Raw genomic sequence first — 281,836 nt, 5'->3', positions numbered from 1 at the left:
TGCCAAACAGAACAACAGAGGAAGTGAATGACCTTCACTACTCCACATTTTATTTTTATTTTTTATTTTTTTATTTTCATTTTTTGCATCTTTTACTCAAGAAACTAATTTTTTTCCTCACTTGATTTTACCTTTTTAATTATTACATTTTTATTTTCAATCCGTATTATTACTACTGCTATTTTATCTTTTTTTTTTTTTTAAGTGTCATTTTATTTTCTCTTCATTTTGTTTTGGGATTAATGTTCTACATTCTATTTTTATCTTTCCTTTAGCATCATTTTACTCTATCTCAAATCTACCTTTATGCCATCACTCTCTTCCTCACTTTTCCCTTTTCAGTGTCCTGTTTATCTTACCCCTTTCCTGCTTTAGATTTTCCCTATACTTTCTGTTTACCCCCTTTTAAAATTTCACCCTACTTATATATCTAATCTCCAATCCCCTGCTCCAAGTCCATACACACCTCTCTCTTCGCTGTCTTAACTATCCAAAAAATTGTTTTTCTCTCTGTCCTTTTGTTGTTGTTCGTTTGAATGTAGATTATATCGAATTTTTATGCTTTTTTGTGAGATTGTTTTGCTTATTCTTCTTTTGTTTATTTTTTTGTTTGTTTAGTGCTTCTGTTTTCCCTTGCCTCACTCAATATTAGTTGGTGTTGTAGTTTGTATTAATCCCCAGGTACTTGTTGCTGGCATTTGCTGGGATAAGTGATTGTTCTATTGGAGTTTTATCCCCAATATATATAGTCTGTTTCCCTTTCTCTCTTAGTCTCTTTCTTGTCTCTCTTAATTTTTTTTCTTCTTTTTTTTTTCCCTTTTCCCAATTTCATTTTGACACCCCTTTTTTTTTCTTCTTTCTTTCTTTTTCCTCTTCTTCTTTCTCTACTATCCCCTAATTTGCCTTTCTCTGGTGGTCACCTTTATTGGAGGTTATTAATATCGTGAATACATTTCTGTTCAGTGCCTTGTGTGTTGTACCTGGTAGTGCTGTATTTTGTGCCTTTAAATCGACGCAGGAGAGAGAGAACTACATAACCAGACACCCAGAGAAGAGAGACCATGGGGAGACAAAGACACAGCCCGCATATGAAAGAAAAGCAGGCATCACCAGAAAAGGAAGTAAACGAAATGGAAGCAAGCAACCTTCCAGAAAAAGAATTCAGAGAAATGGTCATAAGGTGGCTGAAAAGAATGGAAGACAAATTTGACAATATGAGCAAGAACCAAGAGGAAATGAAGAAGAACCAAGAAGAAATGAAAAATGACATCGCTGCTGTAAAGAACTCAATAGAAAGCATCAAGAGTAGACTAGAAGAAGCAGAGGACCGCATCAGTGAGCTAGAAGACAAGATGGGAAAAAATACCCAAGTAGAGCAACTTCTAGAAAAAAAAATTAAAAGGCAGGAGGAGAGCCTAAGGGAACTTTGGGACAACACGAAACAAAACAACATCCGCATAATAGGGGTTCCAGAAGGAAAGGAAGCTGAGCAAGGAATAGAAAACCTATTTGAAGAAATAATGACAGAAAATTTCCCTGATATAGAGAAGAAAAAACCCACACAAATCCAAGAAGCTCACAGAGTCCCAAGCAAAATGAACCCCAAAAGACCGACGCCAAGGCACATTATAATTAAATTGGCAAACACCAATGACAAAGTAAGAATCTTAAAAGCGGCCAGAGAGAGAAACCAAGATGGCGGCATAGGTAAACACCTAAACTGCTGCCTCGCACAACAATTTCAAAACTACAACTAAAAGACAGAACGGACACCATCCAGAACCACAGGAAAGCAGGCTGAGTGAAAATTCTACAACTAGAAGGAAGGAGAAAAGCTCACAGAGAATTGGAGGTACGGCAAAGGGGCTTTGTGCGCGCAGAGAGGAAGGGCGGCTGAGAGCTTGGCTGACTTCCTCTGGTGGAAGGGGGAAGGAAGCCTCGGACCGCGAGCTGGGAAAGGCAGAAGTCTGAAGGCGCACACGGGCCAGTGCGCACAAAGGCTGCGGAGGTAGCCATAGGCTTTCCCTAGTGAAAGGGAGTCAGAGGATCCTGACTGAGCCCCAGTTCTGACTGCAGTGAACCCCGGTTCCAGGCGAGCCCCTGGGGACCCACGCTCTTGTAGGGGGAGTCTGGACTCTCGGGCGGAGACTCAGGAGCCGGGGAAGGCGGAGGACTGGAAGTGCGCACACGCGCCGCGCCGGTGCGCACAAAGGCTGCGGGGGTTGCCACAGGCTTTCCCTAGTGGAGGGGAGTCAGAGGATTCTGACTGCACCGAGCCCCAGTTCTGACTGCAGTGAACCCCAGTTCCAGGCGAGCCCCTGGGGACCCACGCTCTTGTGGGGGGAGTCTGGACTCTCAGGCGGAGACTCGAGCTGGGGAAGGCGGAGGACTGAAAGCGCACATGCGCGCAGGGGCGGGGCTGACAGGAAGCCAAGACTGAGACTCCACCCCATCCAAGCTGAGCACAGAGGCTATTGCAATTTGGCAAGTCTAATCCTATAAGGCTGTCTCCAGCACCGGGCTTCTCCCAGCATAGACACAGCTGATCCTTACAGCCAACTGGCCCGGAGGTCAATTCTTCCCAGTGATACCAACAACCATAAAGACTTAATTACAACAAGGCTGTACACACAGTCCACAAAGGGGTGCACCAAGAGTGTCCACCTCAGGTTAACTGGGGAAGCAGACCCACTGGGCCATATTGGAAACCTAGCACAAATATCTACCTTACCAACTCAGGGATTCAGTGAAAATGCAGGGTCAAACAATCAGATCACAAACGAAAGAAATGGAGGAAAACAAACGACTGGATATAGAATTCAAAACCACCGTTATAAGACTTTTTAAGAATATCCTAGAAAAGGCCGATAAATATAACGAGACCCTCGAAGATATGAAAAAGGACCAACTAGAAATTAAACATACACTGACTGAAATAAAAAATATTATACAGAGACCCAGAAACAGAATAGAGGAACACAAGAATCAAGTCAAAGAATTGAAATACAAAGAAGCAAAAAACACTCAACCGAAAAAGCAAAAAGCAAAAAAAAAAATCCAAAAAGTTGAAGATAATGTAAGAAGACTCTGGGACAACTTCAAGCGTACCAACATCAGAATTATGGGGGTGCCAGAAGAAGAGAGAGAGCAAGATACTGAAAACCTATTTGAAGAAATAATGACCGAAAACTTCCCCCACCTGGTGAAAGAAATAGACTTACAAGTCCAGGAAGCCCACAGAACCCCAAACAAAAGGAATCCAAAGAGGACCACACCAAGACACATCATAATTAAAATGCCAAGAGCAAAAGACAAAGAGAGAATATTAAAAGCAGCAAGAGAAAAACAGTTAATTACCTACAAGGGAGCACCCATACGACTGTCAGCTGACTTCTCAACAGAAACTATGCAGGCCAGACGGGAGTGGCAAGAAATTTTCAAGGTGATGAATAGCAAGAACCTACAACCAAGATTACTCTACCCAGCAAAGCTATCATTCAGAATTGAAGGGCAGATAAAGAGCTTCACAGATAAGAAAAAGCTGAAGGAGTTCATCACCACCAAACCAGTACTATATGAAATGCTGAAAGGTATTCTTAAAGAAGAGGAAGAAGAAAAAAGTAAAGAGAAAAAATTATGAACAACAAATACATATCTATCAACAAGCCAACCTAAAAATCAAGTGAATTAAAAACCTGAGGAGCAGAATAATCTGGTGAATATAATAGAATCAGGGGCATAGAAAGGGAGTGGGCTGATAATTCTCAGGGGGAAAGGGTATGGGGGGGTTCATGAAGAGAATGGACAAAAATCATACACCTATGGATGAGGACAGTGGGGGGGAGGTAAGGGCAGAAGGTGGGGTGGGAAAGGGGTGGAGGGGAGCTATGGGGGGAAAAAGGAGAAATAATTGTAATAATCTGAATAAAGATTTATTTAAAAAAAAAAAAAAGCGGCCAGAGAGAGACAGAAAGTTACATACAAAGGAACCCCCATCAGACTAGCAACTGATTTCTCAACAGAAACTCATCAGGCCAGAAGGGAATGGAATGAAATATACAAAGTCATGCAAAGGAAGGGTCTGAATCCAAGAATACTGTACCCAGCAAGGCTGTCAATCAAAATTGAAGGTGAAATCAGGAGCTTCACAGACAAAAAAGGACTAAGGGAATTTATTACCACCAAACCAGCAATGCAAGAAATGCTAAAGGGTCTGCTGTAAAAAAAAAAAAAAAAAAGAAATAGGAAGCGAAGAAGGAACACAGGTGTAAAGAATAGGAATGGTGACAAATAAGTACCTATCAATAATAACTTTAAATGTAAACGGATTAAATGCCCCAATCAAAAGACATAGGGTAATGGATTGGATAAGAAAACATGACCCATATATCTGCTGTCTACAAGAAACCCACCTCAGAAAAAAAGACGCACACAGACTGAGGGTGAAGGGATGGAAAAAGGTTTTCCAGGCAAATGGAACTGAAAAAAAAGCTGGGGTAGCAATACTTATATCTGACAAATTAGATCTCAAACTGAAGGACATAACAAGAGATAAGGAAGGCCACTTCATAATACTAAAGGGAGCAATCCAACAAGAAGAAATAACTCTGGTAAACATATATGCACCCAATACAGGAGCACCCAAATACATAAAAAAACTCCTGGAGGATATCAAGGGAGAGATTGACAGCAATATAATCATAGTAGGAGACTTCAATACCCCACTATCACCATTGGACAAATCCTCTAAACAAAAAATCAGCAAAGAAACATCAATCCTAAATGACTCACTAGACCAGATGGAATTAATTGACATCTTCAGAACATTTCACCCCAAAGCCACAGAATATACATTCTTCTCAAGTGCACATGGGTCATTTTCAAAGATAGACCATATGTTGGGACATAGGCAAAGTCTCTTCAAATTCAAAAAGATAGAAATCATATCAAGCATCTTCTCAGACCACAGTGGCATAAAACTGGAAATCAACTACAATAAAAACAACCCAAAGAAATCAAACACATGGAGACTAAACAGCATGCTATTAAACCATGACTGGGTTACCAGAGAAATCAAAGAAGAAAAAAAAAACATCATGACAACAAATGACAATGAAAACACTACAATCCAAAATCTATGGGACACAGCGAAAGCAGTCTTGAGAGGGAAGTTCATAGCTCTACAAGCCTACTGCAAAAAACAAGAAACAGGGGTAATAAATTACCTAACCCAACAACTCAAAGAGTTAGAAAAAGAGCAACAAGAAAAGCCCAGTGTAAGCAGAAGGAAGGAAATAATAAAGATCAGAGCACAGATAAACGACATAGAGACCAAAGAAACAATACAAAAGATCAACAAAACCAAGAGCTGGTTCTTTGAAAGGATAAACAAGATTGATGAACCTCTAGCCAGGCTCACCAAGAAGCAAAGAGAGAGGACCCAAATAAACAAAATCAGAAATGAAAGAGGTGAAATAACAACAGATCCCGCCGAAATACAAAGGATTGTTAAAAAATACTACGAACAACTCTATTCCAACAAACTGGACAACCTGGAGGAAATGGACATATTCCTAGAAAAATATAACCTTCCAAAACTCAATCAGGAAGAATCTAAACAGCTCAATATGCCAGTAACTATGGAAGAAATTGAAGCAGTCATCAAAGAGCTTCTGGCAAACAAAAGCCCGGGGCCAGACGGCTTCACAGGAGAGTTTTACCAAACATTCAAGGAAGAACTAAAACCTATCCTCCTCAGACTATTCCAAAAAATTCAAGAGGAAGGAACACTTCCAAGCTCCTTCTATGAAGCCAGCATCACCCTAATACCAAAACCAGATAAAGACAACACAATGAAAGAGAATTACAGGCCAATATCCCTCATGAATGTAGATGCCAAAATCCTCAACAAAATTCTAGCAAATCGGATCCAGCAGTACATCAGAAAGATCATACACCATGACCAAGTAGGGTTTATCCCAGGAATGCAAGGATGGTTCAATATCCGAAAATCAATAAATGTGATACATCACATAAACAAATTGAAAGATAAAAATCACATAGTCATATCAATTGATGCAGAAAAAGCATTTGACAAAATCCAACACCCTTTCTTGATAAAAACTCTCAACAAGGTGGGAATAGAAGGATCATACCTCAACATAATAAAAGCTATATATGATAAACCCACAGCTAACATCATACTCAATGGGCAAAAACTAAAACCATTTCCCCTAAGAACAGGAACAAGACAGGGATGCCCACTCTCACCACTCCTGTTTGACATAGTACTGGAAGTATTAGCCATTGCAATTAGACAAGAAGAAGAAATAAAAGGCATCCAAATTGGAAAAGAAGAAGTAAAGCTGTCCCTATTTGCAGATGACATGATATTGTACATAAAAAACCCGAAAGACTCTATCAAAAAACTAACAGACTTAATAAATGAATTCGGCAAGGTAGCAGGATACAAAATTAACGCCAAGAAATCTATGGCATTTCTATACACCAACAGTGAACTTACAGAAAGAGAGACTAAAAAAGCAATCCCATTTTCCATCGCACCAAAAAAATTAAGATACTTAGGAATAAACCTAACCAAGGAGGTAAAAGACCTATATGCGGAAAACTACAGGACACTGAAAAAAGAGATAGAGGAAGATGTAAACAGATGGAAGAACATACCATGTTCATGGATTGGTAGAATCAACATCATCAAAATGTCCATACTACCCAAAGCAATCTATAGATTCAATGCACTCCCCATTAAAATACCAACAGCATATTTCACAGACCTAGAAAGAACTCTCCAAAAATTCATCTGGAATAAAAAAAGACCCCGAATAGCCACAGCAATCCTGAGAAAGAAGAATAAAGTAGGAGGGATCTCAATACCAGATTTCAAGCTGTATTACAAAGCCACTGTTCTCAAAACAGCCTGGTACTGGCACAAGAACAGACATATAGATCAATGGAATAGAATAGAGAATCCAGATATCGACCCAAACCAATATGCGCAATTAATATTTGACAAAGGTGGCATGAGCATACAATGGAGTCAAGACAGTCTCTTCAATAAATGGTGTTGGGAAAATTGGTCAGATACATGCAAAAAAATGAAACTAGATCACCAACTTACACCATACACAAAAATAAACTCAAAATGGATACAGGACTTAAATATAAGACGGGAAACCATAAAAATACTAGAGGAATCCACAGGCAGCAAAATCTCAGACATATGCCAAAAGAACTTTTTCAGTGATACTGCCCCTAGGGCAATGGAAGCCAAAGAGAAAATAAACAAATGGGACTACATCAAAATAAAAAGCTTTTGCACAGCAAAAGAAACCATCAACAAAACAACAAGAAACCCCACTGTATGGGAGAACATATTTGCAAATGGTATCACTGATAAAGGTTTAATTTCCAACATCTACAGGCAGCTTATACAACTTAATAAAAGGAAGATAAATGATCCAATAAAAAAATGGGCAACGGACCTAAATAGAATCTTTTCGAAAGAAGACAGAAGGAAGGCCAAGAGACACATGAAAACATGCTCAAAGTCACTTATTATCCGAGAGATGCAAATCAAAACGACAATGCGATACCATCTCACACCTGTCAGAATGGCTATCATCAACAAATCAACAAACGACAAGTGTTGGCGAGGATGCGGAGAAAAAGGAACCCTCGTGCACTGCTGGTGGGAATGCAGACTGGTGCAGCCACTGTGGAGAACAGTATGGAGTTTCCTCAAAAAACTGAAAATGGAACTCCCATTTGACCCAGTAATCCCACTCCTAGGAATATATCCTAAGAAACCAGAAACACCAATCAGAAAGGATATATGCACCCCTATGTTCATAGCAGCACAATTTACAATAGCTAAGATTTGGAAACAGCCTAGGTGCCCGTCAGCAGATGACTGGATCAGAAAACTGTGGTACATCTACACAATGGAATACTATGCTGCCATAAAAAAGAAGGAATTACTACCATTTGTAGACACCTGGATGGAATTAGAGAACATTATGCTAAGTGAAATAAGCCAGTCAATGAAAGAAAAATACCACATGATCTCACTCATTTAGGGATAATGAAAAACATTATAAACTGATGAACCAAAAGATAGTTACAGAGGCAGTAAAGCATCAAACAGAGTGTCTAATTACAGCAGTAAGGTTAGGGAGAGGTGGGGGAAATAAGAGATCAACTGAAGGACTTGTATGCATGCATATAAGAGTAACCAACGGATGCAAAACATTGGGGGGTGAGGGCAGGTATGGGAGTGGGGTGGGGGGGGGCAATGGTAAGATATGTACACATATAATACCTTAATAAAAATTTGGAAAAAATAAAAATAAAAAAAAAAATAAAATCTTTCCCATTGCTTGTAAACGATCGGAAATTGTTTGCTGAGCAACATTTAATCTTTCTGTAAGTTGTTTTTGAGTTTGGCACGCATCTTCATCCAATAATGCTTGTAATTGTTGGTCTTCAAACTTTTTCAGTTGATCTGGATGTCTTTGTCTTTCACATAAAAATCATCACGTTTAAAGCATTTAAACCAGCATTCACAAGTATATTGAGATGGAGCATGTTCACCATAAGCTTCCCAAAGTATTCAGCAGCACTTTTCTTCAAAATAAAGGAATGAATTAAAACTCCCGCAAATGCAAATGCTGTTTTTTTTTTTATTTTTTAATTTTTATTATTATTATTTTTTGCTGGAGGCTAATTCCGGTAGGTCATAAATGCAAGAAGTTCATCAAAAGGTTGATGAACCTTGGGGCTTCAGCAGAGCTGAAGATCTACATTTTATTGCCTGCTGCCAGACAGTTGAGGTCAGTTCCCCCAACCTGATAATACTTTTACTGTTTACAAATCTTCCCTTTGATATATATATCTGCTTTGCTATAGGGCAAAATGTGGGAATAAAAAGCCTTGGGCCCAGAGATTCGAAGCACTTAGTTGCTAGAATTAAGCCTCCTCTGGCTCCCCCAAAATGCCTTCCAAATTTATATTTCTTATCTAGCCTCTTTATTAATTTACGTCACAGCCCCTTTTCCAGATTCCTGAACCCTTCTAGATGCGGATAAGACCCCGGCATTTTTTTGGCATGAAATTTGACATTTTTAAGTGTAAAAATATCTATGATGTTAACACCTTCAGCAAATTTGACATATGAAGTTTTGAAGCTTGTTGTCAATACAACAAAATAGCATACATCTCAAATCACATATATATCAACATATGTGTAACTCCATCTATTGAAAAAAAATCTGCATTATTAACTGGTACACCTAGTAAAGAAAACTAGTCTATATTGAATAGTGCATCTCTTCAGCTCCTCTTTCCCTGTTGCATCCCAGAACCCTATCAATTAGTTAGGACATTGGAGACTCCGACAAGAGAAAAGACTTCTGGATAGTGACAACTGGGGATATCTCAATGAAATGGTCACAGGCCTGCCCTACCACCTAAAGTGAGCAAGCCAGCTTGTTCCAAAAACACAGAGCTTTCAATCTGCTTCTGATAATGCACTCTTACCTGTTCATGGGCAATAAGGGATCGCCAGAAACCAGAAATCAGTTTTAACTAGTAATTTTGCATTATAAAAAATAGATTCTGGATTATTTGCTGTTTTGAATTATATATTCCTTTGTCCTTTTTTATGTTGTTTTTTTTTTTAACTTTTCCTCTTCCAAGGACAGATGTAGTAAAACTCTACCCAAAGGCACGTTGATCCTGTTGCAAGCCTAGCCCATCAAGATCTCTGAGGGGGCGCCCCTGGCCAGCAACACACAATTGTCTCTGTACTTTCCATAGGAGGCTAAGACAGGAAAATTTGAAAAATTCAGTCATCCTGTGAGAGTACCTCTAGCTTACATTCTTAAAGATAACAGTGCACAAGGGCATCTTGGGCACAAAGGAAGATTAATGGGAAAGCAAAAGCTACTGATAAGAAAGTCCTTCTGCAAGCATTTCTTTCTCTCTCTCTTTTTCCTATAGTAAAGTTAGAGATGCTCTCTGAAGATTGTTGTATTGTCTAAAGATTTTGCCTATGACCCTCAGATGAACAAGGGCCTATGTAAAAATATTTACCCCCTTTCCTAATACTAAAGTGTGCTACATTTAGTTGGCCAAAAAAATATAACAAGCATTTCCTCCAGGAAAGCAACTGGAATGTAAATATGGAGAAAAAATGGATTCTTTGACCTCAGTTCTGTAGTAGGCAGCCTGCCCTCATCACATTGCCATCAACTGGGGACTTCCTTTAACAACGTGAGGCTTCTAGTAGAACGAGTAAGGGAACAATTGTATTTGGTTTAGGCACATCCTGACTGGTTCTCCGAGTATTCTATCACCTGCCATTTTGAATGTGCATGCATGTGTGCGTCTGTGAGCATATGTGTATGTTATGTACATATGTAGCTAGATGTATGCAGACATAATGTACGTTCCACTTGTCACACTTTTTGAAAGAAATGCATCAGCCCTGGCCAGTGTGGCTCAGTTGGTTGATTGTCATCCTGTGCACCAAAAGATCACCAGTTTGATTCCTGGTCAGGGCACATACCCAGGTTGTGGGTTCGATCCCAAGTTGAGGCCACTGATCGATGTTTCTCTCTCACACTGATGTTTTTCTCCCTAAAGTCAAAGGAACATATTAAAAGTTTAAAAATAAAGAAATGAATCAGGCCACCTTGACTCTTTTCTCTGTTAAATCAGGACTTTGGCAAAACAGGCAGAACCCCAGAGGAGATGTCCTGTCTGCTGAACTCAGAGTCATCCATATGATCATCCAGCAGAAGCCTACTGAATCAGTAAACCAGTTTGTTATCAATGAACATCTTGTTTGATGATTTAAAGCCTAGAAAAAAATCTTCAGAGAGCATCTCTAACTTTACTATAGGAAAAAGAGAGAGAGAGAAAGAAATGCTTGCAGAAGGACTTTCTTATCAGTAGCTTTTGCTTTCCCATTAATCTTCCTTTGTGCCCAAGATGCCCTTGTGCACTGCTATCTTTAAGAATGTAAGCTGGAGGTACTCTCACAGGATGACTGAATTTTTCAAATTTTCCTGTCTTAGCCTCCTATGGAAAGTACGGAGACAATCGTGTGTTGCTGGCCAGGGGCGCCCCCTCAGAGATCTTGATGGGCTAGGCTTGCAACAGGATCAACGTGCCTTTGGGTAGAGTTTTACTACATCTCTCCTTGGAAGAGGAAAAGTAAAAAAACAAAACAAAAAACATAAAAAAATTGATTAATTCAAAGTTTAAATTCTTATTTTATGGATATAAAATGTTCAGGTTGCTACCATGGTTTTCAGCCAGGCTCGGACGGTGGTTATTTGTGTGCATTGTTCAACATGTTGTGCCAGCCAACAGGAGGAAAGACTACTCACAGAAGGGTGTTCATTTAGAAGAAAGCAACACTATGATCCACACAACTTCCTGAATTTGTGTTATATCACAGAAAGCCTTATCAGTTCAGTAATTCTAGTTAATCTACCAAGATAATGTAATTACTTGTAATTTTGTAAGTATACAACAGAGGTCTCTTATTTAGGTGTCAGCTTTCCAATAAAGTTTTGATTATGGGCAAAAAAAAAAAAAAGTACAAAGACAAATGCACCTGCTGTAGAGTAAGACAAAAACACTGCTGAGTTTCTTAGGATGTACATTAATCATGTCTTTTATTTTCTGTATTCTGATGTTTTGACATTTGGAACCTTCCAGGGCTAGGCAATTCCTAGACATAGCAAACAACTCGTCCACAGGATACCTTTAAATACAAACCAGCCCCTTCAGAGCCCATATCCCCAGTCACCTCCGTGATCAGGTTCTCACATTCTGGCCTACTATTCACCAGCTCTAAATACCAGACAAATGGGGAGAGCCACATTGCTCCAGAGACTATTGAAATTATTCAACCAAGCCAATCCTAAACCTGCTTACTCTCTTCTCTCATTCCTTCCAACAGAAACCAGATACAGACTCTTGCCCACGTTCCTCCCTGCTCCAGCTCCCTCTGGTGCTTCTCCCCATGGTTCTCAGTGAGGTGGTATGTCCCCTCCTCTTGGGAACTAGGAGTAACAAACCATCATTTCCATGGCAGCTGAGCACTTATCTCCTGATCATTGGCCTTGCTATACATAAATAATAATAAAACCAATTAAAGCAGGGAAACCATGCTATACTGAGAGGGAAATCACAAGAGGCCACTTTTTTGGAGTATGGTTCTTCTTCTTCTTCTTCTTCTTCTTCTTTTTTACCATTTAAGAAATTTATCCTCTCTATGCCCTCTTCCACCTCCACCTCCACTTCCCTCCCTCTCCCCGCACCCCCTGCCATCACCACATTGTTGTCCATATTTCCATGAGTTCTCTCTTGAGGTATGGTTCTTTCATGAGATTTTCCCAGACCTCATCAGCTTACAATGAACTTATCTCCTTATGAACATTCAGCATTATTGCCTACTAGAGGCCTGGTGAACAAAATTTGTGCATGGGTAGGGTCCCTAGGCCTGGCCAGCAATCAGGGCCAATCTGTGGGGCAACTGGAGGGGTGATTGGGGGGGGGGGCCCACTGGCACCTGCCTTTGCTGGCCTGGGGCCTGCAGGCTGGGGGCAGCTCCTGCATTGAGTGTCTGCCCCCTTGTGGTCAGTGCATGTCATAGCAACCAGTCGTTCTGCTATTTGGTCAATTTGCATATTAGGCTTTTATTATATAGGATGTCTCTTTTTTGACATTTAGACATATGTTACTTCATAATAGCATGTCTGTTTACATTTCTTGTGTGAGATCTTGTTCTTCCAACTGAAATATAATTCCCTCAGGGTATAATTCCCCAGATGTATAATTCTCAGTATCTTCCAACAAAAACTAATCTATATAATAAAAGGCTAATATGCAAATCAACCAAAGGGTGGAACAACTGGTCACTGTGTCGTGTATTGACCACAGGGGGCAGATACTCAATGCAGGACCTGTCCCCTGGTGGTCAGCGTGCTCCCACCAGGGGAGTGCCACTCAGCCAGAAGCCCTGAGACGGTCTTAGAGCTGGTGAGCGCAGCGGCTGTGGCAGCGCTAAGGATGTCTGACTGCCTCTCCTGCCTCTGTGGCAGCGCTAAGGATGTCTGACTGTCAGCTTAGGCCTGCTCCCCCAGGAAGCGAACCTAAGCCAGCAATTGGACATCCCCCAAGGGCTCTCGGACTGTGAGAGGGTGCAGGCTGGGCTGAGGGTCTCCCTGAGTGCACAAATTTTGTGCACCGGGCCTCTAGTAAATTAGTAAAAAACGAACAGATGTAACTTACTAAATTTGACCTAAAACTCACAAAGATCTACTTTTTTTCCTCCTTTCTGAACTTTCTGTGTGTAAAGTACTTGTATGACTGTGATGAGCCCAAAATGGCAAACCTCTGGAACTGTGGGCAGATATTATTGTTGCCTTTATGTCAGTGGCATCTAAGCTGAAATCTGCTTGAATTACCACAGGTGTAGAAAGCAGCCCTAACACTGTCTTCAGTTCAGCTGTCAAGTCTGCATGAGTGTCTTAGATGAGAAAGTTCTAAACAAAACACATAAATAAGGCACTGATGATTCCAGTGAATGTCTTTGGACATATAGGTGAGCCAGATTGTCTCCAAAGAGCACTGAGGTGGGGTTTCATGGATGAGTAGAATCTACACAAACAGAGAGGTAAGGAAAGAGGTAACAGAGAGGAAGAATGGTATGGAGCAGGCTATAGACAGAATTGACTGCTGGGGTTGTTATGTGACAGAGGCAGATTAAATTTCTTTAGGTTACTTTTAAGGTAGATTAATTTTGTTGGAGTAGACGCACCATATAAAAAAGGCTTAAAAAGTGGGATAGAAAAGTTCAGATTGGGTTTGGTGACAAATTCTGGACTACTAAATCTGGACATCAAATGATCCATTTCAGCAAGAGAAAGTTACCATGAAAACAAAACAATGTTTCCAAATGAATCATAAGTACTGGTTAGGACATTTTGGAGGAAGAAGGAATTAGAATGAGTTCCTGTGATTCCATACACTTAAGTACACCCTCTTTTGCTACTTTATCCTAGATGGTAAGCTAATCACCTGAAGATCTTGTTAAAATATAGAAACCACAACGATTTCACTTTGTACCTGTCAGATGGCTATTATAAAAAAAAGTGAGCAAATCACAAGTGTTGGCAAGGATGTGGAGAAAAGGGAATCCCTGTGCACTGTTGGTGGGATTGTAAATTGGTGCAGCCACTGTGGAGAACAGTGTGGAGGTTCCTCAACAACAAAAAAAAGACAACTACCATGGGACCTAGCAATTCCAATTTTAAAAATAAAACAGTCAATAAAAAAGATATATGTGCCCCTATGTTCACAGTAACATTATTTATAATAGTCAAGATATGGAAATAACCTAGGTACACATAAAAAAATGAATGAATAAAGAATATGTGGTACATATATTCAGTGGAATATTACTCAACTTTAATAAAGAATGGAATGTTCCCATTTACAACAATATGGATGGTCCTAGAGGGTATTATGCTTATGAAACAAGTCAGACAGGAAAAGGCAAGTATATTATTTCATTTATATATGGAATCTAAAAAAAGCAAATGAACAACAACAACTAAAACAGAAACAGATTCATAGGTACCGAGAACAAACTGAGAGTTGCCAGAGAAGAGAGAGATGGGAAAATGGGTGAAAAAGATGAAGGGAAATAAGAGGTACAAACTTCCAGCTATAAAATAGATAAGTCATGGGGATGTAATATATACAGCATGGGAAATATCCTATCTAATAAAAGAGTAATATGCAAATTGACTGTCACTCCAACATACAAGATGGCTGCCCCCATGTGCACACAAGATGGCCACCACAAGATGGCCAGCAGGGGAGGGCAGTTGGGAGGGACCAGGCCTGCAAGGGAGGGCAGTTGTAGGCGATCAGGCCAGCAGGGGAGGGCATTTAGGGGTGACCAGGCCGGCAGAGGAGGGAAGTTGGGGGTGACCAGGCCTGCAGAGAAGGGCAGCTGGGGGGGACCCAGGCCTGCAGGGGAGAGCAGTTAGGGGTGACCAGGCCTGCAGGCGAGGGCAGTTGGGGGCAATGAGGCTGGCAGGGGAGGGCAGTTAGGGGTGACTGGGTCACCAGGGGAGGGCAGTTGGGGGGTCCAGGCCTGTAGGGGAGGGCAGTTAGGGGTGACCAGGCTGATAGGGAAGGGCAGTTAGGGGTGACCAGGCCAGCAGGGGAGGGTAGTTAGGGACAATGGGGCTGGCAGGGGAGCAGTTAGGCATCAATCAGGCTGGCAGGGGAGTGGTTAGGGGGTGATCAGGCTGGCAGGCAGAAGCAGTTAGGGGCAATCAGGAAGGCAGGAAGGCGAGCAGTTGGGAGCCAGCAGTCCTGGATTGTGAGAGGGATGTCCGACTGCCTGGTTAGGGCTGATCCTACCGGGATCAGGCCTAAACAGACTGTCAACATCCCTCGAGGGGTCCCAGATTGGAGAGGGTGCAGGCTGGGCTGAGGGACACACACCCCCATGCACGAATTTTGTGTACCGGGCCCCTAGTTGTCAATAATATGGTAATAACTTTGCATGGTTACAGATGGCTACTAGACTGATGTTGGTGATAACTTTGTAAGGTATATAAAAGTCAAATCACAATGTTGTACATCTGAAACTAATATGTTAAATGGCAACTATACTTTAATAAAAATTTAAAAAATATGTAGGATCTGATTCAACAGGTCTGAGGTTCTGCATTTTGAACAAACTGGTGATGCTAACTCTGCTGGTCTCTAACCACACTGTAAGTTGCAAAGAAATAGATGACCTCTGAATTCACTTACAACCTGTAGTTTCTTGATTTCACTACCTATCATGCTGAGAAAATAGGCTGAAATATGCATTCAATATCAGCTTGAATTGGTGCAATTGTGCATTTCAGAATGCCAAGTCGGACCATGCAAAAAAGAATTAAGCACAGCTCCTTGCCTTGCAATTACCTCACCACACACTGTGAACAAGGAGAAAATAAGCACAAGATTCTGAAAAGACTGGAACTGGACTTGAGTCTGGTGATAGAGACAGCCTTTGCTAAGGTGGGGGAGGGTGGTAATCAACCAAGGACCTTGTATGCATATACCCATGGCCCATGGACACAGACAATGGGGCAGTGAGGGTCTGTGGTGGGGCTGGGGGGATGAGGGTGAGCTGAAGGGGGTCAATGGGGGAGGAAGGGGGACATATGTAATACTTTCAACAATAAAGAATTATTTTAAAAAAAGAAAACCTTTGCTATCTCCAGAAAGAAAGATATAAAGGGGAAAATTATGGGACTTAATCATGGGTTACTTTTGTTTTGTTTAAGAATATAGTTTGGCTCTGTGGAATCTAAGTAACAACAACAACAAAAAAAGTCAAACTGATAGAGAGTAGAAAAGTGGTTGCCAGGCACTGGGAGAAATAGGGATAAGTTGGTAAATGAATCTATAAGATGAGTAAGACCTGAGGATCTGCTGTATAGCATGGTGATTGTAGTTGATAACACTGTATTTGTTAAGAGAGTAGGAGTTAAATGTTCTCCCCCCCCTTCCCTAAAAAAAGATAAAAAAATAACCTGAGGTGATGGAAGCATTTATTCTTCAGTGTATATATATATATATATATCAAATCACCAGGAGGTACACTTTAAATATTTTACAAGTTTATATGTCAATTATACCTCAATAAAGCTAAAATTAAAGAATATAGTTTAGTTTGGCTTGCTCACTGAATATAAAACTTAATCTCACCATATCATGATATAATTTCCATGAAGCTGCATGTGAACAAAATATTTTGTCAAATTAGTTCTTCCCAATTGCTCCATTTAGATCTTGAAGATATGGTCATACTGAAAATACTTCATAATCTGTATGTTAAAAGAATTTAAGAATCACAAACTTTCATTTTTAAGAGTTTCTATGTAGGGACCTCCTTACTTTTAATCCTTTGACATGATCAACATGGAGAAGTTGACTTGTTTCAAAATCAAAGGGACATTGAATTTTAATGAAAGTAGGTCAGATGGTTTTTGTTTATATATTGGTAAAGTACCTTGAGTATAAAATAATGCAATTTAGGGAATAGAAAGTTTATTGAAATAATGTATTCTATTCCCTTCAATTTACAAATGAAAAAAACAAAGCTCAGAGCATCAAAGTGAATTTCCCATGACCACTCAGTACACTAATATAGGAACCCAGTTACCTGTATGCAGTTCTGAGCTGTTTCCACAGCACCATGTTGATCTGATTTGGATATCCAGTAATATCACCATTACTAAGATTAAATATCCCTCAGCATGCCCTATCATTTCAGAGGAGAGACATGAGGGATACCTTTGTGTGTCAGGAAAAGATTTTATAGAGGAAGGTCTTTAGTTTGTCCACAAAAAATTGTGCAATAAGTAAATATGCGGAAGGATGAAGTAAGGGTTTTAGGACCCAGAGATGGCAATGTTAGCTAAAGCATGGGGGTACAAGTAGCAGGAGATAATCCTGGGACCTGAGGATAGTGACTAGATAGAATTATCGGACAGCAAAATAAGGTGAGAGGGTGTGGGCAGCAACCAAAGATCTAGGAAATCCAGTTAAGTAGTTGAACTTAATGCCAGAACTTAAGTTGAACTTAATGTTATAGTGCAGGACCAGAACCAGTGATGTGCTGGGAACCAGTTCAAACCAGCTGTGAGTGCGTTACATGCTTCTCATCCAACTTAGAGTTTAGTAACATGATGTCAGCAGTTTGAAACTGGCCATGGTGGGAGTATTTACTAGTACACCATGGAAATCAGCAAACACTGCTAACCAGGAGTCTTTTTCTTCTTGGAGAGCCAGTGTTACAGCATATCTAGACAAAATGGAAACCTGTATTCCAGTAGCTGCAATAGACCATGTAGCAGGAAGAAGAACTTGAGAAGAGGTCTAGGGAGATTGGAACCTCTATCTTCCAATCTATTGAGAAGTTTTTGAGGCATGCTCTCCCATACAATTTTCACAGTAAGCATTTAGTCTATGCCCAAGGCTTCTTAATGTGTAGAACCCAAAGATCCCGACTTTCAACTCATTCAGTCTGGTGCCATATATAGCTTTTTGTATTTGTTCAGACCTTGGCTCAATTCCAAAGTGCTTCAGGCAGGAAGAGAATGAGCATCCTCATCAGGAAAAGAATATCCAGGGATCAGGGGAAAGAAAGTCTAAGTACTGAAAATATTTTTGTGTTACATTAAATTCTAATTAACGTCTGCCATACCTAACTAAGGCAAGGCAATATTTCATCTCTTCTTATGGTTGAGTAGTATCCCATTGTATATACAGTGTACAAAAATGTATACACACTTTAACAGCTGACAGCTCAATTTTGAAAATTAAATGTATTTTAATAAACACCACCTTTATCATTATTCAGAGTATGTGTGTACATTTTCGGGGGGATACCCTATGTGTGCTCTATCTTCTTTATCCAATTCTCTATCAAAAGACACTTTGGTTGTCTCCATGTCTTGGCTACTGTGAATAAAGCTGCAATGAACATGGGGGTGCATATATCTTTGCAAATAACTTTGTTCTTCTTTCTCACGATTGTTGCAGCTATTTGGGGTTTTCTGTGGTTCCATATAAATTTTTGGAATATTTGTTCTAATTCTGTGAAATATGCAATTGGTATTTTCATAGGAATTGCATTGAATCTATGGACTGCTTTCAGTAGTATGGACATTTTAACAATGTTAATTCTTCCTATCCATGAACAGAGTATAAGCTTCTATTTCTATCTTCTTCAATTTATTTGTTCAGTGTCTTACAATTTTCTGAGTACAGGTTTTTTTTACCTCCTTGGTTAAATTTATTCCTAGGTACTTATTTTTTTTATACAACTGTAAATGGGATTGTTTTCTTAGGTTTCCTTTCTGATAGTTCATGATTGGTGTTTAAAAAATACAACAAACTGATTTATATTTGTTTTGTATCCTGCTACTTTACTGAATTTATTTATCGGTACCAGTATTTTTTTGGTGGAATATTTAGGGTTCTCAATATACAGCATCATGTAATTGGCAAATAATGATAGTTTTACTGCTGCGTAGTTTTACTTCTTTCTTTCCAATTTGGATGCCTTTTATTTCTTCTTCTTCTCTGATTGATGTGGCTAGGACTTCCTGTACTATGTTGAATAAGAGTGGTGAAAGCTAATGATGGATCGTACTGTCTTGGGCAAATGAACTTCTGAGCTTCAGTTTTTCTATCTGTAAATTGGGGGATACAAGTCGTCCTCATGGGAATGTGGTGAGGCTTAAATGAACCACTAAGGAAAGGGCATAGTCCAGTTCCTTGCATTCAAAGATAGATGTTAAAAAGATGTTTTTTCTCTTATTTAGTTCTCAGTGACCATGTAATTTATCATCCCAAATGGAACACTTTTCAGAACAAAGAGAGGCTGAGTTAATAATCACACCTGAACAACCAGCATAAACTGGGAAGCTACTGGGGAAACCAGGTGCATGTTCACCCTTTCTCCAAGTAAAATATTCTGGAAGGCAGGTGGGCATTAGCACTGATATAGTTTGTAATGTCAGAGTACTGCTTTGTTCTTTCGTTAAAAAAATAATAATACTCTTCAGGTCCCTCTATGCTGTCTCAAAGAGTAAGAGATTCTTCTTTTTTACTGCTGCATAGTATTCCATGATGTAAATGTACCACAGCTTTTTTTATCCACTCATCTACTGAGGGGCATGTGGGCTGTTTCCAGATCTTAACCATTGTAAATTGTGCTGCTATGAACATAGGGGTGCATATATTCTTTCTGATTGGTGCCTCTGGTTTCTTAGGATATATTCCTAGAAGTAGGATCACTGGGTCAAGTGGAAGTTCCATATTTAATTTTTTGAGGAAACTCCATACTGTTTTTCAGTCTATATTCCCACCAGCAGTGCATGAGCGTTCCCTTTTCTTCACATCCTCACCAGCACTTGGAGAGTATCATGCTAAGTGAAATAAGCCAGTCAGAGAAAGACAAGTATCACATGATCTAACTCATATGTGGAATCTAATGCACAAAATAAACTGATGAACAAAATAGATCCAGAGACACAGAAGCATGGAACAGACTCAGAGGGAAGGTGGGGTGGGTGAGTGGGAAGAAATCAAACAAAGAACTTGTATACACACATATGCATAACCAAAGGACATAGATAATAGTGTGGTGAAGGCTTGGGGCAAAGGGTGGGGTGGGCTAGAAGGGGTCAATGAGGAAAAAGGGAGACATATGTAATACTTCCAGCAATAAACATTTAAAAAAAGAATAGGCTTTATTTGTTACAACAACTTTATATTTATAGAAAATTATGAAGATAGGACATGGGGTTCCCATATTTCACCACTGCTACACACACAATTTCCCCTATTAACATCTTGCATTAGTGTGGTATATTTGTCACAAGCAATGAACCATATTGATACATTATTGTTAACTAAAGTATATAGTTTACACTAAAGTTCACTCTGTGTTATATAGTACTATGTGTTTTGACAATGCACAATGTTATATATCCACCATTACAGTATCATACAGAATAGTTTCGCCCTATAAAAATCCCCTGTGCTTTATCTATTTATCCCTTGCTGCCCCCAAATCCCTGGCAACCATGGATCTTTTCATTCTTTCTATAATTTTGCCTTTTCCAGAATGTTATATAGTTGGAATCATACAATATGTAGTCTTTTTCAGATTGGCTTCTTTAACTTAGCAATATGCACTTAAAGTTTCTCCATGTCTTTTTGTGGCTTGATAGCTCATATTTTTTTTATTGCTGAACTAGAGGCTCAATGCATGAAATTCATGCAAGGGGCCCAGCCCTTGCAGCCCCAGCTTCGTCCAGAAGGTCATCCAGATGGTCGTTCTGCTGTTCAATCTAATTAGCATATTAGCTCTTTATTATATAGGATATTCCACTATATGAATGTATACCACAGTTTGTTTATCTATTCCTTAATTGGACATCTTGGTAGCTTCTCATTGTTGTCAATTATGAATAATGCTGCTATAAATATTCATAAGCAGTTTTATTGTGGATTTAAGTTTTCAACTTAATTGGATAAATACTGAGGAACAGGATTGCTGGATTATCCTATATAGTAAAGATGTAATACGCAATGGTTGTTACGCCATGAAGCATAACGACCGACCATGTAACAATTGGATCACGGATCAGCAGGAGGGTGGGGCAGTGAGCTACAAGAGGGCAGCGGAGAGCTACAGGAGGGGCCAGGGCAGCAAGCTATGAGGGGGGGGGGGCAGGGGAGGAGGGCAGGGGAACTACAGGAGTGGGAGGCAGCAGGTGGAGAGCTACTGGAGGGTGGCAGTGAGCTACTGGCAAGCTACTGGCGCACGGATTCATGTGCAGGGCTACTAGTATAATAATAATACATTTAACCTTGGTTAGAAACTGTCAAACTGCCTTCCAATGGCTGTACTGTTTTGTATTCCCACCAGCAAAGATTTCTGTTGCTCCGTATCTTTGCCTGCATTTGATATGGGCCAGTTTTTCTTTTTTGTTTGTTTGTTTGTTTCCCTCAGATCATTGCTATATCATGCAGAACTCAATATATAACCAGAATTGTCTTACTTATGTAAATAATTTTGTGTTTATGTTAAAGTAGTTGAATCATCTCCCCCAACTTGGGTCTCCTAAAATGTGTCAATCGTGATTAATCTAAACAGTCTTAAATATCAACAATGAGAGTAAAGGGGGAAATAAATGGCGACAGAAAGAAGGTAGACATTGAGAGGTGAATATACAATCCAATATATGGATGATGAATTACAGAATCATAAACTTTAAAACTATACAATTTTATTACTCAATATAACCCCAATATATTCAATAAAAATATAAATAAAATAATAAGAAAGAATATCAGTTATTTTTGGTCAAATAAAGAATTACATAAAAATTTAGTATTTGATAGGAAACTATTATTTTGAAATAAATTTTCTTTTAAATGGAAAAAATAATAAAATCTTTAACTATTAATTTTTAATTTTTTTTTTGTTAATCCTCACCTGAGGATATTTTCCCATTGATTTTTAGGGAGAGTAGCAGAGAGAGGGAAAGACAGAGAGAAACATTGATGTGAGAGAAACACATCAATTGATTGCCTCCTGCATGAGCCCGGACCAGGGCTAGGGAGGAGCCTGGAACCAAGGTATGTGCTTTTGACCGGAATCAAACCCAGGACCCTTTGGTCTGCAGGTCGACAATCTATCCACTGAGCCAAACTGGCTAGGGCCTATTAATATTTAAATAGTAATGTATTTTATTAGATTTTTCAAAATTAATCACTGGTGAAATGAGAGACAAAAGGAGGAAGGTGAGAAAGCACTTCACAATTTACAAATACCATGGGATTTTTGTTGTTTATTTACTTGTTTGATTTCTTGCCTGTTTTGCTTTTTGTCATCTAGAGTTGCACTAGCTAATTATCTTTTTCAAAGTAAAAATCTTCAGTTAGACAGTGAGTCCATAATTTCCCATATGTAACACCCATGTTTGTACATAATATGATCTGAAGAGGTAGAAGAATGAAATGAGAATGGAGCATGAAATTAAATGTTTAAAACCAAACACGTCACCTCCCAACCTCATGAACCTATTAGATTTTCCTGCTCATCTCTCCTTCTGTTCTGGAAGTCTTCATTACCAATCACACCCACAATTGAAACTGATATCATCTTTGACTCTGTCCTCTCTCTTATCGCTTAGTTATGAGCCTTTTGAAATAGCAATGTGTTTGCTGTTATTGTTTTTAATATATTTTTATTGATTCAGAGAGGAAGGGAGAGGGCAAAAGAGATAGAATCATCAATGATGAGACAGAATCATTGATTGGCTGCCTCCTGCACACCCCCCACCAGGGATCAAGCCCGCAAACTGGGCATGTGCCCTGACCGGGAATTGAACTGTGATCTTCTGGTTCATAGGTTGATGCTCAACCACTGAACCACGCCGACTGGGCTGTTGTTGTTTTGTTTATACCAGTGTACAGTTGGAGCAAATGAGGTAAAGACAGTTGGAATAACTTGCCAAATGTAATTTTGTACTGTACTGCCAGACTGAAACATATAAAAGATAATCTTTCTTGGTTTTTAAATTTTCTTAATATAGCAATGGGTTTTTATATAACCCATCCTCTTTAAGATTTCAAGAAGATCTTAAGAAGGCAGCCCAATATGCTTCCAAAAATCTTCCACAGTTGCTAAGGGAAAGAAGAAAATTGTCTCCAATGATCAACCATTATAATACATATTACCTAGAGGAAAAATGGATTTTCTATGAACAATTTTCTTTTAACACTGACATTTATTAGTTTACCCAGATCAATCAGCTAAAACCTTGGAAGACAGGACAAAACTCACTTCCCAGCCTGTCATTTGTTCTTCCTCCAAATAATCTCAGACAGTGACACCAGTGGCTTAGTGTTGGTCTAATGTAAAGCTAATCAAGTTACTCCTCCATAGCAAATCCTTCAATGGCCCTCGTTACATACAAAATGAAGTCTAAAAAGTTTTTAGTGATTTGCCTCTGATTTATTTATTTAGCCTCTCATTCTTGGTCATTCCTCCAAGAGCTGTATTAAGGAGAAATGGTCTTCAGTGACATGTGAATTAAAAGGAGAAATTCAGATGATAAAATAGAATTATTGACTGGGCTTTCTGGAAAGGAAATTTTTTTTGTAATCAGGTAATTTCTAAGTTTAAAACAAAAACCAGTAGCCCTTGTATGTTTATAAGATGAAGCATTCTTCTAATAGTTAAATTGATTTTTGAAATCAAAGTGGAAATATGTGCATTCCATTACTGCAAAAAGTATTTGTAGAGGGCCTATCATGTGTGAGAAGCTCATCTCATGCAAGCTTCAACTTTACCCCATGAGGTCAAGGTCAGTGCCTTTGTCATCTCCATTTCAGAGGTAAGAAACTCAGTCACCACAGGGCTAAGTGACATGTCCAAGCAGACAATGCTAGCCAGGGATCTAAGGCTACATTAAAAAAAAAAGCATTGCCGAAACCAGTTTGGCTCAGTGGATAGAGCGTCGGCCTGCGGACTGAAGGGTCCCGGGTTCGATTCCGGTCAAAGGCATGTACCTTGGCTGCGGGCACATCCCCAGTGGGAGGTGTGCAGGAGGCAGCTGATCGATGTTTCTCTCTCATCGATGTTTCTAGCTCTCTATCCCTCTCCCTTCCTCTCTGTAATAAATCAATAAAATATATTTTTAAAAAAAGAAAAAAAAAGCATTGATTTTGAGAGAGACAAAGAGAGGGGAGGGGGGGAGAAGAGAGAGAGAGACTTGTTGCTCCACTTATTTATGCATTCATTGGTTGCTTCCTGTATTCTTGACAGGAGATCAAACCCTCAATCTTGATCTATTGGGATGATGCTCTAACAAACTGAGCTACCCGGCCAGGGCCTAAGACTACATTTTAAATACCAGACTATATTCCTTTTTTTCCCACTGGAAGGGGCAGAACCAAGAGTCAGACATTAAGCATATCAGAAAAAAAATGCCTGAGAGTCAGAGTATGGTATTTAAAGGTATTAAGCACTTCAACTGTACTACAAGTTAATTTTTTCTCTATATGGTTACTGCCTAGATTAAAGATAATCAATGGACATCTTTAAATTTACTTTTGATGGAGTAAAAATGAGTCAGGTTAAGAAGGCATAACTCTCCTGAAATTGTATATTAAAAAATAATTAGCTTCTTTTCTGACAGTATGATCAGAAGGCGAAAATGTAGCTGTTTTTGCCACTGTGAAGAATGGAAGAAAATGTTTTGAATTTAAATAATTTATTTTATTTTTACATATGAGCTGCCTACCAAGACAGTTCCAATTTGTGATGCAATCTCTAAACATTTATTTTTTTTGTGTGTCTCTAAGTTGAAGGAGTGTGGCAGTGTCTCTGCTTCAGATGCATAGTTTGTATATTTAACCAGTCAATGTTAAATTACTTTCAATAAAATTCATTCAGGCTGTCACTATCACTGGAGATAACAGTGTGAGGGATATTTATCCTCTGTCTGGTTCAGTTGCCGAGATGTTTTAGATCTATCCAAGGAAAATGAACGGAATAAGTGAAATCAACACATGAAAAGAAATGCCTTTACTTTTAATTTGTTCTATATGTGCAGCATTCCCAGCCATTAGATATTCTACTTAAATTATAATGAATTGGCACAGGAAGATGGATGTCTTTTGAGATTGGGTCTGCTGTGTGGATGAAACTAAAGACCAGAAGTGAAAAGTATTTTTGAGTTCTTATTCACTTCTCTTATTGATTTACTGGACACATGTGGATAAATTATATTGCATCTTACTCGTTTGTCCTGTCACTGATATAAGGTGTCTTAGTCTGTTCAGACTGCTATAAAAGAATACCATCAGCTTGGTGGCTTATAAACAACAGAAATTTATTTCTGACAGTTCTGGAGGCTGGGAAGTCTCAAATCAAGGTGCCGGAAGATTCAGTGTCTGGTGAGAGGAGCTTCCTGGTCCACAGACAGACGTCTTCTTGCTGTGTCCTCACATGGCAGAAGGGGCTATGGAACTCTGTGGGGTCTCTTTTATATGGGCACTAACCTCATTCACGAGGCCTCCACTCTCATGACCTAACCACCTCCCAGAGGTCCCACCTTCAAATACCATTCAATTGAAGATTAGGTTAGAACATATGAATTTGGGGGTGGGGGGAGGAGACACAAACATTCTATCTATAGCAAAGGTAAGAGGAAAATCTTGGGAATACCACCTACAGGCACCCTCCTCAACAGTCCATTTATTCATCAAATTCTTGCTGCATATCAAGCACTGTTCTGGGTATTGTTGGAGTTGCAAATATAAATCTCATGTAAATCCTGCCCTTAAAAAGTTTGTACTGTAATAATAAAAATATATTATGATAATAATAGAATAAAATAAACGATATGTATAAAATATACTATAATACTATAAAAGCTATAATTACGGTGATTGCATATATTACTCTTATGCATCCTTTGAAACCTAAATCTAAAGCCACCTCCTTCATGGAGACTTACCTGACTCTCCTGAGTCCCTCAGACTGAATAAGTTGTCTATCCACTATGTACACATGATTTAGAATTTAAGTCTCTGTAATTTATCTGGATATATACAGTGGGTACTTATCTTTCTTACTGAATTTAAATCTCTATGATGAAGGGGCTGTGTCTCAATGTTCTTTGTATCTCCACCTTGACAAGGCCAAAGAAAGCTGGCAGCAGTGTTTGTTAAGTAACTGAATAAATGAGTCAATACATGATGCAAGGTATGAAGAATAATTGAGGAGAGTAGATGAAATAATAGGAAGGGGGCCAGATCATGGGGAGCTTTGAGTTCTAAATAAAGAATTCTGGCGTCACATTGTGATATAAAGAAAAGAGCATGTGCCCTAGCTGATTTGGCTCAGTGGACCGAGCATTGGCCTGTGGATTGGAGAGTCCTGCATTTGATTCCAGTCAAAGGCACATGCCTGGGTTGTAGGCTTGATCCCCAATAGAGGGCATGCAGGAGGCAGCTGATCAATGATTCTCTTCATTGATATTTCTATCTCTTCCTCTCCCTTCCTCTCTGAAATCAATAAAACTATATTTATATAAAAAAGAAAAGTATGCATTTTATGTAACCTTAGGCAAGCTAATAATAATAGCTAATTTTTATTGCTTGTTTACTTATATATCAGGCATGATTCTAAGTGCTTTATGTGTATTGTCTTATGTATTTCTCTCATTAAGTAGGTCCAATTGTTCCCATAATACAAGAGAGGAAATTGAGACACAAAGAGGTAAGTGGCATGCACAGCTAACATTGGTGAAGCCAGGATTTAGGTTTAGACTTTCTAATTGCTGTTTGAGACCTACCTTAGTTAGCTGTATCTATGTAATCTATCTAAGCTTTAATTTTTATCTATACAATGAGTCCTGCAGGATCTTCCTTATTAGAATGTTATGATATTCAATAAGATAAAATATATAAACTATCTAGTATCATGCACAGCAAAGCCTATATCCCAATAAATGTTATTTCCCCCCACTTCATCAGTTAATTTTTTTTGGAAAAAAAAATCAGGTTTTTGAGTAGAATATATAAGATTAGAACCATGCTTCTCATGAATCTCATTGAAGAAAGACATAATTGTTTCTTTGGACTGATTTAGCATTGGATCATTCACTTGGGAACCATGTAAATCAGCATTACAGCAATTCTAAAGGGTAGAGTGTTCAAGAGACCATAGAAAAGGTCAGCCTCACCCAGATGGTGTGATTCAGTGTTTGAGTGTCAACCCATGAACCAAGGAGTCACCAATTCAATTCCTGGTCAGGGCACATGCCCCGGTTCTGGGCTCGATCCCTAGTAGGTGACATGCAGAAGGAAGCCAATCTATGTTTCTTTCGCATCAATGTTTCCATCTCTCTCTCTAAAAAATTAATAAAAATATAAATAAAAGGTCAGCCTGGTTTTGGCATATTTGTTGACTGGGTCTATAAAAATGCAGGAAAACTTAGAAGAATCCTATTTATGTAATAAAAAGAGTGACACTGGTGAGCCTCAAGTTTTCAGCAAAGTCCAGGGGAATCTGAATGTAGTGGGAATATAATTCCCAGTCACTTTCACTTAAATAGTGGGACTGTTTAATCAATCAGATGAAGAAGGCAAATCAACACGCTTTTCTTTAGATTTGAGAACAAATACCTTCTACTTCAGAAGAATTCAGAATCACCACAGTCTGTATGTTCTGATGCTGCAGTAGAACACGTGAACATCCCAGCTGCAGGCGTCATGTGGAGTCTCAGGAACTGAGTCGGGGAAAGTGTAGTCTCTGATCCTTTCTGTTTCCTAGTATTGTCCAGGTCACTGATGTTTGTTTACAGCTCTTAAAAATGTTAAAAAGTCTTTAGTCTTCAAATAGAAAGACTTACCTAGGATTTATACACTAGATACAGACTTAAACCATATTGGAGCTTCCCACCCCCGCCAAAAAAATTAGTTATGTTGACTTACATACCATTTTGAAAACAATCCATTAAATGGAGTCAGCCAGATAATTGGTATCTCAATGCAATCAATTTTGTTAAACACTGAATTCAGAGTTGTTCTGGTCTAAGCTGATTTTGTATATAGACGCCAAATATGTGGTCCCTGGGTTTTCTTAAATTCTATCCAAAAAATGTATCATCACCACTTCCTGCTCAGCTGTGTGGAAGTTAATTAGATTTCCAGATTATTATTTTATGTAGACCTAGGTTGTTTTATTTTTGTTTTATTTTGTTTGTTTATTAGTTTTATGATATGTAAGTTTCCAAAAATTTCTCATGTAACTATGTTTAGATAAGAAACCTCCTTTCCATGCTTGCTTGATCAGGTAACTACCTAATAACAGAATTGCTTCTCAGTGTCACCTAAATCAAAATCAACTTGGCAGCTAACTTACAATTTTACTTCATTAGGGGTCCACAAACCACTAAGCTTCTTTCTTGTACTACACTGAACAAAACACATGACTTAAAGTATTTTTATTTTTTCCCACTGTATGTTGCTCCAATCACAACTATGTAAATATGTGGGCATGTATATGTTATGTATGTGTGTGTGTGTACATGTTGACAATCTAAATAACTTAAAATAGGTTGTAATAGTTAATTTGTATGTCAACTCTGCCCAGATCTGTGGTCAAACATTATTTTGGATGGTTCAGTAAGGATGTTTTGGATCAGAATAATATTTATATTTGTGGACTTTGAGGAAAGCAAATTGCCCTCCATGATGTGGGTGGGCCTCATCCAATCAGCTGAATGCCTGGAGAGAACAAATGGACTGACTTCCCTCCCAAGCAAGAGGAGATTCTGCCAGCAGGTGATCTCAGAGACTGAACTTAACTGCAACATTGGCTCTTTTCTAAATCTTTAGCCTGCTGGCCTTTGGACTTGAACTGCAACATTGGTTCTTCTCTGGTCTTCAGCCTGCCAATTTTGGACTTGCCAGCTTCCTTAACTGCATTAACCAATTCCCAAAAAACAAACAAAAAAAAAACCACACACAAAAAAACACCTATTGATTCTGACTCTGGAGTACCTTCACCAATACCCAACATTCTCTAATTTTGTATTAAGTAATCAAAGAATAGAACTTTGTAGTAGCAAAATGTATATTATTTTTGAAACTCTGAAGATGTGCTTATGTATAATCTCAAACTTATTTCTTAATGTAAAACCAAATGATTCATCTTCTTTGTTTTGTCCATTTAGTTGTGTTTTATTGGGAAAAATAATCTCTGGCCTGACTGATGTGGCTCAGTGGTTGAGCACTGACCTACGAACCAGGAGGTCACAGTTCAATTCCAGGTCAGGGCACATGCCAGGGTTTTGGGCTTGATTCCCAGTAGGGGGCATGCCACAGACAGCCAATCAATGATTCTCTGTCATCATTGAAGCTTCTATCTCTCTCCCCCTCTTCTTTCCTCTCTGAAATAAAAAAATATATATATATTTTAAAAATATCTGTTTATATGTATTGAAAGTGGATAACGGTTAACATAATAGATTATGCATTAGCTTTCAATTTCTCACTGAAAACATTTCTAGGGACTAGGATAGGAAATGGGGAATCCTTACTAGCTCCCAGTGTCCTCTTTGAGACAAAAGTGCTTGGCCCAAGTCTTTACTGTGCAGCTTCCTGACATCTGATTTTACAGATATACCCTCTGCTGAAAAGTGCTTCTATCTCCCAAATGAATCCTCCCACCTGTCACCCTTCCCCCTGCCAAGAGAACAATTAACTTAGGTATATATATATATAGAAATACACTTTTGGAGACAAAACGTTCACTTATCTGGGAGTTGTGGGGGAGGGGGAACCTTGGTGACTTGCTTGTATCATCTCCTTAGTACTTCTCAAATTAGAGTTCTGAGGTGGTATTTCATGGGTATATGGAAATATATAGGATAAGGGTAGTACACTCTTCTTTAGAGTCATTTTTTTTCAGTTTTATTTTAAAAGATCAATAAATATTCCTGGCCAGTAAGCCAAATCTGTTATTTCATAGTAAAATAAACATTAATAGTATATTGTGGAGCAGAATACAAATTTGCATACATGTGGTAAAACTTCTGAGGAAGTTGGCATTTATGTAGATGAGTGGCTTTCAGTGGGGTCCTAGTCACCACCTACTCCCTAATATGAGTTAAGATTTTATTTTCTACTGCTCTCAGTAATACACCTTTGACGAAAAGAGTTTCAGGAGTGTGGTCTTAAAATAGCTTGGCTTTAGACAGTGACAAATATGGAAGAGAAGAGGAGAGAACCAGCTCCCTTTGAGAAATCCCTCTTCCTTGAGTTAAAAAGTAAGCTAACAAAGAAGAGGCAATAGAAAGAAATAGTTATGAACAGAGAATTTTAATGATACTGCTTTAAAATTTTCTTTTCTTTTCTTTTTCAATAAAAGACTTTTCTGATAAATGTTATTACTACAGTCTTTTTAATTTTAGTTCTCATTTTATCTACCATTTACAGAGAACTTTGAATTCTAGGTCACTACATAAATTTCCATATTTACTTTGTTCAACATCTCTGTGAGACAGACATAATAAATAATCTAGTAAGTGACAAGCATTTGCCTTCAGCTCGCCAAAGCCATGGTTTTGATACTCCCACCATTTTTGTTATCCTGGTTTAACCAGCAAAGCACATTTATTGGGTAGTAGATATGTCAGAAGTGAATGGATTCACATTCAGATAATACTGTGCTGTTGTCTTCAAAGAAGTCCATTTTTCATGAGCCTACAATAAAAGGAAACTCAAGTCATGATCTCTGAGTGTGTAGAACACGGGTATCAATTATTCTGATTATCATACAGATATTTTCTAAAAGACTGAGAGAAATACAATAGAAGAATAATTCCAAGTAAGGTTTGGTTTTCACACTTTTAGTCATCTGTTTACTTCACTGATGGAATGTTTTTCAGTATTCACAGGGCCATGGTGCATGGTATATTACAGGATCTGTCAGTTGATCACAGCACAGATCTACAATTACAGTCAGGAGTATACTTGAAAATTTGAATATTCCATAAGTAAGGCACAGCCTTCCAGTCTATGTAATTATTTAATTTGCCAAAGAAATAAAGTCTTCTTTTAATACTTCTAGATTATGCATGTAGGTGTAAAACAGGCATAAAACTAGATGCATTATTCAAGCTGCTGGTTTCCATCAGCAAATGCTAAGCAGAACCAAGCTGATCCTGCTAGACCAGTTAAAACCCAGCTATCTGGTGTAAGGAGAGGCTCAAGCCTCAGGAAAACGCGGAAATTCAACTTTTACAATGATTTTATTTATTTATTTATTTATTTATTTATTTATTTATTTATTTATTATTTTTGTTGTTGTTAATCTGCGCCCAAGGATATTTTTCCATTGATTTTTAGGGAGAGTGGAAGAGACAGGGAAAGACAGAGAGAAACAGCAATGTGAGAGAAACAGACTGATTGTTTGTCTCTAGTACAAGCCCCTACCAGGGCCCGGGCCAAGGAGGAGCCCACAACCATGCTCTTGACTGGAATCAAACCTGGGACCCTTTGGTCCACAGGCCAATGCTCTATCCACTGAGCCAAACTGGCTAGGGCTATAATGATTTTATACAACTTTTATACATGGTGGTAGTGAAAATCTAATACATGTGGAAAGAAAGAACAAATCAGTGAAGGAATTAATTGCTATACATCCTGATTTTCTAAATTGCTGAGTTGTAAGAGGGAAATCATGACTGATTGAAATCTTCAGATAATTTAGCAATCTCATTTGGCCTGAAGTTTCAAAGTGTTCTCCCATCAAAAAGAGGAAATAAAACTGGTGAATGCAAGTTTCTTTTTTATTTCTCTTGGAATGAGTATACAAATGAATAGGAAAATGTAAAAAAGACAAGCAAATGAAATGACATAAAAGGCTTGGGTAATTATAACAGAGAGAAGTTAGCTGCTGAACAACTGAGAGAGAACTAAAATGTGACTGCAATCCATCCATCCACCTACCCGAACAAAATCATTTATTGAGACTTGACTACATAACAGTCATTTTAGTAGCTCCTGAGAATAATTATTTTGATGTATAAGACTTGCACTTTACCTTTGTAGCCTAAGTAGGAAGGTTGGGTGCATGAAACAAAAAATTTCAGTGTGACATTTTGTGAGCTATTCACAAGTGAACAGCATGCAAAGGGGAGAGACGAAGGAAGGACAAATGCCCCCCTGGAAAGCAGGGAGAGGCATCAGAAAGGAGACATTTGATCTTACTTTTGAAAGTAGATGTGGAGTTCACCAGACCAAAGGCACTTTATGGAGAGGAAAGGGCAGGTATAGCTCATGGCAGATGGAGAGGAAAAATCAGGACTAGGTTGGTGGTGTGTTAAAGCCAGCTGATGTGATGCCTATATAAATGCAAATACCTGATCAGCCAGTGTGTATTCCCACATTTTTGGACTGTGGTCTGGGTCCCAGTAATCCTGCAAATATATGTGTCTTTTGAGATGTAGGAACTGGTTTGCTGGATCTTCCAACAAAAATGGCGCTCCCAATGCTCCTGTAATTCAGAGTACAAGAGCACAGCATCTTTTAGGGCAACAGGTCACATCTCAATGTTTCCTCTTAAAGAGACACAGCTGTGGTGCTGGGAAAATGGGCACCTAAGAAGGAAACCTTGGGAAAGTTTTGCCTTGAGGGAGGTGGCTGCTCCTTAGTCCTTTGCCACCATTGTACTGAGACCACCCTGTGCGAGCTGCATATGGCACAGCATGAAAGCTGGTGCTGTGTGGTGGATGGAGATTTTCAGAGCTGCTGTACATGCATGGGAGCCCACAGAGTCAAATTCCAGCCCTATCACTATTTTAGGCACGTTGTTTAATTTCTCTGAGCTCTAGTTTTCTTATATGTAAAAAGGTATAATAAAAATAATAACAACACAGTAACAAAATAACATTGGATTATCATAAGAATTGGAAAAATTAATGAATATAAACTACCTGGCTCAAACCTGGCAGTCAACAATGTTATTCTTGCTTTCCAAGCTTTCTAAAATAGAACATATCTTTCAGTTTAAAGTAGATTGCTCCCAAGTGTGGCACCATAGTTAAAATTGTTAGTATCAATAGAGCCATCATTAAATCAAACAGACCTGTATTTTCTTTTTTTTTTTTTTAATATATGTTTTTATTGATTTCAGAGAGGAGGGAAGAGGGGGAGAGAAATAGAAACACCAATGATGAGAGAGAATCACTGATCGGCTGCCCTCTGCAGGCCCCACACTGAGAATCGAGCCCGAAACCCAGGCATGTGCCCTTGACCAGAATCGAACCCGGGACCCTTCAGGCCGCAGGCTGACGCTCTATCCACTGAGCCAAACTGGCTAGGGCCAGACCTGTATTTTCTATCTCCTTCACACTTTAGGATTAAAAAAAAAAGATGATAATTTTAAAAATACAAACTTTCTGCCCTAACCGGTTTGGCTCAGTGGATAGATCGTCGGCCTGCGGACTCAAGAGTCCCAGGTTCGATTCCGGTCAAGGGCATGTACCTTGGTTGCAGGCACATCCCCAGTAGGGGGTGTGCAGGAGGCAGCTGATTGATGTTTCTCTCTCATTGATGTTTCTAACTCTCTCCCCCTCTCCCTTCCTCTCTGTAAAAAATCAATAAAATATATTTTAAAAAAATCCAAACTTCCTTAAGATCTTGAAATTTTAACAGTCTATATTATGTTTTTATTCTTAAATAAAACACAATAAGGTTCAGAGTTGTAAGTTGAATAAATATAAAGGAAAACACACAATCTTCACCTATATGTAACAATACAGTCTGTTTATTGCTTGTGATAAAGAAGCATTTATTACAAATCTAATTGTAAGCATGTTATGTTAGGCACTCTACAGATTCATCATTAAACAGATATCTATTGACAAATACTCTGTATGGATCGGTAAGTGAGCTATGAGGTATGAAATTTCTCTATAGAAAAGAGGAAGAAAAGGCTTAAGATACAAAACAAGGAAACGTAAGATTTGATTGCGCTAAGAGAGTTTTGAAGAAGCTTATATTACTAAGCACTAGGGTTTTGGGACACAAGCAGACATTTTCATGATCAGGAAATTGCTTAACCTATTTCTTGAAGAAAATATTAAATTAGCTTTATGAGAGAAGGGACAAGACTTTTAATTTTAAACTGTTGGAATAATGAGAGCAAAAGTCATTGTGAATCTACAAGACTAATCTCTGAAAACAAGTATATATACACAAATATGAACAATATTAGCTAGCACTTATTGAGCATGGTGCTAAATTCTTTAGCTGAATTACCTTATTTAATACTCACAACAAACCTAAGAAGTAGCACTGTCAATCATTTCATTTTGCAGACACAGAAACTAAGTCATAGAAAACTTAAAAAAATATGTTGAAGGCCACACAGCCAGTGAGAGACAGAGATGAAATTCTTCCTTTAGAGCTACTACACTATATTATGACTGTAAGCCAGGAATACTTGGGGCCAGATACCAGTAATAATAATAATAATAATAATAATAATAATAATAATATTAATAGTCCTGTGCAGTATAGACAAAAAGAAACAACAGTTACTTACACATTCTCTATGAACACATGCTTTTCCAAGCTTGACCTTGAGCTCTAAGCAGGGTTCTAATTATTAGCCCTATTATTTCCAGTTTAACTTGCCAATCCAGTAACGTCTGGTTGCAAATGAGTGTCTATTGCAAATGACAGCCTCTCTGGATACTATACATCAATACTGCTGCCTCTGGATGCAAAACACTACTACTAATGCAGGATTGAAAAATGATTCAGACACATTCTTCATTTATAAAATGTTAGCAACTTTATTTATTCAATGATTTAAAAATAAAAGACAAAAGTCAACCTCAGATTTTTAGTAACAGATGTCAGAAATAATTCTGGCCTGCTGCTAGGTAATCTAGTTCAATACAGTCAAACCAGACGGTGATGGAAGCCATCTCTAAGATTGTCCCCAAAGATCACTGCCTCCTGGTATTCATATTCTGGGTGGTCACCTCTCTCACTTAGTAGGGCTGACCAGTGTGTGCATAATGTGTGATATCACAGTGTGTGATTTCTGGGGCTAGGACATAAAAGCTATTATAGCTTCTGGGTTGTCCTCTTCTTGGATCCCTTGCCCTAAGGGAAGTCAGTCTTTTACCAACAACCATGTAAGCCAGGCACTGGGAAACTGATGCTTTTGCTCCAGTCAAGCCTTCAGATGATGACAGGCCCCACTAGCATCTTTAACTACAACCTCATGAGAGATCCTAAATCAGAATCATCAACCTAGGCCACTCACAAATTCCTGAACCTCAGACACTGTGAAATAATAAATGTTGATTGTTTTAAGCTGCTAAGGTTTGGGAGAAATCAGTTATGCCATAGTAGATAACTAATGCAATGCATTATAAACACCTACTGATATCAAGGAAACGGCTAATCAACAGAGTTGAGACTAGGATGAGGCAAGTGAGGCCACTAAGGCATCAAATATAAGAAGGAACTCATTCTCAGGGTTATGCAAATGTTGTACCATAAGACTGCCACTTGCCTCACCCTCGTCTCAAATGGATGCAAAACACTGCACTAAACAGGGTTCTAATTATTAGCCCTATTATTTCTAGTTTAACTTGCCAATCCAGTAACCTCTAGTTCCAAATGAGTGTCTATTGAAAATGACAGCCTCTCTGATAATCACCACTGCATGGAAAGATAAACAAACAAACAAAAACAAGTAAAAACCCCTTGCCTCTAAGGAACTCATATTATATTCATATCATAAATAATTATAGGAAGACATATTGTGACTAGACCTTCTAAAGGGAGAGTGAATAATTCAAATATTGCATGGAGGCTGCACAAAGAAATTAGTTTTGAGTTGAGCATCGAAGAATATGTAAGGTTTCACAGCTAGGAGGAAGGAGTGAGAGCGAAGAGCATGTATTCCAGGCTGAAGAAGATAAAGAGCTCAGAGCAGAGGAGCAAGGTAAGTTTCAGGTTCAATGACCCTCACTTTGTCAGTGAGATCGAAGGTAACTTTGTGGTACAGATGTATTAAAGATAATGTTGGAAACATAATCTGGAGCTTGATTCTGAAAGATTATTACTGTCATACCAAGGACTTTGGGCTTTAGTCTGTAAATAATGATGATTTATGAGCCACAAAATGATCAGGACAAGTTTTACTAAAAAAAATTTTTATTGTGATAAAATATATATAAATAAAACATACCATTTTAAACATTTTTAAGTATACACTTCAGTGGTATCATGTACACTCACAATGTTGTGCAACCATCACCACTATCTCTAGAACTTTTTCAGTATCTGAGATAGAAACTCTGTACTCTTAAAAAATAATTCCCATGGTCCTCTCTCCCAGCCCCTGGTAAACACCTTTTTACTTTGTATCTCCAGGAGTTGGTTTATTCTAGGGACCTTAGATAAAGGGAATCCTGTTATATTTGTCTTTCTGTGTCTGACTTATTTCACATAGTATAATATCCTCAAGTTTTATCCATGGTGTGGCATTTGTCAGTCAGCCTTTCATTTCTTCTTAAGGCTAAATATTTTGTTGTGTATATGCCAACATTTTGTTTATCCATTCATAGATTTACTTTTGACAACTCCTTTGTCAGTGGGATGGAAAGCAGCTATAGAAGAGACTTAGAGTGAAAGAAACAAGGCCAGAGGCCTTTGAATAGTCCAGATGAGAGGTAAGTAGGTGACAGAGGGATGGGAAGACAGGATGGACTGGGAGGGAACTGGGAACTCCCATTCATTTAGGCTGACTAGTATGGACTGACCAGTATTACATTTTTAGTTTCAGCTGTAATGTGTTAATAGGTGACTTTCAGATTTCTCTTTATTACATTTGAATCAAAAGTGTTCTACACTTTTGTGCACTAACTCTGTTTTTAAAAAGTTGCTTTTTAAAACAAAGGGAATGGCTAGGTAAAGTAAATCCGATACCCTCAATATCAAATAAATATTTCTAAATAAATTATGCTTAGGATATAATTTACAGCTGAAAAAGAAATCATAATCATTCTTAAGGTAGTTTTATTTAGAATCATCCAAAAGTAAAACCAGTATTCTGCATCATTATCCTGGTGCATTGTACAATTGCTAAGAAAAACATTGCTATTACATCAATCTTGGCCAAGAAGCATGCTTTAAAATATAAGCCCAAGCTATTTTAAGCTCTAATAATTCTGTCTTTTGTAAATCTTTTTTTTTTTTTGCTCATGGAAAATGTTTTACTCATATAATCTCCTCCAGCACCTCTCTCCACCCCCAGAACAAAGCGCTTACCTCAGCATTATGCGACCAACAGGCATCCAATAAATATTAATTGATGGTGATAATAACATCACCCAGGAGAGAGACAGAAAGTAGTATTTATTATCCCACTTTACAAATGAGAAAATTGCCACGTGGAGATGAAATGACTCACTCAAGGTCACATAGTAAGTCAATGGCAAGACTGGAAATAAAATATAAGTTATACAGAAGGGCATGCTATTATCCTCTCTGCTTGAGAAATCTCTCCTCCCTTTTTCAATCTGCCTGATCATCCTTGAAAGTTAGTGAGAACAAAATCAGAGTTTTGTGTTTGCAAGCCTATGTAATACTGCTGGGGTTTGAAAAACGAACCCTGAGTTTTATTACCTTGTTGGCTATTAAATGGGTGGGTTTTTTTTAAATGTAGACAATGTGAGTCAGGTTAATAACTTTTTAAAACTTTATAATCATAAGCTATAAAAATATATTTTTATCTTTCCAAATTCCTACACACCTTCCTTTCTTTTATCCTGTATTATAGTCTTACTAAGACCTGTCAAGCTTAGTTCTACTATCGAAACCATTCCAGAATATCCTCTGCAGAAAGTTCTGTGCAGTAGAAACAGGCAGAAGGAGTTCACACCTCTCTTCACACAAGCCAAGAAAGATCAGAGATGCAAAGTCTTATCCTGGCCCTGGCAGTGACTAGTCACCAAGTCACTTTTTATTCCTATACCTCCATTATCTGTTCTGTGAGATGAGGCTGCATCATATCATCTCTAAGGTCTCTTCCAGCTCTAATATTTTTAACTGGGATGTATTCATACCAAATAAGTCGTGAACTGAAAATGTCTTTCTCTGTGTGGTATTGTGTCTTCAGAGCATAGAGATTATGCTAAGTGGGCACAGCTCTTACTACTGTCAAGGAATTTACATGCTGAGAAATTCAGCATTGAAACAGACAAATAAGGGAAAGAGAAATCAAAATAGACCTGCCCAATAATTAAAGCAAAACAAATAAAAATGTATTCACATTATGCACCAAGATGAGTGCCCATCACAGGCTGATGAGCAGTATGGGAGTAACAGAAGCTATATTAGAAGTGGAAAGACTCCCTACATTGCCATCACCAGGGAAGATTGAAAAAGACACTTTAAACTGGATAGTGGAGAAATGACTGACGAGTCTGTACACTATGCATGTGACCATGAAAATAATACTTGTGGTAGGAACCCATACTCTAAAAAGGTCAATGTGAATTAATGTGAAACTTAAGATACAGAACGAAAGGGCAGAGTTTGATGGCAGATTCCTGTTTTCTTCCATTTGGACTAATCCCAGGCCTTGCTTTTTCCCTTTGTGTGCTTTGCCCCTTTGGAGGGGAAGTGCCTCATTTAATTGGTAAGGGCAAGAGGCATAAGTTGGCACGTCCAGCCCACTCTTCCTTTTTTCTCAGGAGAGTGAGCTGCCCTCAGAGGGCACACTTTCTGTTCTGGTTCTGCAAACTGCAATTGGGTATGAAATTTGCCCAGTTGTTGGTCTAATCATCAGGCCTGTTATGTACTTACTAGAGACCCGGTGCATGAAATTCGTGCAAGGGGGAGGTGTCCCTCAGCCCAGCCTGCACCCTCTCCAATCTGGGACCCCTCGGGTCTAAACTAGCAGTGGGACATCCCTCTCACAATCCAGGATGGCTGGCTCCTAACCGCTCGCCTGCCTGCCTGCCTGATCGCCCCTAACCACTCCCCTGCTGGCCTGATTGATGCCTAACTATTCCCCTTCCAGCCTGATCGTCCCCAACTTCCCTACCCTCCTGTGACCTGCCTCCTTTGCCAGGACCCACCTCCTCTGCACAAGGCAGCGGAGATGCCAGACCGGCCTCCTCCATGCCACGTGGAGCCATGGGATCCCCAGGCCTCACCATGCAGAGCAGCTGCCAGGCCCCACCTTCACTGTGCATGTAGCCATCTTGTGGCAGCCATCTTTGTGGTGGCCATCTTGTGACAACGTTGCACACGAGGGTGCGAGGACCATCTAGGCTTTTATTAGTATAGATATATAGTACACACTGCATCTTCCAGTTGGCCTCTCTCAGTAATAAAGAAAATAGATTGCCTTTCCTAATCATTTTTGGTTTATTTCTCCACCTGATCAAAACTGGGGCAAAGAAGGGGAGTGTATGTGTCAGAAGGTGGCTCAGAGAACCCAACAGGTCTGTTGTCTAAGATCCTTACTAAGAAACAGGAAAAAAAAATAGAGCACAGACAGGGCACTCCAACCAGCAGAAGTTTGCCATCCCTGGACAGCCATGACTGTGAATTTCTTCCTTCATGTAACCTTCAACGTCTGTGAAGTAAATGTGTTGGGATTCAGTGGGGACAGAAGACACAAAATATCTGCCAGGTTCATAGGACAGGCCTACAGTAGCTTTTTCCCTTGGGGACCAGTGATACTGATATTTGTAGTATTACCTAATACCTATACTAGAGAATAAGCATTATAGTCCTATCACAAGTTCAAAACACTTAAGGTATGGGATACTGAAAGTAAAGCACCTAGCACTCAATCCAAACAATGAGAGAATAACATTTACTATTTACTATTTTTATTGGACATGGTCTCATCCCATGCCCTTAAATTATTGATGTCTTAAAAAAAGATAATGTAAGTACCTAGGCAATTATATGTGCACATAAATTAAGTACTGAAAGTATAAATGGCCACTAGGAATTAAGCACTAAAGAGGATCTGGAGAAAAGGTTATACAAACATCTTGGCAATACAGTAACATTCTCCAAGACATATATAAATGTAGGGGAATTTTTTTTAATTTTGTGAAACATTAAAATACTAATGTTTAGGTTCATATTTTTTAGACTTAAATATTTTATTCTTTGTGTTAAGTAAATAATTTTCTTCACAAATAATAAAATAGTTAATTTTTTTCTTTCCACTCTACACTTTGGTCACTGACCAAAACTTCATGGTGGAAGATGAAATAGTTGTATTTAATAGAATGGATTCTTTTATTTTGCTGAAATTCAAATAAAAATTAGTGAGAGAGAAAATGAGAGCTAAGAAATTTGGGTTGTGAGAGAAAAAGATTGAAAAAGAAAAAGAAAGAAGAAGAGAGAAATCAAGAAAAGAAATCAAAGAAAGAAGAGAAAAAAGAAGGGAGGTTGCAAAGTATAAGAAGTCATGAGAAGAACAGGATACAAAGAGGCAGTAAGATGAGAGAAGCAAGGAGGTTTGATGGACTTGCACTGGGAAAAAGAAAGAGGCACTGGACTGTGGGACCAGCTTTCAAATTGTCAGCATCATAGTAAACCATCTGTTATTAAAATGCTTTGTAACTGAACTTTCAACTCAGAGACTTCAACTTTATTGACGTCACAATTGCTGATGTGTTGAGTACTTTGAAATGTAAACAGAAACTTGTATGGCTTGAGTTCAACTTCAATCTGTTTTAACCTGCTCTCAGTACACAGCCACATTCACACTCACTCTCCTGGCCACATACTTCCCTGGGATATATTTTGGAGCCAGCAGACATTTTATTGGTCTTTAATCACATGGACAGAGAAATTTGTAACTCATGAAAAGCAGCATTTTGCATGATCCCATAATGAGCCTTTCTGAGTCACTGCCTATGTGTGTTGATGGGATTCCCAACTCTAACGTCATGACAAAAGATTCCACGTGGGTAGGAAAAGAGAGTTTTTCTACAACATTCAGCATGCTCAATGAATCTAGTCATAGGCGATGACTTTTTTTTTTATCCAACCAAGTTATTTACCAGTTTATTCTTTTTTAAAAATATATTTTATTGATTTTTTACAGAGAGGAAGGGAGAGGGAAAGAGAGTTAGAAACATCGATGAAAGAGAACCATCAATCAGCTGCCTCCTGCACACCCCCCACTGGGGATGTGCCCACAACCAAGGTACATGCCCTTGACCAGAATCGAACTTGGGACCCTTGAGTCTGCAGGCCAATGCTCTATCCACTAAGCCAAACCAGTTAAGGCACCAGTTTATTCTTACTATCCATTTTCTTCAAAGCAAGATCAACCTTAAGACAAAGTGAGTAAGTAAAATTAAGATTCTTTAAAATAAAAATCTTATAAAAGAAACCAAAAGTGTATCAAGGAATACAGACTCTCCAAGAAATTGGAGGGTGCAGGCCTGTTGGAAAAGGGCCATTCCTTTCATGAAGACAGGACAAAAAGGGAGGGGTTGGAGGTGCTGATGGGGTCATGGGGAAGAAAGTGTAAGCTTAACAGCTCTTGTTAAAAGAAACCAAACCAAACAAACTTCATGATAAATTGGTTACTAACTGTGGACTGAAAAACAGGAGTTTAAACTATGCTAGAGAAACAGGCTGAAGGCACTTTAGGTTTTCCTCTGGCTAAAACCAGAAGACATACTTGTACTTTATAGATAGTCCTGATCACAGGCCACAAATAAGGGCATAACTCCTCCTTCCCCCCACCCCCCAATTGTTTCATATATGAGTCAACCCCAAGAATTGGTTTACATATTCAGTGAAACACTTTCCAAATATGTGTATTTTCTATATTTCCTCTTTCTGAGATATGGGGCTGTTTGATTTTATTAAGTGCCCTACTGAGGTGGGATATGTTGAGTTCAGGACTTCTTTTTCCCTTCCGTACAACTAGGAACTATTAGAATAATCTTCAGTTATATCCTGGTCTGACTCTATTTCCTCAGATAAAGTCACCCAGCTCCCTAACTCCAGACCTTTACTTGTCGAACCAAAGACTACAATACTGGCTCTATTACTTTTTCTTGCTGTGTGCCCTGCGGCCTCTCCTATTTCTGCATAGCCCATATCTAGCACTGTAGTGCCAGAGGGAACAGTTTGTAGAAAGAAGAGTTTTGTTCTCAAAAGACCTGGATGTAGAATTTGTATGTGAATTAGCACCCACTATTAACTCTGTAGTTGGGTCACTTATCTTGTCTAAGCCTCAGTTTTCTTTTTGTATAATGGAAATCATAACACCTATTTGCAGAGTGATTCTGAGAGTTGAATTAAGGTAACATATGGACTGCCTCTGACACATAATAAAGACTTAAAACAGTAGTAGCAATATTTTTTGATTTATTATAGGAGAGAGCAATTTTTGACCTAAATGCTAAAGAGAGAGTTGCTTTGTTTTGTAATCAAATTATGACACTTGACTTCTAATCTCTGACTAGGGAATCATCTCCAATGTGTAAGTTACTATTTTGAGAAAATCAATAAAATAATTTGGGGACTTTGCCCATAAATGTAATTACTTGAATAAGACTATCATTTTTTAGCTTCAGCATTCCCATTAGGAAAATAGATAATGAGATCTTTTCCCTATTTACTTCAAATTAAGTTCTAGATAAAAGTAATTTGTTAGACAACTAACCTGTAACAGAGAAAACTTTTTTAAATAACAGAAACAAATAAAATTTTTAAATTGTTGTTTTTCTTATGATAAGCAGAAGGGCTCCAGGGAGGAGTAGATGAATAGGCTACATTCTTATATGGAAAAGGGAGGGAGGAGAAGTAAAGAAAGTTGATTCAAGCTAATATTTTCTTACTTTAGAGCTGTATGATTTAGAAAATGTTGGTTAAATTAGTTACTAGTTTAACAAATGAACTGGGTTCTAAAGACTTCAGTCTCTTTGGCCTGCAAGCAATAAAGGCTTCTTTCCTGAGTTTTGAAGGGCACCAGCAGTGTCAACGATCCTCTGTCCTTAGTTTCTGATCTCAGCTTGCATTTTCATGAACATCAATGACATAAACTCAGTCATTCATTTATTTATTCACTATTAAGTGAAGTGAGTCAAAGCAGTTTCTTTATAGGTAGACATATTTGTATCTCAGCTGGGGTTAAAGTTAATTCCAACTTCTAAGTGCACAAAAATCACTTTTGCAGAACCATTTTCCCTTTGCCAGATATTTTTGACCCTGTAGTGTTCACAGGGGAATGTGGACCAGATGTAGTGCTTTTAGCCTTACAGCCATCCACTGCCACCCACTCTAAAGTCAATTGCATGGATCAGCAGTCAAGGCAAAGCTTTATACTGATGGATTATAACCAGCCCATGGCTTCAGTTTGCAGGGTGCTCCTCACTCACTCACTTAAACTGAGCCAAACTCACTTTTCTCATCTGGAGATATAGGCTGTAATTTGGTGTGATGATAATTGCTTTATATTAATGTGGTTAAAAATTTCTAAATAATCTAATTAAACATGTCTCAAATACAAAGTGCAATATTGATGATTAAAACTCTTTATGAAGCCCTGCCTGGGTTCGATCCCTGGTCAGGGCACGTAGGTCAGAGTGCAACATGTGGGGCATGTACAGGAGGCAACCAATCGATGTTTCTCTCCCTCCCTCTCTCTCTCTCTCTCTCTCTCTCTCTCTCTCTCTCTCTGTCTAGTTCTCTTTCTCCCCCTCTCTCTAAAATCAATAAAAACGTATCCTCAGGTGAAGATTAAAAAGACCTCTTTACTAAAATTGTGGATGAAAAGGGGCCACATGCTAACCCGACAAGCTCAGGGAAGGCCTGCAAGGAGGTCTTGCAAACTCAAAGACCTAAAGTAACCACAAAGGATGGTCTGAAATGAAAACTTTAACTAAAAGCATATATGGTGGGTAGTCATTTCCTAGGCAGGTATCTTCCCTGACAAAGATAAACTTTGGTCTTAACTGAGCCTGTTGTCTTTTTGCATCTATGATAACATACCTTTGGAATGTCAGGGTAACTTGTAACTTCCCTTTTCTGAACCTTTCAGGGCACAACCAATGCACCAGGGCCACAAATTCCCTCATTGTTATTGTGTTAATTGTTGACTGTTAACTATCCTGTACCCATCTATGTAAAAGAAGCATGTGTCTATCATTTTACTTTTTATCCAATCTCAGACGTTTCCCTGTTTTGCTTTCTCCCACCTCCCTAACCTATCACCGATGGATTTCATGTAACCCACCTATGTCTCCTCCTTTGATGGTAATTTATGAAATTGGGTGAAAAACCACCATTCTTCAGAGCATTATGCCGATACATTGAGATTCTGCTTCCCAGCAATAGTCGACAGTTTAGCTCAAATGAACTCACAAAAATTATTTACAGGTTTGAATGTTTCTTAAGTTAAAATTATTCACAAGCTTAGGAATAAAAGGCTAATTATGTATTCTCATATATACCTAGATTAATAGTCTAGATATAGTGCACAGTTGGTGGGAATATGGACTGGTGCAGCCACTGTGGAAAACAGTGTAAAGATTCCCCAGAAAGTTAAAAATGGAACTGCCTTATGACCCAGCAATTTCACTTTGGGGTATATATCTGAAGAAACCCAACTGGTTCAAAAAAATATATGCACCCCTCTGTTACTTGCAGTGTTATTTACAGTAGTCAAGATATGGAAGCAACGCAAGAGTCCATTAATAGACAAATGGATAGAAAAGTGGTGGAACAGATATAAAGTGGAATATTATTTAGCCATAAAAAAGAATGAGATCTACCACTTGCAACAGCATGAATGGACCTAGAGTGAAATTATGCTAAGTGAAATAAGCCAGACAGAAAAAGATAAATACCATATGATTTCACTTATATGTGAAATCTAAAGAGCAACATAAACAAATAAAATAGAAACAAATGCATAGGTACTGAGAACAGACTGATGGTTGCCACAGGGGAGAGGGGTTGGGGGACTGGGTGAAAAAGTGAAGAGATTAAGAAGTATAAATTGGGGGGGGGGGTTCTGTATGCATTATGGTGGGTAAGGACATATGCAGAAGAAATATAGTTATGTAACCCTTTTCTGTCAATCATTCCTGAATGCAAATGAAAGTCTCCACCCAGAAAAATCCCTCTTTTAAACCGTATAACCCAGGAGTTCGAGGCCACTCTCTCTCTGGACTGGCCTGCTCCTCGTTTGGAGTATATCTTCAATAAATCCCACTTTGCTTTAAAAGAAAAGAAGTACAAATTGTTAGTTATAAAATAGTCATGGAGATGTAAAGTACAGCATAGGAAACATAGACAGTAATATTGTAATACCTATGTATGGTGCCAGGTAGGTACTTGAAATATCAGGAGATTACTTGTAAAGTATATGATTGCCTAACCATTATGCTGTACACATGAAACTAAAACAAAATAACATTGAGTGTAAACTTTAATTGAAAAATAAAATTAAAATATAATGCAAAAAACAAATGAAATACAAAAAATTATTTAGATATAGATATATATCTATTTGTGTGTCTGTGTGTGTGTGTGTGTACCTCAAGCAAAGTACATAATTTTTGCATGGTTCTCAGAGGCATATTATAAAAGTAGAAATTTATTCTGATTTAAGCATCTACATCAGAGTATTTATAAATTGCAGAGATTTAACTGTGAGAATAATTTATACCTTTGTGAGTATCTTCAGTTTTGGTTACAAGAAAAACAAATGATCTCTCAGTTCAATTCAGATATAAGCCACTGAATTACCGGGCCAATTTGGCAGCAAATTATCTGGCCTCCAGTGCCTTCCTTGATCTGTCGTTAAAACAGCATCTCTCTGAGCTACTGCTTGCCCTAAAGGTTAATGAATTCATACTCTCAAAGTACCTTGAGGTCCCCACATAATAGTACTATGTAAGTATTACAGTTTCTAAAAGGCATTTAAATTTCTTCTTTGCTCAAGGACACCAGAGCACTTCTTTGGTGGCAGCCGTTAAATAGATTTCTTAGCAACAGTAACATGTTACTATGTTAACACATAATTAGGAGTAAAATGATCACACACACACAATTAACACTAACGTGTTCAAAAACACAGCATGACACATAGTTTGTTTTCCTCAATGCTTTGGAATTGGTCTATGGATAAAGCCTGTTCATTCATGTCTTTAAAAAGTCAAAAGGGATTATCTATCAACCTAGTAGTTGTAAAAGACATAAATAGAAAAAAATAGGTTCTTACCTAGAAGCAAAGTTGAACACAGGGCCACTTGGAGCATTTTATAGGCCATGATCCTGTTTTGGAAAAAAAAAAAAGATTTGTTTATTTTAATTTACACCAAAGAAAGCTTTAGGGCACATTGGGACTTTCTAGGAATATAGAGTTTACCTGTAATAAGCGTTAGGAGCTGAGGCAAGGCAGAGAGAGGCCGTTGCTCGAGATAGCTTTGTTTTATATAGCACCTGCCTTTTTACCCTTTGGACTTTTTTGGATTGACATTTTACGAGCTGTTTTTTACATGGGTCATGTATTTATTTACTAATTTTGTCACTTACACAGACTAATATGATGTAAAAAAAAGGTAGAAAACTCATATATTGCTGGTGGGAATATAAAATGGTATAGTCACTTTGGAAAGCAGTTCAGCAGTTTCTTATAAATCTGAGCATACAATTGCCATAGAACCCATAAATTGCACTATTGGGCGTCTATCTCAGGGAAGTGAAAACCTATATTCATACAAAAAAACCTGTGTAAGAATGTTCACAGCAGCTTTATTAGTAATATACAAAAACTGGAAACAGCAACTTTATTAATAATTCACAAAAACTGGAAACATCCCAGATGTCTTGCAACAGCTGACTGTTAAGTAGATGGAGGTACACCTGTACTATGAATTACTACTCAGCAGTAATATAATAAAAATTATTGATAGACATAACAACTTGGACAAACTTCAAAATTTCTTACCTGTATGTGTCCATATATATAGCCTTCTTGATATGACAAAATTATAGAAATAAAGAACATTTTGGTATTTGTTAGGGATTAAAGATGGAGGTTAGAGAGGTGGTTTTGGTTATAAAAGGGCAATATGAGGGACCCTTGTGGGGGTGGGGCAGTTCTGTATCTTGACTGTGGTGGCTATATGAATATAAGCATGATAAAATTGCATAGAAATAAATACACATCGCTGTCTCTCTCTCTCTCTCTCTCTCTCTCTCTCTCTCTCTCTCTCTCTCTCACACACACACACACACACACACACACACACACACACACACACTAGATGTAAGACTGGGAAAATCTGAATAGGATTAGTAGATTATCTCATGAGTATATCAATATCAATATACTGGTTGTAATATTATACTCCACTTAAGTTTGCAAAATGTTACCCTGGAGAAAATGAGGGAAGAACACGCAGGATCTCTCTGTATTATTTCTTACAAGTGTGCATGGGACTCTCGATATCTCAAAATATAAAGTTTAATTAAAAGCAAAGGAATTTTTAACTGCATGGTAACATCTGTTTCCAATAAGAGAACATAATGAATAAAATCAGAACTTTTCTCATTTTGTTTTTTCAAACAATTACCCTTTTCAGTGGCAAGATTAACAGTTAACCAAATGAATTTATCATCATACAGTTTACTCTAAACAGCAAACTATGCATCAGTATGTCAGCCAGTCTCATCAAGATTATGCAATCTGTAACAAGTAGGTATAGAGAGGTACAGGTGATAGAGGACAATTTTCTTGTTGTCTGTTTTTGAATTATAGAGAGTGTTTAGAAACCTATATTTACCTAGCTGGGTGTTATGCTCTAATTACTGATGGAATGTTTGGGAAGACAGATACCTGGAAATAAGCACAGCAAAATCTTGGCAGCTTATCCCATATGTCTATCTATGAGATTCCATTGGTGCAACAGCCATTGTCCTTGTTTTTATTCAGTGGAGAGGTATAAATATGCAGTTGCATAATAGACTAGAGACATCTCAAGAAAAACAGATGCAAAATACCTTGTTACTTGAAATGCACAGAGCCAAAGGAGAAATTCATCTTCCTCTCTTCTCTTTCTTCCATCATTCCTCAACTTACGGATCTAAAATGGGATTTGTCTGGAGGAGGGATGGGAGCAAGGTTGTAAACTATCTCTTTTACTTTACTTCTCGCACAAAATGAGTCATTAGTCAATTATTTTGGATGAGATTTGCAATACAAGTATAAAATAATAATAGTTCTTCCATGAATTATATATATATATACATATATATATATACATATATACATATATATATATATATATATATATATATATATATGTGTGTGTGTATATATATATATATATAATGGCCAGCGACCATAACACCATAATGACCATAACGGCCAGTTGCTATGATGCCCACTATGGCCAGCGAGCCACCTGATCAGGTACATATGTCTCCATTTTTCCCCATTGACCCAAGTACTCTCTATGTAGTTAGCTGAGGCTGATCCCTGGCCATCACTGCAGCTTTACTTATTCCTCTGCTCAAACTTGCTCTTTTCCCATTCTTCCCAGTTACTGTTCTCAAAAGTATCCTTTAATAAGTACTGCCCAATACCAGACTCTCCCACCCTTATGGGGCAGGACTGATGGCCAACCTCCTGCAGCCCCTCCCTCCATCTGGCCCCACCCCAGATCAGCCCCCCCACTACAATCAGGGGCAGGGCCACTGGCCAATCACCCATGGCCCCTCCCCCAGGCCACTGGCCCTAATCAGCACCCCCACCCCATTTGGGGGTGGGGCTGGCCAGCCCACCATCTACAGCCCCTCCCCATGTCCAGCCCCCCCCCCCAATTGGCCCCCCAACCCCAATTGGGGGCAGGGCCTGCCAGCCAATCGCCTGCAGCCCCTCCCCACAGCTGGCCAGGCCCTGATTGGGGATTGGGGTGGGCCGACCAGCTAACCTCCCACCATCTCCTCCTCCCAACAGGCCCAGCCCCAAATTCATGCACTGAACCTCTAATCTATATATATAAAAGCCTAAGTGACCGTTGCAATCGAAACAACCAAACGGATGACCAAACAAGGCTGCCTGGGGCGACCAGGCTGACAGGGGGGTTAATGAGGGATGACCAAATGACTGAGCAGCAGGCTGCATGGGGTGACCAGGTCGGTAGGGAGGGCAGTGAAGTGGGACCAAAGGACCGAAAAGCAGGCTGCATGGGGTGACCAGGCCAGCAGGGGGGGCAGTGGGGGTGACCAGGCCATCAGGGGGGGGGCAGTTAGGGGTGATCAGGCAGGCCTGAGTATCAGGCCTAAATCAGCAGTCAGACATCCCTAAATCGGCCTGGTCACTCCTCATTTCCCCCCTCTGCCGGCCTGGTTGCCCCTCACTGCCCTGCCTGCCGGCCTGGTCGCCCTTTGCAGCCTGCGGTTCAGTCATTTGGTTGTCCCTCACTAACCCCCCTGCCGGCCTGGTCGCCCCATGCAGCCTGCTGTTTGGTCATTACTGTGAGGGTGTCCTGACCAATTTGCATATTACCCTTTTATTAGTATAGATTCCTCATGCCAATTCAGTGGTGAAGGTGTTCAAGTACAAGGTGAAACTGCAGCGTAAGTAGATTGGGCTGCTTGTGCTTAGAGCACAAACCAGTAAAAGGAAACAAATTAGGTGAATGTGACCCCAGTTTGGCCCACAGGTGAATGTAGCTTGGGCAATTCAGTTTCACAGAAGAGATGTAAATTTAATACAAGATCCTTCATGGGCTAGAAAATGATGTCTTTCCCGGAGAAGGAAATCTTCTCTGCTCCCCCAAACCAGATTTGCCTGCTCTTTCTTCCATCTGCATACCTTTAGTACTCAGGCCCTGTCTCCCTGTTAATGGTCATTGTGTACATTTCAGTGTTCCAAGCAGATTACACACTTCCTGAAGGCTAGAACTGCATCTTACTGCTATCTGTATGCCTTCAGTGCCTAACACAGTGCCTGTCATACAATAGCCCTCAATAAATATGATTGAACTTAAATCAACCAATTCAGATGAAATTGTACTGCATTCAATTGCATCATTATTTTCCTGCACAGTATTCAGTCTCGTCCTATTGACACAAAAGACAAATATAACAGTTTTGTTTTTATGTTAAAGTTTGGGCTTTAAATAGTGTTCCTCAGAGTTTGTTTCTTCTTATGATCTATCTTTAAAAAGTTGGATCCATGAAAATTGGCAATCTTAATGATAAAGACAGAGGAATGCTCTTTGAAATAAAATTGGAATATCTATCTTTGAAAAATAGAAGGATCAAGTGGCATGGATTAATAAAGCCCATTAAGGGAGACTGTTTACAATGTTGATGCTTTATACTTAGAAATTAAAATTTAATATGATCTGATAGCCTTGGTAAGCTCCCATAGTCTCTTCCATATTAATGAAGTATACATGTTAGGAAGAAAGTATGTGAAATCAGATCAAATATTAAAACATTTTTAAGAAGAAAGAAAAAACTTTCTATGTAAGAGCAAACTGAAAATAGTTTCTGCTGAGTCATGCCAACAATGCAATCAAACCCAATAAACTACATAGCTTTGGAGAATGAAAGACTCATTTATAAAACTCTGATAAGAAGTGCTAGAGGGCATGGTGCAACCTGGCATAATCGAATGACGTCATCAGCATCAGCAAAAGGGGAAGGGTCAGCCAACGTGTTGGAGAAGAGGACAGTAACCTTTATAAACATTGTACTGAGCTTTCCACTGCATTCAACCTATTGAAAACAAGCTGGTCACAGCACCTATTTTTATGAAGTTATTTGAGATTCTTGAAGAGTTGCTATGTGAAAAAAAAATTTCTTTTACTATAACACCTGGCAAAGGAATCAATTTTAAACTGACTTGACTGCAGATAGATTAGTTATAACTTATAAACCAGAGTATAATGTGCCATCATTATCAGGTCAAACCTCTTTGGGGTGCCGCTTCTCTCCTAGAACATCCCATCATGCCCAGTTATTGGCTTACCTTTAGGCAGATAGGCAGAGAATGACATGGCAACTACATCCCAAGAAACAGTAAATCTTTTTTTTTTTAATTTAATTTAATTTATTTATTTTTTTAATTTTTTATTAAGGTATTATATGTGTACATATCTTACCATTGCCTCCCCCCACCCCACTCCCATACATGCCCTCACCCCCCAATGTTTTGCATCTCTTGGTTACTCTTATATGCATGCATATAAGTCCTTCGGTTGATCTCTTATTTCCCCCACCTCTCCCTAACCTTACCGTTGTAATTTGACAGTCTGTTTGATGCTTTACTGCCTCTGTATCTATCTTTTTGTTCATCAGTTTATACTGTTTTTCATTATCCCCAAATGAGTGAGATCATGTGGTATTTTTCTTTCATTGACTGGCTTATTTTACTTAGCATAATGTTCTCTAATTCCATCCAGGTTGCTACAAATGGTAAGAATTCCTTCCTTTTTATGGCAGCGTAGTATTCCATTATGATGTACCATAGTTTTCTGATCCAGTCATCTGCTGACGGGTACCTAGGCTGTTTCCAAATCTTAGCTATTGTAAATTGTGCTGCTATGAACATAGGGGTGCATATATCCTTTCTGATTGGTGTTTCTAGTTTCTTAGGATATATTCCTCGGAGTGGGATTACTGGGTCAAAGGGGAGTTCCATTTTCAGTTTTTTGATGAAACTCCATACTGTCCTCCACAGTGGCTGCACCAGTCTGCATTCCCACCAGCAGTGCACGAGGGTTCCTTTTTCTCCGCATCCTCGCCAACACTTGTCGTTTGTTGATTTGTTGATGATAGCCATTCTGACAGGTGTGAGATGGTACCGCATTGTCGTTTTGATTTTCATCTCTCGGATAATTAGTGACTTTGAGCATGTTTTCATGTGTCTCTTGGCCTTCCTTCTGTCTTCTTTCGAAAAGATTCTATTTAGGTCTGTTGCCCATTTTTTTATTGGATCATTTATCTTCCTTTTATTAAGTTGTATAAGCTGCCTGTAGATGTTGGAGATTAAACCTTTATCAGTGATAACATTTGCAAATATGTTCTCCCATACAGTGGGGTTTCTTGTTGTTTTGTTGATGGTTTCTTTTGCTGTGAAAAGCTTTTTATTTTGATGTAGTCCCATTTGTTTATTTTCTCTTTGGCTTCCATTGCCCTAGGGGCAGTATCAGTGAAGAAGTTCTTTCGGCATATGTCTGAGATTTTGCTGCCTGTGGATTCCTCTGGTATTTTTATGGTTTCCCGTCTTATAGAAAGAGTAAATCTTATGCTACATGCAGAAAATGGTTCTTCAGTGAGGCACAAGATGTCCGGTTCAGACCCAGTTGGTATTATGCAAAAACTACTTTTGAATTTCTATATGTTTAAATTTGTTTTGCTTTGGAAGCTGGAGATTAAAACAATTTTTTTTTAATTCTCAGTTTTTGAATGGAACACAGCCTTGCTGAATGCAAACAGGAGGTATAGTCTCTCTTTAACTTTTCTCCTCTTCTTAACTATACTTCTTTAACTATACTTCCTCTTACCATCAAGACTATTAAGCCTAGCCCAGCCAGTGTGGCTCAGTGGTTGAGCATTGACCTATGAACTGGGAAGTCAGGGTTGATTCTTGGTCAGGGCACATGCACAGGTTGTGGGCTCCATACCCAATAGGGGGTGTGCAGGAAGCAGCTAATCAATGATTCTCTCTCATTGATGTTTCTATATCTCTCTCCTTCTGTCTTCCTCTCTGAAATCAATAAAAATATGTTTTTGGGGTTTTGTTTTGTTTTTAAAGACTATTAAGCCTTGAATGTTGTTCTCACCAGGACACAAGAACATACAGCCATTATATATTAAAATAGGAGTTGGATTCATTAGAGGAAATTAGCTAAAATCTTAAAGAAATGTATTCTGCTTTTGTATTAATTTTTAGTGTGATTGCTGCAGATGTAAAAACTATAGCCTTAGGTTTAATGTGGTTTGGAAATGTAATTTAACACATTTAAAATAGACTTCTCTTTTACAAGATGTAGGTAGTTCAGAATTTTTGAAAGATTGAACTGATCCTACCTGATTTGAGGAAGAGGAGGCTCCCCATTATATGGGGGCTCATTGTCATCTTGAGATCTAGGTCACCCATATAGCCCAGGGTTTCCTTCTCCACTCTATTTTCCATTTATATGCTAACTAGAGGCCCAGTGCATAAAATTCGTGCAGGGGGGGTCCCCTCAGTCCAGCTTGCACCCTCTCCAATTGGGGACATCCCTATCACAATCCAGGACTGCTGGCTCCTAATTGCTCTCCTGCTTGCCAGCCTGGTCACCCCCAACTGCCCCCCTCTGCCAGCCTGGTTGCCCCTAACTGCCCCACCCTCTGGCCTGGTTACCCCTACCTGCCCCCCTGCCAGCCTGATCACCCCCAAATGCCCCCCTGCTGGCCTGGTCTCCCCCAATTGCCCCCCCCCCAGCTGGCCTGGTCACCCCCAACTCCCCCTCCTGTCAGCCTGGTTGCCCCACACAGCCTGCTGTTCAGTCATTTGGTCGTCCCTCACTAACCCCCCTGCCAGCCTGGTTGCCCCACACAGCCTGCTGTTTGGTCTTCCATCTGGTTGTTTCAGTCATGATGGCCCCTGGATTTTTATATATTGGGATTTGCACATCCACCATAGAATAGCATAAAAAAATAGACAATGAAGAATTTACAGATTTATTATTCTGGCATTATTTATTCACTCAACAACTATTTACTAGGCATTTCCTATGTTCTAGACACCTTCAGAATCCATCTATTTTGAACACATTCAAAATACATTACTCCAAGTACTAGAATTATCCTATATAATAAAGAAGTAATATGCAAATTGGCCATCACTCCTACACACAAGATGGCCACCCCCATGTGGTCAAAGATGGCTGCCCCATGTGGACACAAGATGGTCACCACAAGATGGCCAGCAGGGGAGGGCATTTGTGGGTGATCAGGCCTGCAGGGGAGGGCAGTTAGGGGTGACCAGGCCTGCAGGGAAGGACAGTTGGGGGGGACCCAGGCCTGCAGGGGAGGGCAGTTGGGAGGGACAAGGTCCACAAGGGAGGGCAGTTGGGGGGACCAGGCTTGCAGGGGAGAGCAGTTGTGGGCAACTAGGCTGGCAAGGGAGGGCAGTTAAGGGTGACCAGACCAGCAGGGGAGGACAGTTAGCAGTGACCAGGCCTGCAGGGGAGGGCAGTTGGGGGCGACCAGGCCAGGAGGGTAGGGCAGTTAGGGGCAACCAGGCTGGCAAGGGAGGGCAGTTGGGGGTGACCGGGCCAGCAGGGGAGGGCAGTTAGGGGTGACCAGTCTGGCAGGGGAGGGAAGTTAGGGGCAATTGGGCTGGCAAAGGAGCTGTTAGGCATCAATCAGGCTGGCAGGGGAGTGGTTAGGTGGTGATGGGGCTGGTAGGCAGAAGCAGTTAGGGGCAATTTGGCAGGCAGGCAGGCGAGCAGTTGGGAGCCAGCAGTCCTGGATTGTGAGAGGGATCCCAGATTGGAGAGGGTGCAGGCTGGGCTGTGGGACACACACACTCCTCCCCCATGCACGAAATTCATGCACCAGGCCTCTAGTAAAGATATATCAGACATTTTTTTGTGCGTGTGGGAGAAGATACTTTTAGAGAAAGTTTCCCAGTGAGGTGAGTTGAGTTTTCCATGAAGAAAGACCTAGTGTGGGAAAGGAGAAAATTCCAGGAAAGAACATGGATAAAGATCAAGAGGCTTGAATGGACAGGATACATTAGTCAGCCATCATCTGAGGATGTCTCCATAACATTTGTGAATAATGTACTGGCCTACTTAAAAAATGTATTGTTACTGATAGTCAGTTATTTCAGTGATTTCTATTGTTGTCACAAATTGGAGTCGTTTAAAAACGTGTCATTAATACAAATGTATATAGTCTGGCAGTTCAAGAAAAAATATCTATTATAGAATAGGTGTCAGAAACACACAGCTTCTTGAATATGCTTTGAGGCAATGCATGCCAAGGTATGCTCTCATTATCCTATATAATAAAAAGCTAATATGCAAATTGTCCCCTCAACTGAGAGTACGACCAGGAGTTCAACCAGGGGGCAGGGCCTGCCAGCCAACCACCCATGGCCCCTTCCCCTGACCATCCCCTCCTCCCCACCCCAATCAGGGGTGGGCCGGGTAGACTCCTCCCATGCACGAATTCATGCACTGGGCCTCTAGTACACAGAATAATTGAGAATTGACAATATGTGACATTTATTAAATATCAGCAATGTGATCGTTTACAAAGCACAGAACTATCAAAGGACCCTGCCCTACTGGTTCACTATCAAAATGCAGGCTATCATTTGCTAAGTCTTCCATGCTTCACTAAACTAAAACCAAAGAAAGCATCTCTGGGAATTCACTGAGGAACTGAATGGAACCAGATTTTCTCTGCAGGTAGCTTGGTGGGCATTAGTATTAGCTCCATGGGGAAGCAATCTGGTCCCATGATTCTGGTAATCTCAGAAGATAAACTTGACAATCTAGTATAGATTTGAAGTAAAAGCTATTCCATCATTTAATGATGCTTTTTTTTTTTGCTTCAACCTGTAATTGAACCTTCACCAGTGTGATTTTTCTCAGGATCAAGATGTAAGTACATGTGTTTCAGTCTAGTGCATATAAAATCAACAGTTAGATTCTCCAAGGAAAGGCATAGCTTTAAAAGATATACAGTTTTGCTTAATATTTCTGGTTCCCTGGGAAAAAGATTGGAGATATAAGATATAGGAGAGGGGTATGGGGGGGAGAATATGAAAATGAAATGCCATGGGTGGGTAGAGTTGGGGAAAATAAACAGAAAATTTTGAGTTTGGGATTGGAAGGAGCAAAAGGAGAACACAGTACAGTGGTACAATGGCTAGGTAAGAATGACAGAAATTGCCTCCCATTAAATGTGGTTGGATAGCTGTATGTGCTAGAGCTGTCACAATGAATAATACCACCGACTGGGTAGCTTAAACAGTAGAATTTATTTCTCACAATTAGAGGCTAGAAGTCCCAAACCAAGGTGTTGACACATTTGGTTTCCTGAGGTCTCTCTTTCTGGCTGTCTTCTTGGTGCCTCGTCACAGGGCTGTCCCTCTGTGCACGCATGCACGCACACATCCCTGGTGCCTCTCTGTATGTCCTAATCTCCTCTCATAAATACACCAGGAAGATTGGATTAGAGCACACCCTAACCTCCTTATTTTAACTTAATTGCCCATTTAAAGGCCTTATCACTAAATACAAACACATATTGGAGGTTAAGGATTCAACCTATAAATTTTCAGGGAACATTACTTAGTCCATAACAATAGCAAAGAGAAAACCCTTAAATGTGGTTAGTTTGTTTTTCTCAATTCTTGTTCCTCTGTAAGGCATGGGATGTTTGGGAGGTGGATAGAGAAATCAGAGGGGAGGAAGAGCCCCGTGAGGACCTGTCTGCCGAGGATGTTTTTCCTTGGTGAGACTGCCTCTTGCTTAGAGAGAAGAGAGGTTTGAGAAAGACAAGAAATACTCCCCTGCAATCCTCCCTCCTCATCTCCCCTGATTCAGTTTCAATCCTAGGAATTCAAAGATTGTTAAATGATTTGTATCTCTGGGTCGATGTGTTGAGGCTAATGTAAAATTTTAGTTCCCATCCCACTGAAGTTGACTTTGGATTCATTTCTTTTTCATGGAAGGAAGATGTATCAGGTTAGGTATGAATGGCCAACAGTGAGTTAGGGAGCATGGAAAGAGGACTGCTATACCATGGCAGTGTTGGTTTTATTTTTAGGAGCTATTCAGATAAAAAGCATAAAGTTCACATGATCCCTAAAACCGGATTATTTGATTATTCCCTCATAACAAATAGCCATTACATGCATTATTATAGTTCTTTTTCTTTATTATCTATTGTAATATACTTCTCAAGCAAATCTGAGAATGTTATCCTTTGGAACTAGAAAATAAAAGTTAGTACATGTTTCAAAGCTATGGAAGTTATGATTTTCCCCATAAAGAGAGTTCTCATAAGAAACAGAGGGATAATGCCTCTGGCAACACCCTTGTCCTCATTGTGTTAGTGAGCTGTCATGTTCTTTATTGTCACCATGAGACTTCCTGCTCAGGATTAATAATGATCCCTTAGTTACTCTACATGAGACTTACGATGCTATAAAGAAGGAAACTTTAGATGGAAACAAGAAAAGAGGGGGTAATCTTGAAAAGGAGGATGAGAAAAAGGGCAAAAATTAAGCAACATTAGGACTCAATCTAAGATGACAAGACATGACAGAAATTGGGGATCTGTTTGTGTGAGGGGGTGGTTAAAGACAGAAGGAATACATATATGACCAGCTATAAACCTATCATGCACCTATCTGTCTTGGAAAAAATTTTAAACCCCTAAGTTAATAAAATAATGTGGTCAAAAATTAAATAAATCCAGCAAGTCTAAGGAGACCAGCCTCTTGAACTCCTTGACAGATGATGGCATGCCTCTTTCTGTGGGAAAATCCTGCCAGTGGGAAGGTGGTAATGATAATTATCCATCATCTCTGGTATTTATGGGGCTATTTTATCTGTAAGAGTTAGGTATAAGAAAATAGAAAATACCACTTTTGCAGTGGTGCTATTCATTCCAAATATCCCTTTTAATTGGTGAGAGGCTACCTAGTGTTGGGGGGGGGGTGTCCTTAATTGATAGGGTGATTAGCTTCATCAGAAAGTGATGATTTAAATAGAGACAACAACCCGATTTACCAATTTGATGGTTGGTAATCAGAGGGTAGAGAGTGCTTCTTCTATCAAAGGGGAGCAATAAGAGGAAGAATTAAAGCAGAAGAGATAGCCCCCCAAGGAAAGAGAGACTGAGAGAAGCATGTCGCAGAGACTGATGAAAACCCTGGAAGCCACTGTGGAAAGGATTCAAGCTCTAAACAAATGTTTCAGTACCCACCCTCAACCTCCTTGTGCCACACCAAAGCTGAATGATTTGGGGTGAGAAGTTGTGGAATTTGGAAACCTGAGTGATCTTTTGGTCTCTTAGTTCCCATATGCATACGTCATATGAAAGCCTGGTGGCCTGTTTTTGTTGATTAGACGTTTTCCAGTAGCATTACATGCTATTCATCACTAGACCCAGGAAAATAACGTTAGAGCTCCATCATGAACCACACCATAAGGAAAAGGTCTAAGACCAAGTCATCCCTTCTGGACACTACGCCAGTCCCCATCCCAGGCAGGGGTACCCAGCAAATGCCCCTGAGCCAAATAATAGGAAAACATCAGTGTTTCAGCTTGAAACTAGCTACTTCTACATTCAGCCCACATTCAGTAATTCTCCTCCAACACAGCCTATTATTTCTCCCAGCACTATGTCTGAAATGAAAGACTTTATGCCTTGTTGAAAAAATTTTAGGCTACAAATAAAAAGATGGTAGTGTTGTGCTGATGGTAAAAGATCCCTAACTTCATGTCACAGGCTCATTTCTTCTACATGTTGGATGTTTATGTTACTTTACTGTCATATTTAGAATTAAACAAAAATAATTTAAAATCAGCAATAAAATAAATAAAACCAAAACCATTCAAACACTTTTGTGCAACTTTGGTTATAGACAAAAACTGTTTGCTCTAATTTTATTTTTTAATTATAATATTTTTGCCCTTATCTCAAATAAAAGAAGTCTGGCAATTTGACATGGAGAAATATGATAGTGAAAAAATATATTAGATAACAAATTTTGCATTAGAAACAAATGTTTATTTGAGTGTGTAAAATATACCAGGCATTTTCTAGATGCTTTTGTGGTATAATATGAGGAAAGGATAACATAATTATGGGTAAGAAAGATCCCCAGACTGAAAAGTCTTCTTTGGGGAACATACAGGACAATTTGTTTCATTTCAAAGGCCAGCAATTTGAGTTAGATATGAAATTTTAAGAGGTGTTCTTTTTGCCACAGCAGGAAAAATGTGTTTACCTCTTCCTTTGAATTACCAGTGATTCATTGCACGTCTGTAAGTTCTGTGCACAAAGGTCAGGGTACAAGTCCTCCATACATGGGTGAGGTTTTTCCCTACCTTTGAACTTCTAAAAATACTTTTATTACAGAGTGCCCCAAAGATCAATGTGCCCTGTTTCATCCATTAACATTCTAATGTAAATACACTAAATTTGGCTATTTGCAGTGGTTTTAAAAAAAGGTTTTGTTGAAAAATAATGAAAACATATAGTTTTCTCTTCATTTTTTAAGAACAAATCCCAGGAAATACAATAATAGAAAAGGCTGCCTTGTCTTTTCAGGTCGATCTTGGCCATCTATTGAGGTGATATACAGTCTCAGTTCAGAAATTAAACAATAGTATGTAAATGGGGGTTCTGTACAGAAAAGTTTCTTTATAGATTAATTTTTGGTCAGTCTTGACAAATACTAACTTATGTCCAAAAAATTTGCATTTCCCCATGTATTCCTTTCCTTTCTGGTATATTTAACTTCTCTCATTCCCATGATCCTCTCAGTCTCTGATTTCATACATACAAGCCTCAATAACTTTGAGGCAGGATAGTAAGAAGCTAGGAAAATTCCTTGGCAAGTCGAATGGGGACACTGAGACAGGATAATTAAATAAGGTCAAATAATTTGACCAATTTCCAACCAGCTAGTGAATCACAAGACCTTATCTTCCCCAACCAAGGACATGAGAGCAAATGGTTTACTGGTATACCTCTTGTCCCTAACCAGAGAATAAATAGCTAAATTACCCTGGACATGCAGACAAGTAAGAGAGACCCAATTACTACCATTTGTGCCAAACACACCCAAGGATGGATGAAGTCGGGAGAATAAATAAAAAATCCAATTAGAGCCTGACAGACTCATGATAAAAATAAAGCAGTGAAGTTGACTAGAGAATGATCCCAAATTCCCCTATATGCTCATTTTGATGAATCAACATATTGAAGGATACACCTGGGAAACTAATCAAATTCTGTTAAGACCCTCCCTGAGACCTCCCTTTAGGCTTCCATCAGCGGGAGAGAGATAAAAACACTAAAGACAAAGGATGCCAGCGTGGGCTCTCTCTGGAGCATGCCCCACTTTTCTTCCCTCTCCAGGGGCATCTTTACTTTTCTCTCCTAAACCCCAAGGGTTCTCACAAGACTTGCAACCAGGGTAGCAGCAGGCAGTGCAGCTTGTCCTGGGTTAACCCCCTGAACCTATTTCCAAGGCCCCCTCTTCTCTGACTTTTCAGTGAGCTAAAAGCAGCCCACCGTGGCTCACTTCTTTCCTATAACATTTCTAGCCAAAGCAGAGCATTGCCTAGGCTTGCTCTTGTTGCTTCTTCTATCCTCAGACCTTCCTCTGTTTCACTGTCCCCACATTTAATAAACATACTCTCCAGGTCACCTGGACATGTGTTGTGAAATTTTTCCTGCACAAAGTCAAGAATCCACACACTACAGAGCACCCAAGGCAGACCCACTCCAGGCCTAGACCCTGTCTGGTGAAAAATTCACCAATATTTTCCACATTGAAAAATTATATTTTATTGAAAATGACAGCCTGTTGTTAGCTAACTCCACTGAAGACAGAAAAAACATATATTTACTTGAAGAGCATTGACATTTCTCTACTCGGATGTGCTGTTTAATGCTAAACCTTAATATGACAACAATGAACTCACTCTCTTCCATCATTTAAACTGGTATTTTTTGTGACTTACCCAATACTGTCAATAGCAACAGTCTCCTCAGGACTTCAAGCTGAAAACTGTGGAGCAACTTTTGCCCCTGCTATCCTTTCTGCTTTTCTCAGACCCCTGGAGAACTAAATTAAGCCACTCAAACTTGAATTTTCCAACTACATTTGCTATTATCTGTTGATCCCATTTAGAAATGCTTGCTTCCAGTTTTCCTAATCAAGACCTTTCATATTCATCTTTTTCTCTCCACTGACACCACTCTAGCCCTCATCTCTGTTGTCTCCTTTCCACTTTATTGCAAGTCTCCTACAGATGACCTTTCCAGCTAAAGAAGCTATCAGGGTGCCTGGCCGGCATGGCTCAGTGGTTGAGTGTCGACCTATGAGCCAGGAGGTTCAATTCCAGGTCAGGGCACATGCCCAGGTTGCCGACTCGATCCCCAGAGGGGAGGCAGCCAATCAAAGATTCTCTCTCATCATTGATGTTTCTATCACTTTATTTTATTTTATTATTTTTTATTTCAGAGAGGGAGAGAGAGAGAGAAACATCAATGATGAGAAGGAATCATTGATCAGCTGCTTCCTGGCACACCCCACAATGGGGATCAAGCCCACAATCCAAGCATGTGCCCTGACTGGGAATCGAACCAGGACCTCCTGGTTCATAGGTCAATACTCAACCATTGAGCTACACTGGCCAGGCTGATATTTTTATCTCTTTCTCTCTGAAATAAAAAATATATATTGAAAAAATAAAGAAGCTATCAGTGCATCCAGTTTATCTTTCCCCTCCCTTAATATAAAGGTTATTTACAGCTCAAGAATATATTCCTCACTTTCTATTGCAACACTAGCCTTCCTTCTTCTAGTCTTGAACTTCTCCATTCCAGTATTCAGATGTATCCAGAGTGATCCTTATGAAGCATAAATTCATTCAGGGCACTCCACAGCTTAAGACATGACTACTTTCTCACTCTCTTCAGGATACATTCCAATTTCTGCAGTATAGCATTCAGGGCCCATGATCTGACACCCACTTCCTTTCCAGTCCTCTCTAAGCTTGTACTTCCTCCCTTCCTGCCTCACTTTGCACCCCACACTTGAGACATGATGAGTTACTTGCTGAACGTCCATGCATTCACACTTTTCCCTTTTCAACTCAGCACTCTACCTAGAATGACAATGTAGACTTTGTTTACCTAGCTTACCTTTCAAAGCACTGTTCAAGTTTCACCATTTCTTTGAAATCTTTTATAACCCATCTACCTCCTTGGAGCCTAGACTTTTCACTGAAGACACTTTTCTGCTCAGATTAATGCCGTAAAAGCTCATCAATGTAGCAATATCTGTATATTGTCTCTATGAACCTTCTCTTCAATCACTTTAGTTAGAGAGATTGGAAAACTAGAAACTATATTTAAATATGTTGGCAACCAAGACTATGGCTGTAAAAAGGATTATTTATTTATCTATTTTTTAAATTTAATTATTTTTATTTTGCTGCTACCATCAAGGACATGGGATGTGAGTGTGTAGAGGCAATGGGCAGCCTCAGTATTCTTGTAAAAGAAAACCATTTTCATGGGTAACTAGAAACATCAGGAGACTTCTGCCTTCTGCTCTGAAACTTCATGGTGTTAAGCTGAATTCAATTGTCCAGTGTGGATCCCTGATTTTGGTCCTTCTATCCCTTCTAGGGAGTTGGGAAACATCCATTTTCCTGTATTACATTCCTCTGTGTCTAATGTACCTGGAATGATTTTTGTTTCTTATGTTGAAACCTGATGTAATTTATCTCTATCCTATCTAATAAAAGAGTAATATGCAAATTAACCATCACTCCGCTACACCCACCAGCCATGCCCACCAGCCAATCAGGAGCGAATATGCAAATAAACCCAACCAAGATGGCTACCGCCACAGAGAGCAGGAGGGAGGCTTGGGTTTCCTTGGCAATGGAGGAAGCCAAGCTTTCCACCTGCCCTTGCCGGCCTAGGCCTCCACTCAATGCTACAAAGTTTCAATGATAGAGGATACATAAACTCAAACAGAAATGGCGGCAGCCACGGAGCTGGAAAGAGCAGGAGGCTAGGGTTGCCCACGGCGATGGAGGAAGCCAAGCTTTCCGCACACCCTGGCCGGCCCAGGCCTCCGCTTAAGGCTACAAAGTTTCAATTATAGAAGATACATAAATCCCCCCAAAAAATGGCTGCCGCCTCGGAGCAAGCAGAAGGCTTGGCTCCACTCCAGGCTACAAAGTTTCAATGATAGAAGATACATAAACCCAAACAGAAATGGCTGCTGCCACGGAGCAAGCAGAAGGCTTGGCTCCGCTCCAGGCTACAAAGTTTCAATTGTAGAAGATAAATAAATCCCAGATCCCAGGGCCTCCGCTTGGGTTGTCAGGGGGCGTGGCCGGCCTGCAAACCAACACAGGCCCCTCGCCCAGGCCGCCCCACACCCCAAGAGAACCCCCACCCTGATCCAGGACACCCTTCAGGGCAAACCAGCTGGCCCCCACCCGTGCACCAGGCCTCTATCCTATCTAATAAAAGAGTAATATGCAGATTGACCATCACTACAACACACAAGATGGCTGCCCCCATGTGGTCAAAGATCCTGCCCCCATGTGGACACAAGATGGCCACCACAAGATGGCCAGCAAGGGAGGGCAGTTGGGAGGGACCAGGCCTGCAAGGGAGGGCAGTTGTGGGCAATCAGGCCAGCAGAGGAGGGCAGTTAAGGGTGACCAAGCCAGCAGAGGAGGGAAGTTGAGGGCGACCAGGTCTGCAGGGAAAGGCAGTTGGGAGGGACCCAGGCCTGCAGGGGAGAGCAGTTAGGGGTGACCAGGCCTGCAGGGGAGGGCAGTTAGGTGCAAACAGGCTGGCAGGGGAACAGTTAGGCATCAATCAGGCTGGCAGGGGAGGGGTTAGGGGGTGATCAGGCTGGCAGGCAGAAGCAGTTAGGGGCAATCAGGAAGGCAGGTAGGCGAGCAGTTGGGAGCCAGCAGTCCTGGATTGTGAGAGGGATGTCCGACTGCCCGTTTAGGCCCGATCCCACAGGGATCGGGCCTAAACGGGCAGTCGGACATCCCTCGAGGGGTCCCAGATTGGAGAGGGTGCAGGCTTTGCTGAGGGACACCCCCTCCCCTGTGAACGAATTTCATGCACCAGGCCTCTAGTTAAACTAAAACCTCTTGAAGGTAGAAACAAGATATTTTATTTTTATACTAGAGGCCTGGTGCATCAAAATTCTGCACTTGGGGGGGGGTCCCTCAGCCTGGCCTGCACCCTCTTGCAGTCTGGGAGCCCTCAGGGGGGCAGACCTAAACCATCAGTTGGACATCCTTAGCGCTGCAGCAGAGGCAGGAGAGGCTCCCGCCACCGCTGCTGCACTTGCCAGCTATGAGCCTGGCTTCTGGCTGAGTGGCACTCCCCGCTGTGGGAGTGCACTGACCACCAGGGGCATCTCCTGCATTGAGTGATTGCCCCCTGGTGGTAAGTGCACATCATAGCGTCTGGTCGTTCCGCTGTTCGGTCGATTTGCATATTAGCCTTTTATTATATAGGATTCTTGTAACCTACCATAGAACTGAATCTCACAAATAAATGACTGGTCTACTGGATGAGCCAATAATGGCTCCAAATTATATATCACACTAAATACAAACTTCCTCCTGACACTCCAACTCCTCCTTAAGTTCTCCTTCCTTATCTAGCCAATCTTGTCTTTTCCTGTGCTTCAGTCTAATGACTCTAGTTAAATAGTTGGTACACAATGGAAAACCAACATGGCAGCATAGGTAAACATCTAAACTGCTGCCTCGCACAATAATTTCAAAGCTACAACTAAAAGACAAAGCAGACATCATCCAGAACCACAGGAAGGCTGGCTGAGTGGAAATTCTACAACTAGAAGGAAAAAGAAAAGCACACTGAGACTCAGAGGAGCTGCAGGAGGCAGAGTACCGAGGTGCGTGCACAGAGAGGGCGGGCAACTGAGTGCGCGACTAGCTTTCTCAAGAGGGAGGGAGACAAAAGCTTCCAACTGCGCTGAACTCCAGTTCCAGGTGAGACTCTGGGGACCCAGACTCATACGGGGTGAAACTGGACTGTCAGGAAAGAGAAAAGCACACTTAGACTCAAGAAACTGCAGAAGGCAGAGGTACCGAGGTGTGCATGTGCGGAGAAGGCAGGCAACTGAGTATGCAGCTGGCTTTCTCAAGCAGGAAGGAGACGAAAGTTCCCGACTGCACTGAACTCCAGTTCTGGGTGAGACTCTGAGGACCCAGACTCATTCGGGGAAAAACTGGACTGTCTGGCAGTAGGCAGAACTCTAGGGCAGCTTTCTCTCAGAGATGCTTGCAGTGATTACCACGGGACACTGTGACACAGGGGCCTCATAGGGCAGGGCTGAGGGGAAGCCAATGCTGTCTGCTCTGCCCTGAGACTCCACCCCATCCAACCTGAGCACAGAGGCTTTTGCAAGTCTAGTCTCATAAGGGTGTCTCCAGCACAGAAGTTCTCACAGCATATACACAGCTGATCCTCACAGCCAGTTGGCCTGGAGGTCAATTCCTCCCAGTGATACCAACAACAATCAAGGCTGAACTACAACAACACTGTGCACACAGCCCACAAAGGGGTGCACTAAGGGTGTCCACCTCAGGTAACTGGGGAGGCTGAGCCACTGGGCCTTATAGGACACCTAGCACACAAAGCCACTCTATCAACTCAGGGAAGCAGCCAAAATGTGGAGACAAACAAACAGATCACAAATGAAAGAAATGGAGGAAAGCAAACAACTGGATATAGAGTTCAAAACCACGGTTATAAAGTTTTTCAAGAATTTCCTAGAAAAGGCTGATAAATTTATCGAGACCCTCGAGGATATGAAAAAGGACCAACTAGAAATTAAGCATACACTGACTGAAATAAAAAATATTATACAGAGATCTAACAGCAGACTAGAGGATCGCAAGAATCAAGTCAAAGATTTGAAATACAAAGAAGCAAAAAACTCTCAACCGGAAAAGCAAAAAGCAAGAAGAATCCAAAAATTTGAAGATAGTGTAAGGAGCCTCTGGGACAACTTCAAGCGTACCAACATCCGAATTATAGGGGTGCCAGAAGAAGACAGAGAGCAAGATACTGAAAACCTATTTGAAGAAATAATGACTGAAAACTTCCCCCACCTGGTGAAAGAAATAGACTTACAAGTCCAGGAAGCTCACAGAACCCCAAACAAAAGGAATCCAAAGAGGACCACACCAAGACACATCATAATTAAAATGCCAAGAGCAAAAGACAAAGAGAGAATATTAAAAGCAGCAAGAGAAAAACAAGGGAGCACCCATATGACTGTCAGCTGATTTCTCAACAGAAGCTATGCAGGCCAGAAGGGAGTGGCAAGAAATATTCAAAATGATGAATAGCAAGAACCTACAACCAAGATTACTTTACCTAGCAAAGCTATCATTCAGAATTGAAAGGCAGATAAAGAGCTTCACAGATAAGAAAAAGCTAAAGGAGTTCATCATCACCAAACCAGTATTATATGAAATGCTGAAAGGTATTCTTAAAGAAGAGGAAGAAGAAGAAAAAGGTAAAGATAAAAATTATGAACAACAAATACATATCTATCAACAAGTGAATCTAAAAATCAAGTGAATAAAAATCTGATGAACAGAATAAACTGGTGAATATAATAGAATCAGGGGCATAGAAAGGGAGTGGACTGACAATTCTCGGGGGGAAAGGGGTGTGGGGGTGCGGGAAGAGACTGGACAAAAATTGTACACCTATGGATGAGGACAGTGGGGTGGAGGTAAGGGCAGAGGGTTGGGTGGGAACCGGGTGGAGGGGAGCTATGGGGGAAAAGAGAGGAACTATTGTAATAATCTGAACAATAAAGATTTATTAAATTAAAAATAAATAAATAAATAGTCTGTACACATACATATATCTTGCTCCTTCCTTCTCTCTTTCTTCCAATGATTGCAGTGTATTTCTTCCTCTCAACTCACATTTACCATCTCTGGCAAGAAAAAACTTATAAATCATAGTCCATAATAAATAATCTGCTGATACCCAATGATGGAAGGAAAGTGTGCTTCAGGTGCTTTCTGGCATTATCAATTCATATTGTTTGGGACTCTGTGAGCTTCTTGGACTTGTGTGAGTTTTTTCTTCCCTATATCAGGGAAGTTTTCTGTCATTATTTCTTCAAACAGGTTTTCTATTCCTTGCTCATTTTCCTCTCCTTCTGGCAACCCTATATGCAGACATTGTTTTGTTTCATGCTGTCCCAAAGTTCCCTTAGGCTCTCCTCTTGTTTTTTTAAGCTTTTTTTCTAGATGCTGCTCTGCTTGGGTATTTTTTCCTACCTTGTCTTCTAGCTCACTGATGTGGTCCTCTGATTCTTCTAGTCTACTGTTGATGCTTTCTATTGAGTTCTTTATTGCAGTGATGTCATTTTTCATTTCTTCTTGGTTCTTCTTCATTTCCTCTTGGTTCTTACACATATTGTTGAATTTGTCTTCCATCCTTTTCAGCGACCTTGTGACCATTTCTCTGAATTCTTTCTCTGACATATTGCTTGCCTCCATTTCATTTACTTCCTTTTCTGGTGATGCCTCCTTTTCTTTTGTATGCAGGATGTGTCTTTGTCTCCCCATGATCTCTCCTCTCTGGGTGTCTGGTTATGTAGCTCTCTCTGTCCTGCGTTGACTTAAAAGCACAAAATACAACACAATAAGACACAATGCACAAGGCACTGAACACAAATGTACTCACGATACTAATAACCCCAAATAAAGGTGACCACCAGAGATAAGAGCATTAGGGGATAAAAAAAAGTGCAAAATTATATTGAGAAAAGGAAAAAAGTAATAGAGAAAAGAAGAAGAATAAAAAATAAGGGGGAAAAACTAATTATATGGGGAGAAATCTCCAATAGAAAAACAACTAATCCAAAAAAATGCAAAGAACTAACACCTAGATATGAATGCAAACTACAAACAACAACTAATAACAAGGGAGGAGAGGAAAAACAGAAGCAAAAAAAAGAGAGAGAAACAATCACACAAGCAAACAAACAAAAAACACAATCTAATCAACAATCAAACTAACAATAATAGGACAGAGAGAAAGAAGGGCCAAACAAAACAAAATAAAAGAAAAAACATAAATAACAAAGAACAAACAAAAAATGGGAAGAGAAAAAAATTTGGATAGTGAAGAAAGAGAAGAGAGAAGTGTGTGTGGACTTGGAGCAGGGGATTGGAAATTAGATATATAAGTAGAGTGAAATTTTAACAGGGGGTAAAAAGAAGGAATAGGGAAAATCTAAAGCAGGAATAGGGTAAGAGAAACAGGACAACAAAAGGGGAAAAGTGAAGAAGAGAGTATTGGCATAAAGGTAAAGCTGAGATAAAGTAAAATGATGCTCAAGGAAAAATGAAAATAGAATTTAGAACACTAATCCCAAAATAAAATAAAATAAAATAAAGAGAAAATAACATGAAACTTTAAAAAAGGTAAAATAGTAGTAGTAATAATACTGATTAAAAATAAAAATATAATAATTAAAAAGGTAAAATCAAGTGAGGAAAAAAAGAAGAAAAAATTAGTTTCTTAAGTAAAAGATAAAAAATAAAAATGTGCAGTAGTGAAGGTCATTCATTTCCTCTACTGTTCTGTTTGGCACACCTGTTTCCTGTCAGGTAGTCAGGATAGTCTTGAAGTTCCCTGTGTTCCACAGCTCCTCTTGTTTTCAAGCAGGCAGTATTTCTTTGTTACTCAGCCTGCCTGTGGTTGTATTTACACAAGAGTCAGTTTGTGATTCAACCCCTGGGTGCCAGTGTTTTTGTATTGACATCTGGGGCTATACATCCTCTCTACCTAGTATTTAGAATTTGTTTTCCTTGCTGCACTTAATACTGGTTTGGGGGTATGGACTGCCCAAGAGCTGGTTTTCTGAACCTTTCTTTCCACTCTGATTCCCTGTTTCCACAAAAACAACTTTCCCCTACAGTCTCTGAGAGTGTTTTCAATTGGGTGATCCCAAGTACTGGGCTTAGTAATCAAAAGCAAGGATTTAAAGAGAAAAAAGAGCCAGAGTAAGTGCGTGAACTCATGACTTTTTCACCCCAGCACTGCACACGACTTTGCTCATGTCTCTGTGCACATATTTTTCCCCTGACACAGCACAGCCAGTTTACTGGTAAAGCTTCAGGCTGCCTTTTTGTGCCCAGCCCAGCTATGGGTTGATTTCTAGAGTTCCCTTCTGTCAGCAGCCCTGTGGACCGCCTTCCACATTCACGGACTACACTGGCCCCAACGTCTGTGGATTTTGTGGAGCGCAGACTTCCTCTGAACTTCTGGATTCTGCTGTGCACTTTTCTCCCTTCAGCCTGGATCGTAGACCTCACATTTCTCTGGGTGAAATCTGACCTTTCTGTGAGAAGGTGCAGAGCTCATTCTAGTTCGCATATTCGTGCTGCTTGAGAGCCAGTGTTTGTGGGTTCACTACTGGTCCCTGGGTGTTGTGGTTGTAGGGTCCTAGGAGGTATCCGATTCTTCCCAATTGAAGGTAAGGCTAGGCTTCCAATCACAGCCACTCTCCCCTTCAAGATGGCATGGTCTCTGCAGCAGAGCCAGTTGCTCCGGGAGAGATTTCAGCAGCAGTGGAGGCTGCCTGGTCAGCAGAGCCCAGTCCAGCAGTCCCCAACAGTTCCTTGGAATATAAATGTCCCTCACTCACAAATAGACATTCCCCGTACGTCCACACACTCTCCTTTCATTCTCTCACTCACACACTATCTTGCAGCCTGCCTTCCCATTGGCAGCCATCTTCCTATCCTCAGCAACATTTTATATTGACGTGCACCAGAATTCCTCTAAAACAACACACCCAGTGGCCAGATTCAGACAACATAAGAGAAGGATCCAGTAAGCTCACAAGTGGCATATCCAAAGGTAAATCTCGATGGGAATTAGAACCTGCTGAGGTGAATTCTGCTTCATGTGGTCATCACCTTCACATTAACTCACACAGTACAGTTGGGGTTGAGCCTCATAGTCAGCCAGTCTGGGTCAATTCTTCCAGGCGGGTGGATCACACACTTGAAAGAGCCAATAGCAATCAAGACTCAATTACATCATGGGGGCCCTCCTAACTCATACAAGGAACATTTCTGGAGCACACAGGACCCCACAGGACACCTACTACATAAGGCCAACCCACAAAGACTTGAAATCATAGTAGATCTATCTAATACATAAAAACAAACACAAAGAGGCAGCTAAAGTGGGAAGACAAAGAAACATGCCCCAAATGAAAGGACATCTCCAGAAAAAGAGCTAAATTAAATGGAGGCAAGCAATGTACTAGATATAGAATTCAAATTAATAGTTATAAGGATGCTCAACAGCATGAAAAAGAACATAGAAACCATAAAAGAAGACCAGTCAGAAATGAATAATACAAATCTGAAATAAAGAATACACTGAAAGGAATAAACAGTAGGTAGGATGAAGCAGATGGTTGAATCAGTGATTTGGAAGACAATCCAGAGTAGCAAAAAGAAAAAAGAATGGATCCAAGATAGCAGTGGATTTGGTGGAAGCTACATTCACCTCCTTCCAGAACCAAATTGGAATTATAACTAAAGTAACTGAAGAAGCAACTGAAGACTAGTTGGAGAGAAGCTTTATAACCAAGGACTTGTAGAGGAGGCCACATCAAGACCGTTACGAGGTGCAGAGGCACTCATGGGCACTCATGGGAAGCAGCTGACATTCTGGAGTAATATATCAACTGTGGGAGGGTTCCTCCTGAGAACTGTGGGATCTTAACCCCAAGCTGGACTCCCTAGCCCAGAGCACCAGAACTGGAAGAGGCACCCACATAACATTTGGCTGTGAAAAGCAACAGGGTTTCTGTCCACCAGGAAGAGATGGATAGAAAAACAGGCACCCTCGTAAAAAGCCAATAAAATTTCATTCACAGCCACTCACCCTGGGCAGAACAGACTACAGATAAGTGAGAAGAGGATGGGGTTGGTGGCACTAGGGAGAGACCTCAGAGGTCAGCTGCTAGGATCCTTGTGCTGAGTCCTTCACCATATTACAGAAGCCATCCTTCTCAGGCAGAATACATGCTTCCATGCAGCATCAGCCTGGAGGGAAGCAATAGCCCCACTCATTGGAATCTCTCTTGCCCCACTCTATAGAGCTTTATCTACGCTAATAAAAGAGAAACGTGCAAATCGACCGTCTCTCCACTATGCCCACCAACCAATCAGGAGTGAGTATGCAAATTAACCCAATAAAGATGGCGGCGGCCATGGAGCTGGAGCAAGCAGGAGGCTTGGGTTGCTCCCGGTGACAAAGTAAGGCAAACTTCCTGCCCTCCCTGGCCGCCACTCAAGGAGGAGCTGGGGTCCTGGGTCACCAGGGGGCATGGCCAGCCTGAAAACAGCCCTCAGCTCCTTACCCAGGCTTGCCACACCCTCATGGAGTGAGGGTCCCTGCTGGGGGGCTTGGCCAGCCTACAAACAACCCTCAGCCCCTCACCCAGGTTGGCCAGGCACCCCAGCGGGACCCCCCACCCTGAAGGGGGTGTGGCCAACCTGAAAAAGGCCCTTAGCCCTTTACCCAGGCTTGCGATACCCCCATGGAGTAAGAGTCAATGCTGGGGGGCGTGGCCAGCCTGCAAACAGCCATCAGCCCCTCACCCAGGCTGCCCCACGCCCCAAGGGAACCCCCACCTTGATCCGGGACACCCTTCAGGGAAAACCAGCCAGCCCCCACCCATGCACCAGGCCTCTATCTATACTAATAATAGGTTAATATGCTAATTAGACTGGGAGACCTTCCAGGAGACCTTCCGGACATTCTTCTGGACAAAGTCATGGTGGCGGGGCCGAAGTAGAGGCAGTTAGAGGCCAAGAGGGGAGGGTAGTTGTGGGTGATCAGGCCAGGATAGGATGGCAGTTGTGGGTGATCAGGCCAGTGGGGGGGCATTGGGGGTGATCAGGCCAGCGGGGGGGGGGCAGTTGGGGGTGAGTAGACCAGCAGGGGGACCAGTTGGAGGCAAGCAGGCCATCAGTGGGGGTCAGTTGGGGGTGATTAGGAAAGCGGAGGGGCAGTTTGGGGTGAGCAGGCCAGCAGGGGGGCAATTGGGGGAGAGCAGGCCAGTGGAGAGGGCAGGTGGGGGTGAGCAGACCAGCAGAGGGAGCAGTTGGGGGCAAGCCGGCCGGCAGGGGGTGCAGTTGGGGGCAAGCAAGCTGGCACGGGGGGGAGGGGGTGATCAGGTTGACAGGGGGGGCATTTGGGGGCGAGCAGGCTGGCAGCGGGGGGCAGTAGGGGGAGAGCAGACAAGCGGGCAGAGTGGTTAAAGGCAATCAGGCAGGCAGGCAGGTGAGTGGTTAGGAGCCAGCAGTCCCGGATTGTGAGAGGGATGTCCGACTGCTGGTTTAGGCCTGATCCCTGTAAACTGGCAGTAGGACATCCTTCGAGGGGTCCCAGATTGGAGAGGGTTCAGGCCGGGCTGAGGGACACTCCCCCGTGCATAAATTTTGTGCACCAGGCCTCTAGTGCCCTAATAAAAAGTACTGCCAGAGGCGGATCTCTGGGTGCTTTGAGATTTTTGCTGACATGCTCCTTGACTTTGTGCTAATAAAAGCAGAACTTGGTATGCATCTTGGTCCTCTCCACATACTTCCAGGCCTAACAAAGAGAGCCAGATGCTGTGGGTTCCAAACAGGTTGCCCAGGGCCAGTCACAGACCGTGTCTGACATTGGCCTGAACCAGAGTCATTCTGAAGAGACCCAGAATCAATATACCAAGTGGCCAGCTTTAGAAAACAACTGAGCAGGATCCAATAGCTTCACAAGCAGCATATCCACAGGGAGATATTGGCACACACAAAACCTGCTGAAGCAAATTCCACTTTGTGTGATCAGTACCTGCACAGCAGCTTGCACACTATGTTGGGGGTTGAGCCTCACTGTCAGCTAGCCTGAGGGTTGATCCCACACATGAACAGGCCAATAGCAATCAAGACTCAATTACAATAGGAGGGCTGACATAATGCACATAAGGGACATTCTTAGAGCACCCAGCTCAGATTATCAGGGTGACCTCACCACTGGGGCCCTCAGGTCACCTGCTACATAAGGCCACCCTACCAAGACTGAGAGTCATAACAGAGCTACCTAATACATAGAAACAAACACAAAGAGGCAGCCAAAATAGGGAGACAAAGAAACAGGCCCAAAATGAAAGAACAAGAGATTCTTCAGAAGAAGAGCTAAATGAAATGGAGGTAAGCAATTTATCAGATATAGAGTTTAGAGTAATGATTATAAGGATGACCAACAACATGAAAAAATGACATAGAAACCACAAAAAAGGACCATTCTGAAATGAAGAATGCCATATCTGAAATAAAGAATAAACTGGAAGGAATAAACATTAGACTTGATGAAGCAGAGGATTGCATCAGTGATTTGGAAGACAAGGTAAAAAAATAAAATAAAACACACACACAGTAAGAGCAGCAGCAGAAAAAAAAATTAAATGAAGACAGTTTAAGGGACCTTGGGGACAGCATGAAGCATAACAATATCTGCATCTTAGGGGCACTAGAAGGAGAAGAGAGAAAGCAAGAAATTGAAAACCTATTTGAAGAAATAATGACTGAAAATTTCCTTAATCTGGTGAAGGAAAAAGATATACCAGTCCAGGAAGATAGCTGAATGGATAAGAAAACAAGATCCACGTAGCCCAGCCAGTGTGGCTCAGTTGTTGAGCCCATGTACTGAAAGTTCTAGCCAAGGAAATCAAACAAGAAGAAGAAATAAAAGGCACACAAATTGGGAAGGAGGAAATAACACTCAATATTTGCAGATAACATGATACCGATATCGTATATAGAGAACCCTAGTGATTCCAAAAAAAAAACACCTGGAACTGATAAATAAATTCAGTAAAGTAGCAGGATTTAAAATAAATATCAAGAAATCAGTTGCATTTTTATACACCAATAATGAACTATCAGAAAGGGAAACTAAAAAAAAAAATCCCAGTCACAATTACTTTAAAATAAATAAAAAATACTTAGGAATAAATTTAACCAAGCATGTAAAAGACCTGTACTCAGAAAATTATTAGACACTGAAGAAAGTAATTGGAGAAGATACAAATAAGTGGAAGGATATACCAGGTTCATGGATAGGAAGAACTAATATTATTAAAATGTCCATACTACCCAAAGCAATCTACAGATTCAACACAATTCCTATCAAGATACCAATGGCGTATTTCACAGAACTAGAAAAAATATTCCAAAAATGCATATGGGTCCACAAAAGACCCACAATAGCAACAAGGATCTTGAGAAAGAAGAACAAAGTTGTGGGAATCATGCTACCTGATATCAGACTATACTACAAGGCCATAGTAATCAAACCAGCCTCGTGCTGGCAGAAAAAATAAAAAAAGACAAAAAGATCAATGGTACAGAATAGAGAGCCCATGAATAAACCAACTCCTTTATAGTCAATTACTATTTAACAAAGGAGGGAAAAACATAATATTGGGTGCAGATAGTCTTTTCAATAAATGGTGTTGGGAAAATGGGACCAATACGTGCAAAAAAAAAGTGAAACTAGGTCATCTTTTTACACTATACATAAGAATAAACTAAAAATGGATAATAAACTAACATGTTAAACTCAAAACCACAAAAGTCCTAGAAGAAAACATAGGCAGTAAAATCTTGTCCATTTCTCATAGCAATATTTTTTCCTGATATACCTCCTCAGGCAAAGGAAACAAAAGAAAAAAGAACCAAATTGGACTACATCAAACTAAAAAGGAAACCATCAGCAAAATGAGAAGACAGCCCACTGGATGGGAAAACATATTCATTAATGATACATCTGATAAGGGGTTAAGATCCAAAATTTATAAAGAAGCTATAAAACTCAACACCAAATAAAATAAAACAATCCAATTTAAAAAATGAGCAAATGACCTGTTTCTACAAAGAGGGCATAAAGATGGCCAATAGACATATGAAAAGTTACTCAGCATCACTAATTATCAGAGAAATGCAAATTAAAACAGCAATGAGATATTGCCTCATACCTGTCAGAATGGCTATCATCAATACATCAACAAATAACTGTTGTTGAGTATATGGAGAAAAGAGCACCCCAATAGATTGCTGGTAGGAATGCAAACTGGTGCAGCTACTGTGCAAAAGAGTATGGAGTTACCTCAACAAGTTAAAAAAAAAAAAAAAAAAAAAAGAACTGCCTTATGACCCAGTGATTTCACTTCTGGGAATATATAAGTAGAAACCTGAAACACTAATTTGAAAGAATATATGTGCCCCTATTTCATTGCAACATTATTTACCAGAGCAAACATTTGGAAACACTTCAAGTGTCCATCAGTAAATTAATAGATAAAAAAAGCTGAAATATAATTACCCAATGAAATATTACTTGATTATGAAAAAGAAGGAAATCTTACTCTTAGGGATAGTATGGATGGACCTGGAGAGCATTATGCTAAGTGAAATAAGCCAGTCAGAAAAAGACAAGTACTATATCATTTCACTGATATGTGGAATCTAATGAACACAATGGACTGACAGGCAAAATAAAGACAGATTGATAGAGACCAGGCTGATCTGTCAGAAATGGCATGGTTGAGGGAATAGATGGGCGTAGATGAAGGGATTGAGCTAAAAAAAATAAAAAAGAGAGAAAAACTCATGGAGACAGACAACCATGTGGTGTTTGCCAGAGGTGGGACTGGTGGTAGAAAGTGTAGGAGAGTATTGGGGGGTAAGTGATGGTGGAATGAGAGTTGACTTACAGTGGTGAACACAAAATACAGTGTACAGAAGACGTGTTGTAGAATTCTGCACCTGAAACTTGTATAATTTTGTTAAACATGGAACTCCAATAAATTAAATAAAACGGGTAAAAAGAAAGAAAGGAAAGGGGAGAATGTAGTTTGAAAGATTTGAGCCATCATTTGTGACAAGTAGGTGAATCTCCCAAAGCTGAAATTTAAACGTCAGAAAGAGTTCAGTCTCTTATCCCAAATCGACGATTCTTAAAATCAGGATTAACCATACAATGAGCAGATTATGTTTTCACTAGAGGCCCGTTGCAGGAAGATTCCTGCAAGAATAGGGCTTCCTTGGGCCTATTCCTGCAAGAATAGGGCTTCCTGCAGCCATCTCCACCGCCCCGCCTGCTTCCCTTGCTTCTCCGCCGCCCCGCCTGCTTTTCTGCAGCTTCACTCCCTTCTGCAGCACTTGGCTTCCTTCTATGCTGTTTTCAGTCTTCACTCTGCGCCTGGATATGCAAATTAAGCGCCTTCTTGGTTGGGCTAATTTGCATACTTGCTCCTGATTGGTTTGTGGGCGTGGCTTGTGGGTGTAGCGGAGGTACAGTCAATTTGCATGTTTCTCTTTTATTAGATAGGATTTTAAATTTCTCCTCCCTACTATTCCTCCAGTATTTTTATCATGAAAATGGCCCGGTGCACGGATTCATGCACATTGAAAGGAAATTAATTAGAAGGTGGCCTGTGGGGTGGAACTGGGCCAGACAAGCTGGACATGCCCTGGAGCCAACTTCCCTCGGTCTCTCCCTGGTGTCTTCAGAGTGAGCAGGGTCCCTCCCGCAGGTGGGGTCCCTTAGCCTGCCCTGTGGGGATCAGGACCAAACTGGCTCTCTGACATCCCCTGAGGGGTCCCGGAGTGGGAGAGGGCACTCTGCAAAGTTTCTGTCATACAGGGTGTGGAACGCAAATGCAAGTGTGCAGTAAACCAGATTCAGGGCGACAGTGCCCCAGCAACAACATAATCCACAGCTGAAGGTGGAATTGTGTGGCCCTGTGAGGAATCATGCTCCCTCCTCTCTGGTTTCGGAGTACATCACCCAAGAACCGCCGCTGCCAAGTCACTGCAGCTCAGCAGTTCCTGCGTTGAGCGTCTGCCCCCTAGTGGTCAGTGCAGGTCATAGTGACCAGTCAGATGGTCGGACACTTAGCATATTAGCTTTTAATATATATACTAGAGGCCTGGTGCACGAAATACATGCACGGGGTGTGTGTGTGTGTGTCCCTCAGCCCAGCCTGCACCCTCTCCAATCTGGGACATCCCTCTCACAATCCAGGACTGCTGGCTCCCAACCGCTTGCCTGCCTGCCTGCCTGATTGCCCCTAACCGCTTCTGCCTGCCAGCCTGATCACCCCCTACCCACTCCCCTGCCGGCCTGATTGTCCCTAACTGCCCTCCCCTGCCAGCCCGGTCACCCCTAACTGCCCTCCCTTGCCAGCCTGGTCGCTCCTAACTGCCCTCCCCTGCCGGCCCGGTCACCCCTAACTGCCCTCCCTTGCAGGTCTGGTCCCCCTCAACTGCCCTCCCCTGCTGGCCTGATCGCCCACAACTGCCCTCCCCTGCTGGCCATCTTGTGTCCACATGGGGGTGGCCATCTTTGACCACATGGGGGGAGCCATCTTGTGTTGGAGTGATGGTCAATTTGCATATTACCTCTTTATTATATAGGATATAGATAATGTTAAAATGAATTTTGAGGCAGGATTGAGGGAAGTGGCTAAGATAAGGAATCCTAAACATAAACCTTGAAGAGGAGCAAGATTTTCCTTTATGACTGGAGGGTGGCTAAGCAGAGTTGAAATGGGGAAGCAGAAAAAGGTTTTGATGAATTGTGTGCAATCACTCCCAGGCCTCTTTTTAGGACCATCTAACAGGCCCCCATGTGTGCATGTCATTCAGGCCATTTGGGGTTCTGTCTAGGGCTTTGGGGCTGGCCACTTACTGTAGAAGGGCTCTGTTTAGATTATTAGGAGTATTTTTGTGAAGATCACACCCTTCCCTCTGATAGAAATTAGATTTTACAGCCTTTACTAATTACAGGCTAGAGCTCCAGTGCCCTCCCAATAGTAAACTGCTTTGAGACAGCAGTTGGAAATTAGGATAGTAAAGTAAATTCAGAAGAGGCTCATCAAGTTTCTTTTGCCCATTAAATGAAAATGAAATATCGTATTCGTGAAGTTCTATGAAGGGAAACATTGAAAAGATAGCTCAAGTTGCTTAGTAAAGAGAAGTTTGCAAGCAAAACACCACCACATCAGCCACAGTTAAACCAAAAATGCAATCAGGAAAATTACTTGAAATGTTTATGTTTACTTCCAGTTTTCAAATTAAAGTAGAGCATCATGTTCCTTTGTGTTGTCATTCAAATGCTCTCTTCCTCTCCTGATTCCTATAAATGTAGTAGCTGATAAACTTCTTTCTTTAGAAGAATTACTATCCCAAAACTGACATTTTTTTTTCTTTCCTGAGAGCTTTGTTGCTTGTATGATTCCCAGAAATCACAGGCACATCTAGTTCAAGTTCTTTATTTAATACACTCACTTCTGATTTTAAAACTGTCATGTAAAATCTCTGCTGAGTTCTATTGAACTATCTTAGTTTATAAGTCATTTAACCCTAAATTGAGAGGTCATTCAGGTCAACAAATTTCTCATCTCAACTAGAGCCTTTCCATACATCATCTTTGACAAATCCTGTTTCAGCTGGTTTTTGGTGACTTGGTTGGTAATCAGTGCTTTGTGAGTAGCACCATTTGGAAAGCTGGTGTATAAAGCCCTTCCTTATCTTTAAGCCCACCCCCAACCTTCCGTTTGCCTAGTTCTATCTTTTGGAATATACAGAGTGTTTATTCCTTGAGCTGGGCTGTACATTAAATAATCGAATGAAAAAGGTTCTTAGAGAACACAGGTATCCACATTATGGCAAAATTTAAATTTTGTTCTGATTCACTTTATTTCTTCCATTCTCTCTCTGGATGTTCTCTTTTCTACAACTGGAGAAAACATGATCAACCCAAGACGCACAGGAAGGTAAGTGTGGGTCTTAGACACAAAATGCCTTTGCATCTGGTGCTGTGTAACAGACTGTGCAAGTAAAGGGAAACCAACCATTTTCCTTCCCCACTCTCCCCAACCTCGCCACACAGATTCTTTTTAAATGTTTTTTATTTTTCAATTATAGTTCACATCAATATTATATTAGTTTCAAGTGTACAACATAGTGGTTTGACATTTATGTAATGTATGAAGTGATCTAGTACCCATTTGACATACTATAGTTATTAAGTGTTATTGACTATATTCCCTATGCTGGTGCCTAGTTTTATAACTGCCAATTTGTACTTTTTAATCCCTTCCTCTTTTTCACCCATCCTCCCTACCTCCTCTCCCATCTGTCAAACATCAATTTGTTCTTTGTATCTATGAGTTTTTTCCTGCTCCCCAACCTTGATTGGTCACATCCTTTATGTGTGTATGTAGTTATTTCTGATCAAATTCTAATCCCAACCTAGGGCTCCATTTCCCTAGGAAAACGGAAGAAAATGACAGGAACTACATAAATCTTAATTCAGGAAGAGGAACCTAGCTCAGATGCCTGTTTTGCTCAGAAGGCGTTTTTTTTTTAAATGCCTCACCTGAGGTTATATTTTTCCCCCATTGACTTTTAGACAGTGGAAGGGGAGGGTGAGGCGGGGGTGGGAGAGAGAAGGATCCACGTAAGCGCTCTGTGACCAGAATCGAACCAGGATACGCTTTGATGCGGTGGGCCTACGCTCTAACCGAGGAGCCACCCAGCCAGAGCGCAAAGCTGTTCTTTGAGCAACAATTTATCTTGCCAGACACCAGCCAACAGCGCAGAGTGAGCTTCGCACTCTGGCCACCAGGGGGCGCGCGCGTTCGCCGAGCAGGTTTCCGGGCGGGCGTGAGCGTGGGCGTGAGCGAACAGCTGGAGGACTGGACCTTCGCGGTTTTGAGGGGCGCGTGGGTCGCCTTCGAGGACATGGGTGACAAGTATGCTACTCTGCGGCGGGCACAGCTGCATTTGGATTTCATCCATGCCAACTCGTGAGTGACTCGGAGAGCCTGAACGGGGGGTCGGGGGAGGGGGTGTGGGGGGAGGGTCTCACCGTGCAAAGTTTGGTCCGTCTCCTAGCGAAATATGTGAACCTGGTATCATTGACTTACGGAAATATTATTTATTTAAAGTTGTTTATGCTTTAAAAAGAAAAAAATAAACAATACAGTTATTTATGCTTTGAAAAGAAAAAAAGTAAAGTTATTGATGCTTTAAAAAGAAAAACAGAATTTATTTAAAGTGTATGCTTTAAAAAGAATAAAACAAAGATAAAGTGATATTCTGGGCCAGGCTAAACCCTTTTTATTTTTTCCCCATTAACCCCAAATGGTAGGAAGGCCCTACATTTATCATTTAACAAAACTGTAGAATTGTAGGCCAGAGAACCCTCATTCCACCAAGTTTGCCCATCTCTAGTGACTTCCCTGCCCAATATCCTGACATTCTAAAGATTAAAGTTGCCTCCAGAGAGTAATTTGTATTTATTGATTCCAGCGTCTGTGGCCTCCAGAGTATTTCCAAAAACGTGACCCTCTGAGGTTAGAATTCTCACATTTTGGTTATTGCAAGGGCCCTCTGACTTCTCTCAGGCCCAGATGCGTTTTTGGCTACTGACTAGGTGTTATTTCAGATGCTCAGACTGCAGAGGAAGAAGACAGGTCTTCCTATTCCATCTGTCATTTCCAACAGAGCAAAGCACAGCAGGGAGTGCCATGTAATTCACAGTGGTATGTTGTTTTGGGGGATCTTCCAGTAATTTGGATTTTCTGAAAGTACTGATTGATATAAAGCAGTGATTTTCAACCCTTTTTAACTTATACACACATAAACTAGTTACTAAAGTTTTGCAGAACACTAAAAAATATTTTCTATTTTTTGCTGATCTGACCCAAAAAGTAGGTATCATTTTGATGCATTCACACAGCCAGCTATTGTGTTGGCTGTTGTCATTTTTAAATTTGACAATCTAAAGAAAAAGAGGTCAGTGCTTCTGACTAAACAGTCAGGTATTGCATGTTTTAAAAATTCTTGTGGCACACCAGCTGAAAATCACTGATACAACAGATGCACCAGATTTGAAACCACAGAAAAAGTGTAAAGAAAACCAGGATTAGCCAGCCTTACTGTATGGGACAGAGCAATTTTTACAGAAAATATGAGTAAAACAGGTAATATTCAGCAGATATTTACTTTTTATTTCTCTATGATGGAAAATAATTGCAAGCTGGAAGGGATATTAATTAAAAGTTAACAGAGGTGGGAGACAAATGAAGAAATAGCAGTTTTGAGTTGCGTTTTAGAAAGATTATAAGCCCAGTGTTGGAAGGACTCTGAATTTAACCTTGGGAAGTTCCCTCGGCCTCAGTTTTGCATAGCTTCTGCAGATATTGCTTCCCAGTCTCTCCTCCCCCACATCACCCAGTTGGTGGTCTGAAAAACTGAATAACAAAATTGACAGCAGCACAAACAGAAGCAAAATCAGATACAAATTGGTATCTCCTCCACTCCCACTGGTTGTTTTTGTTTGAGATTCCCACAGAAAAAACAGGAATGATTTTGTATTTCTCCCTTGCTTCACCTCTCCTGTCCAATCCACCATCCAATCCATCATCAAGTCCCCTTCATCCTGTCTCTAAAGAGAACTCAAAGACTCAAATTAATCTGTTCCTCTCCATCTCCACTACCATTGACTACTGCCACTGCCACCTCCCTTCTGGACTCCTCCACATAGCCTCTAAACTGGGTTCTCTGTTTCCTGTTCTTGCTCCCCCAAATGGTCCGTTTTTCTAAAAGCTGTCAGTGTGAACTTAAAGAAAAAAAAACCAACAAAACTTGAACAAATGCTAACAAAGCAATTTGCTCTAAGTACAGGAAGGCCTGTGAAGTCTTGGTTTCATTAGGAGGAGACAGGATATTTCGGCCATCCTGTTAGCCCTGATGGCTTTGTAAGGAAGCTCATCTACTTCAGAATCTTTTTTTTTTTTTTCTTAATATATTTTATTGATTTTTTACAGAGAGGAAGGGAGAGGGATAGAGAGTTAGAAACATCGATGAGAGAGAAACATCGATCAGCTGCCTCCTGCACACCTCCCACTGGGGATGTGCCCGCAACCAAGGTACGTGCCCTTGACCGGAATCGAACCTGGGACCCTTCAGTCCGCAGGCTGACGCTCTATCCACTGAGCCAAACCGGTTTCAGCTACTTCAGAATCTTGACGGCACTGAGAAAGTTGTTTCTAGAATAACTCCTTACTGGATTATCTGTCTAGACCTGGAGAACATTTGTCTGCAACTTTCTGGAACCTTTTGCACTGATTCCAGAGTTAGTTTAACTTCTGGCTTTCCCTCTACTTCTTCACCAGCACCACGCACAGTTTCCTGTTTGGAGCCCTGGCTGAATTGCTGGACAATGCAAGGTAAGGCTCATCAGTGAGTGAAGATTGTTGGGGGCATCTCACACAACTCCAGTCTTGTTGATTTTGAAGATGAAATTATAATGTCATTTCGCCCCACCTGCAATATTTTGTGAATTTAATTGCTGTTAAAAATATTATAGGAAAAAGAACAGGTGAGAGGAGGAATTACTCAGTTTGTATTTATGATCAAACTTGAAGTGCAGATACTGGTAAAGTGAGTGTCTGTTTCTGTGTTAATAAGCACGTAACAGCAGGTAGTCATTTGGATGTTTTTGAGTTATACTGCATATCAACATATACTGTGTCTTGAGAATTTAGATTTAAGTTTGGGCATTTACTGAAGTCTGCATCAAATTGAATTGCATCGTTAAGGAGAAAATAGCTAACTGTTATTGATCTCCTTCTATCATTAGACCCTGTTCTAAGCACCTTATAGATGGGTATTAGCTCATTCATCTTGACAACAGCACTCTGAGGTGGCTGTACTTATCTCAATTCTACAGATGTGGAAGTTGATGCATAGAGAGGTTAGATAAATTAATCAGGGTCATAATATTGATATTGGCAGAACTAGAATTCAAATTTAGTCTGTTTAGCCTGTTTAGAACTCCCCTACCCCATTTTACTGTCTCTGACAAAGGCACTGGTGTTTAAAGAACCCTCATTAACAGTTTAAGCGCCACTTGAGTGTATTTGTGGGGGCTTGTGAGTGAGTCCGTTTTCAGCTAATCAAATATGGCACTGCATTTCTCTTGTATTTGTATTTTCTTGTAATGGAAGATTTTACCTACCTTTTCTACAGAAAGCAGTCTACCCAGGAAGTAGTAGGAAGTTGTTAGATCAGGGATCTCAGTAGAGAGACTAACCCTGAATGTTCCTGAGTCTTGGTCCCATCCCTGTTTGCTCCTTCTAAGTTGAGTTCAGGGCTCTCCTAACCAATCAACTTTATTATTTTTCTCCTCTCCCCTCCCTTTCTGTGATAACTGATTCCATTCGTTCTACAGAGAGAATTTTGTGTAAGAAGAAGTCAGTGACTTTTTCCTTAGTACAGGGCATTGCTGTGCAGAAAGTTCTGGGTGGCTAGTGAACTGACTACATCCTGCATTCACACTCAGTCATCTCCCTTCTTAGACCAAAAAAGGGGACAAATGCAAAAAGTTAAAATCCATTTGTCAACCTGTGGCAGGGTTAGTCTCTCTAGGTTTCAGGGTTGCTACTGTTTGCTTCTGCCCACAGCTCTGAAGCAGGGATCCTTTGGTATCCCTTAGTCCTTCCTCCCACGGAGTGTCCATTGTCAGCAACTTGCTTTCTGTCACTCTGAAAGAAGACATTGGTTACTCTGAAAGAACACGTTTGTCTATTTTGCCAACTGTCTTCTCCTCTGAAGTTGTTTCACTCATTCATTCAATAGTGGAGGGCAGATAAACTCAGAATGTAGAAGAAATAGAACAGCAGGAACAGTTTATGCAGCAGAGGGTGATTGGCAAAGAAAGATTGAGTTCAGATTCAGGGGAGCGAGAGAAATGTGATCAATAAAGCAATTCTTAGAGCAGCATTTGTAAACTGGCAGCCCCTGACCAAGTGTGGCCTGTCTCCTGTTTGTTTGATTTATAGTGAAAATTCACACAGTGTTTATAAAGAAAAGGAAGAAAAGAAGGAATTGTTTATAAAGTTTAAGAAATGGGAGGTACCATATAAAAAATCTCTTTGGACCAGCGTGTGCCTTTAGCTTTGCCATTCCTAGTGGCCCTACAGCCAGCCCCACCTCCTTAGTTCCTCTGTCCTCAGTGAACCCTTGACTTTGCCACCACTGTTTAGTCAGGGGTGGGCAAACTTTTTGACTCGAGGGCCACAATGGGTTCTTAAACTGGACCGGAGGGCCGGAACAAAAGCATGGATGGAGTGTTTGTGTGAACTAATATAAATTCAAAGTAAAGGAGCAGAGGGGAGAGCAAGAGAACCGGATAGAACAGCCGGATCTGGCCCGCGGGCCGTAGTTTGCCCACGGCTGGCTTAGATGCTAGTATTTGACATCAAATGGAGCTGTTTAATAGACATATAAGGAAGATCTTCATATAGTCCCGTGTTATCCTAAAAAATAATTTTACTCAAGATTTTGATGATTTCCTATAGTTTTCAAAATTAGAACGGGAAGATATTAAAGGAATGCTATAAATGGATAAGGAAAGTATGTGGCAGTACAGGAAGGTGTGGTTAGGAGCCTCTGCCAAATACAAGAGCTGTTCAGAGAGAAATTGACCTGGGCTAAATTACAGTCTATTATAAAATGACTTAATGTGTTTTAAAGGTGAATTATTATTCTGTGCCTTTATACGCCTAGAATTCCTGTGAGGAAACAGTTTCTTTGTAAACTTTCAGGACAGGGGTAGTTATTGAGCACCTATTGTGTACATAGTACTTTGAATGATGTATAATTACATAATGGAAATAATGTTACCTACATTTCATGCAGTTGTGGCTAAAAATTAGAAGCGTATCCTCCTAATAGTAAAAATAAAAAAAAATAGTTCAAAAAATACTTCATTCAGTGCTTATCTGATAACAGAAAATGTTGAAGAAATGGCAGTGGTAACACCAGAATTTCTATATAGGAGGAGCTTAGAAGAAGCAATTGGTTAGAGGAAGGAGCTAAGGGGCTAACTTTGAAACTAGGCATGTAGAACAAGTACAGTGCACATATTCAGGTTTCTACGGGATAGTTTTGGGTTGGGATTGATGGAAATTTGGGAAGAGACTCAGATTTTCCCATCAGAATCTGGTCGTTTTTTATTATTCCGAGCTTCCTTTTAGAGCCTTCATTCCCTCAACATACCCTCTTCTGCATCTAAGACCTTATTCCTCATTATCTTTCTCCTTTCTCTCACACCCTTGATATTGAAGCTAGGATCTTCTGGCCTTTTCTCCTCTTTTTAAGTTTTTGCTTTAAAATACACGCAAATAATACCTGTGGATTGTAGAAAATTAAGAAAAAAGAAAAAAACTCATCCAGCAATCTTATCACATCGAGTGGGAAATCAGCACACTTCTCTGTAGAAGGCCAGATGGGAGGTATTTTTACCTCTGTGTGCTCCATATCCTCTGTTGAAACTACTCACCTCTGCCATTGTTTGTGAAGGCAGCCCTCGGCAGTGGGGGGGCGGGGAACCCCATCCAGAGCAGGAGGCACCCAGGAGGAGAGGAGGGGCGCTGCCACAACGCTGTGTTCAGAGAGGCCGGGAGGGCTTTTTTGCAACCTGGGATGGGGCACCAAGGACAGAAGGCTGGGAGTGTGTGGGGAGCTGGTGCATGGAGGGTTGGCGCGTGGGTGTGGGCGGGGATACCCCAAACCCCTCTTCTCCGCTGGCTGTTTCTCTTGCGACCAGCAGGGGGCCGCAACCACCAGGCCGCCCACCCCCCACAGGTGGGGAACTCCGTGAGTTCTGATCAAGGTAATTTTTAAAAACAATTTCACACTGAAGCAATGACATTTTTATATTGTTTCCAGAGATGCTGGGGCTGCAAGACTCGATGTGTTTTCAGGTGAGCAGATTTGCTTTCTTTTTCTTCTTTTTTTTCTTCCAAAGGAAAAGCCTGTAGTTATTTTGCTTTTATTTTATTCCATGAAATCCACCCACATCCTATAGGTGTGTAATGTAATCTAAGTGCTTCGTGACTACAGTGACCCCATGGAGCCGGGTTTAAATAAGTACGTTGCTGGGGTGACGTTGTTCACTTGAGACAGGACCTTCTACAAAATTAGATCTTTCAGGGTTTTGTGAAAGCCTCAGACTGATTCGGAACAGGCACTTTGTCTGCTACGAGAAAACAGTTTTATTTTTAAAAGGGTGTTAACTTAGCAAGTATTTACCATTAAGTATACATCATCTCAACACAGTTTTGAAATGCATAAGTGAACGTGCAGTATGAGTGTTTGAGTGCTATAAAATTCACACCAAATACATTTTCTTCATTAATTTCATTTCTAGTCACCAAATACTTATTGCTCTTATTAGTTCATTTCATTAGAATTTGGTGTGAACGAGGTTAGGTTCTGTGACCCAGCCCTGCAGTGAATACTCCTAGAGAAGCACCCGTGGTGTTAAAAATTACCCCCATCCCCAACTGTGTCAGATCTCCTGTAGATGCTGGCTAATATTGGCTATTGGTCACAGGCGAGAGAATACGGTCCACGATGTAAATCCATATCGATATTTAAAAACCAACTCAGTTCAAAGTGTTTAGATCCTGTGCAGGTGGGTGTGTATGGTTCACACAGGAGAGAGACATGGGCATCTTGAGAGATCTGAAATGTTATAAATGACAGTATTCTTCCCTTTCTACCTCCATGTTCTGAAAAGGAGAAAGAAAACAACAGTCATTCTTTATTACCGATAAGTGCTCGGTGGGAGTATGGAGCTTGGTGTGAGAGCCAGCAGACTTGCTGATCAAACCCAGAACCAGGCACTTCCCACCACTGGCTTCAGGCTTCCCCTGGGAGCGGGGCTGTCCTGAGGATTGGGCAGAGGACCTCTGCTCTCTGCAGGCAGCTCACTCCCCAGAGGGAACATGAGGGTCTGAGCAGGGCCTCCCCAAATTACCAGTCAGAGGGTGAGCTCATTGCCGCTGGGAAAGTGAGTGCAGGGACAGCAAAGGGCCTCTTTACTAATACTGGCTGAACTCCATTCCACACAGAAGGAAACAGCAGGAGAACAGGCCGTCTTCCTTTATGTATCTAACTAGAGGCCCAGTGCATGAAATTCATGCATGGGTAGTGTCCCTAGGCCTGGTCGGTGATCAGGACAGATCTGTGGGGCAGCTGGCAGGGTGATCAGGGGCCCCCCACTGGCACCCGCCTTAGCTGGCCTGGGGCCTGCAGGCTGGGGGCACCTCCTGCATTGAGTGTCTGCTTCAGGGTGGTCATTGCACATCATAATGACCGGTCATCCCATCAATTGGACAATTTGCATATTAGGCTTTTATTATGTAGGATTACATAGAGTAAAATAGAATAAGCATCTCTTGCCCAGGAGAGGCCCAGAGTATGGTGGGAACAAAGAGAAAGAATGCCTCACGTAAAAGAGCTGGGGCTTGAAATATGGATGTGATTTTTGTCAAGTAGTGTTGGCGGAAGAAAAGAATATTCTTGTCTGAGGAATTACCATGAGGAAAAGAATAGAGGTAGACTAGTTCACAGGTTCATTCATTTATTCAATAACAGTTTAGTGAGGGCCTATTATGAATGAACCGAGTAATTACTCTGGGTGCTGGGGAGGGAGCATTGAGCAGAATTTTGGATTAAGTCTCTGCACTCATGGAACATGCCTTCTAATGGTGAGAGACAATAAAGTTGTTTTTAAATGTTTTTATTATTTTAGAGAGAGAGGAGGGGAAAGGGAGAGAGATGGAAACATTGATGAGAAAGAAAAGTCAATTGGCTCTCTCTTGCTTCGGCCTGCAACCTGGGAATGTGCCCTGACTGGGAATCTAACTGGTGACCGCTTGGTACATGAGTTGACAATCACTCAGCCACACCTGCTGGGCTAAAGTTTTCTTTTTATTTAATATTTTTTATTGATTTGTTTTAGAAAGAGAGACGGCGAGGGGCGGAGAGAGAAACATCAATGTGAAAGCACAACACTGATCTGCTGCCTCCTGAATGCCTCCTACCGGCATCAAGCTCAAAACCTGGGCCCGTGTCCAACCGGGAACCAGCAGCCTTTTGGTTCACGGATGACACCCAACCAACTTTTGAGCCACACTGGCCAGGGCTATAAAGTTTTTTTATTGCAACAAACTATACTATGGTTATAAACCTAGCAAATTGATTTTTAAAAATAAACAAACAAACCAGAAACGGGGTATGCGCCGATAGATAGAATTTGTATGAGTATACGTAGTTAATCTAGGTATTGGGCTGATTTCCAAATTGTTTACTGAGGCACCTGAATTACTCTCCAGTCTTAGGTTTCCTTCAGGTAACCTGAAGGCTATAAATTTCAAACTAAATATATGTTTATCCATGGGTGTTTTATCACTTTGTGTGTATTAGTTCTAGTAAACATGGGTATGCATTCCATATGTTTTTCTTTTTTGTTTGTTTTTATTGATTTTAGAGAGAGAGGAAGGGAGAAGGAGAGAGAGAAAAGGTCAACATGAGAGTGAAACATTGATCGGTTGCCTCCTGTACACCCCCTCCTTCTCCCTCTCCCAAGACCATTTTTGGTACTTGGAAATTAGAATGAAACACTGCATCAAACTTTCAAAGGATAAGACTACCACAGTGAATGGTAGGGCTCTGAGAAATTATGTTGGAATGGCATGCTTTCAAATGATCACCATAAGTATAATTTTAAGTGAAAATTTGTAAAGTATTTCGGTTTTATTATAAAAATGCACACACAACAAAGATGGTCTTAAGTCATGTCTTGGCTCTGCTTGCCTTTAGTAGTTGCTCTTGAGCAGCTTTCTTTGCCTTTACCATCTCGACAAGTTCCGAGGAAGGGAGAAAGGTGTTATTTAGAATTGGTAGATATTTCTAGTGTTTGGTATAAATAGTAAAATATTCAAATTGGATAAATCTATAATTAAAGACACTACTGAAAAAACAACAACTGAGTTTACTAATAGTCAGAACTCTGAAAGTTTCTAAGACTGGTCATTTCTTTGTAATTTTGGGCCTATGACTAGTGTGACATTGAAATAAGCAAAAATTTATAAACAAAAAAAAAACCTATACCAATAATAACAACAACAATAAAAAATAATAATCACAACAAAAGAAGCATGCTCAAATGGCTCTTACGGGATTTAACTAGTTGGAAGAGGGATGAATTTAATGAGGATGGCCTGGATTGACTTTGGAATTGAGCTTTGGAGGAAGGGAATACAGGCTGGTCAGTTAGAACGGAGGGATCCTGGGGTCACACCACACTCTACCTTTCTCCCTTCCCCTAGGGAAGGAATACGTAGAGTCTAATGGGCCAGTCACCTTCTGGAACTGAGCATGTCATTAATTCATTAATGTGCAGGTGTTTTATAATAATTCAAAGCCTTTTTGTTGCTTGATTGTTTCCCCCTTGCAATTTTCTGTGTGAAATTGTAGTCAAAATGCTTTTCTGAGCTCTATCACTGTACCATAATTGTCATCACTCAGTGGCTGCATTCGAAGAGGACGAATAATTCTGTGAGCAGCATGACTTTCTGATGAACAAATTAGGCTCAATATTTATTAGTAATAACTGCTTTCTCTTACAGTGGATAATGAAAAACTGCAGGGTGGATTCATGTTGTGCTTTCTGGATGATGGATGTGGTATGAGCCCTGGTAAGTTAATTATCTAGATACATAACCGGCTGTTAGAGGGAATAGTATTACAACTCATAAAATAACTATTTGTAACACTTTACACAATAAAACTCATAAAATAAATAAAAGTAAATTGAGGTATCTGTGCAAAAACAGATATGGAGCTATTAGGGTAAATAAATCCCAGCCTTAATGTATTGTTGAACTTTTTAGGTTTAAATATTTCAGCTGACAGAATAAATTCATTGCAACCATGTAAAACCAAGACAAAAGTGAGTGTAAATAAATATTTCCAGGAAAATGAAACGCAGAGGGTACCTAATTACTTGTACGAAAAAGCATCTGGGAGTGAATGGAATACCAATGGTTACTGGTTGCACTCTGAGATTGTTTTTAGACCATCCTTCAGGTATTGCTTTTGAGACCTCTTAGGCAGTTTCCAAAGCCTTTAGGCTATTTAAAAATTCCTGCTTAACCTTGAGGTAGAGGTCATCTTTCTTTGTTTTTAGCAGTTTGTGATTTTTCTTTGCATGTTCAAAGGTTTAGTTGCTTTGATTAGATGTAGCTATCATAATGAATAACTACAATACATTACACGACTGTCTTTGTATCATCAAGGCTGGAAAAAGCCAGCACATAGGTACATAATACCTGTTTGCTGTGGAATTGAAATGTTATTTATTTCCTCTAATGAGGGCTTGATTTACGTGGACTCACTTAACCCTGAATTCTTATAACACTTGTGTATGTGCCACAAGCCAAGATTTAAAAATAGTGAGGGAGTTCAAGTAACATGGGACTGTATAGGTCAGCTTCACACCAGAGGAAAGAAAGCTCATTCATGCTGATGGCAGCTGAGAATACAAAGTAAAGTTGTTATCGTTTTCTGTCTTCTGAGTCTTGGAAGTTCCGCCTTGGTCTGAATAGTCATACAGTAATTTATTAGCAAGTTTAGAAATGCTCAGATAGTCTACTCAGTTCTCATTCTAACTTTGAATAATTTTGATTTTTCCAGGTCATTTTGATGAAAAAGTATTGTTGGTTCTTTAACTAAATAAGAGCAGAGTTTGTGCGAAAACCACACTGAAAAAGCAGTTTCGTTTCCCACGTCTAGGATGAATGTTAAGTTCCTTTTCCTGAATTCTTAAAATAAATAACAGAATATGGAATACATTTTAAGGCAATTCTTTAATAAAAAAAAGCAACTCATTTTATATGGCTCCATGAACAAAATGACCAAAACACAAGAAAGTGACAAAGATTCAGATCTTCAGAAGGAACACGTTAGTTGACATAAAAAGTAGTATATTTTTAAAAAGCCCACAAGTGTTGAGAGAGCAATTCTTTATTAACATTGATTAGAAATTGAGTAAAAAGTTAGAAGGAGGAATGTATCTGATGACTGAAAATAAAATCTATCTGTTGTCTACACTGAGCCAGATCAATCTGGACCCACAGAAAATGACAGCAGTAATTTCCAAACTCTTTTACCCCGAGTCTTGTACCATGACAGGCTGTTCCCCATACGGAAATCCTAAGCAGATTTTTTCTTTTAACATAAATCATATCATGTTATTCTGTTTATAAATACTCTTAATGGTTTTTCATTACCTTAGAATACAATTCATACTCCCTAGTAATGCTTTCAATTTCTTGCGTCATTTGCCCCCTCACTTTTAGAAATGGTCTTGTTTATTTGGCTACTTCTTTCAGTCTGTTTCTCCTACCATGACATACATGAGTGTTTTCTAAGGTGTGGCACATCTACCATCAAAGACAATCCTAGATGGGTCCTTGATACCATTTATTAGTAATGCATTTATCTTAATATGTTTTAAGTTTATCTCTTCTGTGTAAGGCAAGCAACACTGATTTTTCCATTTAGTCTTGTGATAGATGTTCTTAAATACGTTTATTAAAGTTTAAAAAGTGAGTCTAAAGTTGTTGAGGGCAAGGGTCATGTCTGTTCTACTCAGTGTTCTGACTCTCTGCCCTGATCTCTGGCCCCATACATGGGAGTCTATGTGGTGTGTAATGAAAACCCTGGGATCTGGTCTTTGACAAATCTGGTCTGGGTTGTAATCCTAGTGGTAGCATTTATGAGCTGTGTGACCTTGGGAAGGTTACATAAACTCCTTAAACTTAAATTTCCTCATCTGTAACATGCAAATAACAATAATAATTTATTCCTTGTAGGTTTGTTATCAATATTAAGTGGTACATGTAAAGTATATTGATAGCACCTAGAATGCACTAAACAATCAATAAATTATAGTTAACATTATCATTATGGATACCATCACCTAATATCCAACCTGGATAAGAACATGAGATTGAATGTCAGATAAGGTTCTGACAAGCAGAGTATCTGGTAGCTTTGACACACCCCAAACCAGGTGCCCCCAGATGGACACAGGGTCCTCAGAACAATTCTAAAGCATGTATTCAAGTAGGCCAATTGGGAGACCCATTTCTATCTTTTCTTGTTTCCCTTGGAGCTTTTTGTTTCTGGAGGTATGTATTTTCTGAAATCCAGAAGATTTTTCTCTAGAATTCTAGAATGCCTTTAAGAGAACAGGAGACTAACTCTAAAAGTCTGAAACCTTCCTCCCCAGGTTGTATCAGACCAGAAGCCATTTCGTTCTTCTTAGATTCACATGGGGCTTGATAAAGGCCAACTTTATAGAAAATTACTAGTGGTACAAGTAATCATAATATTTAAAATTTATTAGCATTTATCAAGTTCCATGCGTTGTGTCCAGGGTTTGAAAAATACATCATCTTATTGAATTCGTCATACCTAATAATAGACAAACATGTAAATTGACCATTCCTCCACTACGCCCACAGCCAATCAGAGTGAGTATGCAAATTAACCCAACAAAATGGAGGTTAATTTGCATATGTAGGCACCCAGCAGCCTGGGTCCCGAGAACTTTCTCAGCACCCAGGTCACTCTGAGGTAGGCTTCTGGTGGGTCCTGAGCAACCTGGGAAGGGCCTGAGCCATGGGGCTCCTGGGAGGGAGCTGGGGGACCCCTGCCCAGGCCCGGAGGCTTTAGGCCTTGGCAGGGGCGGAGCCAGAGATCAGAGGCAATTGGTGTGAACTACAGAGGAAATACCTTTTCTGACCGCTCATTGGCTAAGCTCCCTGTTTGCCACTGGTAATATTCTTAGTAACTTGGGTATAAGAATCCAAAAAGGTAATCTAGGGTTTTTCCACCACACTCCTGGAGAAAAAAAAGAAGGTCTGCTGCTGGAGGGCTAAGAAATGTCATATCCTGCCCTAGCCGGTTTGGCTCAGTGGATAATGCCTAGGCTTGCCAACCGCAAGGTCCGGTTCGATTCTGATCAAGGGCATGTACCTAGGTTGCAGGCTCCTCCTTGGCTGGGGCCCAGGTCAGGGCTCATGCAGGAGGCAACCAATCAAAGTGTTCCTCTCACTTTGATGTTTCTTTCTGTCTTTTCCTTTCTCTTCCACATTCTCTAAAAATCAATGGAAACATATCCTCAGGTGAGGATTTAAAAAAAAAGAAAGAAAGAAATGTCATATCCTATGAAAGACACATCTTGAAAATGCCTAAAGAAAGTTGTCATTTTTTCATGGTGAAGGGACTGGAGTCTGTGTTGATGAAAACACCTTGGTGACTGCAGAGACTGGCAGTGGCTGCAGCAGCGGGGTGATGGGGCTGGTGCCTTCCCCTGATCAGCCCGGTCGCCTCAGTAGGACTTCCCCTGAGGGCCAGTATATGAGAGGGGGCAGGCTGGGCTGAGGGACCCCCCCCCCAGTGCACAAATTCCATGCACCGGGCCCCTAGTTTTATTTATATTTATCAACTGTGTTACAAGTATTAATAGTTCCCTTTTATTTTATTTTTAAATGTATCTTTATTGTTGAAAGTATTACAGGTGTCCCCTTTGTTTCTTTTTTTCCCATTGACCCCTTCCATCCCACATCTGCCCCTGCCAGGCCTTCACCACAGTATTATCTGTGTCCATGGGCTATGCACACAAGCATGTAAGTTTCTCAGTTAATCTCTCCCTCCCCAAGTCCCACCCCCACCTTTCCTCTGAAATTTTCAGTCGGTTCCATGCTTCTATGTCTCTGGATCTATTTTTGTTCATCAGTTTATTTTGTTCATTAGATTCCACATATGAGTGAGATCATGTGATACTTATCTTTCTCTGATTGGCTTATGTCACTTAGCATAATACTACTCTCTAGGTCCATCCATGCTGTTGCAAATGGTAAGAGTTACTTCTTTTTTATAGCCAAGTAGTAATCCATTGTGTAAATGTACCACAGCTTTTTATTCACTCATCCTCTGATGGACACTTGGGCTGTTTCCAAATCTTAGCTATTGTAAATTGTGCTGCTATGAACATAGGGGTGTATATATTGTTTCTGATTGGTGTTTTGGGTTTCTTAGGATATATTCCTTGAAGTGGGGTCACTAGGTCAAATGGGAGTTCCATTTTTAATTTTTTTAGGAACCTCCATACTGTTTTCAACAGTGGCTGCATCACTCTGCATTCCTACCTGTTGTGTACTAGGGTCCCCTTTTCTCCACATCCTCACCAGCACTTGTTGTTTGTTGATGTTAGCTATTCTGACAGGTGTGGTGTGGTATCTCATAGTTGTTTTAATTTGCATGTCTCTGATGATTAGTGACTTTGAGCATTTTTTTCTAGATGTCTCTTAGCTTTCTCTATGTCCACTTTGGAGAAGTATCTATTTAGTTCCTTTGCCCATTTTATAATTGGATTGTTTGTTTTCCTTTTGTTAAGTTGCATGAGTTCCCTATATATTTTGGAGATTAACCCCTTATCAGATGTATCATTGGAAAATATGTTCTCCCATGTAGTTGGCTCTCTTGTTATTTTGATGATGGTTTCTTTTGCAGTTCAGAAGCTTTTTATTTTGATGTAGTTCCATTTGTTTATTTTTTCTTTAGTTTCCTTTGCCCTAGGAGAGGTAGGTATCCACAAACATATTGCTGTAAGAGATGTCTGAGATTTTGCTGCCTATGGTTTCTTCTAAAAATTTTATGGTTTCAGGACTTACATTTAAGTCTTTCATCCATTTTGAGTTTATTTTGGGGTATGATGTAAGTTGGTGGTCTAGTTTTATTTTTTGCATGTCCAATTTTTCCAACACCATTTATTGAAGAGACTATCTTTACTCCATTGTATGTTCTTGCCTCCTTTGTCAAATATTAATTAAGCATAATAGCTTGGATCAATTTATGGGTTGTCTTCTCTGTTTCATTAATCTACATGCCTGTTCTTGTGCCAGTAACAGGCTTTTTTGATTATGGTGGCTTTGTAGTATAATTTGATATCTGGTATTGTGATTCTTCCAACTTTGTTCTTCTTTCTTAATATTGCTGCGACTATTTGGGATCCTTTTTGGTTCCATATCAATTTTTGGAGTATTTGTTTTAGATCTGTGAAATATGCCATTGGTATTTTATTTATTTATTTATTTTTATAAATCTTTATTGTTCAATTATTACAATTGTTCCTCTTTTTTCCCCCATAGCTGCCCTCCACCTGGTTCCCATCTCACCCTCTGCCCTTACCCGCCCCCCCCCTCCCCGCACTGTCCTCATCCATAGGTGTACGATTTTTGTCCAGTCTCTTCCCACACCCCCCACACCCCTTTCCCCCCGAGAATTGTCAGTCCACTCCCTTTCTATGCCCCTGATTCTATTATATTCACCAGTTTATTCTGTTCATCAGATTTTTTTATTCACTTGATTTTTAGATTCACTTGTTGATAGATATGTATTTGTTGTTCATAATTTTTATCTTTACCTTTTTCTTCCTCTTCCTCTTCTTAAAGACTACCTTTCAGCATTTCATATAATACTGGTTTGGCGGTGATGAACTCCTTTAGCTTTTTTTTATCTGTGAAGCTCTTTATCTGACCTTCAATTCTGAAGGATAGCTTTGCTGGGTAGAGTAGTCTTGGTTGTAGGTTCTTGCTATTCATCACTTTGAATATTTCTTGCCACTCCCTTCTGGCCTGCATAGTTTCTGTTGAGTAATCAGCTGACAGACGTATGGGTGCTCCCTTGTAGGTAACTAACTGTTTTTCTCTTGCTGCTTTTAATATTCTCTCTTTGTCTTTTGCTCTTGGCATTTTAATTATGATGTGTCTTGGTGTGGTCCTCTTTGGATTCCTTTTGTTTGGGGTTCTCTGCGCATCCTGGACTTGTAAGTCTATTTCTTTCACCAGGTGGGGGAAGTTTTCGGTCATTATTTCTTCAAATAGGTTTTCAATATCTTGTTCTCTCTCTTCCTCTGGCACCCCCATAATTCGGATGTTGGTACGCTTGAAGTTGTCCCAGAGGGTCCTTACACTATCTTCATATTTTTGGATTCCTTTTTCTTTTTGCTTTTCCAGTTGAGAGTTTTTTGCTTCTTTGTTTTTCAAATCTTTGACTTGATTTTTGTGATCCTCCAGTCTGCTGTTAGATCTCTGTATAATATTTTTTATTTCAGTCAGTGTATGCTTAATTTCTAGTTGGTCCTTCTTCATATCCTCGAGGGTCTCGCTAAATTTATCGGCCTTTTCTAGAAAATTCTTTTTTTAAAAAATAAATCTTTATTGTTCAGATTATTAAAGGTATTCCTCTTTTTTTCCCCCCATAGCTCCCCTCCACCTGATTCCCCACCCCACCCCATGCCTTTATGTCTTCATCCATAGGTGTAAGATTTTTGTCCAATATCTTCACGTACCCCTCACACCCCCTTCCCCCTGAGAATTGTCAGTCCACTCCCTTTCTATGTCCCTGATTCTATTATATTCACCAGTCCATTCTGTTCTTCAGATTTTTTATTCACTTGATTTTTAGATTCACTTGTTGGTAGGTATGTATTTGATGTCATTTTGTTGTTCATAATTTTTATCTTTACCTTTTTCTTCTTCTTCCTCTTCTTAAAGAATACCCTTCAGCATTTCATGAAATCCTGGTTTGGTAGTGATGAACTCCTTTAGCCTTTTCTTGTCTGTGAAGCTCTTTAACTGACCTTCAACTCTGAATGATAGCTTTGCTGGGTAGAGTAATCTTGGTTGTAGGTTCTTGCTATTCATCACTTTGAATATTTCTTGCCACTCCCTTCTGGCCTGCATAGTTTCTGCTGAGAAATCAGCTGACAGTCGTATGGGTACTCCCTTGTAGGTAACTAACCGTTTTTCTCTTGCTGCTTTCAAGATTCTCTCTTTGTCTTTTGCCCTTGTCATTTTAATTATGATGTGTCTTGGTGTGTTCCTCTTTGGATTCCTCTTGTACGGGGTTCTGTGTGCTTCCTGAACTTGAAAGTCTATTTCTTTCACCAGGTAGGGAAAGTTTTCTGTCATTATTTCTTCTAATAGGTTTTCAATATTTTGCTCTCTCTCTTCTTCTGGCACCCCAAAAATTCGGATGTTGTTACGCTTAAAGTTGTCCCAGAGGCTCCTTACATTATCTTCATATTTTTGGATTCTTTTTTCTTTTTGTTTTTGTGGTTGGGTGTTTTTTGTTTTCTCATATTTCAGATCTTTGGTTTGATTCTTGGGGTACGTTGATCTACAGTTGAGTTTCTGTATATTCTTTGTTTTAGACAGTGTATGCTTAATTTCTGACTGGTCCTTTTCCATTTTTTGGCATTCTCATTAAGGTCCTTGAAGGTCTCACTAAGCTCCTCGGAGGTCTCATCAAGTTTCTCGGCGGTTTTTAGAAGATTCTTGAGTAACCTTATAAATGTGGTTCTGAACTGTATGTCATCCAGTAGTTTGCTTTCCTCCATTTCTTTCATTCGTGACATGTTTTTTTTTTGTCTCTGCATTTTTCTGCTTCCCTGTGTTGATGGAGTGGCTTTGTGTGGTAGGTGACCTATAGGGGCCAGTAGCTCAGCCTCCCCAATCACCTGAGGTGGACGCTCTTGGTACACCCCTTTGTGGGCTGAGTGCAAAGTCTTGGTGTAGTTAAGCCTTGATTGCTGTTGGTACACTGGGAGGAATTGACCTCCAGGCCAATTGGCTGTGAGGACCCGCTGTGTCTATAATGGAAGAACTGCTGCGCTGGAGACACGCTTATGGTGCAGGACTTGTTTCAGTGGGGCTTTGGTGCTCACTGAGTCTGCCTCTTGAATGTATCACTTATGGATGTGAGGAGTTGAAATCTGGTGTCTCACACTGACCACTAGGTACACTGGCTTCTGGATCTCCAATGGGGTGCAGGTCAGGTACTGTCTGAGGCCACCCAGCAGGAGCTACAGCGAGAACTACAGTTTTCTCCTCTTTGCTTGGGGTTTGGAGGTTTTGGAGCTGTCTGACCCGGCTACAAGTTTGCTATGTTAAGCTGCGATAGGGCAGGCCATATTTATTTATTTATTTATTTATTTATTTATTTATTTTTTATTTTATTTTATTTTTTTTTTAGGGCAGGCCATTTATATGCTAAAGCCGCTCCTTGGAGCTTGGGTGGGTTTGTAGATTGTGCGGAGCGGGGTCTCAGGGCGTCACTAGGCTAGGGCGTGGCAAACAGCAATGGCTGCCAGTTAGCCAGTTCTGCGTCTCCGATTGTGTCCCAGTGTCCCCGCGTCCCGCACTCCAGCACAGTAAACAATTATTCCTGCACGCAGCCCTGCAAGCAAGCCACCCTCTCTTTCCGACCCGACGGCAGACAGTCCAACTTCTCCCCGTAGGAGTTTGGGTCCCCCGTGTCTCCCCAGAAACTGGAGTTCGGAGTAATTGAGAGCTTGTCTCCCTTCGGGTTGAAAAATGCAGCGCTCCCAGTCGCCCGTTGCCAGCCCGATTCATGCGCCTCTGTACCTCAGCTTTTTAGCGCTTGTGCACATCTCAGTGCTCTTTTCTCTTTCCTTCTAGTTGCAGAACTTCCACTCAGCCAGCTTTCCCATGGTTCTGGGTGATAGACGTTTTGTCTTTTAGTTGTAGTTTTGAAATTGTTGTGCGAGGCAGCAGTTTAGGTGGTTAGGAATTATGAGTAGTTCACCGGGGCCAAACATCCAGTTCTTAGCACATCACGCATATCTCAGAACACACATATCTCTTCGATCAGCCCAAAAGCAAGGCTCCTTATCAGGCTCCATAATCTCACCTACGCTGCCATCTTGGATCCTCTCCTAGAAAATTCTTGAAAAACCTTATAACTGTGGTTTTGAACTCTACATCCAGTCGTTTGCTTTCTCCCATTTCTTTCATTTGTGATCTGTTTCTTTGTCTCCGCATTTTGGCTGCTTCCCTGAGTTGATAGAGTGGCTTTGTGTGCTAGGTGTCCTATAGGGCCCAGTGGCTCAGCCTACCCCAGTTACCTGAGGTGGACACTCTTGGTGCACCCCTTTGTGGGCTGTGTGCATAGTCTTATTGTAGTTCAGCCTTGATTGTTGTTGGTATCACTGGGAGGAATTGACCTCCAGGCCACTTGGCTGTGAGGATCAGCTGTGTCTACGCTGGGAGAACTTCTGTGCTGGAGACACCCTTATGAGACAAGACTTGCAAAAGCCTCTGTGCTCAGCTTGGATGGGGCGGAGTCTCAGGGTGGAGCAGACAGCATCGGTTTCCCGTCAGCCCTGCCCTAATAGGCCCCTGTGTCTCAGTGTCCCCTGGTAATCACTGCAAGAACCTCTGAGAGAAAGCCGCCCTTGAGTTCCGCCCGCTGCCAGACAGTCCAGTTTCTCCCCGAATGAGTCTGGATCCCCAGAGTCTCGCCCAGAACTGAAGTTCAGCGAAGTCCCGAGCTTTTGTCTCCCTCCCGCTTGATAAAGCCAGCCGTACACTCAGTTGCCAATCCTCTCCACGCACGTCTCAGTACCTCTGCCTCCTGCAGCTCCTCTGAGTCTCAGTGTGCTTTTCTCTTTCCTTCTAGTTGTAGAATTTCCATTCAGCCAGCCTTCCTGTGGTTCTGGATGATGTCCGTTTTGTCTTTTAGTTGTAGTTTTGAAATTGTTGTGCGAGGCAGCAGTTTAGGTGTTTACCTATGCCGCCATCTTGGTTTTTCCCCGCAGTTGGTATTTTACAAGGGATTGTGAAATCTATTGATTGCTTTTGATAGTATGGACATTTTAATGATGTTGATTCTACCAATCCATAAACATGGTATATTCTTCAATTTGTTTATATTTTCCTCTATCCCTTTTTCAACGTCCTGTAGCTTTCCAAATATAAGTCTTGTATCTCCTTGGTTAAGTTTATTCCTAAATATCTTAATTTTTTTTTTTTGCAATGGTAAATGGGATTATTTAATTACTCTTCCTGAGAGTTCATTATTGGTATATAAAAATGACATGCATTTCTAAGTGTTAATTTTGTATCCTGCTATATTGCTGAATTCATTTATTAAAGCTGGTAGTTTTTTGATAGAGTCTTTAGGGTTTTCTATGTACAATATTATGTCATCTGTAAATATTGACAATTTTACTTCCTCCTTTTCAATTTGAATGATTTTTTATTTTACCTTCTTGTCTGATCACTGTGGCCAGCACTTCTAGTACTATTTTGAATAAGAGTGGTAAAAGTGGATATCCCTGTCTTGTTTCTGTTCTTAGGGGAAATAATTTTAATATTTTATCCATTAAGTGTTATGTAGGTTTGTCATACATGGCCTTTATTATGTTGAAGTATGATCCCTCTTTGCTGATATTTGTTATGAAAAAAGGGTGTTGTCAAATGCTTTTTTTTGTGTCAATTGATATGATCATGTGATTTTTGTCTTACAATCTGTTATTGATTTGTATATATTCTACCAGCCTTGCATCCCTGGAATAATTCCCACTTGGTCATGGTGTATGATCTTTTTAATGTAAGTAGTTCCCTTTTAGAGATTTGGAAATTAAGTTTCAGAGTTTTAAACTCTTATTTACCCTAAAATCACATGGCTAGGTCTGTCTGACATCCTTCAATATAATACTATTAAGATCCTGGTCAGAGATTATGGAGCCTGATAAGGAGCCTTGCTTTTGGGCTGATCCAAGAGATATGTGTGTTCTGAGATATGCGTGATGTGCTAAGAACTGGATGTTTGGCCCCTGTGAACTACTCATAATTCCTAACCACCTAAAACACTTTTGTGGATTACAGAGGAAGCCTCAAATATTATTTACTTTGGGACATCCAAGAAACGGTTATCAACCTTGAAGTTTATTGGGCAATATGGCAATGGTCTTAAAAGGTGAGAATTTCTTTTCTTTAAGGCAGATATTATTGATAATAGAACAATATTTAGTTAAAGGCAATCTTATGTAGAAACTAGTGGCCTGGTGCATGAAATTCGTGCACAGGGAGAGGGGGTTCCCTCAGTCCAGCCTGCACCCTCTCCACTCGGGGACCCCTTGGGTGATGTGTGACAGCCAGTTTAGGCTCACAGAGATTGGGCCTAAACCAGCAGTTGAACATCCCTCTCACAACCTGGGACCGATGGCTCCTAACCGCTCACCTGCCTGCCTGCCTGCCTGATCACACCTAACTGCCTCTGCCTGCCTGCCTGATTGCCCCTAACTCCCCTCCTCTGCTGGCCTGATCTTGCCCCCAACTGCTCTTCCCTGCCAACCTGATCTCGCCCCCAACTGCCCTCCCCTGCCAGCCTGGTTGCCCCCAACTGCCCTCCCCTGCCAGACTGATCTCGCGCCCAACTGCCCACCCCTGCAGGCCTGATCTCACCCCTAACTGCCCTCCCCTGCCAGCCTAATTGCACCTAAAGGCCCCTGCCTCGGCCCCCACCACCATGGCTTTGTCCAGAGGAAGTCGGACATCCAGAAGATGGCCAGTCAACCCAGTCTAATCAGCATATTACCCTTTTAGATGTATAGATAGATTATATAGGATAAGATTGCTTAAATGCCGGGGGGGTGGGGGGGCACTTTTTCAGCAGGAGAAGATGCTCTTGGCAGACAAAAATACATAATCCCTCTGTCTGGACTGATAGCCAGCCATATGCACTATACTGCCAAACTGGTCATTAAAAAATTGAACTGCTTTTTTACACCTTACACCGAACAGCTGTTGCCCTTAAAACCCCTCCTCAGCCCCCACCTTAGGTTCTGCCTTTGCAGTTCACTCAGATTAGTTTCTGATTGGTTGGTTTCTATGCCAGTCAGTGTCAAAAGCTCCGCCTCCTAGGCAGCCATTGGCTCCTCACACTTCACCCAGATTTGGTTCTGATTGGTCGGTTTCTATGCCAGTCAGCATCAAAAGCTCCACTTCCTAGGCAGCCATTGGCTCCTCACACTTCACCCAGATTTGGTTCTGATTGGTTGGTTTCTATGCCAGTCAGTGTCTCTGGGCCTATCAACGGGCCTGATCAGAGAGGCGGGGCTGATCAGCAGCCCCAGCGGAGGCCCGAGAGAAAGAGAGGCACGGCTGCTGGCCAGGCCCGGAGCAAAAGAGAGAGGCAAGTGCTGATCAACAGCTTCCACGGAGGTTACGGATCAGACCCTTGCCTCTCTCTCCCCAGGCCTTTCTCCAGGCCTGATCTGCAGCCCCCTTAGCAGTCAGTGCTGGGTCAGGGCGCCACGGCTACCCAGCACTGACTTCCGGTCGGTCAAGCCTTTGGTCGTTTTTGATGTTACGGACCCTGGGTTTTTATATATTAGGATGGTCCAAGTTTATAATACTTTAAAAAGAATATAAACTTGGGAGTCCTACCTTAGTTTGGATTCTCCATACCCAAAACTGACTTGATCTTTACAACATTTTAAAATTTAATTTTCAAATAAGTGATGAATCTTCTTTCATGAATTGCTGTACTTCTGAGCTTAATTGCATCTCTGTGGTTTATTATTTCTCAAAGCATAGTTTAGCATAAGTGCCATTTGTGTCCATGGTTTATTTTAGTAGAATCCTTTCTAATAAAGAGGGAATATGTTAATTGACCCTCACGCCATTGCAAAGATGGCGGCACCCACAGCCAATAAGGAGGGAATATGCTAATTGACTGCCCCGCCCTCAAAGATGGCAGCACCCACAGCCACAAGATGGTGGCGCCCAGTCAGTCCCCTCAGCCCCGCCAGGGTGGTGCGGGCCTGGCCGCTCTGTGCACCTGTCTCCTGTGTCCCTCAGTCCCCTTAGCCCCCCAGCTATCCAGGGCTGGCCCGAGGTGCAGGAAAGCCTCGGATGATGGCTGCCAAGCCGCCCAGGGCCACCCAAGGCTCAGGTAACCAGGGCCAGCCAAGGCTTGTGCTGCCAGCAGTGGCAGCTGCAGAGGTGTGATGGGGTATCACTTTCCCCTGATTGCCCGGTCGCCTCCCACCCCTAAGGGCTCCCAGACTGTGAGAGGGGGCAGGCCAGGCTGAGGGACCCCCTCTCCAGGGCATGGCCTCTAGTATCTCAATGAAAAGCAAGACCACAGGCCACAATCAGCAGTGTGGCAACTGCTAGAGGCAGATGATTGTGCTCTTCTTCAACCCCAGGCCATCTTTATCTCTGGAAGTCATGTCTCAAGCAAGAGTATGGGCCTGGACTAGATCAAATCCATCTGTTCTGCTTTGAGAAAAAAAACCATATTGAACTCTCTTAGAAATGGGTCAGCAAAACAGTGGAGCTATTTCCATGAAGAGAAAACGCATTAGAGAACACAGTATCATGCCTGCCTGTTGCTCCTTTTTAGTGTTTGACATGTAAACTGTTATGTTCTTGATTTTTAATATAGTGGGTCCATGAGGATTGGAAAAGACTTTATTCTTTTCACAAAGAAGGAAGCAACGATGACCTGTGTGTTTTTTTCTCAGACATTCTGTGAAGGAGAAGGTCTGAGTGAGGTAAGAGTTGAGTTTTTTCTTTGGTTAAAATGGTATCAGTGTTGTTTTCATTTCCTATCTCAGGAGGTAAAATCTATAATGAGTTCTTTCTGGTTATGATTTAGAAATTTAGGAATATGTTTGGGAGATGAAGAAAGAGTGGCTGGGTCATTGGAGGCCTATTTTATTCTCTCTTGGGTTTTCAACTTTTAGGTAATTTTCAGAACTTTTATCTACAAATCTCCCAAAATAAGAGGCTCCTTTTGGCACAATGAGGTGTTTTTAGAAGAAGCCTTCAAATCAATTATACCACTTGTGCCATAAATGGATTATCATTCTTAAAAGAAATAGTCTTGAAATAGAAAATCTAAAGAAACAGAATGTGAAATATACTTAATCTCGTAACTCCAGTGACCATAATAATTTCAACTCCATTTGATGACCCAGAGACATTTTATTAATTTGCAGTGTCTGAGTTTTACTTTTAGAAGCATCAGTTATAATTCAGTACAACAAGTATATGTTAAGGAACTGCTGTCTGTCCAGCACTGGGTAGGCCCTGTGGAAGGTAGGAAACAAGAAGTAAACCACATGACCATCAGAGTGTTTTTAGCGCTGCCACAAAATAAGGCAGACACATATGAATTATCTAAATAATAAAATGGAATTGCTTAAAAAGAATGCTGTTCAACAAGTATGTGTTCCTGCTGCTACAATTTGTCAAAAGCAATGATATGGATGGACACGTTAGTGATCAATGGCAGTTTTATGGAGTGAGTACACCTTATTACTTTGAAAGGCTGGTTTGTGGAGAGAAATGGTGTACAGAAAGTCTCAAACCTGGAGGTAAGAATGGGGTTTGAAGGGACAGTATAGAAATGTGAGATTGCCCAGCAAGAGCAGAGCATGCTCACTGGCTGCAGTGGAGTGGGGCTGGGTAATAGGAACAGTCTGCAGGCAATAGGGAAGAGCCAATGGGATGCTGACATGAAGAAAAACAATGCTTTTAAGCATTTATGTTGTACTTTATGTGTGTAAAGGGCATGCAAAATGGGGCCTACGCTCTGTGGTTATAGCTTTCTAAAATGGACCATTCACCCTACCCTAATTAAAAAAAAAAATAAAACCAACAACCTCTTTCCATTTCCATAGAGGCAGTCTCTTTCAACAGTATTAGCTGATTCTTTTGATTTTTTTTTTATTCTGGATATCTGTGTGTAATAGGCTTGTATTGCTTTTTTTTTTTTTTTGCAGGGGAGATATTTAATCAATAAATTCACAAAAATCAACATTGCAATAAAACTGTAGAAATATTTAACTAAATTGCAAAATATTATGAGTGTTTCCAGCCTGCAATTGGCATTATAAGAAATCATAAGAAAAACCATGCCTTTGTGCAATTATATTGCTACTTTTGATTTGATTTAGGCATTACCTGTTAACCTCCTACTATAAAAGAATAGGATTTATCTATTTTTTCCTTGTACTCCTATTACACACATATCCTTCCAATTCCATAACTCATTTGTAATTATGGTTATGACAATGTTCAGTATTTACATTATGAGACTATATAAACACCATTCATAATCATACCATGTCATAAATGGTTATTTTTTCTCTTTCCTGCACAAGTTTTTATTTTCCCTGGAATCAATAATTGTCTGCTTAGTGTTCTATGTACTTATCACTACCACCGACTATCTGCTTGGTTTTCTGTGTCTTTACCACTGCTCATGTGCTGCAGCTCACAATTCTGCTTTCCATGGATGGTATTCAGCTGCCATCCTGGGATCTGCCCGTGCCATTGTCCTGGCGAGTCTCTGCATCTCTCTTCTGTGTTAAATCTCAGATCCAAAATCTCATGTCTTTTTGGTGTAACATATTCTCCAGTAGCATCTTAGCAAGGGTGCATGAAAGGTAAAATGTTCTGAGATCTCTAGTGCATGAAAGTGTTTTTATCTTGCTTGAAAATGTAGTGATAGTTGGTTTGGTCTTATTGCTAGGTTGGAATAAATTTTCCTTCAGAACTTTGAAGGCATTGCTCTATTACCTCCTAATTTCTAGTGTTGTTTTTAAGGAGTCTAAGCCATTTTAATTCCCGAGTCTTGTATGTGACCGTTGTTTCCCCCTGACCTTTACTTTTTGAAGGTCAATGGAATCTTCTTTGTCCCCATTATTCTGATTTCAGTGTTTTGCCTTTGGGTGGTTCTGTTTGCATCCATTGTGCTGGGGGCTTGTTGGACATTTTCAATCTGGAATCTCGTGTCCTTCAATTTTGGGGCATTTTCCTATAACATTTGATGATTATTTTACCCATATATTTTTGTAGCTTCTATTTCTTAGCTCTTGGATGTCTGAGACCAGTTTTTTAATTTTCTTCTTTTCTCTCCTATATTTTGTCCTTTATATTTTTGTTTTGTTTTCTGGAAGATTTTATAACATTTATCTTCCAACCTTTTCATATAAAAGTGTTTTTTTTGTAATCATATTCTTAATTCCCAAGAAGTCTTTTCTTTCTTCTCAGTCTTCCTTTTAAAAAGATATCTAGTTCTTGTTTCGAGGATACAGTACTTCCTCTTAGAGCTCTGAAGATATTAACAATGATTGATTTTTCCTCCGAAAGTTTTATATTCTATGTTTTTTTGTTTGCACGGAGTTGCTTTGTTTATGCTTATTTGACCTGTATTTATCATATAAGAGGCTTTGCTTAGTTATTCATCCTGAACATAGTGTGTCCTCACTTAACTTCACAGGTAGGTTCTTGGAAACTGACTTTAAGTGAAACCAAATTTTACCATAGGCTAATTGATATAAACAAGAGTTAAGTTCTTACAGTGTATTTCTGGTTACAAAACATTACCAAACTTATAAAGAAAGACCCAAAATGCTTCCAATATTAAACATTGAAATAAATATGAGCTACACATTCATTCAAGAAAAATTAACAAGATAATTCTTTGCCAGCCTATTTATTGCAGTACAGGGTCATGGGTGGCCTCTCCCTGTAGTTCAGGGCATGCTGTGGGACCCCACCCTGGAGGGGATACCCTTCCATTGCAGGGCCACTCACAGACACCCACACTCATTCCGACTGGAACAGTTCAGACACACCAATCTACCTCATGTGCACATCTTTAGGATGTGGGAGAAAACTGGAGTACCTGGAGGAAATCCACATAGAGATGGGGAGAACCTACATATTCCACACAGGCAGTGGCTCCTGCTGAGAGTTTTTTTCTCATCGACATTGTAATAAAAGAACCTTGAACAAAACAGCATTTGAGAGCCTGCTGTACTTTAAAGGTTAGTCTAATAAAATGCCTATTGAAAACTCTGAGAGTGTGGGTGGTGGGGCTTGGCAGCTATGAGTGTCATGATAGGAAGATCTAAGCTGGCTGTTTTATTGGGAAACCCTCGACATAATTTTCTTTATGTCTTTCCTTGTGGGTTTGTCAGATTTCTCAGAGAAGACTTCTACAGTCTTCTACCTGAAGACCTACCTGACAAGTTTCTGGAAGCTAAATGGGAGAAGAGATCTCAGGTTCTTAGTACCCAATATGTACCCTTTCACTTAATCCCTCTCATCTCAGTAAGGTGTCCTGACAGCTATACTTGGCATGTCATGTAATTCAGAAACACTTTGTTCCAGTCTTTCCAGAAAGTGAACATCCAGTCTTTGTGGAGGTAGGGGAGGACTTATTGCCAGATGGAGGTCTGGATGCACATCTAGCTCTCTTTCCCCTTTGCCCGGGTCTAGAGTTGATTCATGTCATCAATCCCGGAGTCTTTTAGTGGATTCTGAATTATAAATCAGGCTGCTTCTCTTTTCTGACATGATCTTTGGATTGCTTTTCTTAGAAAGGCTGTCATTTGCTCTCCAGTTTTTAAATGCTGCTACTGTTGTCCCCTCTGCCATTTTAAAAGAAAGCAGAAGTAGATTCTTTCTGTCCCCACATTTCACAATGGACCAGTATGTATTTGTTATGTGTCTCTTCCTTGTAAAACTAGAATATAGGAGGGAAATAAACTTTTAACTTCATGTTTGGTTTTGTAATTGGGCTGAAGAGTAGACTGAATTATGAACAGATAAAAAGGTGATGGTTTTTATTTGTGTGTTTCATAGTAAATTGATGTGTTTTTTTAATAGGTTGTAGTTCCAATGCCTTCATGGTTAACAAAAACCAGAGAATCTGTCACAGGTGATCCTCAGAAATTCTCAACGGAATTGTCTATAATTTATAAGTACTCTCCATATAAAACCGAAGCTGAATTAATGCGGCAATTTGATTTAATCTATGGGAAATGTGGTAAGATCATAAAAATGTTGAAATCTTGAAGTATTTGTTTTCATTGTCTTATGTATGTGTTCATATTTTTTCTCTTTATAATATCACATGACATCTCACATGGGAGCAGTCATTTGTTTTAGCCATATAACTTTTGTATTAAGAGAATCCAAACATATATAACTTCAAGTCCCTGACAGTGGGAGAAAGGTGTATACTTGCATGAACTAGGATGATATAAGCTATGACCACAGGGGCTCCAGAGTCCCTGCACCAGATACAGTTAGGAGATGCTTATTGTAGCGTTTAAGATTAGATGATCCCAGGTTTATGAGTTAGTAACTTATAAAGTAATGAATCCAAGTTTCTGTGGCAATTAGCAATAACTTTGTAGTTACTCTTTTCCAAATTAATAGATCTCTTTTGCATTCTTCTAACCTCCACCAACTTTCTGATGAACATGAAGAATGTACCATGTCTAGTAATATTTTCAGTGACAATCTTTCTCCAGGCTTCCACACTTTTTATATTAAGAAGCAAAAAGAATCCTATTGTAGAGAAAGCTATGTGCACTCTGCTTTTTTCCAACTCCTTGATTTATGTAATGTTTACAGAAAAATTCCAACAAATTTATTTCTGAGTTAGCCTATGTTACTTTTGAAATTTCTTCTTTAACCTGTGGCATTTTGTTTAATTAGTGGTGTTTTGTTCCATCCTTTTCTTTTCCTCAATAGAGAAAAATATGGGCATTGTTGTAGGAACCCCTTTCACGTCCCGCGTGGTTCAGGGTTCCGGTTCAGGGTTCGGGTTCTGGAGAAGGCCGCACACAAATGAAAAGAGACTTGGAAAAGTATTAATTTGGAAATATTGGGGGCCAGGCGGGAGCCCAACTCTAGTGGAAGGACTACCCTTTGCTCTGGCCTTGCAATCCCTTTTATTGAGACTATGGGATACGCCCATAACCTTTAGGCAGGAAATTCCAATAACAGAAATTTACATAGGAGAAACCGAGGTGGAGGCTGCTTCAGCTAACAATGTTTCAACTAAACAGTGAGTGATCAAAACAATTAAGGTTGTTGACCAGCCTTCCCAGTTTTCTGGCCACATCTTTCTATTAGTGGTAGAATGATTGGTTTCCGGCACATTGTAATATTCATTTTATTAACATATACACGATATACTTTGAGGATAGTTGATGTCATCTCTTAGTTGACTTCTAATTGTGAAATACTTTTACAAATAGTAATGAAGAGTGTACTATTTCCTGAATATTTTTCTAAATGGCTTATAAAAATTAATTCATTTAATCCCTAACACAAGTATGTGTTTTAGGTACTTTGTAAATGCCACTGTATAGATGAGAAAAACTAGGTTTAGCGATGCTAGGAATCTTATCTGAGGTCATTGCACCAGTACATGGTTGATCCAGGATTTAGACCCAGGCATTTTGCTCCCAAGTCCAATTCTTAGCCACTATGCTGTTCTTCCTTGTATTTAAGTACTACCAAAAAAGTGTAATTAGTTGTTCTTTTAATTTACCTAACAATTCTGTTTGTCTTCATATTATAAACAACTTTATAAAGGATTTGTTTTTTGTTAACTATGCTTTAGAGCAGGGTCAGCAAACTATGGCCCCCATATGTCAAATCTAGCTTCATCCCTGTTCTTGTAAATAAAGTTTTATTGGAGTATGGCCACACTCACACATTTATGTATTCTCAGTAGCAGCTTTCATGTTACAGAGGTAGAGTTGAATTGTGGGTAGTTGTGACAGAGACCATATGGCCTGCAAAGCCTGGAATATTTATTATCTGGCCCTTTACCAAAAAATTTGCCAACACCTGTTGTAGGGTCTAAAAGCAATACTTCATATTTGTACAAATTTTTAAAACTGGTATTTGTTCTTATGTGCATTGATTGTAGTTCCACCAATGAGAGCTTTACCTGCAGTACAAATTTGGCTAAGGCTCCTAATAATTTTATAATGCAAATTATGAAAAGTGCCCAAGTTTAAGAATCCACATTGTAAGACTTATAATAAATTGAGTAGTAATAAGAAGCACTGTTACTGTGGAAACTCAGTACTCTTTGGCAGAGAGTGGAATTTTCTATAAGTCATATATTTTGGAACTTATCCAAGCATATTTACTGAATTACAAAGGGAATTTTGGCCGAGGGCAGGTTAAATCAATAGATGTGATAATATCACCATGACCAATATTTAGTGTAGTTAAAATATTGACAAGTTAAACATCTGTTTTGCACTAGGTACTTTGCTGGTTATTTATAACTTGAAGCTTCTGCTCAGTGGAGAACCAGAGTTGGATATTAAAACTGACAAGGAAGATATACTGATGGCCGAAGCTCTTGAGGAGTAAGTAATGTGTGTGTTTGACAGAAGGTCTCTCAGAATGGCACAGAGCTGTAGTGAGGAGCCTTGCATCATGGTTCAGGGTCTGAGGCTTCTGAGACAATTCATTTTACCCTCCTTACAGATAAATAAAGTTAGGCTAGACCACTGGTTCCCAACCTCGCTGAGCTTCTGAGGGACGTGGGCAGGGTCTTAAGATGTATAGGATCCTATGTCATCCCAGACCTACTGAGTCAGAGTCTCCAGACATGAAACCAAGAATTGAATATTTTCTATATGCTCTCCAGGTGACTCAGAAGTGCAGGCATGTTTGGGAACCACTGAAATATAAGATCTCTAATAATCTCTAATTCAAAACCTCCTGCTTGATGAATATTAAAATGGAAAAGCCCACACACAGAGTTCATTATTCATACAGAGCATTAAAAATGCATGAGCATGATGTGAAGCAAAAAGGAATAGGACCAAATAGCAATTGACAACTGCATACTTGTATTTTATAAATAAATAGACAGATTCATTTTTCTTGGCTATTAGGAATCCATAAAAACAGCATGAGAAAGCACTGGGGGTTGTGGGTGAAAAAGTGAAAAAATAATGAAATAGTGACTAACCTACGTTTCTCTAAAATAACTTTGTATTTAAAATACATAAGCTTAAATGTGCAGTTTCTTCATGTTAGAACATTAGAGCTAGAGGGAATTTAAAGGAATTTAATCCAATTGCAATCATTTCAGATACCAGTGTTGTTTAATAAAAGTATAATGAGAGCCACAAATATGAATCACATATGTACTCTTACGTTTTCTAGTAGCCACATTAAGAAATGTAAAAAGAAACAGGTGAGATTAATTTTAATAATGTTTTAAATTAATCTGGTATATATGAAATGTTATAATTTCATTTTTGACATGCAAATATCTATATATATAAAAAGGCGAAGTGACCGACCGTCGTCTGTCCAACCATCTGACTGAGCGACCAGCGGTACATATGACACGCACTGGCAATTTAAAAATAAACATTGACTCGTGCATGTGTGAAACCTATAAAGAACTTGCTGGCGCCAATCACACGTGTTTTAATTTTATAATACTATCCTATCTAATAAAAGGGTAATATGCAAATTAACCATCACTCCGCTACACCCACCAGCCACGCCCACCAGCCAATCAGGAGCGAATATGCAAATAAACCCAACCAAGATGGCTACGGCCACAGAGAGCAGGAGGGAGGCTTGGGTTTCCCCGGCAATGGAGGAAGCCAAGCTTTCCGCCTGCCCTTGCCGGCCTAGGCCTCTACTCAAGGCTACAAAGTTTCAATGATAGAAGATACATAAACCCAAACAGAAATGGCGGCAGCCACGGAGCTGGAAAGAGCAGGAGGTTAGGGTTGGCCCTGGTGATGGAGGAAGCCAAGCTTTCCGCACACCCTGGCTCGCCCAGGCCTCCGCTTAAGGCTACAAAGTTTCAATTATAGAAGATACATAAATCCAAACAGAAATGGCTGCCGCCACGGAGCAAGCAGAAGGCTTGGCTCCGCTCCAGGCTACAAAGTTTCAATTGTAGAAGATAAATAAACCCCAGATACCAGGGCCTCTGCTTGGGTCGCCAGGTGGCGTGGCCAGCCTGCCAACCACCACAGGCCCCTCTCCCAGGCCGCCTCACACCCCAAGGGAACCCCCACCCTGATCCGGGACACCCTTCAGGGCAAACCAGCTGGCCCCCACCCGTGCACCAGGCCTCTATCCTATCTAATAAAAGAGTAATATGCAGATTGACCATCACTCCAGCACACAAGATGGCTGCCCCCATGTGGTCAAAGATCCTGCCCCCATGTGGACACAAGATGGCCACCACAAGATGGCCAGCAGGGGAGGGCAGTTGGGAGGGACCAGGCCTGCAAGGGAGGGCAGTTAGGGGTGACCAAGCTGCCAGAGGAAGGACGTTGGGGGCAACCAGGCCTGCAGGGAAAGGCAGTTGGGAGGGACCCAGGCCTGCAGGGGAGAGCAGTTAGGGGTGACCAGGCCTGCAGGGGAGGGCAGTTAGGGGTGACCAGGCTGGCAGGGGAGGGCAGTTAGGGGAAAACAGGCTGGCAGGGGAGCAGTTAGGCATCAATCAGGCTGGCAGGGGAGTGGTTATGGGGTGATCAGGCTGGCAGGCAGAAGCAGGTAGGGGCAATCAGGAAGGCAGGCAGGCGAGCAGTTGGGAGCCAGCAGTCCTGGATTGTGAGAGGGATGTCCGACTGCCCGTTTAGGCCCGATCCTACTGGGATCGTGTGGTGCGGTGTTTCTTCCTTTTCCTTGTCCCGCATGGAAAGGGAGAAAGACAGGTTCCTGAGGGGAGGAGCTGGAGATTTAAGAAATTAGAGGAAGAATGAGACAAGAGACAGAAGTAGATTCAAGCTGGGTGCCGGGTGGCTTCCTGTCCTCTGATAGACAGTCACACTCACCTTAGACAACACAGCATATTTATTGGTTTCCAAAAGGGATTTTATGATCAAAAGGAGTTTCGGGTGTGCCCAAATCCTATTCATCAGGATCTGAGTAAGCTCCTTATTTTGGGTGGGTCAAGGTCCTTTTTGTTCCTCATTCCAAGTACGTGGGTACTGATAACAGGATTCTGCCAGGGCCCTTGGGCTCAGCTGATAAGAATTAAAAAAGTATCCATGTGCCTTCCCAGACGGCTCTCTACAGGATCGGGCTTAAACGGGCAGTCGGACATTTCCTTGAGGGGTCCCAGATGGGAGAGGGTGCAGGCTGGGCTGAGGGACACCCCCCCCCCCAGTGCACGAATTTCATGCACCGGGCCTCTAGTATTATATATACTATTTTGACATGTAATTTTTTGCAGTAGCATAATTACTGCATGAATCTTTCTTCTGATTAATTGCCTTTTAATGTACACGAATCCGTGCACCGGGCCACTAGTTAAGATATATTTTACATTCTTTTTAATACTAAATTTTTGAAATCCAGAGTGTGTTTTACACAAATAGCACAAATCAATTTGAAATAGTGCCCCATAATCATGGGTGACCACTAGCTGCCATTTTGGACAGGGCAATTTTAGACTAAGATATTAACACTCAAGTAAACACATCAACTTAAAGAAGAACTTTTTTTTTGCCTTTGAGGTAAAATTTAGAAAGTCCCTTCCACAGTTAGAAAATTTACTGTTTGGTAACAAACTTTTAGATTTTCTTTTCAACTTTTTTCTATTTTATATTTTTTCCTCATTTTATTCCAATATCTGGAATTCTTAATTTACACAGAAATGGATGTTTTTTCCTTTGGAAAAAAATCCAGCCTAATTACTATTGGACAAATGTTGGGAAGCCTTTTGCTAACATTAATATGCCAATATCAGAAAGGAGGCCCAGAATTGTTCCTGGCACCTCCATTACTATCTCCCCTTTTCCCACTGGCCCTGTCCTTCCACTTCAGAGCTGCTTCTAAAACCAATATGTCACACTGTTTAAAAGCCTTGTGCATAAATTTTCAGTTATCTGTCAGAGTGCCTTGGCATTTCAACACTAGCACCAGGAAACAAGACATTATTAGAGGAATAATTTGACAGCTCATTCTTTGGGGAAAAGTTCTTACTGTTTCCAGATTGTTTAACAAAGCCAGCAGCTTCTTAAGCCATTTAGGAAGTTAATTATAAAATAAAAGAAAATGGATCACACGTAGGACATATACAGTTTCACTGGAACGTTGACTATATTGGATTTCTTTTTGTTTGATTGTTCAACAGAATTTTTCATAGTTCAGTCACAAAGTCTTTTAAAGACAAGGATGGGGTCTTATTGAGGATGGGGTCTGTACCAAGGATGCTATACATTTCATGGCTTCTAATACCAGTACTATGGTGGTTCCAAAAAGGGGTGGCAATTATCTTGAGGGGAAGGTAGTAATGCCACTTGTTTTCTCCTCTGAAAAGTCAGAGGGTTCTGGCATTGACACCCCATTCCTCTTCACTAAGAGACTGGAAAAAAATTAACTCTTGGGGCTAAAAGAATACTTCTGGACCAAGGTGGATTTTTTCTGACACTTCTTGCATTTATGACTTCTGAAATTTGAACTTCTAATCAACTACAGTTTACATTATCTTGGTTTCTAGAACAAGTGGTTTGTAATCCTAATATATAAAAACCCTGGGTCCGTCACATCCACAATGACTGGAGGCTCGACCTAATGTCCAGGCTGTGCACGCAGCAGTCTCTGGTGGGTAGGGACTTGTGGTAGTGGAAATGGGGACAGAGGAGATAGGCTGGCATTCACAGCTGCACACATGCACAGACACACACAGCACCCACCAGCTCACGGCCTTTTCTCCCTTTCTTTCCCTCTCTCCCAGCTCGCTCTCAGAGCCTCTCTCAGAATGAGGAAACAAAACAGACTGGGTCTGAAGAGGCCTGGATGGAAGGGAGGGTGGGCAGAGGGTGGAGCAGCCCCCACTGGCCCCGCCCCCTCCCAGCTGGGAAAGAGGAAGAGGGAGGCAGGGAGGCAGGGAGGCCTGGAGGACTGCTGAGAAAAACAAAGAGAGACAGAGACTGGGATGGAGAGATGGAAACAAAACAGACAGGGCAAGATCAGGCCGGCAGGGGAGTGTAGTTGGGGACAACCAGGCCAGCAGGGGAGGGCAGTTGGGGGCAAGGTCAGGCCGGCAGGGGAGGGAAGTTAGGGGTGATCAGGCTAGCAGAGGCAGTTGGGGGTGAGATCAGGCTGGCAGGGGAGAGCAGTTGGGGTGAGATCAGGCCAACAGGGGGCCATCTGGCAGGCATGCAGAGAGGTTAGGGGTGATAAGGCAGGCAAGCAGAGGGCTTAGGGACAATCAGGCAAGCAGGCAGAGGCAGTTAGGGGTGATCAGGTAGGCAGGCAGGTGAGCAGTTAGGAGCAAGCAGTCCCAGAATGTGAGAGTGATGTCCGATTGGAGAGGGTGCAGGCTGGGCTGAGGGATCCCCCCCCATGCATGAATTTCATGCACTGGGCCAGTAGTGTAATAATAATTCCTTTACCATTTCTTTTTCTTGTGGTTATTGTATCCCCTTAAGCCCACTGGGCATGATTCTACATCCGTCCAAAACAGGTTTCAAATGTTGGAATTGTGCTATTTTCACCTTCCATTTTAGATGGTGTGGTCCTGCTGGTTCTGAAAATTATTTAATTTTCTACACAGGAATAAGGAAATGCAACCTTTCAGGCTTTTATTTGGTCAAAGAGAAGAGGTTTCCTGGTATAATTTATTTCCTTCAAATTTTGTTTACTGTAAAACCAAAAGTGAAGTAATATTTTAAAATTATTTTAGAAAGAGAATTTACATGTTATCATTGAGTGTTAATTTGTATTATTCCATTCTAAGTGTAATCCTATCTAATAAAAGAGTAATATACAAATTAACCATCACTCTGCTACACCCACAAGCCATGCCCACTAACCACACCCACTAGCCAATCAGGAGTGAGTATGCAAATTAACCCCAACCAAGATGGCTGCGGCCACAGATAGAGCAGGAGGGAGGTTAGGGTTGCCCCCGGTGATGGAGGAAGCCAGGCTTTCTGCACACCCTGGCCCGCCCAGGCCTCCGCTTAAGGCTACAAAGTTTCAATTATAGAAGATACATAAATCCAAACAGAAATAGCTGCTGCCACCGAGGGAGCAGAAGGCTTGGCTCCGCTCCAGGCTACAAAGTTTCAATTGTAGAAGATAAATAAACCCCAGATACCAGGGCCTCCGCTTGGGTTGCCAGGGGGCGTGGCCGGCCTGCAAACCACCACAGGCCCCTCGCCCAGGCCGCCCCACGCCCCAAGGGAACCCCCACCCTGATCCGGGACACCCTTCAGGGCAAACCAGCTGGCCCCCACCCGTGCACCAGGCCTCTATCCTATCTAATAAAAGAGTAATATGCAGATTGACCATCACTCCAACACACAAGATGGCTGCCCCCATGTGGTCAAAGATCCTGCCCCCATGTGGACACAAGATGGCCACCACAAGATGACCAGCAGGGGAGGGCAGTTGGGAGGAACCAGGCCTGCAAGGGAGGGCAGTTGGGGTCGATCAAGCCTGCAGGGGAGGGCAGTTAGGGGTGACCAAGCTGGCAGAGGAGGGACGTTGGGGGCGACCAGGCCTGCAGGGAAAGGCAGTTGGGAGGGACCCAGGCCTGTAGGGGAGAGCAGTTAGGAGTGACCAGGCCTGCAGGGGAGGGCAGTTAGGGGTGACCAGGCCTGCAGGGGAGGGCAGTTAGGGGTGACCAGGCCGGCAGGGGAGGGCAGTTAGGGGCAAACAGGCTGGCAGGGGAGTGGTTAGGTGGTGATCAGGCTGGCAGGCAGAAGTGGTTAGGGGCAATCAGGAAGGCAGGCAGGCGAGCAGTTGGGAGCCAGCAGTCCTGGATTGTGGGAGGGATGTCCAACTGCCCATTTAGGCCCGATCCCACCATCTTGGACATCCCTTGAGGGGTCCCAGATTGGAGAGGGTGCAGGCTGGGCTGAGGGACCCCCTCCTCCCCCATGCACAAATTTCATGCACCGGGCCTCTAGTTTCTCATATTTCTTTATTCACTTATGATTGGTTTCTAAGCTTTATTCTCAGTTGTTATGCAATCTTTTTCCATTTTATTTTTATTTCTGTTTTTTTTATTTTTATATTTAACATTTTTTTTAAATTACAGTTTACATTCAATATTATTTTGTATTAAATTCAGGTAAACAGCATATTGGTTAGACAATCATATACTTTACAAAATGTTCCCCCTGATATTTTCAGTATCCAACTGGCACCATACATAGTTATTAGAGTTTTATCAACTGTATTTCCTATGGTGTACTTTACATCCCCATGACTAGTTTGTAACTACTGATCTGTACTTCTCAATCTCTTCACCCTTTTCATCCAGCCTCCCTAACCCCCTTCTCTCTGGCAACCATCAGTCTGTTCTCTGTATCTGTTTCTATTTTGTTTGATCATATATATTGTTCTTTAGATTCCACATATAAGTTAAGTCATATGATATTTGTCTTCCTCTGACTGACATTTCATTAAGCACAATACCCCTAGGTCAATCATGCTGCCTCAAATGGTAAAATTTCTTTTTTTTTCTTATAACATTTTATTTTATTTTTTCTCTTTATTAAGGTATTACATATTGTGTCCTTATCCCCCCTTTGCCCCCTCCCCCCACTCATGCCCTCACTCCCTTGGTGTAAAATTTTATTCATTATTTTGGTTGAGTAATATTCCATTGTGTGTGTGTGTGTGTGTGTGTGTGTGTGTGTGTGTGTGTGTATATATACATATATATATATATATATATATATATATATATATATATATATGCCACTTCTTTTTTATCCACTCATCTATTGATGGCCACTTGGGTTGCTTCCATAGCTTTGCTATTGTAAGTAACGCTGCAGTGATCACACGGGTACATCTATTCTTTCAAATAGTGTTTCAGGTTTCTTCAGCTATATCCTAGAAGTGGAGCCTGAGTCAAAAGGCAGTTACATTTTTAATTTTTGGAGGAAACTTCATACTGCTTTACACAATAGCTGAACCAATCTGCATTCCCACCAACAGTACATGAAGGTTCTCTTTTCTCTACATCCTCACCAACACTTACTGTGTGTTGATTTATTGATGTTAGTGATTCTGACAGGTGTGAGGTGATATCTCATTGTGGTTTTTAATTTGCATTTCTCTGATGATTAGTGACATTGGGCATATTTTCATATGTCTATTGGCCATCTGTTCTTTTGGTGTTGAGTTCTTTATAAATTTTGGATATTATCCCCTTATCAGATGTATCATTGGTGAATATGTTCTCCCAAGCAGTGAGTTTTCTTTTTATTTTGTTGATGGTTTCCTTTGCTGTGCAAAAGCTTTTTAGTTTGACATAGTCCCAGTTGTTTATATTTTCTTTTGTTTCCCTCGCGCAAGGAGATAATCAATAAAAATATTACTAAGAGAAAGGCTCAAGATTTTACTGTCTGTGTTTTCTTCCAGGATTTTTATGATATCAAGTCTTTTTTTTTTTTTTTCAGATTCAGTATTTTTTTCCTGATTTTCTTTTCTTTTTTAAATTTCTTTATTGATTAAGGTGTTACATATATGTCCTATTCCCCCATTACCCCCCATTCCCCCACTCATGCCCTCACCCCCCTGTTGTCTGTGTCCATTGGTTAGGCTTATATGCATGCATACAAGTCCTTTGGTTGATCTCTCCCCCTTACCCCCACCCTCCCCTACCTTCCCTCTGAGGTTTGATGGTCCGATCGATGTTTCTCTGTCTCTGGATCTGTTTTTGTTCATCAGTTTATGTTGTTCATTTTTGGATTATTTGTTCTAGTTCTGTGAAATATGCCATTGGTATTTTGATAGGAATTGTGCTGAGTCTATACATTGCTTTGGGTAAGTATAGACATTATAACAATGTTTATTTTTTCCTATCCATGGGCATGGTATATGTTTCCATTTATTTGTATCTTCTTCAGTTTCTTTCATCAGTATCTTATAATTTTCCAAATACAGGTCTTTTACTTTCTTGGTTAAATTTATTCCTAGGTTTGTTTTGTTTTGTTAATCCTCACATGAGGATATTTTTTCCCATTGCTTTTCAGAGAGATTGGAAGGGAGGGAGGGTGGTTGGGGGTGGGCAGAGGGGAGAGAGAAAGAGAGAAACATCAATGTGACAGAGACACATTGGCTGGTTGCTTCCCACACTCGCCCTGCTGGCGGTGGAGAGGGAATTGCAATCCAGGTACATGCCTTTGACAGGGAATCGAACCTGAAGGTGCACAGGCTGATGCTCTAACCATTGAGCCATGCTAACCAGGGCAGTATTTTATTTTTTTGATGCAATTGTATGTAAATGGTATTGCTTTCTTAGTTTCTCTTTCTGATAGTTTATTATTAGTGTATAGAAATGCAACTGATTTCTCTATATTTATTTTATATCCTGCTATACTTTAGTGTGTTTTTAAATCAGTTCCAGTAATTTTTTTGTTGTTGAAATCATTAGGGATCTTTATATACAGTATATCATCTGCTATGTAGGCTTGATTAGTCTGATTTCATAATGCTTTCTTGATAAGTGACTTTATAATAGTCCATTGAATTGATTCATAATAATTTACATAACTATTCCTGTATTTTTGGATGGTAGCATTGTCCTTAATGTTTCACATTATTTATGGGTAATCCTATATAATAAAGAGGTAATATGCTAATTGACCATCACACCCTCACAAGATGGTTGTGCCCACAGCCACAAGATGGCAGTGCCCAGTCCCCTCAGCCCTGTTGGGGGGCGCGGGGCACGCCGCATGCCTGCCACCAGAGTCCCCCAGTCCCCTCAGCCCCGCCGGCAGTGAATTTTCATGCGACCATTACCTTTTTAAAAAATCCTTACCCAAGGATATGATTATTTCTTTTAGATCATCTGTTCTCAGGGAGCAGGCCTAAGCCAGCAGGTGGGCATCCCCCAGGGTCCCAGACTGTGAGAGGGTGCAGGATGGGCTGAGGGAATCTCTGTGTGCATGAATTTTCATGCACCAGGCCTCTAGTTCTATATAATAAAAAGGCCAGGGACCATAAGCGGAATGACCAGAATGACAGCTCGACAAGTCGCCATGAGGTGCATTGACCACCTCTTGGTCCCTCCCTCGCTCGGCTTGCAGTGGCAGGCAGGGTGGCGGCCCAAGCGACGAGCAGCAGTGGGCAGGGCTGCGAGCGACGAGTGGCGGCAAGCAGCAGTGAGCTACTCACACATGATTTCGTGCGCTGGGCCTCTAGTGTTAACATAAATGTATTCATGCTGATGGATTTTTAAAATTCTTTTGAATTATTTTTTAAGGTAGATTGTCAGGAACTACTGAGTCAAAGAGCCTGAACTTTTTGTACAGTTCCTGTGAATATTTGGCCTCAGTTTTCAATTTAGTAATCAAAACCCTTTATCTGCTTTGGGCTGAAGCTCTAACCATAGTAATCAGATCATTGGCAGGGCCTTGTTTCAATATGATAATAACCTCATGAAAATTTCATCAGGAGTGATATTCAAGCACACAGGCAGTGGTGGCCTGGGCTTTTGCGATATCAGTCCAAAGACAACCTGTTTTCACTTAAATTTTAAAAATGTGTAAATAGATAACAGACATCTCAGAATTCCAGAATGCTGATGAGGTAGAAGTTTGCATTTAATGTGTGATATTTTAAATCAGAATTTGAATCTATGAATGTGGTATGTGATGGGTGGCAGGGAATCATACATCGGTTCCAGGGTGATATGCATAAAGTGGGTTGCACCTGTAGAGAAAAAAAACATGCTACATTTATATGTCATGTGTTTAAGCCATCTCTTTTCCAGCTCTCTTTAAAAATATAACAGTTTGGATTCTTTTCATTAAGTCTACTAGGTTGATACTAATGTTATATATTTTTATTTTCTTCTACATTCTTTAGTTTTGTTTTATTTCATTTCTTCTACTTCCTTGAGGTATGTATTTTATTTGCTTACTTTCAAACTCATTTTCTAATCTAAACAATTAAGTCTCTTATTACTCTCTGTGTTATGGCTACATGAAATGGATTTCAAAATTTAGAACTATCAGTGTTTCTTATTTTGAATAGTTTATAAATTCCACTTTGATTTTCTCTTTGGCTCAATAATTAATTTTAAAAGATATTTTAAAAATCTACCAGTGAATAGGATTTTTAAGGTGGGTTTAAAATATACTTTTATTATTGTTCTGTATCTTTTATTATGTTTGGGGGGAATAGAGAATGAAGCCTGTGCTATGTCTGCTCTTAGAGTCTGTTGAGATTTTCTTGTGGCCTAGTGTTTTAAACATTGGAAATAAAATTCTGATAAGGACAGATTCTGTTACATAAAGCTTTTAATTAAGTTCTTCAGATCACCCATATCTTTTTTCTCCTGATCCTCAGTTTCTGAGTTTAGTATGTTGGACCATCTTGCAGTGTCTATGGATATGTCCATGTTCCTTGTATTTCTACTAGTTTTTGCTATATATGATTCTGAGTTCTAGATTTGGGACACATATCATTTTGTGTAAGTGAACCTTTTGTTAAAATAAAGTATCCCTTACCCTGGTCAGCGTGACTCAGTTGGTTGGAGCACCGGCCAGTACCACCAACAAGGTGGCAGTTTTGATGAACTGTCAGGGCACATACCCAGGAGGTGGGTTCCATCCCTGGTTGGGGCACTGGACAGAGATGTTTCTCTCACATTGATGTTTCTCTCTCTCTCTCTCTCTCTCTCTCTCTCTCTCTCTCTCTCTCTCTCTCCCCCCCCCCCACCCTCCCTCTTTCCCATCCTCCCTCCCTCCCTCCCTTCCTTTTTCCCTCTGTCTCCCTTCCTCTCTCTAAAAATCAATAAAAATTAAAAAGAAATAAAGGCATAATATTTAAAAAATAAATAAAAATAAAGTATCCCTCTTTTCCACTTAATGCTTTATAATAATTTTGTTTCTTTTTATCTAATATTAACCTGTGTTTGGTTTCTTTTGATTAACTTTTTTTATGTATTTTGACACTGCTTTCTTTTTTTAAAATAAATTTTTATTGTTGAAAGTATTACATATGTCCCTTTTTCCCCCAACTGCCCTCTCCCACCTCCCTCTCCCCCAAGCCTTCACCACCCTATTGTCTGTGACTATGGGTTGTGTATATATGCTTATGAGTTCATTGGTTGAAGTCTTCTCTTCTCCACCCTCCTCAGCCTTCCCTTTCAGGTTTGATATGAGTGAGATCATGTAATACTTATCTTTCTCTGACTGGCTTATTTCGCTTAGCATAATGTTCTCTAGGCCCATCCATGCTGTTGCAAATGGTAAGAATTCTTCCTTTTTTACTGCTGCATAGTAGACACTGCTTTATTTTCAACAGTGCTATTTTGTTTTGGTTTGTCTCTTATAAATGGCATATTACTAGATTTTTGACTCAGTCTGAGTGCTTCTATCTTTTACAGGTAATTTTTCTAGTTCACTCTTATTGTGACATCTGCTATGGTTGGACTTACTCTGCCAGGAATTTCTTTGAATTGTTAAAAAAAGAAATTACTTGAAAGTAAGTCTTGAGTAAAAGTTTCCAATATAAATTATAAAGAAGGATCTAGTCCATGGCTATCTATATATATAAAGAGCCAGGGTCTGTAACATCCAAAACAACCGAATGGATGACCAAACATGGGAAGTCAGTCCTGCAGGCAGTGCTGGGTCGCCCCAACGACCCAGCACTGACTGCCACACTGTGGGCTCCATGGTGACACAGCACAGACTGCTGCCACTGCAGGCGTGGCGACCCAGCACTGACTGCCGAGGGGGCTGTGGATCAGGCCTGGAGAGAGGCCTGGAGAGGCTGACTGGCATAGAAACTGACCAATCAGAACCTAATCTGGGTGCACTGTGAAGGCAGAACCTAAGGTGGGGGCTGAGGAGGGGTTTTAAGGGCAATAGCTATTTGGTGTAAGGAGTAAGAAAGCGGTTCAATTTTTTAATATAGTGCATATGGCTGGCTATCAGTCCAGATATAGGGATTATGTATTTTCGTCTGCCAAGAGCATCTCCTCCTGCTGAAAAAGGCTTTCCCCCTCATTTATGCAATCCTATCCTATATAATCTATACTAATAAAAGGGTAATATGCTAATTAGACCAGGTCGAACGGCCATCTTCTGGACACCCGACTTCCTTCTGGACAAAGCCATAGTGGTAAGGGCCAAGGCAGAGGCAGTTAGGGGCAAACAGGCCAGCAGGGGAGGGCAGTTAGGGGTGATGAGGTCAGCAGGGGAGGACAGTTGGGCGCGAGATCAGGCTGAGAGGGGGATAGGGAAAATCAGGCCAGCAGGGGAGGGAAGTTGGGGGCGAGATCAGGTTGGCAGGGGAGAGCAGTTAGGGGTGAGATCAGGCCGGCAGGGGAGGGCAGTTAGGGGTGGTCAGGCAGGCAGGCAGAGAGGTTAGGGGCAAGCAGTTAGGGGCAATCAGGCAGGCAGGCAGGTGAGTGGTTAGGAGCCAGCGGTCCCAGATTTCGAGAGGGATGTCAGACTGCCAGTTTAGGCCCCATCCAGCAGGCATCGGGCCTAAACCGGCAGTCAGACATCCCCCAAGGGGTCCCCAATTGGAGAAGGTGCAGGCTGGGCTGAGGGAACCCCCCCTCCCCACACATGAATTTTGTGCACCGGGCCACTAGTTATTTTATAAATACTATTGCATTTTTATTATGACGAGAGGTTGTCTGATTCTCTCTTTGTCTTTAACTGTTGTCATTTAATATGATGTACCTTGTTGTGGGGCTCTTTGGGTTCCTCTTGTTTGGAAGTCTCTGTGCTTCCTTGACTTGTAAGTTTATTTCTTTCACTGTGTAGGGGAAGATTTCATCTTTGATTTTCTCTTTGGATCAATAATTAATTTTAAAAGATATTTAAAAAATCTACCAGTGAATAGGATTTTTTAAGGTGGGTTTAAAATTTATGTCATTATTTCTTCAAATAGGTTTTCAATCTCTTGCTCTCTCTCTTCTCCTTCTGGTACCCCCATAATGTTAGTGTTGGTATGCTTGAAGTTGTCCCAGAGACTTCTTACACTATCTTTAGAGTTTTGGATTCTTTTTTCTTTTTGTACTTCTGATTGGGTGTTTTTTGTTTGCTCATATCCCAAATTGCTGATTTATTCTCAGAATCCTCTACTCTACTATTGACTCCCTGTAAATTATTCTTTATTTCATTTAGTGTATACTTAATTTCTTACTGGTCCCTTTACTTTTTTTTTTTTATGTTCTCACTGTTTTCCTTGAAATTCTCACTGAGATGCTTGAAAGTCTCACCCTTGAAGCTTTCATTAAGATCCTTGAGAAACCTTGTTATCATTGTCTTGAATTCGGTATCCAGTAGCTTGCTTGCTTCCATTTCAGTGAGGTTTTTTTTCTGGATATTTCTTCTGTTCTTTCATTTTGACATGTTTCTTTGTCTCCACATTTTGGCTGCTTTCCTGTGTTCCTATGTATTAGGTAGAGCTGCTGTGTCTCCTGGGATTGGTAGAGTGGCCTTGTGTAGTAGGTGTCCTGTAAGGACCAGAACCTCAGGCTTATATACAGGTAGGGTCTGTGTAGGGTGGGGCTGCCTGAGGCTATCTTATAACTTTCACCCCTCCACAGTACATTGAAGCATTGTACTTCAAACCAATCCACCTTGGAGGCAGGCAGGGTGGTACATTATTAAAAGAATGGACTTTGCAGTTGCTTGAAACTGTCTCACATACTGTTTTTTTTTTTTTTTCACTTAGTAGCTATTAGACTGTAGATAGTGAAACCAGACACAATGAGTCTGAGGCCACCTGTCACTACTTGAGCCAAATTGAGCAGAGGCAGGGTTGAATCATATATGAGCATTTATTCCAATAATGCTGGCAGTATGGAGAGAGCAGTCGGTCACCCTGGAAAATCTGCTCTGACCCCCATCAGTTGGCTGATTATACCACAAGGGAGAAGATAGCTACATGCAGCTACAAGTGTAACATGGAAAGGGGAGGGGAGGGTCTACAGTCTGGCCTTCAGGAGCTCAAACTCCGATAACAAGGTAGCTAATCTTCTCTGATGTTACAAATAGCTCAGCCTGTTCCTGGCACCAGAGAATGATCGGTGATCCTGAGAAAAAACTCCTGGAGGGGGTCAGGGTCTGTGCACAGCAACCAAATCAAAGTGTGTCCTGTCCTTGGTCGGTTCTCAAAATGTATTTCTTTTCTGAGAAATAGACCCATTGAGACATCTTATGTTTTTATAGCCTTGTTTCATCCTCCAGTTTCCAGGGGTTTGTAAGAAAAATTCTTATCTATAGTTAGTATGGTGAATAATTATTAAACAACTGTTGCTCTATTCTTATTACATGTCCTTCCCCACTATCAATAGTAGTTGTCTGACTAGTTAGTTTTACATTCAATGGATATTTATTGAGTCTCAGGCCCTGTTTTAGGAGCTGGAGATATAGATCAGGGAACATAACAGATATCTCTGTTTCTAGTGGTTTGGATTCTCTTTCATTCTAGTGATAAGTTGTCTATTGTCTATGAACTTCAGTTTTCTCATCTATAAAAAGAGGATATAACATCATCTACTTAATATAAATGCTATAGAAATAGAATAGTCACAATACCTAGCACATGGAAGTTCTCAGTGCGTTTTATTTCCCTCCATTCTACTTTCCCTTACACTTCTTTTTGACATTCATGTAATGATCTGGGAACGAACTCAGTGACTGGCATATAGCAAGCAACAAATGAATTGAATTCAGGCAAACTGACTTGAGTGGCAACATCTAGCTTCCTTTCTAAGGATATTGCAGATGTTTTCCCTGGAAGCTGCTGGCACTCTCAGTAGTGGATTCCACTCTCCTCCATTGTGAAGACCATTGGGGATATTTATTAGGGTGAGAGAGGGAGTTTTAAGACATTTTGTTAAGTGATTCTCTTATCTTTAAAATCTCATGTGAGTTCTAAACTATGAAAACTTAATCACTCCTATAGCATTTTTCCTGATTCTCTTTGTGGGGCTCAAGACCATGTGACCATTTCCCCTGGTTCGTGTGCGTGTGATTTCTTTGTGTCCATATTGCTTTCAGTGACCTATTTTCTTAGTGCTATAAATAGTATACATACTCAACTTTATGAGAAAATGGAAGAAAGCAGAGATTCTGGTTTTAAAAAGGCATGTTGTGGAAGGGACTGTCATCAAACGGGCCTGCTGTGCTCGTGGAATCCATGCGGTGCAGGATCTGAGGTGGCTGAAGAAATCCATCCCCCAAAACAGCCCTGAGTGTGAAGCTGTAATACAGAGCAAGGGATTTAAATTTTATGCTGAGTAATGTTTTGAAATTAGATGCCAAGTTGGCAGAGTGTTTCTAAATTGACAGCATTGGGCAGCATTCCATAATCAAGTCTCTAGCTTATGACTTAACTGAGCTGGCTGGGAACACATCAAGAGTTACAGCTTCAATGTGTGGTTTGCCACGCTGTGGTTGTGACAGAAGTAGTTTCATTACTTTGCAAAGCTTATAACTTTTCTTTTAAATTACCTCTTTGAGTTGCTAGTTCTCTTAGGTATAATCTACCCTGAGATTAAATTTGGTTAGCCCATTCATAGTTCAGAATTTAAACTAGTTAAAAATCTTTATGCACTTCTTTATATTCAGGATAATACAGGACTTGTTATTTTCAACTTCAAGAAAACTTCAGAGATTTCGTAGAGACTTTAGCAATAAATTTAGAAGACAATTTTTGTAATACTATACAGTATTTTTATGAATAAAAATATGGCACTTCAGAAATATTCCAAAAAGGATCTAATTTAGTCTAGTGCCTGGAGTTTAGATTTATTTTTTCAACCATGGACCTCAGTAGTTGGGCTGAATGGAAGTCTGTTGTCTGTGTACCCAGTGTGGATAAATGTAGAAGGTGTCCTAGGTCTAAACACCTGTGAGAGACTGTTCTACTCCCTTTTCAGGCAACCGGATTTACATACCACCCTGTCCACTAGGTCTATGGGCAGTGGTTCTCAAAACAGGCAGAGTTCAAGGAATCACCTGGGTAGCTCTGATAATTCACTTTCTCAGATTCTAGCCACAGAGAATCTGAGTTGGTAGATAAAGGAGATAATGACTGGCTACAGGATTCCACTTTCTGGCTCCTCTCCTGACCTTAACACAGTTGCTGACCACAACACACCAGTCCACTTATGAAGCAACACCTAAAATAGGAGCAGAACAACGTGGGTAGATTGGGAGGAGGAGACCACAGAGAGGCCACAGCCACAGCTGGAGGTGAAGTAGAAACTTTCTAAAAGTACCCGTTGCTGAGCAGGTGACAAAAAACCTCTCTGTCTCCTCCTGTCATATTCCACAGACTATCACGGCAGTTTCTGCCTTAAAATACTTACCTCTTTCCCTATGTCTGTCATGTGACTCTGTGTGCATTTGGTGTTTTTTTGTGTGTGTGGTGTGTGTGTGTTAGGAGGTTTGCTAGCTCTTTCTCTCTTGTTTGTTCTTTAGTTTATTAAAACCAGTTAAATGTAAGGTAAGAGAGAAAGAGGTTCAGATACATATAAAGCTGTGGACACTTCTGGCAAAGTTTAAGACAGAAAAGAGACATTTAGGAGGAAACAAGAGAAGAACACATTTTGAAAAAGATGCAAAGCAGTTCCTAATGGGTAGAGAGGAAGAGTATATTTTCCCTAGATCTTCTGAAGATACCCTGATTACTTTGTACATTTGTATCCCAGTTTCCCAAGCAAATGGCTTTATTTATAAAGAACGATAGCATTATCACTGAAGATGATCCATCATTAAAAGTCTTTCTTACACAGGGAACCCCATGATGTTCATTTTAAATTAAGCCAAGGGAGTGCTGAATAATTATTATTTAGACAACACATATTTATTTATGAGGATGCTGGTCTCATAGAATTTATAGCCTGATGGGGATACAGATAAACAGGCAATGGCACCAGTAAGTGACGTGCTGTGATGGAGAGGTACAAAGAAGAAGGGGAGCACCAGAGGAGAGTGATTTACCTTGGGGAGTGAGAGAAGGCTTTAAGGGGAAGTGAGGTTTCGAGTTGCATTCTCATGGGTGGAAAGGAGCCAACTGAAAGTAGCCAAAATATTGAATGTGCCTAGGCTTGGGGACATGAAAGCCTGACCCATTATCTGAAGAACAGACTGGTCCTAAATGGCTACATGGAAGCTGGTAAGAGACAAGGCTGCAGAGTTAAGAGGGGGCCAGATCATGAAGGACCTTCTACATCATAAAAGGAGTTTGAAAGTTACATTGGGTGGCCCATTTCCTATGCAGATTTTATAGTTCACCTTCTTCTCCTTTTTTAAAAAAATCATAGATATCACAGTAGCATAAGAGGGATTGCTATTCTGTTTGTCACACATAAAAAGGAACTTTGAAAGTACACGTGTGTAGAAAAGGCTTAATGGGGAAGGCTTCTATTCATTGTGTCTTGCTTGCAAGGTTGGTCTTTGGTGGGATTCTGGGAACTTGGACGATATACAGTTCTCTACACTGATATAAACCATTCCTAACAGAGAAGGGTGGCACAATGTGTCTAGACCAGTGGCCGGCAAACCACGGCTCGCGAGCCACATGCGGCTCTTTGGCCCCTTGAGTGTGGCTCTTCCACAAAATACCACATGCGGGCACACACATACAGTGTAATCGAAATTTCGTGGCCCATGCGCAGAAGTCGGTTTTCGGCTCTCAAAAGAAATTTCAATCGTTGTACTGTTGATATTTGGCTCTGTTGACTAATGAGTTTGCCGACTACTGGTCTAGACTATGCAAACAATATGGTTTATACTGAAAACCTACTTTCTTCCTGGGACTCTGGAATTTGATACATGCTAGGCAGAGGGTGCCTACGTGACCAGCTCCCAATGAAAACATAGGGTGCTGAGTCTGTGATGGGCTTTGTTGGGCAGAAGCATCACGTACATGTTCCCGCACCTTCAAAGCTGGGGGAAGAGTATGTTTTGTGTGACCTGTCATGAGAAGGAGAGGCCAAATGAAAGCTGCACATGGATTCTTCCAGACTCCACCTCTCTTCCCCCTATCATCCACTGTATATCCTACTCATCACTGTGATAAATCTTAGTCGTGAGTACCATTATATGGTAAGTCCCATGAGACCTTCCGGCAATTCTGCTAACACAGAGGAGGTCTTTAGGATCCCCAATACAGATACAATGAATATTTATTAAGTGAAACTAGAGGCCCGGTGCACGAATTTGTGCATGGGTGGGGTCCCTAGGCCTGGCCAGCGATTGGGGCCAATCGGGGCTGGCTGGCCAGGGGGAGGGGCCGCGGGAGGTTGGCCGGCCACAGGAGGTTGGCTGTGGGAGTGCACTGACCACCAAGGGGCAGCTCCTGCATTGAGGGTCTGCCCCCTAGTGGTCAGTGCACGTCATAGTGATCGGTCAGCTGGTCGTTTGTATATTTCGTTGTTCGGTCACTTAGGCTTTTATATATATAGATAATTGACCTAACAAGAGGTAGAAGTATTAGTGTCCTTGTTTGGATTTGTATACATTTTTTTTTAACCAAAACTTCTCTAATGCAATTTGAACTCCCATTATATTTCTCTAATTCTCAAACTTGGCTCTGAATTACTTTTGACTTACCTCCAAATGACAGAGATGTGCTTACTTTTAGGACAGTCAAAAGAAAGCTAAATTATATCTAAGGGCAATTTCAAATCAGGAGATCCGGAAAGCATTTGAATAATGGCAAAAGTCCTCAAAACATTTATAGTGTCCCGAGGTGACTTTTTTTCATTGAACAGATGAGGACTTAGTTGATTGTGCAGCTCCTGGTATACTAACATCAATCACATTATTGTAGTGCTATACCCAAATGCAGACAACCTCTCGTCACAATAAAAATGCAATAATATTTATAGAATAATAGCCATGAACTAGATCCTTTTTTATAATTTATATTGGAAACTTTGACTCAAGACTTACTTTCAAATAATTTCTTTTTTTAACAATTCAAAGAAATTCCTGGCTTTTTAATGAACTTCAGATCCTGCTGAAGAAACTTACCTGGTACTAGCAACCAGGAAATCCTTGGATTTCTTATGGACTTCATCTTAATTTTTGTAAATTCTTTGGAGAGCTCTGCTCTTTCTTACAGAGTAACTGGCATTAGTGTGACCCCATTGAGCAGTCTCCCTGCGATAGGTTTTATCTTTCCTTCCCATCATCTTTGCTCCCGCTGGACTGAGGTAGGATTGTAAAATTGATGGGTTTACTGCTCCCTGCTTTCTATTTGGCCTTGGAAGCCCTTCAGTGTAGCCCTTCCTGGGACCCAGTAGATAAAGAGCACTACTTCTGACATATGGCTTGGCTTGTTCTGGTCTAATTGGAGGAGATATACAGTTCATAAATGGACTTTAATATAGAAGCTCCCTGCAGTTAGTATGCAGCAACACAGTGATTTCTCAACATAGGCTATTTTACGTAGTTTCTGCCCCCATTTTATTGTCTTCCCATCCTTTATTTTTATCTTTTCTCTTCTTTTTCACTTACCAAGTCATCAAATTCCTCCCCTTGCTTGGACATAAACATTTATTTTAATACTTATTATACTTGCAGAATGAAGTTTTGTGTTTCTCATTCATAATTTTCAAAGCAAATGAAATATTTTTACTGTATTTCTCTGAAATAGTTTTATGAAAATATTTTTATTCATGTAGGCCTAGATTCTTTTTGTTATGTTGGAGCAGGGGGATTGTTTTGTTTATTTGGCTTGGTTTTGTCCTTCTGGGCCAATAGCTTTAATGGAAAGTATATTTTATACTGCTGATGTAAGTATACTTGGGAATAGTTATTTGCAAAGAAAAGTTCAGTTCTAATCAAAGTGCAGATTATTCAAGTAAGCCTTTGTCCTTAGAGGTCTGCTTTTTTTATTATTATTTTTACTTAAATCTGTCAGTTGTCTTTTAATTACATGTGAGAAGAAAAATAAAACCTGGTATTCATGATTCAACCACTTATTTGTAAAAAAGCCTGCTTAATGAAGTACATGAGTGTTGCAAGATTGGCTTGTGTTTGCTGTGTCATTAGGTTTAGAAGAAAAGTTCCTGAGGCTGCTAGTAGTAACCATCATAACCTGATAGTCTGGTTTTATTATCTTCTAAAAATATATGTCCTTATTGCATCCTCTAATAGCCTTTGCTATTTTCTATTACAGTTTCCCAGAGAGATGGTCATTCAGAGCCTACACCTCTGTTCTGTATTTTGACCCTTGGATGAGAATATTTATTCAGGCCAAAAAAGTTAAAACAAAACACCTATGTCATTGCCTCTACAGACCCAGGTAACTCAACTTCCTGTAATTATCTTCATACAGTTTTTATTTATAAAATCAATATGCCATCCTCTCCAAAATTGTTAAGGTGATTTGGTAGTAAGATTTCTGTAATCTGATAGCAGGATTTTATAGTTTGACATAAGATTTTTGCTATCTATACTAATAAAAGGGTAATATGCTAATTAGACTGGACAAAGCCACGGTGGTGGGGGCCAAAGCAGAGGTGGTGAGGGGCAATTAGGCTGGCAAGGGAGGGCAGTAAGGGGGCAATCGGGCTGGCAGGGGAGCAGTTAGGGGTGATCATGCTGGCAGGGGAGCAGTTAGGGACATCAGGCCAGCAGGCAGAAGTGGTTAGGGGCGATCAGGGTAGCGGTTAGGAGCCAGCGGTCCCGGATTGCGAGAGGGATGTCCGACTGCCAGTTTAGGCCCAATCCCACAGGCATTGAGCCTAAACTGGCAGTTGCACATCCCCTGAGGGGTCCTGGATTAGAGAGGGTGCAAGTCGGGCTGAGGGACCTACCCCTCCCCACCCCATGCATGAATTTCATGCACCGGGCCTCTAGTTGTAAATAAAATTTAAACTGTATTCTGGAAGGTTTGCTAAAGAGTAATCATGTGTAATAAATATTTGGCCATAATAACAAAACACTGCAGTGAACTCTCTAAGTTAGATAAGCACCTCAAGTAAGAATTTGATTTGTACTTTAATGATTTTTAGGTGCTTTGCTTGTGATAGTTCCCATAAAAAAAATCACAGTTCATTTATAATTTTTGTTTACTCAATATATTTGAATTATTGAATCATGTACTTCTATGTATATATATTTTATGTATAGAATGGATATGTTTATAAATGCACATTGAGTTCATTTATATTTAATATTTTAGCATAAACCTTTTTTTATTACCATAGTAAATCTAGTTAACATCTATCACCAAATATAGTTACAAAAATTTTTTCTTGTGATGAGAACTTTTAAGATCTACTATCATAGCAACTTTCAAATATGCAATTTAACTATATTTATCAGACTGTACATTACATCCCCAGACTTATTTTATTACTGGAAGATTGTACCAGCATAAACTTTTTTTAAGCTGACATTTGCATATTATAAAACTTAACCTTGACCAACTATAAATGCAATAAAAAAAGTTATGCTTTGTGTATTGGTTTTCTGGATGAGTATTCATTCATTCATCGCACATTTATCAAAGTCTTTTGTGAACTTGATGTTGTGCTAGGTACAAAGAATAAAAGAATAAGATTAGTTCTAGTTTGAGGAGCTTAATATCAACTGGGAGAAACATTTGATGCTTTGATGCTTGTACACTATATATATATATATATATATATATATATATATATATATATATATATATGCCTTTTTTATTGATTTCAGAGAGAGAGAGAGGAAGAGAGAATGAGAGGTTGGGAGGGAAGGAGGGGGAAGGGAGGGAGGAAAAGAGAAAGAGAAAGAAACATTGATGTGAAAGTGAAATATCAATCAGTTGCCTCCCACACATGCCCTGGGTATGTGCCCTGACTGGGAATCAACCTGCCGCCCTTTGGTGTACAGGACGATGCCCCAACCAAAGGAGACATACCAGCCAAAGCTATATATATGCCTGTTTACATGTATTGTTTTGCCTGATTTTTGCAGTGTCCCCAGGGGTTATATTTTATCATCACCATTTTAGAGATAAGGAAATGTCACAACTGGACAAGAGTTCAAACCTTCTAGCTTCAAATTCTTTACCAATTCAAATTCCATGTTCCTTCTCCTATACCACACTAACTAGTTTTATAATAGACCTACTTTTGTTATGTTGTCATATTTCCATGAAAAAGTAGATTCTGTCCTGGGCCTTGCAATCACTCATATTAATATTAAAAATTATAGATCTGTTAATTGTATGCCCTGAGCATACACCAGGAGATTCCCGAAAAGCTTTACTTTTGATTTCTAATTACTTTTTTAAAAAATATATACTTTTATTGATTTCAGAGAGGAAGGGAGAGGGAGAGACAGAAATATCAATGATGAGAGAGAATCATTGATTGGCTGCCTCCCGCACACTCCACAATGGGATCGATCCCTCAACTCCACCATATGCCCTGACAGGGAATCGAATCGTGACCTTCTGATTCATAGTGTGACGTTCAACCACTGAGTCACACCAGCCGGGTGATTTCTAATTACTTTTGATCTGTAGACTATATTTTGAAAAATGAAGTATATTAAGCTTAGACTTTCTCTGTAAACCTACCTGTTTATTCCCTAATTCAAAAATTTTCTATTGGAAAGAATTTGAGGACAAGACACATTATGTGGTTTTAATTGCTCACATATTTCCCTTTGGTTGCACACCAGTCTACCTCTAGTCCAGTTTCGAGATGTAATGTCAAGAATATGAAATCCAGTGTGTCCAGGATGGCACATTTAGTTTCCCCAGATGCACTTGGCCTGAGGTATAACAACTTAGATGGGGCCATGGTATGCCACGAGATTAATGAAGTTCATGCTCTTTGGCAGTGGAAGGCCTGCCGTCCAAGATGAGGACAACTTTGCTCCTGGAAGAGTCTAGATTGTTGTTGAAAGCATTATTACCTTTGGAAGATTTTCAGCTAGGTGATTTCTAAGGTCTCTTTCAACTTAAAGATTCTATAAGTCTGTAATTCTTGGAGTCTTAAATATTGTTTATATAATACAGACAAGTTAATGTATGGCTATGGTACTTGATCTTAGGCAACAGACATTTACTGATTTCCGTTGGCTTTGAATTCTTTAACTTTAGTAGATAAATAGCTCTCTGATTTATATAGATGTTAAATCTCTGCATATGAGGGCAAAATGGACATAAAATGGTCATTTTTGAAAGCTCTTTAAGGCAGGCAGAGTCAAACTATCTGTTGGAAGATCTTCATTTTTCATTAACATGGCTTTGCCATAGACCAGTAATACTGAAATGAGCCAAATTCATGGAAGTGGAGTCACCTGCTCTCTCTGGAGCAGCACGGTCCTTTTTAAGGTTTTCAGGGACGCCAAGTTTATGGCCTGCTCGTGGAGACTCTGCAACACTGGTTTTCTGGGACAGTCTTTTCATGTCTGAGGGACGCTCCCCACCTCTCACTGAATTGTTCATGAAACCAAAGAATTGGATGAATATAGGATGACATTTAGTTATTTTTAACATTAAGCTTTTTAATGTAGGTACTTGGGCAGACTTCTACAAATACTTCAGATTCTTAAATTTATCCAGCTACTCATTTCATTTCCTCATTCCCAATGCATTTTCCCTCTAAACACACATTGAGGGAGTATGTACTTAAAATGTGTTTTTATTAGATAACTAGAGGCCTGATGCATGAAATTTGTGCAAGAGTAGGCCTTCTTTCCCCCGGCTGCCAGCACCAGCATCCCTATGGCACCCAGGACCCGGGCTTCCCTCGCAGCCCCAGCTTCGTCCAGAAGGTCTTCCGTAAGGACGTCCAGAGGATGCCCAGTCTAATTATCATATTATGCTTTTATTATTATAGATAATAACATATTGAGTACTTTCTCTAGCAGTTTTCAACCTTTTTCATCTCATGGCACACATAAACTAATTACTAAAATTCCGCAACACACCAAAAAATATATTTTTTGCCTATCTGACAAAAAAAGTATACTTTTGATTCATTTACACTGAAGGCTATTGTGTAAGCTGTTGTCATTTAAAATATTTGACAGTCTAAGGGAAAAGAGGCCAGTGCCCCTGGCTAAATAGCCAGGTGTGTTGCATGTTTTAAAAATTCTTACAGCACACCAGTTAAAAATCACTGACTTATTCCAAACCAGCACTGTTCTAAGTTCTTTAGCTCTATTGACACCTTTAGTTCTCATGACAGCTTTTGAGATAGATACCATTATTATCATTCAGCTATCATTTTCTTACAGATACTATCTAATAAAAGAGTAACATGCAAATTAACCATCATTCCGCTACACCCACAAGCCACGCCCACCAGCCAATCAGGAGCGAATATGCAAATAAACCCAACCAAGATGGCTACCGCCACAGAGAGCAGGAGGGAGGCTTGGGTTTCCCCGGCGATGGAGGAAGCCAAGCTTTCCACCTGCCCTTGCCGGCCTAGGCCTCCACTCAAGGCTACAAAGTTTCAATGATAGAAGATACATAAATCCCAGTAGAAATGGCTGCCACCACGGAGCAAGCAGAAGGCTTGGCTCCGCTCCAGGCTACAAAGTTTCAATTGTAGAAGATAAATAAACCCCAGATACCAGGGCCTCCGCTTGGGTCGCCAGGGGGTGTGGCCAGCCTGCAAACGACCACAGGCCCCTTGCCCAGGCCGCCCACGCCCCAAGGGAACCCCCACCCTGATCTGGGACACCCTTCAGGGCAAACCAGCTGGCCCCCAGCTGTGCACCAGGCCTCTATCCTATCTAATAAAAGAGTAATATGCAGATTGACTGTCACTCCAACACACAAGATGGCTGCCCCCATGTGGTCAAAGATCCTGCCCCCATGTGGACACAAGATGGCCACCACAAGATGGCCAGCAGGGGAGGGCAGTTGGGAGGGACCAGGCCTGCAAGGGAGGGCAGTTTGGGGTGATCAAGCCTGCTTGGGAGGGCAGTTAGGGGTGACCAAGCCAGCAGAGGAGGGAAGTTGGGGGCAACCAGACCTGCAGGGGAGGGCAGTTGGGGGGGACTCAGGCCTGCAGGGGAGGGCAGTTAGGGGTGACCAGGCCTGCAGGGGAGGGCAGTTAGAGGTGACTAGGCCTGAAGGGGAGGGCAGTTAGGGGCAAACAGGCTGGCAGGGGAACAGTTAGGCATCAATCAGGCTGGCAGGGGAGTGGTTAGAGCAGCCGTGGGCAAACTACAGCCCGCGAGCCGGATCCGGCCCATTCGGCTGTTCTATCCGGCCCACGGAGCTGAAAGAGCGGAGGGTTCTCTTGCTCTCCCCTCCTCTCCTTCACCAGCAGCAGTGTTAACATGGCACGTTGGGAAACATGGCCGCAGCTCCTTTTTCTGAGTGGGCGGATTTATATCCGCCCATTCAGTAGAAGGAACAACCTCTCAATCTTCCAGAGGCTCCTTGTAATGCCTGCGGACGCGTCCCCCGACATCACCCTGGGAATGCGTAGACACGTTATTGTGGTGATGTAGGGAGACACGCCCCTGGAGAGCACAGTATCAGAGCATTAGCTAAAAAGGAGACCAACAACACTGTTCCCACTGAAGTTGATGTTTTAAAGACCAAAAACCTTTCAACCCAGTCTACATTGCCATGTACATCTACGTCACGGGCATAATTTGGAAGTTGCACTAAAGAAAATGTTTAATTTACTGTTTACACATTTTGTTCTTTTCTATTTGTTTTAGTTTTAAATTATTTTATTATATTTAAGTTTAATTTGAAAGGCTTTTGTACCTTTCCTTTGTTAGGCAATTTTATTTTGCCTTTGCCATTTTCAATATAAGGTATGTTATTGTGCTACGATTCCTCCATTTTTTGAAGTTTCAAATTATAATAATTAGTGTTTACATTCTTCTTGTTAAAATGTTTGAAATGAATAAAACTATTGAAATAAAAAAAAAAGACCGTACCCTTTTATGTAATGATGTTTACTTTGAATTTATATTAGTTTACACAAACACTCCATCCATGCTTTTGTTCCAGCCCTCCGGTCCAGTTTAAGAACCCATTGTGGCCCTCGAGTCAAAAAGTTTGCCGACCCCTGGGTTAGAGGGTGATCAGGCTGGCAGGCAGAAGTGGTTAGGGGCAATCAGGAAGGCAGGCAGGAGAGCAGTGGGAGCCAGCAGTCCTGGATTGTGAGAGGGATGTCCCAGATTGGAGAGGGTGCAGGCTGGGCTGAGTAACACACAATCCTGTGCACGAATTTCATGCACCGGGCCTCTAGTAAGGAAATGAAATCACAGAAAATGAAGTAATTTTCCCAGTCTTACACACTAGGAGGGGTAATATTAGACCTTTTATCCAGGCAGATGTTGCTCCATCATGAAGGTGTTCTGTCTTCGGTACATCAGCACTGCTGCTGTTGAGATAATGGAAGAGAGTCCACAGATTCCAGCTGACAATATTTAAACTACATGTGACCTGTTGATAAAAATTTGCATTACTGTGTACATAAAGTTAGAATTTACAAAAGCAATTGTAGATCAAGCTATCATTTAAAATCCATTGCTATTGGCATAGCTTCCAGGGGTTGTCAGACCTTTTCTGTAAAGGGCCTGATTGTAAATCTCTGGTTACACTCACCCTCATTTGCATATACTTTATATATATATATATTACAATGCTTTACAATGGAAAAATCATTCTTAGGTCTTAGGTTATACCAAAAACGAGCTAACTGGTCCAATTTGGCACATGGACCATCTATTACCTATACCTGGCATAAACTCATTGGAGCACATAGATTTAGACTCTCCCCTCTACCTGAGCCAATACCTTTCTTTATATGTCTTAAGATAATTTGGTTTCCAGAAATGATCTATAGGTTTTTACCTAACTCTTGCTGAAAATGTGATGCCTTTCTAAACATGAGGATACTGAGTCTGAGGTATAAGGCAAAAGTTATAAAATGAGGTATATAGAGGTTTGAGCATTATCAAACCAAATATCCTTCTGGAATTTTTTCTCCATGATGACTTAAGTCAACATTTAAAATCCTGGGTTCCAAGAAGCCTCTATAATAGATATAAACAGTTTCAACTTCATTCAGAGAACATATGTTCTACAGTGCTTTTCTCACCTATACTTTGCTCCCTTTGAGCTGGAGTTTTAGGTATATATATTTTCCAGCTCCTTGATTGTTCTAGAGCAGTGGTTCTCAACCTTTCTAATGCCGCGACCCTTCAATACAGTTCCTCATGTTGTGGTGACCCCCAACCATAAAATTATTTTCGTTGCTACTTCATAACTGTAATTTTGCTACTGTTAATGAATCGTAATGTAAATATCTGTGTTTTCCTATGGTCTTAGGCTCTACAGCAGTAGTTCTCAACCTGTGGGTCACAACCCACAGGTTGAGAACCGCTAGCAGGGTCACCTAAGACCATCAGAAAACACAGATATTTACATTACGATTCATTAACAGTAGCAAAATTACAGTTATGGTGGAGCAGGTGAGCAGGGATGCCAGACCAAGGTGGGGCGCTGGTCACTGTCATTGGGGTGAGCCTCTGGTGGTTACTGAAAATTCTTTGCTCCCACGTGCTATGGTTCCTGCTGCCCACGCCAGCCCCACTTGCACCCACTGCTGGTGCCAGAGCTGCTGCTCACACCCGCTGCTGGTGCCCGGCGCCGGCCCCGATCTCTCGGCACCCTCAGCGAGTGTGAGTGGTGACTGCTGGCCCTAATCACCCCTCAGGGCTTTTCCACCTCCCCCTGCCCTTGAGGGACAATCGGGGCCAGCAGCCACCTCTCCCATCCGCTGCTGGGGCCCCAATCACCCCTGAGGGCTTCTCCACCTGCCCCTGCTCTTTAGGGGCGATCGAGGCAGCAGCCACTGCTCACACCCACTGACAGCGCTGGCTCCACTTGCACTCACTGCTGGTGCTGGCCCCAATCACTCCACGCTGTCAGCGAGTGTGAGCGGGTCCTGCACCGTCAGCATGTGGGAGCAGTGGCAGTGGTGGGAGCAGGGCTGCGGGCAGAGAAGGGACCAGGGGCCACAGCGGGAGGGGCCAGGAGGAGGCATGGAGGAGGGGCCGAGACCCACCCCTGTGCTCACTGCAGCCTAGCAGCCCACAATTCCTTTCAAGGTGCACAAATTTGTGCACTGTGCCCCCTAGTTGGTTAATAAATTTGTATTGTTTTCAGGTTTGCAATTCTATGCTATTGTGTGTTCATCACCCCAAGTCAAGTATTCTTCTGTCACTATTTATTCCCCTTTTACCCTCTTCAAACTCCCCCAACCCCCCTTTTTCTCTGGTAATCACCATACTGTTGTCTGTGTCTGTTTTCCTCCCATTTTTCTTTTCTTTTCTTTTATATTTTATTTTTATTTTATTGTTTTATTTTATTTATATTTTATTTTATTATTTGATTATTTTATTTCCATCACTATTTATCCTCCCTACACCCTCTTCCATCTCTATCCACCTCCATCTCCCCTGCAATCACTGCACTGTTGCCTGTGTCCATGAGTTTTTTCTCTTATTTTTTCTTTTTTGCTCAATCCCACCCCAGCACCCCTCCTCACCAGAGCGGTCTGCCTGCTCTCTATGAGTCTGTCTCTATTTTGCTTGTTAGTCCAGTTTGTTCATTAAATTCCACATATGAGTGAAATCATATGGTACTTGTCTTTCTCCTACTAGCTTATATATTTTCACTTATATGTGGAATCTAATGAACAAAATAAACTAACAAACCAAATAGAAACAGACTCAGACACAGATAATAGACTGACAGTTGTCAGAGGTGAGGGGGGTTGCAGGGCTGGGTTAAAAAGGTGAAAGGATTAAGAAAAAAACAACCTCATTGACACAACAGCATGGTGATTACCAGAACGAAATGGGGAGGAGGGAAATAGAAGAGGATTTAGGGGGGATAAATGATCATGGAAGGAGACTTGACTTCGGGTAGTGAACACACAATACAATATACAGATGATGTGTTATAGATTTGTACAACAAAACCTACGTAATTTATTAACTAATGTCACCCCAATAAATTCAATAAGAAAGCAAAATTTTCAAGTATTAAAAGGTAAGGAGTTTCTTTTTAGGCATAAAGTTTTCTTATTTATCAGCTGGATGCAACTTACTCTATAAGTTTTTCTTAATAATTATGTATCTCTGGAGTATATAGTGTTCTTAAAGAATATTTTTGTACAATACTTTAAAATGATAATCTAACTTAATTATTTTATTTTTTATTTTTCAGAAAGTATCTGTATATCACATCTTCTTTTAAAGGAGCATTTAAAAATGAAGTTAAAAAGGCAGAAGAAGCAGTAAAGATTGGTATATAACTATCTATAGCTTACCTTATTATTGTTCATTCATTATACAAACATTAATTGTGCATATATTCTAAGATACATACTGCTCTAGGCATTGTAGGAATAGCCACAATTAATCAAATGTAGTTTCTTCCTCTAAGGAATTATATACACATTTTTTCCATCTCTGTTAAATTGTTGTTATTTATTATTTTAAGTATGATCCAAGTGGAACTGGGTGGGTCTATTTTAGGAACCCTTGTTGTCACTGATGCTGAGCTAGATGGTTTCAGAGATTAGTGCTGCATCCACTTTAGGGAGGAAAGTTATACACAGTCGCTTCTCTCACAGTGAGGACAGAACCATCATTTCCCAGTGGTGCCTGGGAGGAGTAGCTTTACGTCCATATTTTGTGGATTTCAGATAGTTTTCAGTCAGCCAACAGCCAGTTGTGACTTTTGAGTTTATATGTATGTGTTCTTGCCCTTTAAGTTGCCATGTCTAAGAGGAAGTACACCACCTACACTTAGAATGTGTAAGTGCTGTGGAAGGAATATAGGATTTTCTGAGGTGATTATTTGTAATCTTCCCTCCCTGGTCATGGTTATATATATTTATGTAAGTATATAAAATGCTCACTGAAAATTGCTTGAAAGAATTTCATGGTGTAATTACCTTGCTTCTGCTTCTAGCTGAACTCGTATTGAAAGATGCTCGAATTAGGGTCAACCAGCCTGATAGAACTTCCTTGTCTTCTCCCGCCAAGGTATGACACACAGAGCAATCTTCTTAAATGGCAGTGTCCTTTGCTTTTTCCTGTTCACAGTTGTCTCTTGTAATTTACTCTCTAAATTTTTAAATGCAGACAAGCTCAGGTGACTAAGTTAATTTGAATACAGGTAAACAGAATAGACGAGTGCAGAGAAACGAGACAAAACTCAGCAAGTGGGGGAAGGCTGAGACAGAGCAAAGATGAACAAAATGTGGGGTGAATTCAGAATAGTTGGGAAGAGAGTCACAACTTATTTCTTTAAAATGAAAAGAAAAGGAATAGGAGAAAATAATGAAAAGCAGACAAAAGCTAGCTTATCAAATCTTCTTGAAAATATCTTTTCAAATCATAGCTCCCTGTGGACCTAAATAAATGGGCAGAGCAGGGAGAAGACTAATACACAATCCTTCTTTCTAGAGTTGGGAATTATGTGCTGTAATTATGAATATTAATAACAATGCTTCCAGCTCACAAAGCTCTTTTCATATGAGGTGTTCCACACAGTTCATAAACATCCTCTGTAATTCTTGCAGTATACCCATGAGTGAGATAGGTTATAAAAAACTATTGTTATTAATTATAATGCATGGCAACTAAGAGAAGAAGAATATTGCTGCAAGACATGAATTTAAGTTTTCCAACTTTTACCAAAAATATACAAAGCTTTCTATCATGGTGAATCATTACACTACATATTTGCTTGCATACAAAGGGATAAGTAGGTTTCTGGAGGAAAAAAAAAGGTTTTACTTCATCTTTCCTTCATTCTCTTCTACGGACTCAGTGTATGATTTCTTCCCGAGATTTGCCCTAAAACATGTGAAGACCAGGGCTGTATCTGATGAAGAGTTCTCATGTCTAATAGTCATGATTGGGAATTGAATCAAAGAGTGGCACCTGGTCATTCCCCAAAGCTATCCATGGTTTCCCCCAAATTCTATTACTTCCCCCCCCCACTTATTTTTTTAAAATAAAGCTAGACCTATCTTGCTATCAACTTAAAAGTTTAATCTTTTGTTATTTTGTTTCTAAGAAATAAATTTCCTTGGTTTTATGTATTTGAGAAACAAGAGAACCAGACTTTCTAATGGGTCAGGACCTTGCTTTCTTGTCGCCTGACCTGTTACCTCTCACTGCCTCTCTCCGGTGCTCTCAGCGCGGACAGGAAGAGCAGGGCAGTCTTTGACCAGCTCACTTTATTGCTCTGATGCACACTGGTTTCTTCAACGCAGAGAAGAGAGCAAAGCAGAATGACCTCTGCATTTGACCTCTAAAATTCCTCTTGGCAGTTGAGTGGTTGAATTTGAAGTAAAATGAAATACCATCCATTTACCATTTTTTTTTTTTTACTTTTAAGTCAGTGAAAATAATGTTCAGTCAGCAGTGTACCCATCAAATGAGATGTCCGTTTTTCACATCAGGTGGATGGAGCATGTTAAAAGTCTATTCTTATTTGTGAGATAATGCATTTTTTTCTGTCTGATTAGAGGGAGTGTATTAGAGATAGGGTAGTGAATGAGCCAAATATATCAAATAAAAGAGAAGAAAGACAGCAGGGCCTGGTACTGAGGCACTCTGAGAGGGAGAAAGCCTAGATGGGATATCCCAAAGGGAAAGTTGAGGGAGTATCGGGAACTTTATATGAAGGAAAAGTTTTCTTCATATAATTTTTTTTCTTTTTTATTGAATTTATTGGGGTGACTGACATTGGTTAATAAAATTATATAAGTTTCAGGTCTGACAAAATTGTTTAATCATCATTTTTTTCCTGAGAGAAGCTTAGTGATTGATGGAGGGATTCCGCATTTTCTGTTCTCACAGATGAAAGCCGGAGCCTCGGTAGGTTGAATGACTTTCCTGAGCTGTCAGGAAGCTTATGTGAAAAGCCTCTGTTCTTACAGGGAGCAGTGGCCCTTTCTCTGGGAGGCAGAAAGGACATCGGAATTAGTGCAAGATGAGAGCTGCGGGCTGGGATTTAGCTTGTCTTCTTAGCTATTAGAACTTAGTCATTTATCAAGTATTTATTGAGTATCTACTGTGGTAATATTGCATTAGGCAATGTGACCTATCCCTGTTACCCTTGTGAAACATTTGTATAATAGGATAATAAATATCAGATCAGCTTTCGTTAATCTAATGGCATAATGTTCTCTCCTAACCAAATGTACTTCTCCAGGACGTATTACAGAAAGCTTTGGAAGATGTGGAAGCAAAGCATAAGATTCTTAAAGAGAAACGGAGGTAAGACATACGATTTTATTTATTGTCGCCCTTTAATGATAGATACATTTAATCAGTCCAGTAAGTATCTGATGTCAGTTGTAGTAGCTGGTGGGCATGAATTTGAAAAGAAAAAGCTGTTTTTGTGGAATGAAAGGAATGGAGGTAAGAAACGGAGGTAAGACATATAGCCAGAATCCTTGGTGCTATATTAAAACAAATCCTGATTTCTGAGTAGGCAGATTTGGTGGTTTTTGTGACAAGTTCTCTTTCTCAGCCTGTGACATCTTATGAGATTAAGCATCACAATCCCCCAACCAACATAATCAATCTAAAGTATTTATAAAGTATGTATTTGCATATACACATACATTTACATAAAGTTTCTGAATACAGAGTAAAAAATTAGTTCAGTGTCTGATCAGATGAAGTGAACTGCCCAGGGGATCAGCTGACAACTTCATGTTCCCTGTGTCCTTTGCCATTTAAACTCTGGAGCTGGTCCCGTTCCTTCCCGCTGCTGGTACTGATGAAAACTTATGGTGGAAAATCTTTCAAGTAAATTATCACTTACATGTAGTTAAGATAAAAATTGCAAGCCTATATTACAACACCATTATTGATATTTGTAAGGTTGGCTCAGGTGTTTCACAAGTTAAACTGAAAATAATTGCTGTTCTTCAAGTAAGGTCAGACTTTGAAAACTGCATTAACTTTGAGAAACAAGTTTTTAGGGAAGTATTACTAGTTTTCAGCATTATTTTTTTGTGAATCATGAAGTGCTACACAACCATCACTTTCCCCAAACCTTAAATTTGAAATGTTAATTATGCATTTATCAAAATAAATGTTAATTGAATGTCAGAGAAATCTTCATTGAAAAGCAAAGGCCTCTTTAAAGTCTTCAGGAAGAAAAAGCTGTTTGATGGCTTGTTTGAAGTCACAATGATATGCAAGAAATGTAACCAACCTATATTTTATTAATAATAAAGCCAGTTGGTGTGAAATCTTTATAGCAAAATGCTTTAAAAAAAAACTTTGAAGACAATCAGTATCTTAATATCGCAGAGTGACTGTGTCATATCCTGTAACACCATGTTTTGGGGTTCCTTACATAGTATTCTTTTCTGGGGGTCTAATTATTGAGTAGACACTTTTGAGGAAAAGTTTGATCCACATATATTTAACCCTATATGTACATGCATTTAAAAACACATAATTATGAACCCATATTAATAACTTCCTCAGAAAGTGTGATGTACTCATATCATATCCCATGGAAGGACTGATAGAACTTTATTGTCGTCCTTTAATGATAGATACATTTAACCAGTCCAGTAAGTATCTGATGTCAGTTGTAATAGCTGGTGGGCATGAATTTGAAAAGAAAAAGCTGTCTTTGTGGAATGAAAGGAACTGCAGGATGTGTGGAGGGGAAGAATTATATTTGCAGTCATTCTTGGGAAAAGAAAATAACATTTGCTAAGCACCTAATCTGTTCCAGGTTTATATTTAACATTATCTCTTTTAGTCTTTATGGCATTCCATGTGGCTAGAGAGGTGTTTTCTTCCATTACTTAGATGAGACAGAAAGTTGAAGTGACACATCATAGTCAGTACATGGTTGTTACAAAGACAGGCTTTTATTTTTGTATTTGAAGCCAAGGTCCATCTTTCTGGTTCTTACATCCAGGCACTTTTCATAGCTCCACACGGCCTCCTATTAGTCCAGTTGTTTCTACCACATTCTGCTTTGTCTCAATTTCCATCTTACCCTTTTAAATAGAAAAGTCATATAAAACACAGTATTGCAGGACAGAGTTAGAAAAACAGGAGCTCATAATCTGCCTACACTTGCTTTATTAACTTCCATTTACCCTTGATTTTGGAAAAAAGAAAGGTAAAGAATCTCTTTTGGCACATTCTGACCTATGTAGTATACTTGGAGGCTTGAGAACATGCTAGAAATTAGAAATCACAGCCAGTGTCAGAAATACCTGCATTTAAAAACAGTCAAGTCATCAGTTTTCAGAAGTGCTGCAATTAGGTAGTTAACATTTTACAACTATTTGGCATTTTCTAGTTCTTATTAATGAAAAATTGGCAAACTTGTTTTTGAATCCAGGAATGCTTCTGTTTGCCTGGCATGGTTGTTGGCCATTATATTTATGCAGAATACTTGGCTATGCAGGGATGCTGAGTGTACCCACTTGGTTTTGCAAAATACCTGGATATCTTATATGTAATTCCTTTGATAGTTGCCTTCTGAGTTTAATTATTCACATTTTTGTAGACTGTATATTTTCACTTAATAAAAATATTTTTAACTTTCCTAAATATAATGCTAGAGAATTAAAAACAGCAAGGACACTCTCTCTATTCTTTGGAGTGAACATGGAAAACCAGAGCCACGCTGGGATGTTCATTTACAGTAATAACCGCCTGATCAAGATGCATGAGAAAGTGGGCCCACAGTTGAAACTGAAGTCCTTGTAAGTATGCTTTGTTTTCAGAAGCAGAGGCAGGAGGAAGGAGGCTGCCGTGCGATTCTGTCTGCGGAGTTGGATGAGTGATTAAACATAATTGGAGCAGGTGTCATATCCTCTGTTCACCCTTCCTATCATTGCACAGCCATTAATCTGCCTAATTTACACCAGTGGCACTGTATGCCTACTCCAAGGAAGAAGCTCACTCTTGGAAATGTTTTCAGTGCATTTTCTGAGCAACTTGATGTTTTACCATTCTTTGCGCCATTTACTCAAATTAAGGTTTTAGTATTTTACCAAGTAAAAAGTAATGCAGGCACATTAAAGAAATTTTAGAAAAGAAAAATTCATCGTCTTACAAAGCAGCTCGTAGCCCCTTCATGTATAGGTTCCATAGTCTTACAAAGCAACTGTGTAGCCCCTTCATGTATAGGTTCTTGCCAACATGAGCATGTATTTTTAACACTGCAGCCTATTTGAATTCCAGAGTAATACAGTCTGGTGCTTGCCCAATGGTCTGAAACTCCACAAGCTGTTTTCATGAATTATGTAAAGTCTTGAAAAGAGACTATAGGGAAGCATAGAGACAGATAAGACAACCGTGACCAGTAGAATGGCTCAGGGGAAATTTTTCATCTTGCTTCCTCACCCTCAAGGAATTAGCAATTCATTCATATGTTCACTTAACAAGCACTTATATTGCAGTATCATGCGGGCCAGACATTGAACTAAGCTCTGCAGACAAGATGGTAAAGACCTACTACCACTTGCTGAGGAACTTATGGTCCAGTAAAAGGGACGAATGTATAAATATGTATTTATCATATTGTATGGAAACAGCAAGAATGATATTTTAAAACATAAATTAATTTACTGTCTTGCTTAAAACCCCAATGCATGCAGAATAGAGGTAGTTGCCGTGGTCTTCCAGTGATCTGGTCTCTGCCTGGCCCTGTAACACCCTGCCCCACCCATGCCCACCATCTCATTGCATTCCTCTCACATCACCCTGCTTGCTGTTCCTCAGACATCCTAAACTTGCTCCTGCCTTACGTCCTTGGTACTTGCCATTTCCTCTGCCTAGAGCCTTCTGTCTTTAGATGTTACTGCTGGTCCTAGCATGCCACTGAGGCACCAGCCCTAAAGTCTCCTCCACAGGAAGGTCTTATTGGACTGCCTAAGTAAAATTAGCCCCTGCCATCACTACCCTCCTCACATATCTATCACTTACGTATATTTGTATTGATTTAAGAGAGGAAGGGAGAGGGAGAGAGAGAGAGAAATATCAATGATGAGAGAGAATCATTGATTGGCTGCCTCCTGCACGCCCCACACTGGTGATCGAGCCTGCAACCTGGGCATGTGTCCTTAACCGGAATCGAATCTGCGACCCTTCAGTTCGCAGGCCAACACTCTATCCACTGAGCCAAACCAACTAGGGCTGTCTATCACATTTTACATATTACAGCACCTGCTTTATTTTCCTCAGCTCAGTTATCACCATCTGAAGTGATTTTGTACATTGATGCCTTTACTAGCATCATGCCTTGTCACCCTTCAATAGCAGAGAAACTTCATAAACAGCAACATTTTCTTTTCTACTCTATTCCTAGTTCCTGGAATAGGGCCAGGTGCTCAGCTTGAATGAATGAATGAATGAATGAATGAATATAGGCTAGAGCAGCCGTGGGCAAACTACGGCCCGTGGGCCAGATCCGGCCCATTCGGCTGTTCTATCCGGCCCGCGGAGCTGAAAGAGCGGAGGGTTCTCTTGCTCCTTTACTTTGAATTTATATTAGTTCACATAAACACTCCATCCATGCTTTTGTTCCTGCCCTCCGGTCCAGTTTAAGAACCCATTGTGGCCCTCGAGTCAAAAAGTTTGCCCACCCCTGGGCTAGAGGCAAGCATCAGGTTTAAAAGACCATCTAGGAGGGGCAATAAACCAAATCGGTCAGGCTTCCTGGAAGAAATGATGCCCTAATTTAGACTTACACAATTGAATAGTGAAGGAAAGGCTCAGTGGGAGGGGGAAGTGGTGAAAAACTTTATAGGAGAAGCCCCAAATTGGGAAAGCTTGATTTGTATGCCATTCCAAGGTTTTTGGGTAGGCCCTAAAGTGTTAGTGTCCAGATACTCTTTCCCAGAACAGGTTATGTCACTAAGTAGGATATCCTAGTTACATATATCATGAACTGCTAAAAATGTGGGGAAAAAATTGAGTTTATCCATAAGACTAACAGGCAGATGCCTGTTATTCTCAGGAATAGTCCAGCCATTATGTTTCCTTGGTAGAATTCATTGAGCATCTTTTGGGCCTTTGCAATGATGAGAAATCCAACTTGACAGATGAAATGAGGATGAAGAAAGTTACTTGTGGCCAATTTCATTAGTTTCTTGCAGCAAAGCATTCTTAGTGGTGGTTATTGCTAAGAGACCTCCTCTTTCCCCCCAACCCTGATTCCCCATGTAAGGTGATAGGTTTGGCAAAGGATGCGTATTAATTCAGTAATGATGTACTAAAGCCATTTTGTATTATGAGACCAAATATACCTGGGATCATCATAGATTTGTGTAGCAAAATACATTGTAAAATAACTTGTTAAACTTTGGCATGTTTCAGACCAAGTGAGCTAATTTATTTTTGAAAAATTAATTTAAAAATACTGGGTATATTTGCTTTTTTCCCCCTTAGCTATTTTTTTTTCTAAAATATTCTCCCAAATTTTCTGTATGTCTATATTCCCCTAGGCTTGGTGCAGGCGTCATTGGAATTGTCAATGTACCTTTGGAGATCATGGAACCATCTCATAATAAGCAGGAATTTCTCAATGTCCAAGAATATAATCATCTACTAAGAGTCATGGGACAGTTCTTGGTCCAATACTGTAAGGACACCGGCATCAGTGAGTATCAGTCATAGTAAGAGCTACTTAAAGGGTATTAACTTGCGTGATTTCTTTAAGCTGAAATGATTGTACTGATTCAGGTAACCACTATCCCAAAGCCCTGAAAGAGAGCTCCTGCATTGAAAACATGAGGGAAATGAGAAGAGAGCCAGTCTCAGAATCTTTCCCATATATTATGCAAAAAACAAAGCAGCAGATTAAAAATTGTAATTGGAGGGCAATCAGAGAGCAGTATGAAGTGGCAGCTGATCGTGGAGGAAGGAGACAGGACTTTGCTCCCAATAGGCTGAGAGACCCCCAAAGTGTGTCTCAGACTCTACTGTGTAAGAGCACACAGCCCATCTAGACCTGCGTGGTTCCTATAGCATTGTTATATGATGCCACAGAATAATCATTGTGGGCCCTGGATAATTGTAGATATGTTAAACTTTGTTTTGTGTATCTAAAAAGTCTTGAATATGTTAGTTCCAGAAAGATTTTGGTTAAAAATCACTAAAATAAATATATTTGGAAACTTAAAAAGATAAACTTCAGTTATCTGGAAAATTTGAATTATTCAGATCGCCTCACTCTCTAGAGATACTTGAACAATGAGGTGGTGTGCTGTGCATTAATTAAATCAACTTCCTGTAAGCTATGCAGACAGGGCTTCATTTATGGAAACAAATAGAAGGCTACTGTGTATTTGTTCAATGATTTGCATGAAGTATGTATAATTCATGCATATCAAAAAATTATGTCTCTACCCTTGAGAGGACTTAAAATCTTATTATTGCTCCAGTTGAGGTTGATATTTTAGAATATTTTATTTTCTTTTGTACCCACTCTGCTTGGTCCTAAAATTTTCTCATACCAGTGAAACAAGAAGTAATGCAGGAATTCAGGGTGTGGGGGAGGCGGGGAATAAAAGTGAGAATGAACTTGAGGGCACAGATTTCCTGCCAAAGCCGGATTTGCATGTGTTGGTCTAAAACCTGCACAGAGTGTTGTCTGTGGACCAGCATCACCTGATAACTTAATAGAAATGCAGAATCATAGGCATACCCTAGACCTACTAAGTTAAAATCTGTGTGTTAGCGAGATCTCAGGTGATCTGTATGCACATTAAAGCTTGAGAAGCACTGCTCTGAAAAGCACGCCATGTAATTGTTGTTTAGCATAGGCATACTTCTTTCACATGTATTTTTTCTTAGACATGTTTGAAGTTATACTAAACCTAGGAATGACCACATTATTTGACAGGGTTTGCTGAAAACTGTAGAAAGCATAAAGTGAAGGAATTAGCAAAAAAAGTGTGTGTGTGTGTGTTTGTATTTACATAGACACAGATAACAGTGTGGTTATAGCCAGAGGAAAAGGAGGGTGGGTTTGGTGGAGGTGGGCAAAGGGGGAGAAAAGGGGAGGAGAAGAGACTGCCTGTGCAGATAATGTTTTATTGAGTTGTACGCTTGAAACCTGTATGGTTTTGTGAACCAACGTCATCCCAATAAATAAATTTTTTAAATAAAAAAAAGAATATACAGAATGCAGTAAAAATCAAGCACCTACTTTCTGGTCTTTAAGTGCCAGCATGACATAGTACAGAAGGAAAATGTTAAGCATTTAAAAATTGTGTATATTTTCTCTGAAGCCTCTTTCTTGTTTTCCTCATCCTTAAAATAAGGAACTAAGTCTTCAGAAAGAGTTAGACATTAACATTTAAAGGTGACAGGGATTATTTCCATCCAGGTCATATTTACTCAGGACAGTCATGTCAGTCCTGTGGGGAAGGAGCTTTCTCGAAGCCCCTTTGCCTGGTGTGTGTGTGCCCTCCCAACAATTGTACTCTCTACTCCAGGCTATCACTTGTCAGTCTTCTCCCCTCTTACCTACTCCTTAAGTAACTCCCTGTCTATACCTTATCTACCTGATTTTCCAAAACCTTCTCAATGGATGTAATAAGATCCAAAGTAAATGTTATATTTGTATTTTAATTATTAGTTGTTAATAACATACTATTTTCCTAATCTCATAATTGCCTATGAATTGATTTCGGCTCCGGGGTATTCTCACAAAAGATGTTCCTCTAGAAGGGAGGCAGAGTGAAGAAAGGACAGTGAGCATGTGCATTTGTTCACACTCTCACAACTTCATCCCAAAAGTTCATTATCACTGAGTCAAGCAATCAAGGTCAGAATTGGTAGTCTCAGAACTGTACTGAGGAGATTGACCTTCAAGATCTTTGCCTAATGGTTCCCACAGGAATAACCAAAGCGTCATGTAATGTTTGCCTAATACTCTGAAGGCCAGTATTATAGGACACGCAATTTTAAAAATAGGGTGGGTAGGGTTTTTGCCTTATAAATAAAAGATGCAGTCTTTGTATTTGCTGTAAATCTGATCTGTTTCTATGGAAAATTTGACCCTTGTAAAAAAAATGGAATGGACAGAAAGGGCAATGGAGAAGTAATGACTTTGTGTCATTTATCCAATCTGCATTTACTTTTGGCATAGCTGATGCTAAAGGTCTAAAATATTTCCCTCGTCTCTGAGTCTGACCTCACCTCACTGTCTGATTGTATGTTTTCTGAAGTTTTATGTATCCTTATAGTAAAATAGAAATACTAATTGTCAGCTTTTTGGAGTATGGAGAGAAGAAGGGAAAGATAGAATCATCAACTGAGATTTGAGTTTGAACAGAAGCAATTACATAGAAATTCATTACTAAACTTTTCCAAAACGAGTCAGAATATGGCTGATGCACTAAAATGAAATCTACGATATAATAAGCATAAGCTTTCCCAGCAAAACTGAAAATATAGGGCCTCAGGTTGGCAAGGAGGCTAAAAATCATTCAATCCAGTCACCCCTACCTCATGCTTTATCCCATTTATGTCACCCACCTGCCCCAGGCAAGTGGCTGCAATTTTAACCCTCAGTGAGGGCCTCCCATGCAAGGAAAATTGCCACTTCTTGATGGAGCCTGAGAATGTCTACACAACTATACTAAAAAATACATTTCAGCACTGGCCGGTGTTCTCAATGGTTAGAGCATCAAAGGGCCAGCGGTTTGATTCCTGGTCAAGGAGGCATGTACCTGGGTTGGGAGCACGTACCTAGGTCAGGGTGCATGTGGAAGGCAACCAGTCAATGTGGCTCTCTCTCATTGATGTTTCTATCTCTCTCTGTCTCTCCCCCTCCCTCCCTTCCACTCTCTCTGAAAAGTCAATGGAAAAAATATCCTCAGGTGAGGATTAACCAAAACAAAACATTTTCATATTCAAGTCAAATCCATTTCTCATGTATTCTTTCATTCATTCACCTGTGCTAAGCACTGAGTGTTATAGGACTAACAAATCAGACCTGGTCCACCTTTCTGGGAATTTACAATCCCACAGAGCTAACATGATTTGACGATAAGAAGTAGGATTGGTGTGCAACAGAGAAGAATGAGTGCTGAGGAAGTCATTGATCGGCTCATAATCGCTGAAGAAGTGACATTTCCTAAAGTTAGCCAGGCCAACTTAATTCTCCTCCTTGGGGTCATAATGGTTGGCCTAAAGCCTTTTTACATGATAGCCCTCCACATATTTAAAGACAAGCTTTCTGTCTCTCTCCAGCTTTTGTTTTATCCTAATATTTCTAATTTTATTGTTCTTCTTCATTTAACATGGCATTTGATATATTCACCATTTTAACGTTATACTTTATAAAGTGTATCACCTAAAAACAAAAATTTTAGATGAAACGTGAAAAACATTGAATAAAATGGGATGATCATCTCTTTTTTATAAGAAGTTGTAATTCTGTTGATACCACATAATATAGTAACTCTCAATCAATACATTGTTGACCCTCAGCATCTTTATTACCAATTTATTTTCATTTTTTTATTTGGTTGGGGTGACATTGGTCAACATGAACATATAGGTTTCAGGTGTGGCTTTCTATGTTACAAGATCTATATATTGCACTGTGTGTCCACCACCCAAAATCAAATCTTCTCCTGTCACCTTATATTAGGACCCACTTCTCCCCCTCAATTTGAATTCTTAACTAAATTTGTAATGTGCATTCTTTTAAGCCATACTTATATGTTTCCAGTAATGCTTTTGGACCCTAGTGTAGAATCATACATTTATATTCTTACTAAGTTTTATCACCTTATTGGGCCCATCCTTTCAGGTTGTAAGGACCTTTTGAGGAATTAATGTTGACTTCTAACTAACATGCTAGTTTTCCAGCAATGTTAAGTTTGGCCACTATTTTCTCTATGATTTCATTTAAATCCAGCAAGCACTTAGCTTTCCACTGATGAACTCCACTGAGGTGGAAATGGGACACTGGGTGAGGACAGTTAACCAATTACAAATTTTCCTAATTATGCTGTCACCTAACTAATCAATTTCTCAGTTTGTGTATAATTTTATGCACGTGAAATGCAATATTAGCTAGATGAATAGTTTCTTTAAAAATAGATAATACTTTATGTTTTAGCTTGGGTTGCTATAATAAAATACTATAAACTAGTGGTTTATAAACAACATAAATTTATTTCTCATAGTTCTGGAGGCTTGAAAGTCCAAGATCAGGGTGCAAGCACAGTTGGGTCCTGGTGAGACTCTCCTTTGGTTTACAGATGGCTGATATCTTGTTGTATCCTTCGATTGTGGAAAGAGTGAGCTAGCTCTCTGTTTTATTGTGGAAAGAGTGAGCTAGCTCTCTGGCCTCCTTATGAGGCACTAATCCCATTCATGAGGGCTTCACCCTGTTGATCAAATTACCTCCCAAAGGCCCCGCTTTCAAATACCATCTCATTGAAAACTAGGTTTTAACATAAATTTGTGGGGGGCATACATTCAGTTCATAAACTCTAGCAGCTAGATATAGCTAGCTGCTCACAACAAAATTTAGTTTACCTTATGATTGTACTTTAGTGTCTGAGATCTTAGAAAGCCACTACAAAAATATTGAAATACAACATTTCTGCTAGGGATATACACTAAGTGAGAAGGCCTGTGTAAAATATTAAAAGGTGAGAGAGACTGTGAGACAAGTTTACATGAAGATATAGGCCAAAAAACAATTTGTATTTTTTATTATGTATTTTATGTATTCTACTTTATTTTTAAAATATTGTATATTTGATATATTTTGTTTTATTTTTAAATATTTCATTACGGTGTTATGGGCTAAATTGTGTCTTTCCTGAATTTATATGTTTTAAATTCATATAAATTGGAGATAGGACCTTAAAAGAGGTAATCAAGTTTACATGAGACCATTAGAGTGGGCCAAATGCAACTTGACTGGTGTTCTTATAAGAGGAAATTTGGATACAAAAAGAGACACCGCAGTGGGTGTACACAGAGAAGAGGCCATGTGAGCAAAAAGGTGGCCCCCTACAAGCCAAGGAGAGAGGCCTCACAAGAAAGCAAATCTGCAGACACCTTAATCTTAGACTTCCAATCTTCAGAACTGTGAAGAATTAAATTTCTGTTGTTTAAACCACCCAGTCTGTGGTAATTTGTTATGCAGCCCTAACAAACTCACATATGTGGGAAATTGCAAGATTAGACAGAATTAAAGAGAACATTATAATGAAACCTATAAAATCATCTTCCAACTGCAACAATTATCAAGCCCTGAGCACTTGTTTTCATCCATATTCCCAACCTGTACCCCCACAACTGGATTATTAAGGAAATTCCAGACACTATATAACTATACCTATATGAATTTTAGCATGTATTTCTAGAAGAAAAAACACTTTAAAAACATAACCATGGTATAAATATTACACCTAAAAATTAATACTTCCTTAATGTCATAAAATATCCAGTTTATTGTTTACATTTCTCATTATTTGTTGTCATAATATAATTTATAGCCAGTCTTACCCATCCCCGTATTTCCCTTTCTCTTTTTTGTTTTTCCTTGCAATTTATTTGTAGGAAAAACTGGGTTGGTTGTCTTGTGGTTTTTACAGTCTAAATTTTGCTCACTGCATTATAGGTTGTAGTTTAACAGATTCTTCCATTCTATTTATTTTTTGTACATTTGTAGAATACAGCAGCTTGATCAAATTCAGATGTGTGTGTGTGTGTGTGTGTGTGTGTGTGTGTGTTTGTTTGTTGTTGATGTTAATTCTCACCCAAGGATATTTTTCCACTGATTTTTAGAGAGAGTGGAAAGAAGAGAGGGAGGGGGGAGAGTGAGTGAGGGAGAGAGAAATATTGATGTGAGAGAGACCCATTGATAGGTTGCCTCCCGCATGCCCCCTCAGGGGTCCTTTGGTGTTCAGGCTGATGCTCTAACCATTGAGAACACTGACAAGGGTTGTTTTTTTGTGTGTTTTTTAAAAAGATGCTTCATAGGTAGTATCATGTTTTTCCATAGCGAGGCATATATTGTTTGATTGTCTCTCTTATAATTATATGAACAGTTAATGATGAATGCTCAGATCCTTTAAGAGTTCTATAACCTTATTATATTCTGTTTCTATCTTATTTCATCATTTGTTAACTCTAATATTTCTATAAAGAAAAACTTCCTTTCATCTCCCATTTGGTTATCCACATCCACCGGTGATTTTACTATTTGACAGAAGCAACTGTAGAACTCTATATGCTCAACAATTTGCATTGGATAAAAGCTTTCTGTGAGAGGAATTAGAGATAAAAACAAAATATTAAAAATGATGAAGATATTTTGCCTAACTGATTTATATGGCATAACTATGTACTGTGTTTAAAATGGTTACTTATGCCAGCTCCCTGCAAACAGCAGGATGGTTCAGGAGTTCACTGGAGTGACTTCTCTTTTAAAAAATCATGATCTTAGATTTTATCCATTTACAGTGCTATCACCTGGTAATTGAAATTAGCACTATCGACAGCACTTAAGCTTCCTTTTCTTTCTGACTGCACTTGTATTATTATTATGATAATGATATTTTCATATCTACAATGCTAAAATACCTCAGAGAACCTCATTTATATTGCAAATAAAATACTAAAAATCCTAGTGCACTTCTTTTATCTTGAATTAAATATACTTTTATTCTTTTTTAAAATTTCTTTATTGATTAAGGTATTAGATATGTGTCCTTATCCCCCCATTACCCTCCCATATCCCCCACTCATGCCTTCACCCCCCTGTTGTCTGTGTCCATTGGTTAGGCTTTATATGCATGCATACAAGTCCTTTGGTTGATCTCTCCCCCTTATCCCCACCTTCCCCTACCTTCCCTCTAGCAGTGGTTCTCAACCTTTCTAATGCCGCGACCCTTTAATACAGTTCCTCATGTTGTGGTGACCCCCAACCATAAAATTATTTTCGTTGCTACTTCATAACTGTAATGTTGCTACTGTTATGAATCATAATGTAAATATCTGTGTTTTCCAATGGTCTTAGGATCTACAGCAGCAGTTCTCAACCTGTGGGTCACGAGAACCGCTAGCAGGGTCACCTAAGACCATTGGAAAACGCAGATATTTACATTACGATTCATAACAGTAGCAAAATTACAGTTATGAAGTAGCAACGAAAATAATTTTATGGTTGGGGGTCACCACAACATGAGGAACTGTATTAAAGGGTCGTGGCATTAGAAAGGTTGAGAACCACTGCTCTAAGGTTTGACAGTCTGATCCATGTTTCTCTGTCTCTGAATCTGTTTTTGTTCATCAGTTTATGTTGTTCATTATATTCCATAAATGAGTGAGATCATGTGATATTTATCTTTCTCTGACTGGCTTATTTAACTTAGCATAATGCTCTCCAGTTCCATCCATGCTGTTGCAAATGGTAAGAACTCCTCTTTTACAGCAGCGTAGTATTCCATTGTGTAGATGTACCACAGTTTTTCAATCCACTCATCTGCTGATGGGCACTTAGGCTGTTTCTAAATCTTAGCTATGGTGAATTGTGCTGCTATGAACATAGGGGTGCATATATCCTTTCTGATTGGTGTTTCTAGTTTCTTGGGATATATTCCTAGAAGTGGGATTACTGGGTCAAATGGGAGTTCCATTTTTAGTTTTTTGAGGAAACTCCATACTGTTCTCCACAGTGGCTGCACAAGTCTGCATTCCCACTAGCAGTGCATGAGGGTTCCTTTTTCTCTGCATCCTCACCAGCACTGTGGTTTGTTGATTTGTTGGTGATAGCCATTCTGACAGATGTGAGATGGTACTGCATTATCGTTTTGATTTGCATCTCTCAGATGATTAGTGACTTTGAGCATGTTTTCATATGACTCTTGGCCTTCCTTCTGTCTTCTTTTGAAAAGTTTCTATTTAGGTCCATTGCCCATTTCTTGATTGGGTTGTTTATCTTCCTTTTGTTAAGTTGTATGAGTTCCCTGTAAATGTTGGAGATTAAACCCTTATCGGTGATAACATTGGCAAATATGTTTTCCCATGCAGTGGGCTTTCTTGTTGTTTTGTAGATGGTTTCTTTTGCTGTAAAAAAGATTTTTATTTTGATGTAGTCCCATTTCTTTATTTTCTCTTTAGTTTCCATTGCCCTAGGAGCTGTATCTGTGAAGATATTGCTTCGGTATATGTCTGAGAATTTGCTGCCTGTGGATTCCTCTAGTATTTTTATGGTTTCCTGTCTTATGTTTAAGTCCTTTATCCATTTTGAGTTTATTTTTGTGTATGGTGTAACTTGGTGGTCTAGTTTCATTAGTTTCATGCATCTGTCCAATTTTCCCAACACCATTTATTGAAGAGACTGTCTTGACTCAATTGTATTCCATGCCTCCTTTGTCGAATATCAATTGAGCATAGTTTACCAAACATTAAAGGAAGAACTAAAACCTATCCTCCTCAGACTATTTTAAAAAGTTCAAGAGGAAGGAACATTTCCAAGCTCATTCTATGAAGCCAGCATCACCCTAATACCAAAACCAGATAAAGACAACACAATGAAAGAGAATTTCAGGCCAATATCCCTCATGAATATAGATGCCAAAATCCTCAACAAAATTCTAGCAAATCGGATCCAGCAGTACATCAGAAATATCATACACCATGACCAAGTAGGATTTATCCTGGGGATGCAAGGATGGTACAATATCCGCAAATCAATAAACGTGATACATCACATAAACAAATTGAGATAAAAATCACATAGTCATATCAATTGATGCAGAAAAAGTATTTGACAAGATCCAACACCCTTTCTTGATAAAAACTCTTAGCAAGGTGAGAATAAAAGGATCATACCTAAACATAATAAAAGCCATATATGACAAACCCACAGCTAACATCATACTCAACGGGCAAAAACTAAAACCATTTCCCTTAAGAATAAGAACAAGACAGGGATGCCCACTCTCACCACTCCTGTTCGACATAGTACTGGAAATACTAGCCATTGCAATCAGACAAGAAGAAGAAATAAAAGGCATCCACATTGTAAAAGAAGAAGTAAAGCTGTCCTTATTCGCAGATGACATGATATTGCACATAGAAAACCCGAAAGACTCCATCAAAAAATTATTAGACTTAATAAATTAATTAGGCAATGTAGCAAGATACAAAATTAATGCCAAGAAATCTATGGCATTTCTATACACCAACAGTGAACTTACAGAAAGAGAGACTAAAAAAGCAATCCCATTTACCATCGCACCAAAAAAATTAAGATACCTAGGAATAAACTAAGGAGGTAAAAGACCTATACGCAGAAAACTACAGGACACTGAAAAAAGAGATAGAGGAAGACATAAACAGATGGAAGAACATACCGTGTTCATGGGTTGGTAGAATCAACATCATCAAAATGTCCATACTACCCAAAGCAATCTATAGATTCAATGCACTCCCCATTAAAATACCAATGGCATATTTCACAGACCTAGAATGAACTTTCCAAAAATTCACCTGGAATAAAAAAAGATCCTGAATAGCTGCAGCAATCCTGAGAAAGAAGAACTAATTAGGTGGGATCTCAATACCAGATATCAAGCTGTATTACAAAGCCACTGTTCTTAAAACAGCCTGGTTCTAGCACAAGAACAGACATATAGATCAATGGAATAGAATAGAGAATACATTTTTATTCTTGGTTTGACTTTTCCTTGCCATAAGCAAGACCTCAAAAATCTCTGTTAGTCTGCTTATGTCTACCTTAAGTAAAAAAGATAAATTGTATTTAATGACTGAATTTAAAACAGTGCAATCAAGATTAAATATAAGTTGTATTAACAACAGCAACAAAATCTTTGACTCTTAAGAACATTGAGTCAGTCAGTGAGCTATGTATATGTATATGTATATGTGTATATATATATATATATATGTCTGAGTAAATTTAAGAGAGTCCTGGTAGAGAGATAAACTGTGCTAACCCAGGAACTGGGGAGACATAGGTAGTTGATGAGGCAATTGCCCACAATAACACAGAACAGTCTATGAATATGCTTTAGATTAGATTATCTAATTTTGATTTCCACATTGTAGACAGAATTGGAAAAACTGGACTGTATCCAAAGGACAACAGTGACAATGACTAAATAAAATTACAACCTAAAAAGAGAAAGTAAAAGTTATTTCTTCCTGAGGGGAGACTCAGAAGAGGCCTCTCTGCTTTTTTTTTTAATTATTAAATATTTTTATTGATTTTTAATTTTTGTTAATCCTCACCTGAGGATATTTTTCCATTGATTTTTACAGAGAATAGAAGGGAGGGGGGTGAGACAGAGTGAGAGAAACATCTATGTAAGAGAGGAACCTGGGCCAGGGATCAGGCCTGTAAATGAGGTATGTGCCCTTAACCTCATGCCCTTGACTGGACTCCAACCCAGGACCCTTCAGTCTGAGACTAATGCTCTATCCACCGAGCCAAACTGACTAGGGCAAATACTTTTATTGATTTTTAGAGAGAGAAGAAAGGAGAGAGAAGCATCGATGTGAGAGGGAAATACTAACCAGCCAACTTCTGCATACCCTCTATTGGGGATCGATCCCTGCAGCCTGGGCATGTGCCCTGACCAGGAACTGAACCCGGCAACCTTTTGGTGCCTAGAACAATGCCCAACTAACTGAGCCACACCAGTTAGGGCTCCTTAGTTTTGTTTTCGAAGGTTTGTCATCATGAGGCCTCTGACCCTCTCCCTTCTAGTCTTCAGTGCACAGAAGAATGTGGTTCTGAACTGGGAGTCAGGAAGCCCTAGGGGACTTAGAGTATGGCTAGAAGTTCTTGAACCCCGGTCTACCAGTTCTTGTCTAAAATGGCATTATGCCTTATACATAAATACCATTTTTCAAACATGTATAGATGTAGTTGTGGGTAGTAAAATGCAAAAATCTCATAAACATGTTATTAAATTCGTAGCTTGCTTTTTTGTCATCATGCATTTTCTCAGGTCAGGGATGGTGGTTCTGAAATTATTTTGCAGCTTAAAGAGATCCTCATGGTAAACCACTGATATGGAACAAAAGAAAATGATGCTACATTGCTAAGTGAAGTAATGAAGTTGCTGCCTAGAGCAAGTTGGAGCAACTCAGCAGATTCCCAGAGTTTTGCTGTGGAGCCGACTGTGCTCACAGTAGAGTGGAGTAAGTGAAGACATTCTGACTGCAGCTGCCACCTACTTCTGCCATTGACTGTACCCCTAAGTGAGACTGGCCTGCTCCACTCTGCCACAAGCTGGAGCCAAGAGAAGGCATGAGGCCATAAGCACCTTCACCACCGAAGACATCTTGCCTTGCTTTCCTTCAATTCAAATAGAGCCCTTTGGGAAGTGATTGTCTAGGGCAGTGGTCGGCAAACTCATTAGTCAACAGAGCCAAATATCAACAGTACAACGATTGAAATTTCTTTTGAGAGCCAACTTTTTTAAACTTCTTCTAACGCCACTTCTTCAAAATAGACTCACCCAGGCCGTGGTATTTTGTGGAAGAGCCACACTCAAGGGGCCAAAGAGCCGCATGTGGCTCGCGAGTCGCAGTTTGCCGACCACAGGTCTAGGATGTCTCTCATCTCACATGCACCACAGACTCTGAGCCTACATGACAGCGATTGGCCTCTTGATCCTACAGGCATCACAGCCAGCTGATCAGAATTGGCATTTCACTTGGAACCAGTTAGCCATTCCTAACCCAGAAATTCTATCGAGAGTATAGATGACAAATGATCACACCATAGATCAGCTTAGGAAAGGTGGAATGGCTGGTTTATCTAAAAATGAGAGAGTAGTCCTTCCTTTCTCGACCCCCAGCCATCTTGGCAGCTGCTCCTGTTTGGGGGCCATCCTGCACCTAAGGCAGGAAGATGGTGGCCACAACAAAGGTGAAAAAGTCGCTGAGTTGATCAACTCTAGGCTCCAACTTGTTATGAAAAATGGACAGTACATGCTGGGGATACAAGCAGACTCTGAAGAAGATCAGACAAGGCAAAGCAAGACTGGTCATCCTTACCAGCAACTGTCGAGCCTTGAGGAAATTTGAAATAGAGTGCTATGCCATGTTGGCCAAGCCTGGTGTCCGTCTCTACAGTGGCGATGATATTGAATTGGAAAAGACTACAGAATATGCACACTGTCATTGACCCAGGTGATTCTGGATTCATTAGAAGCATGCCAGAACAGACTGGTGAAAAGTAAATCATGCAACATTTTTCTTTAATAAAACTGACCAGAGCTTGGTTTAAAAAAATAATAAAAGAGGATAATGACAGGATGATATTCAACACAGGAGGAGACATGATTTATAGTCCCCTGAGAATGGTATGCAATTTCTATCTCAGGAGATCTTTAAAAATAGAAGATAATAATTTGTTTAGAGGCAGAACTACCTGAAGGCAGGAACCTGATTTAAATACCTTCTTTAGTTTATCATTTTCCTGGTGCTTTGATTTCATAAACTATTTGGGATTTCTTATTTTTATTTAAACCATCAGAGCTTTGCTTTAGCAGTTTATTACTGAATTTTATTCTCCCTTTGGGTAATTGCTTTCTTGGATGTCATTGTAAATTCTAAGAACAGATATGAAACTGACATCTCAGAAGGTGTTACATTTCTCCTGTGTTTCAGAGGCAAAATCTGTGTAAACTGCTCTTTTAGTTACTGGGTTTTGACAAATTTTCAGTAAGTTATTGCAGCATTTTATATTATTTTTTTCCTGGTTTTAAGAGGCTCCTAAAAATTAATCAGATGAAATTAAACAAAAGTCTTCTGAATTAAATACTCCATATGTAGCTAGCAGTAAATTAAATTTTCACAGTTTTCTCAGATACTTGTTCTAGGAATTAGGACTTTAATTCTGTGTACCTTAATCCCTGATTATTCCATTAATTTAACAAGCTTGTTTATCCAAACAAAAGTCTTGAGATATGTATTCTTTATAATTTTAAATATTACTTATGTGTTTGAAGCATTTGTTTTACAGATTTTTAAATCAGAATACCTTGAGGATGTTGAAATAATATAGTGTTGGAATTAATAAATTTTGGGTTATCTACATAACTCTTCATAGTGGGTGTAAATATTTAAGATATATTTTTAAAAATCACATTTTGAAATTTTACTTTTTTTGCTCTTAATGGACTTCCAGATGAAAGGTGTTACTGTACAGGACAGCCCCCTCAGTCAGTTGGAGAGGGCTGTCCCCAACCTCGATCCTTGTCTTCTCATATAAATGAATTTATACAAGACCCTGACTGCATTGTGAAAAGCCAATTTATTAAAGCATGCACCTTTATTGATAAAAGCAAAGCAAGCAAACCTGTACATCTGGCTTATGAAACACAGACAGGCTCTAGCTAATCGATGAGCATATTGAAGGTGGGTCCGAGGCATTATATACCCTCCTATCTATAGGTCTCAAAATTCCTTTGCCAAATATTTTGATACAAATTAATTCTCAAGGTCCTCTTTTTTTTTTTTTTTTTACTTTATTGTGGAATTTCCAGAAATCATGAGTAGCACCTGACAACTATATTTTGCCAAGCCTTGAGACTGCTGGCTTTTCTGTGGGTAAAATTGCCCTTTTTTTCCCTTCCCCTTAACCCCCTTTCTGTATTCTCTCATTAGGGAGGTTTTTTAACCATTTGTTCTGTGTCCTTGGCTGGGGAAGATAATGGTTTGTTAGTTACAAGCTGGTTGCAAATCACTCACACTATTTGGCCTTGTTTTAACTTTCCTGTCTCCGTTTCCCTATTCCTCCTGCCCTGGAATTTTGTATCAGCTATTCATATTTTAATACTTGTATCTTTTAACTTTTACATTAGAGTTAAGTGATTTATACACCACCATTATAATATTAGAATATTTTGATTTTGACTATATACTTACCTTTATTAGTGAGTTTCATATATTTAGGTCTTCAGGTTACTAATTATTGTCCTTTCATTTCAGTTTGGAGAACTCTCTTTAACATTTCTTGTAAGGCAGTTCTAGTGAACTCCCTGAGCTCTTGTTTGTTTGGGAAATTCTTTATTTCTCCATTTCTAAAGGAGAGCTTTTTCAGATTAAGTATGCTGGGTTGGCGTGTTTTTCTCTGTCAGTCCTTTGATTATATCATCCAACTCTCTCCTGATCTGCAAGTTTCTGCAAAAAAAAAAAAATCTGTTTATAGTCTAATGCAGTGGTCGGCAAACTGCGGCTCGCGAGCCACATGCGGCTCTTTGGCCCCTTGAGTGTGGCTCTTCCACAAAATACCACGTGTGGGCGCGCACGTACAGTGCGATTGAAACTTCGTGGCCCATGTGCAGAAGTCAGTTTTCGGCCCTCAAAATTAATTTCAATCGTTGTACTGTTGATATTTGGCTCTGTTGACTAATGAGTTTGCCGACCACTGGTCTAATGGATTCCCTTGTATGGGAGGAACTTATTTTCTCAAAGAGGATTTTTTTTCCTACCGTCTGGGTAACACATGGAAGTAGCAACTGACATGATATGTTTTCTCCCGCTGCCTTCCCTCTGGACAACTGGCTTATCTGCTTGCTGAAGCATCTCCCTAGTCTTCGGGGTCCACTTCATGGAAATTTGTTTTAATAACATTGTAAGTTGTACATGTTGGACTAGCTTCCATCTGAAGAGAAAAAGCCAAGGATTCATTGGCAATTAGAAAAACCCATTTCTGATTTCGAGTTTAAAAACTTTCTTTGCCCTGGTTGTTGCCTTCAATAGCATATCTTCCATCAGTTCTGGTCAGTAGGTGTTTGGTATAGGGAATGTTCTGTTTGTGCCTTTGATAGCCTGCAGTTCTTTAGTATTATTTAATCCTGTAAGTAAACATTAAGCTCTGTGTATCAGCTACTGAAAACAAGATCCTGGATGTCACCACTGTCTTCAAGGATTTCACTATCCCAAGGGGGGAATAGGCACAAAGCAAACGGAAATGAGATGTGTGTTAGCGCTCTAAGAGTGGTGTGATCACAGAGCATGTATCGCTCTACCCTCGAGAAGTGCGTGTTTATGTTTCTAACTTCCTAGTAGTTTTATCACTCTTAAATGTTCGTGTCAGGGTTCACAGTTGATACGCGTTTTCAAATGTAGCTGTGTTGTGTTAACTGTGTTTAGTTAATGTTTTCAGGGAAAGATAGTATTTCACCTTCGTTTTATCCCACAGAACACATTAATGAGGTATTTTGTCAAGACTAGCAGCAGTAGTTTTTGAGGGTTTCTTAGGTACCAGATGCTGAGCTGCGTGCTAAGGGCATGCAACGTTTTAAATCACAGCTCCTCCTTTGAAAGGCACAGTCTTCTGCAGGAAGTAACATTTAGAGAGAACTTAAATGCAACTCAAAAGCAACTTAAATTTCTGCAGGGTTCTATAGTTTTAAATGTGCCTTCACACTTATTCTTTTTGATAAACCTGTTGGGCAGGTTATTGGAAATACTTACTTTATGATTAAGAAATTTTAGTGGCTTTCCACAATTATACCCGTAATGTGCGCCAGAGACAGCACTGGAAGCCACCTTACTTTAATCTACAACTCCTCTTACCTCAACTGAGTATTTCTTGTGGAAATCAGAGGAAAAGTCTTCACGAGTCCAGTCCAGACACCAAAAATGATATCAGGGTTTGGCGTGCAGCACAGAAATGGAGTGAGGGCTGGGCCAAGACCAAATGCTGAGCAAAGAGCAAAAACATGAAAGTCTAAATTGAGAAAAACCCAAGAAGCAGAATCTAAAGGGAAATCTGAGTAGAGAGATGTTAGGGATTTTGTGCAGAGACAGTGGGAACCTGGGAATTTGTGAGGGTAGCTTTCAACCCAGCCCAGTTGTAAAGTCTCTTTTGAAGGCTGTCTGGGTCTTCCAGGCACAAAACATTCCGAATCTAAATTTTAACAGGATTAATAAGGTGTAAGGATGCTTACTTGTATTTTGCCTGAATTACACAGTCATGTGATATATGGCCAGTCCTATTTCATGCATTTTAATCCAAAGGTTTATATTTTAGAGCCTCATTTTGAACTTTGTAATTGATGAAATGTTCTATATCTGTCACATTTCAAGTGCTCACTAGTCACATGTGGTTAGTGGTCAACACATTGGACAGAATGGTACACAAAAATTCTTTTTAAAAAGTGTACTTTTAAAGTAATATATGCACATATAAAAGTATTGAGTGTTTAGAAAGTAAAAAATGGAAAGTAAAAGTATCTTTCCCTGTCTTCCTCTCAATCTCTCTCTCTCTCTCTCTCTCTCTCTCTCTCTCTCTCTCTCTCTCTCTTTCTGCAGTGGTTTTCCTTATTAAAACTCTCGTTTCCTTTCAGGAAAAGAAATATCCACCAAAGTTTTATATGTATACTAGAGGCCCTGTGCATGAAATTCGTGCATGGGTAGGGTCCCTAGCGGCTGCCAGCTGCTGGCTGGGGCCTTCCTTCGTTCCACACCACCCCCTGGTGGTCAGTGCATGTCTGACTCCCGAGAGGTTGAACTCCCGCCCATGGGGACAATTTGTATATTAGTCTTTTATTATATAAGGTGCTTTTTATAAATCACAATAATTGACTATACTAGGTAGGCTGTTTTACATTTTTTAAATAAAATTAAAACTCTGTCTTTGATGTCTTGATGAAGTAATACATTTAGCTTTAACTCCCTGTTTTAAAGGTTTCCTTGTTTGGAAATGGAATTTACTCATTCCATATTCTAGTCTTTCACGATGTTCCCTCCCCCACCCCTTTTTTTTTCTGTTCAAATAGTGCTCTAATATGTACACGGCCATTGTTGTGTATGTTTGTAGGGAAGATTCCTATCAGTGCAATTGCTGGATGGTCTTTCATGACAAGTGCTGTTTCTAAGCAAGGAAGGAGTAGAGAATCTGGCGTGAGGGTAGGGCATAAACAATAAAGACTGGTAGAAAAGGGAGGCAGAGACCAAATAAAGATAAACTGGCTGTGAGACAAGATCATAAATATCTGTATAAATAGTCTTAAGGGTTGCCTTTAAGTTTATTCAGTGCCATCCCTCCTGGGAGTACTTAAGAAAAAAGTTTTAAATGTCAATGTATTTCATTGCAAATATATATTTGTATATACTATGTGTATATGTATGTATATACTGCTATTGTGTTTGGTTTTATTATAAAGATATTGCATATTATATACAGGTTGGAAAATGTAAGAAAGTATAAAGCAGAAAACAAATTTCACCCATACTCAGAGAAAACCAGCAATAATACTTTAACATCTTATTTCTGTGTATTGGCTTTTACATAACTGAGATCATATTGTACATACATGTGTTTATATAAACTTTTCTTTGCTTATCATTTTAATCTTGTTGATTTTCTTTTCTTACTCTTTTCCTGTTTTGTTTTGTTTTGTTTTTAGGTAATAGAAACCTAACATTGTTTTGGAATGAATTTGGATACCAGAATAACAAGGACACAGAGAGGTCTGTAGAGTCTATTCAGTATCAAAGAAGACAAGCCATGGCCATCCCATTCATCATTCAGTGTGGTGAGTGTTGAATTCCATTCAAATGAGCAATCATTTAGTGAGTTTTTAAATATACAAGTCATTGTGCCTTTAATGGTGCGTGAAGGAGACAAAGGTGGTGGGTAAAACCTGATTTTTATATGCAGTGAGGTTAGAATCTAGGAGAAAGGTTAAGATAAGCATGAAAATAATTATAATAGAGATGAAATTCAGATAAAAGATATAAAAGAGGCACAAAGTCCTATGAGGGTTCAAAAAAGGAGGGAGTTGAGGCAAGGCTTCGTGACAGAGGCAGCCTTTGCCATGATCTTTAAAATAGAATTTTGATAGGCAGAGAAGTAGCAGGAGATATGTGTTAATATCAGATATACATTCAGCTAAAAATTTAGGGGTGGAATGATATAAACAACCATCTTTCTTTTTTTTTTATTCTTTAGTGCTTAAAAGTATTACATATGTCTTCTTTTTCCCCCATTGACCTCTCCCTGGCTATTCCCACCACCACCACCGCCCTGCCCCCCCACCCAGGCACATGCCCTAACCCCCCTACTGTCTGTGTCCATGGGTTATGCTTATATGCATGCATACAAGTCCTTTGGTTGATCTCTTACCACCTCCCACTCTCCCCTGCCTTCGCTTTGAGGTTTGACTGTTTGTTCGATGCTTCTATGTCTCTGGGTCTATTTTTGTTCATTATTTTTGCTGTTCATTATATTCCACAAATGAGTGAGATCATGTGATATTTACCTTTCTCTGACTGGCTTATTTCACTTAGCATAATGCTCTCCATGTCTCTCCATGCTGTTGTGAATGATAAGAGTTTTTTCTTTTTTATAGCAGCATAGTATTCCATTGTGTAGATGTACCACAGTCTTCTAATCCACTCATCTGCTGATGGGCACTTAGGCTGTTTCCAAATCTAAGCTATTGTAAATTGTACTGCTGTGAACATAGGGGTGCACATATCCTTTCTGATTGGTGTTTCTGTTTTTTTGGGATATATTTCTAGAAGTGGGATTACTGGGTCAAATGGGAGTTCCATTTTTAACTTTTTGAGGAAAGTTCCACAAAGTCTACACCAGTCTGCATTCCCACCAGCAGTGCAAGAGGGTTCCTTTTTCTCTGCATCCTCTCCATCACTTGTCATTTGTTGATTTGTTGATGATAGCCATTCTGACAGGTGTGAGATGGTACCTCATTGTTGTTTTGATTTGCATCTCTCGGATGATTAGTGACTTTGAGCATGTTTTCGTAAGTCTCTTGGCCTTCTATATGTCCACTTTCAAAAAAATTTCTATTTAGGTCCTTTACCCATTTTTTGATTGGATTGTTTATCTTTCTTTTGAAACAGCCATCTTTCTGTTTTCAATACCTAATACTGTGCTAAATATATAGTTGGTACTTAATAATTGACTATGAATACATGAATGATGACTAAATAATAAAAGACAAAAATATCAAATTAAATAAACATGTTAGAGAGTCTCGAATGCCAAGATAAGGAGTTTTTACTTTGATAAGCAATGGAGAGGCATTGGACATTATTTGGCAGGAGAATAACATCATGGAAGCATTGAGCACTTATTGTGTTCCCCAGGTATATCTTCTAGCCACTCCTCCTGGAGTTAGAGAATTAAAGACACTCTATTATCTGCAAGGAGTCTGCTGTCCAGTGAGGGAGCCAAGCAGACAAATAAAGCACACCATAGTTCGTAAGACTTTGTAGTTAGTTACTACAGAGCCAAGCGAACACCTCCCTAACCTTGAGCCTTGGGTTAAGGACCTGACTGGTCTAATGTGTGCAAGATACTGCCAGAATTCAGTCTCTAGTATTATGAAGCTATGGAATGAGGCAAATTCCTTAGTTTCTCTAAGCCTCAGTTTCCTTTTTCATAACATGAGGTTAGTATTTATAGCTACATCAGACAGTTCTGTGCAATTAAAATGTATTAGCATATGTAAAGTGTGTAGGATAGTATAATAGGGTGCTCCAGAGAAACAGAACCAATAGAATGGCTGGCTGGCTGGCTGAAAAAATATATAGATAGATAGATAGATAGATAGATAGATAGATAGATAGATAGATGATAGATAGATATTAATCATTGAGAATTGGCTTACATGATTATGGAGGCTAACAAGTCTAAGATCTTTACTCAGCAAGCTGGAGACCCAGGAGAGCCATTGGTTTAATTCTAGTTCAAGTCTGAAGGCCTGAGAACCAAGAGACCCAATGATGTGGTTCCAGTGTAAATGTTGACAGGCTCAATACCCAGAAAGAACTGATGTTTTCATTTGAGTCTGAAGGCAGGGAAAAGCTAGTGTCCCAGCTCAAGACAATCAGAAAAGAGAAGTTCCTTTTTACTCTCCAGGGGGTCAGCCATTTTTTGTTTTATTTAGGCCTTCAACTGATTGGATGAGGCCCACCCCACATTAGGGAGGACAATCTGCTTTACTCAGTCTATCAATTCAAATGTTAATCTCATCCAAAACACCCTCACAGACACATTCAGAATTGTTTGACCAAGCACCCCATGGCCCAGTCAAAGTGACATAAAATTAACCAGCACAGATAATGTCTAGCAATGCTGGCTTTTATCATTATTACTATGGTAACCCTCAGTAACCTTTTAGGTTAGTACCAATAGAATTTCTTCTTACAGATGATGATACTGAAACACAGAGACATAATTTGCTCAAGATCATAGACGTAGTAACTGGTGGAGCTGTTCAGGTTCTTAACCACTGTGCAAACTGCCTCCATCTAAGATGAACAGAGAGAAGTGTTTACCTAAGAGGCATTAGCAGTGTGTCTGGGAGGAGTTAAAGATTAAAGTTAAGAATAGCCTGGAGAGTATGGACTGTCTTGGTCCTAAAAGCAAGGAGGGACTGTAAGGGAGAAATGGACAAGGAAGGCAAAGAAAATGGGAAAGGGAAGTCACCGGAAGTCTTCACGTGGTTTAAGAAGAGAGAGGGATCAATTACTTACATTTTTTTTGGCTGAAAGTAGCAAAAACCAATTGGAAAGAACTTTAGTAGTAGTAGTAGTAATAATAATAATAATAATAGTAATGATAATAATTTATTAGGAGTTGCCAAGGGTAGCTCATAGAATCATAGACTAGTTGTGCCATCAAGTGTAATAGTATATGATCAAGGATTCACTTGCCTTTGGCTGGAAAGATATCTCATACTTTTGGTATATGCAACCTGACGTCTTACTATGAAGGATTCACTTCTGACTGGTCTTTCTTGTGTGTGATTTTGTTTTGATGATCAGATCTTTGCCTTAAATGGAGAGTCTTGCCTCCCTCTACTGATTATCAGGAAAAAGAACTTTTGGACATCTGGATTTGTGCTAATAATCCTAACCTCTCAGAAAACAGGTAGTGTTTGATGGTTTTCTAAAATTCTTTATCCATTTTTAATTCCTGAAATACATATGTATGAAACTGGAAAATGTTAGCTATAGGTACGTTTCAGCTTAGTCGCTGTCATCCCCTGGAACTCTCTCTAGCACCTTGCCAGTTGTGAAAAGATAGTTGATTAGTGTGCTTTTCCATCAAGATAAAAGAGGCCTGAATATAATGCTTTGTAAACATTGGGGCATGCAGCTCTAGGCTTCCACTGGTGGGAGACTACCACTCATATTTAAGAGATCTGACTTTCAGTTCATTTTCACACAACATAGCACCTTATAATACAGGCGTTTTATCCAGATGGTGTCTCCAGGAGCCCTAAACTGTTAGACCACGTGCATTTTCTATTTAAGTCATATATTGATTTCATTGCTTTGTGCTCTTGGAGGAAGAAATTCAGACAAAAGCAGGAAGAAGACCGATTAAATATTGATGAATGCCAGTGTTATTACAAGTCCTTTTATACTTATATTCTTTTTCTTGGGGGGAGGTAGAAGAGTTAGTATACCCCTTTAATAAAGTCACTTCTAAGTCAAGCATTATTTTTCCATGGAGTTTGCTGTAAGTCCTTTGGCCTGGATAAGTAAATCATCAATATTGCTAATACAGACATTAGGGTAATAGCTCTTGTTGGATTACTTTTATCCCGTCTAGAAAAAATAAAGAACAAATAAAAAAATTTTAAAGAAGAAAACATTCAGAAACTACTACTACCACCCCACCTGGAGTCCCCAGGTTAATCATATTTAGAAACGAAGAAAGTCAGTCAGATGACAGACATGATCCGAGGTTTTCTAGGTTCCCTTTCTTGGTTTGCAGCAGAACCTGTTTTGTTTTGTTTTCCCCCAAATATAATTTGCTTCAGACCCTAAATATATGAACTAGATAAATGCAGAACTGCTCCATTTTGAATTGAAGGTTGGGAATATGGGGGCCAAAGGTACCCATGCACTTCCCACTTCTGTTCCCTACGGTTGGCAAAGAGCCTAGAGCTCCAGCTTAGGAAACACTGATCTAGTCTCACATCTTCACTGTAGAGAAGTGAAAAGTGAAGCCCAAACGGGGCCTCAGAAACCTGTTCATGAAGCCACTAGCCAAGGTCTTTTGATTCCTAACCTGATTTCAGCCCTAACCTGGAGCTTAAATATCTCCCAAATAGGAATAGTGTTGGCTTAGTTTCAGTATTAATAGTCTGATATATAGTGTTTTCATAACCAGTATCATTATTTTTATCAAAGTGTTAATAGAAGTTTGTTGCTGCTGTTGTTTTTAAATTTCTGTGTGGAAAGACATGTGCTTGAAAATGTAAATAAAATTGACCTAAGCCCCCAACCCTCAAAACAACAACAACAAAAGAATAGTTAATAACATTGATCACTTATTGTGAACTAAGAACTTTTCATACAGCGGAGGATAGTGTTTTAGAGTTCAGACCCTGGAGCCAGACTGCCTGGGTTTGACTCCTACCTCTGTTAGCTGTGAAAAGCCTTGAACAAGTCTCTCTCTCTCTCTCTCTCTCTCTCTCTCTCTCTCTCTCTCTCTCTCTCTCTCGTTTTTTAATACGTTTTAATTGATTTTAGAAAGAGAGGAAGGGAGAGGGAAAGAGAGATGGAAACATGGATCAGCTGCCTTCTACACACCCTCTCCTGGGGATTGAGTCTGCAACCCAGGCATATACCCTGACCAAAATTGAACTGGTGACCTCTTGGTGCATGGGACCAAGCTCAGTCCACTGAGTTATACCAACTGGGGTCCAATCTCTTTTTAACTCAGCTTCCCATCACCTAGAGTGGGGTGTAATAATAGTATCTTTTGCATCTTTTCTGGTTCTAGCTGAACCCCTTGTAAAGTCAATCTGCCATGTCCCTGGAGAATTTTTGCCCCTCTCCACAGAACTAACCAAGTACCTTGATTTCTTAGATCAGTCTTAGTCATTGTCAGACCCATAGAACTTGGAGACTACCCTCTACAGTTTTCTTATTGCCAAATTATCATTACTTACACTCTTACCCTTTTCTCCTTGAAAAGTGGTGATGCCATCAGAGAGCATTGTTTCAAAGCTGTTCTAATTCTGTCTCTTTTGCACATCAAAACAGTGCCACTTGTGACGACAGGCAAGATAAATTTAGCCATGTTGACAGAAAACTGAGGGACCAAGCCTAAAATGCAGAAGGTTCTTTTATACTTATAATTTTTTTTAAATCTTCGCTTCGCTAAATATATGGGATTGTATATTAAAATTTAACTTTTTTTTTCAAAAATCTTTGAGATATTTGAATGGATAGCACTTTCATAAAATATTTGGGATTTCTCTTTTTTGAATAAAAATTTAAGGTTCTTTTCTCCCATGAAATAGAAACCTTATAGGTACCGCTCCACAGGTGTCTTCATCTTAACACCATGGGTGGCTGCATATATAGTAGGTGTCCCCTGATTTGTTTATCCACCATCTCTCTTTGAAAAGAACAATAACAACAAATACCATATGTGGGTAGAATTAAGTGTGTGTGAAGTTTTTTCACAGTAGTACTTGAATTTGCTTGTAGTTCTCTGTTGGTAGGTATAAGATATATATAAGCTGCAGCTCCCCAAAGCAAAGCAATTGAGGGTTTGATCTGCTTCAGATCAAAAGTGCTTATGCACTGTTTCAGATGAGAGAAGGTCTCTCTCTATTCCCAACCTCCTCCTCCTCCCTCTCCTAGCCTAACAACCCATGTATTTTGTCCCTTCCCTCTCCTTTTTCTATTACCTACATAATAGAAAACCCCAGTGTAAAGCAGGCTCTAAGAATTGACCTTAACATTTTGACCTTAACCGCTCATCCTCAGCCATGTAACAAAGCCATGCCCAGTGGGAGTTGAACCTCTTATCCTTGCCAAGCCTCGATTCCAAGGTGAACAATATAATCTCTCAGTTTTTCAACCATATGGCTAACTCAGCTCCCAGCACATAGCCACAAAACCAAAAGTAGGGGGAAAAGGCCTCAAATCTTTCAAATCGTATGTCCCAAAAGTCATTAGCACTTTCTGTAGCCATAGCAGGGGAAACCCTCATTCGCAGCCTGTTTATTGTCATTTAGACACAATTCTACTTGATGATATACATGTGTTAACACACTGGTGATTAGAGGTTGGGGAGCAGAATGATCACCAGAAGCAGATACACTGACAGCAGCAGGAGAGAAGGACGCTGCAGCAGGGGTTGTTATTAGGGGGTTATTTGGTGAAGGGCTCTACCACTCTCCCAAGGCTGTCCATGAGCGCATCACATCAAGGTCCTTCACAGTGATCCTGAATCAGCATGCAAAGGCTCCGTGTGTTTCAGAAGCAGAACTGTTTGGTGTATTGTAGACTACAGATGGATTTCTATCCCTAAAGTGTTTTTGTGTTTTTTTCTTTTTTTTTGGTGGGGGGGTGGAGGGAATCCTATATGATAAAGAGCTAATATGCAAATGGTCATCACGCCCTCACACCATCATGGCTCAGACACTCAACACTGGGGAAAGAAGAATGGGGATCAGCCAGGCACAAATGAGCTCGTGAGAGAGGAATGGAGACCAGCCAAGCTGTGGCCTGGGAGAGAGACAATCTGCATGCCCCACGGTCCCTGTGGTCCTGGGCACCAGCAGCTGCACCTGTGCCTGCAGCCCAGGAGAGGAACAAGCCACCTGCTCCCTGGTCCTGGATGCCAGCGCCTGCAGCCTGCGAGAGGGACAAGCCACCCACCCCGCAGTCCTGGGTGCTTGTGGCCACGGCCCAGGCAAAGCCGGCCCGGGGCCTGGATGCCTGCAGCCGGCCATAGGGAGGGAAGCCTGGGTCCGGGTCCCGGGTGTGGGGTGAGGTAGAGGTGGTTAGGGGCAATCAGGCCAGCAGGGGAGCAGTTAGGGGCGATCATGCCAGTAGGGGACAGTTAAGAGTGATCAGGCAGGCAGGCAGACATGGTTAGGGGCAATCAGGCAGGCAGAGGGTTTATGGGTGATCAGGCAGTCAGGCAGGTGAGCGGTTAGGAGCCAGCGGTCCTGGATTGCGAGATGCAGTTGGACATCCCCCAAGGGGTCCCAGATTGGAGAGGGTGCAGGCCAGGCTGAGAAACCCCCCCACCTGTGCACAAATTTCGTGCACTGGGCCTCTAGCGTTCAATGATAATAAGATAAGATTTAATTACCTAAAAACATTTTTGCAAAAGGCCTTATTTCCTGATAATGGGAGATAAATGAAGCAACTATACTAATAAAAGGGTAATATGCTAATTAGACCGGGAGACCTTCCAGACATCCTTCCAGACAAAGCCATGGTGGTGGAGCCGAGGAAGAGGTGGTTAGGGGCGATCAGGCCAGCAGGGGAGGGCAGTTGGAGGCAAGCAGGCCAGTGGTGGAGGGGGGGGGAGGAATTGGGGGCGAGCAGGCCATCGGGGGGGGGCAGTTGAGGGCGAGCAGGCTGGTGGGGGGGCATTTGGGGGTGATCAGGCCGGCAGGCAGAGTGGTTAGGGGTGATCAGGCAGGCACGCAGGTGAGTGGTTAGGAGCCAGTGGTCCCGGATTGTGAGAGGGATGTCCTACTGCCGGTTTAAACCCAATTGGGCCTAAACTGGCAGTCAGACATCCCCCAAGGGGTCCCAGATTGGAGAGGGTGCAGGCTGGGCTGAAGGACCCCCCCGCCATGTACGAATTTTGTGCACCAGGCCACTAGTTAGTAAATAATGAAGAGCTTTCTCATTCTGGTAAATATATACGACCTTTCACTTTTTCCATTTAGCTGTTCGCTCTCTCCCCCCATTAAGCTCTTTTTAATGATTTAAGGTCTTGTATTTCCTAAAGTCATCAATACAATGCTCTTCCTTTATGTTCAAATTTTGGAAATAAGACATAAAGACTTTTATTATGCTTGTAGAAGTAAAGAATCCTTTATAGACAGTAAATAGTTTTGTGTTTCCTCCTGATGTTATTATATTATCTCTTGTACTTGTTGATTGTGAAGTTGTCATCAGGCGGAACGCTTACCTCCCATCCCCCTGGGCACCATGAGCACAGTATCACCATCAAAAAATGAGAAAGAAAAGCGACTTCAGGAGACAGTCCGAAGGTATCAGGATCAACTGGCAGAACAGCAGCTGGAGGTAAGCTGTTAATTCTTTCCAAATCCACCCTGATGCTTGAGCTGTTGGTTTCATATGTGCAAATGACTAATAATGTTTACCCAGATAAAACGTGCAGCCTCTTTTTGCCATCCTCTTTTGTCGCCTCCTCCCAATTTTGGATCTAAGGACTGTTCTAGAGGTGAGGACAATGGCTCCCGGGGGCCAGACAGGGAGGAGAGTTCTTAAAAAATGCTGGACATGTGTTATCTGAGCCCAACTGCACAGTAGTGGTGTGAGGAACGGGGAGCTTATTTCCTTCTAGGATTGCACGCAGAGCCTCATAGAGGTCACCCAGCATGTCAAAGGTCAAGTGGTTGAGACTGGGACACCAGTCTGTGTGATTCCAAAGGTTAGGCTCTTTTAAATTTATTAAGCTTCTTCCTTAAGGGTGGATTTTTTAAGTAAAGAGTTGTTCTTTTAAAAAAAATATTAGCCTGTTAATACAGAAACTCAGAATCATATTTAATTGTTAAGAAAATTCAATGAATAAAACATTACTATCAGTAAATGTAGGTAACCATGACAATTTCAAGTGAAGGAAAATTTGCAGAAATACTGTTTTAATATCTGCTCTAATAAAGTCATTAGATCTCTGTTTCCTTTATGAATTTGGCACCTAAATTCAATAATTTTTAATAGTATAGCATGTCAACTTCTTCAAATAGCACTTGAGAATTTCAGCCGCCTATGTCCAAATGTGTGACCCCTCTCTACATGTCAGGACATAAAATGCTCATTCAAATTGAAAACTCTTTTGCAGAGAGGGAGGTAAGACCCCCTAGATTTATTTTAAAATATATTTTATTGGTTTTTTACAGAGAGGAAGGAAGAGGGATAGAGAGTTAGAAACATCGATGAGAGAGAAACATCAATCAGCTGCCTCTTGCACACCTCCTACTGGGGATGTGCCCGCAACCAAGTTACATGCCCTTGACCGGAATCAAACTTGGGACCCTTCAGTCCACAGGCCGACGCTCTATCCACTGAGCCAAACTGGTTTTGGCAAGACCCCCTAGATTTAATGCCTTATTATTATGTGTATTCCTGGGCTCTTAGAAGATAAGCCTTCTTTTTTACCCCAGTTTCTGTTCTTTCCTCTCCCCCCTTGCTAGGGATCTGCCATGTAAATCAGCTGCCATCTGAAACCTGATTTGCATATCACAGCTAAAGAAATCTGACCCTCCTTTATAGTCTGGAGTCCCAGGATTTCTTTGGGGAAAATACTGATAGTCACTTTGGGAATACATTCTTCTATGCATTCCCTATCACCCTAAAAGCAGCTCAGATTTCTACAAATTTAAAGCCTCTAGTCGTGGGTTTTATAACAAGTCAGAAGTAAAGAAGGGTATCACCTTAATGGGGACGGGGAGGAGAGGGGGCGATCAGGCAGGCAAGCAGATGTAGTTAGGGCGATCAGGTAGGCAGAAGGCATCCTGATCTAAAAAATGGACAGTTGACTAAATCAAATACCGTTCTGGATCTTAGATTCTGTGGTTTCTGGGATTTTGTCACTGACAACCAGGAGGGATAGAATAATGGCAAGGTAGCCTTATGGTACTAGCATGAGACATCTACAGCTTCTTTTCCACCCCTCATATAGTCCACTGGTGTGTAGAGTGGCAGTCTAACTTCTAAGAGCACTTATTTTCATAAATAATTAAGTGGAGTCTTATCTTTTCACTGTGGAATGTTGTAATTTGTTCTGTTTCTTATTTTATTTACCACTCCTGGTAGCTCTGTGGAGGCATTCAGCACAACCTGAATTGATTTGATCTTTGTTGTGGTGGTTTTTTTCTCTATAAAGGCCAGAGCTGACCCTGGCAAGTACTAGTGCGCATCATGAAATCTTAACTACCTTTCTGTTTGTTAGGATTGGATGTTTTATTCATTAGTGAGGTAGAGGTTTTGATTGATGGTCGCTGGTGAAATAACAGATTTGGGCCATCCATTCTGTTTATTCTTTCTTTCTCCGTAGTTGACTTTTTCATAAAAAGTTGAGCCAGGGTTGCCGATTCAGTCTCTTTCAAATATAAACAAAGACGTTTAGCAGTACTCAAACACAAACCTACTTTCACCAGCTTAAAGGATATAGACTGCTTGCCATTCTCTTTGCCCCATTTTGTGAAAATAAGCCTAGCATCTCAATATCAGGATATAATTAGAGGCATGCCAGGTAATTATCGTTTGCCCACCTCCTGCTCTCTCATCCTGCTTCTGACTACAAAAATGCCTACTTATCCATTGACCAGACCTGTGAAGCAAGTATAAAAATGACCTGAATTTGCACACCCCACTTCTTACTCTCTTGTGCTTCAACTTTCATGGCAGAAGGCATCCTGATCTAAAAAATGGACAGTTGACTAAATCAAATACCATTCTGGATCTTAGATTCTGTGGTTTCTGGGCTTTTGTCACTGACAGCCAGGAGGGATAGAATCATGGCAAGGTAGCCTTATGGTCTAGTATGAGACATCTACAGCTTCTTCTCCACCCCTCATATACTCCACTGGTGTGTAGAGTGACAGTCTAAGAGCACCACCCCAGGACGTCCTAGTTAGAGAAGAGCCACAGTGAGTTAGAACACTATTCTGATAAAAGAGGTATTCCAATGATTGGACCTGTTCCTCTGTGAGAAAATGAAGTAGCTAGGTCCAGAGCTGTCATTTCAACGGATGGTGTCTTATAAAATCCTCACTACATTCCAGCTAATTACATCAATTATAACAACAGAGGGAAGTAAAGTTCAAAGAAGTTAAATAACTTGAATCAAGTCACACGTCTTTAAATAGCGAAGTTGGAATTTGTTTCCTTTTTGCTTCATTCTAGCACTGATCTCATGCTCTCACAGGATAAACACAGACAAAAAGGACCCGAGAACATTTACAAAGGCAACAAACAGATCATATTTGTTAGGGAAATGTGTGCGTTTTCCCTAACAAATTTAATAGATGAGCTCAAATTCAAGATATAATTGATAGACTGTGTCAGCAAGCCAAGACCCTCTTTATTCCCCGTGCTTCTGAAACAGTCCACTCCACTTTCTCCTTGCTGAGTAAATGAAGGAGTAATCTGTTCCTAACTGCTTTTCCAGCTCACCCCTTAGTACCTGCTGTTTTCTATAACTTGAGTGACTAGTGCCACCTGCTGGCCAAACTGTGAAGCATTCCCATTTTCCCTGTGTCTCTTGAATCGCTCAGCTACTAACTAGTTGGCCTATTATCTGCATAATTTTTATTCTGTTTTTCATTAAACCAAGACAACAATTTAAAACCATAAATTAGAGCTACACTTCCCCCTTTCTTTGTTTTAACTTACAATTTAGATTCTCTTCTACCTTCAATTGTATGGCAAGGATGAATGTGTCTTGATTGTGCCCAAGAAATTCAGTTTGGGATACATTTCATTCAGGGTTTTTGTTTTTTTTATATCACTTTAAATCCATTTGATGCTCTCAGTCATTAGAAGAAAGATGATAACTAAACTCCCTGAATGAAGCCTACTCACATTTACCCATTTATACATAAGTAATGCTAATGGGTAGTATCTCTATGCATATAAAAGGCTAAGCGACTGTCTGACTGTCCGACTGGTAGCTATGATGCGCACTGACCACCAGGAGGCAGGCACTCAATGCAGGAACTGCCAAGCTGTGGTGACTTGGCAGCTGCAGTTCTTGGGTGACACACCCAGAACCAGAGAGGAGGGAGCCCGATTCCAGGGTGCCTCGCCCGGGAACCACCCTCTCGCAATCCGGGACCCCTCGGGGGATGTCGGAGAGCCAGTTTCAGCCTGATCCCTGCAGGCCAGGCTGAAGGACCCCACCTGCCAGAGTGACCCTGCTCACTCCACAGATGACCTTTGAGCCACGGCGCCGCCCCAGGTGTGGCTGGCCAGGGAGGGACTGAGGAAGGTTGGCTCCAGGGCATGTCCGGCCCATCTCGCCCAGTCCAGCTGGCCACCTTCTAATTAATTTCCTTTCAGTGTGCACGAATCTGTGCACCGGGGCACTAGTGTTTATATGATCAATATGTTTGTGAAAATGGGCTGTATTGCTTATGTGCCCTCTAGGTCTTTCTGGGTTAAATTTTCTAATCAATATTTCTTATCCTACAGTGAATCCAGGCTTTCTTATCTGAGACCAGTTACTTTTCTTGAATTCGTTTCTTCCCTCCTACAGGGTCTCCCACTGAGCTGCTCCGTGCTCCTTATGTGTGTTCTCCACTTCCATGCCGCTCCGAGTGCTCTTCTTCCTGCTGTTTTGTCATTTTGCCATCTTCCTCTCCCCTCATCCTTCAAGATCTGAAACTAATGTCATTCCTGTATGAAGTCTTCTCTCATTTCCCTTTGTCCTTGATGGGTGTCTTTTTTCAAGCAAATTTTGCTTTCTCCCTGGTATTATAGTTACTTGTGTATATAATGTCTCCTATATTAGACTGTAAGCTTTTTGAAAGGAGGGACCATTTTTATTTATCTTTGCATTCCCAACAACACTAGGCCTGGATCTTTTACATAACAGGTGTTTGCCAAACAAGAACAAAGGATCAAAGGAATTTGATTTATGCAGAATTATTTACAAATAGGTACAAAAAGAAATATTTCTCATTTGAGTGGATTGGTTGACTCCACATAGGTTGCACTTAAAACCTTTTGCATATGTTATTGGAAACCAAAATGTCCTTACACTTGCTCAAAATAAAGTGTTGCATTTGGATGGGAGTGCAGAGACTGTATTTGGATTTTTTTGTTGTGTTCACAGTCTTTGCATCAATGAGTAGCCTTTGTAAAACCCCACGCCTGTTGAAAAAGAACTCCAGCAATAGCATCCTTTTCTTTTGTAGTGCTCACATGGACACAAACAATGCAATATGTAGTTTAAGCGGACAAGTCCCACATTGGTTGTTTTAGCACTATACGTGGAGAGAGAAGACATGCTTAACGTTTAGCTATGTTTTCCAGTTGAAATGGCATATCTAAGTACAACTTTGTAGTGAAGAATGTGAACACTTTCCCCATTTACATTTTCATCTTTTTAATGTGTCATTATTGTGTACGATGCTGAGATTTCAAATCTGTGTAACTATGTAGACAGATGTCTTAGTAAACATATTTATTCATCAAGAGTACTTTTCAGCCTCCTTACATAAACTGCCATAATCTAAAATTTATGACACCTAAAGTCCCTTGTCTAACAAGAGGCTATTATATAGCTGAAATATTTTACTTTATTACTCTCCCTGCAAAGATCTCATTTCTCTATGGTGATGCATTGCTTTTCCAAGAGGGATGATGCATAACATATTCACACGTGTGGGCCCTGTGTTCACAGCATAGACATTAAACAAATTGCTCATGACGAACTAGTTGAGAAGTTTCTTGAAGGCAAGCATCTTGTGTACCTCCTACCATCACCCCTGGCTCACTGTTAGGAACAAAAGGTGTTCAACTTCTTAACTTGAATTGCTTGTGCAGATGATTCTTTTATCCCTTCTTGAGGAATTGATGTCACACTACCGGACAGAACAACATTCTTAGTTTACAAAACAAACAGGACAGCACCAGCAGTCAGGGACATCAGTACAATCTGGCTTGAGAGCAGTGTTCTGTGATGAGACCAGGATAGTCCCTGCTCCCGGATCCATAAGTCAGCCTATTCTGCCCTGGAGATTGGGACCAAGGAATACATCCATTGCTCCTGGGTTTTACAGAAGTGACCAAATGTTGCCACAGAGGCACATAGCAGTGTGAGTCCAGAGGGAGCTCATGCTTACTCCAAGAGGGACAGGAGTAGCTTTGACAGTGGCAGGCAGTCTTGCCACATGTCAGTCAGTCATTTTTATTCCATCCACAGAGATTCAAGTAGAGGTTCAGGTGTGTTGCCTGAAATGACTTTTAATGGAGGGAATACTAATTTGGGTTTCACTACAAATATGCCTATTTTATCTCTGCCCTACAAAAATTCCTTAAGCACCTGAACTGTATGTTCATCCATTTCTCAATTAGCGTGCATGCTAATCAGGGACAGTCAGAGGCTGCCTGGTATCCTGGGTGCACCACAGGTCCTAAATCTGCTCAGAGTAGGGTACAGGTGTTTGACTTCCTTCCAAGGCAGGCTACTCACTTGACCTAATCTCCTTCTTACTCAGGACCCAACTTTACATTTTGAATTCAGTTTAAGGACTGTACTTTATGATTGTTCTGATTTTGAACAAGGGGGTGGGGGAGGGTTTCTTGACACATCTGGAGGTTCTAAATCAGTCCCAGAGAACTAACTGATGTCTGTCTATGACCTTTGCTTCACAATGGTCTGGAATCATCCTTCCCCTGTTCAGAGAAATCTCAATTATGTGCTCACCATCAGAAGCCTAGTTTCTTTTTGTCACCTAGTATTTGACCCCTTTTACCCTCTTGGTCTGTCCCCCTTCTCTTCTGGTCACCATCATTCTATTATCTGTATTTATAAGTTTGGTTCTTTTTGTTTATTTGTTTGATGCCACATATGAGTGAAATCATGTAGTTCTTGTCCTTTTTGTCTGACTTACTTCACTTAGCATAATACTCTCAAGATCCATCCATGTTGTAGCAAATGGCAGTATTTCATCTTTTTTTTATGGCTGAATAGTATTCTATTATATATATGTACCACATCTTCTTTATCCAATTATCCACTGAAGGACAGATGGGTTGTTTCCATGTCTTGGCTATCCTATATAGTAAAAGCCCAGCGACTGAATGGTGGAACAACCAGAACAACCAGTCGACCAGTCCCTATGATGCGCACTGACCACCAGGGGGCAGACGGTCAACACAGGAGCTGCACCCTGGTGGTCAGTGTGCTCCCACAGTGGGAGCACTGCTCAGCTGACCAGGATGAGTGGCTGCTCCCGCTGCGGGAGCAGCCGCTCAGAGGGTGGGTCCATAGCCACTCGGCTGATCTGGATTAGTGATTCCCACAGGCCACGCCCCCCACCAGTGCATGAATTCTGTGCACCGGGCCTCTAGTTGTAAATAATGCTGCAGTGAACATAAGGTTACATACATATTTTGGCCCATTTTAATTGATTGCTTGTTGTTGTTTTTTTTGTTGTCATTGAAGAATTCTTTGAAGTTTAAAGAATTCTTTGTACATTTTGAATAACACTTTAGTCTTTTACCAGATGTTTCTTCTGCAAACATTTTCTTCCTATCTGTGGTTTATCTTCTCATTGGTTTTTATAACTTAAAGTCATTTTTTACATAAGCAAGATAAGTTTCAGAGAATAAGCCAGGTTGTTTGAGGAGTCAATGAAAAATAAAGAAATGGGAGCAATAAGTAATAAGCTACTTTAGAAAACTTTTACTGAAGGAGCAGAGAAGATAGGCATAAAGGTAGGAGGGCAGTTAAGGTTGGGAAAAATTTGTGGTTGGTAGAGATTTGGCAATGTTTCTGGACTAAGAGAAAGGAACCAGTGCAATTGGAGAAAGTTCACAGCAGAGATAAGGCCTGACTGATGTAGAAAAATTGCAGCCAAAACAGGAAAGAAGGATTACTAGAACTCAGGTAGAGAGTTAATTTAGGGTAAAAGGATGGACATTTTTTCCCTCCAAGATTGTGGGAGAGAAGTTAAAGGTGTCCACACACACCTAATAAAAGAAGAGTCAATATTTGCATAATTGGGAGTACCCAAAGAAAAAGTATGGGCAGAACACATTTTTAAAGGTATAAGTCAGAAAAAGTTTTCAAGAAAAAAATAGAACTTCAAGCTATGTATTTGAAACGTGGTGGAGAAAACTGTTCCAGAATAGTCAACAACAAAGCATATTCTAGTATAGTTACTCAGTTGTAAAGAAAAGTAATCCTTTGGTGAATAGGCATAAAGACCAACTCATTTATAGGGAGAAAAAATAGATTGGCTTCGAATTCTCTACAAAAGTCTCAGCTCCAGGTGGTAGTGAAGTTAACTATAAGATCCTTAAGGAAAGGAGTTCTAAACCAAGAATTTTATATTCACCATACCATTCTCAAATAAAATACCTACAAATGAATTTTGATAATAGAAAAAAATACATTTTAGGCAATATTGTTCTCATGATTCCGTTTGAGGAAACAACTAGAGGTCAAATTTGAACCAGTCAAGAAATATCATAAAATTCTACAGCAAAGAACTGGAAATAAGCATTGACTGCATTTAACTCTAGAAATAAGACAAAAACTCATGTAACATTAGGTACTAAACCGAGTGTAAATATCCTGGAAATGTAGTATAATCCAGCTAACAAAAATAGGAGTCAAGAATGAAAGGTGAAAGGTAAGTTGTCTGACCTGTACTAGGGGAATAAGATCTATCATTTGAGCAATTTAAACATACTTTTTGGTACTAGTATAAACACTAAGAAAGATAATATCAATAAATAACAGAGAGTGTGAGAAAAGAGGGAAGATAAAATAAATTTTGTTACTATTCAGAGTAGGAAACTTATAGGCACTATCTAAAATAGAACTAAGAATAAGGGTATTATATGAAGTTGTCATTATAATGGTACACAAAGAAAAAAAACCTATATATCAGAAGTACCTACACACACACACACAAAAATGGACTGTATCATTATAATTAAGAGAAATTATAAAAAAAATCATATGACAACTAATACCAAACACAAATATCAAATCAATATATATAAATGGCCTAAGCTTACCTTAATAAAGGATAAGGAACTTCAGGTTGTAATACATAGCAAAGATCAAGCCTGCACTGTATGCAAGACATACATCTAAAATGGTAATTCAGAAGGGTTGAATTCAAATAAATATACAAAAATAATTTAGGGGTCCAGCCTAAACCCAGACAAGTTGAAATTCAAAGGGAAAACTATTGAACAGTGCAGGGAAGGGCATTTAATTAGGCAAAAGTCATTAGTTCACAGTGAAGATGTATCAGTTACAAGCTCTCACACTAGTTAATGTAGTGTTGAGTTCCATAAATCAAAACCTACAAATGATACATAGAAAAAGAGACAATAATCCTACATAATAAAGAGCTAATATGCAAATGGATGTCATGCCATCACATCATCACGCCGGGGCCGGGGGACCTGAGGCCGGGCCAGGGTACCTGAGGCTGCACCCCCCTTCCTGGTTCCAGGGCCGTGGGACCTGAGGCTGCGCCTCCTGCCCAGTGGAGCTTGACAGGAGACCTGAGGCTGCACCTCCCACCCAGTGGGGCTTGACAGGAGACCTGAGGCTGTGCCCCCTGCCTGGCAGGGCTTAATGAGGGACCTGAGGCTGCGCCCCCCGACCCTGCGGGGCTTGACGGGTGGGGCCAGCTGGGTCTGGGTCTCGCGCGATTTTGAGGTGTGCGTGGGTGGGTGGGAACTTGACTCTGGGTCCCGTGGTGTGCCCCAGACTCTGACAGGAGGGAGATTTTACTAATTTTCTTTCATCTCTGACACTTCTAGGGCAAATAGCAATATTAAAATATTTCCTCTAATTAATTCCCTTTTAATATGAATGAATTTCATGCACCGGGCCACAAGTATTAGTAATAAAAAACTTTAGTTTGCTCTCAGCTTAGGAATGCCTAACAATTAATAACAATGATTATATAGATACACTAGAAGCCTGAAGCATGAAATTCATGCAAGAATGGCCTTCGCAGTCCCGGGTGCCTCGGCTGCCCTCGCAGCCCCAGCTTCATCCGGAAGGTCATCCAGACGGTCATTCCACTGTTTGGCCATTTGGTCGATTTATATATTATGCTTTTAATATACACACACACACACACACACACACATATACATATATACACACATATATACATATACATATATATATACACACACACATACATATATACACACATATATACATATATATATACACACACACACACACACACTGAGTGGCCAGATTATTATGACCACCTGATGTTTATAGGCAAATTAGCCGTACATTCCATCGTATGGGATATGGAAGCCGAAGTCCTGTTAGAACACCTTTGCTGTCTGCAGTTACCAAGATAAAACGTCTCCAGTTCACACAGCAACACAAGGATTGGACAGCTGAGCATTGGAAAAAAGTCATGTGGTCCGATGAATCATGTTTCCAGTTGCATCATGCAGATGGCAGAGTGAGAATTTGGCAGAAACAGCATGAAAGCATGCACCCCACATGCGTGAGTACAACCCTTCAAGCTGGTGGGGGCAGTGTTATGGTTTGGGATATGTTTTCCTGGCATGATTTGGGCCCTTTAATTCATGTGGAACAACGTCTGAATAGCACAACATACCTAAGTATCGTTGCTGATCAAGTTCATCCTATCATGTTGATGGTGAGCGTATCCCAATGGAGATGGCTTCTTCCAACAAGACAATGCGCCATGCCACGGTGCTCGTATTGTGCAGGAGTGGTTTCAAGAACATGAGGGAGACTTTACCTTGCTTAGGTGGCCCCCACAATTACCAGATATCATTCCAATTGAGCATTTGTGGGACGAAGTTAAAAGAGCCATCAGGCAACTGGTTCCACAACCATCAAATCTCACAGAATTGGACGGTGCTATTCATCAGGCATGGTGTCAGATTCCTCGCATCACCTTTCAACATTTCGTGGAGTCAATGCCAAGAAGAATCACCACAGTATTGAAGGCAAAAGGTGGCCCAACGAAGTATTGATGGAGTGATCATAATAATCTGGCCACTCAGTGTATATATATAACATTGTACTCTCAAAATAGAGAATGAACTTTTTATTATGTGCTCTTGGAATATTCACGAGAATGACTGTATGCTAGACCAACCAAGAGCCTACTGGCGACAATTCAGCAATGTCTATCAAAATTAAAAGTGCATATACCATTTGACACAGACATTTTTCTTTTAGATTGATTGGACAGGTGTACTCACATAAATATGAAATTACCTATTTATAAAGTTACCTGTTTTACAAGTCATTGAAAAATACTTTGTGTAGTAAGATCTTGAGACAACCTAAATGTCTATCAACAGGTCTGGTTAAATAAAAGGTTGTGCAGCAATACATTAGAATACAATGCAGCAGAAAAAGGCAATGAAGAAACTTGTAAAGTACTAACAGAGAAAGATCTCTAGGATATATATATATATATATATATATATATATATATACACACACACACACACACACACACACACACACTTAAGTAAAAAAGCAAGATGCAGACTATGTATATAAATACTACCATTTTTTCCCTACCTCAAAAAAAAGTGGGGACAATTTTTTTTATATATGCTTGTATACAATGTGCAAACAAATTTCTGGAAATATAAACAAAAAAAGTAGCAACAGTGGTTACTTGTTAGAGGAATGTGAACTGGACAGATGGAGAATGGAGTAGTAAGGAAACATAAAAAATAGACTTAAAATGTATGTTGTTGCATGTGGATATATTATCTACTAGTATATAAACATCAAAAAGAAATTATAGCCCTAACCAGTTTGGCTCAATGGATAGAGCATTGGCCTGTGGACTGAAGGGTCCCAGGTTCGATTCTGGTCAAGGGCATGTACCTTGGTTGTGGGCACATCCCCAATAGGGGGGTGTGCACGAGGCAGCTGATCAGTGTTTCTCTCTCATCGATGTTTCTAACTCTCTATCCCTCTCCCTTCCTCTCTGCGAAAAATCAATAAAATATATTTTTAAAAAAAGAAATTATACTACATGGGCATAGAAGATAAAGCAATTTTCCCTTAGGGAATTGGGAGATGTATTTAAATACATGTGTAAAATTTGAACAGAGGCTTGAAGGATGAGTGAACTCTAAAAAATGGAGAAGATTGGGAAGTTATTACAGGCAAAGGAAATAGGCTATACAAAGGCATGAGAACATAAAACTGAACCTGGGAAATACTGTAGGGTTTGGGAACTAAGTCTGTGAGGGCAACAGGGGGCATCAGAGGGATGGAAAATGGCTCAGAAGAGGAATTTAGAAAGTTTAGGCAGAACCATTGGAAAGATGATTGTATGTTATGGTAAGTGCTGTTTGGTTCCATTTAAGGGACTTGAATGTCTGTATGGGTCATTCCATATGCTAGGTGCTGCAGAAATGAGACTCTATCTGCTAGGCTGATGGTTCTCAATCCCGACTGCATATAGAATCACGTGGAGATCTCTATAAAATGCTGATGCTAGGCCCGCACTCCACACAATTCAGTTAGAATTTTAGAGCATAAGGACATGGCATCAGTTTTCTCTAAACACTTACCAGGTGATTCTAATCACATGCATTTAATTCTGAGAATGCCATCTACCCCTACCCTTCCTCTTCCTCTTCCTTATTTTAATGAAGGGAATAATATTGTATAGAAAGTGGTTGTGACATAGGTCTAGAGAAGTCTCTGAACTAGAGGCAAGAAAATGGGAGATTATAGAAAACTAGAGGCCCGGTGCACAAAATTTGTGCACAGGGGTGTGTGTCCCTCAGCCCAGGCTGCACCCTCTACAATCTGGGACCCCTCGAGGGATGTCCAACTGCCTGTTTAGGCCCGATCCTACCGGGATCGTACCTAAATGGGCAGTCGGACATCCCTCTCACAATCCAGGACTGCTGGCTCCCAACTGCTCGCCTGCCTGCCTTCCTGATTGCCCCTAACCACTTCTGCCTGCCAGCCTGATCACCCCCTAACCACTCCCCTGCCAGCCTGATTGATGTCTAACTGCTTCCCTGCCATCCTGATTGCCCCTAACTGCCCTCCCTTGCCGGCCTGGTCACCCTTAACTGCCCTCCCCTGCAGACCTGGTCCCTCCCCAACTGCCCTCACCTGCAGGCCTGGGTCCCCCCCAACTGCCCTTCCCTGCAGGCCCGGTCACCCCCAACTTCCCTCTTCTGCCAGCCTTGTCCCTCCCAACTGCCCTCCCCTGCAGGCCATCTTGTGGTGGCCATCTTGTGTCCACATGGGGGCATCCATCTTTGACCACATGGGGGCAGCCATCTTGTGTGTTGGAGTGATGGTCAATTTGCATATTACTCTTTTATTAGATAGGATAGTTCAATCAGAGATGATAAAAGCCTTTAAAAAGTATGGTTATTTACCCTAGCCAGTTGCTCAGTGGTTAGAGCAGTTAGATTCTGGTCAGGGCACGTACCAGAAGGAGGCAAGATTTGATGTGTCTCTCACATGGATGTTTCTCTTTTTCTGTCTCTACCCCTCCCTTCCACTCCTTCTAAAAATCAATGGAAAAATATTTTTGGGTGAAGATCAACAACATCAACCAAAACTATGGTTATTTGAGGCCAGTGCAAAGTTTTGAATTTAAAAGATATTTAGGTGGGGAAATCCACAAGGCTTGATCACTGATTAGGTGGAAGGGATTGAGAGTGAAGATTAGCCAAAGATAACCTAGCTTGGATGACTGGGTGTATGGTGATGTCATTAGTTGAAAGAGGAATGCACTGCTGGGCTGGCATGGCTCAGTGGTTGAGCATTGACCCAAGAACCAGAAGGTCACAGTTTGATCCCTGATCAGGGTATATGCCTGGGTTGCAGGCTCGATCCCCAGTGTGGAGTGTGCAGGAGGCAGCTGATGAATGATTCTCTATCATTGATGTTTCTCTCTCTCTCTTTCCCTCTCTCTTCTGAAATCAATCAAATATATTTTTTTTTAAAAAAAAAGAAAGAGGAATGCACTAGGAAGTACTGGTTGGGGTGAGTGAAGGTAGAGGCAAAATAATGGATTCAGTTTTGGAAGGGTTGTCTTGAAGGTACCTGCAGTTATAAGATGCACCAGGGGGCATTTGGATCTGAGCATAGAGGGAAAGGCACTATATCAAAATCTCTGCATTCCATCCACATCTAACAAATTTTCCACAGAGAACGGATCTCACCCGTAATCAGAGTCAGGACCAATTTAGGGGATAGGTACTTACAGGAGCAAGGTAAATATTCTGTCCTAGAGAATCTGGACCGAGCTGATACTGCAATGGAACAGGAAGAGATGATGGGTGCCCTGAAAGGAGGTGCAAGTGGTCCCCTACCCAGGGTTCCAACCCAAGGGAGTGAAGCTGGGCCTGGGGTGCAGAGCCTGCGTGGTTCTTTATCCTCTCTGTGTATTTCATTAGTGTCTCATTATTTTAGGGTTACGATCATCACAGCCAGTTTAGCTTAAAAGGTGCTTCTTTTTCAGGGAGAGAAAATGCTTCTTCTCCCTCTATCCCTGCCTCTGCGTACAAGGCAGCAGCTGGATGAGGGGACTAAGGCAGCATCCAGCGAGGAGGGACACCGTTAAAGCCACTCTACCCTCAAAAGTCCCTTGATGCTCAGGCCTGGAGCTCTGACCTAGACGGAGCTATTGCTGAAGGTCAGAACGCATTCCAGATGCTGGGACCTCCGAGTAGGAAACCAAGGGTCTCCGAAAGGGGAGAGAGGCCTGGGGAGATGGTACTCGATGCAGGGGCACCCTGACCGTGCTCATGAGACACTTGATCTATAATGCTTCAACAGCCATCAGGTTCTCTTGTACCATCCAGTCCCCACTAATCAGAACATCTAAACTGAAAGGGACCCCTAAGTAATTATCAACTATCAGTGAGGATATGCAATCTCAAACTTTTCTAAGAAATGAAGAATATTGAATTATTGCAATATGCCAATTGAAAGTTATTTGTTACTCACATTTGTCTAATGCCTTTTTTCCATAAAAGCCTCAGTTTATACCAACAAGCAGGATCGCTGAGTCCACTACCATCTGCCGAATTTCAGCATCTAAGGTGAGTGATTAAAGTAGGATTGAGCCGTTTGTGTGTTGTTTTTCATATAAAGGATAAGCCTTATCAAGGGCCAAATGTTATCATGGTTTATGAGCTTCAGAAAGTGAAACACTCTGGGGGGGGGGGGGCGTAAATGGGAGATTATCCGTAATATTATCAACAACAAAAAATATATTTTAAAAAAGCGAAGTACTAATGAATTCTTTTAAAACTGTCACCATTTTTTTTTTCTTATTAGAGTGATGCATGTTTTTAGGAAAACACAGAAAATAAAATATAAATAAGAAAATTTAAATCGTGTATTGTCTTACTTCCTGGAGCTGAAGACCAATATATTTTAATGTATTTCTTTCTAATATTTTCAGTGGATATATATGATACTTATATTTATACTAGAGGCCTGGTGCACGAAATTCATGCACAGGGGGGGTTGTCCCTCAGCCCAGCCTGCACCCTCTCCAATCTGGGACCCCTCAAGGGATGTCCGACTGCCCGTTTAGGCCTGATCCCAGTAGGACATCCCTCTCACAATCCAGGACTGCTGGCTCCCAACTGCTCGCCTGCCTGCCTTCCTGATTGCCCCTAACTGCTTTTGCCTGCCAGTCTGATCACCCCCTAACCACTCCCCTGCCAGCCTGATTGATGCCTAACTGCTCCCCTACCAGCCTGTTTGCCCCTAACTGCCCTCCCCTGCAGGCCTGGTCACCCCTAACTGCCCTTCCCTGCAGGCCTGGTCACCCCTAACTGCCCTCCCCTGCAGGCCTGGTCCCCCCCTCAACTACTCTCCCCTGCAGGCCTGGGTCCCCCCCAACTGCCCTTCCTGCAGGCCCGGTCACCCCCAACTTCCCTCCTCTGCCGACCTGGTCACCCCTAACTGCCCTCCCCTGCAGGCTTGATTGCCCCCAACTGCCCTCCCTTGCAGGCCTGGTCCCTCCCAACTGCCCTCCCCTGCTGGCCATCTTGTGTCCAGATGGGAGCATCCATCTTTGACCACATGGGGACAGCCATCTTGTGTGTTGGAGTGATGATCAATTTGCATATTGCTTTTATTAGATAGGATACTTAATATAAAAAGAGAGACTATCTGTGGATATATTTTCCTAGAAATATGTTATATGTGTAATTTCTATATTGTTTCTTATGTTTGCTAAATGTCATAACCTATATAATAAAACCCTAATATGCAAATAGACCAAATGGTGGAACAACAGGTCACTGTGTCGCACACTGACCACCAGAGGGCAGACGCTCAATGCAGGAAGCCCTCTGGTTGTCAGTGTGCTCCCACAGGGAGAGTGTTGCTCAGCCAGAAGCCGGGCTGACAGCTGGCGAGCACAGTGGCAGTGGCAGGAGCCTCTCCCGCCTCTGTGGCAGCACTAAAGACCCCTCGGGGGATATCCGCAGGCAGACATCCCCCGAGGGTTCCCAGACTGCAAGAGGGCGCAGGCTGGGCTGAGGGGACACCCCCCCCCCCCCCCCCCGCAACCAGTGCACAAATGTCATTCACCAGACCTCAAATGTCTACTATCTAAAATTTAAAATGTAGAGGGAACATTTTTAAATCTTTACATAAAGCTTTCAGTTATAACATCACACAGAAAATATGGAAAATTATAATTTTAGTTGTTTACATTTGTTAACAGGCAGGTTATGAGATTGATAAACCCAGCCAACTTTTAGATAAGTAGATTACTGATATATATGCGCCAGGGAGCCAAAGGCAAGTAAATTTCTGTTGGAAGGAATCAAGAAGCACACTGTTCTCAATTTGGGGTTTTCTGAATCCTCAAAATTATATTTGTTGACTCAGTGCAGCTCTATTGAGTCAGATTCTGAATGAGCCATTACAGTCGTATACATTTGCTAAAGTCTGTTTCTAAGCTTGTGCTTTTTAAGGTTTTTATTAGTTATAACTATCACCAATAAATATCACCAAGTGTTATAAGATTTTTAGAAAAATGGTGCTTAATTATAAATAAGCTGACTACCAAAAAATAAAAACATACTCTGTTGTTTAAGGAAAATACAAAACCTCGGAAAATCAGGCCTTCGAGTTATGACTTGAAGCATGAGTCTCTTGCATCCTTTGAGCTCTCGGCTAGCCAAAGAAGCTGGAAGAGCAGCACGGAAGGGACGGACTCTGATGTGGAGTTCGTTTCAGAGACTAAAGTGATGAAGTCTACAAGGAAGAAGTCAGAGCCACAGCAGAGACATCCAGCCGCCCTCCCCGAAAAGGTCAGACTCACTGAGAGATCCCAGGTGTGTTTTTTCTCTTCTTTAGTCACCAAATGTGTAGTATTCTTCTTCTCTGGAAATAGCATGTGGGAAAGGCTTTGCTTCATTTTCACATTTTTAAAGCACTCTAATTGTAATCTCAGTTTCCTGGACAAGGTCCCAATTTCTATTTTTTCTTCTGTGTTCTCTCTTTTGGAGGAAAGGTCAGATTGCTAATATCAGCACATCAGCAGAATGTATGGAGAGCTCAACTAACTAAAGGGCCCCCAAAGAATATGTCTGTATTTAAGAGACATATTCATATAGGATACTCATATAAGATAAACCTGTAGACTTGAGGATTTTGCATCCAATACTTTATAGCAAAAATGCTTAGCCAAATTCTATAATAGTTACGCCTGTAGTCATGGTTCTAGAAAAATGAGATATAACTTCAATAGTACAACTAAATGTTGAGACTGATTTTAATAAATGTTCTACCTGAGAATGTCCATGTATCCAAATTAGTTTATTTTCTTTTTAAAAGTTATTTAGAGATGTTTTTATTGATTTTAGGGAGAGGGAAAGAGAAATACCAATGATGAGAGAGAAACATCGATCTGCTGCCTCCTGCAGGAGCCCCCTGCTAGGGATCAAGGCCACAACCCAGGCATGTGCCCTGACCAGGAATCGAACCAGCAGCCTCTCCCACTGAGTCACACCGGCCAGGGAGAGTTTCTTTCTTTTAAAAGAATCACTGTACTTTCATTCTTACAATGTTACCTTTACTTAAGTCCTTTTTGAGAATTAGCCCTCAGATTCAGTTTATAATAATGACAATTCCCAAAATTGAATGTGCCAGATACAGTGCTAAATTATTACAGACATTATTATCTCACTACCATTTTAAATCCTTTACACGCCAAAATTTACAGCCTAGTTTATCTGCCTTGTTCATCAAACTTGACTTCTAATGCCTTTTTCTTATTTCCAGAAGTTAAATTCACCCTTCAAGGGTAGATATCAGCCACCATAAAACATATTAAAAAGAACTGCTGTAGGCTCTGAAAGGAATAAACTGCTTTAATCAGCAGATATCTACTGAACTTCTGCCCTCTGTAACATACTGTTATACATTGTGGGAGACAAGGTATTTTAGGCATGCTTCTTTCAGAAGCAATTATTCTGAACAATAGTTACCTTACAGAAATATCTCACACATTCCTTTGTAATATCTTTGGCAAATGATGTATAGACTTTTCTTGAAAATCTTTAGTGATGGAGACTCATTATCTCCTAAGGCAGCCTTTGCCATTCCGTTTTTGGGTAGCTTGTTCTCTTAAAATATTGAAAGTCCAACTCCCTATGACTTTGAAGTTTTGGCCATATTTTTTTTTTGAGACAATAGAAGCCAAGCTGAATCTGTCTATAATCATCAGAATTTTATTTTGAATTATGTATCATATACATATAAGTTCATGTACTCAGCAGATATTTATTCAGCCCTTGCTATGTCCAAAATACTGCATGTGAGTAATATCTTGTTTATAAATTAGTTTTATCCTTTAACCCTGACTTCCACTAATTGTGCAATTTCAAGATTGGGGATTTGTTGGCAAATCCCCAACCTTGAAATTGGGGATTTGCCTCATTTATTTGCTGCGAGTTTGACATGCTTGGTCTAGAGGCAACACACAGCTGCTCAGATAATAGCTATAGGTACAGAGGCTGCTGCTGCTTTGTGGGAAAGATGTATTTGTTAACCAGCCAGTGTGCAGCTGCCTGTATGGCACTGTTGTGAAGAACTGGTTTGTCTGATGCTCCTTGTTAGCAATGGCCACTTGGCCTGTAATAAAGACTCATTCTTACACACCCACAACTTTTCATGACTTCTCTGTCTACCACCCAGCATCCAAGAAGGTCCAGCCCTTACAGAGGGGCTCGGACCCTACAGTTAGCATAGTTGGACAGGATCAGAACCTGTACTCCCACACTTGTACCAGCATGCAGAGTTTGTCTCATAGATAGAGCATCGGCCTGCAGACTGAAGGGTCCCAGGTTCGATTCCAGTCAAGGGCACATGCCCGGGTTGTGGGCCTGGTCCCCAGTAGGGGGTGTGCAGGAGACAGCTGATCAATGTTTCTCTCATCAATGATGTCTCTCTCTCTCTCTCTCTCTCTCTCTCTCTCTCTCCTTCCTCCCTGAGGTTAATAAAATATATGTATTTTTAAAAAGAGTGCTCTGACAGTGGCATAGTCAGCAGGATGGTAAACTGAGGCCACTGGAGCAGAGGACTCCGGAGCAGTGCATGCTGTGACAGGGAGCATGGTGAATACAAAATGCTTTAGGAAGACAACTAAGCTGTGAGGGGGCAGTGAGATTGAAAGAGGCTTGTGTGAGACGAGGATTGGGTGACCAGAACCATACAGATCCTATATATAATCTTTGATAAGAGGTTTCGCATTTATCCTCAAAGCAATGGGAAACCATTGAAGAGCTTCAGGTAGGGAAGTGGCATGGCTAGGTTTTCCTTAAGAGACTATTACTTTGGCTGAGTAGAGAGCGGAGTGAATTCAGGCAGGGCAGTTAGGCAATTAGAGTGTTCACATGAGAAATACCAGTAGTGAGAGCTAGGGTGATGGTGGGGGAGTAGAGAGAAATGGATCCATTTGTTTCTTCTATTGTCTTGAGGAGGGAACACTGACACCTCTGGGTAATATATAGGATATAGAAGATGAAGCAGAGGGAAATGGCAAGAATGACTGCAGAACCTCTGGCTCTTGCACCTGGTTGGATGGTGATTCCATTAATTGAAATAGGGAATGCTAGAAGATGGCTGGGCTTGTGAGGAGGAGCATGAGTTCAGCTTACACAGTTCGAGACTCTCAAGGGGACATGCCAAGTGAGGAGTAAGGGTAAGAAGGAAAGAAAGACTACATAGAAACCTGCCTAGCAGTCTGAGGATGTATGCACAAGGGATTGTGAGGGACTAGCCAGAGCTGTAGCAGAAGAAATCAGGAATTTGTTTTATTATTAAAGCCAAGGGCAGTAAAATAAAAGGCAACCCAAGGTAAGATGATCAGAGAGGCCAAAAGGCCTCTAAAAAAGTCCATTGACTTAATGACTTAGAGGTAATATGGATGACCTCAGGAAGCATTTTACTGTTTTTGTTGGAGTAAAGAGGGGGGAAGAATAGAATAGTTTGATTAGCCAGTGGAGGGTGAAGAAAGAGAGACTGGTTATATGTCAACTCTTGGAAAGGTAAGATAATTTTACTTCAGAAGATATCATATACTTACCAAAATCTACAAGTGAGGTGGATAGATCAGGAGACTGTGTCATTCTTTATAATCTGTTGAAAAATGAATGTAATCAGCTTTTAAACTGCAATTGAAACAACTTTTAATTACTTGAGGATTATTTGCAGTGAATTTTTAATATCCTGTCTAGTAAATACAGTACTAGGCACTGCCACTGCCAAAGGAGGTGCAAGGAGTGTAATTAATTTTAATATTAGCCTAAGTAGATGGGATTAGGAAGGCAGATGTGCTCTGAGTAAATCTCATCACGTGCTCCAAAAGCTTGATAAAAAGGGCTCTGGTATTAGCAAATGATTTAGCTCATTTGTACCACAGTTCTGCTCTGTTAATACAGGTAATTAATTAATTAACTGTTCTTCCTAGAGAATTGTTTTTATCACACTCTTGTGTTTCTCAGGAGATTCCACTTTTTCTAATCCTGAACAACTTTCCTCACATTTCCTAAAAACAGGTCTCCCACTAAAAATAATATTCTTGTTGTTTCCTACATCTGCAACTTTTAATTCTTTTAAAATTTCCCCGTGTTATTTGTTAATCCATTTCTCTGAACAAAAAGAAAATATTAATCATTTACTCTGGGCCAGGTGCTGAGGACTCCAAGATTGACACAGTTCTTGCCCTCAAAAAGCTAAGAGTCTGCCTCTATCCATTCTAATCTTACCCTGCATTATAAATTTTTCCATTCTGTTTCTCACCTTGCAAGTATGAAGACATCCTTTCAATATCAGTAGCATGACTGTAGATATCTCACATAATACTAGGCATGTCTAGTATCCATTGTTAAGAACTACATAATAAGAGAAAGCCATCGTAGATATTGTGAAATGAATGCATGTCTTATTCTCTTCAGCAATACCTGCATAAATTTTAAGAACAGTGTATATATCCATATGAGACATTATTTATCCAGTATATGGACAGTAATTCATGCAGCTCCTTTGCAAAATACTACAAGCCTTTTGATTCACTGTTGAGCATCATAGTTTACACCACTCATTTCATACTTAATTTGTCTTATGATAGTCTTTTGAATTGTTGCCTGTTATTATTTAACCTTTACTAATGCATATCTAAATCATATACTTCTTGAGAGCAATAATCAGAAATTGAATTTCCTCTGTTTCTCCTACAGAGATCTGCTTCTGTACAGAAGTTAATAGAAGGTGAATGAAGGTAGTTTAATGTGTATCATTGACTGCTACTAATCCTTGTATATTTTCCTTAATACCTTGCTATAGGCCTCTTCTTGGGAAATGAAAAGGAAGCAGAATCAGAACCTTGTGCAAGAATGTCAGGATTTGATTGAAGTTGAAACCAGGAACAGCGATCAAGATATAATCCTGGTGAGATGAACTTTAGTGGCTAAATGACACCTTGAGATTTATTTACTTTCATAAAGATTAGATGAATCCAAGAAGCATTTCACATTAGTGCCTCAAAGTAATTGAAACATTTAATTGAGTGACCTAGTTTTTTAGGTGATGAAACAAGACTCAGAAATGTTAGTTACTTCCCCAAGGCTAAACAAACTAGTAAAAATAAAACTAATTCATACATCCTGACTGCTAGCTCAGGATGCTTTTCATTTTAGTTATTAGGCTGTGAAAACTTAAACATTATATACATACTTATACATTATATATATAACTTGAAGATCATCCCAAAACCTATATGCTCAAATCCAAAGCATTTGAAACTTTCTGTAATTTGTAATATGAATTCACATCAGAAAGTGTAATTCCAAATTGACTTAAACTAGGCTACTGTCAAAAAGCCCTGCTAAGAGAAGTCTTTTTTAAAAAAAATAAAGACATACTTTCTATTTACTCCCCTTGATTTAGCATCCCTGACTCTAGCTTGGTAGTTGATATCAGAAAGCTATATGTCTGGATTATTCTACCGTAGACCCCAGCAGAGTTACTTTGCCTCACCGAACCCAGTGCAAAAGTCCTTGGTGTTTAGGAAGAACTGACTCAGGGACTGACCACTTGAGAAACACTTCATCTGTGAAGCCAAGTTAAAGACACTATCCATTACGTTATACTAGAGGCCCAGTGCATGAGTCCGTGCACCAGTGGGGTCCATTGGACTGGCCTGCGGGATCGGGCCAAAACCGGCTCTCCAACATTCCCCGAGGGGTCCCAGATTTTGAGAGGGCACAGGCCAGCCCGAGGGACCCCACTGGTGCATGATCAGGGCCGGGGAGGGACACAGAAGGTTGGCCAGCCAGGGAGGGACCGCAGGAGAGCTCCAGGGTGTGTCCAGCCCATCTCACTCAGTCCTGATCAGCCGGACCCCAGCAGCAAGCTAACCTACCAGTTGGAGCGTCTGCCCCCTGGTGGTCAGTGCATGTCATAGCAACTGGTCAACCGGTTAACTGTCTGCCCCCTGGTGGTCAGTGCATGTCATATCAAGCAGTTGAGTGGCCTTAGCATATCTATAATAATAAAAGAGTAATATGCTAATTAGACTGGGGTCCCGGGTGCCTGCCAGCAGCCAGAGGGAAGCCCTAGTCCCTGGTGCCAGTGTGAAGCTGGTGCCAGCAGCCAGGGGAAGGAAAGCCTACTCTTGCACCAATTTCGTGCATCAGGACTCTAGTCATTAGCATACTATGCTTTGATTGGTTGAATGGCCGACCAGTCGACCAGACACTTAGCATATTAGGCTTTTATTATATAGGATAGTGTCCTTTGTATTATAATACAAAGTTCATTCAGATATTAGAATTTAATGCCAGGAAAAAAATCTATTGATATTTTTTTTATCAGAACATGAATGTTATTACTTACTATCGTTCTCTTTTTACCTTTATTTCCAAGAAGCTTATAGCTAAATTTTAATCTAAATAAGAATAACTATAGTTACCTAGATGATTATTATTTTTGACATGATAACGTAATGAGAATATTTAGAAAAGGATTTGGCTCATGTTCATGTCTTTAGGTAAGGTACTGCAGAATGCTATTTGGAATTATAGATTAGATTTCAGTTACAAATGAACCAATAAAGTCTTACGACTTTAGCCCAATTTCTATCCCTTTGGCAGAAAACCATTGTCATAAGGTACAAGGTTTAATAATAATTGGTTTTATTTTTTAAATTTTTCATTATGGAAACTTTCAAATATAGTACAATCAACTCCTATGTAACCATTTTTCATCTCCAACAGTGATCAACTCATGACCAGTCTTGTTTCATTCATACCTCCCCCAGCCCCCATTACTCCCAGGCTGCATATCACTTCATCCATAAATTAGAATTGTTTTAAGAATCCATTGAAATGATATTGAAAAGAGCTAGGACTGATTTGTGAAAGGGAGCAGGAAAGTACCTCCTTATTGACCAATAAGGGACAACTAAATCCAGGATGTGGAGTAAGGGAACACCAAATTATTTTCCAAAGAAAAAAATTTAATCTGAGGTCTAAAAGGAAGAGAAAACTGCAACTACTATTGTAAATAATGACAACTTTATTTACCTCTTTGAAGCAAAATGTCGTATAGCTATATCTGCCTGCTTTGCAGGATCTTCAAACTCTTGGCTTGTGTTTTATGCAGCCATTGGTATGTCACCTTTCCAAGCTTTTTTTTTTTAAAAAAACAACAACAACAACAACAAACAAACACATATTTTTATTGATTTCAGAAAGGAAGGGAGAGGGGAGAGAAAGATAGAAACATCAATGATGAGAGAGAATCATTGATCGGCTGCCTCCTGCACACCCCCTACTGGAGATCAAGCCTGCAACCCAGGCATGTGCCCTTGACCAGAATTGAACCCAGGACCCTTCAGTCCTCAGGCCGATGCTCTATCCACTGAGCAAAACCAGCTAGGGCTTTTCCAAGCTTTTAGTTAGTGCTTTTCATAGATTACTAGTAGGTATGACATTTATATTAAAATTTTTGTCTTTTTATGTAATATTTCTCAAATTCTTAAGTTACTTGTGTGTATGCATGTGGTATCATTTATTTGTGTCCCTGTGATCCTAGTAGGAAGTCTGTTTTGAAACTCATGGGGTCTAATTAATTTGGATAAATGGGGATTATCCAAAGTTGCATACTAATTTCTCCATTTGGCTATAGTTGCAGTAATTCCTAGTAGGAAATAATTCTGAGTGTTTGACTATCTATACATTCTTAAACTCAGAAATCAAACATAATTCTTTTTAACCCCTGGGCATCTTCCCAGTTATTTTCTATTTATGGTGCCTGTGTGAATGTGTGCATGCATGTACTTTAAATCCGACCTATATCTGTCACATTTGAAGAAGGAAGGCACTCGGGGGCTAACAGTGCTATGAGAGGTTATTACTTAAGGAATAACAATTAGCTACTACACGGGGCACTCTCCACCCCTCCCTGTAACCAGGTGGTTTTTATTATTTTGATGAATTTGCTGGGACACAGGGTCTTACTATTTTCAGGTGTAACAGGCTCAGAACTATATGTTCAGCACACAGAAGAAAGTTCATCCCACAGGGATGATTTCCCATGACCTGAACTCATGAGACTATTGTATAAGATCACAATGGCATTTTAGTCATTTAGAAGATGAATACAGCCTCACTGCAATTGGAAATCTCAGACTGACCTTACACTGGGCATTCTTTCCTTTTACACCAATCTTCATGGGCCAGCCAACTGCAATCTGACAGTTGCTGGTGAGCAATATGTCTGAATATTGAAAAGGCTTCCAGTTAAAACAGCCTGCTGTGTCCATCTCCCTCGCAATGTGCCTACCTGTGCTCCTATGAGAGTATTTTTTCACGTTGTATGATCCATTCTGATCAGCAGCATGTTCTTTCTTCTGCTGTGTTAATAATGTCTTCCTGTCTTCTGAAAGGATTTTTTTTCCATGTTAGGGCATTTCATTTCCTTCTCTTCCAAGTTTCAGACACACCTCACTCTGGCTCTCTGACTGACAGTTGTACAGTTTCGAGTGAAATGATAAGAATATTGTTTGCTTCTCAGATTTATGTTTGGGTTATAAGGCAGTTCCATTTTTTATTAGCTGATTATTTCCACCATGTTATAATCATTCATTCCCCCAAATCATCTCCTCTGCTGTGGCTCAGGGTTACAACAGTTTCATCTGTTTTCCTAATGTCTTCCTCTTCCCATTCCAATTCCCCTAATTCTTGATTGACTGCTCTTCATGTTCCTTTTCTCCACAGCCTACAGTCTATTGAAGCTATTTGTAAAAACCCACATTCTTATTTTTTTTTATCCCAATGGGATAATTCTTGCTTTCTAGTCATTTTTAACTTTTGTCTCTTTGCTCTACATTTTGTATCACATTCACCATTCTTCCTTCGTTTTCCTCACCTCCAGTTGCTTCTGATCATATACTTTGTTGGTGTTACTTCCATGACATTTTATTTCTTTTTTTATATTAATTTATACTTGCCCTTTTAGCCAGCGCAGGCTATTCATTTTCAAAGTCCATGTACTGAGTGTTCTTGATCAGACCTTGATCAGATTTGGAGCTTTGGAAACCTTTGACTGGGATGCAGTTAAAACATCAGCCATTTTCTTGAGATTAATAAAACTGTCATAATAACCTACTGAGTAGGAGAGCATATTCACCTATTATACATCTGATAAGGGGTTAATATCCAAAATTTATAAAGAACTCATACAACTCGACGCCAAAAATACCAAACAACCTGATTAAAAAACGGGCAAAGGACCTGAATAGGCACTTTTCCAAAGAGGGCATATAGATGGCCAATAGACACATGAAAAAATGCTCAATGCCACTAATCGTCAGAGAGATGCAAATTAAACCACAATGAGATATCACTTCACACCTTTTAGAATGTCTGCCATCAATAAATCAACAAACACCAAGTTTGACAAGGATGGGGAGAAAAGGGAACTGTTGTGCACTGTTGGTGGGAATGCAGATTGGTGCAGCCACTATGGAAAAAAGTATGGAGTTACCTAAAAAAATAAAAAATGGAACTGCCTTATAACCCAACAATTCCACTTCTGGGAATTTATCCAAAGAAATCCAAAATTTGAAAGAATATATGCATACCTATGTTCATTGCAGTGTTATTTACAATAGCCATGATTTGGAAGCAACCCCAGTGTCCAAGTAGATAAAAAAGCTGTGGTACATTTACACAGTGGAATACTACTCAGCTGTGAAGAAAAAGGAAATCTTACCTTTTGTGACAGCATGGATCAACCTGGAGAGTATTATGCGAAGTGAAATAAGCCAGCCAGAAAAAGACAAGTGCCAAATGATTTCACTTATATGTGGAATCTAATGAACAAAGTAAACTAACAAACAAAATAGCAACACTCATAGATACATAGAAGGGACTGACAGATGTCCGAGGGGAGGGAGGTTGGGTGAAAAGGTGAAGGAAATAAGCAAAATAAAACAAAACAAAACAACTCATAGACACAGACAACAGTATGGTGATTACCAGAGGGAAAGGGGTGGTGGTGACAGTAGAGGGTAAAGATGATAAATGGTGATGGAAGGAGACTTGACTTGGGGTGGTGAACACACAATACCATATACAGATGATATGTTACAGAATTGTACACATGAAACCTATATAATTTTATTAACCAATGTCAACCTAATAAATTTAAAAAACCCACCCATGAAGAGTTCTTTTAAAGGACATCTTAATCCTCATCAAAATGCCTTTGGAGGTGATGTGTGTGGGGCTATCAGACTGCATGGCAGCAAACTTCTTTCAATATTTTATCACAATCTTGTTAGCACAGCTACAGTTCCCTTCTCCATTTCAGGGAAACTAGTGTGACCCAGATTGATGACCTCTGGCCCTGTAAAGCTGTATTTTCTGAAATTCTCTCTTTGTGCACACACAGGTGAGTCTTAGTGGAGGCAGCCTTTCATTTTTTTATGCAGCTCTGATGAAATTCAGGTACTGCACTTCACACGCATTTATCTAATTTAATGAGTTTAATTATTACCTGAGGAGTAAGTTCTCTTTTCATCCCCAGTTTACAGATGAGGAAAATAAACTTGCTCAGGGTCACACTGCCAGCAGTGGGCACCTTGAACCTTAGCTGTTTGACTTCAGCTCTCACTTTCTTAGCCACTTTTTATTATGACTTTCCTCTTTGTTGTCCATATCTATATCCTGTCCCTCACATTGATTCAACCAGCCCATTCCACACAGATAGGTTGGAGTACACTTTACTTATGGGTGAGGATTTCAAGGTACAAATATATACCGCATTGGTTAACAGTCAAGATTTTGGCTTAGACAGGTTTTCAAAGTTTTATAAATGGGCATTCTCCAGCCAGGATTCTTGAACTTATTTAAAAAAAAAATCAATCCATCATGTACTCCTTGCTCAGAATAGGCTAACTTCTCTTTAGCCCATTCCTCCTCCTCCCCCCATCCACCCTAGATATGATCTATACAATGAAGTTCTTTACTGCTCGAGGTCTGGCTTTTCTCTTTCCAGTCAGCCTACGTCACAGGACCATCATCCCAGGATGAGTCCTGGGAGGGAGAGTCTTCCCCTTGTCCAAGATAATCACTCTAATCATCTTTGTGGTCATAACATACCACAGACCCCTTTTATGAGCTAGTGTCACTTGACGTCTGGCCTCCAGAAAATCCTATTACTTCCCATTTTCCACATTCAAAATGCATTCTGCTCTCTCTTTTAACACATGCTGAATATGCTGAACTATTTCTGTCTTAAGCATTTCTAAACCCACAGGTAAAGTTCACACTTGTCTCCATTAACCCCCAACAGGAAGGGAGTATAAATTCTTTTATAGTTCCTCTTACAGATGCACCAGCCTTTGTCAGGGGAATTAGTCTCTGAGGACAGGTTGCACGACTCTGTTTTACTGGAGCAGTGCCCTGTGGTACTGTTGTAATTAACGATTTGTCTAAGTTCCGTGAAAAACTCTGGTGCACTGCCATGTGATAAATCAGCAGTTCAGCTTTACTCCAGGCAAAATTTGGCATATGAGCTCCACATCACCCCAGTGCCCCTCCAAGTGATGCATTCGAATCAGCTGTCACTGCAGCATGCTTAATAGAAACAGGAGAAATAAAAATGAAGCAATGGGACAAGATTACCAAGCATCCTGACAGGCAAGCAGTCTCAAGTTATGTCATCAGATGAGATATAGGAACTGGCTCTACAGACGAGACCTCCTGGGGGATCTGTTCTGAAAGGTAACTGGGAAAATTAGGTTGCCAGACCACAACAGATGGTCAAGAAAGCAAATGATTAATTTGAAGAAAGCTTCAAAATTGAGGAACACCAGGGGAATAAAATGAACAGTGCCAACAGTAAGTTAGAGAAGTTGGGTAGGAATAGTTTGCTGAGACTCAAGCCACAGTGGCAAAAGTACTGATTTTTTGTTAAGCATGTTTTTATTCATCTTGGTAGAGCACATACACCAACTTGACATTCAAATATCTGACTGTAATATGAAGCAACATTTACCTCTTTACTAAATATTGGTATTTGGGTGTTTTGTTCATATTTTAAAATAATATTTTTTCAGTTACTGCTCTGTCAGTGGCAAATTTAGATTGCTAAGACACTGAGAGAATATCTCTGGTGTGGTTGTTTAAGGTTAGGTTAAACCTGCCTGTTTTATAACCAGGAAGCATAATGCCTTTTTGATTGGATGGACTTTAGCCTTTATGTCATCTGTGGTCACTCAGGTCTTTTTTCTTTTTGGCTTGAACTTGGCCTTGAGAGCAGACTGGCAGGTAAATTTATTTTATTTCCCCAATTTGAAGACATTTTAAAAAACGATGACCAGATTACCACGACATGTATTGTAAGAGTTTGGCGATGGAGTGTCTGGTATGTCCTGTGAAAGATATAACCTCCAGTGTCTAACCCAAAGTGTGGCACGTTCTGGGGCTCAAGAAAGATATATGAATAAAAAATGAGTGGATGGAACCACCTTCCCATCACAGAACTAAGCTACGTTCTTTACCAATTACACCTATTAGCTATTTGGGCATTTTTCAAATGATTCTGGCTCAAGAAAGTCCTCTATCAACCTCCTCTGGGTTCCTAGGGTCATTGATAGGACCTCCATGGTATGTTATAAAAGCAGAGGAACGAATGGAAGAGCTGATGAGTTCCAGCATCTAGGTTTGTGGCCAAACAAATAACAAAAAGACTAAAAACAACTCCAAGTTCTGTTTTTGCACCATTGCTTTTTTACAATAAAACTGAAAAATGGCTCAGTAAACTCAGAAGAAGATAAAAAAGAAAAGCAAATAACCTGCCTACCTAGTCCCTAAACCAGCTACATTCACCCTAAATACACATAATTTTTTGATTCCTCTAAGATATTTTCAATGGGAAACTACACTGATATTGCAATAAATGCTTTCAGATTATTGAAGTTGCCTTAATTTTAAAAGCAGGCCAATTCTCAATCAGTTTTCATGGTTGGTGATGTTACCATTTCCTCTCTATGAACAGGTATGATGCTGTGATTGTTGCTCACAGTATCAGAAATTTCATGAGCAGAGCCAGCCTCTTTACAAGATACAAACCAAAGCTGCCCCAAGGACTTAAGACAAATTTTTTCAACAATACAATGTTAGAGATTTTGAGGGACACCAAAAAAATAAAGTAGGATATAAAAGGCCCTCGCCTTAAGGAGAAGGAAAGTTGGAAGACAGTTTTACAAAACCACAAGATAGCAATATGTTATGGAAAGAGTCAGGCTCCACACTCTGATAGACCAACCCAGGTTCAAGTTCAGACCTACATGCCACTTGTCAGTGGTATCAAATTTTGACTTTCATTTTTAGGTCTTTAATGCGATTGAGTTTTTATTTTTTAATTATGGCTTATATTCAATATTATTTTGTGTTAGTTTCAGGTGTACAGCCTAGTCGTTAGACAATCATATACTTTATAAAATGTCTGCCCCCCATATTTCCAGTACCCATTTGGCACTGTTCATAGTTATTACAATACTAGAGGCCCGAAATTCGTGCAAGGGGCTCGACCCTCTCAGCCCCAACTGGCCCTCATAGCCCCTCGCAACCCTGGCTTCATCCAGAAGGTCATCCGGATGGTCATCAGGAAGGATGTCTGGATGGTCATTCTGCTATTCGGTCCAATTAGCATATTAGCTCTTTATTATATAGGATTACTTATATTCCCTATGATGTAAAGTCTTCTGTTTTCTTATCTATAAAATGGGAATAATATTACCTATTTTCAAGGTTGTTATGTGAATGAGTGGGATGATTTGTAACAGAATGAAAAAAGCTTTTGTGCATTATGAGAAATATTGTTTTAATCCCCTTCTGTAATTCTAAAGAAAGCAAATTTAGCCTCTATTGCATGGGCCAGAAGATGGGGGTAAAAAATTAAAATTGAGAGCGTGAGATTGTGGAAGAAAAGGGAGAGCTAGAAAGTGACCCTGTTTGGGGGGAGGGGGGTAATTATGCCTAGATAACTTAGAATCACATTGGGAAGAGCTTTTTTAAAAAAAATCTCCACCCAAAGACATGTTTTTATTGATTTTTAGAGAGAGAGGAAGGGAGAGAGAAAGAAAAATTGATATGAGAGAGAAACATTGATTGGTTGCCTACCATAAGTGCCCTATCAGGGATCAAACCCACAACCTAGGTATGTCCCTGACCTGGAATCACCCATGGCCTTTTGATGTATGGGATGATGCTCCAACCAACTGAGCCACCTGGCCAGGGCAAGAAGAACTTTGAAAGCCAAATAAAGAGTTTGTACTTGAGGTAGTGAATCAGGAGCTCTAGGAAGGTTTTGAGAAAAAATATTTAATCATGGAGATTTTGTCTAAAGAATTGATTCTTCATGTTATGAAATTTGATAATGAAGCAGTACTGGGAAGAGCAGAAACTTTTTTTTATTCTATGAATATATTAAGAGTTAGGTACTGTCCTAGACAGTGGGGATGCAGCATGAAAAAAATTGACAATTCTCCCTCATGGTGCTTCCCTTCTAGTGGGACAATCAGACAATGAACAAGATAAATAAATACAATATGTTGTATGGCAGGTAATGGTAAGTTCTAAGGAGCAAAATAAAGCAGAAGCAGATAGGAAGTGCCAGCATTAGTGGTGAGGGTGAGATTTAATTTTGTATAAAGAGGGGATGTTTGAGGAAGGACTAGAAGGAAATTAGGAGAACAGAACAAACATATTAACAGCAAATACAATAATAACCTTGTGAGACAAGGCTCCTTGGATGCTTGGAAAAGTGTCTAGTGTGGAGAAATGAGGGCGTGGAATGAGAACAGAGAGGCCCAGAAGCAGCTGGGCTCAGTTATGACATACCTTTCTCTAGCCTGCGTTACTTTTTTTCACAGAATTTACATTACCTGATATTATATTACATATCTTTTTTATTGAGTTCATATCTTTTTTCCCCCTCACTAGAAAATAAGCTCCAAAAAGGCAGTACTTTGTCTCTTCACTGTAACAGTGTCTGACCCAGACTGGGGATCAATTTTATTGAATAAATTAATGACTGCAAGGGAGGAGCCTAGAACACAATGTTAACTATGGAAGAGTGAAAACAGAAAGGGTCTTTGTGTTTGACAGGAAGACATTTACTGGTCTGGGAGCCTTCATGGCTCCTCGATGATGATAAATGCTTGGTGTGGAGAGTTGAGGGACAAAGGAATAAAGGAAAGAAACCAGGTAAAGTGATGCCAATCAGTCCTTAAGCTTTCTTAACAACAGTTGACTCACATAAGGGTTACACAGCTGACTACAGTGTGTTCTTTTTCCTTTCCCTAAGTTATTTATGATGTATTTATCCTGTTAAACAGATACTTCAAAAAATTGAGTTTTGGGTGTTATTCCAATCCTTTGCATCTATTGGGGACTGACAAATTCCACTCTGCTTATTGTTAACATAATTTTAATTAAGGTATTGAAAGCCCCATGTTCAGTCTTAACAATAATCTCATTTACTGTGTGGGAGGTGTTATCTATTTCATGACTGAGTAAAATCTTAGGAAAACAATATCCCTAAACTGCAGAGGTAAGCGTACAGACTGCAGACATTTCTGTAATGGAGTAATATATGTGAAAGAGCTTTGTAAATAGCAAAGTACACGAATAGTGTTAATGAAAAGACAGCTAACTGCCTGTGTCTTCCTGTCTCAGCTTGAAGACGTTCAGACCTTCAAAGCCACAAGCACATTGTAATAGAAGGGAGCATCCAGGAACTCAGAGATTTACACGGTGTTATGTAAAAGAAAATACTGTAGGCTGTGAATTATTCATCCAAAATCTTTTAAACATTTCTATGGCAAAGAATAAAGAAAATACTAGAAAGGAAAAGAAGGAAATCACTCTTGCGACGGAGATGGTAGAGCTTTGTATAAGTAACATTTTTGGGGAGAAGGGACATATCTGATCTTCTTGAAATCAGCCTTCAAGAGGCAGAGCTCAAAGCAGAGGACTAAACAATGAAATGCAAAAATAATTTTATGAAACTGTGTTAATAGCACCAGCAATAGAAGTTCCTAGCTGGGAGTGCTATCATTTTTATTAATCTTAGCCGCTTCCGTCTTATCTGTTTTTCATCATAAGAAAGGTTTTCATTAAAGAAAATGGAACACATCTTAAGCAGGATCATCATGGATGATAACAAAGTGGTTATAACTTAAGGCATTATATAGTTCCTCTTGTAAGCTTATCTTGTGGTTGCTGCTAACTGTTGTGGGAAATCGTTCATGTGGCTTATAAACTGGTCAAAACATTTAGTTCAAAGTGAGAAACACTTAACAAAGTATATAGATTTTCCTTAAATATCAGCACATCAAAAGAAACCTTTAAACGTTATGATACATCAGGAATAAACAAGATACATTTGAAGTTCATTTTGCAAAATTAACTTTTAAAAATATATGCATGAATCTATTTGCAGTATAAGTACAAAAATATTTTAAACAGACAAAAGTAGCGTAGCATCAGTTTCGTTTATTTTCCTCTGCCTACAAGGCTTTCCTTTCCTGGACTTGGGTGAACTAGAAAACGGGGATGCTGGACAGCCTCGCGGTTCTGTCCTTGCTAGGCTGCATGTGTGCCCGTTCCACCTGCTTTCTGACCGCATTTCCTGGGAAGGGAGGGAAGGTGGGTTGATAGCCTTCCCCTCCCACGTTTGCTCAGCATGGCGGAGAGGGCATGAAATAGAAACACATCCACAGTGGGCAAGCTCAGAAAACCGACAGCTCCACCTTCCACCAGGCAATGGAAGTGGAGAGCATGGTTGTGTCTTAGTGTGTGTTCAGGCTCTTCAGATCAAGCAGCAGATGGGAGCTTTGCCTTACCTCTGCCTTTGCCATTTTCCTTTTCTACTGCCTGTCCCCCACCTTCTCACAGATTCACAAAACACATAATGTGGGGAGCATCCTAGGTCTATTTTTCTAAAAGACATTAACTCTCTCACCCTCTCCCAAAGAAATACCTTCCAAAAATGTAAGTTTGTTTGTGTGAGCCTTGTTGAATGGGTCATAGAGGATTCCCAAAGTGATGACCTGGCTCCCACCCCCGCTGTGCCCCCCACTCCAGCATCACACATGCACATCTGCTTACTAAGGTGCCACCAACACTCCTGGGCCTTGCATTTAACACATTAAGGCTTTAAAACCCCTTTTAGACAGATTTTCTGGGATTCTGTCAAAAGGCAAGGTGTCTCTTCACTCACCATCCCCATCCCCATCTTATTCCTCATCATGCTTTGGGGCCTTAGACCCCAGCCTCCAAACTCCCCAGTGTTTTCTTCATTGCACTGCTGTTGAGCTAATACTCTATGCTTGCTCTGTATCAACAAGAGGTGTGATGAGCCTCTTCCAAATAGCAGAGGCTCCTTTGTTGCTCCTGGTGAATCAAATACTTGGCTCATTTGTTGGAGTCATTATTACACCTATGCAGGATAAGGGATTTTTGAAAATCCCTGTGCAAAGATTGGTAGAATGTAAACATCCCTTTAAAGAAATGGTAGAAGTAAATATGACAGTTATCATCCACTCACCCTGGTGATGCATGCTAAAATAGTTTTCTACAACACGTGTGATTCTCACCCTTCATAACATACACCTAAAACTGTGCTTCGGGCAATGCTGTGGTCTCTCCTCTGATGTGGGCACTGATGTTCAAGGTCGTTTTTGCACCCAATGCTACGTCCTCTGTTTTTGTGCAGCTTAAAATAAAGAGCTTGTTTTTCAGATTTTAGATCAAAGTGGCAGCAATGTTTTCTTGAAACATGAAAAAAAGGAAGGTCCTCTTATGAAAAAAGGTAAAAGATAGAATTTAGTTTATATATATTAGCTATAATGTTTGAGTTGTTTTCAATATGACTGTGTGACATAACTTCCGTGGGACATAGGCCACAACTTTGGCAGCAGTTTGGATGTAAAAACATTAAATGTGTCATTTCAGAAGCGGGAGGAGAGGTGGGTAAACAGCCACCAACCGCATGTGATTTGAAGGAGCAGAGAAATACCTCCTGCCTGAGAGTCGTGTCCTCAGCACTGCCACACTGACTGAAACACCCAACACTAGACTTACGTTACCCTTCTCATTGAATTTCGTTTCATAATTTGCTGAGGACTGACATCAGGTCTATAATTTTCAGAATCTATTTTGAAAATTATAATGGCATTCCCCTATTTTCAATCATTTAATCCTTTTCCTACTTATCGTGGTTCCTCTGAGATCAACAAGAGTGATCACATTTATTAGTTCCTTCATGTCCTTGGGGTCTAATTTTTCTTTTAAACATAAAGTTGCCATCTTATGATATTCAATTTAAAGACAATTTCCCTGGAGAGAGAAGCTGGGAATAAGCTGGACTTAGAAAATTTTATTTTCTTAGTGTCCATTAATTCTTTTACTATGTATTCTCTCTTTTACTTTAATATTATACCATTGGGCCTAAGCAGTAAGTACATTATTTTCATTGTCATCTTATTATAGTCTCATTAGCAAGTCTCAGCTCATTTTGACTTCATTATTCACAGTCATTTTTGTGTTGATCCATGCTATCGTTTTGTGTTCACATTGTCGCTTAGGTAACCTAATCACCCATTCATTCACATCTTTATATTTGAACTCATTAGTGAGGTCCCTAAGAAATCATACTTTTTCTTTTCCATCTTAATTAAAATAATTTGCTATTTACAATCAGGATTTGTTTTGGAAGGAACTCTACATTTTAAAGCCAATCTTTTATAGAAGTTTTAAACCTTTAACAGACCTTCAAGTATGTGCCTGTTGGGTTTCCCAATTGTAATGGAAAAATTGTTAATACAATTTTGACCCTAAAATTAATATTTAATTTCCAACAATTACCCTGGCATTAGAAGAAACAAATTGTGAAATATTTTCAAATGACTGTAATTATGGATTAGTTGGCTGTTGGATTAAAAAACTTCACTTCGTATGCAAGTCTGTGAGCAAAACCAGCAGCGTCTTCAGTGTGCTTGGAAACCTCTATCCCCTCTTATGTCTCCTTAAAGGAGCAGCAGAGCCTCAGCCATTTCCCCACCATCTAAACTTTCCTTATTCTGTCCTGTTCCTCGTGGCCTCCGATGGTCCTCAACTTGTTGCTAAGGGTTTATTTGGTAACAAGCTATTCGGACAGATATCACAAAGAATTCCAGAGACAGGTGGAAGGACACATTGATTGATTTCTTGTACTGTCCCCAAAACTCTTAACACCATTCCAAGGGGATTGAAGCATTTCTGTTTCTCTGTGGACTGTAAACAAATCACTAACTTCTCTGAACCTGCAATTCTGAGGTTCTTTAAACGAGATGATCGGCTAGGTAACTCTAGGTCTCTGTCTGCTTTAAAGTTGCACTCTGTACTCGAGACACATTTCTGATTGGGATCTGTCAGGATATCTTTGAATGTGAACCCAAAATGGAATGAGAAGAATGCTGAAGGGAAGACAGGTGGTTGTGAGAGCAGGGAATCTGAACAGCCCCAGTCAAGTCACACCATGCACAGCAATAGCAGACAATGAGCATCACTACAAAGAAATCATGAAAAAACAAGTTACAGAGGCCCTTGGATTATTACATATGCTATATACACTGTTCAAAAAGGTTATTATATACTGCCTTGAGAACATATTGGTGCAGTTTTACAAAAGGGTGTTTGAATACAAAGCCAAATTGTATACAGGTAGTTAATGAACTGATAGCACTTCTTTCAGTTTATTATGTGATAATAAAAAAGTGACTGACTTCATTATGTTTATGTTCTTTTGAAGAAAAAAAGGAGCTGTGCAGTGACATTGCAGAAATAAAGAGAAACTCTTCATTACCTCACTGGAAAAGGTGAGTGTACCGCAATTATATAATATCCAAGTGAGTGAAATTACACTATTGAAAAGTAATTATCAATGTTTAAACACAAAAAGAAAGAAAGTAATAGTAACAAGCAAAAGCAATTAAGAATGGAACCAAATTTTATAAAGGAGACAAGAAAGAATAGAATGCACTAAATTTCTTACTTTTCTCCCAAACCTTTTCATTTTCTTTTGTGAGGCCTGGGAATTATAAAATGAAGCAGGCTTATCTTCCTACTCACAGCAGGCAACTAATTCAAATTACGGTAATGTGGTCCAAGAATGGAAAATGTTGCATATATAAGGTATAACTATGAAATCATGAACCGGTTTTTTTGTGTGGTTCATTATTTAATTGTCATACGTGTATGCAATTATAATAATCATTGCATGCTAGAGCTTCCTTGACATGAGACTTCACAAGTAAATGTTTTGGATACCTAATAGAATGAAGAGACTGTTTTCCAGGAAGCAAACTCTTACCCTCACTCTACTACAAACCTATCTAAGCTGCTTTTCAGATATTCAGACCGGGTGTCTCTGAATCCAACCCCCCTGCTGTTTTTGCATAGGAGCTCCTTGAATAAAGTGCAAGAAAAGACAGGAGCTTTTATGTTCCACACTTAATAAACAGTAGTCACGCTAACACTCACATCCCATCACGTCACTCTTCTACTCAAAAGCCTTTCATAGCCCTGTCACTGTGAAGATAAACGATCAAATCCTGAGCCTGGCACAGGTGCCCTTCACTCCTGGCCCTCTCTCTGTAGCCTCCACTTTGCTTCCCAGAGTTCCTGAATTGCTTATAGTTCTGTTTTATCACATACCTCCATTTTTGTCCACACTACTTCCTTTGTTTGAATGTCCTCTGAAACGTGTACACCGGTCACGTTTCATTCAACTCTCAGTTTGAGTGTTCTTTCCTTTGGGGTCCCCCTGACCACAAAGGTATTCACAGAGCCTCTGTTGCAATGATCATATTACATCATTCAGCTTCAATAATTATTTATTATGGTCTGTCCCACAGCGGTGAACAGTGCTTCCCAGTCAAGTGGAATTGTCTGTCTGAATGTCCATCTTCCATTGCATATGGCCTTTATGAAGGACGGGCCGTGTCTTTTCCTCTGCATAACTCCTATCCTCTGAGAGGCGTTCCCTGACCACTCCGTCTAAAATGGGCCACCCCACTTCTGACAAGGCACACTGTCAAACCATATCATCCTGTTCTGTTTTTTCTAGAGCACTTATTACTATTTTTAAATATCTATCTCATTGCTACTGTTTCTTTTAATGTTTTACATTCTAACTTGCTTATTTTCTATGTTTTTCACTCAAAGCTAACTCACTCCATGAGAACAGACGCTGTCTTGCTCACCTGTGTTTCCTTAGAGTCCTGAATAGCTCCTGACTGAAAGTGGGCACTCTGTAATATTTGCTGAGTGAAGAAATGATATAATACCCCCCGCCCCCAACACACCCAGTGTTGTGAGGCCATTTTATGAATAATGCTTTAACCTAGAGTTATTTATTAAGATTTGAGTTAAAATTTAAAATCCATCCAAAAACTAAAACACATTTTGTGTGTGTGTGTGTGTGTGTGTGTGTTGTTTCATAACAAGAGGCATTGAGACACATTCTTTGAATTGTTTAATCCTCAGCACAGCTCTGTGAGGCAGGCACTGTTGTTATTTGGCCGAAGAAGGAACAGTGGCTCAGAGAGGAATCCCTGAGGGGTAGTGCATTTTACCCTCCACCCCTACCACCAGCATAAATCTCCAGCATGCCAAAAATGATTAAAAAAAATGTTTAAGGATTTCTCTTTAGTAAAATTTCAGCATAAAGGAAGTCATGGTTAATGGGCATTCAGACATTGTACAAGTATTTTTAACAGACAATTAAGCATTATAATGTTCTTCATCTTAAATGAAATATAGCTGAAGTTAGTATAATTAATGCCAAAGAACTATAGAAGCACATTTCATTTGGTATGAACTATTATCCAATTGTTAAAAGTATAAAAATATAAAGTTATAGAACTCTTTTTAATTTATGTCAACTCAATTGTGAAAGGATTACAGTAATCTATTAATTGACAGACACAACCCTACATGACTTGTTCCACACCTGCCCACCCAGCTTTGTTTCCTATATTGCACAGCCTTTGACTTTTCTTGTTCCTACCACATTGAAAGCTTTGGGTTTCATTAACATTCAGCACTACTTTATGCATGCTCATTGTGTGTATTCTCCATGCTGCGGCCAGTTATGCTTTTAAAACACGTATCAGATCACCTTACACCCATGCAAGAAACCCCTCAATGGTAGTGCCTGCTCTGCTTGGAATAAACTCCAGCTCCCACTCCATGGCCAGTGCTGTCCTCACCCATACCTCTCTCCTTCTGCCCCTGCACTCCACCTCAACAGCTCTGGCCTCTTCATTCCCCTTTGATCAGCCCTACCTTGTTTCTATCCCAAGATCATTACACTTCACCTGGAACATTCTTCTTCCTCCAGATTTGACTAAATTTTTCTTTCAATTAACTTTGCCCCTGTTTTGTTTTCTTTCTATATGTACCTCCCCCACCCCAGGCTAAACTAGAACTTTAGTTTAAAAGCCTTTCACCAAATAAGAGACAAATGATATATGACTACTGTTGTAAGTAATAAATCACCACCAGTTTTATTTAATTGTGACCACCCATAAACCTTGGAACAAGATTTGTCAGGAATAAATAGTAATTCTTCTACTTGGGAAATGATTTTATATAACTATACTGGTATTAAATGAGTTTTCAGCATCACACATATGTCCTTACTTTTATTTGATGTGTATTCACATTTTATTTGTCATATATTGACGTTTCTGAGGTTATTAGTATCTAATGTGATTCCTACTTTGAAATAATAAATCTCGGCTGTTTTTGCCCAGCATACCAGTGGAAGACTTAGGTCCAAGTTCTGGACATAAAGCCAGAGTTGCTGTGAGTAGTGGCTGTGAAGTTGGTTCTTCACTGACAAAGTCTTCTCAGAGCCCATCTGTCAAGGAAACAGTAAGAAAACTGACATCTAATTTATGGTAAAGATATTTACTAACATATTTCCACATGCTTTATTAAAATTTCTTAGAAGTGACAACTCCTGATTTTTTTTCCTTATTAAGTGGTAATAATGAGAAAATTTAGTCAAATGACTTTAAGATTTGTCTCCTAACTACACTGACTTAGCTAGATCATGGGTTAAATGTCCCTTGAAATAGAACTATAGTTGCTAAATGCCTGTTGTTACATGGTCCAGCACTATGGTGGACATCAGTCTTCCCTCGGATACAATGAATAATTCTTACTGAGCTGGCCTTACTGAAATAATTTTCCTTCCTTCCTTCCTTCCTTCCTTCCTTCCTTCCTTCCTTCCTTCCTTCCTTCCTTCCTTCCTTCCTTCCTATTTTTATTATTAATATTCCTCATGATATTTGTATGACCTTCTAAAAAGTGTCATTTTTTTAGCTTTAGATACTAAACTTTCTGAGGGAAATAGTTTTACTTTTTGGCTCAGCGTAGAATGTTAAATTTGTGGCTGTGGTTAATGAGGAACTTAGATGTCTGGATCTCAATTCTCAAAGGATGGAGAGACAGAGTGGGCAAAGCCCAGGATTCAGTTTTTCCAAATAGGGACCCTTTACAATCAAGGAGGGGGCTTTACAGTCAAGCCAAGTTAGTATACAGAAGAATGCTCTAAATAGGTGTCATGTGGGAGGGTGGGGGCAGGAGCAGTAACACCACTCCATTATTGCAGCCGGTTGGTTTGGTTGGGGGTTGCAGACTATGAGGAGACTGTGTGGTAAGAGGTTTTCGGCCAAGGAGGCCACACAACATGCCCTAGCTGGAAGATTGTTTTTCCTTTGGACAGTTACTTTGACTTTCTGATAAGTGGCTGATAGAATATTCCTGGAGAAGAGACTTAGCAAAGAATAGCAGCAGATAGGAAGAAAAAGAAAGGTAGAGGTTCGTTGTATATAAATGACAGGAAGTCTGTCCTGCAGTTGTCCTGCAAATTTATGGAAACTTCTGTGGCAGCATCCGGGGCTGTGGAGCTGTGCTTATGATGGGTATGAAGTCCCCACCTACTGTCCTTTAGGAACACATTCCCATCACCTATCCTGCTGTAGGAGAAAGGAGGAAGCACTCTTGCTTATATGTAAGTGGATCTACCTTGGACTTTGCATCAAGACACATTTTATTAATGGGATCCAGAGACAAGTTGTTAACCAAAAAATGAAGCTAGTGTGCTACATTTCTGAGTACTAACTGCTGGCCACCAAATCTACCATAGTGACTAGGTTGGCAAGCTTACACCAGCCTGGGAAAGAGGCAGGCGCAGGCCAGACCTCAGTGTTGGACATATATTAAGAGGTTGAAAAAGACCACTTCTCCACTGATCTAGGTGGATGTCAGTCTCAAATGGCCACAACCTATAGCATAGTCCCTGAAGAATGGGATTCTCCAGCCAGTTTCTTACCTTCTGTCCCTGTTTGATCAGAAGTAATATGTAAATTCTCAGCATTGAATTGGGTAGCCATATATTTGAATCCTGGTGTTTTACTTACTAGTTCTAACATTCAGGCATGTCCATTGGTCACTGAGACATTGTAGTATGCAATAAATAACATATGTATGAGCCTTTGTATATGTGAATAAATGTGTGCATATTATTAAAGTATGGATGTGATCACATGTCCAATGATTGTGACAGGCTTTCTTGATCATTAATAGCTATAATTTTTGAACCATTACAATATTTTAGGCATTCACCCAAGTGCTTTGTATATGTTTGCTTTTTATTTCCACAAACTTATAAGATTGGTATTACTTTTAACTTTTTTTATGGATAAGGAATCTGAAGCTTAGAGTAACTGAGTAACACACTCAATGTCTCAAAGAAAATTATTCAGCTACTAAGGACAGGGCTGGGTTTAGCCTCCTGCTCCCTGATTTGGAATCTCATGCTCCTCAACACTGTATATATAAACATATACATAGGTATATACACATATACACACATGGGAATGTAGACACATGTATACATATGAAAGTGTGTGTGTGTGTGTGTGTGTGTCCATCCACACTATGAGACCTCAAGAGACCTGCCTGGTTGTGTTGCAGCAGAGTTTGGATGTATCACTGTGTATCATCATTTTCTTTTTTTTTTTTAACTTGGCTATTTTTTTGTTCTTCATCTAAGTGGATCATTACTATTAATTTTGTGAGTTACACTTGATCAAAAAGGAGGTAATCTGATTGAGTATACTAAGACTTTAAAGTACATTCACTTTTATAATTAGCCATCAATAGAAAATTAAAATTTCCCAGAAACCATCTCCCTAATGAACATGTGACTCTTTAGTGCTTGAAATGATCATGCTATTATCAAATGAACATTCTGAAAGCTAAATGCATTAATAAATCAGATCTTTTCTGTACCAGCTCGAATTTTTGTGGTTTTATAAAAATGCTCAGTAGAAAGAGAATTTTACAGAACATGAGGCTCTAACTAGAACAAAATGAGTTCCTCATTTACCAGTCTTTTTTTTTTTTTTTGCCTCAACCAGCAGTAGTGTGTTTTCTTACATTTCACCAGTGAAAACAGATTTTTTTGTCTTCTCTCTCCTATTTTCCTCCTGTACTGCTCTGTTCTACATCGTGTCTAACATTATTCCTTGTGTTAACTAGATTTTAAATCCCTCAAGGCCTGAAGATTGTTGCTGGTTGTGTGCAATGTGGAGGGCACTGTGTTCTGTAAGACTCACTATTGTTGGCCAGATGTGTCCTTGCTTGTCACATGGTTAAGAGAGTAGTTAGAGCCCTTTCAGGTGTGTGGAGTGTTCCTTCCCTCCCCATGGTTCATTTTGGACATGACATCATCCTTACGCTTTCCACACGGCCAGAGTAGAGTCAGGGCACCTCTGTTTGCTTCCTACATTTGTGATTTTTGTTATCTTAGAGTGTTTTGCTCAGTTTAGCATTTTCCTGTCTTGTTTTGTTTTTAATAGTCTGTTTCCCTCAGGAAGTTCACTATCTAAACCTACAAAAAAAGAGACTTTTTAGAAGGCCATAAAAATGTCTGCTTTTCTAATTAGTCTTATGGGACAGAACTTCCCAAGGAAAAGCTGTTAGTGGCAGCTCTGTGGAGGGGAGAGCAAAAGGCTGAATCCTGGGGTCCTAGAGGGAGAGACAAAAAGGAGAGCACAGCCAACCTGCTTGAGCCTGATGGTAAGCGGGGGTGGGAAATGGGGTCCTTAATACCAGGAAACCAGAGATGTTCAAAATAGGAATAACTCCTCAATCAGAGTTTCCATAAAAATTATATATATAAAGCAGATAGCAATGCCCCAGCCCCTGCTCCCTGCAGCTGGCTAACTCCTGTTCTTTGGAGCTCCCCAAATTATGGGTTAGGGTCCCTTCTATCAGTACCTGTGGTGCTGCATTCTCATTCTCATCTTAACATGTTTTTCTAGAAGCACTTCCTCTGAAGGTTGCTGATAATCTGTAAACCCAAAAGAGTTCATATCCACCATGAAAAGGACCAATGCTCAGAAGAGGGTTCAGACCTGTATTGGAGGAAGGGAAGCTGGATTTATGGAGAGAGAGGAATGCTTTATGTAAAAGAACTCTAATAAGGTTGACCAAACGAACCATAGGGTCCCTTTCCCAGGGACTCCAGATGTAGCTCTTCTCTATGTGTCATCTGATCTCTGCTCATCTCAAATACCTAAGGCTCCATATCACTCTGCCCAACTACTCGTCTTCTTACTAGCCAGACAAATAATTCTGCAGAATGTGTGTATTGGGGGAGGGGTTTAGGGTGTACATGTGTGTTATATTGAATGCTATGCAATGCTGAAAATTTTTAACTTTTCAGATTGAATCTCCTTAAACCTATAAATAAATATTAGCACAATAATATACCTAGAATACTGGGAATGTCAATTTTATAAGAAACAGCTGTTTTGTCTTTAGTGTGCCATATTATTTCACAGTTGAAAAGTTTTGTCAGTCCCTTGGATATTGTACATAAGGTTCTTGGAGCACTTCCACATAAAAGCACTATACAATTTAAAGATGTGTAGCTATACATGTCTAGATTTCATATTCTCCCCAGAATGAAATACGTGTCATCTAGGTCAGTGGTCGCTAACCTTTCAGACCTCATGACCCACCAGTGGTCCGTGGACCACAGGTTGGCGACCGCTGATCTAGGTGATTAATCCTAGAAAAGCTGTCTCGAGAGAAGGAAGAGTGTCACTGCCTTTTGCCAAATGAAGCACCTGTTAGAACAATGGCCATCCCTGTTGGGGAAGAGCACGGTCCACGTATGATTTCTGAGAGTGTCCTGGAGGGCCCAATGAAAGGACTTCCTCTGGAGAGTTAAGTTTTATTTTCTTAGGAAAAAAGTCAGTAACCCATAGCCTGTTTCTCTCCAGGAATTTTGCAATGCTGAGTTCTCTTCCCAGAGCACTCGGGAGGCGGGGGGGGGGGGGGGGGGGGGATGTGCTGGGCTTTTCTGGGCTGCTTGGCTAGGGGTGGGAATTGTGAACCTTCCCTCCCTCCCTCCCTCTATCCATTCCTCCCTCCCTTTCTTCCATAAACTTTTTATTTTAAGACAAGTATAGGTTCACATGCAGTGGTAAGAAATAATACAAAGATCCCCTCTACCCTTTACCTGGCTTCTCCCCATGGTAACATCTTAGAAAACAATAGAACAGGATCACAATAGGGACATTGGCATTGACAGTCAAGACACAGAACAATTCTGTTACCACAGGATTCCTCCTATTGCCTTTTAATAGCCATACTCCTTCCTCTTCCAGCTTATGCTTTTGAAGAACAGTTTAATGCCAGTGGTAAAACAGTGTGGTGGGCATGAATGTTCATGTTTGCTAAGATGTTTAACACCATGAGTCAGGGCAAGTCTGACAGATGAGTGCTCTGCCTCTGTTCCTGGTACATTCCCATTTCTGCTGTGCTTTTTCTTCCAGGGAGATTATTCTATATTTCTTTCCTGAGTACCAGCTACCATCAGAAATTGGCTACTCATCTGTGGAGGAATTTGTGGCAAGCTTGGAGGTAAGCCGGCTTTTGTGGAACTCTGAGGAAATGATAGAAGAGCCTGAATTGAATTTTCAGTGAAGAAAAATGTGAAGTGTTCCCAGTAAGAGGAACTAAGTGAATAAAGATGGGGACCTTTATACCAAATTGGTGACTCAGAATTAAAACCAATGTGGTCAAGGGTTAAATAAGCTTCATTAAGATCTTGCAGACTGAGAACAGTTGGTTGCAGAGATACTAATAAATGGAAATGAGACATAGTCCAACTTCTCTCCCTTGCATCAAAAAGAGAATTTCTGTCTCTCAGATACACTTCATCAGCCACCTCTGTGTCTTATTAGAATCACTGAGACTTCACCCAGAAAGATGAAAACAATTGCATTTATCAAATCTATTCTCTGAGACGGACCATATATGAAGGAAAGGAAAACTTTGCTCAGTTACCTGGGTGGACAGGGTGAGGCTCACACTGTCTTACAGTGGGTGTCCTCACGCTGCCCAGTTGCCTCAGGCCCTGGTGAAGCTCAGTGAGGAGTGCAGGCCCACAGCTCAAAGCTGCTCCCAGTGTGGAGAAGGGCCAGCATGATGCAGAGGGTGGGGTATCTTCCCATCCTCATGCTCAGTGTGATTTTTGGGAAAGATGGGTACGTGTGGAAAGACTGTCAGTGAAATGAGCACCAAGTTATTAATTTGGCCAAAGTGCCACGTGCTTTAATTTGATCCTGGATGAAGTCCTTAGTTCTCTAATCTATAATCAGTCTTTGCTTCTTCACCATGTGCTCTCATCCCATGGTCTCTCGTCCTGCTTCTGACTCCACTGCTTCACTGCGGCTGTCCTGCGAGGCCACCCGTGACCACTGTGCTGACATGTAGTGGTCACTTACTTACCTGACTGCTCAGGTCTTCAATACAGTGATTCCTCCACCCCACCCCACCCCTGCCGTCTATTTCTGGGTGTTCCCATCTAAGAAATCCAGACTCCAACTACCTCGCTTTGAATATTTATTGTTTATCATCTACTTTCCTTCACCTTGATTATGTTCTTTGCATTTGTTTTAACCATGCTGTATTAATTATGTGGACTGCCTTCATCATTTTTTGGAATGAGGTAAGGTATACCTTAGTGAATTACTTTCATTAGACCCAGGCTTAAAAGACCCACTGTATTGGTGTTGGCCAGTTCTAGGCTTTGATGCTTCTTTTATACTAGATATTGCATGTTGTAACTGCTGTAGACAGCTGATTCTCTAAAAGTTAATATCCTGTTTTATTATAATTCACAAAAACAGCTGGAGCAGTGCACAGAGCAGACAAACAGAAAGCTGAAAAGGTGTTTCCAACAGGTAAGCTTCCTTTCAATGTAGTCATTTATATTCTAAATGGTTCTGTCTTCCAAAGGAGAAATAATATACATTTCCAAATGTTCTGTTTGGAAGGAAATCAAATTTGCCTTCACTTATCAAGACGTAGAACTTTGAATTTTAAAACGCAAATGTTTTCACAGCATAAAGCTTATGAAATGCTTGGAGTAGGATTGTTATTTGTGCTAGAAACAAGACATTCTGAGTCTTTAAGAAAGATAGTCACTGACTAAGCCAGAAATTGATCATAGATTAAAGTTTTAATTACAGTTACGTCCTCTCTTAACTTTGTAGATAGGTTCTTAACTTTAAGTGAAATGCTGTAGGCTGTTGATGTAAACAAGAGTGAAGTTCCTGTGGGATCTCATCTATGTTATAATGAAACAATGTTGAACGAAACTACTATATTTGAGGACCTGCTGTATTCTGGACAAGTTCATATTTCCCTGGCTTTGTTTTTTTGTTTAGTATCCTATCAACAGTTTTTAAAGTTTATGATTTTTTTTATTAGAAAAATAATTAGTGCTACTAAAAAAAGTAAAAGAAAAAAATCATTCATAATCCCAAACCATTCCAATATCACTGCTATTACTATCTATTACTGTTTTGGTGTATTTCATTACAACTTTCTCTCTCTCTCTCTCTCTCTCTCTCTCTCTCTCTCTCTCTCTCTCTCTCTCTCGGTATATGTTTCCAATAATACTGTGTATCTAGGTCAGGGGTCCTCAAACTTTTTAAACAGGGGGCCAGTTCATTGTCCCTCAGACCGTTGGAGGGCCGGACTATAGCTTAAAAAAAAAAAATGAACAAATTCCTAGGCGCACTGCGGGCCCGGGACGAGTTGGCTGCTAAGCAGGACAGGCAGCGGCACCTGGCGGGCTGGATAAATGTCCTCGGCGGGCCGCATGTGGCCCACGGGCTGTAGTTTGAGGGTGCCTGATCTAGGTCTTAAAGATTTCCTGGGGTCGGAGGGAGAGAAAGAGTCCATAGAGTCGTTCAGTTCTATTAGAGAAATATCTAAAAAAGTCATATGCCTCAACTCCCTTAACTCACACTCAAGGGAGCAGAGATTCCAAGATGTAAACTCCAACCCTAATCCCCAAGTGGACAAAGGGAGTGAGTGTTGGAGCCAAGACAACCAGAGGTTCACAGATTCCTCAGAGGCCACAACATCTAGAACTGACACTAAGATCAATGTTGAGATGTTACTCTTCACTGACACTCAGGTTTGCTCAAACAGGTACATCAGCTCCATCATTAGCAAATATACTAGCATCTTTTTCCATCTGCTAATGCTGTTAAAGAGGAAACCACTCAAAATAGTATCCCTTGTGTTAAATCCCACTATACCAAACCTAGATTTAATACCTGACCTAATTGCTGTTTCAACCTCTCCCTGGAAATGTATTCTAAATCAACCAACCTGGAATTTTCTAGTCAATACCAATGAAGTAATTTCTTATGGCCCCTCCTCATCCCCCATAAAAAGAAAAGGCAATCTACATAATAAAAACCCTGTTCCCTTCCCCCACAAAAGATATCTTAGTCTAAAAATAATCTTTTCTTTCGTTAGTAAAAAAAAAGCTCCCTTGCCCCACCTTTTTCCTATGAAAGCCTTCCATTTTGTCCAACCCCTTGGAGAGCCCTTCTTGTTACTAAATGGGATGCAGCCCAAATAATGAATCTATATAAGTAAAAATGTAAATTTCGTTTGTTCAAAATCTTAAATTCCGAAAGTTCTTCACCGATTGCTTTGAAATTTTGACACAACGTTGCATTCGAATATGCGTGTGTTTTTATGTACCTTATACCTACTATTATATAGCTGTCACACCTGTGACAGGTAAAAACATGCTTTTTTGAAAAACAGCGCCATCTGTTGGACGTAAAAGCAACACACACTATACTAAATATTTTACAATTCCATTTCAATGTTTCTGATTGCATTGTTAAATTGAATTTTCATAGATTTTGATTTATTTTCATTTAGATTTAATTATTTCGTGTGACATTGCGTTGGAATTGAGCTGTGTCGTTTACCATGTCATTCATTTCGTGAGTATAGTTCGATCTGCTTTAGTTCATCCAAATAGTGCCTCGCAGAAGATCAAACCTAGGTCGTCGTACTCGCAGAGTGGAAGCAGTGCGACGAGTAATTGCAAATCAAACTGAGGAAGAACGGGCATCAGTGAACGAGCGAAACAGACAAAAATGGCTCAAATACGTGCGGAGGAAGCAGCAGAGCGACGTGCAGCCAGACTTGAGGATGCACAGTTGCTAGCATAGCGATCGCGTTCTGCAGCTTCAGATCTGCTTCGTTCTCAACAGATTGAACGCGACAGGCTGATAGTGGCTGAAAGACATCAACGAGAAAAAGCAGATCAGTGTCAAGCAGGACTCTGTGCTCAGCAATCACACGATTACAATCGCCCTGCATTCTGGTACAACCCAGCTGCTGATTATAGTTTGAGCCGGCATGTTCTCATCGGCACTATGACTGAAGTGTGTCCTTATTGCAAGGCTCTGAAATTTAATGGAGAAACGAAAGGAATGTGTTGCGCCGTTGAAAAAATTAAACTGCCTCAACTTGGAGAACCGCCAGAGCCATTAAAAACTTTGCTTGCCGGATATACCGCCGAATCAAAGCATTTCCTATCTAACATCAGGAAATACACATCAATTGCTGGAAATTGGGAACAGAAAGGTGCCGGTTGATCTGACCTCAGGACGAATTTCATTGCCTCATAACTTCTGCAATTTAGTGACGTCAAAAGAAGAATTGGTTGAAAAAGTATTTCCCAGTATTCAAACCAATTATAAGAATCACGATTGGCTGAGTGAACGAGCTATTCTTGCAGCCAAGAACAAAGACGTCTACAAACTTAACAATATTATTCAGTCTAACATTCAAAGTGAGGCAGTCACATACACGTCCGTCGACACTGTTGTGGAAGCAGATGAAGCAGTTAATTATCCAACAGAATTTTTGAATTTACTCGATCTGCCAGGGATGCCACCGCATGTACCGCAATTGAAAATCGGCGTGCCAATTATCATGTTGCGAAATATCAACCAGCCAAAGCTTTGCAACAGCACGCGGCTTGCAGTAAAAAAATTAATGAGCAACGTCGTAGAAGCAACAATCTTGACAGGACCTTTCAAAAGTGAAGATGTCCTCATTCCTCGCATTCCTATGACTCCAACGGATATGCCATTTCAATTTAAGAGATTGCAATTCCCAATTCGATTGGCGTTTGCAATCACCATCAACAAAGCTCAGGGCCAATCTTTAGAACTCTGCGGTTTAGATCTAGACACGGATTGCTTCTCACATGGACAATTATATGTTGCGTGTTCTGGAGTCAGCAAACCAGACAATCTGTGTATCTGCACAGACAATGGAACAACAAAAAATATTGTATACCCACAAGCATTGTGAAATTAAACATATTAGAAACGTGCGCTTTCTCTTTTCTTTCTTTTCCATTTAACCAGACTGAGCCACAGCAACGCGTGGCTGGGTACAGCTAGTTGTTTAATAAAGCCAATTAGATCTTCAAATTTACTGTTGAATTTTGTTTTGTTTTGTTTTTTAACAATGTTTACAGTCATCTTCTGGGAAACTATCATAACAACATCCAAATCTATCAAGACTAGGAGGTGATGGTATCCCCTGAAGTTATGCAAAGCACAACTATAAGCAAAGGCATTGCCTCATCTCTTTAGTAAGAAATAGAGTATATTTGAATAATCTGGTTTTATAAATGAAATAGAATTGTGAAATAAGTTCCCAAAGACATATAACTAGGCAACCTTGAAATGAAAATTAGAACCTAAACCAGATTTCTTGTTAGAAAGGCTGTATTTGAATTTTAGGGAGTGCCTAAATGTCACATCCTGGTTGATACATTTGCCTCTGTTGTTTCTGATTGAGTGTCTACTGGACCCTGCTAGGCATAAATGAAGGTGTGTTGTAGGTCTTAGTTTCTCATCATTGTTCAACTGAAAAGTGAGTTTATTTTCTGAATAATGTCTTGTTGAAAAAGCAGTAATTGAACATTTTCAGCTTGAAGACTTAATTATCAACATTTCCAAACTAGAATAGAGTAAAAGACTAAGTTTTCTTTTAATATATTTTTACCCTATGTTAACACTACACTGAGTGGCCAGATTATTATGATCTCTGAACGCATAATAATCTGGCCACTCTGTGTGTGTGGGGTGTGTGTGTGTGTGTGTGTGTGTGTGTGTGTGTATATATATATATATATATATATATATATATATATATATATATATATATTAGAGGCCCAGTGCATGAATTCGTGCATGGGTGGGGTCCAGCCAGCCTGGCCAGGGGGAGGGACATGAGCAGTTGGCTGGCCTGCCTGCTGGTCAAACTCCTGGTCGAGGGGACAATTTGCATATTAGCCTTTTATTATATAGGATATATACTGAGTGACCAGATTATTATGCATTCAGAGATCATAATAATCTGGCCACTCAGTGTATATTATTATCATCTATATATAAATAAAAGCCTAAATGACCGTTCAGCCATCCTCTACTTTGGGAGTAAAAAAAAAGAAAGAAAGAAAGAAAGAAACTGTCCTTTCTTTCCTTTCCCCTTCCCCCAAAGTGCTGATTTCTTTGGTGGTTGAGAATGACTCCTCCCTTCTCTCTTCTTTTCTGCATTCTTTAGTTAGATAGTCATTTAACCATTTGCTCTGAAGCCTCCTTGGGTCTGGGAAGATAAGGGCCTGTTATTTACAAGCTGACTGCAAATTGCCACACTGTTTGGCCTTGTTTTAACTTTATCTCAGTTTCCCTATTCCTCCTGCCCTGAAATTTTCCTGGCTTCTCACTGACCTGTAACAGAACCACCATCCTTTATTCTTTCCTCTCACAAGCCATCTGGTCCATCCTGATTGAAATTGCTCCAACCTATTAGACTAGGCTGCCTCTGAGCCTTTCCCTATGCTGTACCCCAGAATACTCTTATGTACTCTGCCAGTCCACAGTTGGCCTCTTGAAATCCTGCCCCACCCCATTAGGACCTGGTCAGTGTTGCCTTCCACATCAAGCCTTGCTCAGTCTCTCCAAGGGAAATTAATCTTGACTTTCTGTGCTCTGAGAGAGAGCCTTAAAATTTGATTTTAGCATTAAATTTTCTGCCTTGGCTCTGACTGGTTTGGCTCAGTGGATAGAGTGTCGGCCTGCGGACTGAAGGGTCCCAGGTTCGATTTCGGTCAAGGACATGTACCTTGGTTGCGGGCACATCCCCAGTAGGGGGTGTGCAAGAGGCAGCTGATAGATGTTTCTCTCTCATCGATGTTTCTAACTCTCTATCCCTCTCCATTCCTCTCTGTAAAAAATCAATAAAATATATTAAAAAGAATAAAAATAAAAATAAATAAATTTTCTGCCTTGTATTGTGTAGCTTGTGGTATTTTTTTTTTCACAAACTAGATTATAGAATCTTTAAAGTTAGCAATCCTCTCTCATGAAACCCTGTACACTGATGGCATTCAATCAGTAACTTTAAATGCATCTGGGTCTTACTATTTGTGCGTTGAATTTAAGTTTATTGCTTGGGAAGAATTCAGGTTTTGATCTGCCACAATTCCTCTGCAAGAGGAAGTTTATCCAGCAGAACTAAGCTTCTCATCTTGTTAAAATTCTCTACTCACCTTAAAATGTCAGTACAACTGGAAGTCCTGTTATATGGAACTTTAAAAGTTGTCAAAATTGCTACCTTTTATGGAAACCTCCTGGAAATGTTAACCTAAGAAAGGCAGAAGAATAAATCAGGAAACAACAGGCTGGTGGTATTTGAAGGAGATATAGTTTGCTGGTTACAAGACAGTGAACTTTGAGAAATTACATAGGACTTTGAATGTAATGTGCTATGTAAACATTCTTAATGTCATACCATATTAACAATGTTGTCTTTTGAACGTTTTATTTAAGTAATTATAGATACACAAAAATTTACAAAATAGTAGAGGTCCCATGTACCCTTCACCCAGTGCTTACATCCTATATAAATATATAATTACTAGAGGCCCGGTGCATGAAATTCGTGCACGGGGGAGGGGGTGTCCCTCAGCCTGGCCTGCACCCTCTCCAATCTGGGACCCCTTGGGGGACATCCCTCTCACAATCAGAACCGCTGGCTCCTAACCGCTCACCTGCCTGCCTGCCTGATTGCCCCTAACCACTTCTGCCTGCCAGCCTGATCACCCCCTAACCGCTCCCCTGCTGGCCTGATTGATGCCTAACTACTCCTCTGCCAGCCTGATCGCCCCCAACTGCCCTCCCCTGCCGGCCTGAGAGCCCACAACTGCCCTTCCCTGCCAGCCTGATCACCCACAACTGCCCTCCCCTGCTGTGACCCACCTCCTCTGCTGGGACCCGCCTCCTCCGCACAAAGCAGCAGAGACCCCGGGACCGGCCTCCTCTGCTCTGCGCAGAGCCGCGGGACCCCCGGGCCTCACCACGCAGGGTGGCCACCGGGCCCCACCTCCATTGTGTACACAGCCATCTTGTGACGGCCATCTTGTGACGGCTATCTTGTGACGACATGAGGGTGTGACGACCACCTTGGCTATTATTAGTAAAGATATTACAATGTCAAAACCAGGATAATGAAACTGGTAAAATATGTGTCTCATTTTATCATATATGCCAATTTATGTAACCACTTAAAGCAGGATACAGAACTCCCATTAACACCAAGATCTCCTTTATAGTCCCTCCTCCCATGCACAAATATGCCTAACTCCGAGCAACCACCAATCTGTTCTCCATCTCCAAAACAGGATTTACCATGTATTTTATAGAAATACAATCATACAGTATGTGTCACATTACGATTGGCTTTAATCGCTCAGCATAATGCCCGTTAGGTCCATTTAAGTGTGTCAATAGTGTGTTCCTTTTTGTTGCTGTTGTTTTTCTAAATGTTGTTTTGAATATTTTATCTATTTTTTCAATTTTATGGTAATTGCTTATATAAAAGAGGGTTTTGTGGCTATTGTTCAGCCTGGCACAAGTTGTAAGATTCTGGAGTTCTGAGAACTAAGAAGCATTAATGGCTGGTGACGTCTGACCTATCTGACCTGTCTCTATTCCAGCTGAACTGAATTATTTACCCTACTCCACCTGCAAACCATGGGGATGTCACTCCCTGGGTTTGACTGAAGCCTCCGTAGAAAGCATCTATGAAACTTCCTGGAGGGGGTGTTGTTGCTTTAAAGTCATCAACTTTATGTAGGTTGAACTGAGGATGTTTGAAAGTAGATTCCCTTCCACAATCTCAGAATGTGGCCTGGATTCCAAAGGAAGATTGGCCCACATGTCTGAAATCCTCTTCTGTGAAGGCTACATATCTGCTCTCCTAACTCCCCAGTATTTAGGCCTCACTGTGTGTATCATTGGAAATGCAGAGGTGAACAAAACCAATTTTTTTTTTTTTTTACATTGAGGTAACATTCTAGAGAAAGGGATAAACACATAAATAAAACATAGTGCAGTGTCACATAATGATAGACACTAAACACATAAATAAATAAACATATAATGGGATATGCCATAAAATAACTGCAGGGCCGGGGATAGACAGTGATGGTGTGTGTTGGGAAAGGGAAGCTGTTCCCGGTGAGCACAGAATACCTGAGCCGCGTTTCAATACAGACCCGAGGCAAAGAGGCAGCCTTGTCTAAATCTGGGGTCAAACTTTCAAACGGAAAAATAGCAGAGGTGGAGGGTCTGAGGCAAGAATGAGCTTGGTGTATTCCTGGAACAAGGCCTAGAACTCAGGAAATAAGGTAAAAATAGGCAGAGTTAGGTCAAGGCTTTCAGAGTCTAATTCCTGGTGCCTCACACTAGAAGCTGCTTGAGGGCAAAGACTGAACCTTATGTCTTTGTATTATCTATTATTAAATTCAACTAGAGGCCCAGTGCACGAAATTCGTGCACGCGGGGGGGTGGTGGTTGGTGTGTCCTTCAGCCCAGCCTGCACCCTCTCCAATCTGGGGCCCCTTGAGGAATGTCCAACTGCCCGTTTAGGCCTGATCCTGGTAGGATCGGGCCTAAACGGGCAGTTGGACATCCCTCTCACAATCCAGGACTGCTGGCTCCCAACTGCTCGCCTGCCTGCCTTCCACATTGCCCCTAACCGCTTCTGCCTGCCAGCCTGATCACCCCCTAACCACTCCCCTGCCAGCCTGATTGGTACCTAACTGCTCCCCTGCCAGCCTGATTGGTACCTAACTGCTCCCCTGCCAGCCTGAATGCCCCAAACTGCCTTCCCCTGCAGGCCTGGTGACCCCTAACTGCCCTCCCCTGCAGGCCTGGTCCTCCCCAACTGCCCTTCCCTGCAGGCCTGGGTCCCCCCCTCAACTGTCCTCCCCTGCAGGCCTGGTCCCCCCCCAACTGCCCTCTGCTGGCCTTGTCCCTCCCAACTGCCCCCCCACCTGCTGGCCTGGTCTCCCCCAACTTCCCTCCTCTGCTGGCCTGGTCCCTCCCAACTGCCCTCCCCTGCTGGCCTGATCTCCCACAACTGCCCTCCCCTGCAGGCCATCTTGTGTCCACCTAGGGGCAGCCATCTTTGACCACATGGGGGTGGCCATCTTGTGTGTTGGAGTGATGGTCAATTTGCATATTACTCTTTTATTAGATAGGATGCCTCAAATTTAGGAAATAGTTGGTGAGTGTCTATTAAACAGAACTTAATATACTTAGGAGTTTTTGTTTGTTTGTTTAAAGGATTATTTAGAAAGAGAAGAAATTCATGATGAGGTCATTGAGTGCAAAGGAGACCATGTGGACAATGTTTGGCAAGGGCCTGCACATATTATTAAGTGTGGTGGAGAAGGGATGAAAGGGAAAGGGTAGACCCAGAAGACAAATAAAGCTACCTTGCAATTTTCCTGGCAACCCAGTCATGTTAGTGCACAGAATTCTCATTAGGAATTCTCTTACTGTAGCTGCTCTTTTTTTCAGGTGCTATAGACTTGAGTTATAAATAACACAGTATTATCTGCCATGAAAGCCCCAAGTGGCTGGCCCTTCGGTCATTGTCTATGAGATACTGGTTCTGTGGAGAGAGTTAAAGGGACCTCTCCCCTTCGTGCCTTGAACAAATTCAACCAGTACTGGGTTCCTTCTTCATTCCAAAGCATTGTAGTTACTGGGCTATATTATAGTTACTGGACTATTATATATCTTTCTTCCTTTTCTTTTTCTTTTTCTTTTTTTATCAGATTGTATGTTCCTTATGCTTATGGAGTTGACACTTAGTATCTATGGAGTTGACACATAGTATATATGCATGTAATTGAAATAGAAAATGGTTTTCTGATATTAGGGGGAAAAGTAAAATTTAAAAATACACTAAAACTTAAAAACAAACATTCCCAGATCCAGGATGTATACATGGCCCAATATGAAAAAAAACTGAAGAGAAAAATGCAATCTATTATCTGTGATGCTAACATAAGAGGAGTGATGAATGAAATATCTCTGGTGCAATGTGAACAAAAAAGAAAAGTTGCTGAAGATAGACTGAATAATCTTCGTGTAAAGCTGGCAGCATTGCTGCAGAAACTTCAGCTGGTAAGTGATGGGACTTTTAGTGGTGGGGATAGACTTTGTGGAAAGAGCACTCAGCTAGCTTCCTCTCCTAACAGCATTATCTATTTATTGACCTTGGACAAGTCACTAACCTAGCCCTTACTCTCCCTATAATCATATTGAAATGACAGATAAGTGAACTTTGAAAGTACATACTAGAACATTTTTAAAGGTCTGTTGTTCTCTCAACAAAATTAGAATCTTGCCTTTTGCTGTTGGTATAGTTTGATTACCCTCAGGTCTCCTCAATAGTATGTTTCTAGTAGGAAATTTTTTCTAAAATCTTTTCAGAAAGCAAACTGTGTTCATTTATTTTTATCCTGATACATAAATAAAAGTAGACTCTTCTAATCTTAGAGGATAGATTGGAGAGGTCAGGAAACACCATGTATATATGGACTATTGTCCCTCTTGTTTGTGTGTATAGTTTAATGCATAAAGAATTGGGCTTCTAGAATTGAGATGCTCAGTGAAGCAGCTGAAAGCTGGACAAATGATTAGCATCCTCACAGGAAAAACTCTTTCAACTACTAGAAAGGCTACAGTTTAGGACCCACCTGACTTAAATGCTTATTTTCTTACATACATAAAGTCTTCTATAAACTATTTCACCTTGTCAGTCTTCCATCTGAATTGTTAAAGTTGTAAATAAAAGAGTATAAGGTCTACATTTTTACATGACATGTTTATTTCTACATTTTTACATTCATGTTTATTTCCTAGTAATGGCAACAACTGAAATTCACCATGGGCCTTTGTTGCAAATGTAACTACGTGAAGATTGTTGATTTTTGTAGAAAAATATTAAAACTATAAAATTTAAAAAAAAAAGAGTTGGGCTCCTATGAGATTGAAAGTACATACTAGAACATTTTTAATGTTAGGTAACATTAAAAATTTTATCTTCTACTATATTACATAGAAATGTTAGGTAAAACACATCAAAAATTAAAATATATATAGCCAAGGTTGAAAAGTCTTGCTGTAAATGTTAGAAATAAGCTGAGAAATCAACAGTGAGCACATGGCATTTTCCTCAGAAGGATCTCTAACCTGGGACACAGACAGGGCCTTCCTGGACCATGCGGGGTGCGAGGGCAGGGGCTGAGTCTCCCCAGTGAGCCCCTGACAGGGAGGACTGAGGCTTGTCTTGCTGGGAAGGGGTTTGGGGAGGGACATGGACTTTGAAGGCAGAATGCCTGGGTTTCAGTCCTGGCTGTGAACATTTCAAGCTAATAGTCTATTTGTTCTTAAAAACTAATAAACGTATTTTGTTTTCTCTGTGGTTTTTGTCTTATATTGAATGCAAAATAAAATGCAGAAAATATTTTTGCCTAACTGAAGTATAGAGCCAAAAGAGAAGACCCCTCCCCACTTTGGGTGGTCTAGGCAACAGTTAAAATGTTTCATTATTAAAATATAAAGACAGTTAATGCTAACTGTTTTCACATAATGGTAATTACATTTGTGCTTCTATCAGTGGTACTAAATGAGCCTATTATTCAAGTTGGTTTATTGCTGTAAGAGTGGGATGTGAGTGCAGCTCCTTTTGTTTCTTGTTGCTATAAAGGGTGGGAAATATTTTTATGGGCAAAAGGTCTAATACAAAGCCTGGCATATGGTAAAGTTTCAGTCATGATAGTTGTTTCACTAAGAAGGAAAACTAGAGACCAAAGAAATTCTATATCATAGAAATTGAATATCACTCTTTATAAGAAAAGTTCATAAAAATTGTTGGTTCTCAGAATAGCAAATGTGTATTTGGCTAAAAACAAACAAACAAAAACAATAATAATTTCTCTCTCTCTCTCTCTCTCTCTCTCTCTCTCTCTCTCTCTCTCTCTCTCTCTTTTTGGTTATTTCTCACCCAACGATATTTTCTGCATTGATTTTTAGAGAGAATGGAAGGGAAAGGGGGAAACAGAGAGAGAGAGAGAGAAACATTGATGGTAAAGAGACACATTAATTGGTTGCTTCCCGCAAGCGCCCCAAATGGGCCCTGGATCTAGCCTGCAACCCAGGTATGTGCCCTTGACCAGAATCAAGCCTGGGACCCTTCAGTCTTTAGGTCCATGCTCCAACCACTGAGCCAAACAGGCTAGAGCTAATTTGCTCTTTATGCCAAACCCCTGGGCTCTCCCCAAAATAGTCAGGGTAATTATACCAATTTAATTTGCTTTCTTCTCAAAGTTTGGTAAGGAGGCAAAATGCTTTAGCCCACAGAGTATGACACTCTTTAGTATCATTGGAGAGGGACTCAAAAGTTTCCTGCCCAAATATATTTGCTCCCATCCCCCACTTGAAGTTTCCATTTTTACTGTCTCTGATTGCCAGAACAATTGCAGTGGAATAGAGCAGGGACTCGAGGTGAGGCAGACCCACCAGCAGACACGGCAGGCACATGAAGAAGCTGGGAACCCACCTGAAGTTCTAGGAGGACGTCTAGTCGGCCAGGTAGAGAGCAGTATTCAGAGGATTAGACTAGACCCGTGGTCAGCAAACTGTGGCTCGCGAGCCGCAGTTTGCCGACCATGGGACTAGACCAACTAAGCCAAGAGTGGTCAGTGTCAGAAAAGGTCACACAAGGTATTCCCCAGGGTCAGTGATATCAATATTGTGGACACCTATCTCCAGGAACAGGGTTACATCACAAAGCTGGGACATAATACAATTTAGTCTTGTTAGAGGACTGAGCAGATCCAGGGCAGTGGGAGCAAAGGCTGGAATCAGATAACGGATGGAGAAAGTAGGATGGTGCTGTTACACCTTTGTTGGGAACAATAATAAAATTGGGATTGTTTCTGAAAGATCCTTCCTAAAAATTCTCGTTTCCATCACCTCAGTTGGAGAGTGGGATGATCCCATGGTTGGGCCTGAGGGGAGTGAGATTTAGGTCAGTAAAGAAGGAGTATTTGTTCAGCTGTTCATGGATAAGGAAGCCCAGGGAAGGAGAGCATGAAATTAACTCAGAGATCTGGGGGGAAAGAGAAAAGGGAGCAGATGCGGGCAGCAAGCCAAGCGTTGCAGGGGAAGATGCTACAGAGGAAAGAGGAGAAACAGAAAAGTCAAAATTTTCCTAGTCATCTGTTTTGCTTATAAGGCTAAAGATTCATGAATTTTTAAAATGGGAGATGAGAACCTATGACAGAGCAAGATGGGTGGGGGGTGGAGGAGGGGCTTTAGGAATAAAACAAGTAATTAAATAGAAGGAAAAAAACAACAGTGAAATTAACCTCCGCTAAAGAAGAAAAAATGATCCAACTTTCTAACCCCTTGCAGGCATAAAATGGGGTTAAATGTGAAAACATTTTGAAAAGTTAAAAGCATTTTTCAGATGCAAGGTGGGTTGTGATGTTACATGCATCATAGAGAAGACTGTTCAGAGGCCACCCAGGTTATAGTTGTAGCTTGTTTCCCTGCTATGACTGTTGCTTTTCTTTTCCAGGGAGGTCCAGTAGGAGACATGGAGCAGATTGACAGTTATTTAGAAGCTTTGCTTAAAGAAGATCATCTTTTGGGGAACACTTTCAATAAAGGGAGTACAGATGCAGGACATAGTCTCCCTTTAGAGAACAATGAAAGTACTTCTCAAAACTAAAAGTCAGAAAAGTCATTCCTTTCTTTAAAATGCTAATAAGAAAAAGGAAACTTATTTTCAAAAAAATATTTCCTCTTGTACTTGTTATTGTGAAGTTCGTCCTGTTTGACACTGAAGAAATTGTACTAGTTATACTTTGGAAATGGAGAGTGATTAACAATTTACATACTTTTCGTCCTATTCCCTAACTCTTTCTTTTCTTTCAGAAACTATTTCTTGAGTTCTGTAATCCCCAGGTGAGCAACTAAGAAAGATGGAAATGCCATTTAGGCTTAAATTTTGATTTTACTTAAAAGACTGTAAAAACTGGAAAACAGTGGTTATCAAAATCAATGTACACAGAACTACAGAATCACCTCCTTCTGAAACTTGTGTTAAAAAAGACAGGGATTATGCCCTTTCTCCACCACAGCCAGTACTCAGCAGAAAATACAAATTCTCAAAAAACTTTGAGCTATCGTATATATGTCATAATTTTGTTATTGAGTTATTGTAAAAGAAACTCTTCTAAAGTATAATGTGAACACACATTACACATATGTAAGCATTGTGTTTTTACATTTTCTTTGATAACTGATTTTTTTATGTTTAGAAATGTCTGTTGCATTGGATGAAAACAATAAATATTTAATATTTATTTGTGGAGTTGTATATTTTAATTTTATGTACATGACAAAGCATAAAATTCAGAACTTGTGAAGTGGCGTATGGTGCAAATTCTCCACCCCCTGCTTGTCTTTTGCAACTTATTAGTTTTCTCAAGAGGAATGCTTTTACCAGTTCTTGTGAGTCCATTCAAGTAAAATCAGTGCATATAAAACCATACAAATCATTATATAGATACTAGAGGCCCGGTGCATGAAAATTCATGCACTGAAGGGGGTGTCCCTCAGTCCGGCCTGCCCCCTCTCACAGTCCGGGAGCCCTCAGGGGTGGGAGGCAACCCGGCGATCAGGGGAAGGCGATGCCCCCATCACACCTCTGCTGCTGCCACTGCCAGCAGCACAAGCCTCAGCCAGCTCTGATTACCTGAGCCTCAGGTGGCCCTGGGTGGCTGGGGGGCTGAGGGGACTGGGGGACTTCTGAGGCAGATGTGTGGAGCAGGCGGGCCTGGCCTTGCCACATGCCTGCTGCTCTAGCGGGGCTGAGGGACTGGGCACCAGTTGAGGGTGTGGCAGTCAATTAGCATATTTCCTCCTTATTGGCAGTGGGTGCTGCCATCTTTGCGATGGCGTGAGGGTCAATTAGCATATTTCCTCTTTATTAGATAGGATAAATGTGGAATAGCAGCCAAAAGATGTTGATGCTTTTCCATTTAATATACCTTCAAGATTATTCCATATCAGGATCCATACATGTAAAGCACTCTCATCTTTAACTGCTCCTTGTTACTCCATTCCAAGGACATACCAAAATTTACTTAACTATTCTCTTATTCAATGGATATTTACATTTTATCTATTATTTTGGATTTACATGCACACAACAGTGAATATTCTTTTTAAAATATATATATATATGTTATATATATTTTATTTATTTATTTCAGAGAGGAAGGAAGAGGGAGAGTGAGACACCAATAAAGAGAGAGAATCATGGATGGGCTGCCTCCTACACACCCCACACTGAGGATTGAGCCCGCAACCTGGGCATGTGCCCTCGACTGGAAATGATCCTGGGACCCTTCAGTCTTCAGGCCAATGCTCTATCCACTGAGCCAAACTGGTGAGGGCTGAATATGCTTTTAAATATGTTAATTTCACATAGGTGCAAGTATATCTGTTAAATAAATCTCAAAGATGAATTGCTAGGTCAAAGGGTATGTACATTTTATTATTAATAGATATTGCCTAATAGCACTTCATACAAATGTATTAATATACACTCCCACATCAATGTATGAGTGCCTTTTTTTTAATACATTTTTATTATTGATTTCAGAGGGGAAGGGAGAGGGAGAGAGAGAAAGAAATATCCATGAGGAGAATCATGGATCAGCTGCCTCCTGTATGCCTCCTACGGGGGATTGAGTCTGCACCCTGGGCATGTGCTCTTGACCAGAATCAAACCCAGGACCCTTCAGTCCTAAGGCTGACGCTCTATCCACTGAGCCAAACCAGCTGGGGCAGTGCCTGTTTCTTCACACGTTTAACTACCTAGTGAATTATCAATCTTCCTAATCTTGCTGATCAAATGGATAAAATGTGATATATCTTTGTAGCTTAATGTATATTTCTTATGAGTAAGGTTGAGAATCTTTTAGTGTTTAAAGTTCTTTTGAATTTTTAAATTTAGCCTTTGTTCATTTTCTATTGGGTGGTATTTTCTTACTGATATATAGGAATGATTTTCATATTAGGGAAATTATCTTTTTACATTATATGTATTACAAATATTTTCTGATAATTTTTCATTTAAAAATTTTATAGTGGTTTTAGCCATATAGGATTTTAAAGTTTTTTTGTTTAATTTTCTTTTATTTATGGCTTCTGGGTTTTGCAGCCATATTTAGAGAGGACTTTCCAATGGAAAAAGTATAAAGAAAATTTACTTTGTTTTCTTATAATGATTTAAATAATTATATTGTTAAATCTTTGATTCATCTAGAATTTGTTTTGGTCTAAGGAGTAAGTTAAAAATCCAATTTTGTGTGTGTTTCCAGATAGTCACAGTATTGTCCAGAATTATTAATTAAATAATCAATCTTCTCTCCCACTGATCTGCAAGCCACCTTTATTGCATGTTAAATTCCTATTTATATTTGGGCCAAGTTCTTAAAAATAATTTCTATAATTTTTCATTGATTGTCCCCTCTTTACTTATGTCAGGCCCATGTTGTCTGGGTAGGACTAGGCAGTAATTTTGTATTTCAGGATTTTCCTGTGTGTCCTTGCATGTTTCTCATTCAACTTAGATTTAGCTTTTTAGTCACCACCCACCCTCAAATTTTCTGTATTTTGTTAGGTTTGTGGTGATATTATGGATTAAGATAGAATTGCCTTTTTTAAATATCACATCTTTCTACCCAAGACCAACCAAAATATGTCTTTCTATATGTTCAAGTCTTCACTGGTGCCGTGTATTAGCATTTAAAATATTTCTTCAAATACACTTAGAACATTCTAGTTAATATTCATTGTAATTAATTAGATTTATGCTTTGACCTATTATAAATGAAACCTTTTTCCATTATTTTTCTCCCATTATCTCATAACTGGTTAATGTTGTATATAGCAAGACTCCTGACGTTTACTTAGATATCAATATTGCATCCAATATAAGAATTGTCATATAACTTGTAATAGTTTATTTCCTTTATCAACAAGTAATAATTATGTAGATTTTTTAAAAGTATGATTTCTGAATCCCATGTTCTTGTATCCTTGACCAGACTTTTTCTTCCTTGAGGGATTTTCTTGGTCCCTTGAAAACTTTCATTACCTTTCTCTGCCATCATCAGTATCCATTCTTCCTTTAATTTAAAAATTAGTGATTAATAAATGCTAATGGTGATAAGAAGTCAGTGCCTTTGAACACCTTTCTGGCAGACATTTAGAAAGAGTCTGAAGAGAGACTTTCCTGAGAGTAGATTTTGAAGATTCTAACAGGATATTCTTCATGTTTCATAAATGAATAATGCCCAGGGCTGAGTCCTTATTATCTCATCTACTCTAATCATTTTAAATAATACTACCAAATGAATGAGTTCCAAATTTCTATGATCTTATTGAGCACTTGTTACATAACTATGAAATTAAAATTTTCTATTGAAAATCTGTAATGATATTTTGAAACAAAATTAATCATATTCACCTTAACCATTACCACTTCCTATCAAGACAGTTCATTTAAGGCCCCAATGGCTCCTGTTCTTGAGGAATCTGGGGTTTTAAACAGGTAATCAGGATTAAGGAATAGGGACTAAGGCAGAGACCAACTTATGAACTGAGTCAATAATAGGAATTGGGGGTAAGGGGGATGGAGTAAGGTTAGGAGAGGAGCAGCATGCTTGGAACCAGAGGACCCCCTATGTGGAAATAAGGTAATTCTCTTACTCCTCATTATGGCTGGTTCTAGATGGCTTGAGGACCACATGGCAATTCATTTCTGAGCATAGATGCAGTTCATAGGCCAATTCACTCAGCTTGGGAACCAGCGTGGGATAAAACTAGCAGGCAGAGAGCACGGGCAGATGCAGACTGGAGAGAAGAAAGACAGAACAGCTAAAAAAGGGGAAAAAAGGCAAAAACAATGTCAGGAAATACAGTGAATATGTTTTTTTGTCTGTAAACCACACTTTTCTGCCTACTACATCTACAACTTTATTTTTACTACTAATATTGTTACCTCTTACCCATTTCCCTCTCCTATACATAGACATTCTTTTCATTTAGCAATACTCATAATGTATAGTTTCCCACATGGTTTTAAAAAATGTTTTTCAGCCCTAACCGGTTTGACTCAGTGGATAGAGTGTCGGCCTGCGGACTGAAGGGTCCCAGGTTCAATTCCGGTCAAGGTCGTGTACCTTGGTTGCGGGCACATCCCCAGTGGGGGGTGTGCAGGAGACAGCTGATCGATGTTTCTAACTCTCTGTCCCTCTCCCTTCCTCTCTGTAAAAAATCAATAAAATATATTTTTAAAAAAATGTTTTTCACCTAAATTTATCTTCACAATAATTAGATGTGAAAAGGCAAATAGTCTTATTACTCTTTTACAGATAGAGAAACTGAGACTGGAGAACATAAAGTAATGTTTTGATGTAGTTACTATGTGGCAAACAAAGCTTTGAACCCAGACTTCCTGATGGCAGCTCAAAGTTCTTTCATTAGCCCCACTGTGTCACTATAATGTAGGCAGAATTTATGGCTAACAATATGGCAAGAGTTACCCTCTCTAACTTACTGCCTCTGCCCTACACAGAGAGCTGTATCTCTGAATAGCAAGTTAGCACAATCCCATCAGTTAGCAGTAAAAGACCTAGTCTTAAAACTGTACAGATGAGTTCATCGCAATGGCTTTCTATTCTTATTTAGCCTTAGCTGTAAGAGGTTTAGAGAAGCTTTCCAAGGGCATATGTTAGCCACAAGTTCTATTGAAGAGTGAGGGACTAAATACAGACAGACCCTCCCTGGAAACAACCTGAGGAAAAGCTGCAAACTGAGTCACGATGGGAAATAGTGCATCTATAGCTGATAGCCTGACAGCAATTCCTGCCAAGGAGACCTATGTGTGGTACAGAAAATTTATGATAGAATAGCCCTCTGGCCTGCAAACTCTGCATGAACTTAAGACACTCTTGGGTCTGCAAGGTCTGAATCAAAAGGCCAATCAACATGTTGATCAAGTCTATAATACCTTTGATATGAACAAGGTAAGAACTTTTACTTTGCATTTGGCTATGGTTCTGCATCTTGCCTTTTTTAAAATATAAAGTAGCATGAGGTAAAACATGTGCTTCCCTCTGAATTGGGGAGGTCTTCAGAGACCCCGTAGCTTGTGGGTAAGTGAGTTATTAAATGCGTTTAGCACTGACGGTGTGAAAATAATTGGGAACTAGCCACTCCACCCTTGGAAATGTTCTGCATGTAGGGAGTTATTTTAAAACCAAAATTAAATCTCCGCATGGAATGCTAATGCTATCGTTTAAACAAATCTAATAAGTGCAGATTGATTTACAAAGACTATTTTCAAAGTGTTTAATGCAATGGAGACATTTTATAGAAATGCAAATTATAGAAATCTGCTTTCTAAGGTGTGATTGCATCTAAATTGGAAGATAAAATCAATACAAATTAGCCAATGTGTTGTTCTTGCCCAACTCAAAAGTGGAAATGCTTCATAATACTTTTCTTTCCCTCATATCTGACTAATTTAGTCTTTGGGGAAAAACAAAACAATTTATAGTTTTAAATTCAGATAAATTTTAGTTTCTAAAGATAGTCACTCAGCTATTGCCCTAAATTTACTCATTCCTGAAGAGTCCCAGCACATTTCATTTCATGTCTTGGAAAAATATTAAGATGAGAAAAGAAAATATGAAATAGTAAAAATAAGATCAAAAAAGTAATCTGAAATACCAGGCTAAAGATGTTGCTGCCTGTTTTTCCTTGTGAATTTCAGTTATTTTACTTGTAGATCAGTAAATTTCAAAATGTATTGATGCCATCTAGAATAAAAGGGAAGGGGGAATACTACTCATAGAAAAACAGATGAGATTGGAAGGCCGGACATGACAATAGAAGAGAAAGAATGCCTTATGAACTTACTACAATTAAAATGATTACCTGACTGTTCAGATGTGTGGAATCCAGCACAGCCTTTTTCCAAAGCCAAAAAGCAGATGACCAAAGGGGTTAATAACAAAGAACTGGAGTTAATAACCAAGAACTGAGCGAGGCTAACCAAGAAGCAAAGAGAGAGGACTCAAATAAACAAAATCAGAAATGAGAGAGGAGAAATAACAACAGACCCCACAGAAATACAAAGGATTGTTAAAAAATACAATGAACAACTCTATTCCAACAAATTGGACAACCTGGAGGAAATGGACATATTCCTAGAAAAATACAACCTTCCAAACCTCAATCAGGAAGAATCTAAACATCTCAATAGGCCAATAACTATGGAAGAGATTGAAGCAGTCATCAAAAAGCTTCCAGCAAACAAAAGCCCAGGGCCAGACGGCTTCACAGGAGAGTTTTACCGAATGTTCAAGGAAGAACTAAAACTTATCCTCCTCAGACTATTCCAAAAAATTCAAGAGGAAGGAACACTTCCAAGCTCCTTCTATGAAGCCAGCATCACCCTATTACCAAAACCAGATAGACAACACAATGAAAGAGAATTACAGGCCAATATCCCTCATGAACATAGATGCCAAAATCCTCAACAAAATTCTAGCAAATCGGATCCAGCAGTACATCAGAAAGATCATACACCATGACCAAGTAGGATTTATCCCAGGAATGCAAGGATGGTACAATATCCGCAAATCAATAAACGTGATACATCACATAAACAAATTGAAAGATAAAAATCACATAGTTATATCAATTGATGCAGAAAAAGCATTTGACAAAATCCAACACACTTTCTTGATAAAAACTCTCAACAAAGTGGGAATAGAAGGATCATACCTAAACATAATAAAAGCCATATATGATAAACCCACAGCTAACATCATACTCAATGGGCAAAAACTAAAACCATTTCCCCTACAAACAGGAACAAGACAGGGATGCCACTCCTATTCGACATAGTACTGGAAGAATTAGCCATTGCTATTAGACAAGAAAAAGAAATAAAAGGCATCCAAATTGGAAAAGAAGTAAAGCTGTCCTTATTTGCAGATGACATGATACTGTACATAGAAAACCCTAAAGACTCCATCAAAAAACTATTAGACTTAATAAATGAATTCAGCAAGGTAGCAGGATACAAATTTAATGCCAAGAAATCAATGGGATTTCTACACACCAATGGCGAATTTACAGAAAGAGAGACTAAAAAAGCAATCCCATTTACTATTGCACCAAAAAAATTAAGATACTTAGGAATAAACTTAACTAAAGAGGTAAAAGACCTATACGCGGAAAACTACAGGACACTGAAAAGAGAGATAGAGGAAGACATAAACAGATGGAAGAACATACCATGTTCATGGATTGATAGAATCAACATCATCAAAATGTTCATACTACCCAAAAAATCTATAGATTCAATGCACTCCTCATTAAAATACCAACAGCATATTTCACAGACCTAGAAAGAACTCTCCAAAAATTCATCTGGAATAAAAAAAGACCCCGAATAGCCACAGCAATCCTGAGAAAGAAGAACAAAGTAGGTGGGATCTCAATACCAGATTTCAAGCTGTATTACAAAGCCACTGTTCTGAAAACTGCCTGGTACTGGCACAAGAACAGACATATAGACCAATGGAATAGAATAGAGAATCCAGGTATCGACCCAAACCACTATGCTCAATTAATATTTGACAAAAGAGGCATGAACATACAATAGAGTCAAGACAGTCTCTTCAATAAGTGGTGTTGGGAAAATTGGACAGATACATGCAAAAAAAATGAAACTAGACCACCAACTTATACCATACACAAAAATAAACTCAAAATGGATAAAGGACTTAAACATAAGACAGGAAACCATAAAAATACTAGAGGAATCCAGAGGCAGAGAAATCTCAGACATATGCCAAAGCAATTTCTTCACTGATACCACTCCTAGGGCAATGGAAAGGAAAGAGAAAATAAACAAATGGGACTACATCAAAATAAAAAGCTGTTGTACCGCAAAAGAAATGATCAACAAAACAACAAGAAAGCCCACTGTATGGGAGAACATATTTGCAAATGTTATCACTGATAAAGGTTTAATCTCCAACATCTACAGGGAACTTATACAACTTAATAAAAGGAAGATAAATGATCCAATAAAAAAAATGGGCAACAGACCTAAATAGAATCTTTTCGAAAGAAGACAGAAGGAAGCCAAGAGACATATGAAAACATGCTCAAAATCACTAATTATCCGATAGATGCAAATCAAAACGACAATGCAGTACCATCTCACACCTGTCAGGATGGCAATCATCAACAAATCAATAAACGACAAGTACTGGTGAGGATGCGGATAAAAAGGAACCCTCGTGCACTGCTAGTGGGAATGCAGACTGGTGCAGCCACTGTGGAGAACAGTATGGAGTTTCCTCAAAAAACTAAAAATGGAACTCCCATTTGACCCAGTAATCCCACTTCTAGGAATATATCCCAAGAAACTAGAAACACGAATCAGAAAGGATATATGCACCCCTATATTCATAGCAGCACAATTCACCATAGTTAAGATTTGGAAACAGCCTAAATGCCCATCAGCAGATGAATGGATTAGAAAACTATGGTACATCTACACAATGGAATACTACACTGCTATAAAAAAATAAGGAATTCTTACCATTTGCAGCAACATGGATGGACCTGGAGAGCATTATGTTAAGTGAAATAAGCCAGTCAAGAAAGAAAAACACCACATGATCTCACTCATTTATGGAAAATAAAGAACATTATAACCTGATGAATAAAGTGATAGATACAGAGACAGTAAAGCACTGAACAGACTGTCAATTTACAGTGGGAAAGCAGGGGAGTGTTGGGGAGGGAGGGGAAGAGATCAACCAAAGGACTTGTATGCATGCATTTAAGCACAACAAATGGACGCAAGACACTTGGGGGGTGAGATGAGGGCATGCGACAGGGGTTAGGGGAGGCTGGGGGAAGGTCAATGGTGAAAAAAAAAGGAGATATATGTACTACTACATGTAATACTTTAAACAATAAAAAAAAAATTAAAATTAAAAAAAAAAAAGATCAGGATCCAGATAGGAAGAACTCTGCAGGCTCCAAAATCAATTCAACCCATTAAAAGCTATGAGAGACATTGACAGTAATTTAAAATTATAATCACTGAGTTTAATACAAAACCCAAATTTTTTTTTCATAGAAGGGTAGAATGCTAAAAGCTTTAAATACCATGTGTGATATGTGCACTTTAATGTGTATTATACTTTAATAAAAATTTTGAAAATAATAAAAAAATAACCAAGAACTGCATGAAATTAATGCCTATTTTAATCCTTATAGTAAAGTCAGAAACAAATTTCTTTGAGGACATTGTTGTCTTTTGTTCCTTGTTATCAAACATGAATGAAGCGCTGCCTGTGTAGCATGACTGTGCTTTCCTCATAAATTGTACTTAGCATAGTTGCATGCAAATGGGGCTCGGCCCCTATGGAGCTTACAGGTCATTGGGAAAATGAGAAAGATTCTGCTTGTGTTCTTAACTCTGAAATATGTTCTGGACGTGCTGTAGAGTGAATGTGCCACCCCAAATTCATATGTTCAAATCTAAACCCCAATGTGATGTACTTGGAGGTGGGGTCTTTGGGCGGTGATCAGGTCATGAGGGCAGAGCCTTCATGAATGGGATTAGTGCCCTTATAGAGTGACTCCCAGAGAGAGTTTTGTCACCCTTTCCCCCATGTGAAGACACAATGGGATGACAGTTATCAATGAACCAGGAAGCTGGTCCTTAGTAGACAGGGAATCTGTGCCTTGATCTTGGATTTCCCAGCCTAAAGAACTGCGTTAAACTACCCAGTCCATGGTATTTTGTTATAGCAGTGGAACTAAGGCAGGATACCATGTGCATGTTGCGTGTTGTTTCTCTTTGTCTCTACCTCTGTGGCTATCTCAGGGCATGCTCGCTTGCTCTCTCACACTGTCATTCTCGGTTTCACAGTGGAAGTCTGTTCTAGACAGCAGCTTCTTGGCTCTGACAGTACTCCTGAGAGGTTAGAAGATGACTTCCCATCAAGTTCTGTAGTTATTCTCCAGAGGTGTCGATGTCATATCCCAGGACAGCGAACCGCTGTTAGCCCACTGTTTGTGAAAGCACTGTGCATGTCTGTGGTTCCTAGGCACGAGCAGGAACACATGACAGGCAGTGCTGAGTAGAAACACGGTGCTGGCAAAAGGAAGCCGGCTGTCAGGGAAGCAGACCATGTCCAGAGAGATGGCCTAGGGCATGTGCCATAGGAGTGAGAATCCTCTCAGTGACCCAGCCCATCTCAGGAATGTAAACAACTTGGAAGCTCTACTAGCATTCGTAATTTATTGTAGAGATTTTATGTTTGCTTAGGAAGCAAGAGCACCGGGCAGTGATGACAAATGCCATGAAAGGTGTGGGGATCTCAACATAAAATCAGGTCATAAAATGAGAAGGCTAATGATTGTTCATTATCAAGTGATAGTAAAAAATGATATGCAATTATGCAAAGGAAAAAAAAGAGCCATGGATGTAATTAGATCAATAAAACTATCAGCTGTCCATAATCTGGAGGATTTACTCTTTCTGTGGAGCTCCTCTGCTGCTTTAACTGTTCTGGGGAGAAATCATTCTAAAATGCATTTCATACTTTCCTCCTCCTCAAAGTGCTGGCAAAACATTTTCTTGATATCACTCATTATTATGAACATTGGTTGTTACATTTATAAAATACCATGAAGCACCCATGCGTATTGAAGTTGCTGGGGATTAGTTTCCTAATGTTAAAATTCCTGAATATACCTGCTTTTGTTAAAGCTTTAACATCCCAATCTCTTTTTACTCTGCCATTTTTTACATATTTTATATATTTTTTAAATTTATTTCAGAGAGGAAGGGAGAGAGAGATAGAAACATCAATGATGAGAGAGAATCATTGATCAGCTGCCTTCTGCACAGCCCTTACTGGGGATCTAGCCCGCAACTCAGGCATGTGCCCTTGACCGGAATCAAACCTGGGACTCTTCAGTCTACAGGCCGACGCTCTATTCACCAAGCCAAACCAGCTAGGGCTTTACTCTGCCTTTTTTAAACCTGGGTTTGTCTTGTACTCAAGTTAACCAAACTTATTTGAATAGTGCATGAAGTAAAACTAAATAGATTCTGAAGTTTAGAGTATCAAGTTTATAACAGGTCCTTTGCCCAACCCCACACCCTAGCAGGCTTCTCTTTGGCACTCAGTAACAATAGTTAATGCTCTCTGAGTGCTTATTATAATGTGCTTGACACAGTTCCAGGCACAGGACATAGACGAACACGTTCAATGTCACATGATTGTAAAACGTACTCATGTTGGCACCTCAGACCACGAGGAAAGGCAGTTAATTGACCATGGCCCCAGTGAGTCACTTTGAGACCAATCACTGCGCTTGTACTAAGTCCATGCCTGGGTTTAGATTACCACCAGTGAACAAGTGCAGCAGAAATAATAAGGCCTATCTATTCCTAAAAGACAGGGGATTCCATTGTCATCTGACTTTGACTCAAGGATTCCGGGGAGGTTTTGTCCACAACCATAGGTTTAAGGAGTATTTAAGGACATTTTTCCTGCTCTCTTCACCTGGGACAGGTTAACATTTTGGTCTGACATCTCCCCCAAGCTTCCCTGACTTTCTTCCTATTTCCTCCACATAGCATTTCTCCAAGTAAATGTCTTAAATTGGATTAAGAGGTCTAATATCCTATGAATAAGAGTCACAGAAAAAGAACCCAGAGAAAATGTAATATTATAACAAAACAAACTAGAAAATTTTCCTAGACCTATATCAGATACAAGGGCCCAGCACAATCAACAGAAAAAAAGATCAACCTACAGCATATGCTGAAAAGTTTTGTAACAACATGGTTAAAAGAAGATCCTAAAATCTTCCAAAAGGGAAATAAATGGAAATCAAAATAGCCTTATGTGGTCAGTGTGACTCAGTTGGTTGGAGCGTCATCTCCTACACCAGAAGGTGGCAGGTTCGATTCCCGGTCAGGGCACATACCTAGGTTGCAGGTTTCTCTCTCTCTCCCTCTTCTCTCTTCTCCTTTCTCTCTCAAAAAAGTAAAATGACCTTGAGCTTCTATAGACCTATATAAGAGACTTGAAGTACAGCTAAATGGATAAATGCTTCCAAAATTTTGAGGGGAAAGTATCAAGCCAAATCAAATGTGAGAGAAAATAAAGACATTCAATGACTGAAAATTTCACTTCACACTCCCTCGCCCCTCCCTTAGGAAGCTACTGGAGCACATGCTTCAGTAAAACGAGGGAGTCTATTGACAAAGAGGGCCAGAGTGAATCCAACATAGGAAAATAAATATGTTCCATCCAGGATCATGGAGAAGGAAAGTCCAGATAAAATATTATGCAGGAAGCCCAATGTGCTGCTAATCTAGATGAAAAAGAAGGAAGGGGATTCAGGGAGGAAGACCTGAAGAGATGACATTGATGCATTATCTACCATGTTTGAGAATTTCAAGACAATATTATTAATTGCTGTTGAGCCCATTTAATAGTGCATTTGAAAAAAAACAACAACAAGGCTAACTGCAAAAAAAAAAAAAAACCCTCAAAATTTAAACTGGAGACTTAAAAATTTATTACAAAAATTTTACACATATACAAAAGTAGAATAATTAACTCCCATTGACCCCTCATCCATCTTCAACACATCAAAATTTTGTCATTTTGCTTCGAAGTCTTGTTTTTTTTTCTGAAAATTTTTTATTTTATTTTATTTATTTTTTTAATATTTTTTATTGTTTAAAGTATTACATGTAGTAGTACATATATCTCCTTTTTTTTTCACCATTGACCTTCCCCCAGTCTCCCCTAACCCTGTTGCATGCCCTCATCCCACCCCCCCCCCCCAGTGTCTTGTGTCCATTGGTGTGCTTATATGCATGCATACAAGTCCTTTGGTTGATCTATTTCCCTCCTCCCCAACACTCCCCAGCCTTCCTGCTGTAATTTGACAGTCTGTTTGGTGCTTTACTGCCTCTGTATCTATCACTTTATTCATCAGATTATAATGTTCTTTATTTTCCATAAATGAGTGAGATCATGTGGTATTTTTCTTTCATTGCCTGGCTTATTTCACTTAGCATAATGTTCTCCAATTCCATCCATGCTGCTACAAATGGTAAGAATTCCTTCTTTTTTATAGCAGCATAGTATTCCATTGTGTAGATGTACCATAGTTTTCTAATCCACTCATCTGCTGATGGGCATTTGAAAATTGTTTTATAATAAAATAAACCACTCAAACATTATACGATTTCACTTACAAGGACTTCATTATTCAATATAACAATAAGGACTCTATTATTTTATTTTTGTTAATGCTCATCTGAGGAAACTTTTTCCATTGATTTTTAGAGAGAGTGGGAGGGAGAGGGAAAGAGGGAGGGAACAGAGGGGACAGGAAGAGAACCATCGATGTGAGAGAGATACATGGATTGGTTACATGGCTTCCCCAGACCAGCCACCTATGGCATAAAGTAGATGTTGAACAGATATTTACAAAGTAACTAAATAAAATAATAGGGGAAGTGACAACTTTAGTATCCTCACTTTTTTATACACACTTTTTCCTTTCCATTCCTCTCTCCTTCCCTCCATTTTTGTCTCATATTTATGCCAAGGATATAGTGATTATCTCAAGGAAGATTTTTAAAATTTATTATTTTTTTAATTGCCCTTGCTGGTTTTGCTCAGTGGTTAGAGCGTTGGCCTGCAGACTGAAGGGTCCCAGGTTTGATTCCGGTCTAGGGCATGTACCTTGATTGCAGGCTTGATCCCCTGGCCTTGGTGGGGATGTGTGGGAGGCAACCAGTTGATGTGTCTCTTTCACATGGATGTTTCTTTCTCTCTGTACCTCTCTCTCCCTTCCACTCTCTCTAAAAATTAATGGAAAAATATCCTCTGGAGAGGATTAACAAAAATAAAAAATAAATAAATTCAAATATTCTCTGGAAAAAAATACATACATTAAAAATTGTATTGAATTTATTGGGGTGACATTGGTTAATAAAATTATGTAGGTTTTATGTGTTCAATTCTATAATTCTATCATCTGTATATTGTATTGTGTATTCACCACCCAAAGTTTAGTCTCTTTTTATCATCATTTATACCCCCTTACCCACTTCTATCTACCCCCACCCTCCTTTCCCTCTGGTAATCACCGTACTATTGTCTGTGTCTTAGAGGTTTTTGTTTATTTGTTTTACTTAATCCCTTCACCTTTTTTCACCCAGTTCCCCCAACCCCATCCCCTCTAACAGCTGTCAGACAGTTCTCTGTATCTATGAGTTTGTTTCTATTTTGTTTGTTTGTTTTCTTTATTAGATTCCACATATAAGTAAAATCATATGGTACTTGTCTTTCTCTGACTGGCTTATTTCACTTAACATAAGTTAAGGTCCATCCATGCTGTGGAACAAGGTAAGATTTTCTTCTTTTTTTACAGCTGAGTAGTATCCATTGTATAAACGTACCACAGCTTTTTTTAAACACTTATCTACTGATGGAACTGTAGCTGCTTCTGAGTCTTGGCTTAATAGTGCTGCATATATTCTTCTAACTAATGTCCTGGGTTTCTTCAGATATATTCCCAGAAGTGGAATCACTGGGTCATATTGTAGATCCATTTTTAATTTTTTGAGGAAACTCCATACTGTTTTCCACAGTGGCTGTATCAATATTAAATATTTTTAATTTGTGTAGCAAGTAAGAATTTCAGCTCACATACTCAGGCATTGAAGAAATGTAACTTTAGTTTTCCATAATGTAGTTAATTTATACTTTTAGTCCCCATTTTACCAAGGAGAGGTCTCCCTCCATTTTCCAGGGTTTGCATATAAACCCCATGGACACATCTAAACCTCAAGGTAATAATAGGCCTTTGCTGAGGTAGCATCATGTCTCACCTCCTACTTCACTTAGAAGGCTGCTGTCTTGCTCAGCTGGGCCTGCTGGGTCCAGTTTTCTCACAGTTACTTTATACTCCTAAACACAGAAGCCTTGTAGACTAGTTCAGAATTGTCCAACAGTACTCCTTACAGACTTTCCTCCAAATCTATGTCAGGTTCAGGGAAACTTGTCGAGTTTCTACCCAGTCAGTGAATCATAGGTGCTTCTGCCTTTACATCTGACAACCCCACCTGGCGTATCTATCAGCCAGCCCTCCAACCATTCTTGGCCTTTCAAAGTGGTAACCTCTCCCTCCTCCTCCCCACTGCCCAGTGTCTTGTAACTCTCTTCCTTCCCTATTCCATACTTCCCCAGTCTATGGAATCTTTATCTACTTTGGGAATAACCAGGAGAAACTAGAGAAACTGACTCTAATTTATGTATTCTTCGAAATTTTTTGTTAATGACACCAATTTTATTCTCAGAATCCTGGAAGGCTTAAATTCCTGAAACTCGAGATCTAAGAATGAACATTTGATTTCTGCTTTTTTGCTGTAATGACTTATCTCTCAAGCAATAAATGTCTTTACTGAACGTGGGAGGATTTCCAGGGGGCAAAGTCACATCCTGATTACATCATATTATTATCCCACTGCACTTGCAAATATTTATTGAAGACCTGGAGGCTTGTGGAAGGAAAGTAGGTACAAAGATGAATAGAAATTGGTCCCTTTCCTCAAAGGCGTTTATAATATAGAGGGGTGACAAATGCATCCTCAACAAATAAAAGGCAGTAAATAAAGATTGAGAGGCCAAAGCCCAACTCTAGTTGCAAGGTTTCAGATGGGTCTTGGGTATTATAGGGATGCTTTTATTTATTTATTTTTAAAATATGTTTTTATTTATTTTTAGAGAGAGAGGAAGGGCAGGGATAGATAAAAACGTCAATAAGAGAGAGACATTGATCGGCTACCTCCTACTGGTGATTGAACCCACAACCAGGCATGTGCCCTGACCGGGAGTTGAACTGGGGACCTCTTGGTTCCTGGGTCAATGCTCAACCACTGAGCAATACTGCCTGGACTGTAAGATGCTTTAAACCCTGCCTAGTAATGTGACCTGTGGCCCAGCCTCTTCCTGGACAGGCAGTCTGGATGGAAGGGCCAGGGAAGTCTTTAATTTCAGCCCATCAGGGTAGGAATTGGTAGAAAAATCACACTCAAATTGTAGAGGTGTGGGGGGATGAGGGTGAGTAAATAGGTAGAAGACATGATTTTCTGTGCCCCCAAAGAGTTGAAAAATTACTTGAGGATAAACATTATACCAAGATTAAATGTCCAAAGAATAAAATAAGGCTGTATAATATGACATACTAGCATGGCTGCTCTATTCAAGGTACATTTATTGGGCCCAGGAGATGCAATGAAGACTAAGTTGTAGAGTTAGTTAGGAAGGGCTTTCTGGAGAAGTTGAGGCATTTGGGGATCTCGAACAAAGTGAAGAATTTGAATTATTATTTCTGTATCAGTCACTGTTTTAAGGATATTATGTTTATTATCTCAGAATTCTCACAACAATAATATGAGTGGGTACCATTTTTATCATTCCCATTTTACAGATGAAGAAACTGAGGTACAGACAGGTTATCTAACTTGTCTAAAACTACACAGCAGGATTGGAATGCTGGCAGTCTGACCCGAAGGGCTATACTCTAACTTGTGGTGGTATTTCACCTTTAACAAAGGAATTGAGAATTTCAATGAAGAGAAAAGCTCAAATTAAAGTATGAGATAGAAGAAACAAGGGTATGGGGAACTTAACTAAGGCCAAGGGTGCACACGCCAGGCACCTCATCTGTATCTTTTGTTCCTACAGGTAACCAGCCTGTGGTTGGGGCTGCATGAGACACTCAGAGCACGAGATGCCAGTAGTGGGTGACTGGCTTGAAGAATCTAGAGCAGAAAGTCAGTCCACAGTCCCTCTGGCTCCTCGTTTGTGTTCTTGCTCCTGTATTAGGTAAGAAGGTAAATGTATGGCCCTCAGGGACACACCGAGGCATCTGGATTTTATCCAAACAGTGCCAGTGCCAGCCCTTAGATAGGACCAAAGGTGCTCTAGGAATAATCATTTGCCAGATGTGTGCATGCAGGAGGGCAGGAACAAGGCCTTTTCTAATGAGCAGAAGTAGGGTAAGAAAAGCCTGGTTGTTGGGCAGGAGTAGAGATGCAGCTGGGGTTGGAGGGGAAATGGACCCAGAACACTTGTTTGAAGATTTGCCTCTTAAGACTCTGAGATAAACAAGGGAGGTAAAATGGTTTCTCTGAATCTGTGGGTTTGGAAATCAAACCAGATATAGAATGATGGTTTAAGGTGGAAGAACAGTTGTCAGAACTAGAATACATCTAAACACCAGGATAAAACAAAACAGCCAAAGCAAATTTTCGGGTTACTTAAATTAGCAGCCTCAGACAACTCCTGGGAAGCAAGAGTGAAGGAAGGAATGGTGAATGAAAGAAAAGTGAGGATAAGCGTTAACCTGTGGGATTTAATACATGTTAGTTTTCCTGTAAATATCTTCACAAATCAAATCCTAGCTTTAATGTATCAGAAATCCTTGCTATTTTTAGATAAGACCTGTGGTGAATCTCTTTGTCATCTTGGGGATGGTAGCCCAGCCCCTCAGCTCTGACCCTACTGCTGTGTGTAATCTTGGACGAGGCTCATAATCTCTTTGTGTGAAAGTTATCACTTCTAAAATCAGGCAAGACCTATCCTGCCTGCATTTCACTGAGCTCCTGTGAAATAACATAGGAGGAAACTTAGCAAAAACGGGAAACACAGCCCACAAAGGGATGATATGTTATCTGTAAAATGCAGATAACTCTGACCTCAACCCCCACAGTTTTCATAACAGTGAAGATTAACTACTTTTTTTCAATTTCCAATTCTATTTCCAAATGAAAGAGTGCCTGCAGGGGCAGGAGTTGCTTTCCCGCCATTTCTCATCTCTAATTGATCCAAGTGCCATAGGCATTCATTTGTGCTGTTTGAGGCAATATTGGCCCCTTGCAATGGTTGCCTGTCTGAGAATGAAATTAATTAAATGGGAATCACTTTTAGAGTTTTGACTGTCTTCTTAATCTAACTAGGACAACTCCTGCATGGGAGTTCCAGCTCTGCTTGAAATTCACAAGTGACCTTTGGTTATCTGCTTCCTTCGCTTCTCTTTGTGGGAGAGCCCTTAAAAACTGGAGCAAGTGAAAGATTTATGTGATTTGAAAAGAAACCCATTTATGTTTGCCTTTTGCTGGTTTATGGATTGGAATTTTTTTCTTAACTAATGTGAGGTTTTTATGTTATGTATGTAGTAACCCTCTGCAGTATTTGTCATGAATACTTTTTTCCAGTTTGTTCTTTTTTTTTTTTTTTTTTTTACTTTTGTTTTTCATTACAAAGGAATTCATGACATTGAATTTCATGTGCTTTCTTTTTTGACTTCTTTTGTTGCCTTCAGATGAACAAGCTTGTTATTCTTTGAGAGCTCTAACACTGATTCTGTTTTTCATCCTTTGATATTTCTTAAGGTTTAATTAAAAGAAGTTTCTTGGGGGAAAAAATTAGAGCAGGCCACCTGGATTTTAACTTGAGTCATAATTGCTGCCATTCATTAACCTCCTGGCTGCCCTGCATTCTGTAAGGCAGTGTCCGACTGTCTGACCTACAAGGTGACCACAATTACCGCTGCTATTCTTGGGGCACATTTACTGGAAACAAATGACCATCTCTTAGACTGCAGTCTCTTAAGGGTAAAGACCAAGGCTATTAACTTCACAACCACCAACATAGATGCTCTCAGGAGCCATTTGCTGGTGATAATAAAACACCTCATATTGTTTAGCACATTATAATTTACAGAACATTTTCACATATATCATCCATTATTAACATTTGACTGAGCCTTTCACAGAATTTTACCCATTAAAGATATCAGTTGTGCCTGCTGATATACATTTAAACTTTGGCTGTTGTAACTCATATATTTTAACAAAATCTATTGGAATTGTGCTTCTTAATTCTGGCTACATAGTAGAAGCATGTGGGGTTATTATGAAAAACTAGAGGCCCGGTGCATGAAATTCGTGCATGAGTAGGGTCTCTAGGCCTGGCTGGTGATCAGGGCCAATCTGTGTGGCGACTTGCAGGTCAATCAGGGGGCCCCCACTGGCACCTGTCTTGGCTGGCCTGGGGCCTGTGGGCTGGGGGCAGCTCCTGTGTTGAGCGTCTGCCTCCTGGTGGTCAGCGTGTGTCATAGCAACCAGTCATTCCACTGTTGGGTCAATTTGCATATTAGGCTTTTATTATATAGGATACCAGTGGCTGGGTCTCCACCCCAGTCCAATTGAATCAAAGCAAGGTTTCATTTTGTTTTGCTTGTTTCAAGTTGCAATGTGGTTGGGATGTACAGCCAGACATGAGCACTGCTGCTACACTAGAAAGACCACAAAGTGGCAAAAAACTGCGTTCCAGGGCCATTCCTGCCACCAAAGGGCTGTGTACCATGGATACATACAAAAAAGGGATTCTAGATCCAAAACTACTAATCCGGAAGCAGTTCCTCAACTTTTTTTATTTGTAGTCTTGGTAAAGGAACATGGCCTTGAAGCAAGTATTACGTGATGTGTTACTTGTAGATATGTTCCACCATCTATTCTGCCATTTCTACATTTTCTACTCACCTCTTCTATTCATTAAAGAACAAGGATCCAGGCTCTTTTCTAGGAAATGCAACACCATTATGAGACAGGCTGACTGAATCAGGGTGAGGCTGAATTTTATTGTATCTGTTGCAATGTCAATTTAGGGAGACAAGTACTTACAAGAGGAAACCCACGTTGGCTACCCGAGGAAATGCCTTGCAAAAGGCTGCCATAGCTGTAATTAGCTCATTCAGAAATGATCAAGCTCAGACAATTGTCTTGCATCCCCAATCGCACGAGACAGACTTCTAATTCGCAGTGGGTCGGACACCTACTGAGCTGGCTGCATCCTAGGGACAGATGGTCAGGGCTTGCTGATACACCCAGGAAACCTATTAATAATCAAGCACTTGGTGAGTAAATATTATGAGAAGCCTTGTGTCCTAGGATCCTTGATTTTGTATAGTCATGGTTCAGTCAAGAACAACCGTGTCTGATCTGCATAAAGATCACATAAGAGAACCAATTTACCAAGCCAGCGTATGTTTCTCACATTACAGAGGGGAGTGGCCCCTCAGGACGTTCCAGCAATTCCATGGCTGAGAGGGAGTCTGTGTTTCTTATTAATATAATTGCCTGGAGGTAAAAATGGGCAAGGTCATACATAACATTTCCCTTATAAATTTTAAAAATTTACAAACATATTTTAAAAGTATTCACAGGTAGCCGAAACCGGTTTGGCTCAGTGGATAGAGCGTCGGCCTGCGGACTGAAGGGTCCCGGGTTCGATTCCGGTCAAGGGCATGTACCTTGGTTGCGGGCACATCCCCAGTAGGAGGTGTGCAGGAGGCAGCTGATCGATGTTTCTCTCTCATCAATGTTTCTAGCTCTCTATCCCTCTCCCTTCCTCTCTGTAAAGTATCAATAAAATATATTAAAAAAAAAAAGTATTCACAGGTATTTGTCATGTAGAGGTGGCCTTATATTGCCTGCTTTCCTTGCAGTTCCTAAAATACAAATTAAATATCCCTAATAAGTGTTGCTCAATCCTGTAATGTGCTAACACCAGCTCTCTGGGTTTCCTTCCTTCTGATCATTTGAATAACCATTTTCAAACATTTCACTTCTTATGTTGCTACTGACCCACTACAGCTGGTAAAATGTCAATGAAAAGTGTCACATGTGGAAAAAGAAAACATCTGCATGTCTTTAGGTTAAGGGCTGTGACAATTCATGCATTTCTCATAGATAGTGATGCTGTGAAAAGCAGCAGAAAGTTAATGTTGTGGGAGGAAATGGGGTTAATCTGGGTCTATAGTTTGGTGGATTTCTTGAATTATTTGTTTTCCTGAATAAGAAGCTCCACTAGAACAAATGAGGTTTATCTCTAGTTGTTATTATGACAATTATCTCTATTCTATGGTCTTAGTGTTACTAGACCCAGGATGATGTGCTTCTTGGTCAGTACTGTGTACTGTCTTAGAGCTAAACGAGCTCATGTGTGTAAAGTACAATACCTGGTATGATATGTATAGCAAGTATTATGTGAGCACCAATAGTTATCATTGTCATCATGACTATTACTATAATTGTTATTATCCATAGTCCAGTCCATTTCTCAGCTGCAAAACGAAGGACTTTTTCCAGAGCTTTAATTCTATGATTTGAATCAAGTAAATGAATACAAGTTACCCTAATGTCTCTGCTTCTTGGGGTCACTCAAGCAGAGAGAGAGAGTGATGGCAGGACCATATTAGATATATTGGATGACATCTACAGTGAAATTTTACCCAGGGACTTTACAGGGTGGGGAGAATGGAAGGATTACTCAGGGCTGTAAAGCAGGCGTGAGGCCCTGAAGAGGGGGAAATGCTGAGCCAAAGCAAGAACTAGCTACACAGCAAAGAAAGGCTATAGATTCCTAGCCAAGAGCATGGATGAAGACTAAGAATAGGATCGACGAAAGCAGGACCAGTAGGTATGCTTCAGGTTCTGGAGGGGAAGCTGGGTAAATTTCCTGGGACAGGTTGTTGTCTATGGATTGGGAGACAGGGCTAAGGATATGGATGACAGAGGAAATGTTCATCAAAGACACTAGGCAGCAGGAGAGGGCAAGAGGAGAATGAACAACTTTTGTCCTGCTGGGCCAGATGGCTATGGGGCAGGATGAGGGAGGGCCTGGAAGTGTAGCCCCGAGAGCCCTCTGGGCTCACAAGTCTCCCTGATGCCAAGCAGCTTAGAGCAGACGGGCCGGTTTTATTTGGGCAGCACCAGGCATGAAGGCAGCACAAGCTCCAAGGGACAGCATCTCAGACACTCAGAGTTCCCTTACTTTATGCAACTGTGTGACAAAAGAGTTCACACGTAGGAATCCAGAGCAACATGCTGCATCGAGCATGCCCCATTTCTTCATGCCTATGGACACCTCTTCCAGAAAGACAATTCAGTTGTAATGAGTTTTGGGGACACTATAGGGTGGTACAAAGGAAAAAACTCTTAGAGTAAAGTAAGGCTGACTGGGTTTAAATCCTGGACTCTCCCACATCCTAGTCCTGTTACTTTAACTAGTTTAACTTTTCTGATAATCACTTTTCTCCTCTATAAAATAATAATAATAATAATAATAATAATAAGGCTATTTGTAAGATTGCTGCTAGAATTAAAGATAATGCATGGAAAGTGACTAGTACAGTGCTTGGAACATGGACTTCATTCCCTTTTTAAAATATAAATCATAACTCTTAGTAATAAATAAAATAATTATTTTCATATGCATATAAGCTTTATAATTCAACTTTCTACCTGCATTTCAAATTTATTATATCTTGAAAATAACTGTGATTTTTGGCAGGTCATGAAAATTTCCTGGAGGCCACATATTTCATCTATGGATTTTCTGTTGGATAGAAACACTACAGTATATATATATATATATATATATATATATATATATATATATATATATATATAGTTATAGATGTAAAAAGCATGCTTATAGTTTTCACACATTTGAGAGACCAGGAGAAAGCTTAAATTTAAAGTCTCCAGATATATATATATTTTTTCCCCTCTTTTTCTTGTTTTAAACCCTTTCTATAAAATGACTTATATTAATGGAGCCAAACTCCCCCAGGAGCCTGAGAAACTATCATGCTTCCATATCTTGACCCCTATTTTGACTCTTCTGTAAACCACTCCATCCTCAGATGTATAAATCTATAAATGTGTTGGATTAAAATTATTTTTGTATACATCCTCCCAAACTCTTCATTCCTGAAGCTCATGGAATGGCTTTGTGTGTTCCCAATTTGCCAATCTTCCCTCATCCTCTAAAGAGGATCCTGCCATTGCCAAACTGATTTTCTAGGATTTTGTGATGCAGAATAATGAGAAAAATTGGTGGAGTAAGAGGGTGAAATGTTCTCACGCTAGGCTGGCAGCGAAGACATTGAGCTATGGAGATTTTTGAAGACTGAGCAGCAGGGAGCACATGAAAGAGCAGATGGGAGAGGAAGGGGTGTTGCGAAGAAATGCATAAATTTTGTGCAACTTGTGTTTGTTCCAGAAATGAAAGTAAAGACTGGCTGTTATTTTGAAATTAATTTTTGATTGCTGGATTGTATTTGTATGACTATGTCAGAATTAATTTTTCTTATCAGTCTTATAAGGTTACATAAATTCATGTAAAAATAAGTCACACTTACAATAGCCACTTGGAGAGATGGCTAGATGATTATATTGCTTACAAAGAAAGACGTGGATAAGAAAAACAGCTTAGGTCCATGGTTTCCAAGTCTTGGGATATCTAAGACTCATTTGGGAGCATTTAAAAATACAGACTCTGCCCTGACCGGTTTGGCTCAGTGGATAGAGCATCTGCCTGCAGACTCAGGGGTCCCAGGTTCGATTCCGGTCAAGGGCATGTACCTTGGTTGCGGGCACATACCTGGTGGGGAGTGTGCAGGAGGCAGCTGATCGATGTTTTTCTCTCATCGATGTTTCTAGCTCTCTATCCCTCTCCCTTCCTCTCTGTAAAAAATCAATAAAATATATTTTTTAATAAAAATAAATAAATAAAAATACAGACTCTTACACCCCATCCCAAGGAATTTTGATGCTGTTGTTTGGAGTTAGGGTCTAGGAATCTGCATATTTCATTGTCCCGACATAATTCTAATACGGGGAGTTTAAGAACCCCACTCTGACATCACCAGACAATTTTGTGTGTCCTGGGGACTCCTGTAGCCCAACTACAGAACTATGAACATAGCAGTGTTTCTTTGGATTGCCCCTAAGAAAAGTTTTGGGGCATTCTCTATTGCATTCACATTTGCAGGGACACCTCACCTTCTTTGTAACTCAGCCCCCATTCCCATCCTTTAAATCTGTAGATTAACTGAAGACAATCATTTTTTTTTCTTTGCTTTATAGAACAGCATTTACCTAAACCCCTTTCCAACACTGAGACAAGCTATTAAATCACATTCACTGGGATCGTCTCCCTAATGCAAATTTCTACAAAATCTTAACAGAAAGATAATTGGAAAGAAGGTTGGCTGCAGACTGTAAGGAGTAATTTGTTTGACTACATAACAAAATGCCGAAATGGAAACAGGAAATATTTTTCTTTCAGGAGCTTTTGAAGAGGCTGCACTTGTCTAAGTAGAAAGGTTTTGTACCCATAATCAACTTTGGCTGTAGATTAAGCAGGTTGTCCATTTTAAAACCATACAATAAAAATATTTATGCTTATCTCCCTGGTAGGGTTTGCCCAGAGCTTTCAGAGCCTGAATTGGAAGGTGCTAGGGCCACCCACCCACTGTGTCTCATCAAAAACACCAACTGTTCTATAGGAACATTGCTCAATCTAGCCTGTTGCCATTCATTATACAGGTGACACTGAAAACTGTGATCACTGATGCAGGATTTGAAAAATGAAACAAACCATCACAAAATATCAAGTTGTTATGGGGACACTGAAGGATCAACTTTATAACTAGCCAACTCAGTCTTTGCAGGGAAGGTGCTTCTGTGACCTTTGGGAAACAGCTGTGTTGATTGGTCAGCTCTAAAGACACAGTAGGGAGACTTGGGAGCAAATGTGCCCCGAATTGGATACTGTCCACCCAGGTTACATCCTCTGCACCTGTCAGCTCTGTTTCTGAAAAATAATGGTCATATCCTGCCAAATCTGGAGATACAATATCTTGATGTCATCTTAAATTTCAGCTCTATAAAACATGTTTTCCTTATCTCAGCCACAGCTCTGCTAAGGATTAATAAGGTGGTGGTAACAGGCAATAGGAAAGGCAGATGGAGAAAAGGTAAAATCACTTTACGTTTTATATACTTGAGCAAACTTCCTTTAGGAGACTCATTCAACCAGACACCAATCTGTTAGCCCATGTCTTATCCTATCCAATAAAAGAGTAATATGCAAATTGACTGTCACTCCAACACACAAGATGGCCACCCCCATGTGGTCAAAGATGGCTGCCCCCATGTGGACACAAGATGGCCACCACAAGATGGCCTGCAGGGGAGGGCAGTTGTGGGCGATTAGGCCAGCCAGGGAAGGGAGTTGGGAGGGACCAGGCCTGCAAGGTAGGGCAGTTGGGGGTGACCGGGCTGGCAGAGGAGGGCAGTTGGGGGCGACCAGGTCTGCAGGGGAGGACAGTTTAGGGGGAACCAGGCCTGCAGGGGAGGGAAGTTGAGGGGAACCAGACCAGCAGGAGAGAGCAGTTAGGGGCAACCAGGCCGGCAGGGGAGGGCAGTTAGAGGTGACCAGGCCTGCAGGAGAGGACATTTAGGGGTTACTAGGCCAGCAGGGCAGGGCAGTTAGGGGCAATCAGGCTGGCAGGGGAGCAGTTAAGCATCAATCAGACTGACAGGGGAGTGGTTAGGGGGTGATCAGGCTGGCAGGCAGAAGCAGTTAGGGGCAATCAGGCAGGCAGGCAGGCGAGCGGGTGGGAGCCAACAGTCCTGGATTGTGAGAGGGATGTCCGAGATTGGAGAGGGTGCAGGCTGGGCTGAGGGACACCCACACACACCCCCATGCAAGAATTTTGTGCACTGGGCCTCTAGTCTCATCAGAAGTATTAAAGTTATCAGTGGAGTAAAGATGCCTAAATTGTAAAATGTAAAACTCTAACACCCAAATGCAATGATATGATTTTTAAATATTTTATGCTCTTTTACATGTTTTTTACTATAGAGGTAAAAAATTCACAGCGTGAAGAATATTTTAAAATGTAATACATTTTGAAGATAATGCTATAGTGATTAGCACATTGGCTTCCAATATCAGAGATGATGTTGTTGCCTTTTTTCAAAAAAACCATTACCCAACCAAACAGGCTGTGCTTCACATCCAGACCTATTGTTGATTTCTCAGTTGCTTTTCTTAGAGATCTGGTGGAATTAGACTCAGGACAAACACATATCACTTTACAGACCAATGAGTCTAACACTCTTTATTTCCAAGGGAAATGGGTACTTTATGTCACATCCGGTTTTGTAAAAAATGACATTCTATCCATGCTGCTGCAAATGGTAACCAATGAACTTGTCTGCATAAACGCAAAACCCATGGACACAGACAATAGGGTGGTGAAGGCCAGGGGTGGGGGGTGGGTGGGGGCTGAAAGAGATCAATGGGGGGAAAAGTTGACATATGTAATGCTTTCAACAATGAAGATTAAAAAAAAAAAAAAAAAAAAAGACTTGACATTCCAAATATTCCAATGAAAATGCAGCTGACAGCATGTCTTCACCGGCATCTGGAAAAATAGCAGAGTGAGTCACACACCTAGAGCTGACTACCTTTCTTAAGATGGTTGAATGTTTGGCTGAACAAAGTTTGAAGTGTATGGTTCTTATGAATTATACAACTTTGTCTTTTTCAACTCAGAACATTTCACCAGTTTAAAAAAGGATAGAACTACCTAAACTTGCAACCCTTAAACAATCTTTTCTAAGATGGACTAATATGACAAAATCTTTTTCTTTTAAGTAGAAGCATAATATAACTTTTATTTTACATATGTCCACAAATACTTGCACAACATACAGTGACGAGTTCTAAAGCTTACGGCATCTTTTTTCCATAGCACAGAGAAACAGAAGCTTAATGACACACAGATGTGTAGAGAGCACCCATTCCAAGAGTCGGGCTTTTTATTCTATTAAGATTTTGTCATCTAATATGACAACATCTTACTAGAATAAAGAAGCTCATAAATTTTGGTTGACACCAAAAATGAGTCCCTTAAAAGGAATCCTGGAATTTAGCAGTCCAAAACAATCAACCAGTGTCTTTAAAAAGGAGTGCAGAATCTGGCTACTTGAGATGCTTTTCTTCCACTAAAAATGAGTACCTGGTCTTCTCCCTGAGTGAACAGCAACACCTGAAGATGCCAAGGAGAAGATAACCACTGTAGGTGCTCAGTGGTGAGGGCTCAGCCTTCTGTCATGGCATTTAAGAACCATTTCTTTTTAGGTATAAGAAGTAAGGATTTTCTCCAAAAAGGTACTTAACTATATATTAAAGTTACTCATTTCTTTTTTTATACCCACTTTTCCTATACACATACCTATATAGTATCATTATTTTTAATTAATTTATTTTTTAGAGAGAAAAAGGGAGAGAAAATGAAATATTGATAAGAGAAAGAAACTTGGTCGCTGTGTCCTGCACACCCCCTACTGGGGATTGAGCTTGAACCCAGGCATGTGCCCTGATCAGGAATCAAACTGGTGACTCCTCGGTGCATGGGACGATGCTCCATCAACTGAGCCACACCATGCAGGGCCCTATATATTATTTTTTAAATGAAACACCAGGAGAAAGGTCTATGCTAAAATTTTGTGGGTTATATTAAATTGTACTAAAGGTCTGCTCATAAATGATAACTTTTCTAATAAAAAACAATTGTTATTTTAAAATATTTGTTTCTCTTTCCACCTCGCTCTCCATAAGATAGATTTATTGACTTTTTAGGGTTTACTGCTGCTTGTAAATCTAGTTGTACGAGGGAAAATGGAGCAAAAATTAAAGTGGTATTTTAAGCTGTATGATGCTGATGGAAATGGTTCTATTGACAAAAAGGAACTGCTGAACACCTTTATAGTAAGTGAAGTAGTCAAATATCCTTTGCAGAATGTTATATAGTTAATTCAATTTTCCTCCCTATGGAGTTGGTGACGGCTATGTGATAGGCTATTTTGGGATATGCATTTGGAACTGCTGAAACAATGTAAGTTTCACTATCTTATTGGTTACTGAGTGTACAACTGCAAATCATTTTCTTCTGTGTGTAGTCCACTCTGAAGTTCACAAGTTTAGCAGAGTATTGAGATGAAAAATGAAATAAACATAACGTTCTAAAACAACTTATCTTTTTTCTCTGCTTTGGTGCAGAAAGTCTTGCAAAGAGCAGCTAAAATAGAAGATGGCTTATATAACAAGAGACATGGACTAAGAATAAAGGTACCTGAGGACTAATCTTTCTGGGAGCTGACTAAAGTATTTCTGACAGATAGCTCAGGAATACCTGATCCTTTCCATCTCTAAAGTTCAGTAAGTCCTTTTATAAATCTAGCCCCCCTTTACCAACAGGGTGGGAATAGTTATTATCATTGTATGAGATAATATGGATTTCAAAGTAAAAGGTGATTAAGTGGGAGACTGTACCTAAATGAATATATAAAGTAAAATAAACATTATGAATGTAATACACTGTATAACAGAATTAGAGTTAGAATCAGATGTCTTAGAAATAATCTGGTCTAAATTCTCTCATTTATAGATGAAGGAGTTGAGTTACAAACATAATTTATAGCAGAAATATTAGTAAAAATGCAAAAGAAGGCTGGAACTATAATTTTAATTAAATACCTCAAATGGGCAAAGATGTTAAAGTTTAAAACTTTTAGTAAATGTAGAGCTAATCAACATATGGAAAGAATTCAAAAATATGATAATACTATTATTGCTTCTACTTTAATCTCACATAGATCATTCACAAAAATGTATTAAGGGGCACTGTGTAATCAAACTCCGTAAGCAATAAATTCAGAAATTCTGCATATATACTACAGGTTGCAACACAAAATTAAGAATCTAAAATGTTCTACAGAGAGTGCCTAACCCCATATTAATTTGAAAATATCTTCTTAAATAATTATATTCAAATTAACTTTAAAAACACTGACTATCTAATACAGCATACAGATGTTAGGGGAAACCTCTAAAGCAGTACCCAGAGCAGAGCTTCTTATCCTAGGATCTGTGCATAAAGGATCCCCAGGCCTTTGACACTGAGGGCAAAATTTTCCCTCTGTGTTATCCATTTTTCGGGGAGAGAAAGGGTCATCAGAGTCTCAGAAGAATTAGGAAGAACTAAAGGATAAAAGTGATCTTGTCTAAGTTTTACAGGAAAATTACATAGATTTTCATTAATTAAAATGTATAACTTAATGAGTCAAAGAAAGAGAAATATTAGGCAGCTAATTCAGTTTTTCCTGAAAGTGTTTAGGAAGAGAACAAAAAGAAAGTAGAGAAACTAAAATAATAAAAGCTCAGAGCAGACATTCATTTAGTAATTGGATACTATTTGTCTCTAATTAAATTAATAAAGATAAAAACAATAAGCTGTATTTCTGGCAAGGACACTATAAGAAGAGCACCCTTAACCATTTCGGAGGAAGTATAAATGCCTATAACATTCTTGGAAATTTGGTAATTTGCATTAAGATGCTAAATTTTTATTTTAAAGTCAACATTAGTTACTTTAGGTCAGGAAAAATATTCATTAAAGTCATAAAGATTGAAGTTCTATGACTTACATCACAGAATCACTTAAGTAAAAATGCAAAACAATCTGAAAAAGGAAAATGTTTAAATTTTTAAAATGAATTGAATGGAATATGTACTTATAAAAAAATTAGTGGTCTACGAACATACTTTCTATATTATGGCAAAAAAAAACACACAAGCAGGGTAAAAAATAATACATACTGTACAATATGAGTTCTCTCAACACATGATATCAAGATGTGGAAATGGAATTCAGCCCAGGCATTAATAGATCTGAAGGAGGAACTAGATTATAGGCAGCATTTATAGAAGTGGTTAGAGCTTCAATGGTCAAGAGGAGCATTTGTGAGAAGGATTATAGGAAAGGATTTCTTGGGTAAAAGTCCTCAAGTCAACAGCATGAAGGTTTGAGGAGACCATTGTGATGTGAGAACGCAGTGTTGAGTGTTTGAGTCAGACCTTAAATATCTGAAGAGGCAGCAGTTAGAGGGATGATGTTCAGGAAATGCCTGCATTTCTAGAGTTTGTTGGGATGAAGGATGCCTGGGTTTCTCCATGGATCAGATATGGGTCACTGGGAGAAGAAGCTGTGTTAAAGTTGTCTTGGATCTTGTCCAGCTGAGCCCCTTGGAGAAGTGAGGCAACCTCAAAAGAAGGAAACTGGAGATAGATCTAGAGAATGGCTCTCAACCAGGAGCGATTGTACACTCCTCTCTGGGAGATGTTTGGCAATGTCATGGGATATTTCGGTTGTCAGCTGGAGAGCTGGGGGCGGGGGGGGGGGTGCAGTGCTACCATCACTTATTGTTTAGAGACCAGGGCTGCTGTTAAACATTATGCAATGCATGGGATGATCCTGAACAAGAGAGAATTGTCTAGTCCAAGATACCAATTGTGTATATGTGTTGAGAAACACCTGGAGACTGTAGAGGAGCCTGGAAGGATCAGCTGAAATCAAAATGCATGTTTATGTTTAGAGAACTGCAAGAGAGAGTCTCAGTAATAAAAAGGAGGCAGGGGGCAGGGGGGACGGTCCTCAGAAAAAGAGTAGACTTTAGACATCTGCCATCCAGAGCTCTGAAACTAGATAACCACCACAATACCAAGTCAGAGCTCTGTTGCTTCCATTTCTTTCACACCTCCTCCTGCTCCCACTCAGAGAGGGGCCAGAGAAAAGCTCAGCCAAATGCAGGAGAAAGAGCATGTGCTAAATGAGGAAGGAAACAAACTATGCCTCCTTGCTCTCTCCCCACATGCTTCTCCTATAAGAAGAGGGAAGACACAAGGCACACTGACAATTCCCTCCAAAAATATTATCCCCTCAAGCTTTGTCACCATCCAATCAAGCCTTCACTCTCACGGACATTGCCAGGGGATGAGTGGTGGGCAACTCCTAGAAATTTTATAATCTTTTATTATGACTCTTACATGTGGTCTAGTATCAATTCAGGATGAGGGAATATGGAGGCCTACCCACATTTTCTAGGTGTTGGGGTCTCTGCTAAGACACTGAAAAACCCTAAAAACTTCATATAATAAGACTAGAGGACTGGTGCACAAAATTTGTGCATGGCGGGGGTGTGTCCCTCAGCCCAGCTTGCACCCTCTCCAATCTGGGACCCCTCAAGGGATGTCCAACTGCCCATTTAGGCCCGATCCTGGTAGTAGGATCGGGCCTAAATGAGCAGTCGGACATCCCGCTCACAATCCAGGACGCGGCTGGCTCCCAACCGCTTGCCTGCCTGCCTTCCTGATTGCCCCTAACCCAGGGGTGGGCAAACTTTTTGACTCGAGGGCCACAATGGGTTCTTAAACTGGACCAGAGGGCCGGAACAAAAGCATGGATGGAGTGTCTGTGTGAACTAATATAAATTCAAAGTAAAGGAGCGGAGGGGAGAGCAAGAGAACTGGATAGAACAGCTGGATCCGGCCTGCGGGCCATAGTTTGCCCAAGGCTGCCCAAACCGCTTCTGCCTGCCAGCCTGATCACCCCCTAACCACTCCCCTGCCAGCCTGATTGATGCCTAACTGGTCCCCTGCAAACCTGTTTGCCCCTAACTGCCCTCCCCTGCAGGCTTGATTGCCCCCAACTGCCCTCCCTTGCAGGCCTAGACCCTCTCATCTGCCCTCCCCTGCTGGCCTGATTGCCCACAACTGCCCTCCCTTGCAGGCCTGGTCCTTCCCAACTGCCCTCCCCTGCTGGCCATCTTGTGGTGGTCATCTTGTGTCCACATGGGGGCAGCCATCTTTGACTACATGGGGGCAGCCATCTTGTGTGTTGGAGTGATGGTCAATTTGCACATTACTCTTTTATTAGATAGGTGCTCCATAGATGTAACCATCACTCTAAGTATTACCCTATGTTTGATGGTAAGACCTCAACTTGTTAAAGCAACAAGTGGTGCTTTGCCACTATTTATTAGGATTAATCCTGGCTTCAAGACTAGTAGTGCTTGGGAAGCAGTAAAATAGATAGTCATATTTAAGACCATGCCCTCTAATTGAAATGTGTTGCCACCAGTGCTTCCAAAGATCCCTTGATGTTCAATCAAGACAGTTATGTTCAAATTTATTCTCTCTGTGTTTCTAATTTATTCTCTCTGTGTGTCTCTCTCTTTCATTTTATTATGAGTTTCTATGTCAAATGTAGGTCATTTAATTTAATCACCTTGGGTAGGGAGTGGGGCGGGGGGAGAACTGGAAGTGTCATTTTCCCTGATTCCCCTGAAACTTTTTACGAAGAGGTGCTGGCAGAGTGTGAGAGAAACTCAGTGTCTTTCAAAGGCATACCTATCTCTTCCCAGTCGAACATTCTATAAGAGGGCAGAAAGGACCAGAGGTTCCACTGTCAGCAGCCAGAAAGGAAGCCTTAGAGACTTACAGATCATCCTTTTATGTTCATTCATAAGGTCAAAGACATTAGGTCTGAAATGGAAAACGTTGTCTGTTTTCTGGGTCTGTAATTGTTATGACAGTGACTGCTACAAGTTTTTTCTCTGGTGGGCTCTTGGCATCTTTTGTGACCTAACAGGTTGAACAGATCCCTCTGTGCTGTATGGAATTGAACTTCAGACTGTACTTTGTTCATTTAACTTCCAAGCCTCATTACTAAGAACTGGCATACAACCTTTTATTTTTAACAATTAGAACAGGTTAGATAGCAAAACTGATATGTACACATCCCCAAACTCTGTGACATTGGGGTAGAAATGTCATAAAATGTATTTATTTCCAGCAAAGTTGAATTCTCTGATTTAATTTCTCTTTGCAGACTGTACAAGCCCTTAATGGTCAGCAAACTCTGAGTCCTGAAGAATTCGCCAACTTGGTATTTCTTAAGATTGATATAAACCATGATGGTAAGGCAGCTACTCTCCTCAGGATCAGTTTTCTTCCAAAATAAGAGATGGTGGTGGTGGGAAGTGCCATTCAGACAAAAGCATGAATGTTTAAAGAGATCCCTAGTAGTGATATCATTTGAGCTACAGAATTTGACCAGTCTAATGTTTTCCAGTTGGTACAATTTAATTGAGGAAATATTTATTGACCATATTTATATTCAATACATTGTGCTTGATATTTTAACATGGAGAGTAAAGGGAGATACAAGGAAAGAAAAGTAGAAGAATATGAGATGAAGGGCCCTCTGCTGTTTGCTCTGGGATATGTTCCAGTATTATTTCCACTCTACCAGAGGTTTCTTATAAACTTACAAAGAAACTTTAACGTTCCTTACTGAAGAAACCCTTTTTTCAATTATGCTATCTTCTTCTAGTATTAATTACTGTTTCTTCCCATTGGCTACACATTTCTGGAAAGAGCTGTCCAAACTTGCCTCCGTTTCTGCTCTTTCTGTTTATTTCTCCATCTGCTCTTTCTACCCTAAAATATGGATTCCTCTTTGGGTCAAAGAAGGTTCACTTCTTCAGAGGTAGAATGAAAAGGGAAGACAGATATTCCAAGAGAAGAGAGAGTGCTTACACAATTGGCTAGGTGAGCATATTAATTTGAGATTGAGGCAGCATATCTAGGAATGGTCCTCAAAAATAACAAAGTTTGTAATTTTATAAAATACTAGTGGCCCAGTGCATGAAATTCATGCACATTAAAAGTAAATTAATTAGAGGAAATATTTTAATATTGCTATTTGCCCTTTCTCTATAATAGAAGTGTCAGAGATGAAAGAAAATTAGTAAAATGTATATGAAAATCTTCCTCCTGTCAGAATCTGGGAGCACTGCAGGATCTAGAGTCAAGTCCCCTTCCACCATCCACACGCGCTTCAAAAATGCAGGAGACCCAGACACGGCCAGCCCCACCCCCATTGGGTGAGACCCAGACCCGGCTGGCCCCAACCTCATCAAGCCCCTCGAGGGGGGGGGGGCAGCCTCAGATCCCCCAGCCTAGTGCTGGAGGAGGGGGTGTGGCCTGAGGTCCCCTGTCAAGCCCCACTGGGCAGGAGGCACAGCCTGAGGTCTCCTGGCCCAGTGCCAGGGCGGGGGGCACAGCATGAGGTTTCTCGCCCCAGCTCTGGGGCAGGGAGCATAGCCTGAGGTCTCCCGTCAAGCTCTGACGGGGTGGGGGGGGGTGCAGCCTGTGGTCCCCCATCAAGCCCCACAGGGCGGGGAGTGCAGCCTGAGGTCCCTTGCCCCTGCCAGGAGCCATGCAGCCTCAGGTCCCTGCTGTTTGGTCATGATGTTACAGTGTCCCAGCTAATTTGCATATTCCTCTATCATATAGATAGATAATGTTAGTAAGAGATTTTTAAGAAGTATAGATGTGAGGCATTGGGAGTCCAGCCATGGTTGTCATTAATTCACAGTAACTTTTTCCACAGGTTCAACCTGTCCACCTGGGTCACTTCTTATAGTGGACATTAGAGGGCAGTAGAGACCCATGTTGAGTATGGCAGTTTGCACTAGTCAAATGTGGTAGCTCATTCTGGCAGGACTGATGGTGAGGAGGCTGAAAGAGAGTTCAAATGAAATTGCCATTAGGAATGAGCCAAACAACTGGACAAGAGTACAATTTTCAGAGAAAATATTTGGAAATAATCAATACCGTCTATCCTCCTCTTAAGGAAGATCTAGTTCTACATCAGCCTCACCTTAAACTAAAGTCAGAAAGCTCACTTACTAGTTTACCAAGATCAAAGCATTTGGTGTAATTACTCATATTTGGGTCTCTACAGATTGAAAATAAAATAAGTGAGTTCATATGAAAGCTAGCAAGGAACACATGCAGATTAGGCAGAGATGATAAGGAAGTTTAGTGAAGCTAGAAAAGGACCAGAGAAATGGAGAATGGAAAGTCTTATGAAGTCAATGAAACCTTGCTTGGAATATACAACCAAAAATGGTGATCACCAAACAGGAGAAATGCTGCAGATTTTTTTCTGCTTTGTTGCAATGTTTAATTGTAGAGATACTCCAGGATGGCAGAGATTAGATTAGAGAGGATAAACCATTTCTCCCTGGGGGCCAAAATCATTGATTGAAGGATGAGATAGGACATCACAAATGTGTAAGACTTAGTATACAGTTATTTTCAAAAGTCAGGTCAAGCATGTTTGAAAATATCTATAGATCCTGTTTCTAGTGTGGGGAGAAGTGGGATAGAAAAAAGGTGCCCTTCTTTGGAGAAATATGAGGATTGTAGTATCCTTAAGAAGAGGCTCAGGGAGAGAAACCAAGATGGCGGCATAGGTAAACACCTAAACTGCTGCCTCGCACAACAATTTCAAAACTACAACTAAAAGACAGAACGGACACCATCCAGAACCACAGGAAAGCTGGCTGAGTGAAAATTCTACAACTAGAAGGAAAGAGAAAAGCTCACAGAGAATTGGAGGTACAGCAAAGGGTCTTTGTGCGTGCAGAGAGGAAGGGTGGCTGAGAGCCTGGCTGACTTTCTCTGGCGGAAGGGGGAAGGAAGCCTCCGACCGCACTGAACCCCAGTTCTGACTGCACTGAACCCCAGTTCCGGGCGAGCCCCTGGGGACCCACGCTCTTACTGGGGGAGTCTGGACTCTCGGGCGGAGACTCGAGCTGGGAAAGGCAGAAGTCTGAAGGCGTGCGCAGGCCAGTGCACACAAAGGCTGCGGAGGTTGCCACAGGCTTTCCCTGGTGGAAGGGAGTCAGAGGCTCGTGACTGCACTGAGCCCCAGTTCTGACTGCAGTGAACCCCAGTTCCAGGCGAGCCCCTGGGGACCCACGCTCTTGTGGGGGGAGTCTGGACTCTCGGGCGGAGACCGGGGAGCCGGGGAAGGCGGAGGACTGAAGGTGCGCACATGCGCACAAGGGCAAGGCTGACGGGAAGCCAAGACTGAGACTCCACCCCATCCAAGCTGAGCACAGAGGCTATTGCAATTTGGCAAGTCTAATCCTATAAGGTTGTCTACAGCACCGAACTTCTCCCAGCATAGACACAGCTGATCCTTACAGCCAACTGGCCTGGAGGTCAATTCTTCCCAGTGATACCAACAACAATCAAGACTTAATTACAACAAGGCTGTACACACAGTCCACAAAGGGGTGCACCAAGAGTGTCCACCTCATGTTAACTGGGGAGGCAGACCCACTGGGCCATATTGGAAACCTAGCACACAAATCTACCTTACCAACTCAGGGAAGCAGTGAAAATGCGGCGTCAAAGAATCAGATCACAAACGAAAGAAATGGAGGGAAACAAACGACTGGATATAGAATTCAAAACCACAGTTATAAGGCTTTTTAAGAATATCCTAGAAAAGGCCGATAAATATAATGAGACCCTCGAAGATATGATAAAGGACCAACTAGAAATTAAACATACACTGACTGAAATAAAAAATATTATACAGAGACCCAAAAACAGACAATACAAAGAAGCAAAAAACACTCAACCGAAAAAGCAAAAAGCAAAAAAAAAAAATCCAAAAAGTTGAAGATAATGTAAGAAGACTCTGGGACAACTTCAAGCGTACCAACATCAGAATTATGGGGGTGCCAGAAGAAGAGAGAGAGCAAGATACTGAAAACCTATTGGAAGAAATAATGACTGAAAACTTCCCCCACCTGGTGAAAGAAATAGACTTACAAGTCCAGGAAGCCCACAGAACCCCAAACAAACGGAATCCAAAGAGGACCACACCAAGACACATCATAATTAAAATGCCAAGAGCAAAAGACAAAGAGAGAATATTAAAAGCAGCAAGAGAAAAACAGTTAATTACCTACAAGGGAGCACCCATATGATTGTCAGCTGATTTCTCAACAGAAACTATGCAGGCCAGACGGGAGTGGCAAGAAATTTTCAATGTGATGAATAGCAAGAACCTACAACCAAGATTACTCTACCCAGCAAAGCTATCATTCAGAATTGAAGGGCAGATAAAGAGCTTCACAGATAAGAAAAAGCTGAAGGAGTTCATCACCACCAAACCAGTATTATATGAAATGCTGAAAGGTATTCTTAAAGAAGAGGAAGAAGAAAAAAGTAAAGAGAAAAATTATGAACAACAAATACATATATATCAACAAGTGAACCTAAAAATCAAGTGAATTAAAAACCTGAGGAACAGAATAATCTGGTGAATATAATAGAATCAGGGGCATAGAAAGGGAGTGGACTGATAATTCTCAGGGGGAAAGGGGTATGGGGGGTTCATGAAGAGACTGGACAAAAATCATACACCTATGGATGAGGACAGTGGGGGGGAGGTAAGGGCAGAAGGTGGGGTGGGAACTGGGTGGAGGGGAGCTATGGGGGGAAAAAGGAGAAATAATTGTAATAATCTGAATAAAGATTTATTAAAAAAAAAAAGAAGAAGAAGAAGAAGAGGCTCAGATTCTATTAGTTTGAAGGAACAGAAAATACATTCCAGAAAACAAGACAATGATGGAAGACTCTTTGTTTACTAGTACTATCTATGCAGGTCTCTCAAGAAGGAAGTATAAGGAATCATTAAAATGGGGAATATGGGCTGGAAGAGGTCTAGAAAGAAAAATCTTGGTTGAAAGGTTGTGGATCTGGGGAGTAAAGGTATTGTGCTCAGGAAATAATTGAGGTTATTTGTAGTTAGAAAGGTGAACTTTTTGACCTGGAAGAATATGTCAAAAGAGTGAGAATGCTTTTTGGTTTATGGAATAGATTATAGAACTAATCACATGAATCATTTTCTCTGAAAGAAACATGTATGTAAGAAAAAAATATATAATTGGCTTTTACAAAATGAAGATATCAAATAAACTAGTTGCACTTTGTAATAACAATGAACTGCTGTGTCTTAACAAATGCATATGGAGAGCTAAAACTGATAAGAGTTTGCTTTTTATTTTATATTTATTTATTTATTTATTTATTTTATTGTTGTTTGTTTTTGTTTCAATTTTTTCCCCATTTTTTTTTATTGATTAAGGTATTACATGTACGCATATTAGAGGCTGTTATATCATCTCATCAAGAGACAACTGGGTTCTTCCCAGAAGGACCAAAGAAAAGATGATAAAATTGTACTGTTGGACAAAGACAGCTCAGTGCACCAGAGGACAAGGAAGAGAAAGTAATAAAGATGCACAAGGTTGATATTTGCAGAAGTGTAAAAAAATTTTGCCAGTATTTGACAGAGGAGAAAGAAGTGCTTCATTCACACATAAAAGGGAAGTTAGTACCACAGAGGAGAATGTCTCTACATTTATACAAGCCTAATAAAATATGATTATTTTTATTTTTATTGTTATAAAAACATCAGTGTTGGTAGAAATAGAAATGTTCAATTAAGTATATCAGAATAGTGTTGACTATATGCCAACATTATATATTTGAGGATAACCATGTATCTATACATATAAAAGCCTAAGCATTGAACAACTGAATGACCAGAACAAGTCACTATGACGTGAACTGACCACCAGGGGGCACATGCTCAATGCAGGATCTTCCCCCTGATGGTCAGTGCACTCCCACAGTGGGAGCACTGCTCAGCTGACCAACCCCTCCCAGCAGCCCACCAGCCCAACGGCAGCCACTCACTCCCGCAATAGTCCTGCATGTCTAATCTTTGGAGAACAGGCCAGGCATCGATGAACCAGCACCTCTGGCACAATCCCAACAGCGAGGCCGTCCTCCTGGAAGTCAGCCTTAGGCACCACGGCAGCTTCCCTTACCTAGACGCTTCACAAGGAAGAAACAATATAAAAGCAGCTGCCAGGTGGCTCCCGACAATCCGCACGAATGTCAATGGGACAGATCCGGATCCCGGGCCAGCAAGAGCGTCCCACCGCCTGACTAAAGGGCCAATCGTGTCCCAGCATCCCCCCCCTCCCCGAGGACCCTATCCATGCACGAATTCGTACACTGGGCCTCTAGTATGTCTATAAAAAGCAAGCACATCATTAGTACCTGATCTAATGCAGGGGTGGGCAAACTTTTTGACTCGAGGGCCACAATGGGTTCTTAAACTGGACCGGAGGGCCGGAACAAAAGCATGGATGGAGTGTTTGTGTGAACTAATATAAATTCAAAGTAAAGGAGCGGAGGGGAGAGCAAGAGAACCCATCGCTCTTTCGGCTCTGTGGGCTGGATAGAACAGCCAAACGGGCCGGATCTGGCCCATGGGCCGTAGTTTGCCCATGGCTGATCTAATGAATATTGACACCAAAGATAAAGATCACAACTCACCAAGATACAAACAGAAAAACTTAAGGAACATCCTATCTAATAAAAGAGTAATATGGAAATTAACCATCACTCTGCTACACTCACAAACCACACCCACCAGCCAATCAGGAGCAAGTATGAAAATTAACCCAACCAAGATGCCTGTGGCCATGGAGCAAACAGGAGGCTTGGGTTGCCCCCGGTGATGGAGGAAGCCAAGCTTTCTGCACACCCTCGAGAGCCCAGGCCTCCACTCAAGGCTATAAAGTTTCAATTATAGAAGATACATAAATCCCAACAGAAATGGCTGTGGCCATGGAGCAAGCAGGAGTCTTGGCTCCACTCAAGGCTACAAAGTTTCAGTTATAGAAGATAAATAAATACCAGATACCAGGGCCTCCACTTGGGTCGCTGGGGGGTGTGGCCGGCCTGCAAACCACCACAGGCCCCTTGCCCAGGCTGCCCCACGCACCAAGGGAACCCCCACCCTGATCCAGGACACCCTTCAGGGCAAACCAGCTGGCCCCCACCAGTGCACCAGGCCTCTATCCTATCTAATAAAAGAGTAATATGCAAATTGACCATCACTCCAACACACAAGATGGCCACCCCCATGTGGTCAAAGATGGTTGCCCCCATGTGGACACAAGATGGCCGCCACAAGATGGCTAGCAGGGGAGGGCAGTTGGGAGGGACCAGGCCTGCAGGGGAGGAGAGTTAGGGGCAATCAGGCTGGCAGGGGAGCAGTTAGGCATCAATCAGGCTGGCAGGGGAGTGGTTAGGGGGTGATCAGGCTGGCAGGCAGAAGCAGTTAGGGGCAATCAGGAAGGCAGGCAGGTGAGCAGTTGGGAGACAGCAGTCCTGAATTGTGAGCGGGATGTCTGACTGCCCATTTAGGCCCGATCCCAATAGGGGTCCCAGAGGGGTCCCAGATTGGAGAAGGTGCAGTCTGGGCTGAGGGACACACCCCCGTGCACGAAATTCGTGCACCGGGCCTCTAGTACTATATGTGAAAATCCCAATTAGACTGCAAATTATTTGCAAAAGAATTACTAACATCAAATCTGTTCATTCAAAAAAATACATAACAACTCCAAAGTATTCTACACATAATTACTATTGCAGTTAACAAATCAAAGTTAGAAGATTAATCAAAAGAGAAATATAGGAATAATGCTAAGAAAATAAAAAATGAAGAGCTATAAGCTCCATGAGGGCAAGAACTATTTTCTTTTTTTATTTTTATTTTATTTTTTTTTTATTTTTTTATTTTTTTTTAAATAAATCTTTATTCAGATTATTACAATTATTTCTCCTTTTTCCCCCCATAGCTCCCCTCCACCCCTTTCCCACCCCACCTTCTGCCCTTACCTCCCCCCCACTGTCCTCATCCATAGGTGTATGATTTTTGTCCATTCTCTTCATGAACCCCCCATACCCCTTTCCCCCTGAGAATTATCAGTCCACTCCCTTTCTATGCCCCTGATTCTATTATATTCACCAGATTATTCTGTTCCTCAGGTTTTTAATTCACTTGATTTTTAGGTTCGCTTGTTGATAGATATGTATTTGTTGTTCATAATTTTTCTCTTTACTTTTTTCTTCTTCCTCTTCTTTAAGAATACCTTTCAGCATTTCATATAATACTGGTTTGGTGGTGATGAACTCCTTCAGCTTTTTCTTATCTGTGAAGCTCTTTATCTGCCCTTCAATTCTGAATGATAGCTTTGCTGGGTAGAGTAATCTTGGTTGTAGGTTCTTGCTATTCATCACATTGAAAATTTCTTGCCACTCCCATCTGGCCTGCATAGTTTCTGTTGAGAAGTCAGCTGACAGTCGTATGGGTGCTCCCTTGTAGGTAATTAACTGTTTTTCTCTTGCTGCTTTTAATATTCTCTCTTTGTCTTTTGCTCTTGGCATTTTAATTATGATGTGTCTTGGTGTGGTCCTCTTTGGATTCCTTTTGTTTGGGGTTCTGTGGGCTTCCTGGACTTGTAAGTCTATTTCTTTCACCAGGTGGGGGAAGTTTTCGGTCATTATTTCTTCCAATAGGTTTTCAGTATCTTGCTCTCTCTCTTCTTCTGGCACCCCCATAATTCTGATGTTGGTACGCTTGAAGTTGTCCCAGAGTCTTCTTACATTATCTTCAACTTTTTGGATTTTTTTTTTTGCTTTTTGCTTTTTCGGTTGAGTGTTTTTTGCTTCTTTGTATTTCATTTCTTTGACTTGATTCTTGTGTTCCTCTATTCTGTTTTGGGGTCTCTGTATAATATTTTTTATTTCAGTCAGTGTATGTTTAATTTCTAGTTGGTCCTTTTTCATATCTTCGAGGGTCTCGTTATATTTATCGGCCTTTTCTAGGATATTCTTAAAAAGTCTTATAACGGTGGTTTTGAATTCTATATCCAGTCGTTTGTTTTCCTCCATTTCTTTCGTTTGTGATCTGATTCTTTGACCCCGCATTTTCACTGATTTCCTGAGTTGGTAAGGTAGATATTTGTGCTAGGTTTCCAATATGGCCCAGTGGGTCTGCTTCCCCAGTTAACCTGAGGTGGACACTCTTGGTGCACCCCTTTGTGGACTGTGTGTACAGCCTTGTTGTAATTAAGTCTTGATTGTTGTTGGTATCACTGGGAAGAATTGACCTCTGGGTCAGTTGGCTGTAAGGATCAGCTGTGTCTATGCTGGGAGAAGCCCGGTGCTGGAGACAGCCCTATAGGATTAGACTTGCCAAATTGCAATAGCCTCTGTGCTCAGCTTGGATGGGGTGGAGCCTCAGTCTTGGCTTCCTGTCAGCCCCGCCCCTGCACGCACATGCGCTTTCAGTCCTCCGCCTTCCCCAGCTCGAGTCTCCGCCTGAGAGTCCAGACTCCCCCCACAAGAGCGTGGGTCCCCAGGGGCTCGTCTGGAACCGGGGTTCACTGCAGTCAGAACTGGGGCACAGTGCCGTCAGGAGCCTCTGACTCCCCTCCACCAGGGAAAGCCCGCGGCAACCTCCGCAGCCCTTGTGCGCTCTGGCGCGGGCGCGCTTTCAGTCCTCCGCCTTCCCCGGCTCCCGAGTCTCCGCCCGAGAGTCCAGACTCCCCCCACAAGAGCGTGGGTCCCCAGGGGCTCGCCTGGAACCGGGGTTCACTGCAGTCAGAACTGGGGCTCAGTGAAGTCAGGATCCTCTGACTTCCTTCCACTAGGGAAAGCCTATGGCAACCTCCGCAGCCTTTGTGCGCACTGGCCCGCGTGCGCCTTCAGACTTCTGCCTTTCCCAGCTCGAGTCTCCGCCCGAGAGTCCAGACTCCCCCCGTAATAGCGTGGGTCCCCAGGGGTTCGCCCGGAACTGGGGTTCAGTGCAGTCAGAACTGGGGTTCAGTGCGGTCGGAGGCTTCCTTCCCCCTTCCGCCAGAGGAAGTCAGCCAGGTTCTCACCCGCCCTTCCTCTCTGCGCGCACAAAGCCCCTTTGCCGTACCTCCAATTCTCTGTGAGCTTTTCTCCTTCCTTCTAGTTGTAGAATTTTCACTCAGCCTGCTTTCCTGTGGTTCTGGATGGTGTCCGTTCTGTCTTTTAGTTGTAGTTTTGAAATTGTTGTGCGAGGCAGCAGTTTAGGTGTTTACCTATGCCGCCATCTTGGTTTCTCCTCTATTTTCTTTTTTTAAAAAGTATAGTTTATTGATCTTTAGAGAAAGAGAAACATTGATGTGATGTGAGAGCACAACATAGATACACTTCCTCCTGCACTCCCCCTACTAAGAATGGAGCCCACAACCTGGGCATGTGCCCTGACCAGGAATCAAACCAACAATCATCAGATGAAGGCCAACCAACTGAGCCACACTTGCCAGGGCAAGAACTATTTTCATTTTATATTCTTTGGTATTTCCTGTGCTCTCACACTTCATGGCACATAGTAGATACTCTAGAAATAGTTGCAAAAAGGATGACTGATAAGAAGAAGATGTCATATGAAAAGTAAAGGAAGAAATAAAGAAGAAACAAGCATAATATTCAATGCTATCTGTGGGAAGAAAAGTCTTTTTAATAGAAAACTACTTTGGAAATTAACATACATATGCATATGTATTGCAAACTTCATAAAATATAAACACAGATTGATTAGCAGGAATCAATTATCAATGGAGAGTGCAAATGGGGGGCCAGAGAGAGGTTAAAGGGAGATTCTTTCATTTCATTACACCTTTCAGCAGTGTTTGAATTTTTTACCATGAGCATGTATTATAATTCAACAAGTTAGTTTTATTTTTATATTATGCACAATAGCATCCAGGAAGGGGAACTTGATGAGAATTCTCCTCAAAGACAGAAAGTTGAAGTTCAACATTCAATATTATTAAAGAATGAAAAGAGAGAAGACAGCGAAACAAGTCAGGATAAATGAGCATGGAATTCCATAACCTTTACCATAACCTTTACCACAGCCCATTCCACCATGAGCTGCTTAGAAGTCATTCCTGACATGATTGAGGAAGATTTATGGATGCTGTTCACACAACATTAAGTGCTGAAAGTTTAACACAGCACCAAATAGGGACAAGGGAGACTGAAGTGGCTCATAAAAATAAACAGTGAAAGTCAAAAGAGACAAAAGGAAGCCAAAGGGGAAATAAACGAGGGTGATTATTGAGCAGCCCCTTAGGGTAAAAGAAAACAGGGACAGGACGTGAAGGAAGACATTGAGCCACAAAAGATGTGCCCTAGCTGGTTTGGCTCAGTAGATAGAGTGCTGGCCTGCAGACTGAAGGGTCCCTGGTTGGATTCCAGTCAAGGGCACATGCCCAGGTTGTGGGTTTGATCCCCAGTGGGGGCCATGCAGGAGGCAGCCAATCAATAATTCTCTCTCCTCATTGATGTTTCTATCTCTCTCTCCCTTCCTGTCTGAAATCAATAAAAATATATATATATTTTTAAAAAGATGTGTTTTAGACTGGAACATTCTGGAAAGCCACGAAGGTCACAGTGAAGCAAACTGGGAAACTGAGAACCACCAGGAGATCAGAGGAAACTGAGTTTCCTCATATAAGGGAAGAAACAGCTGTACTTAAAACTCTGCTATGATTGTATTTTGAGTTTTAAGTGCAAAGAACATTATATATATATAGATTGCAAAAATAGGACTAAAGAAAAAGTCATGGGTAGCTGTCCTATCACCAGTAAAAGTGCTGAACTTGGTACTGAGTGATGGAAGAGCATCTGAAACACTGACCAGCTGTGGAGAGATATCTGAAGGGATCAAGAAGTACAAACTGGTCATTACAAAACAGTCCCGGGGATGTAAAGGACAGCACAGGGAATCCAGTCAATAATATTGTAACAACTATGTATGGTGTCAGGTGGGCATTGGAAATATTAAGGGGACCACTGTGTAAAGTATATGATTGTCTAACCACTAAGCTGTACACCTGAAACAAATACAAAATAATATTGAATATAAACTGTAATTGAAAAATAAAATTAAGAGAGAAAAAAGAGTATAATTATATCACAATAAAAATATTAAAAAAATAATTCCTTTTTCTCTTTTTTACATCAGTAACCTGCATTGCTTTTTTAAAAAAATATAAATATATTATTGATTTTTTTACAGAGAGGAAGGGAGAGGGATAGAGAGTTAGAAACATCGATGAGAGAAAAACATCGATCAGCTGCCTCCTGCACACCTCCCACTGGGGATGTGCCTGCAACCAAGGTACATGCCCCTGACCGGAATTGAACCTGGGATCTTTCAGTTCACAGGCCGACGCTCTATCCACGGAGCCAAACAGGTCAGGGCCCTGCATTGCTTTTTAATCAACTTGGTGACTATACACCAGCCCTGCAGACATGCTTCTTTCACAGCCAGCAGAGAAGTGTGACAACTGGGTGGTCAAAAATCTACTTCAGCTCCCTTATCTCCACTCCCACTCCCTTTTGCTCATTTGAAAAATCTCTTGGGCTGAGAATTTAGCAGCTGTGAATTTCCTTTGCAAAGGACAGTTATTCTTTTGTTGTTTGTGGTTCCCCCGGCCCATCTTTTCACCCATGTGATACTCCCCACCCACACACTTTTTTATTTTCAGTTTTCTCTACTTCATGTTGGTTTATTCCACACTTGTACATTTCCTGTGAGACATAGGGAATTCTGTTCCCACCCACTGTTAACTGGGGTTTTGCACAGACTTCTTTGGCATAAGGAAAACATATGGAGCAAAGATTAGATTTCCCTCTAGAAAATGTATTGTAGTATTTTACCAGTGAAAGAAAAATGTATATTATGAGAATGTGATGATTCATGCTTATTTATATTTGAATCACTATGGTATTTTTATTTTTAAAATGTTTGTATTGATTTTATAGAGAGAGGAAGGGGGAGGGAGACAGAGATAGAAACATTGATGAGAGGGAATGATTGGAATGGCTGCCTCCTGCATGCCCCCTATGGGCATCGAGCCCACAACAAGGACATGTGCTCTAATCAGGAATCAAACCGGTGACCTCTTAGTGCATGGGACAATGCTCAAACAACTGAGTCACACTGGCTGGGCACCATGGTTGTGTTTTAGATATTTGTCCTTATCATTAAAAAGTACAGGTACAATGTAACACCTGATTTCAGTCTCTGCTGACTTTCTGTCCCAAGTGCACATCCTCTAGTTACTGTCTTTGTACTTGTCTTTGGCTGGCCTTCCACTCAGCCAAAACTCTATTGGGTACAATCGCTTTGAAATAATAAATTGCATCTGTACTCCTTCATTTGAATCTGCTTATAATTATAATACAAACTAATGGCCCGGTGCACGAAATTTGTGCATGGTGGCGGGGGGGGCAGCATGCACCCTCTCTAATTGTGGACCCCTTGGGGGGTGTCTGACTGCCAGCTTGGTTGCCCCCAACTGCCCTCCCCTGCTGGTCTGATCTCGCCCCCAATGGCCCTCACCTGCCAGCCTGATCGCCCCTAACTGCCTCTGCCTGCCTGGTCACTCCCAACTGCCCTCCCCTGCTGGCCAATTTGGTTCTAATTGGTTGGTTTCTATGCCAGTCAGCGTCTCCAGGCCTGATCAGAGAGGTGGGGCTGATCAGCAGCCCCCACAGAGGCCCAGAAAGAAACAGAGGCATGCTGCTGGTGACGCCTGGAGAGAAAAAGAGAGGCAATGGCTGATCAACAGCTGCCATGGAGGCTGTGGATCAGACCCTGCCTCTATCTTCGGGCCTTTCTCCAGGCCTGATCCTCAGCCCCCTTGGCAGTCAGTGCTGGGTTGAAAACAGCCTTGCAAACAACTATTTCCTCCAGATCTTAGAAATCTTCAATCTCTATGCTTTTATTACTTTGTAAATCTTCAAGATTAATGGCTAAGTAATCAATACTGTGTAAAGATGTGAATGCATATGTGTTCATGGGCGCTTTATCTTTTATTTTCAACCCAAAATAAAAATGGAGTGCATTCATCATCTTTATTTTCACTACCAATCCTGCCATTGAATGCTTTTCTGTGTAAGAATGTTCAAAGAATTTAGTCTGGTTGAGGTAAAAACATATCAAAAGAAGTATATCAATAATACCAGTGACTATATTGTATATGCCAGTGAGTAGTATGGACAAAGCCTCTTATTGTTTGTTTATTATTTTCTAGGAGAATTGACTTTAGAGGAATTTATCAGTGGTACAGAAAAAGATCAGGATCTTCTGGAGATCGTTTCTGAGAGCTTCGACTTCTCCAATGTACTGAAAATTATCTGTAATGGGAAGAAGGCAGACACAGGAGGAGGCTTCCTTCAAACCATCTAAGAAGGCTTGTCAATGGAAGGCCAACGACGGAGTGCCTTTCCCAGATCTCAATTAAGAAGAAATGAAATTCCCCCCAGGTACATGTTATTGATTTCAGGATTTTATTATAATTGGTGTCAGTTTATGAATACATCACTCATCTTAAGTCCCATGGAGACTTCCATAAAGATCCTAGACAGAAGCATTGCTATTTTTCTGCTTAGACATTAGTATTCTCTGAGCAGATCAGAATACGACAATGAAACTGAAGAGCTGTCTCCATATCTATCAGTTCAAAATAGAGCTTGCATGTATGTTTCCTTGCACAACTAAAATAACCTGCATCTGAAGTAGAACTGGATGATCCAGGCAGTGTCTCTACAGTTTCGCATTCTTCTTAGATTGAACATGCATTTGGCAAACGTGTTTACTGTCTCTTGGCTCTTGTTGCATCTGTATATTACAAATAACTATGTCCTGATTTATTGAGAAACTTCCTTTCTGCCCTTCTTTCTCATTCCTGACCCCAAATGATGTCTTGAATCAGTACTAATGTTCTGTTCCAATGGCAAAGTCTTAAGCTATGTAGAAAAAGG

The 281,836-nt window shown here is 40.4% G+C and overlaps 3 protein-coding genes and 2 pseudogenes across 5 annotated transcripts; 4 read left to right on the top strand and 1 right to left on the bottom strand.

Moving 5' to 3' along the window:
• Window positions 1-11,297: 11,297 nt before the first annotated feature.
• Window positions 11,298-11,526, top strand: LOC308241245 (small ribosomal subunit protein eS27-like; annotated as a pseudogene). Its single transcript has one exon. The product of its transcript is annotated as a small ribosomal subunit protein eS27-like (transcript).
• Window positions 11,527-30,507: 18,981 nt separating this feature from the next.
• LOC308241872 (uncharacterized protein C3orf85) lies at window positions 30,508-46,666 on the bottom strand. Its single transcript, XM_080655557.1, has 4 exons — window positions 46,604-46,666; window positions 46,457-46,509; window positions 32,571-32,704; window positions 30,508-30,909 (listed from the first exon to the last, which is right to left on the bottom strand). Exons 2-4 carry the CDS (start codon window positions 46,503-46,505, stop codon window positions 30,820-30,822), a joined length of 273 nt encoding a protein of 90 aa, XP_080511683.1. The 5' UTR covers window positions 46,506-46,509; window positions 46,604-46,666; the 3' UTR covers window positions 30,508-30,819.
• Window positions 46,667-79,862: 33,196 nt separating this feature from the next.
• On the top strand, window positions 79,863-234,036 carry MORC1 (MORC family CW-type zinc finger 1; the record flags this gene model as incomplete). Its single annotated transcript, XM_080654678.1, has 27 exons — window positions 79,863-79,936; window positions 82,310-82,363; window positions 85,869-85,903; window positions 89,618-89,686; window positions 100,754-100,844; window positions 103,320-103,428; window positions 107,558-107,717; window positions 109,965-110,070; window positions 130,826-130,951; window positions 139,862-139,941; window positions 140,612-140,685; window positions 142,868-142,932; window positions 145,260-145,403; window positions 148,149-148,303; window positions 166,083-166,211; window positions 169,471-169,576; window positions 174,585-174,723; window positions 189,400-189,465; window positions 191,485-191,724; window positions 196,238-196,342; window positions 209,212-209,281; window positions 211,262-211,328; window positions 214,269-214,415; window positions 219,372-219,459; window positions 220,731-220,784; window positions 230,226-230,420; window positions 233,884-234,036. Exons 1-27 carry the CDS (start codon window positions 79,872-79,874, stop codon window positions 234,034-234,036), a joined length of 2,892 nt encoding a protein of 963 aa, XP_080510804.1. The 5' UTR covers window positions 79,863-79,871.
• On the top strand, window positions 160,571-160,901 carry LOC308243170 (large ribosomal subunit protein eL30-like; annotated as a pseudogene). The gene has a single exon. The product of its transcript is annotated as a large ribosomal subunit protein eL30-like (transcript).
• Window positions 234,037-239,206: 5,170 nt separating the features above from the next.
• GUCA1C (guanylate cyclase activator 1C) lies at window positions 239,207-281,326 on the top strand (the record flags this gene model as incomplete). The annotated part of the gene is given in 8 exon segments (XM_080654677.1): window positions 239,207-239,293; window positions 239,297-239,410; window positions 256,004-256,008; window positions 262,017-262,047; window positions 262,049-262,162; window positions 267,123-267,210; window positions 281,107-281,238; window positions 281,241-281,326. Coding segments are annotated over 8 exon segments (657 nt in total).
• Window positions 281,327-281,836: the final 510 nt, after the last annotated feature.

Source organism: Plecotus auritus (assembly GCF_963455305.1).
Source record: "Plecotus auritus genome assembly, chromosome: 2".
Lineage (NCBI taxonomy): Eukaryota > Metazoa > Chordata > Mammalia > Chiroptera > Vespertilionidae > Plecotus > Plecotus auritus.
Note: the sequence above shows the minus strand (reverse complement) of the source record. Positions and strands in the feature narration are given on the sequence as shown.

What these genes read in the sequence shown, in the direction of transcription:
- LOC308241872 (XM_080655557.1), bottom strand. Translation starts at nt 46,505, where the DNA reads ATGGCCTATAAAATGCTCCAAGTGGCCCTGTGTTCAACTTTGCTTCTA. An exon ending in GTGTTCAACTTTGCTTCTAG is followed by an intron (nt 32,705 to 46,456) that starts GTAAGAACCTAT and finishes TCTGAATTACAG; the next exon opens with GAGCATTGGGAGCGCCATTT. An exon ending in AATACACACTGGCTGATCAG is followed by an intron (nt 30,910 to 32,570) that starts GTATTTGCATTT and finishes CTTTTATTGTAG; the next exon opens with GCTCATGAAAAATGGACTTC.